Here is a 280092-nt window from a genome sequence, read left to right as displayed (position 1 = left end):
ATGCGGCGCACGAGGCACCGTGCCCCCACACTCATCCAGGTGCCCGCGGCCCCAGCGCCCACCACCAGCCCGGGCACCTGCTCCTTGGAAAACTGCCGGACGGAGAGAACGTGCTGCCCGACAAGGAGCTGCGGCCCCAAGAAGGTCTGGAAGTGGGGGATGCCCTGGGGGGACGCCTGGCGTGGGAGGGGACCCGGTGGGTAGAAGTAGCCATCCTGGATCATAGCGGGATCTGCAGCAGCGAGAGCAGCCAGTCAGGCTGTGGGGTGGTCCTGGGGAGCCCAGCCCACCCACCGCAGTCCCCCCGGGCACTCACCTGCCTCCGCCGCCTTCCTGCCGGCCTTTTCGCGGGTGTCCTCGGCTGGGAGAGGGGAGCAGTGGTGTTAGAGGGTGCGGGCACCTGCGGGACCCCGGGCCCCGCGCCCCTGGGGCTCTGCCAGCGCAGCACAGCCCCCCAGCAGTCACAGCACTGGGTGAAAGCACCGCAGCGCCCCGTGCTGGGGCCATGGCCACTCTGACACCGGGCCGAGCCCCAGCCCGGTGCTGCACCCCTCTTCTCCCCACGCACCCCACAAAACCCGATCAGACGCAACCCGAATCACACTGGCAGGCAAGGGGTCCCCGAGGTGCCGTGCGGGCTGGGCGGGGGGAGCAGGTGCAGCCGTGCCCTGTCCCATCATCCGCTGGGGAAAGGGGCCTGTGCCAGGGCGGCACGGGGGGCCCGGAGCCAGCGCGGCACCTGGGGGAGGGGATGCACTCATGGGCTGCAGTTAGTGCCATTAGTACGGCCGCATCTCATTGTCTGAGTGAGTCACCCCCACATTACCGGTGCCTCGGGCGCCCGGGCGGTGCACGGCTCCCAGCCTCTGGAACGCTGAACGGGACACAAGGGCCAGCGTCAGCAGGGCCGCCCGGCCGCGGCCCCAGACCTGGCCCTGGGCAGCACACCATCCGCCCACCATCCACCCACCGTGCTGGCCCCGCTGCACCAGTGCCCCCCTACCTGGCAGCCCGGGGTCGGAGGCGCGGTGGATGCGGGGCGGGAGGTGGAAGCGCCCGTCGCCCCCGGGGCCGGCGCGGCGAGGGCTGGAGGCTCGGCTGCGCAGCGTCTCGGTGGCCACCACGTGCCGGGGCTGCTCGGGGGTCTGCAATGAGAGGCTGAGCTGGAACTGGGGGGCGGCAGCTACCCCCCCAGCCCCACGCACCTCAGTACCTTCGTGCTGTCCTTGGAGGGGGCTGCATGTGGCGCCAGCACAGCTCCCGAGGGCCATTTCTTCACGTCCTGCCCGTAGCCGGGGGGCACCAGCACCTGCAGGTGTGGGGGTGATGAGGTTGGTGATCAGAGACCCCTGGGCTGGGGGAGACCCTGATACAGAGGGAAGGGGACCTGGGGCCTCACCTGCCCATCGATGTAGGCGACCTCCCCACGCAGGACCACCCTCCGCACTGTCCCCTTCACCTTCATGCCCTCAAAGGGCGTCCAGCGAGCCTTGGAGAAAGCCGTGTGGCTGGGGATGGTCCACTCATGCTCCAGGTCCACCTGCCAGGACAGCGGGTCAGAGGGGGGACCAGGATGGGGCTGCATCCCGAGTGGACGTGCAGGAACCCACCTCCACGTAGGTGTCCTCCTGGGCAGGGAGCCCGAAGATCTTGCGCGGGTTCTCGTAGAGGCGCTGGATGACGTCCTCCACGCTGAGCCGCCCCTCAGAAACCGCCGTCAGCAGCAGCGGCAGCATCGTCTCCAGGCCAGGGTAACCGGGGGGCGGCTCCTGCCCCTGCTTCTCCTCCAGCGTGTGGGGGGCTGCGGGAGGGGGTGGTCACCGGGGACCCGCTGCCGTCCCCACCCCGCGCTCGCACCCCGCGGAGCCGTCCCCCAGGGCTCACCGTGGTCCGTGGCGAAGCAGTCGATGGTGTCCATGTTCTCCCAGAGAGCCTCCAGGTCCTGGCGGGTGCCCAGCGCCGGCCGCACGGCCGCCCGGCCCTCCCCGAGGCGCCCCACGTCGTCCCGGCACAGGAAGAGGTGGTGCGGGGTCACCTCGCACGTCACCGGGATCCCCTTCTGCTTCGCTGCCTTGATGAGGAGGATCTGGGGGAGCCGCAGTGAGGGGCTGCCCCAAACGGCCCCGCGCCCCACTGCCCGCAGCGCCCCCCGCTCACCTCCTCCCTGCGGGCCACGTGGCAGATGTGCACGGGGCGCTGGTACAGCTGGGCCACCATCAGGACAGCGGCCACCGTCTGTTGCTCCGCATGTGCCACTATGGGCAGGTGCTGTGGCCACTGCTCGAAGTGCTGCGGGGACAATGCGGCTGGTGGGTGGCGGTGCTGGGAGCCGGGTCTGGCTCCATGGCAGCCCTGCCCGCCGCGGCTCACCTCCATCCACAGCGACACGTCGTCCATCCGCAGGCTGGAGAAGGTGTCGTTCAGGTACATCTTGAGGCCCGCGGCTGCCCCGGCCAGGGCGCCCAGCGAGCCGGCGTTCTCCGGGGACGCGCCCAGGAAGAGGGCGAAGTCGCAGCGGGCACCGGCCTCGGCCAGCTGCGGGGGGACAGGCGGTGGGCGCCCAGGCGGCGGGTGCCGGGCCAGGGGCAGCCCCGCCATGGGCAAGTGCACCGCAGCTGGCACCTCAGCACCCAGGAGGGGACACGGGCAGAGGGGCAGGTGGTGGCAGCTCCCCCCTCACCTTCTGCGCCAGGGCAAAGGAGGCGGCATCAGTGACAGCGGGGCTGGTGTTGGGCATGGCGCACACCATGGTGACCCCCCCGGCCAGGGCAGCCGCTGTGCCTGACGCAAAGTCCTCCTTGTGGGTGCCGCCCGGCTCGCGGAGGTGGACGTGGACGTCAATCAGGCCTGGGGAGCAGGGCAGCGTCAGGACACGCAGTCTCCGGCCACGGGGGACACAGGACACCCCCGCAGCGCAGGGAAATGTCTCACAACCCCAGAGCCCCTGACCCGGCTCCCAGTGCTGCCCCCTCAGAGTCCCCGGTCCCCGCTGTGGCCCCCGTGCCACCTACCTGGCAGGCGGATGAGTTTCTGGGACGTCATGCAGTCCACGTGCATCTTCAGCGGGGGGGCCGCCCTGATCTGGCGCAGCGCCTGCGGGGACGGAGCGGTGAGGCCGGACCCATCTCACAGGGGTGTGTGGGGCCAGAGCTCAGCAGCAGGGCCAGGGTGATTGTATCTCCCAAGCCGCACCACAAAACAACCCTCCCGCAGCAACGCCCGCGTACATCGCCCCACAGCATCCAACACGAGACTCCTACACCGGTCGCCCCTTCGCTCCCTCGCTCGCGCCCCAGCGCACCTCCACAAAGAGCTTGGTGCACTTGATGTCGATGATGAGCGGCACGGAGTAGTCGACGGCCAGGCGGCGGGTGCGGTAGCCCTTGGTGACGAAGGAGGAGAGCCGGCGGCCGCCCGAGTTGCGCATCGAGAGGTTGATGACCATCTCGAAGTGGTTCTCGGCCAGGTAGTCCAGGATGCTGCGCTGGGTCTCGCGGGTGCCGGCCTCGCTGCCGTCGGCGTCCTCAAAGTGCCAGTCCACGGCCATCACCTGCCGCAGCACGGCCGTCAGGGCCCCGCGCCGCGCCCGAGGGCGCCTCCGGCCCTGCACCCCAGCCCCACCTTGATGCCGTGCTCGGTGTAGAAGTCGGCGGTGCCCAGGCTGGCGTACAGGTTGTAGCCAAGGTTCTCCAGGGTCCGCACCGTGGGCAGCAGCTCGCTCTTGTTCTGCAACGACCCCGTGGGCTGGTGAGAGGGTGGTGAGGGGACCCCCGGCCCCCGCCCCGGCCCCACGCACCTTGTAGCTGCCGATGGTGAGCAGGATGTTCTTCTTGGGGATCTTGAAGCCGGTGCTGAGCATGGCCTTCAGGTAGGCCTCGCAGCGGCTCTCCCCGAAGCAGGCCACCTCTCCGGTGCTGGTCATCTCCACCCCCAGCACCACGTCGGCGCCCGCCAGGCGCGAGAAGGAGAACTGGGGCACCTGGGGGCACGGGGGGCTCAGAGGCTGCCCGACCACTGCCCCAGCCTGGTCCCCAGGACCTCCGCTCACCTTGACGCCGACAACTCCCGTGCCCGTCATCAGCCCCACGGGCTCCACGTCCTCGCCCATGATCACCTGGCTGGCCAGAGCCACCAGGTCCACCCCCAGCGTTTTGGAGACGAAGGGGAAGGAGCGGGAGACGCGGACGTTGCACTCAATCACCTTCAGCTGGTCGTCCTGGGGCAGAGGGGACAGCGTGAGGCTCATCCGGGGCACAGGGTTTCCCCCCACCAGCACCGTGCTGGCCCGGCGCGGTCCCCTCGGCTGGGCACCTTGGCAATGAGCTGCAGGTTGAAGGGCCCGGTGACCTGCAGCTCCTGCCCCACAGCGTGGACAATGGCCTTGATGCGCTCCAGTGTCTTGGCGGTGATGTCCTGGGGGGGCGTCACTAGCGTGGCATCACCTGAGTGCACGCCGGCGTTCTCCACGTGCTCCGATATGGCGATGGCCACCACCATGCCGTCACAGGCCACCGCGTCCACGTCGATCTCCTGTGAGCAGGGACACGGTCACAGCCCAGCACCGGGGCGGGGGATGGCGGAGCACCCTGGGGACAGACCTTGGCCTCCTGGATGAACTTGGAGATGACAACGGGCTGCTCCTTGGACACGGCCACGGCGTTGCTCAGGAACTTCTCCAGGTCGCTGTCCGAGTAGGCCACGTTCATGGCGGCGCCGCTCAGCACGTAGGAGGGGCGCACGACGCAGGGGTACCCCACCTTGCCGCAGAACTGCTTGGCCGACTGCAGGAGAACCAGCACCCTCAGGGAACACGTCCCTCCGGTCTGCCCGGTCACCCCCACTGGCCCCGCATCCCCACCTCCATGTCAGAGAGCTCCTTCCACAGGGGCTGGCTGATGCCGATGGAGTCGAGCAGGCGGGAGAACTTGAAGCGGTTCTCGGCCGAGTCGATGGCCTCCGGGGAGGTGCCCAGGATGTGGCACTGCTGCCGGTGCAGGGCCATGGCGATGTTGTTGGGCAACTGCCCGCCCATGGACAGGATCACACCCTCGGGGTTCTCCAGCTCGTAGATGTCCATCACCACCTGCGGCACGGCGCGGGGCAGGGGGTGGCTGGGACAGGGGACACGGGGGCCATGGCAGCCCCCACCCAGCCCCAGCCCCACTCACCTCGAAGGAGATCTCATCGAAGTAGAGGCGGTCGCACATATCATAGTCAGTGCTCACCGTCTCGGGGTTGTAGTTCACCATGATTGTCTTGAAGCCCATCTGTGGGGTGGGAGGGATGGGGTGAGGCCAAGGGCTCCGCGGGACACCCCACTCCTCCACAGCCCCATCCCCTGGCCGGGGACACCCATCTCCCCAGCCCCGCGGGGTGCTGGGCCCAGCTGACCTTGCGGAGCTCCTGGATGCAGCCAACGGCGCACCAGTCGAACTCCACGCTGCTGCCGATGCGGTAGACGCCAGAGCCGATGACCATGACGTGTGGCTCTTGGAAGGCCAGGTCGTGCTCGGTGCCGTTGTAGGTCAGGTACAGGTAGTTGGTTTGGGCCGGCCACTCCGCCGCCACCGTGTCGATCTGCTTCACCACCGGCAGGATCTTGAGGTCCTGCCGCATCTTCCGCACGGCCAGCTCGGTGCTGCGAGGGGCAGGGTGAGCGCCGGGACGCGGGCTGGGGGACAGAGCGGGGCCGCCCCCTCCCCGCGTTACCTGAGCACGGCCAGGGCCACCTGCTTGTCCGAGAAGCCGAGCTGCTTGGCCCGCTTGAGCACGGCGGGCGGCATGGTGCTCTGCTCCCCGCGGTACGACTCCAGCAGCACCGCGTGGTCCGTGATGTTCTTCATCTTGTGCAGGAACCAGCGGTCGATCTTTGTCAGCTCGTAGAGCCGGTCGATGGAGTAGCCGGCCCGCAGCGCGGCCGCCAGCACAAAGATCCGCTTGTCCGTCGGCGTCTCGAGCTCCTGCCGGGCCGGGGGGTGAGGGGGCTGGGAGGGGGCACAGCCGCCGCCCCCACTCTGCACTGGCAGTGTGGCCCCAGCCCCTCTGTGCTCACCACATCCGAGGCCGGCTTCACAGTGTGGTCAAAGCCCACGCAGTTCTCGTCCACCATCCTCAGTGCCTTCTGGAACGCCTCCTCGAAGTTCCTCCCGATGGCCATGACCTCCCCTGGGGACAGGGCTGTGAGCAGCCGGACCCCGCGCCCACTGCGCTGCCCGCCCCCCGCCCACCCCGCACCCACCGCGCTGCCCGCCCCCCTCCAACCGCGCTGCCCGCCCCCTGCCCACCCCGCACCCACCGCGTTACCCGCCCCCTGCCCACCCCGCGCCCACCGCGTTACCCGCTTCCAGCCCACCCCGTGCCCACCGCGCTGCCCGCCCCCCACCCACCCCGCACTCACCCACGCTCTTCATGGAGCTGCCGATCTTGGTGCTGACGCGCAGGAACTTGCTGAGGTCCCAGCGCGGGATCTTCACCACGCAGTAGTCCAGGCTGGGCTCGAAGTTGGCCGTGGTGGAGTTGGTGACAGAGTTCCTGGGGAGGGGGCAGGTGAGCGGCAGGGCTGTCCCGCTGTGGGGCGCAAGGGCAGCCCCCCATCTCATGGCACTGCTGTTACCTGAGGAGGGGCAGGGGGATGCCCAGGGCCAGCTTGGCGGCCACGTAGGCCAGCGGGTAGCCGGTGGCCTTGCTGGCCAGGGCCGAGCTGCGGGAGAGCCGGGCGTTCACCTCGATGATGTAGTACTGCGGGACAGGGGGGCAGCGTCAGCGAGTGGCACAGGATCGGCCCCTGCAGCACGAGGCCAGGCAACAGCACCGGCACCGCCATTCCCTACTGCCGAAACGCCACGGGCACGTGGAGGGCACAAAGCAACGGGGACACAACATGAGGGCAGCCAGTGGCGATGGCTTTGGTGGGATGGAGCTGCACAGAGACCACCTGAGGGCCACGTGCACATGGCACCGGGATGAGACCCAGCGCTTGCTGTACCCCCAGGGCCACCCTAGTTGCCACATGGCGAGACCCTCTGTCCCCAGGGACACCGGGCGCCGCAGCCGGGAGGTCAGCGGGGCAGAGCAGCAGGACAGCGCAGGGCAGGACCCAGACCCGGCTCCCCATCGTTTCGGGACAGGACCGCGCTCACCTGCTCTGACTCGGGGTTCAGGGCAAACTGGATGTTGCACTCGCCCACGATGCCCAGGTGCTGCACCACCTTCACGGCTGTGCGGCGCAGCAGGAAGTACTCGGTGTCGTTGAGGGTCTGGCTGGGCGCCACCACGATGGACTCGCCCGTGTGGATCCCCAGCGGGTCCAGGTTCTCCATGTTGCACACCTGGCAGCAGGGGGGTCACCGTTGGTCCTGACCCCCCCACGCTGCCCACGCAGGCTCCAGCGGGTCCCTCCTGCCTCACATCCCTCCCCTGGCCCTGGGACCAACAGGGGGTCCCCTGAACACAAACCCCTGGGACACCGCATGTGTTGCAGCCCCCCAGAGCACGGGGGGCGCAGGAGGCCTGATCCGGGGGCACAGCTTCTACCAGCCGTGCTGGCACCACAGGAGGGGCTGGGGAGTCCCCCTGGGACGGGATCCAGCGGTATCGGCTGACCCCCGCACCCCCACACCCGCTCCTCCACGGATTCCCCCCCGCAGACACCTGGGGGTCCCCCCCCCCCGTACCGTGACGCAGTTGTTGTAGGCGTCCCGCACCACCTCATACTCGATCTCCTTCCAGCCCTTCAGGGACTTGTCCACCAGGACCTGGGAGGTGTGGGTGAAGGCCTGGCTCACCAGTGCCACCAGCTCCTCCCGGCTGTTGGCAAAGCCGGAGCCCAGGCCCCCGAGGGCGTAGGCGGAGCGCACCAGCACCGGGTACCCCAACCGCTCCGCCGCCGCCTGCGCCTGCAGAGAGCAACGGGGTGACGACGGGAGCAATGGGGTGACGACGGGAGCAGGGAGAACAGGACCCTGCCCCATGGCCACCCCCCATCCCACCCCAGACCTGCTCCAGGGAGGCAGCGGCCTCGCTGGGTGCCACGTGCTCCCCGATCTCCTCCATCTTCTCCACGAAGACCTTGCGATCCTCTGTCATCTCGATGGAGGCGACCGGGGTGCCCAGCACGCGCACGCGGTACCGCTCCAGCACGCCCGCCTTGGTGAGCTCCACGCCGCAGTTCAGGGCCGTCTGCCCCCCGAAGGTCAGCAGCACCCCGTCGGGACGCTCGTTCCGGATCACCTGGGGGGCACGGGGCGGTGGGGCAGGGATCCACGGCAGCCCCACAGAACATGCCCTGCGCCCTCCAGCTGACACTGCCCCCCAAGCACCCCCAAGCCCCTTCTCCCAGCCGGCGCCTCGGGGTGCTCACCTGAGTGACGTACTCGGGGGTGATGGGGAGGAAGTAAACCTTGTCCGCCAGCCCCTTGGACGTCTGCACCGTGGCGATGTTGGGGTTGATCAGCACCGTCTGGATGTTCTCCTCCTTCAGTGCTTTAATGGCCTTACGGGGAGCAGAGAGGGTCACAGCTGGTGGCTCAGGACATGCACCCTCACCCTGGTGACCTCCAGCACCCCCCGTGCTCACCTGTGACCCCGAGTAGTCGAACTCGCCCGCCTGCCCGATGGAGAGCCCGCCGGAGCCCAGGATCAGCACCTTGCGGGGCCGGGCCGCATCCTGGCCCCCTGCCGGCGCCTCGCCATAGGTCAGCCAATCCTGCAGCCGCTGCCGCACTGCGGGGGACGGGTCACGCTGGGCATGGGGCCACACGCACCCCCCGCACAGCTCTGGCCCCACAACCCCAGCCCCAGCCACCCCTTCCCTCCCCACGCTCACCGGTCCGGGCGCCGCCATCTCCGCTCTGCAGCTCCCGCGCCGCCTCCATGAAGACGTCAAAAAGCCCCTCCAGGTCCGTGGGGCCGGCGCGGTGCTCCGGGTGGAACTGGACGCTGCCCAGGGGGTCAGACAGGGTGCAACCCCACAGCCCCTCGGCCCTCCCCGCCACGACCCTGCGCCCACCTGAAGAAGGGCTTGTGCCGGTGGACGAGGCCCTCGTTGGAGCCGTCGTTGGCATTGGTGAAGAGCGGGGCCCAGCCGGGCGGCAGGCTGCCGGCCTCCACCGCGAAGCCGTGGTTCTGCGCCGTGATGAAGCAGCGCCGCGTGTCCTCGTGCACGCACGGCTGGTTGTGCCCGCGGTTCCCGTACCTGGCGGGGGCCGGAAGGGTGTCAGGCAGCTCTGGGCAGCCAGAACCCCACGGTGACCCTGACCCCACACTCCGCTCACTTCATCTTGTAGGTGTGGGCACCGATGGCCAGGGAGAGCAGCTGGTGCCCCAGGCAGATCCCGAAGACGGGCTTGGGCTGGGGGGCGTCCAGCACCCGGCGCAGGTTGGACACCGTCTCCTGGCAGAGCTGCGGGTCCCCGGGGCCGTTGCTGATGAACAGGCCATCGAAGTCTGGGCCGAGACAACAGCAGGGTCAGCGTGGGGCCCCCCCGACCCCTCAAGGCCTGTGGGGTCACAGCAGGGCCCTGGCTACCAGCCACATGGCGTCCCAAGCCCACAGCCCCCGATACCCCCACAGGGTCACACTGAGGTGCCCTGACCCACACCCCCCATCCTGGTGGCAGCAAGGCCCCCAGTCCCACAGCCACCATGCGCGGTCACATGAGGACACCCCAATGCCATGGGCCAGAGCCCCCCAGCCCAATCAAAACAAAGCACCCTGAGCCTGTGTCCCCCATGCCCACAGGGTGCTGAGCCCCCAGGAAGGACGACACTTGGGATCCCCAACCTCACAGTGCAGAGCAGGACATGGCTCTCCGCTGTCCCCAGCACCAGCCAAGGAGATGGAGGTGTCCCCTGCTCCAGGTCCCATCCCCCGCCCCTCAGCAGAGTCACGGGGGGGGCCCTGGCCGCTGCCACTTCACCTGCGGTGTCCAGCGGATGGTCCCAGGGCATCACGGTGACGGCCGCCCCCCGCTCACACAGGCACCGCACTTGGTTGTACTTGATGCCGCAGTCGACCGCCGTGATGCGCAGCGACCCGCCAGGGTTGAACACGTGGGGCGCCTGCGGGAGCGGGGAGCGCAGATCACCCAACCCCCGCTGGGGCCAGTGCTCCACGGCAAGGACCCCGCAGCCCCTCCAGCCACCTCCCCACGTCCCCCTGTCCAGTGCCAGACCCCTCAGTCACCCCCACCCCCTCACTGCCCCCACTCCCCCAGCCACACCTTCAGCGACACCTCCTGCACCAGGTGCCGCTTGTTGGGGTCCTCAAAGGAGATGCTCTTCTCGGGGGTCCCGTCTGGCACCAGCTTCCCCAGCAGCGTCCCCTTCTCGCGGATCTTCTTCGTTAGGGCCCGAGTATCCACTCCTGGGGACGGCCGTGAGACACAAGCCCGTGGCCCTGTCCCATCCCAAGCAGGACCCCGTGCCCTGGCAACGTCGTCACCCCCAACCGCCAACATCAGCTTGACCCCCTGGGAGGGCAAATCCCAGCGCAGGGACAGGTCTAGTGCAGAACCCCCTGCCCCCCAGCCACCCCCCAGCTCCCACCCCAAACCCAGCGCCCCAGTCTCCCCACTCCCACCTTCCAGCCCGGGGATGTTCTGCTCCTTCAGCCACTGGTCGAGGGAGCGGGATGCGCCCCAGTGGCTGGGGGTCTCCGAGCACTCGCCCACCACCAGTGCAGCCACGTGGATCTTGTTGGACTCGAACCACTGGAGAAGAAGCAGGAATAATAGCCAGGTGTGGGGTCACCAGATCAGGAGAGGCCCCGTGTGCCCCTCAAGTACCTGGCCCAGCTGTCCCCATGTGGCACGGAGAGAGCTACAGCCCAGGGCTGGGGGAGCCCCACAAAACAGAGACCCCACCCCTGGCCCACGGCATAGCACCAGCCCCTACTGCCACCCCACACAGCGTGGGGGGCTGTCGCTGTCCCCCCCTCACCCCACACCCAGCCCTGCCAGGGCTTGGTCCAGCCGAGCCCCCAGCTCCAGGAGCCCCAGGATGGGGTGTCCAGGCCCAGGTGCTGCTGGACCGCAGCCCCCTGCCCAGAGGCCAGCACTGGCCACACTACGGGACCCCTCAGCGGGGTACAGCTGCAGCGTGAACCGGCACACGGGAAAGCACCGCTCCCTCCAGCCACAGCCTCCTTGGGGAGCCCCAAACACCCCAGTGTGTCCTGTCCCATGGGACGGGGGCTCTGGTTCCCCGGAGCTGGGTCTGTGGGGCCACAGCAGGGACACACACACCCCGGCCCAGAGGGAGCTGCCCACAGTGAGAGCGGCGCCAAGGTGGGATGGGGCTGGGCAGGACGGACCCCAGGGTCAGCGTGGGGAGGCCCCACACGGCAGCGCTGCAGCAGGGCCTGGACTCTGCCCCAGGGGCAGCGGCGGCCCTGGGATGTGCAGCCCAAGGCCAAGGGGCTGGGAGGGGTCTGGGGCCTCGAGCAGGCAGCGGGTCTGCCCTGCCCGGGGGCCGCAGACCCTCAGTCCTGCAGTGGAGCCCTGGCAAGGACAGACACACAGCCCTGCTCCCTATGTGCTGCAATGACACCCCAATCCCAGCCCAGGGGGGTGTCACCCCTCTGCACAGTGGGATGGAGCACGCTGGGCCCCATGGCATCGGTGTCAAACCTCTGTCTGCCGTCATGTGCCACAACGGCACCCGGCTCGCCCTGTCCTGGCACCCTGTGCCATCCTGCCCAGACACGTGCCAGTGGCTGGCAAGCTGCTGGGTTTGGCAGCTCCGTGTGCTGCAGTGGCACCGCTGCTGGGACATGCTGCCACATGTCCCCCTGCCTGTTCCCTGCCTGCCCTGCTGCCTGTCCCCCTGCCTGCCCTGCCGCCTGTCCCCCTGCCTGTTCCCTGCCTGCCCTGCTGCCTGTCCCCCTGCCTGCCCTGCTGCCTGTCCCCCTGCCTGCCCTGCCGCCTGTCCCCCTGCCTGCCCTGCCGCCTGTCCCCCTGCCTGTCCCCCTGCCTGCCCTGCCGCCTGTCCCCCTGCCTGCCCTGCCGCCTGTCCCCCTGCCTGTCCCCCTGCCTGCCCTGCCGCCTGTCCCCCTGCCTGCCCTGCTGCCTGTCCCCCTGCCTGTCCCCCTGCCTGCCCTGCTGCCTGTCCCCCTGCCTGTCCCCCTGCCTGCCCTGCTGCCTGTCCCCCTGCCTGCCCTGCCGCCTGTCCCCCTGCCTGCCCTGCCGCCTGTCCCCCTGCCTGCCCTGCTGCCTGTCCCCCTGCCTGTCCCCCTGCCTGCCCTGCTGCCTGTCCCCCTGCCTGTCCCCCTGCCTGCCCTGCTGCCTGTCCCCCTGCCTGCCCTGCCGCCTGTCCCCCTGCCTGCCCTGCCGCCTGTCCCCCTGCCTGTCCCCCTGCCTGCCCTGCTGCCTGTCCCCCTGCCTGCCCTGCCGCCTGTCCCCCTGCCTGTCCCCCTGCCTGTCCTGCCGCCCGTCCCCCTCCCCGCTCACTCACCCTACTGAGGCCGAAGGGGTCGGTCTCATCCCGGGGAACCCCGTAATTGCCGATGAGCGGGTAGGTGAGCACCAGGATCTGCGCCTTGTAGGAGGGGTCGGTGAGGGCCTCGGGGTAGCCCACCATGCCGGTCTGGAACACTGGGAGCGCGGGGAGAGGGGCTGGGACGGAGCATCCCGGCCGCCCACCGTCTGGCCGACGGAGGCACCCGAGACCCGGGCTCGGCCGCCCCCATCCCGCAGCGCCCCCGTCCCTGCCCCGCAGCGGGTCCCCGAGCCGAGAGGAGTCCCGGTACCGGGCCGGACACCCCGGCTCCCGTCCCTTCCCCTCGCCAGGCTCGGGCCGCCCCCGACATCCGCCGCCGTCCCGGACCTCATCGTCCGGCCCCGCCCGCCGCACTCACCGACTTCCCCGGCGGCGGCGGCCCCGACGGCCCCGAAGGGGCGGCCCCACAGCACCGACCCGTCCTGCAGCACCAGGCGGCAGCCCATGGCGGCTCCACGTGCGCTCCGGAGGCTCCGCGGCGGCAACCGAGCGAGGCGCGTGCAGCGCGGCGGCGGCAGCGGGAGAATCCGGGGCGGGTCTGGGCCGGCCCGGCCCCCGCGGCGGGGCGGAGCGGCGGCGGGGCGGCCGCGGCACCTGGTGCACCGAGCGGCTGGGGGCGCCGCGGGGCAGCGCCGAGCGGGCAGCGGGAGCAGCGGCTCCGCCGTCTGCAGCGACCCGACCGCGGGGAGGGCAGCGCGACCGGCGGGACCGGCTCCGCAGCCGGAGCCCAAGAGCAACCGACCCGGTGACACGAGGCTGCGGCCGCCCGGGAGGTTCTTAAAACACGAGCTCGCGGGCAACCGCCATGTCAGACAGAGCGCCACCTAAAACCATTGTCTGCTTTTGAACAAGAATTGCCAGGGGAGAGCGCGAACGCAGTCCCCCACTACCACAAATTATGCAGTCGAGTTTCCCGCATTTGGGGAAATCGCAGGGGTCAGCACACCCGGAGTGCAAGGGATGAGCCTCGCCCTGGGAAAACCACCTGCCTGATCATGGTGTCTCCCCTGCCAGGTAAGTATGCCCCACACCCGCGCCCGCGCCGCCCCACGCCGCCCCGCACACCCCTAGGACATGGACAGCCCCGCGCCGACACTCGCGCACGGCCTGCACGACGGCCCGCCCGCGGCTCGCCCACACGCGGTGCCCACGCAGCGCTCGCGCACGCCCGCGGGCGGTGTTGTCGTGGCGCGGGGAGCTCCCGGCATGCCGCGCGGGGACTGATCTGCATGGCCCCGCCCTACGCGTGAGGCCCCGCCCCTTCTCGGTCGGAACGGTTCTGCCGCCAGCGGCGCGAGCTGCGTGGCCCCGCCCCCGCCCGCAAGCCCCGCCCCAGCGGCCCCGCGCGGTCCCGATTCGGGTCTCCCGGGCGGTCCCGGTTCGGGGCTCCCGGGCGGTCCAGGTTCGGGGCTCCCGGGCGGGACGCGGCCGGACCGGGCGGGTGGGGCGGAGCCGGCACTTCCGGGCCGCTTCCCGGCTCGCTGCCCCTCCGCGCGCTCCGCGGTGCCGCTGTCACCGGCCCCAGCCGGACCCTCGGGCCTCCCGGGGACCCGTCCCGCCGCTCCGGGCGCGGTGCCGCGGCAGCCGCTGGGTCGGTGCTGCGCTGAGCTCCGCTCCGGCCGCCGTCCTGGCTCCTGGCCGAGGCCGCCCCTGTGGCTTTGGCTCCTCCGTCCCGGCCGCGCTAAGCACCGCCCTGCGCTGTCCGCGGGTCAGCCGGCGTCCGTCTGTCCTTGTCCCCGGGCACCCACCGCGGAGCTGACACTCCCCACAGCGCTCGCAGGTGCCGGTGCCGCTGTCGGGCTCGGCTGCTCCTGCGCTGGGGGCAGCTGCGTGTGGCACGGGGTGACATTTGCCTTTCTGCGCCCTCAGGCTCCCCTGCCACCACCGTGACCGAGCGCAGATCACTGATTGTGCCTTGTGATGACCCTGCCAGCCCCTGCCACACACCCGCGGTGTCCCACTGGAGCCAGGGACGCGCATGTGTCCCAACTGCGGCAGCGTTCCCTGCCCTGGTCCCTGTCCGGGGGCATCATCCCTTCTCCAGCTGTTCCCTGGGCACTGGGACCCCAAAGCCTGGGGTGACGCGGCGTCCAGTGCTTCTGCCACTCCGGGTCCCCTGGGCACAAATCCCTGTCCGCGATCTCTGTCACCTCCGGCCACTCAGCTCCCACGGGGCTTCACCTGGCCCAGCCTTGTCCCTGGGGCTCACTCATGGCCGCTCCCCTCACCGCCCATCCTGCTGACCCCTCCGCGCAGCCCTCGTGGTGCCCGAGCACGGCGGGGGCTCCCGGCGCTGTGGCCGGTGTTGGAGATGTGACCCTGATGCTGTCAGGACCGTGGCGGACGCGGCGGGCACGGGCGGGCCGGCGAGCGCTCCGCCCCGCCGCATGGGGGCGCTGCCTTGCGGGCGGGGGCGGGGCCACGCAGCTCGCGCCGCTGGCGGCAGAACCGTTCCGAACGGGAAGGGGCGGGGCCTCGCGCGTAGGGCGGGGCCATGCAGATCAGTCCCCGCGCGGCATGCCGGGAGCTCCCCGCGCCACGACAACACCGCCCGCGGGCGTGGCGAGCGCTGGGTGGGCACCGCGTGTGGGCGAGCCGCGGGGCGCGGGCGGGGCGTCGTGCGGGCCGTGCGCGAGTGTCGGCGCGGGGCTGTCCATGTCCTAGGGGTGTGCGGGGCGGCGTGGGGCGGCGCGGGCGCGGGTGTGGGGCATACTTACCTGGCAGGGGAGACACCATGATCAGGCAGGTGGTTTTCCCAGGGCGAGGCTCATCCCTTGCACTCCGGGTGTGCTGACCCCTGCGATTTCCCCAAATGCGGGAAACTCGACTGCATAATTTGTGGTAGTGGGGGACTGCGTTCGCGCTCTCCCCTGGCGATTCTTGTTCAAAAACAGATAAACATTGGTGGCTGCGTCTATTTGTAGCTCAGCTCGTGTTGTTGCGAGTGGAGGAGTGGAAACGGCGTTTGCGTCCTGGGTTGGAACACGGGGGTCCCGAGCGCTGCGGTGCCCGCAGGAGCCGGCGTCCATCTGGGTGTTCGTATTCCAGCACCAACAACAGAATGTACTATACAATTCGGAAGCAAAAGTCAACCAGCCCTTCTCTGCCTGCCAGCAGCTCCGCAGGCTCCTCCCGCGGCAGCTCCCGCCCTCCAGCACCGGGTTTCCCTCACCGAGGGATCCCCAGATCCAGCACAGGGGTCCGTCCCACAATGCTCCTGCGCCCCCTCCCCGGTCACCCCCCGGCGCAGGGACAACCGGGCACTGCTCGCTCTACCCAGCCCAGACAGAGGGGCAAGACAACGTTTTACCACACGAGTTTATTTTAAATAAAACTTAACATAGATGCAGGCTTTGCAACCGGAGTGACGGACCAGACAAGCGATGCGACAGGGAAATGATGGCCAGGACAGGTGCTGTGTGCCGCTCTCGGTAAACCCACCCCAGCGCCCCCCGGGGTGGGACACCCGGCTGGCCTGGGGGGTCCTTGGCGGCCGTGGGCGAGGGCAGGGGACCCACAGCGGGGACAGGGGCACCGCTGTCCCCACGCCACAGCAGGGACGGGCTCCCGCTCCGGGATCCTCTGTCCCAGCCTGTGGTGGCCAGGTCGCCCCCCTGCCTGCGCCTGCCTGAGTGGGCAGGCGGCCGTGTCACCAGCCAGGCTGGGCTTTCTTTTGCATCCTCCCAGGAACCTGAAGCAAAACCTCCCTCCTCTGAGCTGCGTCCTCCCAGCTGCCCGCAGGCTGCCGGGCCAGCACCAGTCCCCATGCAGTGGTCCCGGGGCTCCAGCCCCAGTCCCCGGGCTCCAGGGCTGGCAGGGTGCAGGCAGCGCAGGCAGCACACGAACACGCTCCATCCACGCCAGGAAAACACCCCGAGGACTCGATCTTTCTTTCCCTCTCGCTCTCACACAGCGGGGCAGGCAGGGACGCTGGGGCGGCCATGGCACTCACACCAGAGGGGACAACGGAAATAAATATGGGGTGGAGGTGGCGAGGGCCAGGCCCCTGGTGCGGTGGCCACAGCCTGTCCCCACCCCCAGCCCCCGGCGCAGGTAGAGCCGTGCTCCTCGCTGGAGGGACATCTATTTATTACGGAGACCGTGGCTTCCACCGGCGCTGCTGGCCGCCACGGCCGTGGGCTCGGCCGCCAGGAACCGTGATGGTGTGTGACAGTGCAGGGCGAGGCGCACAGGCTCAGACCTCGAATGTCTATGGAGGGGGAACGGCGCGGGGCAGCACGGGCGCAAGAGGTGCCGGGGCTAGTACTCGTCCTGGTCCTCTGGCTGCTGCTCCTCCAGCTCGTCGTCCTCTGGTGGGGCGAAGCCCTCCTGGCCGGGGGACACATGTGGCCATCAGCCCCGGGGCCATGTGGGGTGGGGGTCCCGCTGTCAACCCATCCCCATGGCCCCTCCTGGCACAGTGCAAGAGCCCTGGCAAAGCCCAATCTCCCCCCGGGCACCCCAGAGAGTGATCGTAGCCAGAAGCCAGAGCAGCCTCGGGGATGGGGGGCTCGTCCCAGGGAGCAGGATGGGCCGGGGGTTCCAGAGGGCAGCGGTGCCCAGCCCTCACCTCTGTGGCGTAGAGGACGCTGATGATGCCAGCGATGATGGGGCTGTTCTCGTTCTCGTGCTCCTGGCAGATCAGCTCAATGTCCCGCAGTTTGCTGAAGTAGAAATCCCGCTCCTTCTCCAGCCCGTCCACTGTCAGCTTCAGGTCCATCAGCTGCAGGGGGACGGAGCCTTCAGCCCGAGGCTGCCTGTGCCGGGGGGGCTCAGCACCATCCTGTCCCTCCCACACCGAGGCGTCCCCCGGCCCTGCGGCGGGCAGGGCTCCTGCCTACCTGCTGGTTGAGCTCCAGGATCTGCGCGTCGGCCTCGCTGCCCCCGTTGCGGGTGGCGGGGGAGTTTTTCCGGAGGATGCTGCTGGGCACGTTGCTGAGCCGGGCTGGGTTTGGCGTGTTTTTGGGGCCGGTGGGAGAAGTCCTCTGGGGCACTTGACAGCACACGGGGACCAACGGGTTAATGCCAGCCTGGGGGGCTGCCCATGTGGACCCCCCCCAACATCGTGCGGGGTGGCAGGGGCCAGGAGGCAGCAGCAGGCAGCACGGGCAGGCAGAGCACTCGGGGCTGCGCTGCCTTCAGCCTCCCCCCTGCCTCAGTTTCCCCCAGCAGATCTCACCCCCAGTCCCCCTAAGGGGTGCTTGTGGCCTGGCCAGGGTTTGCCACGGGACACGGGGATCCAGCCCTTGACATACCCCCGTGGGGCCGGCACAGGGAGCCCACGGTGCCCACAGCGCGGGGAGCAGCCTGGCTGCGCAGCGGCACGGCAGGGGATGGCAGCCGCGGGGGTCTGGGGTCAAACCACCCCAGAGCCAGGGGGAGCAGGATGATGGAGGCGGCCGAGCCCTGCCCAGCTCCCCGCGGGTCCCTCCGCCGTCCCCTCCGCCCGCGTGTCCCTGCAGACCCGCTCGGCCCCCCCGGTCGCAGGCAGGCAGGCAGCAGAGCGGGGCGCAGGCAGGGGCGGGGGGGCGCCCGGCCGCAGCCAGAGCGACGGGGGGTGCAGGAGGCCGGGCGGGAGGGCGGGGGGCAGCGCTCGCCGGGGGACCCCGACATTACCTGCAGTGCCAATGGGTTTCTTGGGTTTGTTGAAGATGTGATCACCTGGGTTTGGGGGGGGCGTGACGTCCTGGCCCTGCCGCGCCAGCAGCGGGTTGTACTCCTTCCCGTCGTAGTTGGCGTCGAAGAACTTCTTAAACCACTGGATGAACTCGAAGTTGTCCTGGAACTTGCCCTTCACCAGCCTCTCCACCGCGATGATCTGGGGGGCACAGAGGGGTTGGGGGGCTGCCCCGCCGGCACGGCCCCCGCCCCTCTGCACCCCCCCATGGACCTACTTTGTCCACTCCCATCTTCTTGAAGGCGGCCTGGAGCACCTTGAAGTTGTGGATGTACTCGTGCTCCAGCTTGGCCTGGAACTTCACCTTGCGCAGGTGGACGCAGCCGGGGAACAGCATGTCCATGAACTGGCAGTAGGCAGCGCCTGCGCCGGGCCCACACCGCGGCGTCACGGGGGGTGGTGGCACCGCGCCACCATCCCCTCGCGTCCCCCCACCCTGGGACCCCGGCCCACCTGAGCAGAGCTGCTCGATCTTGGTGTAGTTGAGCTGGAGGGAGTCGTTGACCCAGGCGAGCATGTCATGGCGGCTCAGGTTCTCGCTGGTCACCGACGTCGAGTACACATTGACGGCCATGCCCCAGCTGTCGGGAGACAGATGTCACGCCGGTGCCGCCACCGCCACCCCCCGTGCCCCCCAGCCCAGCCCCAGGGGCGGCGGGACTCGGGGCGCCCGTCCCACCCAGGCTCCAGCACCGGGGACACTGTGCCCAGGCTGCCACGGCGCAGCCCATGGGACCCCAAACCCCGGCTGCACCCCCAGTGCGGTGAGAGCACGAGGGTCCCCAGGAGCCCCTGGTGTCCCACCCTGCCCCGAGCAGGGGCACCTGGCGGGGGGCACGTCCCCAAGGTGCCACTGGAGCGGGACCCACTGCAGGATGCGGCTCAGGGCAGGGGGTCCCGGGGGGGTGAGGCTCTGCCCCCGTGCCGGGGCACAGCTCCTTCCCGGTGCGTGGCCACGGGGCTCCCAGGGGCCAGCGCTGGCCCATAAGCAGCTTACAGCCCCCCCAGCCCTCGCTGGCGGCCTAATCTGCTGGGGCCGGGCTCGGGGTCCACGAGCGCAGGCTTAGAGGGGCAACATCTGCCGGCAGCCGCAACCCCCCCGCAGATGGCGGAGGCTCTGCCCTGGTACCGCGGGAGCTGAGACCCCCCGGCCGCAGCCACAGCGTGGCAGAGCACGGGGGGTGCCGGGGGGGCACCGAGACACCCTCCAAACGCTTTGGAGAAGGCATCGGCCCCGCTGCAAGAGTGGGGTCCCTGTCCTGCTGCCTCCTCCCTGAGTGCGGGGTCCCCATCCCACCCGCTGTCCCAGAGCCTCCCCCCACGCCCCCCCAGCAGCATTAATCCGCTTCCCCCTCCCCCGGGCTCAGGCCCAGCTGCCAGGCAGGGGCTGGGGGGGGGCAGCCCCCTCCCACTCCCCATCCCCCTGTCACCCCCCCGTCCCCTCCTCCGTCCCGCTCTCCTGCTGCCGCAGCCCCGAGGCCGGCAGGGGGGGCAATGCCCGCACCCTGCGCCCGGGGGGGACACCCCGGGCAGCACCCCCTGTCCCCATCCTGGCTGTAATGGGGGGGAGGCCGGGGGTGCTGTGCCCCAGGGTGCTGCTTGCGAAGGGGAAAGGTGTCCGTGGCCACAGCGCCCCCCACTTACAGCCTCGCTGCTGCCGTGACTCAGCACCGGGGATCGGCCGTGGCGCAGCCCGGCACCCCCGGGCTGGGACCCCGCACCGCGGCCCCCCCCGGGCTGGGACCCCGCACCGCGGCCCCCCCGGGCTGGGACCCCGCACCGCGGCCCCTCCGGCTGCACGGCGCCGTGTCCCCGGCACACAGCGGGGGTTCAGCATTTTTAGCCGCCCGAGCAGCTGGCCCCAGTGGCCACCAGCAGCCCCGAGCCCCCGGCACGGTGTGACGGGCACCGGCCGCTCCCCGGTGAAGACCAAAGACACCCTTCGTGCCGGCCGCGGCACCCTCCGACAGCCTAACGCCGCCCAGTGCGGGCAGGGGAGCGGGCAGGGGTGCGGGCAGGGGAGCGGGCAGGGGAGCGGGCAGGGGAGCGGGCAGGGGTGCGGGCAGGGGTGCGGGCAGGGGAGCGGGCAGGGGAGCGGGCAGGGGTGCGGGCAGGGGAGCGGGCAGGGGCGCGGGCAAGGGAAGCGGGCAGGGGAGTGGGCAATAGTGCAGGCAGGTGAGCGGGCAGGGGTGCGGGAAGGGGACAGGACAGGGGGACAGGCAGGGGAGCGGGCAATAGTGCAGGCAGGGTTGCGGGCAGGGTTGCGGGCAGGGTTGCGGGCAGGGTTGCGGGCAGGGGTCCCCTCCCTCCGGCAGCCCCGAGCTGAGTCATGCGCGGCGCAGCGCCAGAGCCCCGCGCACTGCGGTGCGGCCGCCGCGGTGCAGCCGGAGAGCGGCGGCGCTTGCCCGCGGGCGGGAGGCGGGGGGGCTGCAGCGGGCAGGGGGCTGCCTGCCCACCCCGGCCAGGGGGCTGCCTGCCCACCCCGGCCAGGGGGCTGCCTGCCCACCCCGGCCAGCAGCCGCCAGCCGGCTGACCCCCCCAGCGCCGGCCTTTCCCGAAATAGCCGGGAGCAGCTGCCAGCGCCCTGCGCACACGGCGGAGCCGGAGCCTCCCTGGCAGGACCCGGGTGCCGCACTGAGCCGGGGGCAGGTCTCGCCCCGCTTGAGGGGGGCTGCGCGGTGCCCAGGCCGGGCACACGGCTCTCCTGCCTCTCCCGGCGCTTGCCATGGGGCACATGCCACTGCCACGCATGGGACCAGGCACACACTGCCAGCACCGTGCTGGGCACAGCCCCACACACGATCCCCCCCGCACAGCCCCGCACAGCCCCGCACCGCAGGACTCCCCGCACAGCCGGCTCTGCCGGGACCCCCCCCAACACCGCAGCCGGGGGGCCGGGCAGGCAATGCACCCGCAATCCCTCGCACCTGGGGTCTCCACCGCGCGCCCCGGCAGGCTGCCGGCCTTGGTGCCCCACGCCTCGGCACGGCCACGGCTTCCCCTTTGCCGAAGTGAGCCCAGGCCCGTGCCAGCAGCCGCAGGGACAGGTTTCACAGCGAGATGACTTGGGGTGTCACCGTGCCAGCCGCTCCCTGGCGTGCCGCCGCCAGCCGCACCCTGACTCTGGCACACATCACCGTGCACCCTGACCCCGCTCCAGCACGTGGCACCGCCGAGCACCAGCACGTCCCGGCCCTGGGCAGCCGGCGGTGAGACGGGGCAGCTGCGAGGGGACGCTCACCGGGGCACGCGGTGCCACCCAGCTTGTTTCCACCCTCTGAAACACCGCGCGGGGTTCAAAGCCCTGCACCGCAGTGCCGAGCACGCCCCGGCTAATGACAGAGACGGGAGCGGTGGTGGAGCCCTATGGCCAGGGCAGGGCCGGCCCCGCTGCCCACGGTGACGGACGCGCCCAGGGCAGGAGCCTCTGGCCGAGCCGGTTTGGACGCTGCCTCTGCCACCAGCTTTTGCAACAAAAATTATCACAATAAAACTTTCGCCCCGATTCCCAGCAAGCTGTGGGGAGAGCAGTTGTTCTGGCGCGGGGCTCAGCACAAGGTGAGCGAGCGCTGTCCGGCTCTGCAGGCACCAGGTCCCCGGGGAGCCGCGGCGAGCTCGGGCAATGCGGCTGCTGCCCTTGACGCCGGCGATGCCTCTGTCGCGCAGGCAGCACGCAGGCAGCACGCAGGCAGCGGCGGTGCAGGGGGCGTGGGGGTCTGGGGCTCAGCCCCTGCCATGCAAGGGAGCCCCCCCGTGCCGGGGGCGCAGGGCGCCCGGCCAGCCGTGCCGCGGGACGCTTACCGCTGCATTTTAATTGTCCAGCCGCCAAGCTGCTAATCGAGGCCCAACGGGGAACAAAGCGCTGGGGCGCGTGTCCCTGCCCTGTCCCGCCGGCGCTGCCGCGGCACTGAGGGTCGTCCAGCCCGGCTCCTGGCGCCGATGGCGGGCACCAGCGTCCCACGCCGCAGCTCTCGCCGGGCCGGCACGCTCTGGCCAAACAAAGCGGGAGGAGAAGGAGGCCGGCAGCTGCGCCGGACGTGTTTGCTCAGCACCGGGGCGACGGTGCCAGCGCCGGCTGCCAAGGCCAGGCACCGGCTGCACGGCGCTGCGGCTGCCCGCCGAGACCACGGGCCAGTGCCGGCCCCTCGCTGCCTGCGCCGGCCCGGCAACACCGCTGTGCCGCGGCGATCTGGGCTGCTGCGACTCGCGGCTTCTATTTTGGGAGCCGTCCCGGTGGCTTCTCAAGTGACAAATACACGAGGGGGGCGGCAGACAACCTGGCGGGGGCTGAGCACGGCGCGGAGCCGCTGCGCTGCTGCCCGGCTGAGCTGGCAGCATCACCCAGGTGCTGGCAGGGGTGGCCACTTGTCCCCATCCCCCCAGCCATTGCAGCTGTCCCCTCAGTGCCATGTGCCCTGACCCCAGGGAGCATCCCCCCACCATGCCACGCCACACTGGAGCCCGTGCATGGCACACGGGTTTGCCCGGGCCAGGCAGCACCAGCTCCTCGCTGGGTCCATCCCCTGGCACCGTTTCTCCCGGCTCTTTAGCAGGTGGCAGAGCCCATCCAGCCTGTGGCAAGGGCAACCGGCCGGGGAGCTCACAACACCCAGCCGCAGCGTTCGGCACAGCCGCGGCGCCTGGGCACACGGTGCCCGGCTGATGGGGACGCAGGGGACCACAGGCAGGGTGGCCTGGCCTCGCAGGCTCTCGCTAACCTAAATAACTCGAAATAGCAGCAGCAGGAGCATGTGCAGAGTGCGGTGCTGCCAGCAGCGTCTCCCACCACGCCTGCTCCCCCCTCACCGACATCCTTATCCTGCACAGCCTCCCTGAAATATTAATGCCGGTGCCTTTTGATGATACAAATTGGGTGGTGGTTGGAGCCTGCGTAGGGAGAGCCGCTCCCCGGCACCCCCCAGCTGGATCCCCCCGCTGGCCGGCGCGTGCCGCGGCCGAGCATCCCCAGCCGGGCAGCCCCTCGCTGGCCAGGCCTCGCCAGGACGGGCCACATGGAGCTGGCCACGCCAGTGCTGCTCGCCAAGAGCCGTCCCCACCCCGTTCCCACCCATGCGTTGGGTGGGAGCCACCGCGGTGGCACGCGACACCCCCGGGGACCCCAGCGGCACCGGGGGGTGAGAAGGTCACCAGCAGGAGATGGAGCTGGATGTCCCCTGGGGAGAGGTGGGGACAGAGCCCCGGGAAGGAAACTGTCCCCCCACCATGACATGCACCCGTACGGGGACCATTCGGTGCTGCCGTCCTGCCCGCCCAGGGCTGCCCGTGGCACCGGGCCGTGCCGTGCGGTGCGGTGCGGTGCGGTGCCGTGCCGTGCGGTGCGGTGCCGTGCCGGGCCGTGCCGTGCGGTGCCGCCACGGGGACAAGGGACAGGAGCGCGTGCCGCTGAGGCGGGTCACCGAGCCCGCCCGGGAGCATCGCCCCGCACCGCCACCACCCCCGCACGGCCCGGGCCCGGCTGCAGCGCGCGCTCTCCGCGGGTGGTGCCCGGTAACCGGCGTTGCGCGGTGCCGAGCAGCCCCGCCGGTACCGGGACTACAGCTCCCGGCGTGCCGGGCCGTGCCGTGCCGGGCCGTGCCGGGCCGTGCCGTGCCGTGCCGGGCCGGGCCGGGCCGGGCCGTGCCGGGCCGGGCCGGGCCGGGCCGGGCCGTGCCGCGCCGGGGCCCTGCGGGAGGCGCAGCCGGGGCGCAGGGGCGGCCGCCGCTGAGTCAGGCCGGACCCGCCGGCACCGCGGGACCCCCGGCCCGGCCGCTCCCGCATCCCCCGGCCCCCCCGGCCAAGGCCGCGCCATCCCCGGGGCCCCGGCTGGCCGGGCCGCTCCATCCCGGGCCCGCACACCTGTCACGGGCGCTCCGGGCGGACACCCCCACCCCGCCACGGCCGCTCCATCACCCGAGGCCCCGGCAGCTCCCCCGCCCGGTCCCAGGGGGCGGCGCCAGCCGGTGCCGGGATGCGGGCGATGGCGGCGGCCCGGTTCGGCCCGGTCCCGCCCCTCCCCGCCGCGCGGTGCCGGTCATCACTCACCGCGCTCGGGCCGCGGCCGCTCCGGCCGCCGCTCCGCACCGTCCGCACCGCGCCGGGCTCGCCGGGACCGGGCCGGGACCGCACGGGCCGCCCGCGCATGCGCCGCCGCCGCTGTCCCCGCGGGCGGGACCGGCCCCTGCGACGCTCCGCCCCCGCCGCCATGGCAACGGAGCTGGTCACGCCCCCTCTCGTCGCCCTGGCAACGCCCGCCGCGGCCCTGCGTCACCCACAGCGCCCCCTGCGGGCGGGCGGCGGCGGCCTCCGCACCCCCGCGACCCCGGGACCCCCCTGGGACCCTCCTGGGATGTGCCCGGGGCCTCCCGGAGCCCCAGAGTCTGCTGGGGCACGTGGGACTGTCCCTGTCGGCCCGGGACCCACAGAGGCCGTGCGGCACAGCCGAGAGAGCCCAGGGGCTCCCAGCATCCCCCAGCACGCCCAGTGCCCCCTGGGCTGTGGGGACCAGCACAGCCCAGAGCCCCTCAGGAGCCCCTGCACCCCCCCCGCGCCCCCCCGCGCACATCTGCACCCCACAGACCCCCAAACCCCACCTGCACCCCACCCCCACCCTGCAGAGCCCTGCATCCCTGTGTGTGGTTGTGTGTGTGCAACCTGCACGGGCGCCGGTGGCCGCGCAGCCCTGTGGTGGCAGGGCCAGCTGCATGTCTCCACATGTGCCACTGCGTCCCTGTGTCCCCACACATCCGTGTGTCCCCACATCATGCCTGTGGGTGCTCCCAGCAGCCTCCTGCTCCCTCCTTGTCCCCAGTGCTGCATCCACGAGGGCCCAGCCTGGACGCGGGACGGTGCCAGACCGCAGCAGGGTTGGGGTGCAGGTGCAGGAGGTGGGGACAACGCAGAGTTTGCTGTGTGCCCTACCCCAACCCAGCCCCCCCAGCCCTCCAAAGCAGGCGTCGAGGCCGGGCGCTGTGAGAACTGTCTTTAATGAGCAAACAGAAACGTACTGCAGGTTCCTAAAACGGCCAATATGCAACTACCCGGGAGCGGGCAGGACCCCCGGCCCGGGGCTGCGCCCACCCGGCCCCCCGCACACCTACAGGGACCATCTAGGGGAAAAGTGCACAAGGAACAACTCACATCTGACACCACCCCGGGGACAGCTGGGGAGGGGGAGCGGGGCCGGGGCGCCCGCCGGATAGCACCAGTGCATGGACACGGGGACACGGGGACCCTGCTCCACCGGGGCCACATGCACCGGGACCCACAACCCACCGGCCCCCTCCACCCGTGCTTGGGAGCAGCACCAGCCCTGGCAGCCCTGGGGTCCGCGGCAGCCCCCCAACGTGCAACAGGGCGGCCGTGGTGCACGGAGGGATGGGGACGTGTGCGCAGACACCTGCTGAGGAGCTCCCGTGTGCGTCTCGCTGAGCCCGTGCACCGTGTGACACGTGTGTGCATGCACATGCGGCGGTGAGGGGTCTGCCGGCACGTTGCACGGAGGAATGCACACGTGTGTGCACGTGTGTGCCAATAAATTGCACAGAGTGTTGCACATGTGTGTGCATGCATGTCCCAACACTTTGGACAGAGAGATGCGTGTGTGTGCACGCGTGTGCCGGCGCTTTGCACAGAGGGATGCATGTGTGTGTGCAGGCATGTGCCAGCACTTTGCACAGAGGGATGCACGTGTGTGCTGGAGCTTTGCACAAAGGGTTGCACGTGCGTGTGTGTGCACGTGTGCCGAGACTTTGCACAGAGCATTGCACATGCGTGTGCATGCATGTGTCGGCACTTTGCACAGAGGGGTGCACGTGTGTGCTGGTGCTTTGCACGGAGGGTTGCACGTGTGTGTGCAGGCATGTGCCAGCACTTTGCACGGAGGGTTGCACATGTGTGTGCACACGGCAGCTGCTGGCACCACGCTTGTGCGGGTGTGTTGGTGCCGTAACGCCGCTCACTGCCGGGGTGTGGGACGGGCTCACACGTCCTGTGTGGGGCTGGGGCCGGGGTGGGCGAAGGGGTGGGGGCCAGCGGGGGTGCAGGGACGGGGGGCAGCCCGGGGTGGGAAGGGCAGAAGGGGGTGGGGGTCCCTGCTTCTCCCCTAACGCTAGTGACACAAACCACTTCAGAGTATTTCCACGTGATGCACAAACAAGTCAAAAATTCACTGATCCAAACCCAACGTGCAAACAGAAAAGGGCCGGGGCAGGCCCCCCCGCTGCCTCGTCCCCCCCCGCCGGCCAGGCCGCGGTGCCGGCCCCCCGCTCGTGGCTGCCGCCGGACGCTGCCGGCACGGCCCCGCGGGCAGGCCGGGGATGGGCAGGGCCCCCCGGTGCCCGGGGAGCCCCCCCAGAGCCGGGGTCCCGGGGGGAGCAGCGTGGGGCCAGCGCCTGGTCCTCAGTTGGGAGACAGGTCCCCAGCTCTACCAAATGCCACTCGACCGGCCTCCGGGGGGAGCGAGAATCCGGGCCGAAGCTCGCTTTGGAACGTGGTCATCGATCTGAGAACCTGCCGGACAGACGGACGGACAGGAGTCAGGGCCACTGGTGCTGGGGCAAGAGCCCGACGGGCACCCCCGTACCCCCAGCCCTGCCACCAGCACCACAGGAACAGCAGGTCCTCCATGTCCCCCTGGCACCCCCAGCCCTGCCACCGGCACCACAGGGACAGCAGATCCTCCATGTCCTCCAGCACCCCCAGCCCTGCTGCCAGCACTGTGGGGACAGTGCTGTGTCCCCCTGGCACCCCCAGCCCTGCCACCAGGCACCACAGGTCAGTGGGTGCTCCGTGTCACAGACTCGCAGAATGTCCTGAGCTGGAAGGCACTCACAGCACCATCGAGTCCAACTGCTGTCCCTGCACAGGACACCCCATAGTTCACACCCTGTGTCCTCATGTTCCCCCGCAGCCCCGGCTGTGCCGCACACAGCGGTGAGCACCGGAGCGCCGGCGCCTCAGGCAGCACTGGCCACGCTGGCACCGACGCTTGTGACCCCCCAGGCCCCAGCGTCCTATCCAGGGGGTCACAGCAGCCCCAGCCCGTGGCTGCCAGCCCGGCACAGCCAGCACCAAACAGCAGCGTGCCGCAGCCGGGGGAGCAGGACGCGGCTCGGTCCTGCCCGGCGCAAGGCAGCGCCGTGGCGGCTGCGGGATGGGATGGCACACGCCAGCTGGAGCCGCTGAGATGCGTCCAGCCCTCCAGTCCCGCTGCTGGGGACAAACGGCCGAACACGACGCGCACCGGCTCGGTCCCGACCCGGCCCCCCCGCAGGCGCAGCCACGCGACGGACGGTGCACGCAGGGACGGGCGAGGGCTGGAGGGGCCGCGGGTCTGGGGAGGGGGTTGTGCCCTACGCTGCTGCGGGAGCACCGGGGCGGTGCAGCCTCCTGTCCGGGAGAAGGGGGGGGCACCCCAGGGTGGCACCTCAGGGTGGCAAGCGCCCGGCTGATGCCAGAGAGCCACCGGGTGTGGGGCTGCCGGTGAGCCCCGGGGGCGCTGCCGGGACCCCGGCTCTTACCGGACAGGCTGAAGCTGGACTCGTGGAGGTCCCTCATGCCCCCGTGTCGCGTGGCGGGGCGGGTGGGCGTATCGGCCAGGGGCGTCCCCGTCTCTTTTTTCCCGGCATGCACAACCACGGCCACGTCCCCCAGGTATGGGGTGCGATCCACACCCCGCAGCTTCAAACTCTGCCGGGAGGGAAAGAAAAAGCAGAGAGAGCATCAGCGGGGGGGGGGGCATGGGGGGAAGCACGGGGGTGCCCCACGGTGTGAGTGGGGTTAGGGGCGCAACTGCCTTACAGCGGGGTGCAATCAGCCGGGTGCGGGGGAAGGAAGGGGCGGGGGATGCTGTGGCTGGGGAGGGGGCTGCAACTGGGGACAAGAGGCAAGGAGCAGGATGCTGGAGGTGGCAGCACAGGGCAGTGCCAGGGCAGGGACTGGGGGAGGCGGGTGACCCGGCGGCGCAGCCCCACAATCCCCACGGCGATGCCAAACCGGCCCCATCATAGCGAGGCAGCAGCAAGTGCCCGGCGCCACCCATGCAGGCAGGCGATGTCCCATGCAGGACCCTGCCCCACGCAGGACCCTGCCCCACGCAGGACCCTGCCCCGCGCCCCCCGGCGCTGTCCCTCGCCACACGTGGCTCCAGCCCGGCACTGGACATCAGCTCCCGGCTCCCCAGGACTTTGCCGAGACCCCCCAGCCGTCCCCTTCCCTCACCACATCAGCACCGCATCGAGTGCCCCCGCACGTCTCCCACATCCAGGCAGAGACTGGCAAAAGGTGGGGGGCACGGGGGGTCCCCGGTGCTGGGGTCTGCCAGAGCTCCCGGCTGTGACGCCGGGACAGCCCCGAGGACCCGCGAGGATGGAGGGGGACGGCGGGGTGGTGGCCGCACCCCCTGCCCGCAGTGGGTCAGAGATGGGGCGCAGGGCCAGCGCTGTGTGGCGGGTCACCAGGAGGGACAGGGAGAGGAGAGGGGCTTCCGCAGCGCCAGCGAGCGCAGGCAAGACCTGACCCCATCGCATGGGACGCGTGCCCCGGGACAGCCCAGCCACGGGTGCCTGAGCCCCGGTGAGCGTGGGCCACTGAGGGACCACCTCGGGGGGCTGCAGAGGGGACACCCCGACCCAGCAAAGGGCAGAGGGCCCAGGACAGCGGGGCTCAGGGAGCCCTGACGCTCAGCACACACCTCGCGCATGTGTCAGGACAACTGCCAGCCCCGGCAACACGTGGGGCGACTGTCCCCAGAGCCTCTGCACCGCCAGCACGCAGGCAAGGGCAGCAGCTGAGGGGGCTCCTCCACCACACCCCCTCCCACAGGGACCCCACAGCCCGCGGCGCGGATGTCCCCACTCGCCCCGGCCAGGCACTGCCACTGCTGACCCCCTGTCCCCAGAACAAGGCACGCTGCGCTCCCGCCACGCCACGCGCCGGGGGACACCGACCGCGGCACAGCGTGGTTCCAGGCTGGCGCGGCACAGCGTGGTACAGATCCATCCGCCTAGCACCGGCAGCACCGACCCACGCCACCAGGACCAGCACGGCCGCCACCCTCCTACCTTCTCCCGCTGCACCAGCTTCTTGTAGACGGAGTCTGGGAAGGAGCGGAGGGGGCAGAACTTGCCGGTGCCCTCGGCGCACATGAAGACGCCGTTCTCATAGACCACTCGCCCGCGGCTGATGGTGACCAGGGGCACCCCGTGGCACCGCATGTTCTCGTACAGGTTGATGTCCCCCCCCTGCACCTGGGTGCTGGCTGAGATGGTCCTGGGTGGGGGGACGGGGCGGTGAGAGGGCGTCCGGTGGCACGGGGAGGCCCCTCCCTGGCACCCCCCTGCCGGCTGCACCTACTTGGTGGCCTCGGGGTCCCAGACCACGACGTCGGCGTCGGCCCCGGGGATGATCCGGCCCTTGCGGGGGTACAGGTTGTGGATCTTGGCGGCGTTGGAGCTGGTCACGGCCACGAAGCGGTTCTCATCCATCTTGCCTCCAACCTGTGCCGGAGTGGGGGGCGAGGATGTGCCAGGCCCCACTGTGCCCCAGCGCTGCCCACCTGTCTGTGCCCCATCTCTCATACCCACCCCAAAACCCCACAACGCCTTGGGGCTGCTGCTGGTGCCTTACCTAAGAAATATACCCCAAAGATGGAAATGTGCCTGAACTTAAGGGTCACTATGATAAGGTGAACATAGAGGTACACTAACCCTCTCATTTCCTTCACCTTAGAAAAGCAGGATTCGAACCTGCACATAAGAGATCAAAACTCCTCATACTTCCTCTATATTACTTTCTAGCAGGGTCAGCTAACAAAGCTATCGGGCCCACACCCCGAAAATGATGGTTTAACTCCTTCCCCTACTAATGAACCCACACGCAATATTAATTTCAACCCTAAGCCTATTCCTAGGAACAATCATTACCATTTCAAGCAACCATTGAATTATAGCTTGAACTGGACTAGAAATCAACACCCTTGCAATCATCCCCTTCATCTCAAAACCCCATCACCCACGAGCTATCGAAGCCACAATCAAATATTTTCTAGTACAAGCAACAGCATCAGCCCTGCTCCTATTTTCAAGCATATCCAATGTGTCCCTTGCTGGGACGCACTGGATTACACTGGGGAGCACCTCACCCTCCACGCCAGAGGGCAAACCCTCCATGGGATGTCCTGTGGAAAACGTCCCTCGCCCCAAAGCTAGGGCCAGCTCAGCCCCACCGGACCCACCGCTGAGCCCCTGAGAGCCAGGGGGCAGCTCCATCACAGCCCCATCGCACCCCCAGCCCAGCGCAGCCGGGGAGCCTGGGGCAGGGGACGGGGCCGCGTACCACGCCTCGCTCCCAGATGATGTTCATGCGGTCCTGCACGCCGCTCACGCCGTGGGGGATCTTGGTGAAGTCCTCCTTGCCCATGGCCTTCTGCTTGGTGCTGAAGGGCCGGTGGTCGGAGGCCACGATGTTCAGCGTGTCGCTGCGGGAGGACGGGACGATGCTGCTGACGGCACGGCCGGGGCCGCTCGGCCACAGCCGGCGGGGAGCGCGGTGCTCGGGGAGCTCAGCGCCCAGGGACTGTGTTCCCAGGGAATGGGGTACCCATGCAGTGGGGGGAACAGGGAACAGGGTGCCCAAGGAATGGGGCGTCCATGCAGTGGCACACCCGGGGAGCTCAGCACCCAGCAGCCTGGGTGCTCAGTGAGTGCTTGGGAGATGCAGCACCCACAAAGCCAGACCATGAGGGAGAACAGTGTCCTGGAAGCACCCGGCACCCCAAATGCAAGGTGCCAGGGACACGGGGTGCTCAGGGGCGAGCCTGAGGAGCGCAGTGCTGCGAGGATGGGGTGTCTGCAGGACACAGCAGCGGGGAGCGGGGCGCCTGGGGGGCGGGGTGCCTGGGGGGCGGGGTGCTGAGGTGATGGGGCAGGCGGACTGCATGGCACCCGGGAGCAGGATGGCCAGACATGCCGAACACCAGGGGTGCCCAATGAGCCCCGTGCCCTGGGACACAGCACGGGTGGCAGCGGGGGAGGGGTGCGGGGCAGCACGGCCCCCCGCGGCGCCTCACTTGGCCAGCAGGCTCATGAGGTAGGCGGAGGTGTTGGTGTCCAGGCGCAGCGGCGGCACGGTGACGTAGGCGGCGGCGTGGAACCAGTCCTGGTGGTAGTAGTGCAGCCCGGTGAGCGTGGCGTGCGCCGTGGTCGTCTCCGCGTACACCACCTTCCCTGCCGGGGCAGAGGAACACGCGTGGGGCTGGGGGCAGCGGGGTAGGCGTGCACGGGCAAGCGCGCAAGGGCTGCGTGTGAGCTCTGCCCCTGGCGGTGTCTGTGCAGGCAGTGTGCCCGTGTCTGGGCCTGACGCCGTGTCCACGCGTGTGCTCCCACCTGTGTTACGTGTCTGTGCAAGCGGAGCCGCGTGTGCACCTGTGTCCGAGGGCACACCGGCACACCCACACACCTGCTCCGTGCTCGCGTGGCTGTTCCTGCCTGCGTCCCTGTCCATGCAAGAGCCCACGTGTCCACAGCCCCGTGTCATGCACCTCTGCACCTCTGCATGTGACACGTCCCTGCATGTGCCCTTGTCCCTGCCCCTGCAAGCCTGTGACCTCCACACACAGAGTGTCAGGGTTGAAGGGCCCTGGAAAGCTCATCCAGTGCAATCCCCCCATGGAGCAGGAACACCCAGATGAGGTTACACAGGAAGGTGTCCAGGCGGGTTGGAATGTCTGCACAGAAGGAGACTCCACAACCCCCTGGGCAGCCTGGGCCAGGCTCTGACACCCTCACCCCAACAAGTTGCTTCTCCTCTTTCAGTGGAACCTCCTGTGTTCCAGTTTGCACCCATTGCCCCTTGTCCTGTCCCTGGTTGTCACCAGCAGAGCCTGGCTCCATCCTCCTGACACTGCCCCTTTCCATAATGATCCCCAGCAATGAGTCCCCCCTCAGTGTCCTCTTGTCCAGCTCCAGAGCCCCAGCTCCCTCAGCCTTTCCCAGCGCCCACATTCACCCAGTGTGTCCCGTGGCTGTGTCCGTGTCCACACAGGTGCCATGTGCCCACACGTGTCCTTGTCGGTGTGTGCCTGTGTCTCTGACCCCACACGGGCTCACGCCTGCGCACTCCTCCATGGGTGCATCTGCCCATGTCCCTGCATGTCCACGCATGTCCCTGCATCCCACAGATCCATGTCTAGCCCGGGGGGGGTCACATCCTGTCCTTGGATGGGGCCGCTCTCAGGGGTGACCATCTGAATCCCCTACCTTGCATCTTGGCAGCGGCGATGACGTCCCCTGCGGACATGCTGGAGACGTTCACCAGGTAGACGGGGCAGTGGGTCTGTGGAGAGGGGGGTCAGTGACACCACCCCTGTGGCGCCCCGGTTCCATGGGGGGTCCCCGCGCCCCCAGTGGGGGCGCGGGGACCCCCCATGGAACCGGGGCGCCCATCTCAAGATGCAGCAACTGGGGACCACTCACCCTGTTGGCGATGGTGATGACGCGGTGCGTGGCCTCAGCCTCCAGCTGCGGAGAGAAGGGCAGTGAGACGTGTGGCACGGCACCGCGGCTCGGGCACGGTGTGGGGTCAGGCCCGGTGGCACCAATGGGTGTGGGGACGGGCGCACGGACAGGGGTGTTGGTGCACAGACCAGTGTGTCGGTGGTGCAGGGATGGGTGTGCAAATGGTTGTGCGGATCACAGTATCACAGTATGTTTGGGATTGGAAGGGACCTCGAAAGGTCATCCAGTCCAATGCCCCTGCTGGAGCAGGAACGCCCAGGTGAGGTCGCACAGGACAATGGTACAGGATGGTACAGGATGGTACGTAGATGGGTGCACAGATGACACAGATGGGTGCACGGATGGGTGTAGGGATGGCACGGATGGGTGCACGGATGGGTGCACGGATGGGTGCACGGATGGGTGCACGGATGGCACAGAGGGGTGCACGGATGGCACAGAGGGGTGCACGGATGGGTGTAGGGATAGCACAGACAGGTGCAGGGATGGGTGCACAGAGGGGTGCACGGATGGCACAGAGGGGTGCACAGATGGGTGCACGGATGGGTGCAGGGATGGCACAAACAGGTGCAGGGATGGGTGCACGGATGGCACAGAGGGGTGCACAGATGGGTGCACGGATGGCACAAACGGGTGCAGGGATGGGTGCACGGATAGCACAGATGGTTGCAGGGATGGGTGCACGGATGGCACAGATGGGTGCACGGATGGGTGCACAGATGGGTGCACAGATGGCACAGACAGGTGCACGGATGGCACAGAGGGGTGCACGGATGGCACAGAGGGGTGCACGGATGGGGGCACAGATGGGGGCACAGATGGGGGCATGGGTGAGCGCACGGGTGGTGCCAGCCAAGAGGATGCCCTGCAGCATCCCAGCCACATCCTGGGCCACTGTCTGTATGGTGACTCGGGGACACCCACAGTCACCTACCTCTTCAGGCCGGCTGATCTCGATGCCCTCCGGCCCCGTGATGCCCAGGTCCAGCGCCTCCTTCGCTCCCTGGGGAACGGGGGGTGTCAGGATGGGGACAACACAGGGGGTCTCCCCATTGCCCTGCCCGCGGGCACCCCCTGTCCCCAGCGCTCACCTCGGCCACCAGCTCGCCGTTCTCGGCATGGACACGGGCGATGGCCCCGATGTCGCGGCAGGCCCTGAAGACCTGGTAGAGCTCGCTGTCCCGCAGCATGTACAGGTCCTTGTAGGTCATGAACATCTGAAAGGAGTTCACCCCCTTCTCCCGCACCAGCGTCTCCATCTCCGCCTTCACCTGCACCAGGACAGGGGGGTCAGCATGGTGGGGGGACACGGTGGTTTTGGGGTGCGCAGGCAGCCACGGGACGTGCTCCCCGCCCCACCGGGCAGGCGTGGGGTGAGGTGCCCCCTGCCATGGGGCAGGGACCAACACTTCAGCCTTGGGGGTGTGAGATGCAGGATTTGCGCACATGCCCCGGGGTGACCCAGGGAGGGACAGATGCTGGCAAGGGGGGTGGGAGGATTTTGCTCGCCATGCCGTGCCATGATCTGGTGCTGGGCTGCACCCCGGGGCACCTGCTTCATCCCCTGCTCTGCCTGGGGGGCTCTGCCGGGCCAGGGGGTGCTCAGGGCCGGGGTCTCCTGCAGCACAGCTGGGAGCTGTGCAGCTCGAGTGGGGCCAGATCCTGCTGTGGCAATCGCAGGGGCTGAGCGTGCTGTGGGACGGGCTCTGGGCCCCGAGCAGGGGTCAGTGCCCATGGCCACAGGGGCTGTGCTGGAGCACTGTGTCCCCCACACTGGGACCAGCATGCCTGGGCACCCTGGAGCAGCAGCACCTTCTCCAGCCCAGCGAGGGGCTCAGCCCTGCCGGGACCCCCCGCCCGCTGAGCCGGGATCAGGGCAGCTCAAAAGGCAGCCGGGGAGCTCAGCCCATCCCAACAAGCAGCTAATGGGATCAGCGGGACGGGAATTATCCCCGGCCGCAGCAGCTGCTCCTGGGCATTCGCAGTGCTGGGGTTGGAGCTGCGCTGTGCCAGAGCCGCGCTGTGCCAGAGCTGCACCGTGCCAGAGCCGCACCGTGCCAGAGCCGCGCCGTGCCAGACTCACCTTGGGCGCCCACCAAGTGATGCCCATGTGCAGGGCGTAGTCGCAGCAGACCTTGGGGTCGGCCAGGCTGCGGCACTTCTCGTAGGCGTCCAGCAGCGAGGTCTCCTTGTCGGGCAGGACGTGGCCGATGATCATCGTCGTCCCTCCCACCAGAGCTGCCTGCGGGTGATGGGGACAGTGGCATTGGGGACAGCGGGATTTGCCCGGCTGGGAATGGCCCCATGTCCTGCGGTGCTGCCTGTGCCATGGGATGGCAGCAAACCTGCCACCCGGGGCACGGCATCGCTCACGGGCAGGTGGGGCCCCGGGCTGGGCCCTGTGGCAGGCAGGGATCCCCCCATGTCGCCCTGGGGTACACCCGCCCCTGCAGCGCCCGGCCCTGCCCGCGGCTGCCTGGCTGCAGCAGCACATCTGGGCACACATCTGGAGAGCCCTATCCTGCCCCCCGCACCAACCCCTGGGTTTGGGGTGCCAAGGGGACACCCTGCCTGGGCACCACACATCCCCCAGCTGCACCCCCAGTGTGGGGCCCCATCCGGGATGGGGATGCCCAGCCCAAGCAGCACAGGGGCCGCAGGGAGAGCCCCCCCCCGCTGTGGCACGCGTGGGCAGCAGGGCAGGCGCCAGCGCAGCCGGCGGTGTCCCCGGCTCACCCGGCCCGGCTAATCCCCAAAGCTCCTTTACCAATTGGTCCTTGCAGGCTGGTGCAGGCTGATGGTGCCGGCGTGGTGCTGCCACACAGCCCGGTGCAACAGGGATGGGGTGCAGGCATGGCACGGGGCACCCGCAGTCACTGCACCGTCCCCCTGCCTTGCGGCACATCGCCGGGCCGCTCGCTGTGCCGTGGCACAGGGCTGCCCCGGCCCCTGAGCCCTTTGCCGCAGCAGCCGCGGCAGGGCCGAGCCCCTGCTCGTGGGCTCCCCGGAGCCAGGCACGGCCAGCACCAGCACAATGGCTGCTCTGTGCAGCAGGATGGAGACAGCCGGCCCCAGCGCTGCCCGCGACAAGCTTGCACTGGCCCCTCAACACGCCCGGGCAGCGGGACCCGGTGCACGGCACCGCCGGCTCGCGGCAGGACCCTGCGGCACAGGGAGAGCCTCGAGCCGGGCTGGCACCGCGGAGCATCCCACGGCAGTCTCGCTGCCGGCGGTGCCCTGGCTGGAGCTGGACGGCAGGGTCTGCGGGCACCCAGGGGTCCCCAGGCACCCAGGAGTCCCTGCATGGGACAGCACCTTTGCTGCGGGTGGGGGGCCGCACCCACCCCCCTGCTCACCCCCCCGAGCCGGCAGTGAGCGCGGCTGGGTGGGAAGCTGGGCTCCTGGCAGCCGGGGGCTCATTGCCGCAAAGTGGCATCTGTCCCTCACTGCATCAGCTCACAGCGGGCACAGCCAGCGGCACACAGGGGGCTGGGGGGCTCTGTGCCGGCACAGGGTGTCGCGGCGCACAGCGAGGGGACCTGATGGATGGGGACATGGGGACGGCAATGCCAGGCTGCCGTGGAGCCGGTGCAGCCTGCCCACATCGAGCGGCTGCAGCCACCAAGTGCTCCTGCCTGGCCGGCGTCCCCCTCGGCTGCGGATGCTCCACGCGGCACGTGCCGGCACCCCGGGGGCCGGGAGCTGGGAGCAAACCCACCCGCCAGGGCTGGGGGCGCAGGCGGAGCCGGGAGTGCCGAGGGGGCCGTGCCGGGCGGTACCTTGGTGCCGTGGTAGAAGTCATCCACGCAGGTGGCGTTCATGAAGGTCTGGTGGAAGTGGGTGCTGGTGTCGATGCCGCCGGGGATGACGAGCTTGCCGGTGGCGTCGATGACCTTGGCCCCGCCGGGGATCATGAGCTCGCGGCCCACTTGCTGGATGATGCCGTTCTCGATGTAGACGTCGGCCTCCAGCGTGCAGTCATCGTTCACCACCTTCCCCCCCTTGATGAGGATCCGCATGGTGGCCGCGTTGGCCAGCATGGTGCTGCGAGGGCAGGTGTCAGTGCCGGCGCGGCCGCAGGCAGCCCCCGACCCACACAGCCCCCTAGGGCCGCGGGGGCTTCACCCCCATTGCCCACCCTGGGGGCGGCACAGCGCCACCGCCACGTCTCAGCCTGGGGACGTGGTGTGGGCAGCACCGCAGCTACGCACCCGCCATGCCCGTCCCCGCCCTGCGCCGTGTCAACACTGGATTATCCCGGGAAATCCGCGGGGGGGCTGCCCTGCCGAGCCCCTGCTCTGGTGACACGAGCTGCGCCCCGCACAGCACTGCCCGCCCGCAGCCCCGGCACCCGCGGCCCCAGCACCCACGGCCCCGGCACCCACGGCCCCGGCACCCACGGCTGGCCATGGAGTGGGGCTGCCGGCCCCCCAGCCCAGCCCCACATGCTGCCCCCCCTCGCCGTGGGCAGGGACACGGGGCGAGGGAGGGGGCCGAGCCCCGGCTGCTGGTGCCGCATGTGCCAAGGGGGCACTGCGCGGGCTTCTCCCTGGGGTGCGAGCACTCCTATTCGGGACAGACCGCCGGCCTCTGCCCCACGGCCCCACGCAGTGCCAGCTCTGCCGGAGCCCCCCACGCTGCACCTGTGCCGCCTTCGCCCCCGGCAGCGAGGGGCGTCCTCAGACACGATCTATAATTCATTTGATAGATGAAGGTCAAACGCGATCGACCCGTCTGAGCACGGGCGGCACGTGCCGGCGCCCCGGGAGCGTGTCCCCCGGCGCGGGGGCTGGGACCCGCCGGGACCTGCCGCGGCTCGTCTGGGTGCTGGGGCCAGGGCACCGCTCCAAAGGGACCGTCCCCAGCACATGCCAGCGATTCTCAGCCACCCAGCAAAACGCCAGCTCGGCAGCAAATGGCTTCCCCGGACCTGGCGGGAGCCGCGGCAGCTGAGCTGGGCCTGGCCAGCAGCTGAGCATCCCCGGCACCGCAGCCACGAGCAGCTGCCCGGGCCGGTGAGCGGCCGTGCCCACCGCGGGGCCACCACCGCGCCCGGGGGCACCGGAGCGCCTCCCAGCTCCTGTCCCGGGGCTCCGCGCTGGCAGTGCCGGTCCTGCCGTGGTGCCAGCCTGCGCCTTGTCCCCTGCTCTCCCCCCGGCACAGGAGCATGGCAAGCACCTGCCAGGGGTCCCGCCGGCAGCCCCCGCCGTGGGACACGCTGCTGGGGAAGGCGGCCCCCGCCCTGCCAGGGATGCTAGCGGCATGCACGGCTGCACCGGCTGCCGAAGGACGGCCAAGGAAAAGAGATCCCAGAGGGGTCACGGTGGGATGGCAGCGACCTTCCTGCCGGCAGCAGCTCCTCATGCGGCGTGCCAGGCTGCCGCGGCGTGCTGGGCACCGGCACTTCTGCTCTGCCCATCCCTACCCCCGAGGAAGCCGCTGTCCCACGCACGGGCTGCGCTGGGGCGCCTGGCCCCACGGCTGTGCTGCCGGGACACGGGGAGCAGCCCCCAGACCTGCCGAGCCCCCACGTCCCAGCAGCCGGGATGGGGCGAGGAGTTGGGACAGAGACCGGCCGTGGCGGGTGAGGGACCACAGGAGATGTGGTGGTGCCCACTGCCCCCACAGCCCCGGCACCCAGGCAGGGCTGTGCCGGGCAGGATGGTGCTTGCGCAGCGCAGGAAAGGGGGTGCGGCAGGGAGGTGCTGTGTGACACCCCGAGATGAAAGCGGGTTGCCGTGACGGACGGATCTGGAGCACGGCAGCGCACGGGGAGGCAGCCCGTGCCGGCTGCCAGCGGTGCCGCATCACCCCCCCGCCATGTGGCGTGGGCAGGGCCCCCCGGCACAGCCACATCCCAGGCCGGCCTGGCCTACTCCCCACAGCAGCTTGGGGAGGGGGTGACCGTCCCCCCGAGCCACTGTGCCCCCACCGTGCCCGGTGCTGCACAGCTGGGGATGGGACTTGACCCACCGTGGGGTCCCACTCAGCCCGGCCCCCCGGGGCTGTGCAGGCAGGACCGCAGTGCCGGACACGGCCCGGCGGGCAGCTGGATCCCAGCGCTCGGCACAGGCGGGCAAGTGGGCTCAGCGGCCCCACAGCCCCGGCCCCACGGGTCTGGTGTGGAGAGGGAGGCGGTCACGGGCGGCAGAGCGTGGCGGGCAGGCAAGGCGCGGGCTGAGGGGACCGAGCATCGCTCAGGGACACAGGTGAGGGCGAGCCCAGCGTGGGCTGGACACAATGCACAGACAAGGGCTGGCAGCTCCACACGCTGCCCGCGGCCTTGGCCACCACGGAGCCGCCCACGCCGCTGCCACCACGCTGCCACCACACTGCCACCGCCCTGCCGCACTGTACCCTCCTGTCCCCTCCTCGGGGCCCCAGCCACCCCCACCATTGTGCCCCCAGGAGTGGGCATCGCTGCGCCCGCCTCCTGCCCTGGCAGCCACCACTCCATCCATCGTGCTGGTCCCCGTGCCCAGCTCACGCTGCCACCATGGACCGCCCGGCCCGCCAGTCCCTCCCAGTGCCCCCCAGCTCACATCAAGCACCCCCAGGGCTCTGCCCCTCTGTTCCCCAGCCTGCGCTGCAGCGCCAGCACGGCACAGCCGCTCCTGGAAACACCCGGGCTCTTGCCCGTGCCCTGGCGAGCCGCTGCGGCGCGGTGGCACAGCCGGCACCAGTGGCTGCTTGCTGAGATGAAGGCAGGAGCTTTCTGCAAGACAACAGGTTCCCCAGGTGGGGCAGAAACACAGTGTCAGCACTGGGGGGGCCATGAGTATCCTTGGGGACCCCCCACCTGATCCCACCACCACAGCCAGCACCCCTGTTCCGCAAGCCCCCAGCCCGGCCATCCTTGGGCGCTACTGGTAGCCTGGGAGGTGAGGGGCTGCAGCGGCGCTTCCCGGCATACAAAGCAGCGCGGCCATCTCGGGGGGCTTGCGGCCCCCCCAGCGCCCACCGGCTGCTCGCTGGCCCTGAGCCGCAGGGGCTGGTGGGGCGGGAGCACAGGGACAGCTGTGACCCCGGCAGGACAAAGGGACCCCTGCCTTGGGGGGCTGCCGGGGGGCACCTGTTGGGGCTGGGGCAGCCGCCGGGCCCAGCCTTTGTGCCGGGACGGTGGGGCTGCGGCACGGCCGCACACAGAGCTGCATTGTGCGGCGAGGCGAGGCCAAGGGCTGCTCCCGCGCCCAGCCTGCCGCAGCCCCTCTGCCGCCCCCCGCTTTTGTCTGCGCCGGTGAGAACCCGGCACCTCCCTGACCTGCACCCCCCCACCATCACCCCTGCGCCATGGCAGAGACCCTCCTTTGTCAGCTGCTGGGCTCCGTCACCGTCCCCTCCTGGGCAGGACCAGCCCTACCGGTGACACCAAACCACAACCACCGCCTGTCCCCAGCCGGCAGTGGCAGCTGGGTGGGCATCACCTCCCACCTGGGCATCACCTGGAGATGTCTCCTGGGGCCCACGACCACCATGTCCCCCCAGCCCTGCCCTTCCCCGGCTCCACTGCAGACACAGCTAGGCCAGGAGCCACTGACCCGCTCCGGTGCTGCATGAGGGGCCTGGGCTGCCCAGCCCTGCTGCCAGGGTCCCACTCACTGTCCCCCAAGCCGGGATGACCACCGGTGCTGGAGTGACCGAGCCACCACCCTCAGAGGACAAGGGACACCCGGGCTGCCCCACGGCGATGGAGGGACCATGATCCACGGCTGAAGGCCAGGGATGCTCTGGCAGAGCTGGACGCCCATGCTGAGCCCAGAATGCTGTGGGTGTGTGAACAGCCGGTCCTCGTCCCCGCGGGCACCTTGGCACAGCACGCTCCACGGCACGCCGCACACCACGGCACAGCCACACCCGAGCGAGCGCGGGACACGGTGCCGCAGCACGGGGTGCCGGCTGCCCGGTGGGACCCCCCGCCTAGTCGCAGGGTCCTCCTTGCGCCCCAGGCGCTGACCCCAGGATGGGCAGCGGGCGCAGCACAGCCAGCACTGCGGCACCGAACCCGGGGCCCTGCCAGCCCTCGCGGGGGGGCCCGGCCGGGGCTGCGGGGGGTCCCCGGGCAGAGACCGGAGCTGTTGGGGGGCTCCCCGGGCTGCCCGCCGCGGCGCGGGGTGCTGGGCAGGGCGCAGCCCCGGGCAAGGTGCGGGGGCGGCGTGGCGAGGGGCGGCCCGGGGTAGGGGTGCGGCGGGGCCACGGTGCCCGGCTCGGGGGGGCGCGGCTGGGTCCAGGCCCCGCCAGCCCCGGGGCGGCCCTGCAGACAAAGCCCCGGTGCCGCCCAGCACAAAGGATGCTCCGAGCCGGGGCGGGGCCGCCCGGGAGCCCCCGCGGAATAATGAGCCGGGCCCGCCGGGACCCCCGCCCGCCCCCGCCCCCCCCGCGCACCGGCCGCCCCGGGGTGGCCGCTCCTCCGCGCACCTGCTGCTCCGCGCCCGGTCGCGACACGGCGCCGCCGGGGGAACCGGGCCCGCTCGCGCGGGGTGGACCCGTCGCCACACCCCGCCGAAAGAGCCCCTCGCGCTGCCGCGACACAACCGCCCTGTCGCGACAGGTGACTGGCCGTACGTGGGCGGGGGTCACACGCACCCTCCCTGCCCCGCGATGCGCCCCGCCTGTGCGTGTGTATGGGGCAGAGCTCCCCCCGCCTGCCAGGACACCCTCGCCTGCCGCGATACACGCACCTGTCGCAATCGCCTCGCCCGTCGCGATACAGCCGCGACAAAACAAGTCCCGCCGGTGCGGGAACGTGCGATAACAGCCCAACCCAGCCCGTCCCCGCCGGTACCTCCCGCTGCGCTCCCGCTCCGGCTGCGCCCGCCGCGCTCCCGTCCGCGATCGCCTCTCACCCAAACCTGCGCGGCGGGGGCGGGGCCTGACCGCGGCCTCCGCCAATCTCCGCCCGCTCTCTCCGACGGGGGCGGGGCCAGGCCCCCAGCAGCGTGGGCTGCGCGCGGCCTGACTGACAGGCGGAGGGGCGGGAGGGCGCCCAGCGCCCCGCCCAGCGGCTCCACCTGCCCGAGTGGTTGCCATGGTGACCGGAGCCGGCACAAAGGCGCGCGGGGGCGGCCCCGAGTAACCCCGACCCCTGTGACCCCCCCGTGACCCCCGCATGGGCCCCCCCCACGGGCCCCCCAGCACCTCCCCATGGGGCCCCCAAGCCCCGCCGGGCCCCACTATGGACTCCCCCTCCATGGCCCCCCTCGACAGCCCCATTTTCCCATGGGTTACCATCCCATGACACCCCCCATGGCACCCAAAGGGCCCCCCGACACCGCCCCATAACAGCACATCACCCCCCCATGGCCATCCATGGCATCCCCATAAGGGCCTCTCAGCAGCTCCCAGTAACACCCAGTACAGCCCAGTAACACCCAGTAACACCCAGAGCCCAGTACAGCCCAGCAGTGCCCAGTAACACCCAGCGGTCAGTACAGCCCAATAGTGCCCCACTCAGCCCAGCAGCACCCCATAACACCCAGTAGCGCCCAGTACAGCCCAGTAGTGCCCAGTAAAACCTACCAGTGCCCAGTAGTACCCAGTACAGCCCAGCAGATACCATCAGCACCCAACACAGCCCAGTTGTGCCCAGTAACACCCAATAATGCCCAATAGTGCCCAACAGTGGCCAGCACAGACCAGTAACACCCAGTAGTGCCCAGTAACACCCAGTAATGCCCAGTAGTGTCCCAGACCATCCCAGCAACCCCAGTTAGACCCCACAGCCCCGACACAGCCCGTCTCAGCCGCCCAGGCTCCCAGCCTGTGGGGATGGGACACGGGAAAACACAGTGGCACTGTCCCCCCAGCCCGGCCCATCCCCTGCACACAGCCTGGGGGCTGCTGGCGCCAGGCCCCCCCTGTGCAGAACATGGCACTTGGTGTCCAGTGATCCATGGGGTGGGGATGTGGGGCGGGGTTAGGAGTGCTGCTGCTCCATCCCATCCATCCCATCCCATCCCATCCCATCCCATCCCATCCCATCCCATCCCATCCCATCCCATCCCATCCCCATCCCCAGCCCATCCATCTCATCCATCCCATCCCATTCCATCCCCATCCCCATCCCATCCATCCCATCCCATCCCATCCCATCCCATCCCCATCCCATCCCCATCCCCATCCCATTCCCTTCCTCATCCCCATCCCCATCCCCATCCCATTCCCTTCCCCATCCCCATCCCATCCCCATCCCATCCCCATCCCCATCCCATCCCCTTCCCCATTCCCATCCCATCCTATCCCCATCCCCATCCCCATCCCATCCTCATCCCATCCCCATCCCCATCCCATCCCCTTCCCCATCCCCATCCCCATCCCCATCCCCATCCCCATCCCCATCCCCATCCCATCCCCATCCCATCCCCATCCCATCCCCATCCCATCCCTTCCCCCCCGACCCCAATCTATCCATTCCCCACCCCATCCCAACCTATCCATTCCCCATCCTATCCGTTTCCCATCCCACCCCACTGATCCCATCCCACCCCATGCCATCCCACCCCATGCCACACCATCTTATCCCACGCATTCCGCATCCCACCCCATCCCAGCCCAGCCTTGCTGTCCCACCCTGGCTCCCCTCACCGTTTCCTCCTCCAGCTGAACCCGCCCCAGCCCCCAGCTCAGGCTGCTCAGAGCCCGTCCAGCCTGGCCTGGGGTGTCTCCAGGGATGGTTCAGCCACCACCTCTCTGGCCAACCTGGGCCAGGCTCTCACCACCCTCAGCACAAACAATTTCTGCATCATGTCCGGCCTGAACCTCCCTCCTTTAGATTAAAACCATCACCTCTTGTCCTATCACAACAGGCCCTGCAAAAAAGTCTGTCCCCATCTTTCTTATCACCCCTTTTAAGCACTGAAAGGCTGCACAAAGGTCCCCCTGGAGCTTCTCTCCTCCAGCTGAACCCCCCAGCTCTCTCACCTGTCCCAGCAGAGCTGTTCCAGCCCCGGGTCATTCCTGGGGCTGCTCTGGCCCCTCTCCAGCAGCTCCATGTGTGTCCTGTTCTGCCCCCAGAGCTGGAGCAGCACTGCAGGGGGGTCTCACCTGTTGGGGTCTCACCAGGACCTCGGCAGCCTCTGGGTGCAGCCCCGGGCGGGTTGGGGTGTCTCACAAGAGCCCCAGTTTGGTTCTCCTCCATTTCAGGCAGTTTTCCTTCTCCAGCCCCATCTCCAGGCAGTTGTCACCGGTCCCTGCCCACCCCGGCACCCTCACCCCCCCAGCCCCTCTCCTGGGCTCCGTCCCACGAGGGGTCCCCTGGGTCACATCCAGACCCCATCAGCCCGGGGTCTGGCATAGGGACTGGGGGGCTCCAGGGGTCTCAGCCCTCCCCCAGCACTGCCTGGCTGCAGGGGAAACTGAGGCAGGAGCTGCACAGGGCATTTTGGGGGAGGGAAGAAATGGAGCAGAAATGTGGGGTCCCACTTTGTTGGGGGCTCTGCACCCCCACACCCCAGTGCTGCACGAGCAAAGCTCCCGTGCCCCAAACTGGGAGCTGAGCTCAGCCAGCGCCCACCCCACAGCTGGGACTGGGACCCCAGTGTCCACTGGGACCCCACTGGGACCCCACTGGGACCCCAGCATCGCCAGCATCCCTCCCCCTGCCAGAGCCCCACTGCTTGCTGGGACCCCATTGAGACCCCACTGGGACCCCACTGGGACCCCAGCATCGCCAGCATCCCTCCCCCTGCCAGAGCCCCACTGCTTGCTGGGACCCCATTGAGACCCCACTGGGACCCCATTGAGACCCCAGTGTCCACTGGGACCCCACTGAGACCCCAGCATTGCCAGCATCCCATCCGTTGCCAGAGCCCCACTGCTTGCTGGGACCCCATTGAGACCCCACTGGGATCCCAGTGTCCACTGGGACCCCACTGGGACCCCAGCATCGCCAGCACCCCTCCCTCTGCCAGAGCCCCACCGCCTGCTGGGACCCCATTGAGACCCCAGTGGGACCCCATTGAGACCCCAGCATCGCCAGCATCCCTCCCCCTGCCAGAGCCCCACTGCTTGCTGGGACCCCATTGAGACCCCACTGAGACCCCACTGAGACCCCAGTGTCCACTGGGACCCCACTGGGACCCCACTGGGACCCCAGCATCGCCAGCATCCCACCCCCTGCCAGAGCCCCACTGTTTGCTGGGACCCCATTGAGACTCCAGCACCTGTGCTGGGACCCGTTTGCCCACCAGACCCCACCACCCCTTGGCACCCCATCATTGCCGGGACCCCTCACACTGCTGAGAACCCACCATCACCAAGAACCCACTGCCCAGCAGGTTCCACCGCTTGCTGGGACCCCATTGAGACCCCAGTGGGACCCCACTGAGACTGCAGCACCTGTGCTGGGACCCCATTGAGACCCCAGTGGGACCCCACTGAGACTGCAGCACCTGTGCTGGGACCCCATTGAGACCCCAGTGGGACCCCACTGAGACTGCAGCACCTGTGCTGGGACCCCATTGAGACCCCAGTGGGACCCCACTGAGACTCCAGCACCTGCGCTGGGACCCCTCTGCCCACCAGACCCCACCACCCCTTGGCACCCCATCATCACTGGGACCCCTCACACTGCTGGGAACCCAGCACCACCAGGCCGGCGCCACCCACGGGGTCCCCGCGTCCCCCGGCGCGGGTGCAGCGGACACAGAGCACAGAACCACGGCAGCTTTTTTCCTCTTTTTTTTTCTTTTTTCCTTTTTTTTTTGCACAAAAACAGTACATTTATTCAAGTGTTCTCCAGCACAAGTACATTAGAAAGGAGCTCGTCTGTATTATATTCTTCTGGGCACCAAAGAAAAATAAAAAGGAGGATGGGATGGAAGCGGAACGGACAGACTTTCTACATCTGCTGCACGCATTGACCTTTAATTAGTTCAGAACAGCTATGTCACGAGCAATACTTACACAGATACGACAGAGTGCCGGGCAAGCCCGCGGGCCAGAACCATACGGTGAAATGCACAGTATTCAGCGGCAATAAATAGAGAAGCGACCCTAAAAAAACAAACCAACAGAAAAACGAAAGGAACGAACCGAGAGAAAAGTAGAAAATCAAGAGGGAGGTTGGGGGGCAGCGGGGGGCGCGGGGCCGGGCGGCGGGGCCGGCGCTGCCGGGAATGTGGCGGTGGGGCGCGGGCTGAGCCAAATCAAGGAGAGGAGGGTACCGAACTCTACGCGCTTATTCCTCGGTATGAGTACATGATTCCCCACAAATAGTTAAGCGTCAGCTACTTCAATGTCTAGGCTAAAACACATGAAATCTCTCGTTTAGTTTTCAAGTACAAAGTTAAAATGCCTTTTTTGTGGTTTTTTTTAATGTTTTTTTTTCCTTTTTTTTTTTTAATAATAATATATAAGAGTAAAATAATAGTGCTCTTTGAAACTCCACTACAAGAAAACAAAACAAACAGTCATTGTCCAGACAGCAGACTTAATTTAACAATATATATTTTTAATAAAATGTTTTAGCACCGTGTTTGTCACCCACTCCCTCGGCGGATCTAAGGAATTCAGGCTGGGTTTGTTTCGGCTTCACCGTTTCGTGTAGGGCTGTGCAACAAAACTCGTCTGGTTTAAGAAAAGATGTGAGTCGGGTACGTTAAAAACTGAACTCTTTCCCCACGGGCCCCACCAGCGCCGGCGGCCGCCGCGGAGCCGCCAACGCGGCCCCGGCACTGCCGAGCCGAGCCCGGCGCCTTCCAGTTGTGCCGGGACAGGAACCGGCGTCGCTCCGGCACCGGCTCCGGCCGTCCCGACCGCGCGTGCAGGAGCCGCCAAGGACGTGCCGACGTCGCACCGTGCGGCGCCCGGCTTGCCAAAAGTGCCGCGGGGCCGAGAGGGGCCCAGGGAAGCGCTGCGGGGCTGTGCCGGGCCGGCACGGTGCGGCGGGGCCGTGCGGGACCTGCAAACGCTGCGGCGGGACCGCGCCGGGCAGGGCTTGCAGCCGGTGCCGCGGGGCCACGCAGGACCCGCAGCCAGGGCTGCGCCAGGGTCGCTGCCGCGGTGCGCGGCGCTTGCAAACGGTGCTGCGGGACCGCGCAGCACCAGCACCCAGCGCCGCGGGACCGCGGAGCGTTTGCACCTGGCCTTGCAGGGCCATGCGGGACCTGCAAACGCTGCTGCAGGGCCGCTCAGGACCTGCAAGCGCCGCTGCGGGGCCGCGCAGGATTTGCACCCAGTGCCGCAGGGCCATTAGCGACCTGCAAAGGCCGCTGCAGGTCCGTGCAGGATCTGCAACCGCTGCTGCAGGGCCGCTCAGGACCTGCAAACGCCCCTGCAGGGCCACTCAGGATTTGCACCCAGTGCTGCAGGGCTGCGCAGCACTTGCACCTGGCACTGCAGGGCCATGCAGCGCTTGCAAACGGTGCTGCAGGATTGTGCAGCACTAGCACCCAGCGCTGCAGGGCCATGTGGCATCTATACCATGCAGGACCAGCACTCAGCACCACAGAGCCACGCAAGACTCGCTCTCGATGCTGCAGCACCACGCAGCCAGCGCTGCCGGGCTGTGCCGGACTCGCGTATGGTGCTGCAGGGACAGGCAGCACTTGCAGCTGGAGCTGCAGGGCCATGCAGGACCTGCAGACCGGGCTGCAGGGCCATGCAGGACTTGCATGCAATGCTGCAGCTCTGCTAACAGGGGCCACGCGGTGCCTGCACCTGGCGCTGTGAGCCATGCAGGACCTGCAGACCGCGCTGCAGGGCCCTGCAGAACACACAGCCCGTGCCGTGGGGCTGGGCCGGACCCGCACCGTCACTGCAGGACCCGCACTGTCACTGCAGGACCCGCACCGTCACTGCAGGACCCGCATCGTCACTGCAGGACCCAAACCTGTCACTGCAGGACCCGCACCGTCACTGCAGGGCCGCTTAACACTTACACCCGGTGCCGTGGCCATGCAGGACCTGCCGACAGCGCGGCAGAGCCGTGCCAGGCCCACACCTGGTGCTGCCACAGCCGCCCTGTGCCAGACTCACCCCGGTGCCGTGGGGCAGTGCAGGATTTGGCCCCGGGACAAACCGGAGCCCACGGGCACGGCCCAGTGCCGCGTTCCGCCTCGCCTGCCTGACCGCGGCAGAGCCGGGCCCTGCGGTGCCGCCACCGCGCAGCCCAGCTCCCCGCACCGCACACACTGACAGAGGGGCCCCCGGTAGCACCAGGCGCGGTGGGGAGGTGGGGGGCCCTGGGGCCGCCCCCCGCTCGCCCCCGCCGCCATCAGTCCCAGCACCTCTCAGCACCCCGGGGCCGCCGCACGGCTCGCTGCCAAATAGCCAGCACCCCGCACCGAGCGGCCGGCGGCCCCGCAGCCCCGGCACCTTTCACAGTTAGAGAAGAGACGGCGAGGGGGCAGGATCCGCCCGGCCCCCTGCGCCGTAGCACCAGTCCCTGGCCCCACCGGAGCCGCTCCGGCACCGCGCAATGCGCCGCGCTGAGCCAGACCCACCGGCCTTCGGTGGCACCACGGCTGCCGGACAAGTAGCACCATCCACAGCAACGCCAGCACCTGCCTGCACGCACCACGGCTCCCTCGCACCGCCAATGCCATCACGGCTCCCGGCCCCTGTGGCCGTGGCTGCCGGCCCTCAGCACCAACACCAACACCGCTGCCTCCGCGGCACCCCGGCCTCCACCGCGCTCCTCACGGGCACCCAGCACCCAGCAAGGGGGTTTGGGGCCACCCCCAGCACAGGGCACTGACAGGACACACATCGCTCCAAACCCACGCTCAGGCAGAGGAGCGACGCCACGAGCCCCCGGCACACGAGACAACACCACGGGCGGCACCGCGGTCCCACCCGGGCTCACCGGGCATCGCCCTCTCACCGATGTAGCACCAGGGCCTGGGGACCCGCAGCCGTCCCCGTCCCACGCCAGCAGCGCCCAGCCGCGCTCCGGCACCGCTCCGTCCCGCGCCCGCGGCACCGCCACGGCTTTTGGCAAGAGCCCGATTCACAGCACCCGCGCCCCGCGCCGCCCCGGCAGGAGCACCCGCCGCCGGGTCGGGGGGGACACGACCAGCACCGGCCCGGCCGGGGACGCCGCGTACGCAGAAGAGCACCAGTACGCTTGTGCGCGGCGCGGGCGGGCGGCAGCGCGGGCAGGGCGGCGCCGCCGAGGGAGGCGCTTCCTTTTAGGACAGAAAAAGGTTATTGCATGACTCGGGATGGAGACGCTTCCCGCCCGGCCGCCGCCCGGCCCTGCGCGCCCGGAAAGGCCCGGCACGTAAGGCAACGTGGAAGCTGATGTCTGACTCACCCCGCTGTTTAAAAGCACCATTATGAAGTCAGGTTGTACAGTAGTAACAGTACCTTTTATATATATATATATCTATATCTCATATCTATCATATATATATAAACTGTAAACAAGAGGTAACAGCGGCTTCTAGAATTTGCTTTCTTCAAGGTTTCCCGTGTGGTAGGCACCCAAAATACTGTAGAAAAGGTGTGTGTGTGGTGTGTGTGTTCTCGGCTTCCCTGCCAGTCGGGTTGGCTCCAGGTCACCAGTGCCGGTGCTGGTGGAGCAGAGCGAGGCTCAGTTGCTGGGTGCGCCGGGCCGGGCGCCGGAGCGAGCGGGTTCCCTCGGGTTCCCCTTGGCCGCGGCCGTCCCGGCTGGGCTTTGCCGCTGCTGGTTCCCCTCCTCCGAGAGCGGAGCCGGCGCCTCGGCTCGCCCGCTGCTCCGAGAAGCAGAAACCAAACCAACAGAAAAACCCAGCCAGAAAAGAGCGGAAAATTAAAAGGTTACCCCCCAAAATAAAGGTTTTGGTTGTTTGTTTTGCTTTTTTCTTTTTTTTCTTTTCTTTCTTTCTTTCTTTTTTGTTGTCGTCGTTGTTTTCGTTGGTGGTTTTTTTTGTTGTTTTTGTTTTTAGACAGGCTAAAAGCTGAACATTGGGAATTCAGGAGAGGACACCGAACCCTTTCGCTCGGGGAGACGTGTGCCGGGTTCCCGTTGGGCCGCGAAATCCCGTGTCTCTTCTGGGTGCTGACTCTTCTCTCATTCCGTGTTGTCACTTCTCTTGGCGTGGATGGTTTTGTTTCTGACTCGCTCCGTGTCACCAGTTCCTGTCCCGTCTCTCTTAAACGCAGGCGAAGTATTCCTTCAGGGGAGCGAAGAGGTGGCGGATCACCGGCACGCTCCAGGATCTGCCGAGCAGTCTCTGCCGGGCCAGGCGGCTCATGTTGGACACGTCCGTGTAATGCACCGGGAAGCCGAAGACCCTGCGGGGACACGGGGAGGGGACGGGCAGCGGGTCAGGGGGCGGCGGCGCGGGGGACGCGGTGCTGCAGCCCCCCCGGCGCGCGGACGCGGTGCTGCGGCCCCCCCGGCGCGCGGCGAGCCCCCGGTACCTCTCCATCTCCGTGCACCACAGGATGTCCTCCTTCTCGTTCATGAAGACGGGGAAGTGCTGGTCCTTGCCCTGCTTGATGGAGTTGGAGCGGGTGGTGATAGTTCGCACTTTGCTGAACTGCAAGAGGCAACGGCTCGTCACGCCGGGGGGAACAGAGCCCCACGGGTGCCGGGACAGGCGGGACCCCCATCCCGGGATGCAGTGCCACCGTGTCCCCTCTGCACCTTCCCGAGAGCAGTCCCCTGCAGCCCATGGGGTGTGGGACCCCGTGTCCCCCCGCCGCCCCGTCCCGTGGGCCAGGGCTGACCTTGGCTATCCGGCCGTGCTCCAGGCACTCCTGCAGCTCCAGCTTGTCGTTGACTGTGGACGCGAGTGGCCTGTGGGACACACACAGCGTGGGCACGGGGTGGCGGCCCCACGTCCCCACCCACCCGGGCACAGGGCAGCACTCCAGACTGGTTTTGGGGGGCAATGGGTGGCCAAGGCTGTTCTGAGGGGCTGGGGCAGGAGCGGCTGATCCCCATTGGAACTCGCCTGTGGCCACGTGCCACCATCGTCCCCACAAGGGAGGGCAGCTCCACGACACCCCCCAGCGCAAGGGAGCCAGAACAGGATCAGCCCCCTCTGTAGGGGTCACCACTCATGTTTTTGGGGTGTGCTGTCACCCAGAGCCACTTGTGACCCCCCGCTCTCACCCAGTAATGCCTGGGGAGGGGACACGGGGAGGTCCCTGGAGTCCAGCTCAGTTTAGAGCCCCCGGCAGCACCGTCCCCACCACCCCATCTTGGGGTGGGTTAGAAGGGGGTGGTCAGTGGGTCAGAGAGGTTCTCCTGCCCCTCTGCTCTGCCCTGGGGAGACCACACCTGGAATCTTGTGTCCAGCTGTGGCCCCTCAGTTCCAGCAGGACAGGGAACTGCTGTAGAGAGTCCAGCGCAGCCACCAAGATGCTGCAGGGAGTGGAGCATCTCCCGTGTGAGGAAAGGCTGAGGGAGCTGGGGCTCTGGAGCTGGACAAGAGGACACTGAGGGGGGACTCATTCCTGGGGATCAATATGGAAAGGGGCAGTGTCAGGAGGATGGAGCCAGGCTCTGCTGGTGACAACCAGGGACAGGACAAGGGGCAATGGGTGCAAACTGGAACACAGGAGGTTCCACTGGAAGAGGAGAAGCAACTTGTTGGGGGTGAGGGTGGCAGAGCCTGGAACTGCGATTCTGTGGGATTCTCACCAACCTGTTCATCCCGGGAAGGTTCCCCCAGAAGTACCGGGCCCTGTGCGCCGCAGACACCTCTTTGGCATCGATCATGACGGGGTTGGACTGCGAGCAGGGAGAGAGGCTGGTCAGCGGGGCCGGGCAGCCCTGCACGGGGACAGGACCCGCGGGGTCCCCGTGGCCGGGGGGCAGCGACCCCCAGCACTCACCTCCAGGAAGCGCGAGATGTCCCTCTTGTCGCTCACCCCCATGGCCACCACGTTCTCAAAGAGCCAGAAGAAGGGTCGGTCGTCACCCTCCTTGGGCCGGGCTTCGTGCAGCAGGCGGTAGAACTCGAAGAAGAGACGCCCGGTGCCCTCTGGGCAGGAGAGAGCGAGAGGGGCCGGTGTTGGCGGCGCGGGGCCAGTGTTGGCGGTGGGGGCTGGTGTTGGGGGCCGGCGCCAGCCCCGCGGGGAGACACTTACCATAGAGCCCCTTCCTGGCCGGGTTGACGATGGAGAGGTCGTTGCAGGGGCTGCCCCCAATCACCAGGTCGAAGGGGCCCCACTCCTGTATCTGCAAGAGGGACAGACCTGGTGAGCCGGGCACCGGTGCCGATGCTGCCGCCCGCCTGGGGACAGCGCGTCCGCTGTTGGGGACACCGGGTGCGTACAGGGGGGTGGACGGCAGCCGAGCCCCCGGCGGGATGGCCAGGCTGTGCTGGCGAAGGCAGCGCGTGGGGAGATGCAGGACAAGGACAAGGGACCAGGCCCATCCTGGGGACGCAGGACTGAGCACCGGGACGCCGTGGGGACGGGGGAGGCGTAGAGGGGGCCCGGCCGGCAGCACGTACGTGTTTCTGGGTGACATTTCGGACGTCCCCGACGTACATGATCTTGCCCTGGTGCCTCACCATGCCGACGGTGATGGAGTCCTCGCACACCTCGGAGGCGATGTACCGGTCCACCTGGATGCCCAGGTCCTTCAGCACCAGCAGGCCTGCGGGGAGCGGCGCTGGGTGACGACGGGCCCCCCACATCACCCCCAGCCCCACGCCATCCCCCTCCCTGGCCCCCACTAGCGTGGCCCCCCAGGCCTGCGGAGACGTGGGGGCTGCTCAACCGGCCCTGACACCCGATGGGTGTGGGATGAGGGTCCTTGCGGGGGCTGCGGGGCTGGGGACCCCCACCCACCTGTGGCGATGCCGTCAAAGAGCGAGAGCACCCGGATCGGCTTCCTCTTCTCGGCCGGCACCGGTGGGTACACCTTCGGTGGGTCCTGCGGCCACAGCCAGAGTCAGGCAGGAGGGGACACGGGGCAGGGGGACATGGGGCAGCAGGGACTGGGGACATGGGGCTATGTCAAGGGGGACACAGAGCTGTGCAGAGGGAAAGGCTGAGGGAGCTGGGGCTCTGGAGCTGGACAAGAGGACACTGAGGGGGGACTCATTGCTGGGGATCAGTATGGAAAGGGGCAGTGTCAGGAGGATGGAGCCAGGCTCTGCTGGTGACAACCAGTGACAGGACAAGGGGCAATGGGTGCAAACTGGAACACAGGAGGTTCTGCTTAAAGAGGAGAAGCAACTTGTTGGGGTGAGGGTGTCAGAGCCTGGCCCAGGCTGCCCAGGGGGGTTGTGGAGTCTCCTTCTGTGCAGACATTCCAACCCGCCTGGACACCTTCCTGTGTAACCTCATCTGGGTGTTCCTGCTCCATGGGGGGACTGCACTGGGTGAGCTTTCCAGGGCCCTCCAACCCCTGACACTCTGGGATTCTGTGACATGGGACACGGGGCTGTGGGGAGGGGGCACATGGGGGTCCCGCCGCAGGGACACTCACGAACTCCTGGTCGTGGTTGTTGGCGAAGAACATCTGGAGGCGCGAGGGCCAGTCCTCCCGCCGGCGCAGGAGCCCGTAGACGCCCTTGTGGCCGCACATGTAGCAGTTCCAGGGATCCTCCTTGATGGCCGCCTGCGCTGCCCCCGGCCCCACCAGCAGGTCCACGCACTCCACGCAGAAGCACCTGGTGGCACCAGGAGCTGGGCTCAGCCGCGGCGCGGGCGGCGGTGAAGGGTGTCCCCGGCACGGCCCTGCTGTCTCAGCCGGCTCACCGTGTCCCCGGGACCCGCAGACCCACACCAGGACCCGCCACCTGCCCAAACCTCTGCCAGACCCACACAATGACCCACATCTGGGACCCGCAGCATCACCAAAACCTCGCCAGCCCCACGCCAGGACCAGGGCATCACTGAAACCCCCACACCAGAACTGCGGCACCACCAAAACCTCCCAGCCCTTGACAAGACTGGGGCACCACCAAAACCTCCCCAATCCCTTGCCAAGACTGGGGCATCACCGACACATCTCAGTCCCAAACACCAGCACTGGCATCCCAAAATTCCCATGCCAGGACTGGGGCACCACCAAACCCCTCCAGCCCCATGTGGGACTGGAGAATCATCGAAACCTTCCGAGCCCCTGGCCTGGGCTGTGCCGTGCCCAGAACTGCCCAGTCCCATGCCAGGACATTGCCAAAATTCCCCCCAGCCCCACACTGGGAATGGGGCATCACCAAAATGCCACATGGGGATTGTGGCACCACAACCACCTCCCCGTCCCATACTGGCACTGTGGCATCACCACGATGTCCCAGCCCCACACCAGGACTGGTGTCACTGAAACCCCATGTCAGGAGTGGGGCGTCACCAAAACCCCCACACCGGAACTGTGGTACCACCAAAACCCCCCAGCCCCACACCAGCACCGGGGAATCACCAAAACCTCTGCAGCCCCACACCAGCACCGGGGCATCACCAAAACCTCTGCAGCCCCACACCAGCACTGGGGCATCACCAAAAATTCTGCAGCCCCACATCAGGACCAGGACATCACCAAAACCTCCGCAGCCCCACACCAGGGCATCACCAAAACCTCCGCAGCCCCACGCCAGCACCGGGGCATCACCAAAACCTCCGCAGCCCCACGCCAGCACCGGGGCATCACCAAAACCTCCGCAGCCCCACGCCAGCACCAGGGCATCACCAAACCCTCCCCAGCCCCACGCCAGCACCGGGTCATCACCAAACCCTCCGCAGCCCCAGGCCCGACCTGCAGCAGTTGTTGTTGCCGCACATGAGCACCTCGCGGCCGCCGCAGCAGATGGTGCAGTAGGACTGGTAGCCGTCGTCGTCGTACTGGTAGGCACACTCCAAGAAGCAGTTCTGCGGCAGAGCCAAGGCGTGAGCACGGCACAGCCGGGCCTGCCGCCGGGATGCCGCTGCAGAGGGACACCCCCGGGACGAGGCGTTCCGGGGGCACCCGGCCGTGCCCGCCTGGCACGCGGGCTGTGCTGTACCTTGCAGTTTTGGCACATTCCTCCGATGAACAGAGGGTGCTCCAGGGTGACGTTGAGGCTCCCGCAGGAGATGCAGATGTCTGGAGCAGGAGGGGACACGTTCTGTTACCCCAGGGCTCTGCCACCCCCAGCACCCCACACCGGGACGGGTGAGCCTAGCGCTCAGGAGCAGCCTGAGCCACATCCTGCCGCCCCGGCTAACGCCCACCCCGGGGCTGGGTGACACCGGCTGCACCCCCGAGCCCCAGCCTGCCAGGACAGCCACTGTGCTGTGACAGGGACCCACCCTGGGGACAGCGGGGCTCACTTCACCTCCCCAGCCCCCAGCTCCGCTCCATGCCCAGGCTCAGCCCCAGCCTGTGACAGCGACACCAGTGTCCCAGGGGTCTGTCACCATGGGGTGCAGCCCCCCGCTATCACAGCTGCTGCAGGATAAGACAAGCCTGTCCTCTGGCCCCTTGGGACCCCTCTGAGCCCCCTCTGCCTCTTGGCTCTGCAGCCACAATTGGTCCAGACCAGGAGAGACCCCCCCACCTCAGCCCTGCCCTGGGGGCAGGATGTGTCCCAGCCCCACCCCGGGGGGGACAGGACGTGTCCCAGCCCCGTGCTCACCTTCAATGTTCCTGCATTTCTGCCGGACCTCGTACACGAGTCGCTCTGGGGAAGGACAAAGGTGTCAGGGTGGGGGGTCCCACCCAGCCAGGTCCGATCTGCGCAGCCCCCGCAGGGGAGTGAAGGGAGGAGACCCCGCAGGGAAGGTCCCCAGTGGAAAAGGGCACCTGGCCCAGAGCAGCTTTCACCCCATGGCCCCGGGTGAGCGTGACCCCCCAGCACCAGGACCAAGCTTGGCCAAGCAAACCCCATGGAGGGGGGTGGGCGCAGGGGCAGCCTCGACCCCCCAGGCGGTACCTCGGGTGCGCTCATCGATGATCTCCTTGACCTTGGGCTTCTCTGTTGTGCTTTTCCTGGGTTTTTTGGCAGGTGGGGGTGGCGCGTAGGCAGCTGCTTCCGGCTCGACCCACATCTCCGTGTAAACTTCTTTGTAGGGGTTGCGCTCCTCTGCAAGGGAGAGCGAGGGACCGTCAGCAGGGTCCCCTCAGCCCCCAGGACCTGCCAGCCCCATGGCGTTTGCTCAAGCTCGTGCCACCCTGGTGATGCCAGAGCCAGTGGTCCCAGGGGACACTTGCTGAGGCCACCGAGCGGGTCCCCACCCCCCTCACCTTCGGGGGGCTCCAGGCCCTTGGGGCCGGAGGGCTGGAAGCCGCCCAGCGCCCACTCGATCATCTGCTTGTTCTGGATCTCCACCACCTTGGAGGTGTCGGTCTCGTCGTTCTCGGGACACGCTGGGAAGATCTTCCCTGCTCGGCTGCTCGCCACCTGCGCGGGGGTCACAGCACAGCGTCACACACCCCCTGCCCAGGGGTGCCCAGCCCCAGATCCCCCCATGAGGAACTCCCAATAGCTTCCAGCACTGCCCAGAGCCAGGACCGGCTCAGCATCACCCAGCAGGGACCTCAGCAACTCCCCAGAGACCCCAGCGTCCTTCCAGACACCCCGCGCTGGGACAAGAGACCCCCAGAATCTCCTTAAGGAGTCCCCTGCATCTCCCCCGCTTTCTCAGAGACAGCCCATGCCCCCTGGGAGGCCACTGGGCGCAGGAGGCAGGGCCCAGCCTGCTCCCGCACACCCGCCCAGGGCACCGCTGTCCCCAAAACCTCCTGCAGCCATGGGGACAGTGCCACCCCACACAGCCAATACCACCCTGCAGCTGGCGTGACCCGGTGCCACCCTGCAGCTGGCGTGACCCGGTGCCACCCCGCCGCCAGCGGCGCTCACCTGCAGCACCTCGTAGATGGCTTTGCGATACATGGGCTGCTTGTTGTAGGTGGCCTGGTGGAAGGCGCTGGCGAAGGAGCTGAGCGGCAGGAGCTTCTCCACACAGACCTGGGGGACGGGGACGTGAGCCCAGGGGATGCCTGGGGACGGACGGACTTCCCCAAGCCCCACGGGTGTCACTTACCACGGAGAACTTGCCGTCCCCGAACCACATCACCCAGCGGGTGCCCTCGGCCGCGCGGCTCCGGCCCGTCATCCACCAGGAGACAATGCGCCCGGGCCACCAGGAGAAGCCGCGCAGCTTGCCCCACACCAGCTCGCCAATGCCAAAGCCTCGGCCATCCTGCGCCGGGACAGGGACAGGGGACGTCAGAGCCCGGCGGGGACGAGGTGCCCATGTCCCCAGGGGCAGCAGCCCCGCAAACCCCCCTTCCCCGGCCGGCCCTGCCCTCACCTCGTACTCGGGCTCGTCGTCGGCGGACTTGGAGGTGCTCTTGTCCACGGCGTCAGCCACCACTGGCTCAGGCGTGGTGGCCACGTTGGGCGAGGCGGGGTCGGTGGGCTGCTGCGAGGCGGGGGGACTGGCCTCCTCCTCCTTCTGGGGCTCTGCCCGCGGCGTCTCCTCCACCACGTTCATCACGGCGATCACCTTCGCCTTCTTCTCCGCCTGGGGAGGGAGAGGGGGGTGGTCAGGGCAAGGTGGGGGTGTCGAGGTGTGGGACAGCCCCCCAGCACCTGCCCCGGGGACCAGCCCGGGGTGCAGCTCCATCCCCAGAGGGGACGCCAAGAGCCTGTGCCGGGGCACAGCGGCAGGACCCCCAGCGCCCCCCGGCCCGTGTCACCCTGTCCGAGCCACCCGGTGCCCCTGGGACAGCCCAGGCCGGGCACCTGCTGTCCCCGGGCCGCTGTGCTGAGCTGCACTGGCCGGGCCGGGCCCAGAGGCTGAGCCGAGCCTGAGCAGGGACCGGCCTTGCCCCGGGGCGGGGAAGTGCCAGGCTCCGCCGGACCGGGCCAAGCCGAGCCGGTCTGGGCTGAGCCGAGCCGAGCCGAGCCGAGCCGAGCCGAGCCGCGCCCCCCGCGGTGGCCACCTACCCATGCGGGCTGGGCGCCACGGCGGGCCGGGCCAAGCCGAGCCGAACTGAGCCGAGCCAAGCCAGGCCGAGCGGAGCCAGACTAAGCCGAGCCGAGCCGGACTGAGCCAAGCCGAGCCAGGCCGAGCGGAGCCGGACTGAGCCGAGACGAGCCGGACTGAGCCGAGCCGAGCCAGGCCAAGCGGAGCCGGACTAAGCCAAGCCGAGCTGGACTGAGCCGAGCCGGACTAAGCCGAGCCAAGCCGGACTGAGCAGAGCCCGACTAAGCCGAGTCAGGCCGCAATGAGCCGAGCCGAGCCGAGCCGAGCCGGGCCGGGCCGGGCCGAGCCGAGCCGAGCCGGGCCGGGCCGGGCCGGGCCGAGCCGAGCCGAGCCGAGCCGAGCCGAGCCGAGCCGAGCCGAGCCGAGCCGGACCGGGCCGCGGGCAGGGCCGGCGGTTCTTTGTCTGGGATCCCGGGTCACATGGTGCCTCCCGGCCCGGCTGGTTGGCTGCGGCGGGAGGGGCCGCGCGGCGCCGAGGGGACAAGCCCGGCCCGGCCCCCCCGCCCGCGCCTCGGCCCGGCTCGGCTCCGCTCGGGTCGAGTCGGCTCCGCTCGGCTCGGCTCGGCTCCGCTCGGCAGCTCGGCTCCGCTCGGCAGCTCGGCTCCGCTCGGCCCGGCTCGGCTCCGCTCGGCAGCTCGGCTCCGCTCGGCCCGGCTCGGCTCCGCCCGGGTCGAGTCGGCTCCGCTCGGCCCGGCTCGGCTCCGCTCGGCTCGGCTCAGCTCCGCTCGGCCCGGCTCGGCTCCGCTCGGCTCCGCTCGGCCCGGCTCGACTCCGCTCGGCTCGGCTCAGCTCCGCTCGGCCCGGCTCGGCTCCGCTCGGCTCCGCTCGGCCCGGCTCGGCTCCGCTCGGCTCGGCTCAGCTCCGCTCGGCCCGGCTCGGCTCGGCTCCGCTCGGCTCCGCTCGGCTCCGCTCGGCCCGGCTCGACTCCGCTCGGCTCGGCTCGGCTCCGCTCGGCAGCTCGGGTCGAGTCGGCTCCGCTCGGGTCGAGTCGGCTCCGCTCGGCAGCTCGGCTCGGGTCGGCAAGCCGGGTCGGCTCGGGTCGGCAACTCGGCTCCGATCGGCAATTCGGCTCGGGCCGGCTCGGCTTCGCTCGGCTCGACCCGGCTCTCTCACCGTGTCCCGGTCCTGCTCGGCTCCGGTGTCTGCCCGCGGTCCGGTCCCGTGCAGCCCAGCTCGGCCCCGTCCCCGCTCCCCAGGCCGTGCCCCGGCGCCGGGCGGCAGCAGCGGCCGGGGGGTCCCGCTCCCCCGGGTACTCACCGGCCCAGCGGCAGCGACCGCGTCCGGGCTGGGCTGGGGCCGCCTCCCTGCCGCGGGGCCGCTCTGCGCCGCCTTTTGTCCCGGGGCCGCGGCCCCCCCGGCCCCTTTGTGCTGCGGGGCGGTGGGACAGGGCGGGGGGACAGGGCGGTGGGACAGGGCGGGGGGCGGGGGCGCCCCGGGGGCCTCGCCCGGCACGGCAGGAATCCGCCCGGGGGCTCTCCCGCCCCGCGCCGGGCCGCGCTGGCCCAGAGCGCCCAGTGGCAGCCAGGTGGGACTGCCTGGCACCGGCCCTGCGGCACCCGCGCGGCCCATGGCACACACCAGCTCGGGGCTGGTCTGGGGCCACATCACCCAGTTCAGCCCATTGGCACAGACCAGTACGGCACCGATCTTGAGACCACATCACGCAGTTCAGCCCACTGCTACACCCCAGCATGGCACCGGTCTGGGAGCACGTCACCCAGTTCAGCCCGTCAGCACACACCAGCGCGGGACACTGGTTTGGGGCCACATCACCCAGTTCATCACATTGGCACAGACCAGTTCAGCACGGGTCTTGAGACCACAACACGCAGCTCAGCCCACTGTTACACCCCAGCACAGCACTGGGTCTGGGAGCACGTCACCCAGTTCAGCCCAGACCACATGGCACTGGTTTAGGAGCACGTCACCCAGTTCAGCCCGTCAGCACACACCAGCGCGGGACACTGGTTTGGGTCCACATCACCCAGTTCATCGCAGTGGCACAGACCAGCATGACACTGATCTTGAGATCACATCACCCAGCTCAGCCCATTGGCACAGACACACGGCACTGGTTTGGGACCACAGCACCCAGGTCAGCCCAGACCACACAGCACTGGTTTGGGACCACAGCACCCAGGTCAGCCCAGATCACATGGCACTGGTTTGGGATCACAGCACCCAGGTCAGCCCCGACCACACGGCACTGGTTTGGGACCACAGCACCCAGGTCAGCCCATCTGCACACACCAATACCAGTACTGGACCGGCTGGACCCAACCATCCCAGTTCATGGCTGTCTCCAGGCTGCACCCCCTGCCCAGGGGCTGTCCCCCAGCAGCGGGATGTCCCCAAAGAGCCCCATGTCCCAACACATGAGACCGATGCACCCCAAATCCCAATGCACCCCAAATCCCGCTCCCCCGAGTCCCCCGGCACAGCCCTGAACACCCAGACACCCCCGCAGCCAGAGTACGTGTCCCCCCGGCAGCCAGACGCCCCAAGGGACGTCCCCAGTGGCAGGACTGCCCGTGCCGTGCCTGTCCTGGCAGCCAGGCCGAACCGGGCAGTGCTGGCTGTGGCTGTGCCGGTGCCCTGAGGATGGTGGCGAGGATGAGGTGGCCACAGCCTGTCACCCATAGGCTCCACCGTGTCCCCTTTCTCTCCCCAGCACTGGCAGCAGGAGCAGGGTCCTGTGGGACCCCGGGCAGGGCTGCGGGTGCTGGTATGAGCCCTTCGGCAGTGCCCAGGGTGCCAGGCCGAGCTGCGGCATGGCTGTGACGGGTGCCAGCGTCACCCTCCTGCGATGGCTGTGGGGAGTGAGTCTGTCACGGACACCCAGCAGAGCCCACGCAGGAGCCACAGCTGCGAGGGGACATGTGGGGTGCCCGGCACCCCAGGACGGAGCTGCCAGCCGCAGGGCGGGGGGTCCCTGGGACCCCAGACAGGCGCTGTCCTGCAGAGCCGTGGCACCGGGACCCCTTTGTGTTGCAGAGTGCAAGGACAAAGGGATGGATGGTGTCACCCCCGGGCGTGGGAGCTGGGAGGGCTGGGGGGGTGGGAGCAGAGCACTCCTGCCCTGTGACCCCCACCTGGCCCGTGGGGCAGCACTCTGGCCAAAACACCCTGCCCAAGGCAGCCCCTTGGGACCCCAAACACCCCCCAGCCAGAGGAGGGGGTGGTGACAGCGTGGGGTGCACCCGGGACCCCCTGGTGAGGGGCGCCAGGCACTGCGGGCCATGGCGGGAGCGGGGGCGCCCGCTGGAGCTGTGCGAAGAGCCAGGAGGGACCCGAGGGGTCTGTGGGCGAGGGGGGGACAGGGCAGATGGGGGACAAAGCCCCAGCACAGGCCTGGGCCCCCGGGGGTGACAAAGCTGCCGATTCCCGCGGGGGTGGCTCCTGCTTTGTCCCCGGGGAGGGGGAGGAAATCTCCCATTGACGGTCGTTAAAGCGCGATAAGGGGATGTGCAGGGATTGGGACACGGTGACAATCAGCCAACGCTCCTGCCCCCAGGCCACAGGCAGCTCTGCCAGCCCCGTCCCTGCTCCTGTCCCAGTCCGGCCCTGTCGCTGCTCTGTCCATCCCCATCCCCTTTTCTGTCCGTGTCCCTGCTCCACCCCCCTCTCCATCCCCTGTCCCTGCCCCATCTCATCTCCATCCGCATTTCAATCCCCATTTCCATCCCCATCTATCTGAATCTCCATGTCCATCGCACCTGTCCTCCTCCTCGACTCATCCCCACCCCATCCCTATCACAGAATCATTTTGGTTGGAAAAGTCCCTCAAGATCATGAAGTCCAACCATAACCCACCCTGTCCCTGCCCCATGTCCTGAGAACCTCAAGTCCGTCTGTCCAGCCCTCCAGGGCTGGTGACTCCAGCACTGCCCTGGGCAGCCTGTTCCAATGCCCCACAGCCCTTTGGGGAAGAAATTGTTCCTAACATCCAATCCATCCCACCCAGCGGGCAGCAGCAAGTGGCCCCAGGGCTGCGGCGGGTGAGGAAGAGGAGGGAAGGTCAGGGGGGTTGGGGCCCATTTGTCCCTGTGAGCTGTGCCATGGGGGGGCCCTTCCCAGGGAGGGTTTCAGTCCCTGAGCCTTTGGGGACCCTGGCACGCCAACCCCTCCATGGCACAGCCAGTACCGCCCCGGCACTGCGGGAGGGCAGGGACACGGAGCCATGCGGGCTGTGGGTGGCACGTCCCATCCCCGGGGACCGTGTCGCTGACACCACCACCAAGTGACAAGTGGCGCTGGGCACGCGCTGTCAGCCGGGATCGCGGGAAAAAGGCTGATCCCGTCAGAAAACGACTCCGGCTTTCTCGCCGTAATGAAAAGAAAACACTTGCTCTTATTAGAAAAATACTGGAATGCTGCGCGCTGGTCCAGCATTGTTTGAGAGTGAGGCTCCTCAGAAGAAATATCTTCATTTTTTAAGCATTTTTTCTCAATTATTTTTGGCTGACGGGCAATTCTGGCTGACCTGAAGCTGCATTTGCTTTGGCGAGCGAACCTTGTATTGGAAAATTGTTACTCGGCGGCTGCAACCAGCAACCTCCCCGGCTGTGCCAGCTGCGGTTTGCTCCGTGCGCTCGCCACGGTGCGGCACGGCCGGCAGCTGCCTGCGCTGCCTGGCGCACGGTGCGGGCACCACCAGCCCATGGCCGGAGCCCACGGCACAGGGTCCCACCCGTGGCGCTGCCGGCGGCAGCTGCAGGGTCTGCTGGCAGCCAGAGCGCGGCTGCACCGGGACCTGCAAACATCTGCACTGCTGGTGCCCCCCACACCAGGCAGCGGCAGCAAGCCCCAACCACGACCCCACGTTTGGCAATCTGCAGCCCACCCACGCCTGGGGGTGCCCACCCTGGCTGGGGTACCCCAGGACACCCCCCGGCTCTGCCCTGCCAGAGCCTGTGCCCATGGGCAGCAGCCACACACAGACCCTGGGGGTCTGGCAGTGACCCCCGTGTCACCAGCTGCCACCCCCGTGCCTGTGCTGGCCACCGCAGGACGAGCTGAGCCACGAGATCCGTCGGCACAGTCACCCCAGCCGTGTCAGTCCTGCGCCCCACGGCGACATCGCGGCTGTCTCAGCCATGCCCTGTGCGCCATGGGGACAGCCTGGCTGTACCCCGACTTCGCTGTGCTCTGCAGGGACACTCGGGTCACCCCAGCCGTGCCCTGTGCCCCATGGGGACGCTGCAGCCACCCCAGCCGTGCCCTGCTGGACGCCCTGGCCGTGCCAGCCTCGCCCTGTCCCCATGCGGTGCCATCGTGCCGGAACTCGGCGGCGCAGGGCTATAAATAGCACCAGGGGCGGCAGTGGCATGAGGAGACCCGTTGCCATGGAGACGTGCTGGCAGGGGGGCTGGCGCAGAGAACGGGGTCGTGGGGTGGTGGGGATGGGAGCCCCACAGAGCCCCTGCCCCACGGCACCCCCCGAGCGGCCACTGGCACCACGGTCTGCGCCAGGCCCCCCAGCTCCTGCCGCAATCCTCCGCCGGGCCGCCGCGGCTGCGTCACGGCGCACGCTGGTTCCCCGGGAAACCAGCAGGAACGGCACATCCCGGCACATCCCGCGGGAGCAGGAAGGGCCCCGCGCTGCCCACACCGGCGGCTGCGCACACCGGGGCCCTGGCCCACGGCTTCTGGTGGCCCCCGGGGGGCAGAGGCGGGGGGAGCGAAGCCACCAGTCCTGGCTGTGCTGTGAACCGCGGTGTGGGCAGCGCGGTGGCACCATCGCCGCTACCATCCCACGGGCAGTGCCGGCTCTGCAGCCAGCCCCGCAGCACGGAACAAGCCATGGTGCCCCGCAGCAAGGCTGCCCACCTTACCCGCCCTGTGCTGACCGTGCAGCCAGCCCCCGTGGCACTGCCGGCAGCCAGCAGAGCGCTCTGAGTATGCCGCGTTTTGCCGGAGCCCTGCTCGCCATCATTAACGACGTCGCAATTAGCCGTGCGAGCCTTGGAGACAGCGAGACACCACGGGGCCTGGGCCGTGCGGCGCGGTGCAGCCCACCCCCTCCCGCACCACCGCCGTGCCGCGGTGCCCCCCGCCCGCGGCGGCTCTCACCTCCCTCTTCCAGCGCGCCAGCCACTCGTCCCGCTTCCTCTTGCTGATGTAGTAGGGGTCCCCGGCCTGGAAGGTGTGCCGCTGCATGGGCCGCTGCCGCAGGCTCGACTCCCAGCCCAGCCCGCCGCGCAGCCGCCCGCGGGAGCCCTGCGCCGGGGAGAGAGCAGGCTGAAGGCTGCGGTGCTGGCGCTGCCGCAGGCACCAGGGATGGCAGCACGCGGGGAGCCGTGGCCTGGGACAGGCTGGGCTCTGGGGACAGCGGGGGGACACGCAGACGAGCCGTGCCGGGGACTGGGGGTGGCACCTGCTGGGACCAGCCAGGGAGGTGGGGACGAGAGGCACGGCCTCCCTGGCCCACGGCTGCAGCAAGACCGGGTATACCAGGGCCGGGCATCACACTGTGCCTGGCAGCACCGGGATGGCACCACCGGCACGATCTGCCTGGGGAGGTGGGGGCTCTGCCTGGGGAAGCACCGTCCCACGGCAGGGTGGCACTGCCTGGCCACGGCTCGGTGCCGCCTGGGCCCAGTGCAGGGTCAGGCGCTGCTGGTGCCCCACCGTGCCGGTGCCCCACTGTGCCGGTGCCCCACCATGTCGGAGCCCCGCCGCGCCGGAGCCCCGCTGTGCTGGTGCCTTGCTGCGCCAGTGCAGGAGCCCCCGACCCCCATCCCACCGGGATCTCCGTGGCTGCTGGTGCGGAGGGACAGGGCTGCCCATTCCCCGGTGGGCTGTGGGGCCATGTCCAGTGCCGGTGGGGCCGCGGTGCAGCCCCCAGCCCAGCCCATACTTGCCTCCATTTTCAGGCTGTCGAAGTTGTTTTCCTCCTTCTCGTCCTTGCCTGCACACAGAACAGAGAGAAGCCATCAGTGGGGGCAGCTCGCGGCTGTGGGGCTGGGGGGGAAGGGGTCCCAGCTGTGACCCCCAGCCCGGCCTGGGGAAGGGTCCCCATGGCCACCGTGCCAGGCCTGGGCTGCGCTCCCGGGGGCGCCGGCTGCTCCTGAACCCCCTCCCTGTGCGCCAGCCTGGGAGGCTGGGGGTGCCGGGGGCGGCCCCGCTGGGGCCGGCGCGGCGGGGGAAGCACACAGAGCCCCATCGGCTTCCTGTGCTAGCGGCACATCTTTGTGCTGCAGGTACGCGCAGAACCGCTGCCGGGAAGGCGGCTAAAAATAACCCCGACAGTTCCTGGGGCTGCAAACCTGCACACAGCCCGAGCTGCCGCGGCCGGCGCTGGGGCTGCCCCGGTGTGCGCACATGGGGACACCCCCGTCCCGCGCCTTGCCGCGGCCGTGCCGGGCTGCTGGGACCCTGCAGTGGGGGGGCACCTCCGTCCCAGGGGCCATCGGCATCCGCGCTCTGCCCTGGTGTAAGAGTCAGTCTGAAGAACACTATTGAATTATAACCCCTTGGCATTTTGGTTGCCTTAATTTTGCGCTTTGAGATCAAGGTAAACGAACCATCACGAGTCCATCACCAAATGGACCGCGACACCCGGCCACCCTGGCACAGAGCGGGGCTGCATGGTGAGGGGGGCTTGGCCGGGACCCCCAGAGACCCCCACGCTGTTCTGCTGCAGGGCACAAACCGCGGCCACCCACCCAGCCCTGTGTGACACCGGACAGTCCCTCGCGGCACATGTGGACCCGACGCCCGCGGCAGCCGGTCCCCAGCCCAGAAGCAGTGAAGCCAAAGCAGGAGAGCAGCCCAGAGCCCGGCTCGAGTGCTGGGGACACTTGGGGACACAGCGGGACAGGAAGGGGTGCGTGCCCGGGGTTGGCTGGGGGACCTGCCCCCCCAGCCCCTGCAGGCAGGACGATCTCAGGTGGGGAAACTGAGGCACAGGTGAGGGACGGGACCTGTCCAGTTCTGAGAGGCTGGTCCCCTCCAGCACCCCAGGCACCAGCACCAGCCGAACTGGGGGACTCTGAACAAACTGGAGGCCATAGAGCTGGCATTGCCCCCGCCGAGCCCAGTGCCAGGCCGTTACCAGCCCCGCGGCTGCAGCTCCTGCCTGGGCATCCCGCACATGCCCAGCACGGCCGGGGCCTGGCACAGCCGCGGCTCCTGCTCATCCCGGCGCCCCACGGCAGCACCGCGCCCCACGCTGGCACAGCCACGACACAGAGTCACCAACTGACAGCAGGATCCTGGCTGAGACCTTCCCCCCGGGGATTTCAGCAGGGACAGGACCCGGGGCAGAGCTGGTGGGGCAGCTGGGAAACGGTGCTTGGGCAGCGCAGGAAGGGCAGGACCGGCCCCGGGTGGGGGCAGCGAGGGGTGGAGAGCCGGTGGGCCAGGAGCAGCGACGGCGCGGGACAGGGTGCGGGATGCCCGGGGAGCAGGCGGGGCTGAGGGCCCCGGGAGCAGCAGCGCCGCCGGCAGGAGCCAAGCCTGTCGCTGGAAGGTGACGGTGGCGCTGCAACCTCTGCGCAGACATGGCCGAGGCGCTGCAAATGGCTTCCAGGGAAGGGCACGAGCTCCCGCGGCTCTCGCCGCTCCCCCAGACGGGCTCTGGGTACCCGGGGCTGCTGCTCCAACGCCACCACCGGGGCTCCCGCCGCAGAGCAGCGCCGGGCAGGCGGCACACGCCGCAGAGCGCGGCCGCGTTTGCAGGAACGCGCCGGAGAGGAGGGAGGGCAGGAAAGAGCCTCTGGGTGACGGGCGGGCCTGCCCGGCAGAACACGGGCTGTGCTGCCCTGCCTGCGCGGGGAGGGGAGCAGGAGGGCGAGCACCGCGAGGAGCCTGCGGGCACCGCGAGGAGCCTGCGGGCACGTCACCGCGAGACGGGCCCCGTCACGCCGAGGGGAAAGGGCTGAACACCCGTCCTGGGGCTGGAGGTGGGACCTGACACCCCGGGGCTGCCAGCACCCACTGCACACTGGTCCCCACACTGGGGGTGCTGCTCCAACCCGCGCTGGCTCAGCCTGGCTGGTCCCGCTCCCCTTGGCCACCGCGGCCAGCCTGGCACTGTGGCTGCGCCATGGCCCAGCCCAGCAGGCTCCCCGACCGCCTGCACCGCGGCCGCTGCGGCTTCTCTGCTCCCCGAGCTGCCGCCTCGGTGCCTCATGGCTGCAATAGCGGCTGCGTCGCTTGTCTGCAGCCCTGCTCTGCCCGTCCCCACTCCATCAGAGAGTCATTTGGGTTGGAAAAGCCCCTCAAGAGCATCGAGTCCAACAGTTACCAAGCCCTGGCACTACCTCATGTCCTGAGAACCTCATGTCCGTCTGTCCAACCTTCCAGGGCTGGTGACTCCAGCACTGCCCTGGGCAGCCTGTTCCAATGCCCCACAGCCCTTTGGGGAAGAAATTGTTCCCACATCCAACCTCAACCTCCCCTGGGCAACTTGAGGCCGTTTCCTCTGCTCCTGGCGCTTGTTCCTGGGGAGCAGAGCCCGACCCCCCTGGCTCCAAGCTCCTTTCAGGCAGGTCAGAGATCAGAAGGTCTCCCCTCAGCTCCTGTTCTCCAGCTGAACCCCCCAGGTCCCTCAGCCGCTCCATCACACTTGTGCCCCAGCCCCTCACCAGCTCCGTTCCCTTCTCTCCACTCGCTCCAGCACCTCAAGGCCTTTCCTGGCGTGAGGGGCCCAGAACTGCCCCAGGATTGGCGGTTTGGCCTCCCCAGGTCCCAGCGCAGGGACGGTCACTGCGTCGCTGTGGTTTGACCCTGCCCAGACATGCCCGGGGGGTCTGCAGGGGAGCTGAGGGTCTCGCAGCGGGCAGGGGGCAGGGCTGGGAGCCCCCCCTGAGCTGTGCACATGGATCCACACCCGCGCTCATGGACACGACACACCCGCGGGCCGGTGCAGCCGAGCCCCGCTGGGGCCCCCCGGGCAGCCCCCGCACCGGCCGCTGCCCGGGACCACGACATGGGGCTCCGGGACGGAGACCCCAGCGCCTCCCTGTGCCCGTGTCACCCCCGCACCGAGGAGCGTGTCCCCGTGCTCACAGGGACCCGCCCGGGGTGCAGTTTGTGCCCGTGGCTTCTGATCCCATCTCTGGGCACCCCTGGCAGAGCCCGGCTCCCTCTGCCTGCCCTCCGGCAGGTGTTTCCACACCTGGATCCCATCCCATCCATCCCATCCCATCCCATCCCATCTCCAGGCTGAGCAGCTCCAGCCCCTCGGTGGCCCCTCACTGGGCTCTCTCCAGTCTGTCCAAGTCCCTCCTGTACAGGGGAGCCCAGAGCTGGGCCCCGTGCTGAGCAGGGGGCAGGATCGTCCCCCCCCGCCCTGCCAATGCTTTGCCCAGTGCAGCCCAGGGTACCATTTCCCTGACTTGCCCAAGGACCTGCTGCTGCCTCATGGTTGGTTTGGTGCCCACCGGGACGCCCAGGTCCTCCCCACCGCGCTGCTCTCCAGTCGGCATGTCCCTGGCACACACTGGTGCAGGGGCTGGTGCTCAGTGTGGTGCTGAGCCCACGGCCTCGCCTACTCCCTGCAATGCCCAGGGCAGCACCGGCACCAGAGCTGGCATCTCTCAGCACCAGGACAGCGTGTCTGCAGGACCGCACCACGCAGGTGCCGCCCTCAGCAAGCGCGGGGCTGCCAGGCAAAGCGGCACAAGCACCGGCGGCGGTGGCACGCACCAGGGCACGCTCGTGTGCGGGCAGGGGCACCAGCATGGGCTGCGCTGGCAAGACAGGGACTGAGGTCCCTGCCGCGTCCCTGCAGGGAGCAGAGCCCAGCGGAGAGGGGGACGCGATGGGACCAGCGCGAGGGCAGCCCCTGCTCTGATCCGCGCCTCCACCCCAACCCCACGGAGCACAGATGGGCTCAGCCCTTCCTCCACCTCCTCCTCCTCAGCCCGGGGGCCGCTGCAGCCCGGTCCCCTCCCGGGACAGGGCCCGGGGGTCCCTGGCGGCACCGCGGGCAGAGCCGCACCCCGCAGCCGGGAGCCCTCGGCGCTCAGGTCTTACTTTTCTCTGCGGCTTCCAGGAGTTTCCTCCTCCCGCGTTTCTTCTGGGGGTCGGAAGGGGCCAGCTCACCCTCATCGGCCGGGGCGTCCAGGCCCTCCTTGGGGGTGCAGCGGCCGTTCTCCAGCGCCCGGCCCGTCTCGCCGTCCGGCAGGCTCTCCGTCTCGTCCTCCTCGGGCCGCCCGCCCTTGGGGCTCGCGCCGCCCTCCTCGGCGCCCTTCCACGGGGCGCTGTCCCCCTCCACGTCCCCGTTGGGCAGCGGCTCGGCAGGGCTGGCCTCCGGGCAGGGTGGCGGGCACTTGGGGACAGCCGCAGTGTCTTTGGGGGTGTCACTGCTTTCCACCTGCCGAGAAGGAGAGGGAAAGGAGTTGCGGCGGGCGCTGGTGGGGGGACACGGCTCCACCAGCACCAGATCCCACGGCAGGAGCCCTCGCACCACACCCCATCTAGCCCTGTCCTTGTCCCCGTGGCCCTGTCCTGACCCCACTTCCAGCTCAGACAGCACAGCAGGACGGGTGTCACCGGTGCCATGACACAGCGCTGTGACATGGTGATCATCTGGGGACAAATGCACATTACACATAAAAGACCAAGTTCCACGTCCTGCATCTCGGCACACGGGGCTGCCGCTGCCTGCGGGCGGGACAGGGCTACACCGGCACCCTCAGGACCACGCACTGTGCCATGGGACCTGCAGGACCAGGACAGAGGGACACGACACCGTCAGGAACAGGACACGCTGCTGTGACAGCCGCAGGATGAGGACAGGTTGCCACGGCGCTGTCAGGACCAAGACACGCTGCCATGGGACAAAAGGACCAGGCCAGGCTGTCAAAGCACCTCAGGACCAGGACACACAGACGTGACAGCCACAGGACCACGACATGCTGCCAGGACATCCTCAGGAGCAGAACACATTGCCATGACATCCTCAGGACCAGGACACACGGCCACAGCACCTTCAGCACCAGGACACGCTGCCATGGCACTCTCGGGACCAGGAGACACCACCACAACATCCTCAGGACCAGGACGTGCAGCCACAGCACCCTCAGGACTGGACAGCATGGCGTGTCACGCAGGCAGGCAGGTGACCCACATCACCCGTGACAGGCTCCTTTCCAGGCTTAAATGGGGCCATAAGAAAGATGGGGACAGACTTCTGAGCAGGGTCTGTTGTGATAGGACAAGGGGTGATGGTTTTAAACTAAAGGAGGGAGATTCAGGCCGGACATGATGCAGAAATTGTTTGTGCTGAGGGTGGTGAGAGCCTGGCCCAGGTTGGCCAGAGAGGTGGTGGCTGAACCATCCCTGGAGACATCCCAGGCCAGGCTGGACGGGGCTCTGAGCAGCCTGAGCTGGTGCAGATGTCCCTGTCATGGCAGGGGGAATGGAGGAGCTTTAATGGTCCCTTCAACCCAAACCATCTGTGATTCGATGGTATCACAGGCCACATAACATGATGATCAGCAACAAAAACAGAGCAGAGGGGGTTGGGTCAGTGTGACACCTTCTGCTGAGGAACTGGCACAACGTTGGCCCTGTTGGCCTCCTTCCGACCCTTACCAACACTCGGCCCTGTCATCACCACCATGAAGCTCCAGCCACCCACCGCCTCTCCTCCTGCCCTGTCCTCCCCGATGGTGCACAGCCACCCACGGCGCGCCCAGGACCAGGACACACCGCACGGCAGCTCCAAGACCAGGGCGAGTGGCCAAGCCAACCTCAGAACAAAGACACATTGCAGTGACACCCTCAGGAACAGGACATGACGGCATGGCACCCTCAGACCAACACCACATTGACATGACACCTACAGGAGCTGGACACACGATGTGACACGCACCCTCAGGAGCGGGACACACCACCATAGCACCTTCAGCACCAAGACACCATTCCCTGGCACCCTCAGGACCAGGACACGAGGAGATGACACCACGAGGACCTGCATACATTGCCACGACACCTTCAGGACCCTCCACGATGCCCTCAGGGCCAGGATGGCTGTGCGTGGTGTGCGCAACAGGCAGAGCCGGCCACTGTGGCCTGTGCGTGTGACAGGAAGGGACAAGGCGTGTGACAACCACATGTTGGTGTGCACGGCGGCCAGGGCAGCTGTACGGGTGTTCCTGCACAACCGGCAGAGCCGGGGACTGTGACATGTGTGTGGGCAGGGGTGACAGGCAGAGCCAGGCCCCGTGACAGCTCTGTGTGCACATGGCTGTGCCGGTGTGACACACGGCTGTGACACACTGCGAGTGTGAGAGTGACGGCGAGCGAGCGTGACAGGCACAGCCGGAGCCTGTGACGTGCACGTGTGACAGGCGGGCACAGCAACACCCACAGAGGAGCGTGTGTGTGTGACAGACAGGTGAGTGTGTGACAGGTGTGTGTGTGTTACAGGTGTGTGTGTGTTACAGGTGTGTGTGACAGGCAGGTGTGTGTGACAGCCATGTGTGTGTGTGTGACAGGCGGTGCCGGTGCCCATGGGAACCATGCAGCCATCCCCAGCTTGTGGGTACAGTGGCAAACGCGTGTGAGTGTGACAGCCAGGGGAAGGACCGGCTGTGTCGGCACTCACCGGCACTCACCGGCATGCCGGGCCCCAGAGCACGTCTGCGCGACAGGCAGCGCCAACGTAAGCGTGGCAGACGGCAAGGCCGCGGGGCTGGGGATGCCATCATCAGTCCCCTGCCACACTGGCAGCCCTGGGGGAGCAGCACGGCACGGCACAGCACGGCAGAGCACGGCACAGCACAGCACGGGCCAGTGGGAGCGGGAGCAGCAGGGGCAGCGCAGTCAGAGCGAGAGGCGCAGCCGGCCCGGCGGTTTCCGTGGCAAAGGAGAGTGAAAGTGCTGCTGCGTCACTGCGACAGCGGCGCCGGGCACACGGCGCAGCCGCGGCACGGGGGGCTCTGCCCGCGCTGCCTGGCCGGGCCCCCGCCGGCCCTGCTCCCGGTGCCCCCCAGGAGTGCTCCCGGGGGTGACCCACAGCACCCGGGTGCCCGTCCCCGGGGCCTGGCCCTCGCGGCACAGCGCAGCGTTCGGCCACCAGCACCGTCCTCCCCCGGGACCCCGTACACCGCCCGCGGGCGTGGGGCACCCAGCCCGGCCTCACGCCACCCCGGCCCCACGGCCCGGCACCTGAGGCACAGACCCCGCGGTGCCGGGAACTGCGGCGGTGACACCCGGCCCCATTTCCTGTGCCGCACACTCACCTCCGGCAGCTCGTGCCCCCCAGCCCCACACTCAGCGCCCACCCTTGTTCCCCAGCCCCACAGCGGAGGCTCCGCAAGAAGCCGGGAGCGCCGGGGGCTTTGCAGGGCCCAGGATGGAGGGGGAGGCCCCAGGTTTGCTCCCAGCCCGGCCAAGGCACAGCTGCGTGCATGGGGAGGGCAGGCAAGCCCTGCCTGTGCCCTGCCTGTGCCCTGCCTGTGCCCTGCCTGTGCTCTGCCTGTGCCCTGCCTGCCCCTGCCTGTGCCCTGCCTGCCCCTGCCTGTGCCCTGCCTGTGCTCTGCCTGTGCCCTGCCTGTCCCCTGCCTGTGCTCTGCCTGTGCCCTGCCTGTCCCCTGCCTGTGCTCTGCCTGTGCTCTGCTTGCACCCTGCCTGCCCCTGCCTGTGTTCTGCCTGTGCTCTGCCTGCCCCTGCCTGTGCTCTGCCTGCACTGGAGCAGAGCCCCCACCTCTGCCGGGGGACACAGAGGGGAGGTGGCTGCAGGGACCCTCCTGCCCGTCCCCAGCAAAGTCCATGTCCCAGGCCGCAGCCTGCGGTGGCAGAACGCCAGGAGCAAACGCCAGGAGCAAACGCCAGGAGCAAACGCCAGGGCGCCAGGAGCAAAGGCCGCGCTGCCAGCCAGGCTTGGGTGAGCCCACCCTGCCCTGCCCTGGGGCCGCCAGGAGGGGACACCAAGAGTGGGGCAGGAGCTCTGGGGGGTGGCAGGTGGGGGAGGAACCTTTGCTCCCCAGAGCTCCCCGGATCTGCACCATGTGCCGCTTACCACGGTGCATCCCCACCAGCTGCCGCGCAGGCGCCTCTCCCTGCGCTGGCGGCCACGGCCCCGCGGTGCCGGCTGCTTCCTGCCGGCCCGGCCGCCCCGCTGCTGGCACGGCCGCTGCCACCGCCTGCCGCCGGCCCCAGCCCCGCGTGTGGGCGTCGGGGTGCCGAGGGGCCGCGAGTGGAACGGGGAGGAGGGGACAAGCTGCTCCGCAACCTGCAGCGGGTTGTGAGGGGCTGTGAGGTGGGAGGGGGCGCTGGGGACCCTCGCAGGGCGTGCAGCAGCGCTGGTGGTGCCACGGCTGCGCCAGCGCGACGCCGGCTGGCTGCGGGGAGCCGCTCCCACCTGGGGACAGCGCGGCGGTGTCACTTGTGCCAGGGACATGCGTGCACTGGGGTGGGGCCACCGCGCACCGACACCGGGGACACGCGAGCTGCTGCCGCCATTTCACAGGGTGCCTGGCAGCCGCTCCTGTGCGGCCGACAGCTGGGGAGGGCACGGCTCAGCCGAGCAGAAACCACGGCCGCGGGACGGTGCGGGACGTGCCAGGCCGCCACGGCAGAGTTCCAGCCGTGAGCGAGCGTGTGCGCGGGGAAACGAAGGCTGCAGGACCAACCTGTGTGCGCCACAGCCCCCAGAGCCCGGCCACAAGCCGCTGCGCTGGCACAGGCTGCGGGGACGGTGCGGTGCGTCTGGATGTGGCCCCGGAGCAGCACAGGGAGCAGCACCAGCGGTGGGATGGACACCAGAGAGCAAAGTCCTGGCTGGTGCAGGGACGGAGGCGGCAGCACCGCGGTGCCTGTGCCGGGAACCGCGCTGGCTCTGGCAGTGACTGTGCCGGAGCTGCCGGAGGGGCTGAGCCAGTGGGGAAGGGGCTGCAGCAGCCGCAGCGAAGGGGAGGGAGGTTCAGGACAAACCGAAGTGGGGCCAAGGGGCTGCACCCCAGAGCCCGAACCAGCCGAGTCCGTCCCTCGTCACTCCTGGGAACAGACGGGGGTCTCCGTTCCCACCGCAGGCCCTGTGGCTTCCTGCTGCGTCCCCCGGGCCCCCACACCAGCGTTCGGCCGAGCTGCCGGTTGTGGGGGGCCCGGCCGCCCCCAGCCCCGCTCCCACCTCCCGCTCGGGGCCGCATCCTGGACATGGCGCCGAGAACAATCACAGGGGCCGCGTGGGCTTCCCGGAGGAAACGGGAATGCTGGTGCACGCTCCGGATTCGGCGGCGGCGGGGCTGGCGGAGGCGCTGCCGCGGGGGGCTCGGTGAAGCTGTGGGGGGCTTGGTGGGGCTGTGGGGGCTGCATGGGGCTCCGTGGGGCTGTGGGGGCTCAGCCCACCCCCACAGCAGGACGGGGCCTGTGGGTGGCAGCTGCCATGGGCACACACTCCCCTTGGTGCCAGGATGAACTGTCACCGCGGGGCTGGGCAGCACCACCGCGCCGGCACCACGCTCACCCCACCACGGCCCGGCAGAGCAGATGGGGCTGCTGCGCCAGCCTGGCCCCACGGCCCTGCCAGGGCAGCCCCTCCTCGCCAGCACAGAGACCCCGGCCCACCGCGCTTTCAGGAAATGGGCATCACCGCACCTCTGCCATGGCCCCACCGGCGCGGCACCCGCTCAGCCCCGGCTCCGTGCCTGTGCCGGGGCCTCCCCGGCTCTGTGGTGCTGCCGGACAATGCCAGGAATCTGTGCCAGGCAGGCGGTGGGATGGGACACACGGAGGTGAACCCCAGGCAGGACAGGCACCGTGTCCCCTCACACCACAGCCTGCCAGGACAGGACACAGCCCACCTTGCACCGCAGCCGGCGCGCCCCGGCACGGCACCCGTCCAAACAACCCCACACCTCCAGCCCTCAACAGCCGCCTGGTCAAAGTTGGCACCGCGGCTCCGGCCCCGCCGTCGCTTCCCTACCTGCTTGGGTCCAGACCCCAGGACAGCGGGCTCCCGGTGCTGCCGCTCCGGCACGGCCGCCGGGCCAGGGAGGGGAAGGGGAAGCCGGGACCCAGCCCAGGGCGCTGCCCCTCCCGGCCGCCCCGGCGCCCATCCCGTCCCCGCGGAGGGCCCGGCGGCCGGTCGCCCTTCCTGCCCACCCACCCGCTTCCTCGGCGCCGGCGCTGGGAACAGGCGCTGCCTTTCTGCCGCTCCCCCCTCCGCTGGGCCCCGCCAAGGCCGCTGCTCCGCCGGGAGCCCCACCGCCCCGCGCCGGCCCCGCCGCCGCGCTCGCTGCCGGGGGGACGCCGGGGGCCTCGGCCGTGGGCTGGCTGTGCCGGGGACGTGTGCCCGTGCTGGGGACCCGCAGCGATAGAGGGGCAGGGGCCCCGATGCACCGCGGCCCCGGGGGAGCCTTGTGCCAACCCCAGTTCTGCAGCACCAGTGGCAGCTCCAAACCCTGGGGGTCACGGCCAAGCTCGGGGGGACACGGGAGGGGGCACCCCCAGGCCACGTCCCCTTTGCCAGGGGGAAGGTGCCGGGGGAGTCGCTGCCGTCCACAGCACCGTCTGTGGAGCCACCGGCCCAGGGGACATCCAGCTGCTGAGCCCTGGCCCGGCACAGTTTGGCACGGCGTGGTTTGGCACTGCGTGGCACAGCACAACTCAGCATGGCACAGCACACCACAGGATGGCACCACACGGCAGAGCATGGCTCACTGACACCCGTGACACCCTGTGACACCTGTGACACCCCATGACACCCGGCCCCGCAGGCCCGGATCACGGAGGATTCGGTTACCAGCACCGGGCAGGGCTCCCCCGCTGCCCGTCCCAGCCAGGCCTGCCTGCCGCAGCCAGCGCCATCTCCCGCCTGCTCCTGCCCGTCCTCTGCCAGCTGAACCCCGATGGGGTCCCCAGGCTGAGCTCCCCGCCCCACGGACGCGCTGGGAAGGGAGGGTGGCTCCTCAGTGCCCTGAGCCTCCCGGCCCCACGGCGAGGCCCCCATGCCGTGGAGCTGAGTCCCCAGGCGGGGGTGGGTGCTCAGCACCCTCCTGCAGCATGTCTGCCCGCTGGGTCCCTGCCAGCAGCAGCTTGGGGACCTCGGGGGGTCCCCAAGGAGCCAGCCCGCTCCGCAGGGTCCCGGTGCCGCACACCAGCTCCCCTCCACGCCGGTGCGGTGCCCCCGGCTGGGGCTCCCAGCAGGAAGGCTATTTTTGGCAGCTCACACCCAGCCGGGGCTCCCGCGGCCTCCTGGCAGTGCCCACGGCGCTGCCAGCTCCCTGGCTTGGCAGCAGGAGCCGCTGGCCGAGTCAGCGCCACGCACGGGGCAGGTGCAGCGGGCGGGAGCGTGCGGCCACACGGGACGGGCACCGCGGCCAGCCGGCCAGGGGGTGCCCGGTGCTGCGGCACCATCGCCATCCGCCTGCCCTGCTCCGGACCCGCCGTGCCGGAGGACGCTCCCGGGGCTGCCGGCTCCGATGGCCAGAGACCTCCTGGTTCCCAGGCTCCAAGTGTTCCTGACGACTTTCCCCAGTTGTTCCCGTGCCAGCATTGTTCTTCCACCGACACGGCTCTCCCCGCCCCGGCACGTACCTCCCGCCCCGCCGGATTTACAGCTGGCGCTCGGAGCCACCCGCTCCCCCATCGGCTGCCGGCCGCGCCGTGCCCCACCGCATCCCCCTGCCCCAGGTGACACCGTCCGGCCTCCCCGGCCCTGCCGCCACCACCGCCGGATCGGGACGGGCAGGGGATCTGGACACGTCCAAGAGCAGGATTAACCCCTTCTGCAGCCAGAAACCTTGGCAACAAGGTTTTGCAACCCTCTGGCAGCGAAGCTGCCCCGGTGGGCACAGGTGACAGGGACACTGCCCAAGCCCAGGCAGGGTGACCATGTGCACCTCCCCTCTGGAGGAACCTCTGCTCCTGCAAACACCGCGTTCACGGTGGCACCGGCAGCCAACAGTGCCGTGTCCCACCAGCTGGCGGGGAGGAAGCCACCATGGCTGCACAACCAGCACCGTGATGCACCACGAGCCACCAACTCCACAAGAGCCCTGGCCCCATGTGCCGTGTCCCAGTGCCCCCCAGAACCAGCTGCCACCTGAAGCCCTGAGCACCCCGTGACCGCACAGCCCGTCTCTGCCGGCACCGCAGCCAGGAAGCACCGTGCCGCTCTCCCGTGCCGGCCCCCGGCAGCTCGCCGAGCCCCGCACGCACCCGAGCGGGCACCACCTGTGCGGCAGGAGCCAGGGAAGGTGGGGGGACTCAGCCCTGCACCCCCACATCTGCCTTGTTATTGCAGCTGCTGGCGTGAGCCCGAGCCGTGCGCCATCGTCCGGGGAGTCGGGGGCTCCGCTCCCCCTGCCCAACCGGCCCCGCAGCCGTGGGACCGGGCAGCTCCGTGGCAGGGACATGGGGGTGCCAGACCCAGAGAGCTAATGCGCGGCGGGGCCTCGAGCGCAGCAAGGGGAGCGCTGCTCCGCTGGGCACAGGGGGCTGGGGAGGGGGTCGCTCCCGCCCGGCCGCTCTGCCGCCCTCGGGCTCTGCTCCCGCTGGCGGCTGCAGGGCGGCGGCGAGCAGGGGCGGCGGGCCAGCCCAGCACGCCGGGAGCCGTACTCTACCGCCGGTGCGGCACGTCCACCGGGGTGGGACGGCCCCGTGGGGGGACACCCCGGGGCCCCCCAGCCCCACGCCCGCTGGCTCACCTGGGCATGCTTGCGCTTCCGCCCAGGCCGCCCGGCTTTCCTCATGGGCGTCCCCGGCTCCTGCTTCTCCTCCTTGCTCTGGTTCTCCTCAGGCTCCTCTTCCCCCTGCGAGCCGGAGACAGAGAGCATGGTTATGGTGCCGGCCCCGGGCAGCACGGGGTCCCAGGCACGGCTCCGCTCCTGCTCGGCGCTGGGATTGCCGGCACCACGGCCACACCGCACATTGCTGCGTGCAGCTGGGCGCCTGGCCGGCAGGTGAGGAGCACTGCCGGCATCACCGCCCGGCAGCCCCCGGGGCACCGCTACAACAGTAATGGCGGCTCCTGCCAGAACTCGGGCAGCGGCGCGAGCTGCCGTGGAGCCGGGCACCATCAGCGGGAGAGCCCTCCTGCACCGCACCCTGCGCCGCGGCCGGCTCGGAGGGACGTGCCTCTGCCGTGACCCACCGGAGCCCTGCGCGTGTGGGTCTGCGGCTCCTGTACCGCGGCACCGCAGGGTGGGCCTGCAGGGAGCCGGGCAGCTCCGCGGGGACGCGGGCGGGCAGCAGGAGCCCGGCTGCCCTCGGAGCAGTCACTGCGCCGGCCAGCGCGGGCGCTTCAGACCCCGCGCACCCTCTCCGCGCTCTGCCCTGGAGCAGCAGCCAGCGCCCCGTCCCCCTCCCCGTGCCCTGAGGCCCACGCACCGGCACGGGCGGCACGGCGGGAACGCGGCCCCGGGAATGAACCTGCTCCCCGCGCGGGACCGCGGCAGCGCCCAAGGGCCGCAGTGCGCCGGGGCCCCGCTCCCACTCGAGGGGCTCGCGGCCGGTGCCGCGGCACGGGGTCGTGCGTGCGGGGCGAGGGCGGCGCCGGGCCCCGGCGTGTCCCGCGGCGGCAGCGGGGCTGGTTTCACCTGAGCCCCAGAAGCTCCCGCGGCGGCGGCCGAGGCAGGAAGAGGCCGCGGAGGGGGAGCGGGGAAAGAGGAGGCCGGCGGGGGCTGGCGAGGGGGAGGCCGGGGAGGGGATGGGGCTGGCAGCCAGACTGCGCCGCATCCAGCTGCAGCCGCGGCCCCGCAGGCATGGCGGACGCCGGCCCCACCGCGGTCCTGCCCACCCCATCGCGGCCCTGCCCGCCGCTGTCTGCCGGCCCCGGAACCACAGCCGGCACAGCCCCATGGGGTCCGGCCCAAAGCTCCTGCGGGGTCAGGATGTGCTGTGCCCCACGGCTGCAGTGCCCCATGGCCACAGCCCCCCAGACCAGCTCCCTCCCAAACCCAGTGTCCCCTTTGCTGCCGTCCCCCCTGCCACGGGCTGTGCCTGTGGGATCACGAGGGAGCCACGCGCTGGGTTGCACCCACGGTGGCCACTGGGACCGCGCTGTCCCCAGCCCCGTCACTGAGCGCCGCTCCCTGCGCAGGGGGCAGTCCCGGCCCTCCCGGCCCTGGCAGCGCCGCGGTGACCGTGCCCAGCTCCGGCAGCCGGGGGCTCAGGCCTGGGCCCAGCCCCGCTCCCCACACGGCCCCGGGTGCCAAGTTTTGGGACGGGTCCAAGGACGGCGTCAGGATCACAGTTCCAGCTCCGTCCCGGCACAGGATCCAAACGGGGTGGCCGGGGTGGGGGGTTTGCTGCCCTGAGCCCCTCAGCTCTCCCGCCGGGCTGGAGCGGGAACCGGTGCTGCCTGCAGTGAGTCAGGCAGCCCCGCGCCAAACACAGCCGGCAAACGGGGGCACTGGGCACAACCCACTCCAAACCACCTCCTGCCACCAGCTGAAACCCGGGCATGGGCGCTCGGCAGCTGATCCAGCCCCAGGATGCTCCTCATCACAGAATCATCAAATTACAGGATGGCTTGGGTAGGATAAATCTCCCCCAGCCCCCTGCCATGACAGGGACATCTGCACCAGCTCAGGCTGCTCAGAGCCCGTCCAGCCTGGCCTGGGATGTCTCAGGGATGGTTCAGCCACCACCTCTCTGGCCAACCTGGGCCAGGCTCTCACCACCCTCAGCACAAACAATTTCTACATCATGTCCAGCCTGAATCTCCCTCCTTTAGTTTAAAACCATCACCCTTTGTCCTCTCACAACAGGCCATGATCTAAGGTCTGTCCCCCTCCTCGCGGACGCTGTCCCTGTCCCCCGGGGAAGCCTGTCCCCAGCCATGGAGGGGCTGCGGGACAGGCTGGGAGCAGGAGGAGACAGTGAGCTCAGCATCCCCAGGACACGGCCCCGCAGGCCCTGCACCCGCCTGGCGCCAGCACTGCTCGGGGGGGTAGAGCGGAGCCCCCCGCCTGCGGCCACAGGGACCCCCTGTCCCAAATCGCGCGGCGCTGTGCGGTGTCCCAGCGGGGCCGTGCTGCTCCCGTAGCGCCGGGGCGGCCCCGTGTCCGTGCCCCCACGGTGCGGCTGTGCTTCGCGCAGCCCCCGGGAAATGAGGTGGCTGAGCAGCACCCCGTGGGTGCTGGCAAAGGGAGGAGGCTCTGAGGGGTCTCTGTGGGGTTCCCTGGCAATGCTGGTGCTCAGGGCTGCGTTCTGCTCCTCGTGCCGCTGCACGTGCCTGGCACGAAAACACCAACGGGGCACCGGCCCTGGGGACACCGCAGCAGGAGGGGCAGCGGGGGTCCCCGCTGTGGGGACAGGGAGCTGCTCCCGGCACACACGGGGACAAGGCAAGCGCCCCGTGAGCCGTCCCCACTGCTGCCAACGCGGGGCAGCTCCTGTGTCACCGAGCTGGGGGACACGGGGCCCTGGGCAGCAGCGGGGACCCCGGGGCACGGCAGCCCCCCACGCGCGGGGCAGGCGCAGGAGGAGCCGGGACGCAGCCTGGGCACGGGCAGGGCCGGGCTAAAGGCTGCGAGGGGAACCCGCTCACCCAGCCCGGCACAGGTGCCGGTGCCGCAGCCTCTCACTGGGAGCGGAGTCACGGCCCTGGGAACCGCGCGGCTCCCCCTCTGCCGGGGCGCGGGCTGCACAGCGCGGCCCCGATGCGCCGCGCTCCTGCGCCGCTGCCAGGCAACAGCCCAAGAGGGAAAGCACCGCCGAGGAGCCGAGCTGCTGCATGACGCAGTGCTGGCTGCACGGCACCGCGCCGGGCCCAGCGCCGGCTGCGCCGGGAGCCCCGGGCGGTGGGGGGAGCCAGGCTGGGGGGCAGGAGAAGGGGGGGGCAGAGACCCCTCTTGCATGGGAGCTGGAACTCAGCCTCACCAGGGTGGTGCCAAGGGCGGCACCGGTGTGACCCACAGTGCTGTGGGTGTCGGGGTACAGCCGCGTCTGGCCCCGCGGGCACCGCGCGTCCCGTTGGCAGAGGTGACCTCCATGTGCGGCCATGGGGGAGGCGACGCCGCGTCCCGGCGGGGTCAGGCCAGGACAGCGCTCGGCGGGGCGAGCCTGTGGCACAGCACGCTCACTGCCGGCCCACGCGGGTCGCGGCACCCCGGGGACCAGCACCGGTCCTGCTTTCAAGGGTGAGCCGGGCTGCACCACAGCTGCCGGTTTCTGCCCATGTGCCATGGCCCCGCACCCCGCTCTCCAAGCTGGCGTTGCCATGCACCTCCAGAACTGCACCGAAACGGGGTGGGCTTTGTGTCCACCTCCCGGGGCTCCTGGTACCAGTGACCAGGTGGGCTTGGCCGCACGCACCTGCTGCGGTGTCACCTGCCACAGGGGACAGTGGGGGACCAACAAACTGACCCCAGGGTTACTCGCCACCCTGGCCGTGCCAAGAACGCGCTGGGCACTTCCCAACGGGGCAGACCCACCAGCAGCCAGGAGAGATGGCCGGGGGGTCGGGTGTGCGGCGTGGGGAGCACCCGGGCTGGCACGGTGCAGGAAGCACGGCACGGCCGAGCCAGCGCCGAGGAACTCGGCTGACCCCGACCCCGCGCTGCCCGCGACGGGACAGCGTCCAGCTGGCCGCGGTCCCCACGCCTTGACCAGGGCAGGCCTGGCCCCCATGCCTGCCCTGACGCTTCTCTCGGCAGCAGTGACGCCTTTGCTGGCACCAGCCTGGCATATCCTTGTGTGGCGGGGACACCGGGGAGCACTGCGGACACGCAGCCAGCGCAGCCCCGCGGGGCAGCAGGCCTGGCAGCAGGGCTCCAGCTCAACGGAAGGAAGCCCCATGTCCCCCTCCCGATGCTCCACAGCCCAGGACACACACCTGCCACCCACCCAGAGCCGGGGCGGCCGCAGGGACCCCCCCACCCGCCATGGAGGCAGCTCCCTCCCCACAGCCGGGCTTGCCCAGCCCTGGCCACTGCCGGGAGGTGACAGCAGGTCTGCGCTTCCCCGTCCCCTCCCTGCGCTCCCACTCCGCCAGGAATAGCTCAATCTGCGCTAATCCCGGCCGTGGCTCAGGGCTCCGCACCACGGCGAGGGGGGAGCGGGGCTGCTGGGCCACAGGGCACCCCCTTTTCCCACGTGCCTGCCAGCCAGGAGCGCACCGGACCCCCGGAGCCCACTTGTGCCCCAGTACCAGCAGGAGCAACGCCAAGCCCAGTGATGGGGACGGCCACCGCGCGGGCAGGTCCCCCCAGCAGCCCCAGCTTGCCGGTCCCTACCTTGTGCACGTCGGGCGCCTCGCGGTCCGGAGCGGGGCTGCTGGTGTCGAGGGTCCCGCTGGATGGCATGGTGGGGCGCGAGGGCGGGCGCCTGCGACTGTCACCTCTTCAGCACCAAAGTGGCCCGCGCCGCCGCCACGCTCCGGCTCTGTGCGCCAAGGAGGGGTCCGGAGCCTTCGCGTCCCGCCGCCTGCCTGGATCCTCCTGCCCCTGCGGGAACGGAGAGCGCCGGGGTGAGGGGAGCACCGGCCCCGTCGCCCCCTGCCCCGCGCCCCGGCCCCGGCAATTATTAACACACCACAACCTTGACTCGGTGGGGCTGGGCTGGGCAGCGGCCCCGGCATCGCCCCGGGGAGGCGGTCGAGCCTCAGATCGCACCAGCTGTGGGGTGCAGGCTATGAGGTGCAGTGGTGCGGGGTACAGGGTGCAGCAGTGCAGGGTGCAGGTGCAGGGTGCAAGGTGCAGTGGTGCAGGTGCAGGGTGCAGCAGTGCAGGGTGCAGGGTTCAGGGTGCAAGGTGCAGGAGCAGGGTTCAACAGTGCGGGGTGCAGGGTTCAGGGTGCAGCAGTGCAGGGTGCAGGTGCAGGGTGCAAGGTGCAGTGGTGCAGGTGCAGGGTGCAGCAGTGCGGGGTGCAGGGTTCAGGGTGCAAGGTGCAGGAGCAGGGTTCAACAGTGCGGGGTGCAGGGTTCAGGGTGCAGCAGTGCGGGGTGCGAGGTGCAGTGGTGCAGGGTTCAGGGTGCAGCAGTGCGGGGTGCAGGGTGCAGGTGCAGGGTTCAGGGTGCAGCAGTGCGGGGTGCGAGGTGCAGTGGTGCAGGGTTCAGGGTGCAGCAGTGCGGGGTGCAGGGTGCAGGTGCAGGGTTCAGGGTGCAGCAGTGCGGGGTGCGAGGTGCAGTGGTGCAGGGTTCAGGGTGCAGCAGTGCAGGGTGCAGCAGTGCAGGGTTCAGGGTGGAGCAGTGCAGGGTGCAGCAGTGCAGGGTGGAGCAGTGCGGGGTGCAGGGTGCAGCAGTGCAGGGTGCAGCAGTGCGAGGTGCAGCAGTGCGGGGTGCAGGGTGCAGCAGTGCAGGGTTCAGGGTGCAGCAGTGCGGGGTGCAGGGTGCAGTGGTGCAGGGTTCAGCAGTGCAGAGTGTAGGGTGCGGGGTGCAGGGTGCAAGGTGTGGGGTGCAGGGTGCAAGGTGCGGGGTGCAGGGTGCAAGGTGCAGGGTGCAGGGTGCAGTGGTTCAGCAGTGCAGGGTGCAGTGGTGCAGGGTGCAGTGGTGCAGGGTTCAGGGTGCAGCAGTGCGGGGTGCAGGGTGCAAGGTGTGGGGTGCAAGGTGTGGGGTGCAGGGTGCAGGTACGGGGTGCAGCAGTGCAGGGTGCAGTGGTGCAGGGTTCAGGGTGCAGCAGTGCAGGGTGCAGGGTGCAAGGTGTGTGGTGCATGGTGCGGGGTGTGTGATGCATGGTACACTGTGTGTGGCACATGATGCACAGTGTGGGGTGTGCAGTGCATGGTGTGGGGTGCAAGACGCAGAGTGGGGGGTGCAGGGTGAGGGGTGCAGGGTGAGGGGTGAAGAGTGAGGGGTGCAGGGCACAGGTTGAGGGGTGCAAGGTGTGGTATGGGGTGTGGGGAGTGGGGTGGAGGGCGTGTGCTGTGGGGTGCACGGTGTGGAGTGTGCAGTCTGGGGTGCAGGGTGAGGGGTGATAGGTGCACAGTTTGCGGTGCAGGTTGAGGGGTGCAGGGTGAGGGGTGCAGGGTGAGGGGTGTGCAGTTTGGGGTGCAGGTTGAGGGGTGCATGTTCTGGTGTGTGGGGCGCATGGTGAGGGGTGCAGGGTGAGGATACAGGGCGTAGGGTGCAGAGCGCAGGGTGAGGGGTGCAGGGTGGGGGTGCAGGGTGAGGAGTGCAGGGGTGCAGGGTAGGGGTGCAGGCTGAGGGGTGCAGGGTGGGGGTGCAGGGGTGCAGGGTGGGGGTGCAGGCTGAGGGGTACAGGGTAAGGGGTGCAGGGTGGGGGTGCAGGGTGGGGGGTGCAGGGTGGGGGGTGCAGGGGTGCAGGGTGAGGGTGCAGGGTGGGGGTGCAGGGTGGGGGTGCAGGCTGAGGGGTGCAGGCTGAGGGGTGCAGGGGTGCAGGGTGGGGGTGCAGGCTGAGGGATGCAGGGTGAGGGGTGCAGCGTGGGGGTGCAGGCTGAGGGGTGCAGGGTGGGGGTGCAGGGTGGGGGTGCAGCGAGGGGGTGCGGGCGCAGGCAGGGCCCCGCGGGGCTGCGGCGCAGGCGTCAGCCCCGGCACCTGTTGCTATGGCAAACGCTGCATTAGCCATGGCCGAGGCTGCTGTTGCCTTTGGCACCGGCGCTGCAATTTGTTTCTAGAGCTTTCCAGCCGCAGCCGTTCCCAGCCGCGGGGCGGGGGGCTGCGGGCGGGCAGGGCGCTGCCAACACCGCCGCACAGCCCGCACCCCGCGCTGCCCGGCGGGGCCGCGGCACCGGGACCGCGGGATGGGAGGCGGGGGGGGGGGGCTCGGCTGCCCCTGCCCTGGGGCCCGAGGGGGGCGTGGGCACGGGGTGGGGGATGGGGGGTGGAGGGCGGGGGGGGGGGGGTGCAGGTTGGGACATGGGGTGCAAGTTGGGATGTGGGGTGCAGGTTGGGATGTGAGGTGCAGGCTGGGCTGTGGGGTGCAGGTTGCGATGTGGGGTGCAGGTTGGGGTGTGGGGTGCAGGTTGGGGTGTGGGGCAAAGGTTGGGATGTGGGGTGCAGGCTGGGATGCAGGCTGGGGTGCAGGATGCAGGTTGGGGTGCAGGATGCAGGTTGGGGTGCAGGCTGGGGTGCGGGAAGCAGGCTGGGATGGAGGCTGGGGTGTGGGGTGCAGGCTGTGGTGCGGGATGCAGGTTGGGGTGCAGGCTGTGGTGTGGGATGCAGGTTGGGGTGCAGGCTGGGGTGTGGGGTGCAGGCTGGGATGCAGGCTGGGGTGTGGGGTGCAGGCTGGGGTGCGGGATGGAGGTTGGGGTGCAGGCTGGGGTGCGGGATGCAGGTTGGGGTGCGGGCTCCCCCCGCCCAGCGCTGTGCCATCCGGTGGAATGCAGGGAAGAGCTGCCCCATCCCTCTCCTTCACCAGCTGGGGGTGCCAGGGGAGGCTCCGTCCCTGTCCCCATCCCGGACACCGGCCCGGCAGCCCCGTGCCACGCAGGGCCTGCCCGCGCTCCCCACGGAGCCCTTTGCCCCCGCCCGGCACGCTCAGCCCGGTGCCGGCAGCGCGGTGCCCCTTGGCGAGGGGCCGGCGCAGAGCACCCACACACCGCCACTCCAGGCACCCATGTCACAGCTGTGCCGGTGCCAGCACCACGGCACGCTGCTCGGCACAGCGCGGCACGCGTTCAGCACCGCACCTCGGCCCCATGTCCCCCCAACCAGGTGCTGCTCACGGGCCGGGGCTGTCGGTGCCCCCGGTCCTGCCCATGCCCCCCGCGCCTCGGCAAAGCCCCGGCTGCGAGCACCGGAGCACACGTGCCGCTCGGAACCCCCCGGGGACACCCCGGCTGCACCCAGACACCTCCGCGGCAGGGCAGCCCCGGCCCCCCCGTGGGGCACCCCGTGCCCAGAGGCACCAGGGTGCTGGCGTCCCTGGTGTCCCTGGTGTCCCCGGCTCCCGCTGCCCAGCGGGTCCCTACCTGCATGTCCCCACAGCCCTAGAAAATGGCTCAGGCACCTCCAGCCCCCCAGCCTGGACCCCCCTCAACCAGGGTCCCTCTGGCAGCCCCGGGGGCGGGTGAGCCCCCCCGGCACCGCCGGTGCCTGTGGAGCGCGGCCGCGGCCGCCCCGCTTGGCGCTGCCGAAGGGCCAGCTCGGGCTTTGATTCGCTTCCCACAAACATGGTCTCCAAACGCACTAAAAATAGTTGTGCTGCGGAGAAACCCCGCGGCAGCCCCGGCCGGCGGCCGCCGAACAAAGCCGGGGAGCAGCCGGCGGCCCCCGGCCCCCCCAGCCCCACCGAGGGGCGCCCGCGGGTACCGCCGCGGCCCCCGGCGCCGTCCCCGCTCTCCCGCGCTCTTACCCAGCCGGGGCTCGCCCGCCGCGGCACGACGGGACGGGACGGGGGCTGTGGCACCGTGTCCCCCGTTAGGCCGCCGAGAGCCTCCTCCGGCAGCACCGGGGCATCCCCTCGTCGATGCGGCGGTGGCGGCGGGGGGGACGGAGCCCGGTCCGGCGCTCGCCGCCGAAGCGCGGGGAGGGACTCGGCGCCGTCCCTCCTGCCTCCCTATTTAACCGCTCGGGCTGACCTTACGGCTGACGGCGAGCGGGGGAACCGGAGCCCCAGCCCGCGCTGCCGCTCCCGCACGGCAGGGCCCCGGCGAGTCACGCTCGCCGCTCGGCAGAGGCGTTTCAAAGTAGGTTACCTGCGCTGGCTGGATGAGACACGCGGCGGGAGGGAAAGGGAGGGAAAAAAAAGGAGAAAACCCGCCTTTTTTATATTTCGGGACCTCGGCAGCTCCCGCCGTTGCCGTTGCCGTCGCCGTCGCCGTTGCCGCGCCGCAGCCGGGAACCCGCAGAAACCCAAACGGCCATTTTAGGTGATGGCGAACGGGGTCCCCGGCAGCCCCCCGCGCCGGCGGCTGGTGACACCTTCACCGCAGTGCCCCCCCGCCTGTCCTAACGTGACCCCGCGTGCGGCGGCCCCCGGCGCGGTGACACCCACCGGGGTTGGACGGGGTCCCTCGCGTGCCTTCGGCGCTGGGGACGCACGAGGGACCCCGTCCAAACGCCTCTCCCGTGACAAGTGCCGCAGCGTATTATTATTGTTGTTGTCACTTTGAGTCACTGCCACCCCCAGGCAGCCGCGCTGCTCCTCCTCCTCCTCCTCCTCCTCCTCCCTCCCAGCGCCGAGGAAGAAGTTCAGGATTGACTCAGAGGGGCCGGGCGCTGCGGCCGTGAGTCACCCCCACCCCCTGAGCCCCCACACCTGACTCACGGGGGGGGCGCCCCCCCGGGCCCCCCACGCCGGGGGTGCCGCTCCAGGGGCACCCGGGGACGGGTGGGTGTCCCTGGAGGCCCAAAATTCCACCGAGCGGCAGCAGCTCCGCTGCGATCGCCTCCGACAGATGGTTGAGCCGAAACCACCGTGGCGGGCAGAGCGTTGACCTCATCCCCCATAATTATCACTTACGGGCTAAATATTTGGCCACGCTGCTCGGGGCGCACGTGGCGGGCAGGGAAGCGGCCACCCTCGCCGCAGCCACCAGGAACCGCTGCCGCGGCACGACGGGGTGTCAACGGGACGAGGGACAAGGTGCCGGCAGCATGTCCTCCCCAAAACAGAGCGGGGCAGACAGCGACCCCCGGCTTGGTTGGCACCACCAAACTGGCCTCAGAGTGACACACTGCACCATAGTGTACCATGCTACACTGAACCCCAGGACAGTGCACTGCACCCCAGGACAGTGCACTGCACAGCACTGCACCCCAAACAACGCACGGCACCCCACGAGCAATGCACTGCACCCCAGGACAGTGCACTGTACAGCACCGCACCCCAAACAACGCACTGCACCCCAGGAGCAATACACTGCACCCCAGGACAGTGCAATGCACAGCACCGCACCCCAGGACAGCACACTGCACAGCACTGCACCCCAAGGAACAACACACGCCCCGCACCGCACGGCCACGCCACGAGCAAACCGCAACCGCGGCTGCAGCCACAACCAGCAGCATATCCCGCACAGTGGGAGCACCTTGAGGGCCGGGGTCAGGCAAAATCGCCCACAGGACGGGGTGGGGACACATGGGGGAGCCCCCAGCGCCAGGACATGGTGGTGACACACAGGGGAGCCCCCGGCACCGGGACGTGGAGCTGTTTTGCAGGTGGGACGGTGCCAACCTGGCAGGTTGATGAAGGAGCCGCAGCCGAGCTCCCGGAGCTCAGCTTATCGAGGGAAAAAAAGGCCAAGAGATGACGTGATTACGGTGAGCAAGTGCCACTGCGGCATAGCCCCCGGCACCGCCGAGAGCCTCCAGCTGGCAGAGGAGCAGGGCCGGGGCGATCCAAACCGGCAGTCAGGTATGGGCTTTGAACTGGGGAGGGTGGTTAACCGCGGGAACAGGCCCAACCGGCGGCGGCGCGTCCCGCGCGTGCCGAGCCCCGCGGCGGCAGCGCGGTGGGGAAGCGGGACGGCAGCTCCGCTTGATGTCCCTCCTGGCCCCGGTTTGCCCGGTGTGACCCTGGCGGTCCCGGCCCCACGCCGGCAGCACCGGTCAGGGTTCGGATGGTGTCAAAAACCACTGCGCGGTCTCGAGGGTGAGCAGGTTCCTGCAGCAAAGCAGAGCAGACGACACCTTCATCTCCGCCAAACTGCACGCCCAAACACCGCCGGCTCCTCCCGAGGAGCCGCCGGGGCACGTGCGCGCTTGGCACACGCGTGTCCTGGCGCACGCACGCGTGTGCCGGCGGTTACCTGGCAAGCCCACGCGCTGTCCCCTGCGGGCGCTGCAGGGAGCCGCACGCTCGCTAACGGCACAGCCTGCCTGGGACAGGCAGGGGCGCAGGCAGGGATGTGCCGTCCTAAAAACATCCAAAAACCACCACCTGAAGGTGCCCGAGCAGCCGCCCGGGCCGGGAAGCGGCAGTGGCCCCACAGCAGCCCCTGCGAAGCAGCGGCCACCGCCGGATCTGAGGCACAGATGTGGCCCGCGGCGGCAGCTCGCGGTCACGCAGGCAGCCGGGGCAAGGCCTGGCGAGCAGCTTCGGCGAGCAGCGCAGGCACCGGCATCCCGCCTTTCCTCGAGAGGCGGCGGGCGCTGCATGTCACCAAAAGAGGCTCCGCTGGGAAGTTTCGAGCTGACTCAGCACGAAAGGCCAGAGCAGGCGCGGGAGCTGCCGGGAGCAGCCGCCGGGTACGACAACATCCATTCCCGCCGGCTGCCCGTGGCCACCGGCTTTGACGCTTTGCTCGTGGCTGACGCGGGTGCCCCCGTCCCGGCGTCCCCGTCGGGGCGGGCGAGGGGCGCAGCCCCGGGCAGGACGCGGGCACCCACCGTCACCGCCAGCTCCTGCCGCCGCGCGCTCGGCGCAGCAGCGCGAGCACCGAACGCCAATCCCGTGGTGACACCGTCTACGTCACACAAAGGGAAGAAATAAAGAAAGAGGAACTGAGCGAAAAGGAAAATTTCATTTGCCCACAGGTTCGCGCACACGAACACATGAAAGCGAGGGGGGGAGAGAAAAAACAGAGAGAGAGGAAAGGGGGAAGCGAGCGAGCGGGCGGCCCAGCTGCATCGCCAACGGGACCGGGGGAGGCAGGCAGCGGGCAGGCAGCGGGCAGGCAGCGGGCAGGCAGCGGGGCATGGGTAAGCAGGGCAGGCATGCAGGGATGGGAGCAGGCAGCAAGGCAAGCAGGCAGCAGGCAGGGATTGGGGCAGGCAGCAGAGCAGGCAGCAGAGCAGGCAGCAGGCAGGGATTGGGGCAGGCAGCAGAGCAGGCAGCAGAGCAGGCAGCAGAGCAGGCAGCAGGCAGGGATTAGGGCAGGCAGCAGAGCAGGCAGCAGAGCAGGCAGCAGGCAGGGCTGAGGGCAGCGGGCAGGGCTGAGGGCAGCGGGCAGGGCTGAGGGCAGCGGGCAGGCAGCGGGCAGCCCCCCAGGCCCGTGCCCCACGCCGCCCCCTGCCCGCCGCGGCTGCCGCTCTCCCGCTGCCCGCGGGAGGGGATTTTTCGGGCGCACAACACCGAAGTTTCCGCAGCGCCGGCCCGGGGCAGCGCCGCTGCGGCCCGCCGGAGGGCAGCGCCGGGCCGGGGCTGCGGCGGCAGGGGCTGCGGGCACCCCCGCTCTTCCGCGGCCGGGCGGGGGTCTCGCCCCGGGGGTCCCGATGGGCCGGCGCTGGGGGGCACACACGGCGGTGACAGCCCCGGGCGGCCCCGCAGCGGCCCGGGGCCCCGCGCTGCCCTTCAGCCGCCCGGCGCGGCGCTCAAGGACACGGCGGCGCCGCGGGGAACGGGCCCGCGGGCCCGCGCCGCCACCCCCGCCCGCCGAGCGGGGCCGGGCCGGGAGCGGGGGCGGCCGCGGGGCCGGGGGGGGCGACGCGGGCCCGGCCGGGCGGGAGGCGGCCCGGCCGCTGCCATGTTTTCCTGCTCGGCGCTGCGCCCCCCGGCCCGGCCCGGCCCGGCCCGGCCCGGCCCGGCCCCGCTCCCGCCGCAGCCCCCGCCCGCCGCCGCGACGCCCCCGGGCCGGGGAGGGGGACACGGGACCGGGGCGGGGGTGTCCGGGCAGGGGGTGCGGGCCGCCCGCCGGGCGCTGCGGGTCGGGCCGGGCCGAACCGAGCCAACTCGAACGGAGCCGAACCGAGCCGAACACAGCCGAACCGAGCCGAGCCGAGTGGTGCCGAACCGAGCCGAGCGGTGCCGAGCGGTGCCGAGCCCAGGCGGGGGGTGCCGAGGTGGGGCTGCCCCGTCCCGGGGGTCCGCGGGGGCCACCCGTGTCCGCGCTGCCGCGGGGCCGTTACCTGGGCCGGTGCGGGCCCGGCGCGCCGAGCCGTGCCGAGCCGTGCCGAGCCGTGCCGAGCCGCGCCGAGCCGCCGCCGCCGCTGCGCTGCCCGGCGAGGCCTCCTCCCGCAGCGCCGCCGCCTCCACTGCAGCACCGAGCCGCGCCGCCCGCCCGCCGCGCGGTCCTAGCGCCCGCCGGGCCGCGCTGAGCGCAGCCCAGCCCCGCCGCGCCGGGCCCAGCCCAGCGGGCCGAGCCGAGCCGGGCCGGACCGACACTGCGGCAGGCGGTGTCGGGATGCGCTGTGCTCCTGGCTCAGCTGGGATGGGCCTGTCCGGGCAAGGCTGGGCCTTGCTGAGCCCAGCTAAGCCAAGCCATGCCAAGCCAAGCTGTGCCGTGCCAAGCCATGCTGTGCCGTGCCAAGCCAGACCATGCTCGACCAAGCCAAGCCAGGCTGGGTGATGCAGTGCCAAGCTGAGCCGAGCTGAACCAGGCTGGGCCAGACGGGGTTGAGCCAATGCTGGCCATGCAGCGCTGAGCCAGGCCAGACCGCAGTGAGCCAACCCACGCTGGACCAGGCCAAGAAAAGGCAAACTGGGCTGTGCCATGTTGTGTTGGGCTAAACTGGGCTGGGCCAAACTGGGCTGGGCCAAGCTGAGCCAAGCCCAGCAGTCCCGTGCAGTGCTGGGCCAGAGCCACCCGGAGCTGGGCTGAGCCCAGCGTCGCTGGAGCACTCCGGGTGATGCTGGGCAGATCCCGGCAGTGCCATGCTGAGCCAAGCTGTGCCAGCCCATGCCGGCAGTGCCAAGCTGTGCCATGGCGAGCTCAGGTGTGCCAGGATGTGCAGTGCCAAGCTGTGCCATGCAGTGCCAAGCTGTGCCATAGAGTGCCAGGCCGAGCAGTGCTGAGTTGTGTGCCGAGCCATGCCATACGATGCCACGCTGTAAAGGCTATTGCTGAGCCAAGGGGTTTGAGGCCGTATCAGGCCGTGCAGGACCGTGCAGTGGCGTGCAGTGCCAGCTGGGGCTGTGCAGTGTCAGCTGGGCTGTGCCGTGCCAAGCCATGCCGTGTCCAATGGTTGTGGGCCATGCTGAGCCATGCAGCGCCATGCCGAAGCCAGCCACGCTGGGCAGTGCCGGCTGTGCCATGCAGCGCTGTGCGGACCTGCCCCCTGCTCTGTGTGTCCTGCAGAGCTCAGCCGTGGGCACCACTGACACCGGAGCGAGCCGAGAGTGGGACTGGAGCTGCTGAGGGGCTGGAGCACAATGTGATGGAGCGGCTGAGGGACCTGGGGGGTTCAGCTGGAGAACAGGAGCTGAGAGGAGACCTTCTGATCTCTGAACTGCCTGAAAGGAGCTTGGAGCCAGGGGGGTCGGGCTCTGCTCCCCAGGAACAAGCGCCAGGACCAGAGGAAACGGCCTCAAGTTGCCCAGGGGAGGTTGAGGTTGGATGTGGGAACAATTTCTTCCCCAAAGGGCTGTGGGGCATTGGAACAGGCTGCCCAGGGCAGTGCTGGAGTCACCAGCCCTGGAGGGCTGGACAGACGGACATGAGGTTCTCAGGACATGGGGCAGTGGTGGCCTTGGCAGTGTTGTGTTAATGGCTGATGATCTTAAAGATCTTTTCGAACCAAAATGCTTCAATGGTTCTTTGATCCCTGGCACTGTCTCATGGCAGGGAACCCCCTGTGCCCTCCTGCGCTGCCCAAGCCCGGTGCCCCCGCCCAGGGCTGGTCCCACATCCCTCTGCTCAGCCTGGGCTCGCTGGCCACCCCTGCCCCACAGCCCAGCTCCCCACAACTGCCCCGTGCTGCTGGGCTGGAGGGACACCCCACATTCCTCGCCCAGCCAGGGGCTGCCAGAGGGACACCAGGGCCGAGCGGGGACCCGAGTGTCCCGGGGGCACCTTCCCCTGCGAGGCGGTGCGTGGCGGAGCCTGGAGAGGCTCGGAGCCCGGTGACGGGCACGGACGCACCGCGGAGGCTCGGGAAGCAGCCAAGGGATCCGCGGGCTTGGCCATTGGGGTGTCTGTGAGTGTGGCGATCTGCGAACACACCAGGGCTTTCCCGGGGGCTGATCTAGGTTCCTGCGGCTCCAGTGGTGCCGGGGTGACCAGAGAGACGGGCATGGCAGGGACTGAACCCCAGCTGGCAGCAGCTTTGGGGAGATGGGCTCTGCCCTGTCCCGGCAGGGAAGCACCCAAAAATCAGGGGCTTGGGGCTGGGCTACAAGGGCACCGGAGACCCCAGAAGAGCCGTGGGCCAGCACTGCACTGGAGGAGGGGGTTCTGGGGAGCTGGGGGGAGGTTGCTGTATCCCCCCAGCCATGGTGGGCACCTGGGGATGCCCATTGTGCCGCCCCCGCGCTGCGCACGCCGGGCGTGGGCTGCACACCGAGAGCAGCGCCCACGGGTGCTGAGGATGGGGTGACTTTGGGGGGAGCCGCCTGCCCCAGGACCAGCCCTGCACCACCCAGACGGGTGTCCAGGGTCCCAGGCTGCCACCCATGGACCCCCAGGGCACCCCCTGGCAGCTCCCGGTGCACTTGGGCAGCCCTGCTCCTGCCCCGGCCATGCCGAGCCACCGCGCTGCACCGCGCCGGCCACGGCCCCCAGAGGAGCCCTCCCCGCGGAGACCCCGCGCCTGCGCTGCTGGAAGGCTCCTGGTGCACATGGGGGCACTGTAAAATAAGACATTAATTAATAATAATAATTAATGTTGCGTTCCCCTGACTTAACGGGGCCGCCTCCTGCGCCGCAGCAGGGACGGCTGCTCCCCCGGCTCCCTCGGGAGCCCCCGCGGGTGCCGCTGGCCTGGCCTGGGAGGGGCAGGTGCCCCTGGCCCGGAGCTGCCAAACCATGCCCGGAGCTGCCAAACCGTGCCCGGCCCTGCCGGCTGCCGGTACCTGCGCGAGTGCGGCCGGTGGCAGCGCCCACTCTATGGCGGCAGCAGCAGACCTGGCGCAAGCATTTGAACCAGGTCCAGCTGCTGGCTGGGCCAGGGCTGCCATGGCCCCACCAAACAGGGCCATGGTCCCAGGCGTTGGCAGCAGTGCCAGCAGCCGGTGCTGCATCCCCGATGGCACAGCCCCAGCGCCACGCTGGGAGTCACCGGCAGCGCTGCCAGACCCCAGCAGCGTGTCATTGCCGCGGCACGTCAGGTAACGGACCTGCCCAGCTCCCAGCTGTGCTGGTGTAGCCAGGGCCCGGTGGCAGCTCATGGTGCACCAGCACACCGGCACAGTGAGCCTGGCCGGCTGAGCTGCTGTTCTGACGCTGTGCTGGGATGCTGGTTGGACCCCGGCTGGCCCCGGCCGCAGGTGAAGAGCCTCGCCGCGCTGTGGCCGCGCTGTGGCCGTGCTCTCCTCGTGCCCTCCTCACAAGCGCTGCCGCAGCTCTGCCAGCAGAAGCCATTTCTGCAGCTGCTCCCGGCGCCTCAGGCTGCCCTGCGATCCGGCGACGATCCGGCTGGCGCAGCGTGTGCTGCGGTGACAGCAGCTGCCATCCCCCCTCCCAGCAGGTCTCCTCCAGCGCTGCCGTGCCGAGCCGCGGAGCCTCCGCTCCCCCGGCCAGCGTGACCGCGGCCCAGCGCCCCGAGCCACCGCACACGGGCGGCTCTCCCAGCCGCGCCTGCGGGCTGCTGCTTCGGGACGCTGGCACCGGCGGCGGCTGCAGCGACCCCGGCCGTGCCCCCTGCATGCCCTTCCGCAGCCACGGTGCAGGCTGCGCCAGGGCTCTCCCAGCCAGCTCCCACAGCCACAGCGAGGGGTGCCGGCGACGCCGGTGTTGCCACCCTGCTCGGTTTGCTGCAACTGCTGCATGTCCGCTCCCGCTCCTGGCTCCGGTGGAAGCTGCCGCGCTGCAGGGTTTTTGTGTGTTCCGAAGCCCCAGGCTCACCGCAGTGCTGCTTGGCACAGCCACGCTCGCACCCCGGCGCAGTCGCGCTCCCCGCATACGTGCAGGCAGGTGTGCGTGCGGGCAGCCCTGGCGCTGTGCGGTGCACCGTGGCAGAGGTGCAGCTCACACGGGTATAGCTGCACCTATGGGGAGCTGCGTACAGAATCCCAGCCTGGCTGGGGCTGGAGATCATCCAGTCCAACCCACCCGCCAACGCGGGGTCACCAGAGCACATCACACGGGTCATAGAGCATATGTCTGCCAGCAGGTGTGTCTGCCCATAGGTACGTCTATACATGGGTCTCCATATGGGAATAGCTGCATCTAGGTATGGCTGGAGGTACATATACCTGCACATGGGGCATGTGGGTATATCCGCATGCATGTATGGCTGGGGGTACCTATGGCTGGGGGTACCTATGGCTGGGGGTACATACGGCTGGAAACCCACCGGCACCGCGCTCCCGGTGGGCCGGGGATGGGACAGGAAGGTTTCCCACCCCGCAGTGTTCCCGTGGTTTCCCCGTGGTTCTGCGTGGTGGGTGCCGGCAGTGGGGCTGTGTGGTGGCACCGGCAGCTCCCAGGGACCTGGGCTGCAGGTGGTGGGGTCGCTCCCTGTCCGTCCGTCCATCCGGATGGCGGGTGCTGCTCAGCACGGCGCTTCCCGCACCGCTCAACCGCTGGGAAGTTTCTCCCTGTGCCGGCTCCTGCCGGCAGCTCCAGGATGGCAAACAGCCCTCGCACCAAAACCAGAACCGATTTGATCCCTTTTGCTGTGAAAGCTCCATGGAAAAGTTGATGCCAGCAGCATTTACCAGGTTTTGCCACCGCTTCCGCGAACCAGACTGTAAGGTGCCCCCGCACCGGCTGTGCCAGCAGCACCGCGAGCGTCCCCACTGATTGTCCCCGCTGCTCCCGGCATCGTCCCCCATGTTGTCCCCACTGCTCCCGGTGCCACCCCCGCGTTGCCCTGTGCTCCCGCATTGTCTCCACATTATCTCCAGTTGTGCCACTGTCCCCACCGCTCCCAGTGTCCCTCCCCACGTCACCCCGCGCCGGGGAGGGAACTGCACCGCAGCACCAGCGCTCACCGGGGCTGGCCGGCCCTCTGCCACCGGCACAGACCAAACCCGGCGCCTTCCCGGGGCTGCTCGGTCACCAAAAGCAGCAGCTGCACCGGTGGGCAGGAAAGTGGCTTTAGTGCCAGTGCTGGTGCCGGTGCTGAACCGGGAAGAGGGCGGCTGGATGTTCAGGGAGGAGCTGTGACAGCTGGACAGAAACCGGGAGAGGAAAACAGGAGGAAAAGGAGATTTAAACACCTGGGAACAGGCAAAACCGCAGCAGAGATGCGGGACCATCCCTGGGTACGATGTCCCCCCAGCTCCTCCGGCACCTCCGGTTTTGCCAATAGCTGCAATTATCTACCTCTGCCTGCACCGCTGCCTGTGCCTCTGCCTGCACCGCTGCATGCCTGGCTCATCCCGGCTGGCCATGGTGCTCACCACACCATCCGTGCCGCAGCCCTTGGCAGAGCTGGGGTCCCCGGGGTGCCCCCGGCAGCGCGGCCTCGTCACCGCGAGGAGCAGCAGCACCAGGCCCTGGTGACAGGTGCCGTTTGATTCAACTCCCTCCAGGGACTCAGGGATTGGATTAATTAACCTCGCCGAGAAGGCGGGTGCCAAATGAAGCCGGTGACACACGGTCAGCCCATTCGTCAGCACTGCCGTGGGGGAGAGCAGCTGGTCCTGCCTCAGTGCAGGGGGAGCCTGCAGCGGTGCCAGGCTGGCATGTGGTGTGCTGGGCTGGCATGCAGTGTGCTAGGCTGGCATGCAGTGTGCCGGGCTGCCATGCAGTGTGCTGGGCTGGCATGCAGTGTGCTGGGCTGGCATGCAGCGTGCCGGGCTGGCATGCAGTGTGCTGGGCTGGCATGCAGTGTGCTGGGCTGGCATGCAGTGTGCCGGGCTGGCATGCAGTGTGCTGGGCTGGCATGCAGTGTGCTGGGCTGGCATGCAGCGTGCCGGGCTGGCATGCGGTGTGCTGGGCTGCCATGCAGTGTGCCAGGCTGGCATGCGGTGTGCCGGGCTGCCATGCAGTGTGCCGGGCTGCCATGCAGTGTGCCAGGCTGGCATGCGGTGTGCCGGGCTGGTGTGCGGTGTGCCGGGCTAGTGTGCGGTGTGCTGGGCTGGTGTGTGGTGTGCTGGGCTGGCATGCAGTGTACTGGGCTGGCGTGCGGTGTGCTGGGCTGGCTTGCGGTGTGCTGGGCTGCCATGCAGTGTGCCGGGCTGGTGTGCGGTGTGCCGGGCTGGTGTGTGTTGTGCTGGGCTGGTGTGCGGTGTGCCGGGCTGGCATGCAGTGTGCCGGGTTGGTGTGCGGTGTGCCGGGCCGGCATGCGGTGTGTCGGGCTGGCACGCAGCTTTGCCTGGGCCAGGACACCCGTCCCTTCCCTTTCGCAGCCCGGGTGAGCCGCACGGGGGTGACGTGGGGGTGACGAGGGCAGCGGTGGCCGTGCCGGCAGGGCAGGACCTCCGGGACAAGGCAGGGCTGCTGAGGGGTCTCATCTTTGCCCCCAGTCCCTGCCGATGCCGCCAATCCTGCCACCACCGCGCCCGGGGCAGCTCCTGCTGCTGCCTGTGCCCCATCACCTCCCCATTGCAGGGGATTTGCTTCATTTTGGGGTCTGCATCTGAGCACCCCCAGACTAAGCAAAGCCTGAGACCCCTGATCTGGGGCCAAACCCACGGCTCTGGCCCCATGGCTGCTGTGGGGATACAGGTGTGATGTCACCATGGCCAGAGGGACCCCGAGGGACATGGATGATGCCACCATGGCCAGAGGAACCCGAAGGGATATGGGTGCAATGCCACCATGGCCAGAGGGACCCGAAGGGATACGGGTGCAATGCCACCATGGCCAGAGGGACCCCAAGGGATGTGGGTGCGATGCCACCATGGCCAGAGGGACGTGGCGGCGGCCCATCCCCAGGGACACGCAGCGTGTGGCACACGGCAGCAGTGTGTGCAGGGCACGCGTGTGCGCGGCACCAGCCGCCCTGTGCCACGGCGGTGCAGGGGGGGTGCGGTGAGGAGCGGGACCCCCGGGGGGGCCGCAGCCCCCGGCTGGGACAGGCACCGTGCCGCGCTCCCGGCACCTGCGGCCGCTCCCTTGGCGTCCCACCCAGCGCCGTGTTTGCCCTGCGATAGCCCACCGATAACCGATATAACCGCGCTCGCCGCTCCCCTTCTTCCCCCATAAATCATGGGTGGGGAGGAAGAGGAGGGGGTTGGTGAGGAGGGATGCGGGTCACACCAAATCTGGTGGCGGTGAGGGATGGAGCCAGGGTGGCCGTTAACCGGCAGATGCCGAGCATCCCCGGGGTGGCCGCTGACACGGGATTCACCGGGTGTCCCCAGCCCTGTCCCACGTCCAGGGGCCACACCGGGGGCTGCCCAGGGGGGGTCTGGGGCTGGGATGAGTGCAGAGACCCCGGTGCTGGCCATGCGTGCTGTGAGGTGGTGGGTGCCATGAGCACCGTCCTGGCTGCAGCACGGGCTGTGCCGCAGCACCGGAGCGTGGTGGGCACTGCGGGTTTGGCCTTTCCCAGTGCCGGTTGCGGGGGGATGGCAAAGGGCACCTGGAGAGGAGCCCCATGGAGCTCACGGGGGCCCCGGGGTCTCTCTGGGGTGCACAGAAACCAAGTGGTCTCCATAGGGCACAAGGAGTCATTGGAGTCTCTGTGGGGCACACGGGGTCTCTGGCGTTTCCATGGGGCACAGGGGGTCCCTGGGGTGCACAGAAACCAAGTGGTCTCCATGGGGCACAAGGAGTCATTGGAGTCTCTGTGGGGCACACGGGGTCTCTGGCGTTTCCATGGGGCACAGTGGGCTCCCTGGGGTGCACAGAAACCAAGTGGTCTCCATAGGGCACAGGGAGTCATTGGGGTCTCTGTGGGCCACACGGGGTCCCTGGCGTTTCCATGGGGCACAGGGGGTCCCTGGGGTGCACAGAAACCAAGTGGTCTCCATGGGGCACAAGGAGTCATTGGGGTCTCTGTGGGGCACATGGGGCCCCTGGGGTGCACAGAAACCACGGGTCCCCATAGGACACAGGGAGTCATTGGGGTCTCTGTTGGGCAGAAGGGGTCCCTGGGGTGTCCCTGGGGTGCACAGAAACCACGGGGGTCCCCATAGGGCACAGGGAGTCCCTGGGGTCTCCATGGGGCACAGGGGGTCCCTGGGGTCTCCGTGGGGCTGAGCCCACCTGCTGCCCCGCCTGACAGGTCCTGACCTCCCAGCTGGGGGTAATTGGGGTTAAATACCGCGATAATGAGGTGTGAAAATGTCACCTGCAGACCAAGCAGCGGGGGAAGGGGCCGGGGCCGCAGGTGCCACCCCGGCTGCGGCCCCCGCGGGTCCTGCCCGCCCCGCGCCCGCGGCCCCCGCGCTCAGCACCCCCATGGGACGGGGTGCAGGGCAGGGGGACCCTCCCTGCCCTGGGTCGCGGTGTCGGGGCCGTGTCTTGGCACAGCTCGGTGTCCCTGTGCCCCCCCGGCACAGCGGGGCCAGCGCGCTGGCTCAGTGTCCCCAGGGGGCGGCTGGCAGGGTGCCGGGCAGGACCCGGGGGTCCCAGGGGTGACACGGGGTGCTGTGGGGTGGGACCAGCGCTGGGGAATGGGGACCGTCCTCTGCGGGGCCGCGTGGGCGCAGGGGGAGAGAGACAAAACGCCCTCCCCCACGGGTGGGGACAATGTCCTGGGTGCAGCCGCTGGGGTCTGGGGTGCCAAAGGTGCCAGCTGGGGGGGCTCGGCGATGGGCAGCTCAGTGGGGCTGTGGAGGGCAGGGGGTGCTGCCCCAGCCCCAACGTGGGGATGGGAACGACCAGTGCGGGGGCCGGGGCACGATGCGGGGGGGACATGGGTGGCACCAGCACCTGGCACCGCCAACCGTCCCTGTCCCCGGGTGGTCCCGGGCAGCGTGGATGCGGCACCCACCACTCCCTGGCACCCACCGGGGTGGGTGCGGAGCCCGGCAGTGCCGGTAACGCCGTGCTGGCCCTCTGCCGTGCTCGGCCATCGCCCACTCCCTGTGGAAGAGCTGGGGTCACCACCAGGCCAGCAGCGTGCCGGTGCCGCGGTGGCACAGCGGGACATGCCATGGCACTTGGTCCGTGCCCCTCGAAGCCGGGCTGGGCTCCCCAGGCGCTTCTGGCTCCCACCACCCCGGCTGAGGAACGCGAAGCCACCCCAGGTCCCAGCCGGGACCCCCTGGTGCTGGGAAGGGTCCGCGCCTTTCCCACCAGTGCCCCTAATCCTGACACGAACGAGCCGGGTGGCCCCGTGCCAAATCGGGGCCGGGAGCGGAGGGGACCCATCTGCGCCGTGGAGCCGCGGATTCCTGGGGCTCAGGTTTCCTGAGTGCGGCCCCGCCGGCGGCTCTGCCGGGGGCTCTGCCGGGGGCTCTGTGCCACGGGCTCCCCCCGAGTGGGCAGAGGGTCCGGCCGTGGGCGCGACGCTTCACCAAGGGGGCAGCCCCTGCGAGAGCCGGTGTGGCCGTGAGGCACCGCCGGCACAGCACCGCGGGGCGGGGTGGGCAGAGCGCCCGCCATCACCAGCTCCATGTCCAGGGCAGAGACAACGGCCCCACCGCTGCAGGGGCCTCTGGCACCCGCCACCCGAACCCTGGCTCCCCGGGAGGCGATGGAGGCTCCAGCACGCGCCGGTGCCCCCACTCCAGTGACTCCCACCCTCCATCGCCATTTCTGCCAGATGTGCCGGGCAGCGCAGGGTTTGCAGCGGGGGGAACATCTGGCGAGGCCAGAGCAGCCGGACCGCGGTGCCGGCGCTGAGCCGATGGCACAGATGTGGCAGGCGCCGCGGCCCCCAACACAGGCGGCTCTGTCTGCTCGCAGTGACCCGCGGCCATGACCAATGCGGGTAATGCGCCGGCTCTGCCGCTGCCAACGACCGCGGCGAAGCGCCGCAGCTGCTCTCACGCGGCTCTGCAGCGCTCGCGTCCTCTTAGAAACCGTTTTCCTTCTGGCTGTTTTCACACGAACCCCTCTGCCTTTTCCACGCGGAGAAGGGACACGACAGCCCTCAGGGATGAGATGGATTTATTGGATATTTGGCAGGTGACAGAACGTGGCTTCCAGCTCGCAGGGCTCTGCTGGAGACGCTCCCGCTCGCTCTGGCGCTGCCAGAACAGGGAACCAGAGCCCCCAGTGCCCCGAGGGTCCCTCTGCTGCCACGGGCAGCGTCTGTGGTCCTACCCGTGAAAACCGGGGTTCCCTCTCCTGGCACGAAGCCCGGCACCGCGGCCCCGGCTGGGGATGCCAATGCGGGGACAGGGCTCTGTCACATTTAGGTGGGTTTGGCCTTGCGGGAGTTGCAAAGTTTCATTGCGAATCTGAATTCTGCGGTGCCGCCGTGCCGCCGCGCTCCGGTCCGGCCCCGCTCTTTGCTGGTGGCTCCCATACGGGCTCCTGACAAAAAGTGACCGTCCGGTTGCATAAAATAAACCCCCACATTGGAAAGGAAAGAAGCGCATCTGTGGTTACTTCGTTTTTCACTGGCAGCCTCTGGTATGGGGGTGAGCCCGGTGCCGGCGCTGCGGTGCCACAGTGCCACGGTGCCACCAGCCTGGGGACCCGCACCCACACCGCGCTGCGGTGACGCCGGAGCAGGACACAGCCTGGGGACGGGCATTAAGGCCTGGCCTGACCTGTTCCGTTCCTCTGGGGGTTAAGGCGGTTATTCTGAAGGCAAACACCAGTTCATACACAGGTTTCAGGTCAGCCACACGCAAGCTGCGCTGCGGGGGGTTTGTCCCCTCCGCACTGTCCCAGCGTGTCACCGCAGGAGGTGCCCGGTGTCACCGGGGTGCAGAATGGCTGCGGGCACCCTGCACCACGGTGCACAGCAGGGTGCAGGCTACCAGAGCCGCGCCAGCAGCACCGTGGCCTTGCCAGGGCCCTTTGGACTGGGGGACACAGAGGTTCCCATCCTGAGCAAGCGCCGTCCCCCGGCAGCACCAGCACCCACCTTGCGATCATAGAAAACATCTGCTAAACTGCTTTTCTGGCTAAACCAAAGGGCGCCGCGGGTGAGATAACGCTGCGCTGCGGCACGCAGGGCCGCGCCGGCCTGTGCCGGGACAGCCGTTGGACTCGGTGACCCCGTGGGTCCCTTCCAACCCAGGACGTTCTACAGTCCTGTGATGTAACACACGTCGATGCACAAAACCCCGTCGATCCCACCGGCTTTCTGAACCGAACCCCATGTCCCCGCTCCCCCGGTGGCAGCCGAAGCCAGAGAGGAGAGTCGCGGAGTGAGTAATAACAGGAACGCACCGCCGCGCCGTGATCCCGGCGGCCGCGGGACACGCGTGCTCGCCCCCTCCGAACCCTCCTGTGCCGCGATTTGGGCCCCGGCACCCTGGAGGAGGTGACACCTTCAGCTGCTGGGTGTCCCGTCCCCTTTCCAGAGCTCAAACCTCCCGCAGCCGCAGCCAAAGCTGCTGGTGCCAGCTCAGCCGCGAGCGCACGGGGACGACCACGGATGGCGCCCGGTGTGCAGGTTATCACCACCTTCCTGTCCTCCGTGACAGCCCCTTCACAAGATTTACATCCAACTAGAGCTGCGGCCAGCACGGCTGTTTATTTTCTCTCCCCAAGGGCTGCGGGTGCCCGACCAGCACTCGCCGCCCAGCGCCGCGGTATCGGCTCCGGCAGGATGAGAAGCCCAGGGCTGGTTTCAGGGTTTATCGCTCCTTCCCATTCATCACCCCTGATAAATATTTATAGATGCGCTGGGGCACTCAGCTCCTTCCACTAAAAACAACATTCCTAAACACCAAGGAAAGAAGCCGCCGCTGACTGGAAGCGGTTCCCGTGTTCTGTACGCGGCTGCGGAAGCGAGGGCCAGCGCGGCCGGGCCGTGCGCTGCCAGCCCCACTGCACAACCGCCTGGTTTCTCTCCTTCTGGAACAAAACCGGACTTGACTCCTGAAAATGAACACAGAGACGCTCATCTCGACCTAGGAGCAGTTGTCCCTGAATTCCCTGCTCGCAAAGGGACATTTTCTAACAGTCGGAAGAGCAGCAGAGCCAGGACCGCCGGAGGGCGGTGGCTGGTGGCCCGTGCTGCTCTGCCGGCCGCGCGGCCCCGCCAGGGTGACAGTGACATGGCACGCGGCGGCAGCCGGACACCGTGGGCAGTGCGGTGGTGTGGGATGGGGGCTTTTTGGAGGCAGAACCCCCTTTGTGTCCCAGGCACCCGGGAGGCTCGACACCTGTTTTTTCATGCACACCGAGGGGCGAGAAGAAAGAACCAGCGTGTGACACGACGATGACACCATTTGGGAGGCGATCGATCCGGATCGGCACCTCGGCAGGAGCAGGAGCGTTGGCTTTCCTTCCATGTTCTGTCTTTTTCTCTTTCCTCAAAGCTCCAGAGATGTCTGAGTTTGACGGGGCATTGTCCGATGGCCGCTGGGGACCGCAGGAGGACGCTGGAGCATGCAGTGACCGAGGCCGGGCCCGCGGGGCGCCCGCTCTCGTCGGCAGGTGGTGGAGGTTGGTCACAGGCGCACGATGGTGGATGGATCAGCTGGAACGTGCCTCTTCCAAAGGCCGGGGAGACGTCTCGGGCGCCAGCGCGCCCCTCCGTGCCTGCGTCACCGAAACACGCGGTCAGCGCCGCGGAGAGCCGGACAAGCTCCTCTCCTGGCACCTCCCGCACCTGCTGCTTGGGGCTCGGCATCGCTGGGGCAAGGGAGGGTGGGACAAACATGCAGGACCCCCGTGACCATCCAGTGTCCTGCCGAGCCCAGAGCTCCTCACCGGACCACCCGGGGACACAGGGAACCCCGGAGCCGCCGGGACACGGGGCACACGGGTCCCCAGGCCCTGCGAGCGAGGCCCGTGAGCCAACACATGGACTTGGCAAGCCAAGGTGGGCTCGGTGCCCCAAACTCTGGCAACAGAAACGCCCTGAGGACACTGCCCGTCGCAGCCCCTCCATCACCCAGTGGTAACCGGAGCCACCGGGGCGGCTTGGCCGGCGCCACCACCAGCCAGGCCCAGGAGGCCCCGTCACAGCTCCGGCACCGCGAACGGGAACGTGAGGAACCAGAAGAACCATCGCAGTTTAAAGGACTTTTTGCCTTTCACTGACGTGTCTTTTTTCTTCATTCTTTCTGGAGGATAAAGAAACCCGAGAGCAGCTTTTCTCCCTGGCACTTTGGGGTGTCTGCAGTTTAGCGCCCGTCAGGACCAGGTTTTGGGGGTGCTGGGCTCGTCCCCTCCAGGCTGGGGCTCGAGGTGAGCGGGACAAAGCCGCCCCTCGCTCCAAAGCCATTAAAGGGGCCTCCAGGAACCGCCGCACGCGGGCAGCTTGGGCAGCTCTGCTGTGCCGCCTTCCTCCCGAACGCTGCCATCTCCCTCCTTCTTGAGTTACCAGATTGTTTCCCAGATGAGGCAGGACTTGAATTTCTAATGTGCTGGTTTTATCATGCAAAATTGTGTTTCAGATCCATCAGGACTAATTCGTCTGGCTCAGTATCTCTGTGGGCTGGGTCTGGGAAGCTAAAGATCAAAGACTTTGTCCTGTCTGGTTCCTACAGCCTGCGCTGGGAAGGTGCTGGGGAGGAGGTGATGCTGTGCTGGCCCCTGTCCCTTTCTGGCTGACGACACGTGTGTGCACAGGGCGGTTCTGTGCCAGAACCCTCTGGGAACGGTGGCCGGTGGGTTTGTGGCCACGGCGAATCCCCAGCGAGGGTCTGGGGAGCGTGGGAACCGACCAGCGCCCACCCCGGCTTTGCAGCTGGGAGAGAAGGACCCTATTCAGGTTCTTCAGAGGCACTGTCGCCAGGGGCTCAGGTATTGTACTGTCACCAGGGGCTCAGGCATTGTCACCAGGGGCTCAGGTATTGTCACCAGGGGCTCAGGTGTTGTATTGTCACCAGGGGCTCAGGCATTGTCGCCAGGGGCTCAGGTATTGTATTGTCACCAGGGGCTCAGGTGTTGTATTGTCACCTAGGGCTCAGGTATTGTCACCAAGGGGCTCAGGTGTTGTATTGTCACCAGGGGCTCGGGTGTTGTATTGTCATCAGGGGCTCAGGTATTGTCAGCAGGGGGTCAGGAATTGTATTGTCACCAGGGGCTCAGGTGTTGTATTGTCACCAGGGGCTCAGGTATTGTATTGTCACCAGGGGCTCAGGTGTTGTATTGTCACCTAGGGCTCAGGTATTGTCACCAAGGGGCTCAGGTGTTGTATTGTCACCAGGGGCTCAGGCATTGTCACCAGGGGCTCGAGTGTTGTATTGTCATCAGGGGCTCAGGTATTGTCAGCAGGGGGTCAGGAATTGTATTGTCACCAGGGGCTCAGGTGTTGTATTGTCACCAGGGGCTCAGGTGTTGTACGTCACCAGGGGCTCAGGTATTGTCACCAGGGCGGTCAGGAATTGTATTGTCACCAGGGGCTCAGGTATTGTATTGTCACCAGGGGCTCAGGTATTGTCACCAGGGGCTCAGGTATTGTCATCAGGGGGGTCAGGTATTGTATTGTCACCAGGGGCTGAGGTGTTGTATTGTCACCAGGGGTTCAGGTATTGTCACCAGGGGCTCAGGTATTGTATTGTCACCAGGGGCTCAGGTGTTGTACTGTCACCAGGGGCTCAGGTATTGTCATCAGGGGGTCAGGAATCGTATTGTCATCAGGGGCTCAGGTATTGTATTGTCACCAGGGCGTCAGGCATTGTCACCAGGGGCTCAGGTATCGTCACCAGGGGCTCAGGTATTGTCACCAGGGGCTCAGGTGTTGTATTGTCACCAGGGGCTCAGGTATTGTCACCAGGGGCTCAGGTGTTGTATTATCACCAGGGGCTCAGGTATTGTATTGTCACCAGGGGCTCAGGTGTTGTATTGTCACCAGGGGCTCAGGTACTGTATTGTCACCAGGGGCTCAGGTGTTGTATTGTCACCAGGGGCTCAGGTATTGTATTGTCAGCAGGGGCTCAGGTATTGTATTGTCACCAGGGGCTCAGGTGTTGTATTGTCACCAGGGGCTCAGGTGTTGTATTGTCACCAGGGGCTCAGGCTTCCTCCCTCACCACTATCGCTGCTCTCCCACCACCTGTCTGTCCGTCCATCTGTTGTGCCTTATTACAACTTAAAGTGCTGGCTCTTTGAGGGCAGAGATCATATTTTTAGCACATCTGGACAGTGTTCAGTGCAACAGGGTCCTGTTTCCCGGCCAAGGCCTCTCGCTGTGGAAGCAATCCTAATAAAACAGGAGATAATTCTGCTCTCGCTGAAGTTAATGGTGTTTTCCCGCTGTCTGCAGCAGGAGCAGAGTTGGGTCTCAGCAAGGGAAACGTGACGTGCTTTGGAAGGGCTGCGGAGCGACGGGCAGGCGGGGAACGTCCCTCACCTTGTGCAGAAATAGGAGGTAAAGGACAAGGGCGGGAGGTGACCCGGGCGCTGCGCCGGTACCGGCTTGCAGAGACGGGCATGGAACACAGCCCTGTGCTCACCTGAATCGCTGTGCCGCCGGCGGCCGTCCAGCTAACCTGCAACACAGGCCGAGAGGCACCGTTAGGACACGGGCAATATTTCTTCCTGTAAAATGAAACTTCTGCCCTCCCCATCCCCTATTGCCCCGCGGGTGACGCTGCTCGGGATGCACGGCAAGTCCTCGGAAACACGGGCGGGTAAAGAGGAAAGTGCTCCCGATCTTCCTGACCCCACAACCCAGCGGCGCCGCACACGACCCGTCCAGCCCCCCACAGCAACAGGCTGCCCTGTCCCCCAGGAGCTCATCACAGCTGTTCAGTGTGACTTGGGGATTGACCCATTAGAGAGCAGCGTAGGGGAAAGGGAGCTGGGGGTCCTGGGGACAGCAGGGTGACCATGAGCCAGCACTGGGCCCTTGTGGCCAGGAAGCCAATGGGACCTGGGGTGGGTTAGAAGGGGGTGGTCAGTAGGTCAGAGAGGTTCTCCTGCCCCTCTGCTCTGCCCTGGGGAGACCACACCTGGAATCTTGTGTCCAGCTGTGGCCCCTCAGTTCCAGCAGGACAGGGAACTGCTGCAGAGAGTCCAGCGCAGCCACCAAGATGCTGCAGGGAGTGGAGCATCTCCCGTGTGAGGAAAGGCTGAGGGAGCTGGGGCTCTGGAGCTGGACAAGAGGACACTGAGGGAGGACTCATTGCTGGGGATCAATATGGAAAGGGGCAGTGTCAGGAGGATGGAGCCAGGCTCTGCTGGTGACAACCAGGGACAGGACAAGGGGCAATGGGTGCAAACTGGAACACAGGAGGTTCCACTGAAAGAGGAGAAGCAACTTGTTGGGGTGAGGGTGTCAGAGCCTGGCCCAGGCTGCCCAGGGGGTTGTGGAGTCTCCTTCTGTGCAGACATTCCAACCCGCCTGGACACCTTCCTGTGTAACCTCATCTGGGTGTTCCTGCTCCATGGGGGGATTGCACTGGGTGAGCTTTCCAGAGCCCTTCAACCCTGGCACTCTGGGATCATGTCTGATTCCTTGAGGCAGACGGCTGCACGGACTCCATGTTTCATCATCATCAGTATTCCAAATTGGTTCTTTTTGGCTCAGTTTTTATGGGGCTGCAAACCAAGTGCTTCCTTCCAGCCATTTGACAAAGTGGATCACAGCTCTTCAGTCCCTTCTCTAGTGATTTGGGGGTTGCAAAATCCAAATGGCCAATACATGTAGAGTTTCATTTCAGGTGACGTCCCCACGAGTTCTCCTCCTGGTCACCACCAGCAGCACCATGTCTGGGAGAGGGATGGCAGGACCACGGCCCGCAGGGACAGTGGGACAGCCCTTGCCAGCGGGTGCCCCACCAGCAGTAACGCCGAGGCAATGGATGGACACGTCACAGCAGGTGCCATGAAGGGTGACCACAAAGAGCGCCAAGACTGACTGAATGCCATGGGGTGACGTTGACCACGACTGGATGGAGGTGGCTCTGCCAGCTCCCAACCGGGCTCTTCTGCAGCCTGGAAACCCGTGTAGGCATCTTCTCTGGAGATGCTGCTTGGTTTGTACTCCCAGCCAAAAACGATGCAGCCAACCTGGAGTCTTCACAAATAATTTCATCCTGCTAGAGCCACGTCCCACCCCTGCTGCATCACAGCATCACAGCATGGCTTGGGTTGAAGGGACCTTCCAAGCTCATCCAGTGCCACCCATGAGCAGGGACATCTCCACCAGCTCGGGTTGCCCAGAGCCTCACCCAGCATTCGAACGTCAGCCTGTCCAGCGGGAAGCGAGTTCTGAGGTTGATTAATTAGGAGAAATATGAAACAAGTTTGTGGGGAAAGTCGCAGAGGAGCCCAGGGGCGATGCTGTCCCTAGGAAACAGGCGGCAGCCGCGTCCCGCCAGGAGCAGCGTCTCCCTGCCCACGCCGGTGCAGAAGCTGGGGACACAGGAGCTGCGGGTGATTGCTGTCCTTGCGCACGGAGGAGGGAAGGGACAGCTCTGCCGGGACGGGGACGCAGTCATCGTGCAGACACCGCACCGGCGTGGGGACCCCGCGCGCAGCGTCCCGGACACGCGTCCCTGTGGGTGACACGGCTGAGCACGGGCGCGTGGGTGACACCTGCCCTGGGCGCAGAAAGCCCGGAGCCCTCTCCCACGCGTGCGCTGGCGGCTGCAGGAGGGCTCCGCTTGTACAGTGACCGTTCCTCGAGTCTCCTGCCGCAGTTTCATCTCGCTAACTCTGTGCCATTACGGAATCACTTACTCTCCGGCAGGGATAATATTTACATTCCACACAAAGGCTCTTGGGCCAAGTTCTGCTTTTGGTTACACGTCTCCATCCCCCCCACAAACTCCAGCGCTGCTGCAATGAGTAACAGAGCCGGATTTGTCTTACTACGTCTCCACTGCCATACATCATATTTCAGCTCTTCAAAATCCCCTCTCGCTGTTTCCCACGCAAGATACAAAGCACTTCTGGCAAAAAGCAGAAGGGGCATCTGCTAAGCATCTAAAATATTTAACTGAAGAAGAATGTTCTGGGGCAAAGTGAGCCCTGCGATTCAGAGCCAACGCGATTCTGCTTCCAAAACTCCTCTTTCAGCTAAAATCAAACTCATTGCACTTCAAACTTACAATGTCTAATACTGATGCACTTCTCTATACAAACTTGTAATGTGTAATACTGATGGACACGCCATCAGGAAGCCTTTCCAAACACCCAAAGGCTTTGTGGAACTGGCTGGACAGGAAAACTCAGGAAAACAAGCTCTTTTGGTGAGAAACGTGAGCCCCGCCACCGCGGCTTTGCTGGGGAAACGCGCGTGCAACAGAAAAAGGGTAAAAATGTCCAGTTTGTTGATGCTGAAATGAGTTTTGGCTCAATGAGGCAAACGCTTGGGCCGACTCGAACCTGGCCAAGCGCGCTCCTCACGCTTTGCTTAAAGCAGGGGAAGCAGAAGCCGAGAGTCCCGAGCGAGGTGCGGGAGCGGCGCCGGTGCCGGCGGGAGCAGCCGGTCCCCGCAGAGCCAACCCGCGCGCCCCACGCCTGCACCGCAGGCTCCCAGCTCCGCCGGCTCCGCTCGCGCGTGTCATGGGGACACCAAAGGCAGATGTGGCCTGGGGAGGATTCGCAGCCAGACCTGCAGCCGGGAGCCGAAAGGGACCGCGGTGAAAGCGCGCTCGGGCACGGCGCTGCCCACGCGGGATCGCCCGAGCACAGCCGCTCCAGCGCCTGGCACGGGAGGCAGCGGTTCCGCAGAGGATGGTCCCACCGCTCAGAACTTCACAGGGAAGCGGCCCACGCTTCTTCTTTTCTGACATCATCTGAACTGAATTTCTTGCAGCGCTCAAAGCAAGTCCCCCCGCTTACACGTTGTGAAGATCTGGGCATGACCGCTGCTGAAAACAGTCCCGAAAGCCGAACACACAGGCTGGAGAAACCCAGCGGGACCTCAGCTCGAGCCACGTGGATGCTCCTTGTGAAGAGGGCTGTGGGGCATTGGAACAGGCTGCCCAGGGCAGTGCTGGAGTCACCGTCCCTGGAGGGTTGGACAGACGGACAGGAGGTTCTCAGGACACGGGGCAGGGCTGGGGTGGGTTATGGTTGGACTCAACGATCCTGAGGGGCTTTTCCAACCAAAATGATTCTATGATTCTACGAAATGGAGCTGGGAAAACGAGCTCCTGCAGAGCAGCAAGTCGGAACGTGCCCGATAGCTCATCTACAGCTACACCCCCTTACCTTGGTCCTTTCCATTCTGCATTTTTTCTGTTTCTTCTTCGTCTTCTTCCTCTGCTTCAAAACAAGAGAAAAAGAAAAAAGTGCGTGTGAGACAAGTAGGTGAGAGAACTTGGAGAGTCTTTTTGGGGTGAGGAAGAAGCGGCTCTGCAGGCACAGCTGACATTGCAGGGGAAGGAGGACGGGAGTTCGGGATCACAGAGTCACAGAACCCCAGAGTGTCAGGGGTTGGAGGGCCCTGGAAAGCTCACCCAGTGCAATCCCCCCATGGAGCAGGAACACCCAGATGAGGTTACACAGGAAGGTGTCCAGGCGGGTTGGAATGTCTGCACAGAAGGAGACTCCACAACCCCCTGGGCAGCCTGGGCCAGGCTCTGACATCCTCACCCCAACAAGTTGCTTCTCCTCTTTCAGTGGAACCTCCTGTGTTCCAGTTTGCACCCATTGCCCCTTGTCCTGTCCCTGGTTGTCACCAGCAGAGCCTGGCTCCATCCTCCTGACACTGCCCCTTTCCATCTTGATCCCCAGGAATGAGTCCCCCCTCAGTGTCCTCTTGTCCAGCTCCAGAGCCCCAGCTCCCTCAGCCTTTCCTCACACGGGAGATGCTCCACTCCCTGCAGCATCTTGGTGGCTGCGCTGGACTCTCTGCAGCAGTTCCCTGTCCTGCTGGAGCTGAGGGGCCACAACTGGACACAAGATTCCAGGTGTGGTCTCCCCAGGGCAGAGCAGAGGGGCAGGAGAACCCCTCTGACCTACTGACCGCCCCCACAATGAGAACCTGTATGGAAGCACCAACACCGTTCCCCTGGCACGGTGTTAGAACAGTGCGCACTCCATCCTGATGGGATGATCAGAGGTTGTGGAGTGTGAGCTGGAGCACAGCTGGGCAGGAGCCCACGGCTCTTAGGCTGAGCTCAAATCAAGCAAGAACAATGAAAATGGCTTAGGGGGAGGTGAGGCCCTCGGAGGGTCCCTCCTGGTGTTGGAGGCTTTGCCCACACAAGGTGTCCAGTGACACCAGTGGGCAAAGCCACCCAGCTGGTGACAGGCAAGAGCCAGTGGGTCATTATATTTAATGCCGGTTAAGCTGAAGGGAGTTTATGGGCAGGCTCATATTCACACAGCAGAGAGTGGGAGCAGAAGGTCACATTCTTCTGCAGATGGTGGCTCATATCTCTCTGCACAACATTTTGGTGAGCCCTGTGTAAACAGGTACCAGTCATGGCGAGCGGTGATATCACCCTGCCCACCCCACACGCCGCGGAGCAAAGACAAGGAGAAAACCTGCAATAAAAGGCACTGTTTGAAAACCTGAAGCACTTTGGTTATCTGATCCAAAGGGATCTATAAACACCTGCTCTCTTTGTTGCTCTGACACCCGGGACTCACACAGCCCCTGTCCACACGGTGACGGCCACCCATGTGTCCTGAATGCGAGGGTGGAGATCACTGACCAAACCAAACGCGGTTCTAACAAGGGACGTGACCTGCAGCTCGGCAGCTGCGCCGGGTCCTGAACCTGCTCTGCAGGGCTGAGTCGGCCCCAGCAGCATCGCGCCCCCCCGGACCAGCGCCGCCTGTCCTTTTGAGCTCGGCTGCAGTAAAAGCGGCACCAGCACCCCGGGGCAGCAGCGGGAGCACCAGAGCACAGCGCAGGAGGGCCCAGCGGGGACGGCCAGCGCACCTGGGAGGCCCCTCCAGGACGGGTGACCCCAGCGGAGCCTCCGGCCCCGCGCGGCTCTGCGGGCGCTGCAGAGCAGAGGCAGCGCGCGTGGGCGCCGCGCCTGGCTCACCAGCGCTCCGGCACAATGCCGCAGCTAAATCGGGGAGCCCGGGGCTGGAGGAGGTGTCTGTTCTCACAGTCACCTCCGGGACAACGCGCGTTCAATCCCGCCGACTCTCATCAGCTGAGGATAACTCATGCTCTTCCTAATGTACACAAACGAAATGATTTCAGATACTTTCAAGGGAGCCTTTTTTAGTAGCTGCGTATCCTCAAGTAGGAGCCTGCAATTAATCCCACGCGCTTCTGCTGAAAGCAAAGAGCCCGTGCCCGCGCTGCAGGCAGCTGCTCTGGGCACGTTTGCCCGCGGGCTGCAGCCCGGAGAGGAGCGAGCTGCGCGTCCCGAGCGCGGTGATTTATGGAAGCAACACCGAGCCCTTCGCCGCAGCGGCACCGCGATGCTGCTGTCATACATGAAAGGCTTTATTAACTCACAGCTGCCTCTGCAGCCAAGGCGCGGGGTTTAGGCCGAGAGAATTTACTGCTTAGCAGTAAAATATCAACCCGGTTTATAACTGTGACTTCTCCACTGAGGGCAGTGGGAACAAAGAGCTGAACTGTTTTTAATCCGGAGCTTGGTGAGTTTATTGGGGGGATTATGTGGTGCCACTACCAGACAGAGCAAGGGGCTGGGGTGGCACGAGACAGACGCCATGGGCCTCATCTGAAAGCAGAACGCTTTACTTGTTTCCTAGGAGAGAAGGCAACACGCAAACAACCTGCTGGAATCCTAAATGGTCGTATACAGCAGCACCGATGAGGCTCCAGAGCCACAGGACACGTCCCTGGAGCTCAGCAGAGCTGCTCCAGCCCCATCGGGGCGTTCGCCTGCACCAGCACAGCAAAAACCACACAGGGAATCATTATCTGTTTTTCCACAGTGCTGGTTAATCCTTTGTTGCAATTGGCCTCACGTGTATTTACTAAATATTTGCGATTTCGGCATCTGAGGGAGATTGGCTGCAGAGGCGTCTCAGCCGCTGCGCCGGCACCGCTGCCACCCGCCAGCAGCCTGGGGACACCCAAACGCGCCTTCTGGTGTCGGGGGCTCCGGGAGCCGCGCTGGGGACCTGCATGGCCGCTGCGCTCTGCTCGGCGTCCCGGCGGGACCAGCGCCAGCAGGCGCGTGTCGGCAGAGCCTCGGCCATCGGCGACACAACCAACGGCAGCCTGTTCAGAGGCGTTTGGAGTTCTCAGGGGTGTCAGCTATAAAAACGATTTTTCATTTTAGCACTGAACCAATGAACACATAATCTGGCATTACGCTTTAAAGAGGTTTTACAAACAATAAATCTGAAGACAAATCTCCAGCTTGTGGCTTCGAGCTCGCCTTTTTCTGCTGCGCGTACGCGCTGCTAAATAACTCCTACCTGAGTGAAGCTCCTTCACCAGCGACGACATGGTGTTGGTGATGGAATCGGCCGCTACCAGCAGGTCATTGCGAAGGTTCCTCCTCGTACCTGCAGCAGAGCACACACAGCGGGGTGGCACCGTGCCCACCCTCCGGCATACGGTGCCGACTCCGCGCCCCCGGCCCCGCGGGACAGGGCTCGCCCGCCCCGGCCGGGCAGCTCGGCTTGGCGAGAGACCGCGATGTGCGCGGACAGCCCGGTGCTGCTCGGCTGCCTGGTCGTCTGCTCTGCTAATTTGCGATCATGCAGCTCTGCGCCCTGACGAGGACGCTGCTCGTAGGGCAGACGCTGCTGTCCCCAGACCGGTGTCACCGGGCGCTGGCCCTGGCGCAGCTCATCCGTCTCCTGCTTCCTGCAGGGTTGTCATCGCTGCCGGCTCCTCTGCGGCAGTCGCCGTCACTGAGGCTGGAGGGGAACAACCCATAACTGGACTCTGGTGTTCTGCAAGAATCCTCCCGGGTGTGCCGCAGCGGTGGGGCTGCGCTGTCACCCAGTGCCACCAACCTCCTGGGTCCAGCAGCTCTGCGCTGTCACCCAGTGCCACCAACCTCCCGGGTCCAGCAGCTCTGCGCTGTCACCCAGTGCCACCAACCTCCCGGGTCCAGCAGCTCTGCACTGTCACCCAGTGCCACCAACCTCCCGGGTCCAGCAGCTCTGCGCTGTCACCCAGTGTCACCGACCTGCCCGGGTCCAGTCCGGACCCCCGGCTGGTGCCGCCCTCTGCTCGAGAGCCTTGCTGAGCCCCTTTGCTCCAGCACCCCTGCACTGTTCTGGTTTGATGTGGAGGTTTGGTGCCGGGGTCGCGGTTCCCCCGGCGTGCTCTGTAGCCGCAGTGTCTCAGGTTGCGGAGCCGTTGGCCCCAGGTGGGAGCTCTGCTGGGAACAGGTCCCTGTGACGTCCCGTGCCTCACCCTAGCCGTCCCCGTCCTGCACAGACACGGCTTTAGGCGGCTGCGGTCCCAGCGGGCACCGGCACAGCCCCAGAGCGCGGCTCCGACACTGGGGGCCTGCCCGCGCCCTCGGATCCTGCGTGGGGATCCCGTCCTGCGTCTGCTCCCGCCGGGCCATGCAGGTGACACGTGTGGCCTCGCAGGGACAGTGAGGGGACGTTCTGCAGCGGGACTGAGCTGCAGCAGTGACCAGTGGCCACAACCCGTTTCCTGGTTTGAAATCAGGCGGCTCTCCCATCCCAGACGTGCCGTGTCCATCTCCCGAATACGGCGCTGGAATTCGCTCCGTCCTCGGCCACGGAGCCCTCAGAGCTCCCGCGCCGCACCCATGGCTTCGGCACCGTTGGAGCGGCGTCCGAGCGCCGCTGGGCTGCGGCGCTTCCCCCCAGTGCCCAGGCTGCAAACCCCCAGGGGCGCTCCCGAGGCCCCGCGCGCCCCTGTGCGCGCACTGCGCGCAGCTCTGGGGAAAAAATGCAGGTTTTGGCCAAAAAGCCCGGGGCCTGTGACTGAGGGGACTCCTCGGCAGCTCCCACACGACGGAGGCGGCTCTACGCAGGTGTCTCGATGTGCCATCCCTGCGGGTGACACCGCGGCGCGGCCACCGCCCAGCCCAGCGCTGCCGTGGGAGAGAAAGGCTGGAGAACACAGCCCGGCTCCCCTGAGAACCAGCTGAATAACGTTAGCGAGCTGGTCTGGCCGCGGCCGTGCAGGAGCCAGCCCGAGCCCTCCTGCCCGCCGCTATTCAATTACTTTACTATGTAAAAACACAGACATTTTATCCTGTTTCCTGTGCTCTCCACTTGCCTTGAATTTGCCTGATTTTGCATGATTAATGTGCAAAAGCACTAATTGTGCAGATGGCCTTTCCGGAAGGATCATTCCAGGAAACTTGTTACGGAGCCTGTTGACCATTTCTTTCTTGCCATCATTTTTCTGGTAGTCAAACGAGCCACCGCTGTGGTTGCCACGAGAGGAACTTGTGCCTTCCCGCTGGCAGCAGCGCATCGTCCTTGCACCTGAGCAACCCTGAGGGACTGTCTTCTTCTCCTCCAAGAGATGATAGCTGCTGTGCCTGAATATTTCAACCCAAACACCATCAGGGCATTTTACTCTAATACCGAGTCACTGCATTCTTCCCCTGGCCAAAGGGAAGACCAAGAGGTCACCTACAGAGGAAACGACACGATCGAGACGGTCGCAAGTCCTCAGCCCAGCCCTGATGAGTTTTATACAACACCTGGTGCATTGCAACAGACATTGGAGATGCTGCCAGGTGTTAAAAACCTGGGAAAACACCCCAAGTTTTCACTTTGGGCAATATCTACACGTCCCGATGAAGATGATCCCCTTCTGAACCAGGCACTCAGGTCCGAGGCGCTAACGAGCTCGTGATTAATCACACCAGCTTCCACCGAGCCAGGAGTGCGAGGAAGGCAGCGCCGGCACTGCAAACCACACGGAGCTTTGCTTTGCCACGGCTTTGCCTGCATCTCCAAAGGAAAAAGCAGGTGGATAGAGAGCAGATCGGGATGCCAGAGCAATACTGTAACATGAGAAGAAAATCAAGTAGGACAGTTAATGTGCTACTGTAACCACGCGTTCGTCACTCCCAGCCGCAGAAAGGAGATGATTTTGTCTCTTTGTGCTTTCCTAATTAAGAAGGGAAGGGGGAAACACTGAGGCAGATGGAGCAGGCTTTCCCAGCGCCGGGCAGGACCCGCGCGCTGCGGTTCCGCTCCACGCGGCCCGGAGGAGCTGCGGCGGGGCTGGAGCAGCAGCTGCCGCGGGAATCGGCTCCGCACCGCACCGGCCGAGCTGCGGAGCTGCAGAGGAGGCGACCGGACCACCCCAGTGTGGCCGGCGCCGCGCGCGCTTGGCACCCTGCCGCCGGGAACCACGCTGCGCTGCCGGCTCTGCCAGCGCTCAGGCACACGAGGAGCTTGTTCCTGCCGCCGGGATGGGGAAGGACACGTCGTCCCCACGGCCGAGCTGCGGGGACTCCGTGCTTTCGGATGGGCGTCCCCACCATCCACCGCTCACCGCCCTGGAGAACATTCCCTCCATGGATCCTGCTGGACATTCCAGGCACCAAATACCCGCTAAAAGTGCTCACGGACCCTTCTGCTCCCCCGCTGCCCTTGTGGCCGCTCCCCTCACCTGCTGCCGGGCAGCAGCTCCTTCAGGCAAGGCTTGCTTTCCTACTTTTGGTCATCAAACTCCTTTTTCCTCTTGCAAGTCACGGCACAGTTCAAACACCAGATTTGTAAATACAACCAGTTTTTAATTACTTGTGGGTGTAGCTTTCCAGGATGGAAGACTGGGAAGATTCCTTCCCCGCAGGGAAGATCGTCACCACAGAAATAATTTCATCGAGTTGTAAAGATTAAAAACGTGCCCCTGATCTCCTTAGTCTGGAGCACAGGAAAGGAGTTTGTAATTATTGTCTCATTATTGGCGAGTTGTGCTTCTGTTGCACATAGAGTCACCAAATCATGGGATGGTTTGGGTTGAAGGGACCGTTAAAGCTCCCCCAGCCCCCCCTGCCATGACAGGGACATCTGCACCAGCTCAGGCTGCTCAGAGCCCCGTCCAGCCTGGCCTGGGATGTCTCCAGGGATGGTTCAGCCACCACCTCTCACAGAACCCCAGAGTGCCAGGGTTGAAGCCCATCCAGTGCAATCCCCCCATGGAGCAGGAACACCCAGATGAGGTTACACAGGAAGGTGTCCAGGCGGGTTGGAATGTCTGCACAGAAGGAGACTCCACAACCCCCTGGGCAGCCTGGGCCAGGCTCTGACACCCTCACCCCAACAAGTTGCTTCTCCTCTTTCAGTGGAACCTCCTGTGTTCCAGTTTGCACCCATTGCCCCTTGTCCTGTCCCTGGTTGTCACCAGCAGAGCCTGGCTCCATCCTCCTGACACTGCCCCTTTCCATATTGATCCCCAGCAATGAGTCCCCCCTCAGTCTCCTCCAGCTCCAGAGCCCCAGCTCTCTGGCCAACTCTCAACCCACCTCTCTGGCCAAGCTGGGCCAGGCTCTCAGCACCCTCAGCACAAACTATTTCTTCCGTACACGCAGTCTGAGTGTCCCCTGGTTCCCACCGGATCACCACGGCCGCGGTTCTGCTCGCCGACACTCACCTGGCGTGAACGCGTCCTGCGCGTCTCCCCCGGCGCCGGGCAGCGCGTCCTGCGGGCCGTGGGTCGGGGTGGAGCCGGCCGAGGTGGATCTGACGGGCACGGGCAAGGGGCGGCCGGTGCCGTGGGTGGGCGAGGAGTGCGCCGAGCCGGCGGCCTGCGCCTGCACGGAGACACACACACATCACTAGCGGCAAACGCTTCTTTCTGGGTCAACGTCTAAAAATAATTCTGTAAAAAAAAACCCCAAAACCAACACGCTTAAGGGAAAACGCTTCACCAAAACTCTCCATTTGAGTAATACGTGATGCACGTGGGTGCCGTGGGAGGGCCCCGCGGTGGCGGCACGCTGGTGCCAGCGTCACGCCGAGGTGGCAGCACCGGGTTGGGCTGCACATAGTGCTCACAGCGTCGGACCCGCGGCCCCGTTCCGCGAGCTGCCCGTGGCACCGGACACCCAATAAATCCCAGGACACAGAGTGACCGAACCAGCCGCTCGGCGTCTGCTCGTCCTCCCATGGCGGCGGTGCCGGAGCCCACAGCTCCGCGGTGCCACCCGGGCTCTGCTGAAGGTCCATCCCCTTTTCTAACTGATTTTTATACATTTATATATTTTTGTTCATTGCTAAAATAGTGATTTTTAAAAGGTTTTGATTTTACATTTCCTTCCAGCCCAGCCCTCCTCGTGCTGCTCCAGGAGCCTCTCGAGCACCATTGTGCAGCGGGTGCCGGAGCCTCCCGGAGCAAACCCTGGAGCTCCCTGCAGGGTCCTCCAGGTGCTGCCCATCCACTCGGCATCCGCTGAACTTCAGAGCAAATCGCAAACAAATACACCAGATTCACTTATGTTCTCTGGCGTTTGAAGGCTCAGAGGAAACTGCTGTAACATTCACTTGGGCCAAACCGCCCGGCTCAGCGCAGCTGCTGCCCCAGCAAAGGCTCCGCAGCCCAGCGTGAGCCTGACGGGCAGGGACAGGATATAAATACAGATGACGACATGCGCGTATTGGCTCCGTGCTTCCAAAAATCATCTCACGAAGCAGCGCGCGTGTGGCGCCGGCAGAGAGCGGGGAGGCGGCCGCCGAGCAACGCCGGGTGCCGAAGGACATTTGCAGAGATGTCCCCACCTCTCTCGGGTGCCACCTCCCTCCCCACCCACCCTCGCTGCCTGGGGACAATGTCCCCTGCCCGGAGCACCGGCCATCCTGACAAGTGCTTTGAATGCGCACAGCATCACATTGTCAATAATCTGTTCTCTGCAGCCGCTCGTGTGTTCCAACAGCCTCCAGACCCTCCTGCTCCAGCGCAGAGCTGCCGGGGCTGGGTTCTGGTGCTCTGCCGCACGGCTTTACGATCTGTCACCGTATTGACATTTCGGCACGGTCCCTGCGCTGCCCTTGATAACAGCGAGCTGCTCGTAACCCAGCGCCCGGCGAGAGGCGGCAGCCGCGCGGCCCCTGAGCAAACACCGGCTGTTTGTGCCGGGCGCTCGCTCGGCGTTTTAAAGCCCGTGCATCGTTTGCTGCCTTTGACGTGCATCAGTTACCGGGGCAACCCGGCCGGCGCCGCGGTGATGGCGCAATGACACCGGCCAGCACCCAGTGCATTGGTGACACTGCCAGCACACTGTGCATTGGTGACACCAGCAGGACCCTCCGCATCGGTGACACCGCCAGCACCCTCTGCATCGGTGACACTGCCAGCACCCTGTGCATTGGTGACACCAGCAGGACCCTCCGCATCAGTGACACCACCAGAACCCTCTGCATCGGTGACACCAGCAGGACTCTCCGCATCAGTGACACCACCAGCACCCTCTGCATTGGTGACACCGCCAGCACCCTGTGTATTGGTGACACCACCAGCACCCCGTGGACTGGTGACACTGCCAGCACCCTGTGCATTGGTGACACCGCCAGCACCCTGTGCATCGGTGACACCGCCAGTGCCCTGTGTATTGGTGACACCACCAGCACCCTGTGCATCGGTGACACCGTCAGCACCCCGTGGATCGGTGACACTGCCAGCACCCTGTGCATTGGTGACACCGCCAGCACCCTCTGCATTGGTGACACTGCCAGCACCCTGTGTATTGGTGACACCGCCAGCACCCTCTGCATTGGTGACACCAGCAGCACCCTCTGCATCAGTGACACCAGCAGCACCCTGTGTATTGGTGACACCGCCAGCACCCTCCGCATCGGTGACACTGGCAGCACCCTCTGCATCGGTGACACCGGCAGCGCCCCGCACAGCCGCTCCCCGGCATCCATCACCGCCACGTTTCACCGGTTGTCACATCAGGTGCTGCCCGGCTCCAAGGTCCCGTGTCCCACGCAGGGGACCCTGCTCGGCTGGCCTGGGGACCACGCAGCTCCAGCTAATCCTGCCAGCCCAAAGCTGATATTCGTATTAACACGAAAACCTAGTCATGTGTAAAACTGTCATTTCGAAACTGCATTAGTGATATGGGGACTGAAAGAAGTGAGTAAAATGTCCTTGTGACATGGGTTTTGCAGAGGAGAGGGCTGCGGCAGGGACACGACGGCTGTCGAAGGTAAAATCATTAGAAAACGCACATGCAACACCCGCAACTTCCCCGCCCTGCACCGAAACCTCACACAAAACCCTTGAAAACGTCCTGAAAACGCACAGAAACAGGCAAGAGTGCCTGAATTTGCACAAAGCGGTGTCAGGAGCTGCCTGCCCGCTGCCCGGCGCCAGCACAGCCGCCAGGCACGGCCACCACCGCCCACGCCGGCACGGGGAACCGGCTCAGACCCGGTTCGGCTGCCCAGACGAGGGAGAACACCCACGCGTGAACCCGGGTGAACACCGGGAGAGGAGGGAAAACAGCCCACGGGTGAACCCGGGTGAACACCGGGAGACGAGGGAAAACAGCCCACGCGTGAACCTGGGTGAACACCGGGAGAGGAGGGAAAACAGCCCACGTGTGAACCCGGGTGAACACCGGGAGACGAGGGAAAACAGCCCACGCGTGAACCTGGGTGAACACTGGGAGACGAGGGAAAACAGCCCACGGGTGAACCTGGGTGAACACCGGGAGAGGAGGGAAAACAGCCCACGGGTGAACCCGGGTGAACACCGGGAGACGAGGGAAAACAGCCCACGCGTGAACCTGGGTGAACACCGGGAGAGGAGAGAAAACAGCCCATGGGTGAACCCGGGTGAACACCGGGAGAGGAGGGAAAACAGCCCACGGGTGAACCTGGGTGAACACCGGGAGAGGAGGGAAAACAGCCCACGGGTGAACCCGGGTGAACACCGGGAGACGAGGGAAAACAGCCCACGCGTGAACCTGGGTGAACACCGGGAGAGGAGGGAAAACAGCCCACGGGTGAACCCGGGTGAACACCGGGAGAGGAGGGAAAACAGCCCACGGGTGAACCCGGGTGAACACTGGGAGACAAGGGAAAACAGCCCACGGGTGAACCCGGGTGAACACCGGGAGAGGAGGGAAAACAGCCCACGGGTGAACCCGGGTGAACCCCGGGAGGAAACCCAGCGGCAGCACCGCACCGAGGCCGATGAGCCGCAGCTCCCGTCCTCGGGGGGTGGCCGGAGGGGCCAGGGGGTGTTTTCTGTTTTGGAACCCGTTCCCCAGGCTGCACCCCCACCCAGGACCCGCTGGCGGTGGCGGGTGTGAGAGGGGCGGCAAACAAAACGCCACCCAGAGGGTTTGTTATGCGGAAAAGCAAGAGCTCCATTACCGGGTGAGGTGTCCCTGCCGCCCCCCATCCCCAAAGCACGCTTGCCCGCGCTGCGAGGGGATGGATTTCACCCCGCGTGGCAAACTTGATCCATCCCACCCATCTCCACATCTGGCCCACGCTGGTTTTTGCAGATGTGCTGGTTCCTTGGGCCATGGGGACACCCTGACGCCAGAAACGCCCACGGCGGCAGCGCCAGCGCCCAGACACCCCGCGCACACGGAGCCTGCGGGAGGGAAACCTCTTTGCACTGTCCTTTCCCTTTGAGACGCTGTCTCCATCTGTATTCTTAGAGTAAGAGCCCAGGCACTTGGATTCATTGCTCTAAGCCCTGGGCAGGGAGATGGGCCACGGTGATGCGCATACGGCAGCGACTGGGGTGGGAACGTCCCCGGCCCCGCGACCACGCGGTTTCTGGGACCCGCAGGGATGTGGGGAACAGCTGGCTGAGCACACACAGCAACGTGTCCCCGCAGCAGCTCCGGGCAGGGCTGCGTGTCCCCCCGTGCTCACACACCCAGCCCCGCGACGCCGGCCGCGCAGGAGGATCTGAGAGGTTTCGGTTCAGCGAAGGCTTGAAAATCACAAGAAACACATCTGGTCTGTCCCCAGCGCCAGCTGGGAGTGGGGCTGCTGCTGGGGACCGCAGGGTGACAGCTCCACGGCCATGGTGTGCTCAGAGCTGCACTGGGACCCCGTGGGCTCCAGTTACTGCACTGGGACACCATGGGCAGCAGTATCTCCACTGGGTCCCCATGGGCTCCAGTTACTGCACTGGGACACCATGGGCAGCAGTATCTCCACTGGGTCCCCATGGGCTCCAGTTACTGCACTGGGACCCCATGGACACCAGTACCTCCACTGGGACCCCATGGGCTCCAGTAGCTGCACTGGGACCCCACGGACACCAGTAGCTGCACTGGGACACCGTGGACACCAGTAGCTGCACTGGGACACCACGGACACCAGTAGCTGCACTGGGACACCATGGGTTCCAGTAGCTGCACTGGGACCCCGTAAGCTCCAGTCACTGCACTGGGACACCATGGGCAGCAGTATCTCCACTGGGATCCCATGGGCTCCAGTAGCTGCACTGGGACCCCATGGGCTCCACTGCACTGGGACCTCACAGGCTCCAGTAACTGCACTGGGACCTCCAGTAACTGCACTGGGACCTCCAGTAACTGCACTGGGACCACACCGACCCCAGTAACGGCACTGGTGGGTTGGTCCCAGCCAGTGACTGAGCCCCCACCAGCCGCCCGTGCCCTCCCCACCAGGGCGATGCGGGAGAGAACTGGAAAAGCAGAAGCAAGCAAAGCTCATGTGGTGGCCTGGGCTGGAGCTCCCGGCCAAGGAGACCCGTCTCACTGACCGGATGATGGATGAAGCTCCCGGCCAGCACCGACACCAAACCTTCTTGTGTCATCTGGGTGGGAAACGCCACGGGCACGGGTGAGCTGGCAGGGGCGGCTGCAAACCCTCCACCTTCACATCTCCAGGAGGAAAGAGAGAATCTGATCATGGATGATTCCTTGGGAGATCTGAGGCCACGGTCCCCATCAGATGGCCACGTTGTTCACGCGTGGAGATGACACCTGGCCAGGTCTCGGATGCATCAGGAGACCTGGACCAGCCTCTCCGGGCTGAACAGAGAATGGAGCATCCCTGGGGATGCTGATTCCTTTGTGCTCGTGGCAGAACTGGTGCAGCCGGAGCATCGCTGGAGCTTTCCCGGCCCAACAAACCGGGCACCAAAGGCGTGAGAAGAAGCAGGAACCCTTGCTGCAGGGCTGAGAGCCCAGGAGCATCGTGGGCACGACGGACAGGGGCTTTGGGGAGGAAGGAACAACGACCGAGTCCACAGCGAAGCTGTAACCACGCATGCACCAAACTGCAAGCCAATACATGTCGATTCAACCTCAACAGCAACCCCAGGGTATGTGTGGCGTGTTCGCTGCTGCACACAGCTTGGGTGGGACCTTCTGAACAGACTCTGCAGGTCACGCTGAAGCAAAAATGCTGCTGTCTGCAGGGCTGGAGCTGCTCCCAGTGCAGGGATGCACATCACACTCACCCGCGGAGCGGGAGCGGCACTGCCCGCGGTCCAGGCTGCACGTGGGGCTCCACCACCTGCCATATCTGTTCTGCTCTACCACCACCTGCCATATCTGTTCTGCTCTACCACCACCTGCCATATCTGTTCTGCTCCACCTCCAGACAAAATCTAAAAAAATATAAAGCTAAAATAAAATATAGTAAAATAAAACAAATATATTTTACATATTGATCTCTCTTCTGCTTTACATAGGGCATGTAGTCTTAACATGCTCTGCACCGAATGATGAGTACTGTGGAAAAATGATGCGCATGGAAAATGCTGCGTGAGCCGAGACTGTGATGCGCACACCCACAGAAAGCAGAAATAAGAGAGTGAGCTGGTGTTTCCAGCCCTTCGCACGGCCGGTGTCCCTCGGCCACGGCTCGGGGAGCGCGTCACCCGTGGGACCGACGGCATCGCAGGCAGCAGGAGCCCGGGGTGACCAAGGGGACACGGGTGAGAGCTGAGGACGCGGATGGTGGCACATGGGTGGTGGCACACGGATGGTGGCACACGGATGGTGGCACAGAGCCGCACCCACAGCTGGGCTGGCCCTGCACAGCCGGAAACCAGCCCTGTCCTAGAAAGCTCTTTAATGACCGAGCAAGCGTGACAGACACCTGGGGCGGAGGTGAAGGGAGCAGCGGGGAGCCCAGCCGGCCGTGGCAGCCCCCGCCACAAACAGCGGCCCCCATGGACCAACAGCAACCCCCGCGACCAATGGCAACCCCCGCGACCAACAGCAGCCCCATGGACCAACAGCAACCCCCGCGACCAATGGCAACCCCCATGACCAACAGCAGCCCCCATGGACCAACAGCAACCCCCGCGACCAATGGCAACCCCCATGACCAACAGCATCCCCCATGAGCAACAGCAACCCCCGCGACCAATGGCAACCCCCATGAGCAACAGCAGCCCCCAAGACCAATGTCAAGCCCCATGACCAATGACAAGCCCCATGACCAATGGCAACCCCCACAGATCAACGGCAACCCCCAGGGACCAACAGCAAACCCTGTGACCAATGGCAACCCCCATGACCAACAGCAACCCCCACAGACCAACAGCAACCCCCACAGACCAACAGCAACCCCCACAGACCAACAGCAACCCCCACGACCAATGGCAACCCCCGCAGAACAACAGCAACTCCCATGACAAACAACAGCCCCCATGATCAACAGCAACCTCCATGACCAACGGCAACCCCCACGAACAACGGCAGCCCCCACGAACAACGGCAGCCCCCAGGACCAATGGCAACCCCCAGGACCAATGGCAGCCCCCTCACAGCCCCGGTGCTGCCGCGTGGGGCAGCCGAGCCCCTGCAGCTATGGGATGTGAACCAGGACAGTCCCGAGACAGCTCATGGACACTAACGGGAACCCAATGGGAAGGAATTGCTGAGGGGGTCAATAAATCACTCTCCCAACCTTCCTTCCTTCCTAAGGCCTGGGGGTTCAGCTGGAGAACAGGAGCTGAGGGGAGACCTTCTGATCTCTGACCTGCCTGAAAGGAGCTTGGAGCCAGGGGGGTCGGGCTCTGCTCCCCAGGAACAAGCGCCAGGAGCAGAGGAAACGGCCTCAAGTTGCCCAGGGGAGGTTGAGGTTGGATGTGGGAACAATTTCTTCCCCAAAGGGCTGTGGGGCATTGGAACAGGCTGCCCAGGGCAGTGCTGGAGTCACCAGCCCTGGAGGGTTGGACAGACGGACATGAGGTTCTCAGGACATGGGGCAGGGACAGGGCTGGGGAACAGTTGGATGAGCTTGAGGGGCTTTTCCAACCAAAATGCTTCTGTGACTCTTTTCTCCAATGGTTGAAGGCAAAGAGGGTGATGGAAGGAATGGTGCAAGGTCTGACAAACAGCGGAGCTGAGGCTCTCCCTGTGGTTTCTCAGGCTGCTGAAGTGACCCTGTGCTGGGGCTCTTGTTCCAGCATCTCCTCTCCCAGCACAGCCAAGTGCTTCTGCAGCCTTGTCGGTAAAGACAGCGGTGCACACAGAGCCCCAGAGTGCCAGGGTTGAAGGGCCCTGGAAAGCTCATCCAGTGCAATCCCCCCATGGAGCAGGAACACCCAGCTGAGGTTACACAGGAAGGTGTCCAGGCGGGTTGGAATGTCTGCACAGAAGGAGACTCCACAACCCCCTGGGCAGCCTGGGCCAGGCTCTGACACCCTCACCCCAACAAGTTGCTTCTCCTCTTTCAGTGGAACCTCCTGTGTTCCAGTTTGCACCCATTGCCCCTTGTCCTGTCCCTGGTTGTCACCAGCAGAGCCTGGCTCCATCCTCCTGACACTGCCCCTTTCCATATTGATCCCAGGAATGAGTCCCCCCTCAGTGTCCTCTTGTCCAGCTCCAGAGCCCCAGCTCCCTCAGCCTTTCCTCACACGGGAGATGCTCCACTCCCTCCAGCATCTTGGTGGCTGCGCTGGACTCTCTGCAGCAGTTCCCTGTCCTGCTGGAACTGAGGAGCCACAGCTGGGCACAAGATTCCAGGTGTGGTCTCCCCGGGGCAGAGCAGAGGGGCAGGAGAACCCCTCTGACCCCCATGGTCCGTGCTCGGCTCCGCTCCTGCTCGGCCAGCGCCGCAGCGCCCACGGGACGGGAAACTGGGGATGTGTTTGTAAACAGAGCAGAGGTGGATCTGACGGCGTTTGTAAACTCCTCTGCGACTGCTGGACGTGCAGCCTCAGAACACCGTGGGGGTTACTGACTCATCGCATGTGCGGTCTGACACCGCACCGGGGGGACACGGAAGATGGATTTCAATTCAGAAAAACAACGGAGGAAACCTCTGACCCAGCTCCTGAAATGTTTGGGAGCTGACATCAATTTATTGGCCCCAGCTTATCAAGTCTTGTACACAAGACTTGTGAGGCTTAACCTACAAAGCCCTGATCATTTCCTGAAGAAAAGAGGCAGAGCTCTGGTCCGCGCACCAAAGCCGGTGCAGGGCAGTGAGCAGCTTCGAGCAGGGACACAACACACGGCTGCAGCACCTCCTCCCTGTCCCCGCAGCTCAGCTGGAGCTCTCCCACCTCTCTGGTGACCAAATTTCCTGCTAGTGCCACGACAGGAGGGTTTGAAAGGAGAACGGGATGACAAAAGCATTGGAAAGGAGCCTCAGAGGGTGTCCGGTCCAACCTCCTCTACCGAGCAAGGTCAACTCCTCAGTGTTGCTCAGGGTCTTCTTCATCTTTGCAAATCCCCCAAAAGGGAGATCCCAGAGCCCTCGGGCAGCCTGTTCCAGCCTTTAACCGCTCAGGGACCCCTCCCACCCCCGCCAAGGTGCGACCGTCGCCTCTCGCTTCCTCTGGCACCGCCGAGAAGACTCTGGCTCTGCCTTCCCTTGCTCACCCATGAGGAGACAATTACAGCTGCACATCCTCTTTGCTCCTCTCTCCAGGCTGAACACAACCGCCCACACACCCTGACCAGAGGGTTTTGTAGGACACGGACACTGGGGAGGCAGCAGAGACGTACAGGACCCCATCCTCAGTGCCTTTCAAAGCTCTGCCTACGCGAAGCCAGACCTAACCTGATCTAGTGCCAACAGCAGTCCTGCTCCGCGCTTAAAGCCGAGCTCAAGACCCCCAGAAGGCCCCACATCTCTGCAATCTAGATGCTCACTGAGAAACTAAGAAATCTTGCTTTGCAAGAAAGACATTGATTTTAACGCATTTTGTTATGTAACATGTGCCTGCGAATAGATCAGAATAAAAGGGATCTTGTATATATCTAAACCTGAAGAGCTAAGAGTTTTCAGACAAATGATTTACACAGGTAAACATCCCATTGTGCCTCAAATAACCAACTCCAGAGAGCACGGCAGAAGCAGAACAAATCCCAGAATACGAACACAGGGGCTACAACTCTCCGTTTTTGTCCTGCATCCCTGCGCAGGAGACAAAGCGCGTCCGAGGGTGCCAAACGGCCCCCCAGAAAAGCAGGGGCTGGGTTAGAAAGTGAAATGGCGATGGGTTTCTCATCTGCGCATCGGGCACGTTCAGCATCTAATTCCTGTTCACCGCGCTCTCCGTTGGCTTCACCCGACAGCAATGGGACGGCGCCGGAGCTGCCGCGGCTCCAGAGCCTTCACCCTGTTCTCTGGAAGGAAACGGAGCCCTTCCCCACGTGCAGGGGCTTCCTCGGGATCACACAGCTCTGGCCCAGCTGTTCTCCCTCAGTTTGCACCCATTGCCCCTTGTCCTGTCCCTGGTTGTCACCAGCAGAGCCTGGCTCCATCCTCCTGACACTGCCCCTTTCCATATTGATCCCCATGAACGAGTCCCCCCTCAGTCTCCTCAGTCGAGGGCTGGGGTGCACCAAACCAAGCCCCTTGGCTGCGTGTTTCACCAGAAAACCTGTCAAGTAGGAAATTAAGTGATTCTTTCCACGGATGTGTAGGTCCTCTGTCTAAGCCCATAGCATTTGTGTCCAAAACTTCATGCGTACACCCATCCCCGAAGCCGCCGTGCCCTCGCGTTCCTCCGCTCGCTTTGGGGCCGAGCCAAGAAACAGCCCCCAGGAGCCTGACGAACGAGCTGAGACGCTCCTTGTGCTGAGGTCAATCCTGTCCAGAAACTGCCCGAAATATCGGGGGGATTTATGAGTCCCGAAGAGTGCAACCGCGCAGCACGTGGCGGCGCCGCGCGGGCGGGTCCTTCAGCACGAGGAGCACACCACAGAAAAGCAGCAGAGGTCGGACAAGGCGGTTTTGCTGAAAACACTCCTTGCCAAATGACACTTGATTTCCTTCCTTGAGAAGATTATGAGTTTTATTGATGAGGATAATTATGGAGAAGTAATACCCTTCGTAAGGCGTTTGATTCAGCCATGCGTGACTTTGGGAAGAGGAGCAGGCGGCAGGCAGCAGCGGCAGCAGGAAAGCGCGTTCTGCACAGATCAGGCAAAAGAGCGTGAACGGATGCACCACGACGGGCACGTCCCGTGGGAGGTGGTTTGGGTTTGGCCTTCAGAGCGACGCGTTGCCCGCATCCTGCCGGTGCTGTGCACCCCGACTGGGTGCTCGCCGCCAAACACACTGCTCGACGAAGAGCCTCCGGGGTCACACTCTCACACGGGCACCACTCGCGGCGATTCGGGACGGCGCACACCGGGACACAGAGATTCACGCAGAGGCAGAGACCTTGTTCAGCAAGGAGCGCAGAGCCTGGCCCAGCAGAGAGCTGACCTAGGCCTAGGCTGCCTTCTTTATTCACCATTGACAGTTTATAGGATCTACAGGTACAGGCCTGGACTAAGATGTTTACAAAAGGTGTTTTTCCACTAATGGTTATTAAGAACACACTAAACTCATGTGATGTTTGTCTCACTTTTGTTCCCACTCATTCACAGACCAGGCCCAAGGCCATTCACATCCCATGCACTGGGGGTGGTTATCCGGCACCATTCTCACGAGTCTGGGCTATCACTCTTTACAATTATGAGAAATGTGCTTCAAAGTAATCTGTCCAAGGCCTTTTATATATTATTACGTTAGTATTATGTCTTTGACTGTTCAGATGGTCATGTTAGTATTGATCTTCCTTTATCGTCCAGGTGGCTGAACTGCGCAGCTTGCTTTCCCACATTTTACTTTCCAACACTTGCCAGCATCGTTCTCCCTGTTGTTTTGCAGTTTGCACGCACACTTGGCTGTCCCCCCTGTCCCCCGGCTGTCCCGCCTGTCCCTGTGCCTGTCCCCCCAGTCCCCCCGGCTGTCCCCCCGTCCTCCTGCTGTCCCCCCTGTCCCCGTGGCTGTTCCCCCTGTCCCCCAGCTGTCCCCCTGTCCCCATGGCTGTCCCCCCTGTCCCCATGGCTGTCCCCCCTGTCCCCCAGCTGTCCCCCTGTCCCCCGGCTGTCCCCCCTGTCCCCATGGCTGTCCCCCCTGTCCCCCTGGCTGACCCTCCTGTCCCCCTGGCTGTCCCCTCTGTCCCCCGGCTGTCTCCCCTGTCCCCGTGGCTGTCCTCCCTGTCCCCCAGCTGTCCCCCTGTCCCCATGGCTGTCCTCCCTGTCCCCCGGCTGTCCCCCTGTCCCCGTGGCTGCAGCAGGGGCTCGGTGTGCACGGCCACACACGCAGCGCGCAGCCGGAGCCGCTCTGCAGCGGTGCCTTGAGCAACCAGCACGCTGAGGAGCTACAGGAAATCCTGCAGCTATAAGTAATGGAAGTAACGTGTGTTTGCTGCAGTTTCAGCTGCTTTTCCTGCAGTCAGGAGCTGCGGAAGCCGCTGTTCGCGGCGGGTGAGCTGCAGGGAAATGCTGCTGTTTGCTGACGCAGAAAGGAAGAGAATCCCAGGAAAACGCAGCTGCAAGAAAACACCTCGTCCACCCCGTGCACCACAGCTGGATCCGCTCCTCATAATCCCCGCCTGACACATGTTTATCCGACACGCTTTCAAAAACCTCTCCATTCAGATTTTCCTAGAGCCTACATGAAACTCCTAAACCAAGTTTGCAGCAAGCGGAGCCCGCGGCCCGGCCCACGGGGACGGCAGCTCTTCCCTCCCTGTGCCGGGACCTTCATCAATGCCTTGAGCCCTTCAACCCCTGTGGCCCGGCCCCTCGTCTCCAGATTAACAAAGCTGGGCCTTGCGGGTGACCCGGTGGTTGGGGCAGGACGAGCCGGGACCTGGCGCAGCCTCATGGAGAGCGGATCAACCTCCCACTCCAGGTGGGACCGCAAGGGTGGGGACGGAACGGGGGGCTGGGCTGTGGGGATGGTGAACCCCAAAGCTGCATCAGGGGAGGTTGAGGTTGGATGTGGGAACAATTTCTTCCCCAAAGGGCTGTGGGGCATTGGAACAGGCTGCCCAGGGCAGTGCTGGAGTCACCAGCCCTGGAGGGCTGGACAGACGGACATGAGGTTCTCAGGACATGGGGCAGTGCCAGGGCTGGGGAATGGCTGGATGAACTCAAGAGTCTCTTCTAATCAAAATGCTTCTTTGATTCCTTTCTCCAATGGTTGAAGGCAAAGAGGCTGATGGAAGGAACGGTGCCATGGTCCCGCAGCACAGCCGGCCGTGCTCTGCACTGTGTATTTGCTCGGCTGATTTTCCTGTACCCATCCTGCAGACGCTCCTCCCTACATTCTGAAATCCAAATCCTTCTTTTCCTCCAAATATTCCTGCAATTTTTCAGGATAGTTTTGAATTCTCATCCCGTTCTCTGCAGCCCCAGCGATCTCCTCCCGCTTGGTGCCAAGAGCGAATCCCAGTCCCTCGCAGGAAGGCTGAACAGTAATTAATTCAGGACAGAAATAACGAACTATAGAGGAATTTCAATTTACGCATCTTTCTATTTTAACAGAAAACCCTTGACGACTGATGTTGGAGGAAACTTGCCCAACCAAACGTACAGCTGCTCCGCATGAGGCTCGTGCAGCCGCCGTGGCTCCAGCTCCATGGGGTGAAATGGAGCTGCTCGAGGGGGCTGCGAGGGGACGAGCAGAGGGGGATGCTCCCTTGCTGCCTTTTCCTCCCATTCAACCCGTGATAAATATCGGAATGCTGCTGAGCCGGTTTGGGCTGAGACCGTTTGGTCTTGTCGTTTGGTCTTGTCGCAGGGGATCGTGTTGGGGTGGATGAGTGCAGCCCCTGCGCCGTCAAACACCACGACCGCAAGGGATTCCTCACGAGTTTGGGTCTGCATCGCCATTGGCAGTTTTCCCTTTCCTAGCAATTTAAAAATAACCAGAAACGGAGGAGAAAGAAATCCTTTTCGCATGCTGCAAATGAAACTATTGCAGCCTCTGCCTGAGTAATTCCAGCTTGACTGAAGCGTGTGCTAAAAATAATACACCCCCCCCCACCCCCTGCAAATGCTCTTTGATGAAAATATTTAAAGCAGAAAATCAGGTAACTAAATCAGAGCCCCCACCCATCGGTCCCGTTAACCTTGTTCTTGTAGGACAATTGCATTTCGCTGTCCTCTGTGGCACATCAGCCGGAGCTCCCGGCTCCGACAGGCCCTGCGCTGCCCTTCCCCACAGCAGCCGCGCAGGGAATACACGGAAGGCTTATTAGTCGGGTAGGCTAACGACCTTTCTGAAGCATTAATATAATCCCCTGACTAAAACCCAACGCAGGGCTGTTTGCACGGCAACAGAGGAAGAGAGACACGCCGGCCACGTCCCCCTGCTCCCCTAAGTCCCCCCGGTCTCCCCAGTCCCCCCAGTGTGGGGTGGCAGGCGGGGGCAGCCGGGACGAGGCCCCTCCATCCAGCCGTGTGAACGCACCGCGGTGCCATCGTGTGTGCTGCTCTGAAACACGGCGCCAGACGCCTGCTCGGCACGGCGGGGCGCTGGCACCCGCCACCCGCCTGTGCAACACAAACACGGATCTATACGCAGAGTGCTGGTGCTCGTGTGCATCGGGAACGCATTGCAAACGCACAATCACCACCGCCCGGCACAGGCTGCTCCTGCGCCATCCCCGCGATGCCGATGTGGCGATGCCAACCCAACGATGCCCACCTGGTGATGCCAACCTGGCGATGTCAACCTGGTGATGCCAACACAGCGACACCAATCCAGCGATGCCAACCCAGTGATGCCAACTTGGCGATGCCAACCCAGTGACACCAACCTAGTGATGTCAACCTGGCGATGCCAGCCCAGCAACACCAATCCAGCGATGCCAACCCAACAATGCCAACCCAGCGATGCCCACCCAGTGATGCCAATCTGGCGACACCAACCTGGCGATGCCAACCCAGCGACACCAACCCAGTGATGCCAACCCAGTGACGCCAACCCAGCGATGTCAACCTGGTTATGCCCACCCGGCGATGCCAACCTGGTGATGCCAACCCAGCAATGCCAACCCAGCAATGCCAACCCGGTTATGCCCACCCGGTGATGCCAACCCGGCAATGCTGACCGGGTGACGCCCACCCAGTGATGCCGACACGGTGATGCCGACTAACCCGGCGGTGCGGAGCAGGGGCCAGGCTGAGGCGACGGGATTATGAGACAGCACATCACCCGTCACACTGAAGGGTTTGCGTTTAATTGTTCAAAATCACATAATTAGATTAGACACAGCGAAGCGGGCGGCGATACGGCGTGGGCTGTGCGGCAGACGACGCGCGGTGAGGCCGAGTGTGCCGGAGGGCGCGCAGGGGAGGGGAGGGGGCCAGGCCGTGCACGGAGCAGCCTTTGGGTTTGAATCCCAGTGTTAATTAACAGCTCCTGTGCTTGGGAAGCGTCTCTCCCCTCCGGACGCAGCTCAGCGCTGGCGGGCCGTGCGGCTGGCCGGCGCTGCGGCCGGGCTGTGACCCCCCACCCAGCTGGGACTGCCGGGCTGTGACCCCCCACCCAGCTGGGACTGCCAGGCCACGGCACGGTTATTAATACAGTCGTTAGTGTGAAATTAAACCGGCTGCGGCAGAGTCCCCGTGGCCATGGGCTCGGCCCAGGCAGGGCTGGCACAGCGCGGCTCCCGCGGCACCGGGCGGGACGGCGCATCCTCCTGCCGAACGGGAGAGATGCCGCCGCAGCGCTATTCCCCCGCTGCCCCGCCAGCCGCCGGCTGCTACTCAGCTCTTTCACAACTTGCTTTTTCAGCTTTAATGCCACCGCACGGTAACCCGTGCCTTCGCGAGAGCTCTTTATGCAGTTTTGCTGCCACTGCTAAAGGCAAGTGAGTATTTTCAGGTATTTTCAAACCACATGGAAGCGGAGGAGCCGCTGCGGCTCTGCTGGATGTGATGGCTGTGCAGGCAGCCCTGCCTTCTGCCTGCCCTGCCTTCTGCCTGCCCTGCCTTCTGCCTGCCCTGCCTTCCCCTGCCTTCCTCTGCCTTCCTCCTGCCTTCCTCTGCCTTCCTCCTGCCTTCCTCTGCCTTCCTCTGCCTGCCCTGCCTTCCTCCTGCCTTCCCCTGTCTTCCTCTGCCTTCCTCCTGCCTTCCTCTGCCTTCCTCCTGCCTTCCTCTGCCTTTGTCCTGCCTACCCTGCCTTCTCCTGCCTGCCCTGCTTTCCTCATGCCTGCTCTGCCTTCTCCTGCCTGCCCTGCCTGCCCTGCCTCCGGTGCCCACGGGGCAGCGAGTCACGCAGCAGAGCCACGCGCGCCCTCGCGGAATTAAATGCTGCGTCTCATAAAGGAGAAGAGCCACGCGGATGATCCTCCCCGAATTACGACAGGCGAAAGGAGGAGGAAGAGGAAAAAGCTCCACTGCTCCATTGGTGCCGTTTAGAAGAATCCATGTTTTCCAGCAGTTACCACCGAGCCACCCAATCCTTCTTTCCTGGGTGCAATAAAGCAGAAGATGTGGAGGGCACGGGCAGCTCCTGCCTTTTTGGCGGCAGCTGCCATCCTGAGGGTGCTTCCTCTGCTCTCTGCTATCACTTGGCTTTTTCTGAATCAAAGCAGCCCTGGGGCGCTGCGAGCGCGGCCGCCCCGGCCCCCGACGCCGCTTGAGCTCCCCCATTCACGCCACGCTGTTTGCCGTCACTCCCCTCGCTCCCCGCAGCTGGGGACACAGCGCGGGGATCAGGAAACAATCAAATCTGGGTTACCACACAGAACGCCTCCCTTCCCGAGCGCCTTTCAATACCCACATTCTTGCTTTCATTCGCCGTCTCCCCACGGCGGGGGCATGTGCTGCGCCCCTCCAGCGGGGCCCCACGCGGGGCCCACGGCGCTCCGCCCTCCCGCCCACTTCCAGCTGTTCCCAGGACCCCCGCGGTTCCGATTCCCACCCGATCCCCTCGCCGACTTGCGTTACAAAGGCTAAAAGCCAGTGTTATCTTTCAAAATCACCCCAGTTCTGTTTTCAGGCTTCTCAGGTGGTGCTTTTATCCCGATAACTCATTGGTGTCGCTAACGTGGCTGGAGAACGGAGCTGGAGGAGCCAGCCTGGGGGTCTGTATGGGGTCTGAGCCAAATCACACAGAATCACAGAGTCCCAGAGTGCCAGGGTTGAAGGGCCCTGGAAAGCTCATCCAGTGCAATCCCCCCATGGAGCAGGAACACCCAGATGAGGTTACACAGGAAGGTGTCCAGGCGGGTTGGAATGTCTGCACAGAAGGAGACTCCACAACCCCCTGGGCAGCCTGGGCCAGGCTCTGACACCCTCACCCCAACAAGTTGCTTCTCCTCTTTCAGTGGAACCTCCTGTGTTCCAGTTTGCACCCATTGCCCCTTGTCCTGTCCCTGGTTGTCACCAGCAGAGCCTGGCTCCATCCTCCTGACACTGCCCCTTTCCATCTTGATCCCCAGCAATGAGTCCCCCCTCAGTGTCCTCTTGTCCAGCTCCAGAGCCCCAGCTCCCTCAGCCTTTCCTCACACGGGAGATGCTCCACTCCCTGCAGCATCTTGGTGGCTGCGCTGGACTCTCTCCAGCAGTTCCCTGTCCTGCTGGAACTGAGGGGCCACAACTGGACACAAGATTCCAGGTGTGGTCTCCCCAGGGCAGAGCAGAGGGGCAGGAGAACCTCTCTGACCTACTGACCACCCCCTTCTAACCCACCCCAGGTCCCATTGGCTTCCTGGCCACAAGGGCCCAGTGCTGGCTCATGGTCACCCTGCTGTCCCCAGGACGCCCAGGTCCCTTTCCCCTGGGAGCACCCAGACCCTATGAATACACAGACTTAAGGACCCAAGCACCGGAGCCGCCAGCCGCCCTGCTGGGTCGGGATTTCTCTGCTCCGCAGACGGTACAAGGGGACACATGAAGTGCCTTGGGACCAATGTCCCACCATTAAAAATGGCTGGAAAAGTTCACCCGAGCTGAGGAGATCCACCCGGCCAGGCGCACACAGACCTGGAACACCTGCTGTGCCACGGCAGTGGTGTAACAAGGATGTCCCCGTCAGGCTGTTCAGACACCGGGGAGAAGCCAGGATGCCAGAAGCCCCCAAACCCCCATCCCAAGGGGGTGGGTGCTGTTGGGAGCTGGGGTCCTGCGCCCACATTGCTCCACCAACATGCAGCCTGATCCAAGCGCCTCTCGGGATCTGTGGCCATGGAGCAGCTCCGAGACACCGTGTCACGGCTGAGCAGCAGCCGCACACATCCCGAGGCTGCAGCCATCGGGGTATTGTACAAAACCCCCATCTCTGACATCTCGCTGCCCAAGATCAAGTTCCTTCTCCCTCCGCGCAAGCAGAACTGCTCTTAAGGAGAGAAAAGTCCTGCTCGTGGTGGTTCTTGGGCACAGGTACTATGATGATGGAAGCTTACGGGATAAGAACCAGAACTAGTAGGTTTCTCAACAGATCCAGCCTTTAAAGTCACCGATGGAATTCCTCCTTGGTAATAAGAGCACGAGGCTGAACAGACGGTACATAAACAAGTCCGCACAGGAGCCGCAGAGCAGGCGAGGGCATGCGGCTCGCGGGGACGTCGGGCAGGAACCGCGGCTCTGCCGAACAAAGCAGCACCGCGGTAATCCGGACCAGCCGTGCTCCCCTTCCACAGCCCGGAAAACAGGCTCCCCGAGCTCGCCACGCGCGCAGCAGCATCCGCTCCGGCGCCGCAGCCAAAGGGTGACGGCGTTCCGCTTAGCCCGATGTGATAACCATTGCCAAAGACACAACAGAGAGACAGATAAGGGCAACAGGCGTGCGAGGGGCCGAAAAGATGGATTGTCGGCTTGCGACCATGAGGCAGGAGTGTGAAATCTTCGTGCCAGAACACGGAGTCGTCAGATGATGCTCAGAAAACGAGCTACCGAGGAATCCGCCCCAGGCACCAGGCAGTAACTACAGCAGATAAACCTGGTATTTGGGGTTGTTCTCCAAAAGAGCTGTCAGCACAGGTCACCCGGCAAGGCACGGCTGGCATGCTGAACGACAACCTGCGGGCTGGAGGATCCAGCAGGAATCCCTCGGGGATCTGTCTATTTAATATTCTAATTACATGCACAGAAATAACTGCATTCTAATGAAACTTCCTGATGACATAAAGGTTGGGATGAATCATTAATACAGAGGCAGAGCAGAACATTGCACACGACAGCGATGGTGCGGGGGACGCTCACGCACCCCGGAGAAGGGTTTCTGACGCCCACGGACTGGGTTGCCAGGCAAGTACCAGTTGCTGGTTACTAATGCCACGGTGAGTACTAGTTAGCAGGTCAGCACAGTCACGCAAGTGGCCACGGGGCACACACCAAAGGTATCGCCATAAATCAGCCTCACCTCCCCCCCAGTGCCCACGGCCCCCCGGCCAGAACGGGGAATGAGGGACGGAAAAGAGCAAAATGGGGACACACAAACTCTGTTCTCCACCGCAGCACAAGTAAAAATATTATTGGTACCTAAGGACAACATTGTTGGGCAAAGTCACCCAAAAAAAGGTAAACAGTCCTTTGGGCATCCAAAAGCAGGAGTCCGAAGGAGCAAGAACCTGCAGAAATCACGGTGAACAAGCCAGTAGAAACCGGCGGCGCTGACACCGATCACACAGAACGCGTGTGCTCGGCATCTTAAAATCCAGCTTCTTCCTCTTTGGGAAAGGTGAAGAACGTAAAGAGAAAAAGATGTGGGTGGTGGCACATGTTAAATATTCCTCCTTTAGTTCGATGGTTAACCCAGAGCTCCAGGCTCTCGAACGCAACGGATCCGCGAGAGCACCGATCCGGACCAAGAGCACCAGTGGAATTACGTGCCACAGCAAACCAGGGCAGGACCAGCTCTCCCTCAGCACCTCCTCGCAAAGCCCAGGAGCAAAGTTGGGCCATTTTGCAGGATTTAAACTCGAGACGGGTCTACAAGAGTCCCCTAGGAACCCCACCAGTGTTCAGAGGGTCGGAAACGACAGGGTTATGTGACCAGGTGCACCGTACCCAGCACGAGATTATCACTTGGACCTGAGGATGGTGAAACAGATGAAATAACTGGCGCTGGGGAAACTCATCGTTGTTCTGGGGCTGGATTTGGACTCCATTATAGTGCAGTATTTCAGCATCCAGCACATTTTTCCCTCAAGATATTTGTTTGTAAAGGCAGTAGGGTGGATAACTCACACCTGAGATCCCCGAGGAGCGCCTCAAATTGTTCTGTTCATATCCATTTTCCATCAGTCTCGAAGCAACGGGGAAATTAATGGTATTTAGCATTTTCCTGGGTCATATTAAAAAGAAAAAGCAGAATGTTTGGGTAGCTAAGACCAGTCAGGCTAAGGTTAAAACCAGGCAAAATAACAGGAAAAGCTGACAGGAGATAATAATACCAAAACCGTAAAGGATTTGGTATTGATGACCAAATGCTGATGCTGATGCTGATGACCATGAGCAGGACCTTTCAGTTGGCTGCTGTGTCAGAAGATGAGTCGGTAAGTACCGACGGTGCTAATGGAGATGATACTGGGACAGCTGAGCAAAACCCTTTACAGACCACAGTGCAGAACAGGGAGAGAGGAGACAAGGAAAAAAGCCAAAGAGAGGCATTAGTTAAAGGTTTGAAAAGACCAGGAGACATCTACCACCTCAGGTTATCCAGAAGATAATGAAGAGCTGAGGACAGGCAGGCAGGTACACTCACAGGAGCAAAGTCCAGAACAGCAGAGATGTTTAATCTAAAGGAAAAGTAAAATCAAGAGCAGCTAAGCCAGATCCAGACATCCCGGGATGGAGACAACGTGAGATGCAGCAGCGGGACAACTCGCAGTGCAAACCAACGCTCCTTGGTGCTGTCATGCTTTCACACCACCATCAGAGACACTTCTGGCTCTACAATATAATACAGAATGGAACAGACTCAAAACCTGGACTGACCAGGTGAAGTGTCCCATGACAGAAAGGATGTCAAACGGCCCCTCACCTTCAGGAGCCTGCGACCTGCTCAGACGGGTTTCCAGGACAGACATAGGGACGTTTGGGCAAGGAACTCAAGTTCCAAGACGGACCCGCGCCAGTGTGAGGGGAAAGGCAGGAGATAACACCAGATCCCTCCTAGGGCACCGTCACACAGCAGAGCCGGAGCCACGGGGGTGGGATGGGGACATAAGGGACATAAGTTTGCTGGTGACACCAAGCTGGGAGGAGTGGCTGACACGCCAGAGGCTGTGCTGCCACCAGAGACCTGGACGGGATGGAGAGCTGGGCAGGAAAAAGGTAATGAAATAGAACAAGGGCAAGTGTAGAGTCTTGAATCTGGGCAGGAACAACCTCAGGTTCAGTGTAAGTTGGGGAATGACCTATTAGAGAGCAGCATAGGGGAAAGGGAGCTGGGGGTCCTGGGGCCAGCAGGGTGACCATGAGCCAGCACTGGCCCTTGTGGCCAGGAAGCCAATGGGACCTGGGGTGGGTTAGAAGGGGGTGGTCAGTAGGTCAGAGAGGTTCTCCTGCCCCTCTGCTCTGCCCTGGGGAGACCACACCTGGAATCTTGTGTCCAGCTGTGGCCCCTCAGTTCCAGCAGGACAGGGAACTGCTGCAGAGAGTCCAGCGCAGCCACCAAGATGCTGCAGGGAGTGGAGCATCTCCCGTGTGAGGAAAGGCTGAGGGAGCTGGGGCTCTGGAGCTGGACAAGAGGACACTGAGGGGGGACTCATTGCTGGGGATCAAGATGGAAAGGGGCAGTGTCAGGAGGATGGAGCCAGGCTCTGCTGGTGACAACCAGGGACAGGACAAGGGGCAATGGGTGCAAACTGGAACACAGGAGGTTCCACTGAAAGAGGAGAAGCAACTTGTTGGGGTGAGGGTGTCAGAGCCTGGCCCAGGCTGCCCAGGGGGTTGTGGAGTCTCCTTCTGTGCAGACATTCCAACCCGCCTGGACACCTTCCTGTGTAACCTCATCTGGGTGTTCCTGCTCCATGGCGGGATTGCACTGGGTGAGCTTTCCAGGGCCCTTCACCCTGGCACTCTGGGGTTCCATGTGACCCAAGCCCAGCGGAGCGCTGTCCCCATCCCAGGTGTCACCGTCTGGGCAGCACGGGCTTGGGAAGGCGCAGCAAGCTCCAGTCTCACACATTTCCTCTCTCGCATGTTGCCGTTGCCTGACGGTTCGGAGCAGGTGCAGTGCGTTAACCTAAGAGCACCGTGAAATCTGCATGGCAATGTAACTTTGACATTTCTGAATATCTGAGAACCTTTGCTATGCAAATGTGAGTGTCTTCTGAACACCAAGGTGTTCACTGAGAAGTGAAGCTCCTAGCCTGGGGACTTTTTTAAACAAAAAGAAGAGTTTTCTACATTTAGACTGCACGAACTTGTAGGAGTGCATGAAAAGAGTGGTCGGGAACAGTTGTCTTCCCAAGGAACCGAAACGTTTCAGTCACTTACAAAGGCTGCTTTGAGGAAAAACACCTGCTCCGTGCAAGAGATAAAAGACAAAAATGCATTAACAGAATATTGCTGCTTTCAAAAGAGAAAATGGTTTCTCACGGCACCATGCCATTACGGAAAAACCCGATTCCTCTGAGCTTGCAAATCCTGCGTTAGTCAATAAAGCGTGAAGGAAGCCACCCAAAAAGGAGACTTCTCGAGTCAAAACTCTTCTTTTAGACCCAATACACACCTACACCTCCTTCACGGTTTGGATCAGACCTTATCCGAGCGGTCCTGACAGCCGCAGGAGAAGCCACGTAGTTAAGAGCCATACGTCTCTCCAGGAAGGCAAGTTCCTCTTGATGCACACAAGGTGCCCAGCCCCAAGAACGCTGCTCCTCATGGGTATTTGTTGTTCTGCTCCTATTTTATGTACTACTCACTATAGAGTAATGCTATGTTGAGTCAATGAATGACTTTGCCATAGGGAAGAAGCCCCGAGCTGGGCTCACGCTGCTCCTGCCCGTCCTGCAGGAGGCGCCGCCAAGCCCCACGGCTGAGGAGCCGGCAGCGCCTTGGCCAAGGGCAACCGGATCCTGGGCACATCAGCAACGCCAGCGAAGGAGTGTCCTGAGCAACTGCTCCAGCTCGACCTGCCAGCGCAGCCACCACGATGCTGGAGGGAGTGGAGCATCTCCCGTGTGAGGAAAGGCTGAGGGAGCTGGGGCTCTGGAGCTGGACAAGAGGACACTGAGGGGGGCTCATTGCTGGGGATCAATATGGAAAGGGGCAGTGTCAGGAGGATGGAGCCAGGCTCTGCTGGTGACAACCAGGGACAGGACAAGGGGCAATGGGTGCAAACTGGAACACAGGAGGTTCCACTGAAAGAGGAGAAGCAACTTGTTGGGGTGAGGGTGTCAGAGCCTGGCCCAGGCTGCCCAGGGGGTTGTGGAGTCTCCTTCTGTGCAGACATTCCAACCCGCCTGGACACCTTCCTGTGTAACCTCATCTGGGTGTTCCTGCTCCATGGGGGGATTGCACTGGATGGGCTTTCCAGGCCCTTCAACCCTGGCACTCTGGGTTCTGTGCCCTGTGCCGGGCAGGGGCTGCGCTGGGAGCTCCGAGATCCCCCAGCACCAGGAGAACCGTCAGAGACGTGCGGATCCAGCTCCGCAGCCGCGAGGAAGGACCATCAGCGCTTTGCAACAGGCATCGCCGCTTGCCAGGACTACGTAAGTGCTGCGTATCACAGGGCGTAAACCCTCGTAAAGGGACCCACACGGCATGGAGTGTGCGAGGAGAACGGCAATTCTGCTGCCAAACGGAGCCCTTGAGGCTCCACGGGCGTCTGCAGAGGAACAAAGGTGCAGGGTCATCCCAGGGGAACACTGATGTGGGGTGGTGATGGAAACAATTACTGACTGCGTCTGAGAATTAATCATTAATGATACAGCTTCAGATGCTGAGAACCGAGAGAACGCTGGATGGATTTACAAGGTCGCTCATCTGTTACTGAGATCCTTGGCTGTCGCGTCGGAGAGGACGTGTGAAAGCAACAGAGCACACAAGGCTTTTGCAGGACCTTAAAAATGTTGCTCAAGGTCTGAGCCTTTCGGCAAAAAAGGAGACGAAGCCAATGAAGACAGAATGTGGGCGAGGACAGAAAACTCGGGAAAGTAGTTAAATTCTTCATGGCTTCCATCATTTCCTGGAACGCTCTCCCAATATTTTCTGCAGTCCTCAAGGACGCCGGAGACCATGCTCAGGAAGGTCTGTGCCGGTGACGAACGCTGCCAACGCAGGTGCTGCTGCAGCCGAACCTGCTGCCAGAATCGCCCCGTGCTGTGCCGCGGAAATGGCTGGAACAGGCACGGTTCATTCAGGAAGAAGGGCCGTGGGCACACGGGCACGTTCCGGGAGCACAGAGCACACGAAGGCTCCGCAATGTGCTATTCACCGGAGAGATGAGCACCGGGGCTGCCAGCAGCCGCGCTGGCGATGCGCAGGGCGCCCCAGCTCCGCTGCCTCCCTGGGCTCAAAGAGTCGCTTTGGCCAGCGGTCCCTAGCTCACTCTTACCTTTTGGGGCTTTATGTGAAGCTTTATACAACCAAAACTGCGCTGGTAGAACAGCCACAGAGTCTCAGTGCTTCGTGCAGCAGAGACACTGTCAGCAGCGTCCGGGTCTGGAGGCAACATCTGCAGAGACCACGAATGGTGACAGCAAAGCCACCAGCTCCTTTGGTGCTCCCGAGAGCTGTGCACTAAGTTCTTTGCTTTTTCATCCACTCTTCTTTTGAAAAAAACTTATGTGCCGAAAATCAAAAGGAAGGTGAAAACTACTTGTCAGTGGACTAAGAATGGATGGAGAGCTGGGAGGCAGAGCCTCCGTGAAGTTTGGTTTTGCTTTGTGGGGCCTGAGGCGCTGCTGAAGTCAACAGAGGGACAGTGTCCTCGGACAGGGACTGAGAGCAGGAGCTCCGCTGGCTCAGCCCCTGACTTGCTCTTCGCAGCACTGAGTCCAGAGAGTCACAGAATCACCCGCTCACAGATGGTTTGTGTTGAAGGGACCGTTAAAGCCCATCCAGTTCCCCTGCCATGACAGGGACATCTGCACCAGCTCAGGTTGCTCAGACCCCGTCCAGCCTGGCCTGGGGTGTCTCAGGGATGGTTCAGCCACCACCTCTCTGGCCAACCTGGGCCAGGCTCTCACCACCCTCAGCACAAACAATTTCTCCCTCCTTTAGTTTAAAACCATCACCCCTTGTCCTGTCACTACAGGAGCTGAGGGGCAGGATCCCCCAAACCTGCTGCTCCCGGGGCTGGGGACACAGACAGGACACAGGTGGGTTCTGGGCTCCCAGCGCACATGGGTCATGTCCAGCTTTTCATCCACCAAGAAAGTCAGAAGCACCAGGTTCAGCAGCTGAGTTTAGCAGCCGAAACAGAGATGATGTTCCTTGGGAAGCGCCGGTGTCGCTCCTGTGGGAAATGTGGAAGTTGCCAGTTCCACAGTGTGTGGTGGTTTCGGTGTCTCCAGTCAGACGCTGAACCTGCTCTGCGCCCCCTCACCCTGAGCTCCTCCCGGGCCAGGGACCCAAGTCCTCAGACACTCACGCTCCCGGACATTTCCAGTTGTGAAAATGGGTACAGATGGCAAAATATTATTCCCCTCCTCCAGTTAAAATGAATTAGACATGGTGGCGGTGCTCCTGTCCCTGGATAACGAACGCACAGTGAGGACCAACCTGCATTTCTCCAAGACGTGGACTGGAATGGGCTGCACTCGAGCGAACCACAAATACTATGAGAGGATAAAGGGCCTGGAAATGGCGCGATGCTCCGTCACTCTCCCGAGCTCCTTCTCCTGCAGCATCCCAGATGGTTCAAGCCCCGAACGTCCCCCAGACGCTGCGGGGGAGCTCAGCACAAGGACTCGCCCTGAGGGCCCCCGAGCGGGACCACGAAGCCCAGAGCTGGGTGACGGTTGGACTTGATGATCTTGGGGGTCATTTCCAGCCGACTGACTGTGGTGCTGTTCCGCGAATGGCTGTGGGCACCGCGCTCTTGTCCACGCTCTTCTTATCCTGCCCTGTCCCTCTGCCGTCCAGGACGGAAACACAAGCCAGCTCGCATGCCACAAAACCACACGCAAACCTCTCTGGCCACGAACTCTCCCAGAAAACGTGACTTTTGTGAAGAGAGCGAGCACGACACAACACGAACCAGCCCAAGAGCCCACGCGTTTGAGCCCCTGGTCTCGCCCTTCCAAACGAGGTCGGTTTGCTAACGGTGGAGATGTTTAATCACGGCTCACACACACGGCCAAAGCCCCACACAAAACATTACCGGGAAGATGTGTCTTTCACTGACCACAGACCTGCATAATACACACATCCAAAATGCGTATTTTACTCTCAATAACTTAAGCCTACCCACCGAACAATAAAAAATTTACGTTTCGATTTCCATATCTAAATATTTTCTCTGAAGAGCTGTAAAGTGGTTAAAATAGATTAAAAGATAAACGAAGCATTCGATGAGAAGGACACAACACAATGAGGAGAACGGGCTGAGGAGAGCGTGTCTCATTGCTAATGTAGCACCATGAATTTCTGCAAAACCCGATCAAAGCACACTTTTAAACCCACTGCAGGAAGACTGTGATTATGGATAAATACTTATTTGAGGACTGAGAAAAATTGCTGCGCTATGATGAACTTTGTAGCTCTGTGGACAAACACATCTATGCCTTGCACCGAAAATGAAAGGCACAGCGCCCTTACCCAGTCACTCCCGCTCGCTTTGATGCTGCGGTCCTACAGATGTCCACAGGTGAGGAGCAGCGGGGTCCTGAGCGGCTTTCACTACTTTGCTGAAATTCTCCAGGATCTGCCGTCCTTTTTGAACACGCTTGGCTCTCGAAGGAGCAATAAGCAATGCAGAGCAGTCCTCTGCAAGGCTGGTTGTGCGAGGACGCTGCAAACGCTTTACAAACGAGTAACTGCATCAAACGACGCGCGTGGGGGGCTACCGGGTGGATGCCCCCCGGCAATGGCCCACACGGGGAGCAGGAACGCGCAGCGGGAAGGGTGCGCTGGACTGGGGCTGGTTGAGCGGGCAGGGGACGCGCCGGTGCCGAACCCCAACAACACACCTCCCTGGACCAACAATCAGTAACTGGATTTACGCCTTCAGATTTCCTCGACCTAAGAGAGACGTGAGGAGGCAGAAGCCAGTCTAGATGGACCAGAGGAGCATCAGAGTCTGACTATAATTGTACCACCGAACTCAGAAAAGAGAGCATAGTCTCAAAAGAAACCCACAGTTCCATTTTAAAACTGTATTTCAAATAACGCTAACGTTAAATAAAGTTGCACTACCGACAGGCTGTATATTGTCTCAGTCTGCCTTCCTACTACAACTAGACTGGGGTTGTACCTGACGCAGTACTAAAGCGGCCGCTGAGGTACCTCCCGGCGGCCGGGGCGGCACCGGCAGCGCGGCTGAGCCCGCGGAATGGCAGCCGTGCCGGGCCCGGCAGGATCGCACGCTCGGCAGAAGGCGGCGGCTGCGCCGCGGCCTCGCAGCTGCCGGAGGCATGTTTGCCAAAGCGGGCTCCTCGCGCCCGGCCAAGCTGCTTTGATCTTCGGAAGGAGCGGCTCACGAGCTAATGAGTAACACACGGACGCGGAGCGCCAGGCACCAGAGAGCCTCTGATGTGATGCCGGGGTCTTCCAGGGGGCCGCAAACAGACACAAAAGGAAGGGGGATCATCTGCGAAGCCGAGTCCTGCTGCTGGAAGCGAGCGGTGCCCGGGAACAGCCCGTGAGCTGGTGACACCAAGCGCGATGTGCGTGCTGGTGGCACAGAACGCACCCTGGTGACTGGGGCTACATGTGAGTTGTGCTCCTCATAGGAAAGTGCTTGCTCATGGAGAGCACACAAGTCCCTGTAGATTTTGTTCCCTATGATGATAATCTGATTTGTTGCTCGTATCTTCCAGGAGCCTACACAGGAAAGTAAGAAGCAGCGATACTCCAGACATGCACCTGGGAGCTGGAGCACAGTGAGAGACACAGCAAAGCATCACCACCCCAAACCTGAGGCACAGGCACCTCTTTTTGTGTCTTGGGTTGTGCACGTCAAAAACCAGCCCTCTTTCTTCTTTGAAAGAAAAAACCACCGGGAATGACAACTGTGGTGAGCTCCTATCAGCAGCAACAAGCGTACGCTGCTTTATAACGAGTTCACATGAGCAGCATCCCTTGCGAGAAGGACCATGAGAAGCACAGGCCGGCACGGGCAGCGGCTCTGCCGCTCCGTGTCGGGCACCATGGGCAGAGCAGTGGATTTCCCTGCTTCCCCGAGGGCTCACGAACCAGCGCCACGTCCCCAGAGCCGCCAGCGGAGCGGCCGGCAGCACCGCGATGGCTCGGGCCAACCACCTCCGCTGGGTTTCGGCTTGTCCTCGTGTGCTGCGAGAGCCGCTGGGTTTGCAGCGGGAGCCGGGACACGGGGCAGGCGGCACAGACCCCGACACGCTCCCCCTCCTGAAAAACCCGCACTTTTCCCTGTATTCCTTTTTCCAGATGAACCCACTGCGTGCAGCCTCGACGTTCTACAGCAGCGTTCCATGCCGCTCTCGCTTTCCCAAATGTCTCCTGCTGCCTGATCCAGCTGCTCTGATACCTCCTCATTACCACCTCGGGGTTCTAAGAGTCTGAAAATCACCCTGCTGCAGTCTAAAGAAAAGCCGGGCTTGGCTGCAGAAGAACTTGGGCCCTCAGTGTCACCCACCTTTCAGCAAATGGGTTTTCCTGCAGTAGTGACACATGCAGGGAGCGGGATGGGATGGGATGGATGGGGTGAGGATGGGATGGGATGGGATGGGATGGGATGGGATGAGGATGGGATGGGATGGGATGGGATGGGGTGAGGATGGGATGGGATGCGGTGGGATGGGATGGGATGAGGATGGGATGGGATGGGATGGGATGGGATGGGATGGGATGGGATGGGGATGGGATGGGATGCGGTGGGATGGGATGGGATGAGGATGGGATGGGATGAGGATGGGATGGGATGGGATGGGATGGGATGGGGATGGGATGGGATGGGGTGAGGATGGGATGGGATGGGATGGGATGGGATGGGATGGGATGGGATGAGGATGGGATGGGATGGGATGGGATGGGATGGGATGGGATGGGATGGGGATGGGATGGGATGGGGTGAGGATGGGATGAGGATGAGATGGGACAGAATGGGATGGGATGGGATGGGACACATGAACCCTGGCAGACGGGCTGAGCTCCCATCTCCAGCCGTTTGAAGGTGGGTGGCTTGAAGCAGCGTGGCTGGACATCAGCCACATCATCACACCTCTTAGGAGGTTCTGCTGATGGTGTCCAGGGCCACTATCGATACAGTCTCCAAAATCCACAAATTCTTCTAATAATCCTCAGTCACCTGCTGTTTTCTAGGGTAGCGCAGAGCTGGAAAGACATTCTAGACATCAAGCCTGATCTCCTCTTATCCCCACATCAAGTAATTGTGCTGTGAACCTACCAAGAGCTTTGGCAATGGCTGCCCTGGTAGGGAGGCTGGATGTGCCGGAGCTCAGAGCTCCGACCTGTGTCCTCCTGACGGCCTTTGCCAAAGGCCATTCCTGACATCAATGGAGACGACGACGCCAGGAGACACCTCCTAACGTCACAGGTGACGCACTGTCTGCAGCCGTTCCTGACAAGGAAAGCAAGACTTTGGATCGGAAACTGATGGTGAGGATTCTGGACATCCTTGACATCAAGATGACAAAGTTCCTGCTGTCAGTTGGTACCAGCGGTGGGAGATGTGGGGCCAGAGGGTTCCAGTGTCTACACCGAGCACGAGGGGCGTGTAAAGGGATTTCTGAGGATACAGGCCGGGCTGGAGTGACCCTGAGCGTCAGCATCAGTCCAAACAGCTCAAAGCCAACATCAACGGGTCAGAAACACTGCACAAACGCACAAGAGAAACAACGGGAGCCAAGAGTTTGGCAAAGTGATGTCGCCGAGAGGGCGGCACCGACCGCGGAGCCGGGGTGGACCCGGCGCTGGGTGCACAGCAACGCTCTGCCGTCACACGCACGAGCGCCAAGAGCACCCGCGACGGCGGAACCCGGCTTACGAGATGTAGATCCCCCGGAATTCTGTGTTTTGTTCAGTCTGATGAACTCGTTAGTGTTGCCAGAAACACGGGATTAAGCTGCCAATGATCCGGAGAAGCGAGGCCGCCGGGAGCCGACACGCCGTGTGTTCAGATGAGCGCCGGCACCACGGTCTGACGGCACCGCGGCTGCTGGAATCCAGATCTTTCCCCCAGCAAATGCCCCGTTCACCTCCGCCTGGGAATCCATTTCAACAGACAAAAGAATATGAACATTCACATGCGCTGGGTTCTCCTCAACTACATTAGTTAAAACACCGAGATTTTCCATTACTCCGCTGTTTTAATTCTTTGTGGATTTAGGCCCATGTGCTTCATGCCTGCAGAATTGTAGGGATATTTACAGTAGTCAGGCTAAATCACAAATACAAGCATTGCTATCTAAACCTAATTCGGATTACATGATGATTTTAGTAGTTAGAACAACTTCCCTTTCACTTTGATAAATAAAACCCCCAAGAGGTTTCAGTCTGAAAGCATCAGGAAAGGCCAGCGCTACAGCTGGAACAGATATGGGCTCCGCTCGCGCCCTTAGGTCAGACTATTTTGATCCAGCACTGAGGACAGATTGATTCCAGGTACGGCTTTTTTCATTTCTGTAGTACGGTGTAATATCTACACCAGTGTTAGACCACGTGTTTCGCTGTCAATAGGTGTTGTCGCCACGCAGTAGCCATCGTGGTACCAGAGGATAACGGCTACACGACGTCTGGGGGAGCCAATGCTGAACCTCATCATTGCCAAGGGCTTGGATTCCTAATGTTTCTTTAATGCTAAACAGCGCTGCATCTGTATTTTCTGTGTTTCTTTATCTTACTTCTAGCATGCTTCAGATCAGCTGTAACTACCAAGAAAAAACCCAAAACAAAACAAACACCAGCGTCACAACGGCGAGGCAGACACCAGAACGCAAGTCCTTTCCATAGGTGCTACATGCTCGCCAAGCCCGGGCTCGCCGGTACGCAGCTCACCGGGAACAGCACGGAATCAGACCTCACAGCCACGGATGCTGGTTTGAGATGGGACATCAAGACCCCCTGCAGTGCTGGTCCAGCTCTGAGGACAGCACAGGACACACATGGAGCTGCTGGAGAGGGGCCAGAGCAGCCCCAGGAATGACCCGAGGCTGGAACAGCTCTGCTGGGACAGGTGAGAGAGCTGAGGGGTTCAGGGGAGAAGAGAAGCTCCGGGGACACCTGAGTGCACCTTTCAGTCCTTAAAAGGGGTGATAAGAAAGATGGGGACAGACTTTTGAGCAGGGTCTGTTGTGACAGGACAACGGGTGATGGTTTTAAACTAAAGAACCACAGAATCCCAGAACCCCAGAGTGCCAGGGTTGAAGGGCCCTGGAAAGCTCATCCAGTGCAATCCCCCCATGGAGCAGGAACACCCAGATGAGGTTACACAGGAAGGTGTCCAGGCGGGTTGGAATGTCTGCACAGAAGGAGACTCCACAACCCCCTGGGCAGCCTGGGCCAGGCTCTGACACCCTCACCCCAACAAGTTCCTTCTCCTCTTTCAGCGGAACCTCCTGTGTTCCAGTTTGCACCCATTGCCCCTTGTCCTGTCCCTGGTTGTCACCAGCAGAGCCTGGCTCCATCCTCCTGACACTGCCCCTTTCCATCTTGATCCCCAGCAATGAGTCCCCCCTCAGTGTCCTCTTGTCCAGCTCCAGAGCCCCAGCTCCCTCAGCCTTTCCTCACACGGGAGATGCTCCACTCCCTGCAGCATCTTGGTGGCTGCGCTGGACTCTCTCCAGCAGTTCCCTGTCCTGCTGGAACTGAGGGGCCACAGCTGGACACAAGATTCCAGGTGTGGTCTCCCCAGGGCAGAGCAGAGGGGCAGGAGAACCTCTCTGACCTACTGACCACCCCCTTCTAACCCACCCCAGGTCCCATTGGCTTCCTGGCCACAAGGGCCCAGTGCTGGCTCATGGTCACCCTGCTGTCCCCAGGACCCCCAGCTCCCTTTCCCTACGCTGCTAAGGAGGGAGATTCGGGCCGGACATGATGCAGAAATTGTTTGTGCTGAGGGCGGTGAGAGCCTGGCCCAGGTTGGCCAGAGAGGGGGTGGCTGAACCATCCCTGGAGACATCCCAGGCCAGGCTGGACGGGGCTCTGAGCAGCCTGAGCTGGTGCAGATGTCCCTGTCATGGCAGGGGGACTGGGGGAGATTTATCGGTCCCTTCCTACCCAAACTATTCGATGATTCTGTGATTCTGTGCCTGTGTTGACAATTCTGGGGTTGTGTCTGCCCACAGCGCTTTCATTTGCTCAAAGTCGGAGCGCAAAAGTGTATTTGTGGGCTGGGGAAATAAAGAACAAATTGGAGAGAAGCCAATAACCCAGAAAAAACTACCAACTTCAAACAGATAAAAGTTTACAACACAGTTAGTAAAGGAGTGATTTATGCCCAAAGGGATTATTTTGTTGTATCAGACCATACCTAAAGCCTTGTGCTGCATATAACATGCTTTAACAAGATGTTTCAGGACTCCCTTTGAAAGAGACAACCCTTATAAAGACATGAGGTGGAAGAAGGGATAGCTCCTTACAAAGGAAAGGTCCAAAACGGAGCAATAAAGTCTGTGTAACAGATGATGAAACGAGCCCCAAATTGCTGCCATCTGTTAGCAACCTTTGCCCAGCGAAATGAATTTCATGTGAGGTCAAGAAATCCCAAACTGCCATTTCCTCATTACTATTAATAAGGGCCAGGTGCCACATAAACCAGCGCTGGATCCAGATGTCCCTCACGTGGCTTTGATTACCCTTCTAGGCTTGGCCAGCACTAGGAGGGAAAGTCTTAGCAACGGCGGCTCCGAGGCACGTTCGGTGTGAGCTCCTCCGCGGTTGCCGGGCATTGGCGGCGTTACCGCCCCGGTGCCCGCGGTCAGTGTGGTGGCCGGTGCCCTGTGCCGGTCCTGCGGGCGCCACGGCATCTGCACCGCAACACGGGCTCCGGCACCTTCACCCGGCTGCGCAGCAGAGGCCACCCCTCCTGCAAGCGACAGCCGAGACAGGCGCCGGCTCTCATTTGAATTTCATCAACATCTTCTTGGACAGTCTCAGGTGTCTAAAAAAGTATCGGTTTTCCCCACCTCTGAAATGGACACGCTCGATTTAATTCAGAAAGACGTGAAAAGGGACGGGTGTGTAGTCTGGTCAAGGTTAAAGCACTGTGGGAAAGCTCAGCGTATCCACTTCTTATGGCACCGATGCGTTGCTCCTGGGTGCCGAGCCCATGCTACAGCGCAGTACAAGGAATTGGTAATTGCGGAGAACTAAGCACTCGCTGGATCATGTCCGGGAGGAGGAGTGTGCGCCGTCGGCATGGATCGTGTCCTGGAGGAGTGTGCGCCGTCGGCACAGATCGTGTGCTGGAGGAGGAGTGTGTGCCGTCGGCACGGATTGTGTCCTGGAGGAGTTTGTGCCGTCGGCACAGATCGTGTCGGGGAGGAGGAGTGTGCGCTGTCGGCACGGATCGCGTCCTGGAGGAGTGTGCACCGTCAGCACAGATCGTGCCCTGGAGGAGTGTGCACCGTCGGCACAGATCGAGTCGGGGAGGAGGAGTGTGCGCCATCGGCATGGATCATGTCTTGGAGGAGGAGTGTGTGCCGTTGACACGGATTGTGTCCTGGAGGAGGAGTGTGCACCATCAGCACGGATCGTGCCCTGGAGGAGGAGTGTGCGCCATTGGCATGGATCATGTCTTGGAGGAGGAGTGTGTGCCGTTGACACGCAGCAAGGCTCGGCGACGTCCCAGAGCGGCTCCGTGACTGCTCAGCCAAGAAAACATTGTCCTACCAGACTCAGCACAGCTACGAAATTCAGCAGGAGGCAATAACTATTTCACACCCTGGACCCTACAAGGATAATCATTGAAACAGCTACAACCCTGCGCTCAAAGAAAATACAGTGAAATAAGTGATTCCAGAATCCTGCCTTCCAGCTTTCAGCCGTGCCAAACTCATCATCAGCGTCACAGTTCTTGGGGACGAAACAAACACCAAGCAGAAGTAGATCTTGCCAAAAGAAATGCAAATCCTTGTAGTACATCTCTCCAGTCATCTTAATATCTCCACAACAGAAGCACAACATCCATAGGCTCATGAAAATCTATCCCCAAATGTGGCAATGAATGCTTTGGTGGAAACATCTACATGAAACGAAAAATACCACCAGCACGCCGCAGCCAAGACTCATGAACAAGTGTCAAAGGAGAGAAACACCCACATAGCGGGAGAATATCTTCAACAACAAAAACCCCACTCCAGCCTCATGTATGAGATCTTTCATGGCGACTGATGAAACATTCCGGTAGGATAAGCCTAAGCACTGGATGCGTGGTTCTAAATAACCACCGACCCTGGAGAGACAACGCTCATTGGCCTTTCTGATCTTCATTCTGATCTGCCGTTGGACAAACCATCCTTTGCTCTCAGTGCTCCGGAGGACACGTGCCCCGCCAGGTCCCGCTGCGACGCCTGCCCTGACCGCGGGCGCTCGCCACCCATGTCCTGCCACCGAGTCTCGACGACCGCCGCAAGGAGATCATCCGCAGGAACTGCAGCCAGCCTCTTCCAGCTTGGAGCAGCGTTCCACACGGAACCACACACAGGGTGTCAGGGGTTGGAGGGCCCTGGAAAGCTCACCCAGTGCAATCCCCCCATGGAGCAGGAACACCCAGATGAGGTTACACAGGAAGGTGTCCAGGCGGGTTGGAATGTCTGCACAGAAGGAGACTCCACAGCCCCCTGGGCAGCCTGGGCCAGGCTCTGCCACCCTCACCCCAACAAGTTGCTTCTCCTCTTTCAGTGGAACCTCCTGTGTTCCAGTTTGCACCCATTGCCCCTTGTCCTGTCCCTGGTTGTCACCAGCAGAGCCTGGCTCCATCCTCCTGACACTGCCCCTTTCCATCTTGATCCCCAGCAATGAGTCCCCCCTCAGTCTCCTCTTGTCCAGCTCCAGAGCCCCAGCTCCCTCAGCCTTTCCTCACACGGGAGATGCTCCACTCCCTGCAGCATCTTGGTGGCTGCGCTGGACTCTCTCCAGCAGTTCCCTGTCCTGCTGGAACTGAGGGGCCACAGCTGGACACAAGATTCCAGGTGTGGTCTCCCCAGGGCAGAGCAGAGGGGCAGGAGAACCTCTCTGACCTACTGACCACCCCCTTCTAACCCACCCCAGGTCCCATTGGCTTCCTGGCCACAAGAGCACATTTCTCGAGGTTCTGATGCAAGCTCAATGTAGCGGCACCTCCAGGAGCTTCTGGCTTCATCTGTGTTTTTCTGGGAACGCTGCAGGACAATCTCAGTGCCCCGATTTGTAGCACAGCCCCCCAGAACCCGCACACCTGTAACTGCTGGAGCAGTGAACACCGGCACAGGGGAAGGAACGCTTAAGCTGGCTTTGCTGTCAAGGACAGCTTGTTGTAAAGCTGAACCCTGGGCATTTGACAAATATACCTGCGTATTTGAAATATAAGCCAAGACGGAAAATGTTTCATCTAAGTGACTTGTGGGGTAAAGCCGTTGTTTGCACCTTGTTTGTAGTCCCAGCAGGTCAGACTGGAGATAAGCCCGAGCAAAGCCACTGTTTCTGCAGCAGTTCTCCAGTCTCCTCATTTATGTGCTGGGGCTCATTGCGGTGCCCGAGCTGGCTCTGTGCTCCTGTGCTATAGGACCCTGAGGCCCTGGGCCACCCCCCCGATCTGCTGGAGGTGTCCTGGAGCAGCAGGACGGGTGCTAGGCCTGCGTTAGGGAGGCTGGGACAGAGCTAAGACAATGCTGGGCCAGGAGGCTGCCCAGGGCTGGGACAGGAGGCTGGGCCAGGGCTAGGATAGGAGGCTGCCCAGGCCTAGGACAGGTCTAGGACAGGAGGCTGCCCAGGGCTGGGCCAGAGGCTGCCCAGGGCTAGGACTGGGCTGGGCCAGGAGGCCATCCCCCATCGCCTCCCCACCACCAGACTTGCCTTCTCCTGGTGCCTGGGGCGCCCCAGGGCCCACTGCACATATGTGGGAGAACCAGCTGAATTTAACCGTCCTGAGACCTACAAACCAGGTGCTACACGATATATTAAATGCAGCTTTGACACCCCTCCCTATGTATGACCCCCTCCAAAGATGCTCCCCAGGGCAGGGGGCTCAGGATGAGATGGATGGGGTGGGGTGGGATGGGGATGGGATGGGATGGGATGGGATGCATGGGGTGGGGTGTGATGGGGATGGGATGGGGATGGGATGGGGTGGGTGGGATGGGGTGGGGTGGGTGAGATGGGACGGGATGGGGTGGGGTGGGGATGGGGTGGGATGGATGGGATGGATGGGGTGGGTAGGATGGGATGGGATGGGGATAGGATGGGATGAATGGGGTGGGGTGGATGGGGCGGGGTGGGATGGGGTGGGGTGGGGTGGGATGAGATGGGATGGGATGGGGATGGGATGGGATGGGATGGGATGGGATGGGATGGCCCTACAATTTCTGCAATGAGCAGGAGCCGGCCGGTAGGAAGCAGCAGCACAGCAGCGTGTGACCCAGCGCCTCAGTCCTTCCACCGAGTGGGACACCCCAGAACCTCCCCCTCGCAGCCCCAGCGGCACCGCGGCCACCGAGTGCCGGAGCTGCCGCGTCCAGGGGCGCACAGCGTGCTTTCCCAGAGCAAGGATGCTCCGCTCCTGCAGCCGCTGTGCTTCCAACTTAGGAACGGTAAAATGGGCCATCAGGAGGAGGGGAGAATGTGCTGGATATAGAAATACGCTCTGGGGGCTCTGGGAGCCCCTCTGAGCACACATGGCACACGACCAAGCCTTGAATTTCCTTACAACAGCCCACAATGAATCCATAGGAACTGCTGCGTGCGAGTACTGCGTGTCCCGCTGTAAATACTCTAACATCGTTTTGTTTCCAACCCTCTATTCACGAATAACGCACATTAAAACAAACAAACAAAAAGCACATAAACAGGAACCTGTAGAAGATAAAAACTGAAAAACGTTCATGCTGGGCAGCCCCTTGCCAGAGGATCTGTTTAGCAAATAATCCCAACCCTTTCAGCTGCTTTTGAAGCACAGTAGAACGAATAAGCATATTTTTCCCCCAAGTCGAAAGCAAGTGCAGCCGCAATGCTGTTGCACAGGGCTTTGTCAGCAACGCTGGCGGCTCAGAAGCTGGAACTTGGCACACGAGTCTCTCGGCAAAGGCAGCGCCGGGCGGACAAGGAACCAAACAAACTGCTGCCTGTTCCTGGCCGTGCAATCCAAAAGGTGATTAAGCGCCAAGGAATGCGATTCAGGGCCGGCATGAATGGAGTGAGCGCTCTGCACAAGCCGTCCTGCTCGTCACGGGCCGGCGGGAGCATCGGCACAACCGCACGGCGCACACACGGCACAACCCGCAGCCTCCGCACGGCTACTCTGGAAAATCGCTCTGGTTACTACAGTTCAGGATTAAGAGCAGCCAAGCGCTCTGTGCTGTTGCAGTTCACCTTGTGCTGTGTGTGCCCTCCGAAACAGACGGAACAACCAGACCCCCAGGCTGACAGCAACTGTCCACCAGTCCCTGGTTGAGTGTCAGGAGAGGCGCCCGCACCTCCTGACAGCACCACAGGATGGGGTGGGTTGAAGGGGCCTTCCAAGGGACCAGCCCAACCCTGCCACACGCAGGGACATCTTCACCGGCTCAGGGATCCTCCTTCTCCCCAGACAGAGCCAGGTCCCTGCCGCGCCAGCTCCGCGCCTCCGTCTGCGTTTCACCGCGACAGGAAGCACCACCACCCCATTCGGGGAGTCGGTTCTCACCTCGCCCACCACAGGACAGTGCGACCCAGCGAAGCAAACAGACGGCCAAGAAAGGGATCCCGATGTGTGGCTGCGGCTGCTCCCTGCCGAGCCGTCCTCCCCCTACCCCACGTCACCTGCGACGGGCAGCACTGCCCCCGAAGGGCAGGGTGAGGGGTAAGGGCTCCTCCCGCACAGACCCGGCCTGCGCTGCCCAGCGACCCCTGACGGATAAACTCCAGAGACACGGAGCTCCGGTTCCGACATGACCCCAAATCTTTGTCACCTCAAGAGCCTTTCCAGGAGCCTTTCCAGGTTTGATACCCTGCAGGAGGACCATGGACACGGCCCTTAGTGAGGAGGCACCAACTCAAAGCTTATTCTAAAGCTACGTCTGTCTATACTAGTGAGTTAAACCATACCAAAGAGTGTTTCTGGCACTGGAACAACATAGTTCACAATATCTAAGTGTCAGTACGCTCCCTGGCAGGGCTGTGACACATCTGAGCTCCCAGACAGCCATTCCCAACACTGCAACCAGCCACCGGCTCTCGCCGGCTGCGACGATCCAGCTCGCAGCAGCACAGCGTCTATTCTCCCGGGCGTTTGCTCGCACAGCCGGAGCCTGCGCGCTGCCACCCTCGCCGGCTGAACCAGAGACGGCACCAGGGCTGTCAGCGTGGTCAGTAACCAGATTGGGTCCTTCCCTTCAATTTATCCCAAATAGGCGGTTTTCTCTTATTCTGTGTCATGCCATTTGGGCTGTCCGCTCCTGCCCTCCAGGCGGTAGTCTGCCACTTCTTCCAGAAATGCTTGTCGGGTATGAGAACGAACAAATGTCATTCAAGGAGCTTGGGTCACACCAGCTATGGAGCTGGCAGACATGATCCACCAACGCTGCGAGTTTCCTGTCACCCACAGAGTCCGAAGGGACACGCTGCACGCGGCCGGGGCCGCGCGGTGTGAGACACAGCGACTTGCAGTGTTAGGAGGAATTGTTCCTATTTTTGTTACAGTGCCCCGGTATGTGATGGTGGGATCACCCAGCCGCGCACATTGACCCACTGCAGAGGGGTGTGCGGGACCTCCGGCTGACGCGAAGACGGGTGCAGATCTGGACGGCATCTCGGGTTCAGATATCAGCACGATGAGGCTTCTTCAGCTGCCGCAGGGCTGTTCCAGGGCAGGAATTCCCCAGGTGCAGGTTTCTCCATCTCCTGGCACGGGACGCAGGTCTCGCCCCAGCCTGCTGCCTGGGCCCAGCCTCGCCAGAGCCCTGGGGAGGAAGGTTCACCTCGGCAGGGGCGTGTGCGCCGCTGCCCCTGCACCTCCCGAGCTGCCTGAAGCGCAGGTTGGGCTCCATGACCTTAAGGGTCTTCCAACCACAATGACTCCATGACCACCTACACTCTGAATCATCTGAACGATGGGAGGAGAACAGGGATTCCTGTCTCTCCATGGGGTAAGGAGCGACCCTTCCATGATTTCCATGACCTCACGAGGACTGTTGGGTGGGAGCGTGTCCACTTCTGATCACTAACACAACCTCGGAATTCACGGGCCAAATCTGCTGTGCTGCGTCGCATGGTTCCCACCATCTTCTGAAAGGAGGATGCTTCCATTCCAGCGTCTGAATGCTCCCACGTGAGCCCCTCCGCTGCGGAGCCATTTCCGCGCCTGTTTGGCATTAGAGCGGTTCTCTTGCGTTGGAGCGCGAGCGCCTGACTCCTCTGGATTTGTTGTATGAATTGTACTACACGCCAAAGACATCATCCATGTGATGTACATCTTTGTGAATTCCTTTGACGTTCTTCTGAATATTGAACACTGCAGCTCCATTGGCTGCTCGTTTGACTACAAAACAAAGAGGGTTTAATATTTAGCAGATTATTCAAGGCTCTCACCAGCTGTGACATGAAAATGGTCCTGTTGTAAATTAGGAGCTACGCTGGCAAAGATCTTTATTAGCTGGGACACAACAATCTTCGCAGTAGTAGAGAACAGTGTGGCGGGCTATGAATACCATGTGGCTGAACACTGCGGTGCTGGAGCAATGTCCCAACACAAAGCCCTGATCCTCAGGGGTGCGACCAGGACCGGCCCCGTGGATTCCAAGGGACAGTTCTGCAATGGGAAAGGCGGGACAGAAACTTTGAGAGTCTTGACAGGGGATCCCCTCTGAACATGGGGCACAGAAGTTCTTTGGCTTCCCAGTAAATACCAGCATCAGAAATCACGGTGTCTCCTGACACAGAGTCCTTACAGCTCGCCATGATCTGCTGACCACGACCGGCCAAGAGACGCAGCAGCTTCCAGGCCTTCTGAGGACATTCGCGTGACTGGAGTTTGCTCTCTCAGAATCACACAATCGCTTTGGTTGGAAAAGCCCCTCAAGATCGTTGAGTCCAATCATAACCCGCCCTGTCCCTGCCCCATGTCCTGAGAACCTCCTGTCCGTCTGTCCAGCCCTCCAGGGCTGGTGACTCCAGCACTGCCCTGGGCAGCCTGTTCCAATGCCCCACAGCCCTTTGGGGAAGAAATTGTTCCCACATCCAACCTCAACCTCCCCTGGGCAACTTGAGGCCATTTCCTCTGCTCCTGGCGCTTGTTCCTGGGGAGCAGAGCCCGACCCCCCTGGCTCCAAGCTCCTTTCAGGCAGTTCAGAGATCAGAAGGTCTCCCCTCAGCTCCTGTTCTCCAGTGAACCCCCAGGTCCCTCAGCCGCTCCTGGAGATGGAAGTCGGTTATCACACAGTTTTCTGTGGGCACTTGGTGGAAACCTCAGCAGCCGAGTAACTTGTTATTAACCCGCCATGAGCAGCACAGGTCTCTGCTCAGTGCTCACACGTACAACCACTGCCCGCAGATACGTGACCAAAGCGCCCCACCAGGTTGTGCCTTGCTGCACGTGGTGCCACACCGGCTCCTGATGACAGGTGAACCATCCACAGCGGCACCTCCAGCTCCCGCGACACAGCCCGTGTTGTCTCTGTTCAATGCCGAATGAACGAGACAGCTTTTTGTCCTGGAAGGGATTTTTTGCAAAGCAATTTGCTTGAACATAGCCAAGAAGCGGATCCCCTTTCACCCACCTCTGTAAATCCCGTCGGTGATACAGAGAGGGCAGAATGGGACCCGCAGCTTTAGCAGCGAGGGGAAACCAGCGGCTCCTGCAGCGGGTGCAGATTCTGCTGCTCCTGATGCGCCGCTGCCAGCGCCGAGCCGCGGGCTCTCACCCCACCCTAGCGCTGAGACGCTCGGGCCTCCACGTTTCCCTCATACGTGGTCCTGCTGTTTCTGGCCTAGTCCGTAGGCCTTTGTGAGGAACTAACCAGACTCAGCTCTTCTCCTTTAGCTTGTTTTTCCAAGACGGAGGCTTGTGGACCCCAGGACAGGGCTGGCTGAGCACGCAGCAGCCGGAACCCTTCCTAGCCACTCTGGGCTTCCACACACACGCAGAGGGAAGACGTGACTCCGGAGCCACCCAAACGGGTACAAGTTCTAAAGGACAGTGGGATGCTTGATAATATTTTTAACGTTCTTCAGTAGTTGTGTTTCTTCAGCCCACGCTCTCGCAGACATCCAGCCCTTTATTCAAGCATTTCTTTGACCGTGAAGTCCTGAAGATGTGTGGAAGCCAGTGAGTGCATGGTCCAATGAGTGCTCCTGGACTTCAGGCTGGAGACACGCCACCACCTCCCTTCCAGAACAGTGGGGACAGCAATACAGGGGTGCTGCGCAGGGTGGTTCTGAGCCGCGCCAAGGCCAGCTGGGGCAGGTACCAGTGATACCACTGGCCCTGGAATTGTACTACATGCCAAAGACATCATCCATGTGATGTACATCTTTGTGAATTCCTTTGACGTTCTTCTGAATACTGAACACTGCAGGTCCAGCTGTCCAGCTCTCCAGTGATGGCCCCGGCGACAGGACAGCGAGCACCCCCAACGGGCTTGCAGCCAACGCAGGACGGGGAGGAGTGGCTGATACACCGGACGGTTGTGTTGCCGTCCAGAGGAACCTTGAAACGCTGGAGAAACGGGCAGACAGGGACTTCACCAAGTTGAACACAGGGTGCAAAGCCCCGTTCCTAGGAAGGGACAATCTGTGTGCTCTGACCGGCTGGAAAGCGGCTTGGCAGGAAAAGACGTTGGGGTCCTGCAGAAATGCTGAACGTGAGCCGGCAAAGAAAGTCGCCAGCGTCCTGGGCCGTGTGGGGAAGGCGGAGGGACGTGACCCTTCCCCTCAACCCGCACGGACGAAGCTGCAGCTGGAGCGTCAGGCGCAGCGCTGGACAACCCTGTACAGGGCAGATTGAGCGCAGGACTGGAGCAAGCCCAAGGAAGAGCCAAAAGGATGATCAAGGAGTGCGTGCATCTGCCATGTGAGCAGAGGCTGAAGGAGCTGGGACTGTTTGGCTTCAAGAAGAGAAGCCTCAGGAGGATCTTATCGATGGACATAAACCAGATATAAACAGAGCTAGACCCGTCTGAGTGGTCCCCAGCGAAAGAGCCAGAGGCAACGGAATGGAAACACAGGCGCAAAGACAGGAAATTCCATTTAAAAAGAAAGAAACCCTTTCTTACAGGGAGGGCACTGCAGCACCAGAACCCCGTGCTGGAGGGGCGCGCAGGGGCTCGGAACACGAGGGGACAGGTTCCCAGGGACACGCTGCTCTGCGGAGCCGCCGCTGTGCGGCTCCTGTGCTGCTCCGCCAGCCGCAGCGCACCCAGGACGTCCAGCTCTTCAGGCTGCACGTTCGTAGTTAAGAGGAGAGCACCCAAGCTACTTTGGGCCATGCAAAGGCACGGATGTAAAGTTTTGGTTCCTACAGATCAGCAATGTGTCCTTTGGTTGGTCACAATCTGCCCTTCTTGAGTTCCAAATCCTTTTTGGCTCGCCCATCATGGATTCCAGCAGAACGGGACTGGACAGGATGTCAATAGTTTTGGCTCTCTCATCCTCCTACCAACACAGTGCTCCAGGGAAGAAGAGAGGTGAAACTGGGCAAACTCCTCCTTTGATGTCATATTTAACCTCTTCCTTTTTCCGTAGTCAAGCTGAACATCACCACGCAGCAAAACCAAGCTAAAGCACGCCTATTTCCACGCAGGTGATTACTCCCAGCAGTGATGCTGGGAAAGAGAACGACACAGCCTCGGAATTCCACCTGCAAGGTGCCGCAGCAAACCCAGCGACAAGTGCGCATCAGCTGAAGAGGAACGGGGCTCCAACAGCAGACGCACACTTATCATCTGTTTAAATTCACAAACGGCTGACCAGGAGTCACCAAAAGCCCCTTTCAGCACATGGAGCGCTGAGGCACTTTCAGCAATAGAGTCATCCAGGAGATATATCCCCTTACAAAACATCGCTCACCAGAATTCCCAGCTCACCTATCAAATAGCCAGTTGGGGTATCTGCTAAACAACATGTGAAACCCCCAATGACGGGAAACTCAGGATTAGTGTTCCTTGAAGCTTTGTGTATAAAGACAACCATGTTGGAAAATGCCGAGCATTCGTTCTGCCGGAGAGAAGGCACGGAACGCGCGGCTGTCCCCAGAGCAGCAGCAGGGCTCCCTCTGCAGCGGGCTCCGCGACCAGCACACCACCAGGATCAGCAGCACACGGAGATGAAAGGCGGCAACAAAGCAAACGCCTTCTTGTCTCTTGTGAGTTTACTCCTCCTGGTCACAACGAGCAAACCGGGACTAATTCGAGACTATATCAGGACTGAATGATATGGATCCCTGCCCGGAATATTAAGTCATTAATCAGTTTTCATGCATGGACTTGTGTGTGGCAAGGAGGCAAATTAAAGGGTTCCAGAAGAGACAAGAAAGCTTTCTTAGCGAGGAAAACACTCCATAGAATCTCCAACAAATAGATGATGAAGCCAGTGAGAATCCACATTTTCAACCGTGGATGATCATGCACAATTCTATAAAGAACTAATGAACGCAGCCACCAGTTGAGCACCCATGGCAATAAACTTCATTTGCAAAGGAGAGAGGTGTAACTTCAAGGACACACACAAACATGCTCTACGGAAAATGGTGAGGGCTGCTTTCACATTCACAAGAGTGGGACACCCCCCATTCCCATGGTTTTATTTGCACACAAGCCAATGAACAGAAAAGAGTTTTCATGCAGAATGAAAAAGGAGTTGGATCACCTACAAACAAAGTCAACTTACTGCCTGCTTCTGCTCTTCCTCCTGTAACGTCGGCAAAAGGAAAGGGTGGAAAGAGAAACGGGATAGATTAATCAGAATATGAAAAGGAAACATATATACACACAAAATACACAACAGGGCCCATGAAAGAGCAGAACGTGGCAAAGTGGAGGAACATCTGCAGACACCCAAGGAAACGAGGCTGTTGGGTGTAACAGCCGAGGTGGGGCTGCAAAGGCATCATCTGCCACATCCTCAAAGGGAGATCTTGTCTAAAATGGCCTTGAGCGCTGGCAAAAGTTGAATACACGATGGTTGTCACGGTATGGATATGGGACAGGAAACCCGACCGGTCTCTTGGCTTTGACACAGAACCTTCCCTGGCTTCTCTCCCTCCCCCAGGCTCGGAAATGCCTCTCGAGCTGTTCTTGGGGCAGGAGGCACCAAACCTCCAGCACCCGAAGCCTGGAGACACCACCCGGAGCCGCAACCGCCGCGCGACATTCGGGTCCCTGTGCGCACAATGTGCCGTGGCGAGACCCAAACTGCCCCAGCCCGGGGCACAGCGTCCCCGCTTGGGGCGGCAGCGCCGGGGCCACCCGCACCTCTGGCAAGTGAACCGCGGAAAGCGGGGGCAGGAGCGCCCGAGATGTGCGGTAAGGAGGCAGATGCAGAGAAAACAACTCTGTGTGTCACTTCACTTGGAAGACCAAAAGAAGAAAAAGTGAAATATGGATGAGTTTATCCTGTTTTGAAGCAGAGAAGTGTCCACTGTGACCACAGACAGGTGGGGTTGCAGCCTGACTTCAACTGCATGAGCATTCATGCAAATGACCCAAGTATCACGTAGTCAGGAGTTCCATAATTCAGAAGTTTCTGTAGATTTCGCCCTCGCTGATATAAGAAGCATTTTGCGTCCCTTGGCAGCGTGGTGCGGCAGCGCCGCGGTGGTGCGGCAGTGCCGCGGTGGTGTGGCAGCGCCGCGGTGCCGCAGGGAGGCTGGCAGCGTGTGCCGGTGCCGCTCGCACTCGCAGAGCAGCGGTTCCGGCGTTGCCGGGGTCACGGCGTGTCCCCCAGCGGCAGCAGCACGGGCAGCGCGGCTCCCCAGGCAGCCAGCTCACGGGATTCAAACTCTCAGAATAAAAGCTTCTTCTGGCCTCGAGTACCCACTGATCCACCTTCCCTCATTTATTTCCCGTCTGGATTAACCTGAACTCTGCCCCTTAATTTAGAGCCGCTCCTTCTCAGCGGCCGCTGCAGCAAGAGGTGTTTTCCTAACTGTGCACCCAGGGCACGGCAGAGACCGTGGGACCCACGGCACAGAACGCCACATTTCTGAGCAGACGCTTCTATTCTCGTGTCCCAAGCCCCGGTCTCTCTCAGGTGTGCATTTCAGCACCCATGTGCAGATGCTGGGGATGGCCCCACGGACCCAGCCCCACGCCAGCCATGGGGCTGCCCTCCCCACGTCCCACTGCTTCCCAGTCGTTCCTCCCCAGCGCCGGGACTCGCAGGAGCAGATGGTGAGCAAGGCCGGGGAAAAGATCTTCAACCATCTCCACTCTACAAAAGAAGTTTGAAAAATGAGGCTTCAGCATTAACTACAGATGTGAAAAACCGATCCCAAGAGGCGCGGAGCTTTGCTGGAAGGACCGAGCGGTTATGAGATAAATCATCAGATCGGCTGCTGAGGAAATTACCGCTGAGGAAATGGAAAAAGTGAAATGGGATATGTCTGCTGAATATCCGTGTGGCCGAGAGCAAAGCCCTGCGAGCAGGCAGGCGCGGTCGCTGCAGACTGCCCCAAGAAGGGCGCAGCCAGCGGCACCGGGTTATCGCTGCGCACGGACCACAGGACACGGCCTCGGGTTGTGCCAGGGGAGGTTGAGGTTGGATTTAGGAACAATTTCTTCCCCAAAGGGCTGTGGGGCATTGGAACAGGCTGCCCAGGGCAGTGCTGGAGTCACCAGTCCTGGAGGGCTGGACAGACGGACATGAGGCTCTCAGGACATGGGGCAGTGGTGGCCTTGGCAGTGGAGGTTAATGGTTGGATCTTGAGCGTCTCTTCCAACCCAAACAATGCTGTGGTTCGATGACTGGGTTGGCCTCCCCCAAACTGTCCCCGGGAATGGGTCGGGGCAGCTGGTCCCCTCGGGGGGGTGGCTGGGGCTGGTCTGGGCCAGCACTGGGGGCCCTGGCCCAAGGGCACGTCAGCGCCCGCAGCCCCGGCAGAGCGAGTCGCGAGTGCCCTCCAGGGATGTCACCGGCACCAACGAGCCCCGGTACAGAGGAGCCGGGGCCTCAGCAGCATGTGGGACGATACAGCAGGAGATACCAATGATGGCACCCAGGGACAAGCCGAACGTCTCCTTGGGGAAACCACCAACGAATTCCAGCAACCAAAACCTCCGCACAGGAGCGTTGGCAAGAAGACATGGAAGGGCACTCGATGCAAACCCCAACCTTAAATCTCAATTGCAACAGGGCAGGCTGTGAAACATGGAGCAGGACGCTCATCACCGGGTTTCGATTGCCCTGCTCTGCTCCGAGCCCAACGCTCAGGTCCACGGGCTGAACCCGCAGAGAACGGCCCCGACCCGCGGACACGGGCACCAGACGCCCACGCAACCCGGGGCGCTGCGTCCAGCCCTAAACGCTGAAATGAAGGCGGCATTAAAAATGTAAAACGCACTGCATAAGAAAATGGAAAAAACACCATAAAAGCTTAACAGCTGATCTAAATTATAAATGAACATTTCTGAACTGCATCAAAGGACGAGGGAAGAGAAACCTTGCGGGAAAACGTGGTGTCTGGCAGGGCCAAAGCCACCAAAGAGACTGCGAAACGAACACCAATATCAGACACGAGATCGAGCCTTAGGGGGTGCGAGCTGCTCCTCGCTAGTCATGCTAAATCCTTCATATTTGAGGAGGAATTAGTATTTCTGTTCCCGTGTTTGACTAACGGTACTTCCCCTTGTAGCTCCTGTCAGCAAACAGTGCAGTACTTTCCAGTACTTTCCACCGCGCGGGAGAAAAGGTGTTTAAAAGTGTCTACTGGAAATGATGTTTTCAGACCAGCAGGCTGGGGTTCCTCAATTCCTCAAATCCTTACATGAGGAGTTAGGCGCTCCAGGGGAGGTGATTTGTAATACATCTTGCAACAGCCAGGACCGGAACGTGCCGTGTTGCACTCACACTCAGAAAGGAGGTAAGAACTCAAATAAGCACAAACATCTTGCCCTGTCATTAATTTATTCCAAGTAACAGAAATGCTGATACAACTAATAAGTAACATGTGAAGCATTATAGCTTCATGGAAAATAGATCTTGCCAAATAAATCTCATTTTGTTATATGAATGTATTACAAGTTTGGCTTCTAAAGGAACCGCACAGATGTAATATATTTCCATATCTGCAGTTCCTCTGGAGGCCACGCTTGTAATAGGGTGTCATTAACCAGTTAGCATCACACAGAGTAAACAGAGGCTTTGCACAGGGTGGGATGTGGCCAACCGGCGGTTCCACCGGCTCCCACTGCTGCGGAAACGCACAGAGGGATGAGGAGAAACCAAACTGGGACTCTCTGCGGCGACGCTGAGACTCGGAGAACAATTCAACGTACGGTGTGGTTTTGCCAGTCAAAAAGCTGATATTGAAAGTCTAGAGCAGACAAACGCGGGAGGCGCGGAGAGGAGCGGAGCCCGGGGCCGCAAGGAGCAGGATGCGTGCGGGGAAGCCGAGGTGCTGCAGCGCTGCTCCGCGCCGTGGGGGGAGCGCCGCACGGCCACAGCCAGCGGGCGCAGACCGAACCTAAACGCACCAAAATGGAAAATGAGGTGTAATTTTTTAACTGTGCGAGCAAATTAGCATTGGCAGCGAATTCCCCCTTTCTGATTTCTCCAGCTCGGGAGCAGCTGTCTTTCTGGAAGACGCTTTAATCAGCGAGTCTGCCAGGCTGCAGAGGATGCTCAGCGGGAAATGAAAGAACCGCATTATGCAACATGGAGAACAAAATGGCTGCAACAGGCTCCTGGGATAAGCCGGGCCGGAAGGGACCTCGGGAGGTCTCAGGTCCAGCCGCCCCCAGAACAGGGTCAACTGAACTTCAGAGTGGGTGCTCAGAGCCCTGCTCAGTTTGGTGCTGAGCACCTCCGAGGCCGGAGCAGGCAGCAGCTCCCCGCGCCCGCTCCACCATCCCCAGGGGAAGGAGATCGTCCTTACAGCCACTTCAGTTCACCCTTATGGTTCTGAAACAAGTTTGGGAACTGGGGTTGATAAGTAAAAGATACTGAGTTTAAAAATGGAAAGCCTAGTAAGAGCCAGTTTCTAAGCGAGGCTTCTGTACAACACGGCCTAGAAGACGTCATTAAGGTTTCTGTCAACCTCAGAATTGAACTGCATGATTCAACTTAGCAAATGGGTCCCAAGAACATGACTTTATCACATGTGAGTCAGCTACGGTTCCTTCCCTCTGCTGCAACCATCGAACCACAGACGGTTTGGACTGAAGAGACCATTAAACCTCCCCCAGCCCCCTGCCATGACAGGGACATCTGCACCAGCTCAGGCTGCTCAGACCCCGTCCAGCCTGGCCTGGGATGTCTCCAGGGATGGTTCAGCCACCACCTCTCTGGCCAACCTGGGCCAGGCTCTCACCACCCTCAGCACAAACAATTTCTGCATCATGTCCAGCCTGAACCTCCCTCCTTTAGTTTAAAACCATCACCCCTTGTCCTATCGCAACAGGCCCTGCTCAAATTCTCTCCCCGTCTTTCTTATGGCCCCTTTTAAGTCCGGAAAGCCTGGCAGGGCGTGCTGGGGTCACATCGGTCCGGAGCCGCGTGTCTGAGGAACAAATCGCACCTGGGCTGCAGGCGGGAGAGCAGGAAGTCAGACCTGCCACAGAACTGCCCGTCACCCTGGGGAGAGGATGGCACGGACACCCTGAGGAGAGGATGGCATGGACACCATGAGGAGAGGATGGCACGGACACCCTGAGGAGAGGATGGCACGGACACCATGAGGAGAGGATGGCACGGACACCCTGGGGAGAGGATGGCACGGACACCATGAGGAGAGGATGGCACTGACACCATGAGGAGAGGATGGCACGGACACCCTGGGGAGAGGATGGCACGGACACCCTGAGGAGAGGATGGCACTGACACCATGAGGAGAGGATGGCACGGACACCCTGAGGAGAGGATGGCACGGACACCCTGAGGAGAGGATGGCACTGACACCATGAGGAGAGGATGGCACGGACACCCTGAGGAGAGGATGGCACGGACACCATGAGGAGAGGATGGCACGGACACCATGAGGAGAGGATGGCACGGACACCCTGAGGAGAGGATGGCACGGACACCATGAGGAGAGGATGGCACTGACACCATGAGGAGAGGATGGCACGGACACCCTGAGGAGAGGATGGCACGGACACCATGAGGAGAGGATGGCACGGACACCCTGAGGAGAGGATGGCACGGACACCATGAGGAGAGGATGGCACGGACACCCTGGGGAGAGGATGGCACGGACACCCTGAGGAGAGGATGGCACTGACACCATGAGGAGAGGATGGCACGGACACCCTGAGGAGAGGATGGCACGGACACCATGAGGAGAGGATGGCACTGACACTATGAGGAGAGGATGGCACTGACACCATGAGGAGAGGATGGCACTGACACTATGAGGAGAGGATGGCACGGACACCCTGAGGAGAGGATGGCACGGACACCCTGAGGAGAGGATGGCATGGACACCATGAGGAGAGGATGGCACGGACACCATGAGGAGAGGATGGCACTGACACCATGAGGAGAGGATGGCACGGACACCCTGGGGAGAGGATGGCACGGACACCCTGAGGAGAGGATGGCACGGACACCATGAGGAGAGGATGGCACGGACACCCTGAGGAGAGGATGGCACGGACACCATGAGGAGAGGATGGCACTGACACCATGAGGAGAGGATGGCACGGACACCCTGAGGAGAGGATGGCACGGACACCATGAGGAGAGGATGGCACGGACACCCTGAGGAGAGGATGGCACGGACACCATGAGGAGAGGATGGCACGGACACCCTGGGGAGAGGATGGCACGGACACCCTGAGGAGAGGATGGCACTGACACCATGAGGAGAGGATGGCACGGACACCCTGAGGAGAGGATGGCACGGACACTATGAGGAGAGGATGGCACTGACACCATGAGGAGAGGATGGCACGGACACCCTGAGGAGAGGATGGCACTGACACCATGAGGAGAGGATGGCACGGATACCCTGAGGAGAGGATGGCACGGATACCCTGAGGAGAGGATGGCACAGACACCCTGAGGAGAGGATGGCACGGACACCATGAGGAGAGGATGGCACGGACACCCTGAGGAGAGGATGGCACTGACACCATGAAGAGAGGATGGCACAGACACCATGAGGAGACGGTGGCACGGACACCATGAGGAGACGGTGGCACGGACACCATGAGGAGAGGATGGCACGGACACCATGAGGAGAGGATGGCACGGACACTATGAGGAGAGGATGGCACAGACACCATGAGGAGAGGATGGCACGGACACCATGAGGAGAGGATGGCATTGACACCATGAGGAGAGGATGGCACGGACACCATGAGGAGAGGATGGCACGGACACCATGAGGAGAGGATGGCATTGACACCATGAGGAGAGGATGGCACTGACACCATGAGGAGAGGATGGCACGGACACCATGAGGAGAGGATGGCACTGACACTATGAGGAGAGGATGGCACGGACACCATGAGGAGAGGATGGCATTGACACCATGAGGAGAGGATGGCACTGACACCATGAGGAGAGGATGGCACGGACACTATGAGGAGAGGATGGCACGGACACCATGAGGAGACGGTGGCACTGACACTATGAGGAGAGGATGGCACGGACACCATGAGGAGAGGACGGCACGGACACCCTGAGGAGACAGTGGCACGGACACCATGAGGACATGATGGCACGGACACCTTGAGGAGACGGTGGCATTGACACCCTGAGGAGACGGTGGCACTGACACCTTGAGGAGACGGTGGCATTGACACCCTGAGGAGACGGTGGCACTGACACCCTGAGGACACGATGGCACTGACACCCTGAGGAGATGATGGTGCTGACACCCTGAGGAGATGGTGGCACTGACACCCTGAGGAGACGATGACACTGACACCCTGAGGACACGAAGGCACTGACACCATGAGGAGATGGTGGCACTGACACCCTGAGGAGACGATGGCACTGACACCCTGACGGCACAAATGGCACTGACACCCTGAGGACACGATGGCACTGACACCCTGAGGAGACGGTGGCATTGACACCTTGAGGAGATGATGGCATTGACACCATGAGGAGACGATGGCATTGACACCTTGAGGAGGCGGTGGCATTGACACCATGACGAGACGATGGCATTGACACCTTGAGGAGACTGCGGCACTGACACCTTGAGGAGCTGGTGGCAGGTTGTGTTTGGGAGACCTAATTTGCGAGGGCTACTGAGTGCGCTGCCACCGCCATGGTGTGCAGAGCCCCTGGCGCCAGAGCTCCTCACCAGACGGCCAGACTGACTCTGCTACCCAGGGGCTCCTCAAACGTGTGCACGGAAAATGCTCGGCCTGTGGGCACCTGACCCGCGAGGAATCGAAGTGTTCCTGCCAGAACAGCTTTTAACCCTTCCCCAAAACTGTGATTCAGGTTTGGATGCCCGTTTTCAGAGACATCACACGTCAGCTTACAAAGGATTAGGCTCTGAAGAAGTCAAGGTGAATTTAGCAAGGGATCGTCTTCAATATTTTTAGAAGACAGACATTAACAGGCTTAACAGGAAAAATACAGTCTGCAGAATGGCTGACTTAAAAAAATACTCCCCAACTATTAATACTGACTATGAGCTCATCTGCCCAGGGGAATGAGGCAGAACAGCCCCTGCGGAGAGCGCTCCATCGCAGCCCTGGTACGCACATTCCCCCTCCAGAGCACACGCTGGCCCTGCCGAGCGCCACGCTCGGGCTGACAGCCGACGTGCATCCATTATCACCCACGAGCGCAGACAAGCTCCGAATTCTTCTGGCACTCTGGGATGTGCCCGTGGCTGATCCGCAGTCCCGCGGCTGCCGCCGGGGTCGCTGCAGCCACGGTCGCTGCAGCCATCTCGCCCCCACTGCTGCCATGCTCTGCTGCATCTGATTGCATCTTGTCTTTGACCAGAACCCCTTTGAGTAAGGACAATGCTTTGCCGTTCACTTTATAGGGCGGCTCCTGTCCAGTTCAAAGACCACAGAGAATGAACGCATAACAATATTTCAGGCTACGGTCATCAACTTTGAGCTCAGCTCTAGCAGGGCTCTATGAAAAAAATGACGAGCCCTCATCAGAAAGCCCAACCATAACATATCCTATGGCTCAGGCCCAAACCCACCGTGTTCTGAAGCAGACCCTCGCCACCGCGGTGTCACTGGTGAGCCCAGCACCGCGGCACCGTGGCCACCAGAGCCCCTGCGCACGCCCCAGGCAGAGCTGGGGGAACTGAACCGGCACCGAACACCAGGCGCTGAGCACCACATCTCATACTCCTGTAAAGCCTTCCAAACCTGACGGGTTCTTGGTATTTGAACCGGAGCGGCAGCACATGAACCCAAAAACCCACTGATCACCTGCACCGACACGCAGAGCCAGTAGGAAATGACTCTTTGCAAGTTCCCTCTGTTTCTCACGGGGTATTTGTAAGGGTACGACAGCAAAGAGGCGTCTCCGGGCAGCGACCGGAGCTCCTGAGCGGGGAGGAGGAGGACGGGCGGCGTTTCTGACTTACTTTGAGCAGCTTCATCAGCCCCTCCAGCTGCACCATCAGCTCCCTGCGGCTCTCCTGCAGCGCAGACATCCTCTGCTCCAGCTCGTCCTTCCGCTGCCTGCTCAGGTTACACGAAACAGAGAGTCAGAAAACGAACTGTGGCTGTTGCACAACCCCTTCAGGAAATCCACCACAGAACCGCGTCTTGGGTTTGCATCAGTCCCCGCTGTTCCCAGAGCAAAGCACAGTACAATGACCATGACAACTACTGATGACAATCAAGCTTTTCACTGAAAATCCCCAAATCCATGCTCAGCACCTTGGCAGCATGACCCCCTTCTCAAAGCACTGCATTTGGACAAAAAAAAGCCCATTTTTTTCCCTCCTTTTAAGACCCTGCTCAGTGTCAGCCCCGGGCATCCTGCAGAGCTGCCAGAGCGGCGCGGAGGAACCGCGGCAGGACAGACAGACAGACAGAGCGGAGGAGAGAAGGCTGCGGTGTTTGCAAAGGAAAAGCATCACTTGTCTGGATGGGGACTCGGCAGCTACTTCTGTCCAGCAGCGGGACCGTCAGCTCTGACACACCTGCTGTCCAGGACCCAGGTAACCAGAGAGACAAGGAGTGACCTTCCCTTTCTCAGCATCACAAACCACTGTATTTCTACAGATGCCCGTCTCTGAGATATTTAAGGCAACGCGACTGCACAGTTTTATTTGATACTGACAACAATAAAGAAGTGACTCATCTAAGGAGAAATTCAGACAAGCTGCCAACATGTCAGAAGTTCAGTAACTTCTGTGATCTCAGAAGTGCTGGGCCCTGGAAATCACAAAAACCAACTCACCCAAACAGACTAGAAACATTATTCATTCATCTACTGTTATTTTTGTGGACATAACAACGTATTAATGCAGAGTTAAAGGCACTACATGTTATCAAATCCCGTGTGTGTGACTTGTTTTTCTGGTGGTGCCGGTGGAATTCACAGACCACGGGCACACATCCCACCCCAAAACCGCTGAGCTACGAAACACCATTCACTTGTGCCTGTGTGGTTCGGAAAGGACGGACGGCTACACAGTATTAACTGTCACCGGGATTTCTTTCAACATCTTTTTGTATTTTGAAGATTGTGGTTATTAGCCACTGCAACCTATCACCAAAATACGGCAACGAAGAGATGACTGCACACGCTTGCTCACCTAGAACATGTTAGAAACCCAGCAAATGTAGCTTTACCTGTCTTTACCATCCTTTTTCTCTCCCTAGGTCAGTTCAAAGTCTGTAGCTTTTTATTCTGCAGTTATTTAACATAACACTGTGGTTAACAACTACAAATCATGTAAAACATCAGCATATTAATTATGGCGCTGCAAATGTAGTTGTGTGACCTCAGGGCAAATCGGGCCTTGCACACGTGTGTGACCCCGGGCAAACCGGGCCTTGCACACGTGTGTGACCCTGGGCAAACCGGGCCTTGCACACGTGTGTGACCCTGGGCAAACCGGGCCTTGCACACGTGTGTGACCCCGGGGCAAGCCGGGCCTTGCACACGTGTGTGACCCCGGGCAAACCGGGCCTTGCACACGTGTGTGACCCTGGGCAAACCGGGCCTTGCACACGTGTGTGACCCCGGGCAAATCGGGCCTTGCACACGTGTGTGACCCCGGGGCAAGCCGGGCCTTGCACACGTGTGTGACCCCGGGGCAAGCCGGGCCTTGCACACGTGTGTGACCCCGGGGCAAACTGGGCCTTGCACACGTGTGTGACCCTGGGCAAACCGGGCCTTGCACACGTGTGTGACCCCAGGGTAAACCGGGCCTTGCACACGTGTGTGACCCTGGGCAAACCGGGCCTTGCACACATGTGTGACCCCGGGCAAACCGGGCCTTGCACACGTGTGTGACCCCGGGGCAAACTGGGCCTTGCACACATGTGTGACCCTGGACAAACCGGGCCTTGCACACGTGTGTGACCCCGGGGCAAACTGGGCCTTGCACATGTGTGTGACCCCGGGGCAAGCCAGGCCTTGCACACGTGTGTGACCCCGGGGCAAACTGGGCCTTGCACACGTGTGTGACCCTGGGCAAACCGGGCCTTGCATACGTATGTGACCCTGGGCAAACCGGGCCTTGCACACGTATGTGACCCCAGGGTAAACCGGGCCTTGCACACGTGTGTGACCCTGGGCAAACCGGGCCTTGCACACGTGTGTGACCCCGGGCAAACTGGGCCTTGCACACGTGTGTGACCCCAGGGCAAACCGGGCCTTGCACACATGTGTGACCCTGGGCAAACCGGGCCTTGCACACGTGTGTGACCCCGGGCAAACCAGGCCTTGCACACGTGTGTGACCCCGGGGCAAGCCAGGCCTTGGACACGTGTGTGACCCCGGGGCAAACTGGGCCTTGCACACGTGTGTGACCCCAGGGTAAACCGGGCCTTGCACACGTGTGTGACCCTGGGCAAACCGGGCCTTGCACACGTGTGTGACCCCGGGGCAAACCGGGCCTTGCACACGTGTGACCCCAGGCAAACCGGGCCTTGCACACGTGTGTGACCCTGGGCAAACCGGGCCTTGCACACGTGTGTGACTCCGGGGCAAACCGGGCCTTGCACACGTGTGTGACCCCGGGGCAAACCGGGCCTTGCACACGTGTGACCCCAGGCAAACCGGGCCTTGCACACGTGTGTGACCCTGGGCAAACCGGGCCTTGCACACGTGTGTGACTCCGGGGCAAACCGGGCCTTGCACACGTGTGTGACCCCGGGGCAAACCGGGCCTTGCACACGTGTGACCCCAGGCAAACCGGGCCTTGCACACGTGTGTGACCCTGGGCAAACCGGGCCTTGCACACGTGTGTGACTCCGGGGCAAACCGGGCCTTGCACACGTGTGTGACCCCAGGGTAAACCGGGCCTTGCACACGTGTGTGACCCTGGGCAAACCGGGCCTTGCACACGTGTGTGACCCTGGGCAAACTGGGCCTTGCACACGTGTGACACAGTGTCCTGCGGGCTTGCAAGGAACCAAGGACATCTGCATCATGAGGCGGGATCTGTAGGGATGAGGGATCTGTAGGGATGAGGGATCCGTAGGGATGAAGGATCCATAGGGATGAGGGATCCAGAGCAATCCATAGGGATGAGAGATCCACAGGGACGAGGGATCCGTGGGGATGAGGATCCATAGGGATGAGGTATCCAAAGGGCCGAGGGATCCATAGGGATGAGGGATCCGTGGGGTTGAGGGATCCGTGGGGTCAAGGGATCCACAGGGCCGAGGGATCCATGGGGCCGAGGGGTCCGGCCCCTCCTCACCCCAGGCTCCCATGGCGGCCGCGGCTCAGCCGGCTCGTCTCCCGGGCTCCGTGGCTGCAGACGTTCCAGCCTGGGACACGCCGATTTACACGCATTAAGCTTCTCCTGCTCTTGCAGCCTGAACTGCACCCAGCAACCGAGCTCATGTGGTGACGTGAGCTGTCATGTCTGTGCGTCCCAAGGCGAGGTCACCGCAGCCTGCTCCCGGCTCGGGGACGTCTCCTCGTCACCTGTGACTTCGCGGAACCCTTCAGGTCACAGACAGCCTGCGCACGACAAACTTCTCCTTGGTGCCACAGGGCAGGACACCGCTGTGCCCTTTGGACGTGTTAACAGGAGCGATGCTGGTGGCACCCGCAGCGCCGGGGACCACGGCGGACGCTGCAGCCGGTGCCACCGCTGCACACGGGGGACGCGGGGCACTCAGACCGGGACAGCGCCCGAGGGACAGCAGAGACCAGGACACCTGCGGCAAACCGAACGATTCCGAGCTGCTTACACAAGGGGAGGTTGAGAGGGCAGGGAATCAAAAGTCTCTAAATAGTCACACGCAAAGAGGAATTGTGAAAAAGATCCTTCTAGCTCAGCAGCCAGGAACGCGGGGAAAGATGAGGCTTGGGAAGCGGCACTGGGCTGGTGAAGTGAGAAATAACTGACAATTGCCGTGACAGGAGCGGGGGACGTGCAACTCGCTCCATCTCTACAATGGAAGCGTGGACGTTCCGCACGGACGCTGCTGCCCCGTCCAAAAGGGTCCGCGGGAGCGCTGCGATGAGGAATGCCCAGTGGACCATCGTCAGGACCTGACATGCCCAGTCCAGCCTTGTTTTCTCTATTTGCCAATGGAGTTCACCCATTTGAAGGCCAAAAGTGGCCACAACCACCACTCCGCTTTGCTCCTTTGGCGAACCGCAGGCCCTCTGCTTTGCTCCCTTTCGCTCCCAGCGACCCGGATTTCAGAAAAGCATCTTCAGGGAAGACACCGAGGGCCTGAAAACTCCAGAACTGCTCTGGAGATTACTGCCTCGCTTTAAAAAGCCAGAGCTTTACTGGTGGTCTGGACGTGGCCGCTTTCCAGCTCTTGGGTCCCACAATCTCTCCTCTGCTGGGTCACACACCGCGTTGCCCCGCAATCCCCCTGTTCTCCACCTCTCACATAACATTTGTGGGTGTCTTCTGTATCCCCTTCAGTTTTTTCAGCATTTTTAATAAAATGATACATAGCTATGTAAGCACAGAGCTAGAAAATCCACGAGCATTCAGTAATAGAATGAGAAATACCAGTGCAATGCACTCTAATGTTGCAGATTCTGTATGAAAAAGTAAGGGGAGAAGCGGAAAGCCTGAGGTTTCGGCAGGCGCGGTTTGCGCAGCGCCGCCGTCTTACAGCCTCCTGCAGATCACAGACAGAGTTCTTGAAGGCAGAGCTCCGGATTAACTAGGAACAGGAGACGAAATGAAATCTAGGCAGAGAACGCTCTGCTGGCCACCCAAACTATGGCACACTCCATTCTCTAAGTGCTGACAATTCACCTGTCACTTCAAAATGCAAACTTAATCAAAGGGGCTTTGAAGATTGGTCTCCAGCTTTGGGTGTCTCCATCTCTGACTATATGAAGGTACCAACTTCTGGAGTTCTGCTGGCTAATCAAATAACTGGCATTTCTCTTCAGCTGCACTCCTTTGGACAAGGAATGACAAGCCGTTCGTGCCATCCCTGCAGGTGTGCGCCGAGTATGAAGCAGAACAGCCTCCATTTTCCAGATGTTCCTGAATCCGAACGTGCACCTGAGGTGTCTTTGGAGGCAGGAACGTTGCAGCCGGCACATGTGGAGCAATGGTATTGAGCCCCTGCTGCTGATCCTGCTGTCCAGCAGTTGCTTCCCTGCCCAGAACCACCCGACCCCAAGACGTTCTCCTCGAGAACACTTGGAGTATTCCGTATTTCCAGTACTCACACCCGGCCTGGCTGAGCTTCTGCATCAAGCAGAGAAGGAGAAGCGTTTTGAGAGAAAAAGGACCAAATGTATTGCCTGTGACTTCCTAACTGAGTGGTTATGCAACAAGAACCCAAAGAGGAAACATGAGTCATTCACAGAACTCTTTTCCATTCCTTTTGTCAGGGACTGGCTAAAGGACCATCCTAGGCCACCAATTCCTGTCTCTCCTTCTATCAGAAGAAGAAGCAAGCCTAATAATTCAGTCCTTCTGGAGAGGTTACCGGGTCCACTGTGATAGCGAAACACAAGAGCCACGTCAGTGGCAAAAGCAGATGAGAAAGAAACATAATAAAAGAGAGAAAGAATTCTGGGCTAAGCAGGAAGCCAAAGTGGGAAGCAAATTGGAAGACTCTTTACAAACAGCCTTCTGAACGACACAAACAGAATTCACTTTAAGAGACATTTTTAATTACTTCTAAACCCACTTTAAAAATCAAGGCAGATTGCAATATGCTGTCAGTCTCGAGAATTCAGCCGTTCTAAAGAACAGTTGCAGGTGGTTGGGGATGTGCAGATATTTCCCTTTCCCCAACAACACCTGCGTCCCGGGCTGAGCGGCCCCGAACCGAACACACACGAGCTTTAGGTGTTTCTCTTACCGTAGGAGCCTGAGTTCGGCCAATAAAGTCGGGTTCTGCTGGGCTTTCTCAGGGGTGGGCTGAGAGGCTTGTTCGTGCTCCAGCCGCAGGCGCTGGATCTCTTGGAGTATCTCCCTACAGAAACGACAGAGGGAAGATCAAGGAGGAGCAAGGTCAATTCCTGCTCTTCACCACCGTTACAGCCCTTGGAGCACTTCCTGTCAGTCTCCAGCCTAAGCGCGGCAGTTTAGTCCAGGTCTGACTGGCACTGACTCAAACCCAAGACAGGTCGGTTAGCGCAGTCCTATGAACTGCTGTAATACACACAGGAGATTTAGTACTTAACGAGAAGGAGGAAATCACTTCAGTGCCACAGGCGGGCAGCGTCTCCCAAACGTTTCATGTGGAAAGCGCTAAAGAGCGGCTGGAAGAGGAAAACGCTCCGTTCGCGGCACAGCCTGCGGTGCGCGGGCTGTTGGGCTCCGCGCGGCACCGGCAGCATCCGCGGCCGTGCCGGCACTGGGGAACGTCCCACTGCATCCCAGGGGCTTGGGAACACGGGAAACAACAGTGCGGAGTAACAGGGACAGGGCGCGGAGGTTGCGCCAGAGGAAGGCGATGAGGCAGCAGCTGCGTTCTGTGCAGCCGGAGGTGAGGAAGCAGAGCGCTGACGGCCAACAACTCGCTCATTAAAATGGAAATGAAAGCCTTCTGAGAGGGAAGATTATAATCTCTAATTCTCCCCCTCCTGCTCTTCTCTAAAACCGCTGAGCTGCTCCCTTGCAAGGTTTCCTGCTCGCGCTGATTCAGATCTCCCTTATCGGTGATCTCGGCGAATAATTTCAAATACCCGCAAAGTGTCTTGGTAGCGCATTGAAGCCGCGCCGGTTCCACGCTGCAAGGACTGGGCTGTCCTCCGCTCTCCAGGAGCCGCTTCTCCTCCAAACTAACCGCAGGAAGCGCGTGTACCGAGGCGGTGCAGGCGGTGAGCTCTGCCACGCCGGCGGTTGGGCCGGGGCACCGGGAGCCATGAGCGCGGCGACAGGGCCACCGCGTCACCGGGCACCGCGGTGTCACCCAGGGGCTGCCCGTCGGCACAGCACACGGGGTCTGCAGCCCCTCCACGGCCCCACCTGCAGAGCAGCTCCCAGGACCTCCGCCAGAGACACGCGGACTCAAACCGCGGCTGCGGAAGCAGCAGGTGAGTGCAGACGCCGTATTGTGATAAAAACAGAGCGACCTCTTAATGGTCCCTGTGGAGCAAGAGGAATCATCGAATCACAGGATGGTTTTGGTGGGAAGGGACCGTTAAAGCTCCCCCAGTCCCCCAGCCATGAGCAGGGACATCTGCACCAGCTCAGGCTGCTCAGACCCCGTCCAGCCTGGCCTGGGATGTCTCCAGGGATGGTTCAGCCACCACCTCTCTGGCCAACCTGGGCCAGGCTCTCACCACCCTCAGCACAAAGAATTTCTCCCTCCTTTAGTTTAAAACCATCACCCCTTGTCCTGTCACAACACGAGCAGAGGGGCAGGGTCCCCCAAACTGCTGCTCACGGGGCTGGGGACGCAGCCCAGGACGCGGTGGTTTCTGGGCTGCCAGCGCACACCATCAGGTCACATCTAGAAGACAGAAACCGTCTCCTACAGCCCATCTATTTCTCCCAGGCCTCTCTGTTTCTTCAGATTTGTCTTCCAGCAAAAGGAAAAAAGCGGCTCATTCTTGTGGAGCTGTTTCCCAGCCCGGCCTTCCCGCCTGCTCGCTCCACCGCAGCAGCCAGTCCATGTCCCTGCTCCACCGGGCCGGCTCGTGGCGCTGCCAGCGGGTCGCTGGGCTTGCAGACGGCAGCAGAGCAGAGCAGGGCGGCTCAGCGCCGGGGAAGGTGGGTTTAAGAAGATCAGCGAAGAAGATCAACCCGCTCCTCGGGGAACGAGGGCACGGCGGCTCAGTGAGCCAGGCACAGCTCGCACCGAGAGCTGGGAAAACAATCCGGTTACTGGGATACAAAAGGTTAAAAACGAGACTGGAGGCTTTTCTCTCTGCAAATGTTTTTCCCAAAACAATCCTGATCAAAGCCGTTCTTACCTGTTTTTGTTTTCCAGCTCTGCTATCAGCTGCCTCTGCTGTTTGTTGGCATCGAAGCTGAAGCCCAGGTCTGCTGGTGGGCGAGGCTGGTGGAAGAGGAACAGAGACAATCAGAGAACATGCATTACCTGTTACCGCAAACACCACGGCTTGGACGCAGCCCCGTATCTCCTGAGCACCGCGGAACGGCACTGACAGCTACGGAAACCTGTGCAAACAGCTCCGCTGCGCTGCGGGACGAGCCAGGTGTGGTTTTACAGCTGGCTCGGCCCCATCTCGGGGTGGTGGCTGCAGAAAGGGGGACCTGGTCATCGTCCTCACCCTCCACCCCAAGAACTTCAACTGCCTTTCTGTCAAAGACCTTCAGAAAACATGGCACCGCAGCATCTGTTCCTCCCTGGGGAGAGATACTCGTGCCTTCACCAGAACGGCTTCTAGTGAAACATCAGCCTTCCCATGTGCCAACTTGGAAGAACTTGTAGCTTATGAATGGGGTTTTCAGACATCACTTTTAAACATGGTCACTGCCTCTGGAAAATAGAACCCTTCTCAAGCCTCCAAAAGAATCAGCTGAGGTGAGATTGCTGAATAGACACGTTTTCCCAGTGAGTCCTGATCTATGTGACCATTGCGTGACACTTTCCAGCACTACCACAAGGACCTGGCCCTTCAAGGAGAATCTGCAGCTTTTGGGAGAAGCGGCTGGCAGCTGGGCTGGACGGGGAAGACACCAGATACCTGAACCAAGAGGTGAGAGCGAGGAATTCCAGGGTTCTGTGCTGGTTCGGTGCATTTCTCCAGGTGCAGCCCAAGGCGCTGCTCTGGAGCTCTAGTGCAACTCAACACCGCGCTGGACCAGACGATCGCCAGAGGTCCTTTCCAACCCCAACCCTTGTGTGACATCCACCCTTCTGGCGGCCCAGCGTCAAAAACCATGGAGTGTGCAGGACACGCAACGTGCAGCCTTGGGGTGAAACCTCAGATTAGAAAAATCAGACTGAAGACAAAGCGGACATTTTGAGTGGCTGGGGCACAAGGAATCAACCAGAGTCCTTAGGTCTTGGTGCTCAACTAAACCTGACGCGCCTCGGAAACTTTGTGCTCGTGTCCAAACGCACCAAGCTGGGTAGGACGCCAACCGGTGTAGGACAGAACCAACCGCTACAGCCCAGCTTAACCCCAGCGCCTGGGGACAAACACAAACCAAACCGTTGTAAATACCCAGAGGACAGGCTGGGAAACAGTCTACATGGAGTTCTACAGATGTGTGGACACAACACCCCTGCACCTCAGCAATGCTTTCCACATCCCCCTGGGGGCTTTTACAGCCTTTCTTTTAGATTTAGAACCATTCCATATTTTCATTAATATCATGGGTCACAGAATCAAATATTTGCTTCTTATACCTGCAGAGCACACAGTGCCGAGCTCCTACTGCTCCACAGGACAAGGGAAAATATATAACATACCCAAATATCAAATTATTTGATAAATTGGAGACATAGCAATAAAGAAGTTTGAAGCAATAGGTTGCATCCTATTAAGATAACAAGCTGGGGAGCTTTCTCTCTCTGTTCAGATCTAGTTTGGAAACACATCGTCTTCTGGTTCCATCCACAGCTGGACCTTTCCCTGAGCACTGGCTGCTGTGCTATGGCCAACAGAACGTTCTCCTCCATTATCATCATCATCATTATCAAAACCATCATCATCATTATCAAAACCACCATCATCCTCCTCCTTTTCCCACGTTAAAAAACCCCTAATTTTTCCTCTAAAATACCCTCAAAGTGTCCTGTAACTCCTATTTTTATTAAATCTAAGATACCCGAGTTCTCTCCCATTCTCGGGCTTGTGGACTAAATACCCGGTGATTTGGATCAATCACTGCCCGCCTCTTCTGTTTCCATTCAGGTCACATTTCCCTTACTCCGTAAAGCCCCCAGACCTGACTCCTCCTTTCTGTCCCAGCGCTGCTCGAGCTCTTTGATCAGGTTTTCTCTATCGCTCTTCCTTTCTTCCCTTTTCTCATTCTTGTTACCAGTCTCCATTCCTATCACTTTATAAACCTCCACAGACACGCGAGAAAAACCACATTATTTCATAGAAACTAATGGAATAACTGACCAACACATTGTCAGTAACAAAAAACTACAATTAACCAAGAACTCAGATTTTTTCTTTCTCAGTTCCTTCCTTGGCGGAAGAAGCCTTCGTGTTGCTGTTGTATTTCTGGGTGGCTTTTCCGGTAGCTCAAGCACTGTGCTCATCTCCAGCTGTTTCACAGTACCACAGTATGTTTGGGACTGGAAGGGACCTCCCGCTCCCATAGCCGGGTTGTCTCACGCAGCACGACTGGGCGGCACTTGTCCAAAATCTGCCGTTGTGCCCCCAAACCAGAGCCGGGTTCCAAGTGCCCAGCGTGCCGGGCGCCTCCTCCGCACAGCTGGGAAGTCATCTGAGCAACCGAAAACGTCGCAGCGGTTCCTCTGCTCACAGGATCAGTCGGTACAACACCACGACGTCCTGCTGAAGGGTTTTCCACTGGACGCCGGATCTGGGAAGCTCCATCGCGACGTTTCTCAAGCCCAGATGGTCTGTTGCATGGAGTTCAGCCAGCCCCGGCACATCCTCTGCAGGGATCGCCGCTGCCCTTCGCTCCTCCGAACAGATCTGATGTCACGAGTGAGGGGAAATATTGCTCAGGGTAAAAGGTGGTGGAGAATGACTGAGAAGCCGGTGGACACGCTGTGGGACCTGTTCCTGATCTAAGGCTTTCAAATTAAATTCATATGAGTATTGTGTTACCTCTTATGGAGGTGAGTGTTTCAAATGCATCTTCTAAATGCGACTATTAGCAGATAACGATAAAGTACGAGGCGTCATTCCAACGTACAGACGCCATGCTGGGCTTCATGTTGGATGCTGGTAGGACTGACCATATTTCTGCAGAGACCGAGCTGCTCTGAACACCGGGAAGGAATAATCTGATTGTAGCTGCTGCTCTGGTGCCTGCCCAGACTTATCACACCAAACGCACCGTCACCGCCTGCGGAAGGGCCCTGGGTGCACGGCACAGGATCGCGATGGCAAGCGCTGTTCTTCTCGTAAGCGCAGGAGACAGAATCCGCTAGAGCGTTTGGTGCTGCTGTTCACTTCGCTGAGAGGTGCCTGTCCTCGCTGCGGCCCGTGGCTCCCAAAACCTCTGTCATTAAACAGCCCAACCCAACGCATTCATTCCCAGTCAGCACGCTCAGTGTGTTGTGTGCTCCACCTCACCGGGCCGGTACGAACCGCTTGTCTCATCCCTGCGATTCGTGTCCCAGGTTCAGCAGCACCAGGGACACGGCCCTTCCTGCTCCGCTCCCGCAAAGGTCTGAGCACAGACAGCGCGAGACCCGACCACCTACAGCATCAGCCCTCAACAGCCCTGCAAATCCCAAACCGCGTCTTCACACGTGCATGAGAACGTGAACAGAATTCACAGCATTGTCCGCTGGGCTCTCCTTGTCAGTAGGGACACGGTACCCGAGGAGGACAACCATCCTATACGATCTTTGCTTGGCCCTACTGGATGCAGCTCCCAGTTTTCTGAAATAACATAGCACGACCAAACCCCAAACATCACAGATCCCTGCAGAAACCATTAGAGTTTATTCAGGGTAAAAGGGTTTTGAAGTACAGTAGAGCTGGAAATGGAAAAGGGCTTTTCCACACAGTGAATTGTATCATGGGTCTCTTGTTTTAGACCAAACAGCAGCCAGACCAAAGCTGAAGCTTCTTGAGCTAAGGACTAAGAATTTAAAAGCTAAATCGTTGAAGCTGAAAAGCCCAGTGGAGTGTCCAGTGGTTCAGACCAGCCCAGCACAAGCACCCGCCCCAGCAAGAAAATTCACAAGACCATGAGCATAAATTCTGCTTAAAATCCTTACTATCACACAGGAGCAGTAAAGCTAGCACTGTTCTGGAGTTTTCCCATGAGCAGGCCAGTAAAAGTGAGAGATCCATTTCTGGAACCTCCCCTCGGGCTGCTGTTTGTAAGAAGGAGCATTCAGACCTACCTGCAGTATATATTTTTTTGAGTGATAACCTGTTTTCCCAAAAATAAGCCCTACCCCAAAAATAAGCCCTAGCGTGATTTTTCAGGATGCTCGAAATATAAGCCCTACTCCAAAAATAAGCCCTAGTTACCGTTCATTAAAAAGGGAATTTAAACAGTGTCCAGGCAGGTATATAGGTAAATAAAGTAATACGTTTTGGAGCAAAAATTAATATAAGACCCTGTTTTATTTTCAGGGAAACAGGGTAGCAGACGATTTAACAACAGTTTAATCAAGCCACAAGAAGCCAGTTTTGCAAGGAATTCACTCCTGCATCCCCCTGATTTGGAACAAACTGCCAAAGAACAGTAAAACCTGCACTTAATGGGCATCGGGCGCCGGGTTGCCGGTGCACAGAGCCCACGGAGCCACAGGACGCCCGCACCAGCACCGCCCGGACCAGCACCGTGCCACCACCCTTTGTGATCAGCAAAGAGGAAACAGGCAACAGTTGTTCATATAACTGGCGTAACCAGGAGAAGAAATGATCCAAGAAACAAGCTGCAGAGGTACCTTGCAAAGGGAATCTGGTTTACTTGTTCTGTCTTTATTAAAAAGAAAAACCTAATGCCTAAAAGAAAAGTTTCATCAAGGGAGTATTACCAGTGTTATTCAGGTTGCAGGTATGGTTGCTTTAATGGGATGAGATGATGAGAGGCTTTTAGCAGCGCTTGATGCTGAGGGAAGCAGAGCAACCACACAGTTCTCAAAAAGTAGCAATGTGGGCAAGAACCTAATTATCGTAACTCATCCACATAACTCAACCTAATTACCCAGTCATCCATAATTGACTATTATCTCGTATTTATTAGGTGCTCGTGCCTTTGCTCGCAGCGAGGCTGCACAGGTCAGCACATCCTGCCACGGATGGTCCCCAGGGGCCTCTGCTCCCCATGCGGGGCTGTTCTCCAGCTCCTCTCCCAGCTGCTCTCCCAAAGCTCTTTTTCTGCCCATTTTGTGCTCTCAGCACGTCCCTGGATCCCTGCAGACAGGCCTGGGCAGGCTGACTGTACGAGTGGGGTGCGAGCCAGACAAAAGGGCCGAGGGAGAGCAGGTGGGAGAGGAGATGAAGGAGGAGTTGGATGGGAGAAAGGGAGCTGCTGTGTAGCACATCTGTAGAGATGGTTTGGGTTGAAGGGACTGTTAAAGCTCCCCCAGTCCCCCTGCCATGACAGGGACATCTGCACCAGCTCAGGCTGCTCAGAGCCCGTCCAGCCTGGCCTGGGGTGTCTCCAGGGATGGTTCAGCCACCACCTCTCTGGCCAACCTGGGCCAGGCTCTCACCACCCTCAGCACAAACAATTTCTGCATCATGTCCAGCCTGAATCTCCCTCCTTTAGTTTAAAACCGTCACCCCTTGTCCTGTCACAACAGACCCTGCTCAAAAGTCTGTCCCATCTTTCTTATGGGCCCCCTTTAAGTCCAGAAAGGCCGTATTGGTAAGACAGGGCCCGGGGTTGCTTTATATTAATACATATGGTGGTGCAGACATATGTTCACCTAGAGGACATGTAACCAGCCCTTCCCTTAAAAGTTTGCAGTCACCTTATGTGCAGGATGAGCAATACTGAAGTAACAGGGTGATGGTGTGTGGCAGGGATTTTGTAAGGGGCAGCAGGGAAGGGGCCGGGACACCCCACATCACCCTCGGTCCTGGGCTTTGTCAGAATGATGGGGCTTGGTAGGAAACACCTGATTTTTGCCCTTACCACAGACTGACAATCTGAACAGATCAGCAGAGGGAGACAAACCGAAGAAGCTGTGATCTTGAAAGCTGTGATTTAAACGAAGTTTGGCTCGCTTTCCAAGAATTTCTTCACTTTCTTCGTGCAGTCACCTCCTGCTTCCCTCTCCTTGGCTTCCCAGCCGGCCGGGCCGGCAGAGCCGCCACAGCCGCACCGATGCCCAGCACGAGCGAGCGGGGCCGAGCGCGGCCCCTGCACAGCGCTCGGTAAAACGGGTTCATCTTCTGAAGAAAACCAGGGCAGCCCAGTCAGGGCTTGTCTGAGCCAACCCAGAGCAAGCTGCTCCCCGGCGGCGCAGCATCGTGCCGGCCTGTGCCATCATCACTGCGCCGTCCCACGCCATCAGCATCGTGCCGTCCTACTCCATCGGCATTGCTCCATCCCACATCATCAGCATTGCTCCATCCCACATCATCAGCATTGCTCCGTCCCACGTCATCAGCATCGTTCCATCCCACGTCATCAGCATCGTTCCATCCCACGTCATCAGTATCATTCCATCCCACTCCATCGGCATCACTCCACCCCACGTCATCGGCATCATGCCGTCCCACGTCATCAGCATCACTCCATCCCACGTCATCAGCATTGTTCCATCCCATGTCATCAGCATTGCTCCATCCCACGCCATCGGCATCGTGCCGTCCTGTGCCATGGGCATCGCTCCATCCCACGCCATCGGCATCGTGCCGTCCTGTACCATTGGCACAGAAGGAGACTCCACAACCCCCCGCCACGCTGCAGTCCCCGCAGCCCCGTGACATCTGCCCTGCGGCGGGACGGGGGCGCACAGCACGCGGCCATTTGCCAAAGGTCTCTGCAGAGCCTCAGTGAACTCTAAACGCCGCTTTCTTCACATCCAAACAAGATGCTTCATCTTCGACCGCTCTCAGAACCACGAAGTGCCCGCAAACAGGCTGAGGGGATTTACAGATTTTTAAACCATCGGGTTCTTTCAGGAACGATATTGTGACTCTCTAGTTTTTGTAACACTTCTTTATTACTACCAGAAGTCATGAGTAAGAACTTCTTCCAGAGAGAACACGGTTCAGCACTTAACAACTGTGATTTTCTGTGAAGATGGCACAGAAAAGCCCTGCTTGTTGAGCTAAACCTGGAAGTTGCACTGTGCTGCTTTAGTATTTCACCATGGCCAGTTGTAGTGAACTGAATGGCTTCAGCAACGCCAGCACAGCCCTTGACGGAGAACACGGCAGCTGACAGGTAAACACCCTGAAAAAGCGTAACTCTTTTTTAGCAAAGCTTTACAAAGGGGAAATGCCTCTGTGACCAAGTGGCATCGGCTGAGCACACACTGGAGGGATGACGGGGAGGCACGAGCCGCCGCGCTGCGGAGGACGCGCAGCATCAGAGAACCAGGGGATCGCTTCGGCTGGAGGAGACGACAGACAGACAGACAGACAGACAGAACAGGGCCTGGGGTCTGTTGTGCTGCTTCCCAGCAGCATCCTGGTGGAAGCACCGTAACCAGCAGGCGCAGCGGAGGCAGATCCGCGGCCGGCCCTGCACCCCGCTCTGCTGCGGCACGGGGGGCAGCGCACACAGGCGCCTCCCGTCCGCCATACCGCAGTCGTTCTGCCGAATCTCAGTGAATTCTGGACTGCCAGCACCCCTATTGCAGTTTCCTGTTACAGCAGCCTTCGTTTTATACCAATTAAAAATCGGTTGGGTGTTTCTTTTGGTTTCTTCAATGATAAGAGACTGCAAACACAAAGAACACCTTCCCAAACACAAATAACACCTTCCCAAACACAAATAACGCCTTCCTAAACACAAAGAACACCTTCCTTTCTATCACACTCGTTCCCTCTGGAATAAATACATTCCGTAACGTTTGCTCCATGATTTGTTTTCCTCAGACATCTACTTGTTTATCTCTTCTCTAGACTAAGCAGGACTAATCTGCTTATTCTCCCGTCTCCTCTGACCTCATTTCTGACAATTTGTGCTCGTTTCCCCCTCTCCCGCCGCCCGAGAATGAGGCGTTTCTACCGCAAACGAGGCAAGCGTGCTGCTTTCCCATCAGCTGGGTGAACAAACGCAATGGATTCGGGCGGTTATCGGCGCCCGGCTGCCCAGCGCGCCCCATGAAGGCGGAGGAGGTGACTTACGGCGTTCCCCGCCTCGGCGGCCAGGCGCGCGGCGTAGCGGGCGATCAGCCGGTGCTCCTCGTCCAGCCGGCCCGGGCTGTCCAGGACGCTGCGGAGAAACCGAGACACCCGTCAGCGCCCGCCACACACACCGCACCCGTCCCCTGGCCACGGGGAACACCGCGCCTGCTCCGCGGCCACGGGGAACACCGCACCCGTCCCATGGCCACGGGAACACCACGCCCACCCCGCGGCCACGGGGAACACCGCACCCGTCCCATGGCCACGGGGAACACCACACCCGTCCCATGGCCACGGGGAACACCGCACCCGTCCCGCGGCCACGGGGAACACCGCACCCACCTCGCAGCCACGGGAAACACCGCACCCGTCCCATTGCCACGGGGAACACCGCACCTGTCCCATGGCCACGGGAACACCACGCCCACTCCGCGGCCATGGGGAACACCGCACCCGTCCCATGGCCATGGGGAACACCGCGCCCGTCCCGCGGCCACGGGGAACACCGCACCCGTCCCATGGCCACGGGGAACATCGCACCCACCCCGCAGCCACGGGGAACACCGCGCCCGCCCCGCAGCCATGGGGAACACCGCACCCGCCCCATGGCCACGGGAACACCACGCCCACCCCGCGGCCACGGGGAACACCGCGCCCGTCCCGCGGCCACGGGGAACACCGCACCCGTCCCATGGCCACGGGGAACGCTGCGCCCGCCCCGCGGCCACGGGGAACACCGCGTCTGGCAAACACACAGGGAGGCGAAGCAGGAGTCAGGCTGGGAACGGTCTAGATCCTCGTAAAGAGAGAGGGGTGCGAAACAGAACTGGAAACGACCTAGACCACCCCCGGTTTTGCTCCTCTGCTCTCCAGACTTTCTGCCCAGTAGCATTTCCTCCAGGATTCACAAACTCTGGTTTTACATCATTAAAATAATTTGCTTTCAGCAATGCATGCATAAACATCATTAGGATAAATTTATTTTGTTTCTAAGGAGCTTTTCTGCAAATGTTTTCGCTTGACTCCGGGTAAGTTCAAGAGGGGTGAATATGCTGAGTGGTGAAGGAGAAAAGGCCTCAGGAGATGCAGGACGAGTGTCCGAGTGAGGAGGTTTCCAGGAGGAAGAGCGGGGGAGCCGCGCTGACCTGAGCGAACCGCCCATCACTGGACACCACGGCACACCGCGGCTGGGGTCAGCCTGCCAACACCCACCGAACACACCGAACCCAGCTGGAGACACGGCTGCACGGCCTCCTGCTGCCGCGGAACACGGCTGAAGGCATCGGAAACACCCGCGGGCAGTGGCAGCGACAGCACCGCGGACGGACTGGGAACACCCGCGGGCAGCGACAGCACCGCGGACGGACTGGAAACACCCGCGGGCAGCGACAGCACTGCGGACAGACTGGAAACACCCGCGGGCAGTGACAGAACCGCGGACGGACTGGAAACACTCGCGGGCAGTGACAGCACCGCGGACAGACTGGAAACACCCGCAGTCAGCGGTAGCAGCAGCACCGCGGATGGACAGAAGGGCCGCGGAACACTGAGGAAGGAAAAGCGAAGCAGCGACGGCAGAGGCGGCAGATCCCCCAGAGCAGGAGGTGAAACGGCACCTGCGTCCTGCTTGGCTTCGCAGCAGCATCGTCCCCCTGTGCACGCCAACCGCTCACATGAGCCCAGGCTGGCCAGCAGTGAGTGCCCGGGGTGCTGAACCACTTGCTGCGCTCACAAATAAATGCCTTTTCAACGATGAACACTTAGGGGGGAATGCTCACGTGCAGCTGGTGTTAATTGAAGCCAGCCAGCGTTAAGCTGAGACCAGCTCGGCTGGGGGCAGTGACCCTGGCACGAGGAGCCAGCAGGAGAAGCCAAAGGAGAGCACAGCACTTAAATCCAGGTCCAAGCCCAAGGCTCAGTGCTGCTCCTCGTCCTCCGCTGCACGGGGGGTTCTGCTCACACCCCCTTGCAACGGGTTCATAAACCAAACCGTCACCCGCCAAAAACAACCAGGTTGTCTCTAAGCTTCATTTCACAATTTGTGTCCATTGTTTAAATGTCACAGGTTTCTGTTTACCTCATTTAAAGAACCATGTTTACCTTCTGTAAAGAACCAAACCCACATTACGCACGGTATGTTGATTTAAAAAGGTAGATCTAACTCCTTTTTTGTAACGCCAAATGGGACACCGTGATCTCTTGGAAGACTCTGAGTGTGCCACACGATGTGCTTGAGACGGATGGCAACGCTGGGCTGGATTTAGTACACGTACAACTAGAGTTTACACAGGTGGGGCTGCAATGGGGACCAATGGCGTTATTGTCATTAGTCTGCTGGGTAATAACCTGGAGATGTTCAGCTGAGCAGCGCAAGGGAGGAGGCGCAGCAGGGGAGAAACCAGCGGGAGACAGCCTGGAGAGGAGGAGAGGCTGAGCTCTGCACTGGGCTCCATGAACCTCTCATGCACCTTCATGCTAATTCTTATTTTTGGGTTTTTTTTTAAGAACACTCTTTCCCCCCCACTTTCTGAATGTGAGTTGGTTTTGTTTCACTTTCCTCTGCAATTTTGCCTGCTCAAGTCTTTTCCGCTTTCCCAGGAGGGCAGATCATTCCATCCCTTTCACCTCCCGCAACCTGGGATCTTCCAACACCTCCCAGCTCCCAAACTATTGTTGCTTCTTATTTAAATGAATTACAAAATAGTTACTGACAGTAACTATTACTTTCTTGAAGAAGACCTGTCATGTAAAAATAAATGATGATTTTGTGGGTGCTTTTAGCAGCATTTTCCATGGGGAAGGAACCCGCACATCTCCTGACCCTCCTGCGCGTCCTGTGCTACAAACCGCAGTGTGAACGCGGGGAGGCAGGAGATGCGTCCAAGCCGCAACCACAACTCTGCCACGTGGACAGCGGGGGCATTAAACCATCCATACATCACCACGGAATCCTTTGCTTCCCTTCAACATGGAAAACTCACTTCCTTGTAGCTTCAGCTCCCGTGGAGACGCTGTGACGGGTTTCTGCCCCGAGCAGCGGCTCCGGACAGGGCTCGGCCGAGCGCCCGGCCCTCGCCACAGCAGCAAATGGGGAATTTCCCCGGCTGAAGCAGCCCCAGCGCTGCACCGGCCCCGAGCACCGCGGCCCTGGGACACGCGAGAGCTGAGAAGGGGAGCAATAAGCCCGGCTTAAGCCCAGAGCTCAGAAGGGAGGGGGTTTGTGAGCGAGGGGTCAGAATTTCGCAAGGCAGTCATAGATCGCTGTGTCTCACAAATCCTGCACCAGGCTGGTCTGTTTTAGCGACACTGGGCTCCTCGTGCAGCCCCGATGAGGCAGACCCTGAGCTCTCCCTCCCCGGAGATGCTGGTTCAGCTGGAGCATGGATAACGCAGCGGGACGGTCAGAGCCCGGAGGCAGCTCCCAAAGGGTGGGGAGAGCCAGGTACCCAGAGAGGTGGTGGCTGAACCATCCCTGGAGACACCCCAGGCCAGGCTGGACGAGGCTCTGAGCAGCCTGAGCTGGTGCAGATGTCCCTGCTCATGGCAGGGGGAATGGGGGACATTTAACGGTTCCTCCAACCCAAACCATCAGTGAGTCGGTGATTCTGTGACGTGCAGGAGGCAGCACCATCCCCGGGCCAGCCCAGCTCTGCTGCAGCAACACCGAGACAGAATGGAAGCAACGGGAGCACGGAGCACGAGCAGCCCCAGGGAGACCCAGAGGGGAAGCGACGCTGGTTTTGAGGCGTCAGTGGAAACGTTTGAGACAACGTGACAAACACATGCAGGAAATATCAATTCTGCAGCCACCGCGATCTGCCCGAACGAGAGATGTCAGGGCGACGGGATGAGCCACCGAAGGGACAGGAATCAGCTTAGGCCTGGCCTGACAAAACCGTAACTCATTCTCTCCCTGAGCCAGCTCAGCAAGCGGCTGTGAAACACGCGGGATCACACGTGGGCGAGAGCGGGATGGACGGGACAGGGGAAAAACCAGCGCCTGGGCTGGGCTCTGTGAAACCACGCCCAGCAAAGCCAGACACACCAGTGCCCTGACGGCAAATACTGACACAGAACCGAGCTTGGACAAGCCAAGGGTTGGCCAGGGGTGGGCGACGAGGGGTGAGAGGAGATGGTGCCACACGGGGGGAGGTTTGAGACCTCAGGCTCCTTCCAAAACTACTCCGGAATTCTCGGTGCCGGGACGTGGCAAAGCCGGACACGGCTCGTCCCTCCGGCATCGGCCCGAAGGGCAGTCGGTGCCAGCGGGGCAGCCAGGCTGCGCACCCTGGGACAGCGTCCCTAACAAAACCAACGTCTTCCCGCGGCTCTCCTTCAGAAGCGGGAGTGCTGCAGGCAGCTGCCGCGCCAGGAAACCAAAGGAACCAAATCAAAGCAGCCGAGCAGCGAACGGCCATCCGTCCACCTACAGCAGCAAAGGCAGAGCACACAAAGCCGGGGCCAGCTGGCTCCTGCGCACAGCACGCAACGCACAACCACAGCGGCACTCGGGGCAGCGGCACTGCGCTTGTCTGCTGAAAAGCGGAGCTGAAACTCAGGCTTCAGGTGCAGTGGGGAAAAACAGCCTTGCTGAATGATGGGGAACGTCAGTTATGGATGCTGAGCTTAAAAATACGTAACAAACACCCGCCCAAGCAATAAAGCTCAGCTCCTCAGCCCCACGAGCCCTGCAGCTGCACTCGGTGCCCCCTGCGCTCTCTGCTGGGGCACAGCCTCCACAGTGGCCGTTTTCTACTGCTTGGTGAAAAGCACTCAACCCATTGGACTTGTTACCACAATAATACAGCGGGCAAAAAAAGAAAAACACATTCTTGTAAGATGAATGAAGTGCACCGAGCTCTGTTTGCTGAGCACCTTATGTAGCACGGATGGACTTTTTGCAGCCCTGTATTGCAATCTGTTGTACGCTCCTCAAGCTGCACTCCCTTGTACCTCAGACCCCTGTGATTACAGTAACTGAGCGAAGGTGAGAGTCCGAAATGCCTTGGTTTTTCTTGTCTGTGGACATCACTATGGGTTCTCAGCTCAGAGCAGGTGACAGCAGGCAGCACTGACTCCCCGCCAGCAGGACACCCGACTTTCCGCAGAGATGCAGACAGCCAATGCTCCTCCCATCCCGCAGCGGAACACGCATTTCTGCGTGACAGTGAGGAAATAGGACTCCAAAAATGCTATGCGGAGGCTGAGAACACGGATGAGCAGCCCCCGCGCCCCCTTCCCTCCCGGCCCCGCTCTGCCCTGCAGCGCAGAGCGTAACGAGGGCCAAAGCAGAAGGTGGGAACCTGGGGGCAACGCTTCCCTGCTCACACACGGGAAACAACAACGCACACAAGCACTGCAGCTGAGATCACAGAAATGAGTTCTTCAAAGCATTAGCGTCTTTGGAAAGGCACAGACAGAAAGTCGCATCGAGCGGGTCATGCTGAGGGACTGAAAGAGTTTGGTTGTTTAGTCCGAGTGGCAACGACGGTGACAGGAGGGGACATCGGTCCGAGACTGTGTCTGGGGAAGAGAATAGGGAGGAAGAAGAATTAGGAGAAAGAATAAGACAAGGAGGAGAAAGAAGAGCAGTCAGCGGTACAGGACAGCATCGGGCACGGGAACCAGTGGCCAAGAGCCGGCTGTGAAAAGACCGAAGGTGGAAATTAGTTTCCTGCTGGTGAAAGATGAGACTGGAGGATGAGAAAAGTTCTCTAAGTGATGTTAATCAGTTCCTGATTCTGTAACACAGCGCGTGCAATCGGGGGGACGGACACAAACCGATCCCTTCCTCCCCAATGGTGCGTGCAGACGTGTTGGTGCGTTCTCAGGAGACCGTGGAGGGTGCCGGAGCCGTTTCCCTGTGAGTACCTGGGGCTGGGCCGTCCCCGCGCCCCCCGGGTGCCGCGCTGGAGCCGGGCGACGTGCGCGGAGATCAGGGCGTGCTCGTCCGCTGCGGCGTCCGGGCTGCGCGCAGACCTGCGGGTGGGCGAGAGAGAGCACACGGGGTCACTGCACCTGAGTGAGCACACGGGGTCACTGCACCTGAGAGAGCACACGGGTCACTGCACCTGAGAGAACACATGGGTCACTGCACCTGAGAGAGCACACGGGGTCACTGCACCTGAGAGAGCATACGGGGTCACTGCACCTGAGAGAGCATACGGGTCACTGCACCTGAGAGAACACATGGGTCACTGCACCTGAGAGAGCACACGGGGTCACTGCACCTGAGAGAGCACACGGGCCACTGCACCTGAGAGAGCATACGGGGCCACTGCACCTGCAAATGGGCAACAGAGAGCACACGGGGCCACTGCACCTGCGGGTGGGCAACAGAGAGCACACGGGGTCACTCGACGCAGCAATAATGGACCTAACAGCTACGAATCAGAATGAACAGAGGAGGAATTGAAAATGGAAATGTGTTACAGGATCCCAGAATGTCAGGGGTTGGAAGGGACCTGGAAAGCCCATCCAGTGCAATCCCCCCATGGAGCAGGAACACCCAGATGAGGTTACACAGGAAGGTGTCCAGGCGGGTTGGAATGTCTGCACAGAAGGAGACTCCACAACCCCCTGGGCAGCCTGGGCCAGGCTCTGACACCCTCACCCCAACAAGCTCCTTCTCACACTCAAGTGGAACCTCCCGTGTGTCAGCTGCTGCAGTTACACACATGGATTAGAACTTGGGTACCTGTGCACGGAACGGGTCCAGCTGGGGATCCCTGAGCCTGCTGTGCCCCGAGAGACACCCCAAAGGGACCCCAGAGACATCCCCAAAGGGACCATAGAGACATACAAAAGGGACCACAGAGACAGCCCAAAGGGATCATAGAGACAGCCCAAAGGGACCACAGAGACACCCCCAAGGGATCATAGAGACACCCCAAAGGGACCATAGAGACACCCCCAAAGGACCCCAAACTGCTCCGAAATACCCCATACTACTCCAAAATACCCTAAACCACTGGAAAGTACCTCAAGCCACTCTGAAATACTCCTAACTGCTCCAAAGGACCCCAAACCGCTCTGAAATAGCCCAAACCGCTCCGAAATCCCCTAAACCGCACTGGGGTGCAGCTTTGTTGCCACGTCTCAGATCAGAACCAAAAGTGGTTCGGTTCAGTTCCCGTCCCTGCTCTTGCTCTCGTTATCCAGCTCCAGCAAACGAAACCCCGAGCGAAGTGACGACCCCCTGAAGGCAGCGGCAGCAGCAGCGGTCGGTACCACGACCGTCCTCTAACATGGGCTCACTCAACGACCCGCGGGTTTATTTTCTGCGGGCTCATCAAAATGACGCTACTACAGTTTTGAATGTGATGGGGTACGAGGAGACAGAACCAGCGGGACATGCCAAGTCTCCACACCACATCAGAGTTCGTTACCTAGAAAATGGTTCTTGAACATGTATTGCTATTTTAGCATAACACACATTTCTTCCTAAACTACAAGTGCACAAGAGGTCCCGCTGATCCTCCTGTGTCAGGTATTCACGCGGCTCTTCCAGTTTCTAACCCCCAGTTAATTCCTTCTGCACACGTCCAGGAAGTATTTGTTTCAGGGGCTGTTAGTACATGGCATTTATTGCTTTCAGCACCAATAGACTGATACTAGGAAAACAGAACCCACATTTTTTAGACACACAAGCTCTTCTCTGCTCCGTTACGTGCAGCAACATGTCAGAGAAATCCGCCAGGAGCAGAACCAGACCTTATAAAACAGGCAAAGCGGAATTAGGCGCGTCAGCCCCTGCGGGCAGGGACCAGCCTCTGGAGGAACAGAGACACGGCAGCGGCCGCGGCGCACGGGAACTCCCAGGCACCGCGCGGCCCCGCAGGCGCTGAGAGCGGCACCGCAGCTTCGGAGCAACCGCAGCCGAGCTTCCAAACCCTGTTCCACCGTAACTCAGCACAGACGCGCCTTGGAAAGGCAAAGCGCAGCAGAAACGGCCACGGTTCTCACTCCAAACGGGAACAGCTTTAACAGGGACCGGCATCCTGGGTTTGGAAACAAACCAGGAGCTGGATGAGGCGCACGTGTACCTGAGCACCATCCCCAGCACGTCTCTGACGTCCGTTCCCGGTGTGGGCGCTGTGTCTGCCATCATGCACCGGTGTCGGCTCATCCAGGAGAACATCTAAGCGCAGATGACCTCCAAAGGTCCTTCCAACCTGAACTATTCCACGATTTTGTGGCTCAGTGATGTTCTGTGGGCTGCACCGCAGCACCGCAAAAAATGTGTAGGTGTGTGTGTTGCCTTCCTGGAGCAGATGTACTAAACTACAGAGGCTCCCGGAGGCCGTCCTGGTCTGCACAGCTCACATAACCACGAGCTCTGTGGTTCAAAAGCAGCATTAACTGGTACTGGGTGTCACAGTGATGCTGGTCAGACGTGGGGCTGTGCAGCATCATCCCCAGCCCCGGAATGCCCGCTGCCCCATTCGGACATGCAGGAGTTCAGTGATAATCACAGAGTCCCAGAGTGCCAGGGTGAAGGACCCTGGGAAGCTCATCCAGTGCAATCCCCCCATGGAGCAGGAACACCCAGATGAGGTTACACAGGAAGGTGTCCAGGCGGGTTGGAATGTCTGCACAGAAGGAGACTCCACAACCCCCTGGGCAGCCTGGGCCAGGCTCTGACACCCTCACCCCAACAAGTTGCTTCTCCTCTTTCAGTGGAACCTCCTGTGTTCCAGTTTGCACCCATTGCCCCTTGTCCTGTCCCTGGTTGTCACCAGCAGAGCCTGGCTCCATCCTCCTGACACTGCCCCTTTCCATCTTGATCCCCAGCAATGAGTCCCCCCTCAGTGTCCTCTTGTCCAGCTCCAGAGCCCCAGCTCCCTCAGCCTTTCCTCACACGGGAGATGCTCCACTCCCTGCAGCATCTTGGTGGCTGCGCTGGACTCTCTGCAGCAGTTCCCTGTCCTGCTGGAGCTGAGGGGCCACAGCTGGACACAAGATTCCAGGTGTGGTCTCCCCAGGGCAGAGCAGAGGGGCAGGAGAACCTCTCTGACCTACTGACCACCCCCTTCTAACCCACCCCAGGTACCACTGGCTTCCTGGCCACAAGGGCCAGTGCTGGCTCATGGTCACCCTGCTGTCCCCAGGACAGCGATGTCAACATGCACCTTTAACTCCCGCTTCCAAAGGTCTTGTCTTTCACTGAATTCAGCTCCGCTGGGAAAGGCTGAGACGAGCAGTCCTGGGCTCCCCAGTACAGAAGGACGAGGAACAGGGGGGAGTTGCTGATTCCCGGCTCAGCACCGCAGCCAGGAACAGAATTACCATGTTGTCTGCACACCTGTATCTCAAGGCGCGGTGCCGATGACACCGCTGGTCTGGACTCGCCGTGCGATGCCCCACAGGCAGGAGACAGGACACTCACCGCTGCGGGATGGTTGTCCCAGCCGCCCTGGACACGGCGCTGCTCTTCCTGCAAACCTGCAGCACCATCCCTTCTTGTGGGAATTGCAACGATTTGCACCCAGCTCCTAATCCACTGCAGTTCCCAGGATACCCTTCAGCAACAGGCCCATCAGTTGGTCATTCTCTACATCTTGTCCATACATTTCTTATTCTGTCACTCAACAATGTCTCTATCAATTCCATAGGTTTGCTCTCCAGGATCACTGAATTAGCGGCTTGTCCTCTGCAGAGCCCCAGCACGTCCCCGGCACCGATATTTCTGTGCCCGCGTTCCCTGTTCCACCCTGGAGCTGCCGGGGAATAGAGCGAGTGCGGCTGAACCAGGACCAGAGACCCTGGGACCCCCCCTGCCACCCGCTCCCTCTGGGCAGGAAAACATTGATGTTTTCTTTCTCCGACTGTAGTTTGTCAACTGGTGTTGCTCCCACGTAACAGTAGTGTCAGCCCGTCCACATCTGCCTCCTTTATTTATGCAAACACCATATGGGATGGTGTCAGAAGCTTGATGAGTCAAGAGATGTAAAATTAGCGCTTCCCGTCCTTCCCGGGGCCGCCCGCCCCGTCTCCATCCTTCCACATGACTTGTTCCCCACATGGCTCCGCCAGCTATTTTTACCCCCTGCCCCTCTCCGTGGGCACGGACCGATGGTTTTACAATGTGTTCAGGAACCTGAAGGTGTCCCTTTGGCTTTCAGACACGCGTCTCAGCGCAGATACCTTCTTCACACAGCCGGGAGCAGGGGCGGCGATGTCCGATGTCCTGCCTCGGCGCCATGATCTCCTCCCGCTCCTCTCTCCCTTCTCTGTTCTCCATCATTAACCCACACCAGGCTCAGCTCCTTGTCCGTACAGGAAGACGGGGACGGGGACGCTCTGGGCGGTTCTGCACAGATCCATCCACAGCTGGAGTTGCACCTCTGCGATTCCCTTGAATACAAGCTCTGGGCAGGTTCCTTGTTCAAAAAACGCCTTTGGAGTAACCTCCTATTTAACCAGCACTTCGAACTGTATCTACATCTTCCAAGAGGAGTTTTGGACGCGCCCGAGGGCCAGGTCAGGCCCCTGCCCAGGGTCAGACACACCGCAGGGGCTCTTCTTCTGCTTTGAAAAGTGATCAACGTATCCCAGGCAGAGAAACTCAGAACTGCCCTGTGCACACAGAATCTGGCCGTTTTCAGGTGGTGTCAAAGTCCCACGTCCTCCCCCGCATCGGCCGCGTGCTGCCGCCCGATTCGTCAAAGCAGCGTTAAAATGGAATTTGATAGCGTGCTTCCCACATTCTTCACACAACAGCCGCCATACGCAACACCAGGCTGCACCACGCGAAGCAACAGCCGAACTGCAGCAAGAAATAGCGATAACCGGGCTCCTTCGAGGGAGAGGGGAGAGAACGGGGAGAGAAAACCCACAACAGAGGGACGGCTGGGGTGCAGGGCCCTCCATGTCCCATCCTGGGATCCAGGACCCTCCATGTCCCATCCCAGGGATCCAGGACCCTCCGTGTCTCATCCCAGTGATCCAGGACCCTCCATGTCCCATCCGGGGTGCAGGACCCTCTGTGTCCCATCCCAGAGATCCAGGACCCTCCATGATTCCATCCTGGGGATCCAGGTCCCTCCATGTCCCATCCTAGAGCTGCAGGACCCTCCGTGTCCCCATCCTGGGGATCCAGGTCCTTCCGTGTCCCATCTGGGGTGCAGGACCCTCTGTGTCTCATCCCGGGGATCCAGGACCCTCCGTGTCCCACCCAGGGTGACAGGTGCAGGTCTGGGTCAGTGGGGACGGGCTCCGAGAGGTCCTGTGGCTCCAGCCCCACATTTCACACACCAGGACTTGGCTCCACAGCTCTACAGGCAGCTCAATAAATGACGAAGGTATTTAAACGGTGCTTTTGGTGTCTCAGCTTCTGTTCTGAACACCTACCAGGAATGCCGAGAAAAACAGTGAATTTATTAAAAAACCTGCAATTTATGGCAGGAAATCCCTGTAGGTGTCTCTGACGCCGGCTCACGAGATGGCGCACATGGGAAAGCGCTTTGGAAGGAGCTGCCAGGACGCCATCCACAGGGACCTCTTGGTTTCTGCCGCATTATGTCCCCCCAGGGTTGATTTAAACAGGCGCTAAGGTCACAAAGGGTAACGAGCATCGCGCTCCGTGTAATCCAGGCCATGAAATTTAGCACAGTGATTTGGGGATCAAGGCCAGACACCGGAGCTGGGGCCACGGGGGGGGCACTGCGCCCTCGACACTCGGAACAAGCTCCGATTTCCGCACAGGACGGGAGGACGGGGCGTCCGTCTGAGCAGAAATCCACGCGCTGTAACGACCCGGGGGAGCGAAACGCAGCCCGAGAGCAGCGCACGATGGTCACTGGGACAGCACAGAGAGCGGGGAGACGTCTAACACCTGGATTTAGAGAGAGACCAGAGGGGAGGGAGAGCCAGCGAAGGGGCTTCAGGAGCAGTGAGAGCCCTTGGGGTGTGGGTGCTGATGTGAATTCCTTAAAAAGCATACATCGAAATCTTCATCAGGAAACTTAAAGCAAACAGGTGGAAGAACGTGTGGGAGTGTACGAATAGGTGACTTGAACAGAAATGAATGTGAACGCTTCAGCGCCTGCTCTGCAGGGAGGTTATGGGAACCCAGCACGAGCTGCAGGGACGAAGAGCTGGAATGGACGAGCGACACTGATTCAGAGCAGCTCCTCAGCTGGCCGAAGCCGCGCTGCCGGACACGGGAAACGCAGCAAAGGCGGACACGGCCCACGGCAGCCGTGGCACAGGACGGCAGAGCTGCCACCGCACCCAGGGCACAGGGACACGGCAGAGCTGCCACCGCACCCAGGGCACAGGGACATGGCAGAGCTGCCACCACAACCAGGGACACGGCAGAGCTGCCACCGCAACCAGGGGCACAGACGCCATCAAAGCAGCACCAGGGTCTGCATCAGCCCCCAACCGCGTCCCTGGCAGCACCTTCCACATGCAGGTTCCACACCCAGGATTCCGTTTCTATTTCGTGCACGTTTTCCTCCTGATGTCGATCCCTCAGCCGCCTGGGCGCAGTGCATCTCCCACCCGCTCCCCTTGCTGGCGCCTCCTGACCGTTATCTCCTCCCCATCAAAATCCCCCCGCTCTCACCTTCCTCGTAACGCACAGACTCACAATTGCACACGGAGGATTTTAAACCACAGGTTAAAAATAAACACCTATAGGTACCGGTGAGTACTGAAACACGGATTTCTGGTGTGAATTTGTGAGACGGGTTGATTACACTGAACCTTGTCCGCACCATTCCCTCCTCCTCTATCTCGTTTTCCTCTTGCGGTGAACGTCACAGCTCCACGGAGCAAAGTCACATGTGGGCTGGGATGTCCCTCATCTCACACAAACAGGTGTGTTTATGGCTCCTCTAGAAAGAACGTCTGTTTTGGTAGGATGCTGGCATGTCCCGGGTGTTCTGGTGCAAACGTACCCGCTCCTGGAACAGCAACGGGCAGCACCGGCTGCCACGACCCCTCCGCTCACACCGGTGAACAGCTCCCCAGAGCTGCCTGGGGCCGAAACCGCGGCTGGAACGGATCTGGGATCTCCAGAGCTCTGAAAGGCCAAACGCAAGAAAGCGAATGTACTGCACCTGTGCCAGAGGAAAACGGGGAGCGGACGGTGGCAGCGCGGTCAGTCACTCCCGCCGGGACCGGTGACGGGACAGTGGGAAGGGAATGACACACAGAGGAACGTGGACATGGGAACCGTGGGGGAAAGAGGCTGGGAATTGTCAGACGGCACATTAAGCTAACCGAGCAAACAGAAAGCACTGCGGGTGACAGAAGCTGAGCGAGCGGAGGACAGCAGTAGTGACACAGCCACGGCGGCAGGGACATGGCCACAGAGGCAGGGACACGGCCACGGCGGCAGTGACACAGCCGCGGCGGCAGGGACACGGCCACGGCGGCAGGGACACGGCCACGGCGGCAGGGACACAGCCACGGCGGCAGGGACGCGGCCACGGCGGCAGGGACGCAGCTCATGGCGGCAGGGACGCGGCCACGGCGGCAGGGACGCAGCTCATGGCGGCAGGGACGCGGCCACGGCGGCAGGGACGCAGCTCATGGCGGCAGGGACGCGGCCACGGCGGCAGGGACGCAGCTCATGGCGGCAGGGACACGGCCACGGCGGCAGAGCTGGGCACGGGACACGTCCTGTGAAACATCAACACCAGCAAACCACCCGGTGCGGCTGACACGGGAAACCCAGCGAGGACGAACCGGGGCCATCGGTGGGCTGGAGGCAGCAAATGCAGCCAACACGCAGGAGGAGCCGCAGGGGCCGGGAGCAGCGGGTGAGCAGCGACAGCAGGAGACGGACACACGTCCAGGTTAGTTGGTGGAAATAACTCCTCCCCGACAGGAAGAAGCAGGGTTTAATGGTGGCCGGGCGGGTGACACGAGACCCCTTCCAGTTTCGCTTCCCAAGCTGCAAATAGTTTTGCGTTTAGGCTGTAAGAACATATTTCACGTGAGCAAATGTAATGTCTACAGGCTCCGGGCTCCTCAGTTGTAGAAATCAGAAAAAAAAGAACACAATATTTTGTTGTATTACAGGTAGAAAATACAGCGACTGCTTTTACAGGCCAGGATTTCTGCTTCAAAGACCCTTGTTGGCCCAAAGGAGAGGACAGAGGTTCCTCAGCGCCAGCGCCCCGTGTGCAGCACGTGCCCCGCACACCTGCGGGCTGTGGCGGGACAGGGACACCTCCCAGCCCTTCGGGACAAAACACAACAACCCGTCCACGTTTTGACGCCGTGCATACACCAACGACACTGACACAAAACACACCGAAATTCTGGCGTGGATCCACAACGTGAAAGATGCTGCACAACCCACAGGCCGCTCAGAAAACAAGGGACATAGAAGAGTATCTAAAGAGGGAAATACCTAATTAACCTAATTGGGGACAGGCTGTCTTCGGGAACAGAATTACTGAAAGAGGAATAGTGCACATTGACCACAACAGGAGGAAAAACATCTATTCTCAAAGTAATTTAATTTAAAATAAATTAGCAAAAACAAATAACATTCGATGGGCTTGGCCTAGTCTGACAGAGGAGACGGCATCATCATTTATTTAGGAAGGCTCACTGGCTGCAGAGACCAGAGACACACTGTGTTTTGTTGTGTCACAGGTAACAAACAGGCAGAACTGCCCCAAAACTGCCGCGTTGTGCCTGTCCCAGGAACCGTCCGGAACATTCGCCTCCCGCGTCTGAACCCGCACGGCCGAGCGACCACGGCGCCCGACCAGCCCGTTCCCTGGAAACCCGCGTTTCGCCAGGTGAACATCCAGGTGCAAACGTTACCTACGCAAACGTGGACGAACCCTGAGCGGACGCGGCGCCAGCGCCGTCCTGTCCCCGACCCCCCGCGCCAGCACAGCCTTCCTCGATCTCGTCTGTCCGCCGCGCTTCAGCACCGTGTGAAACGCGGTGCAGACGCGGGGCCGGGGGCTGAGCGCCGCGCTGGATGTGCCCCCGACCACACGGCACGGGGAGGGTGGAAGCGGCGGAGGCTCCACGGGGACGCGCGGGGCCGAGCAGCAGCACCGGGGCTCACGGCTGCTCCTTTTCCCTTCTCAGGGCGCACGACCAGGGAGCTCAGGCACAAAACCCATGTTCTTTCGGCTCAGCCGTATTCCCAACACAACCATTGCCAAAGGGAGGTTATTCTCGTGCTCTTAGCGGCAGGAAATCACAAGAAGAGGTTTCTATCCTGCGCCACCATGTTCATGGTGTCCTGGAGGAGCGAAAAGCTCTGCGGTGCAGCTGGTCCCGTCCTGCTTTGGCACCACTTGTGCCGTGGACGGCCACAAGCACAAGAACCACAGAATTACCAAATCACAGAGGGGTTCGGTTGGAAGGGACCTTGAAGACCATCCTAGAGAGACCCAAACCCTCCTAGAGTGACCCAAACCCTCCTAGAGTGACCCAAACCCTCCTGGAGAGACCCAAACCCTCCTAGAGTGACCCAAACCCTCCTACAGAGACCCAAACCCTCCTAGAGTGACCCAAACCCTCCTGGAGAGACCCAAACCCTCCTAGAGTGACCCAAACCCTCCTAGAGTGACCCAAACCCTCCTGGAGAGACCCAAACCCTCCTAGAGTGACCCAAACCCTCCTACAGAGACCCAAACCCTCCTAGAGTGACCCAAACCCTCCTGGAGAGACCCAAACCCTCCTAGAGTGACCCAAACCCTCCTAGAGTGACCCAAACCCTCCTAGAGTGACCCAAACCCTCCTGGAGAGACCCAAACCCTCCTAGAGTGACCCAAACCCTCCTACAGAGACCCAAACCCTCCTAGAGTGACCCAAACCCTCCTACAGAGACCCAAACCCTCCTAGAGTGACCCAAACCCTCCTGGAGAGACCCAAACCCTCCTAGAGTGACCCAAACCCTCCTATAGAGACCCAAATCCTCCTAGAGTGACCCAAACCCTCCTGGAGAGACCCAAACCCTCCTAGAGTGACCCAAACCCTCCTACAGAGACCCAAACCCTCCTAGAGTGACCCAAACCCTCCTGGAGAGACCCAAACCCTCCTAGAGTGACCCAAACCCTCCTGGAGAGACCCAAACCCTCCTACAGTGACCCAAACCCTCCTAGAGTGACCCAAACCCTCCTGGAGAGACCCAAACCCTCCTAGAGTGACCCAAACCCTCCTACAGAGACCCAGACCCTCCTGGAGAGACCCAAACCCTCCTACAGTGACCCAAACCCTCCTAGAGTGACCCAAACCCTCCTGGAAAGACCCAAACCCTCCTAGAGTGACCCAAACCCTTCTATAGTGACCCAAACCCTCCTGGAGAGACCCAAACCCTCCTACAGTGACCCAAACCCTCCTACAGAGACCCAAATCCTCCTAGAGTGACCCAAACCCTCCTGGAGAGACCCAAACCATCCTAGAGAGACCCAAACCGCCTGCGTGTGCATCTGCACTGAACAGATCAGAACTGGAGCACGGCTGGTTTGCACAAGTATATTAGTACAACCCAAATTACACCTGAACTCCTCCTTTTCTTGAAAACATTACCAGGAAGCACACGAAAACAGCTTTTCACGCTATGTACATTAATCAGTACAGACTTCCACTGAGGTTCTGTGTTACCTCCATCTGCCCCCATAGCTATATCTAATCTAGACCTATGTATATCATCTGTGTCTATATCTGATCTATATCATCTGTATCTACAGGAAATCCCACAGAAAGCAACTTCCTAATGGTATGCGGATGCAATTAAAAAGTGGCAGAGGCCTCTTTTCCAACACAATCAGGTGCAAGTATCCTTTTACTACTCCTTCCAGCTTTGCCTTTGAGTAAATTCATCTGTATTTGCTCCAGTTCTTGGAGAAGGAAAGTGAAACAAACCCCCTCCCTGTGGTCCCAGTCTGCTGGTGGAAGCTGGAGTACTTCACCATGAAGAAAGAAGGTCTAATGAAGGTGCAAACAAATGTAACGTGCTCTTCAGCACGGGCAGGATGCGGCACGACACCTCTGCTCACACTGCAATGTCACCGTCACAGAAATCAGGCAGATTTCCAGCAAATGCTACCGAGTTTACTGACACCCCATCATTCTCCAGCACTGAGGACATCGACAGGCGGGTTAAACCACATCCTCCCTGTTTTCAGGATGAATTGCGTGTCCCCAGACAGGCAAGCGGAAGTTCTAACATCTTCACCCATCGTTTTCCAGGTGTATAAACCACGGTGGGTTTTAGGACCAAACTCGGCTTTAAGGAGGAAGCCGGTCCACTGGCCGTGCTGGTTTTGAGCAGCGCCAGCGCACCGAACCGCGGCCGCGGGTGCCGTCCAGCCGCACGGGCGCCCCGGCCACCCCAGCTCCGTCCCACCGGCCGTGCCGGGGCCACCAGGATCCGCTCCACCACAGACCAACCCAGAGCAACCGCGGCCGCAATAAATCTTGGGGAAAACACTGTAATCAGGCATACGCAAACTGACAGAACAGAAATACAAGACATTTCCAAAGGGGGAGAAACCTGTTTCTCTTCCTGCCCTGGCTCTGTTATTAACTGCTGACACCTGCGCCGCTTCCAGGTGTGAAGAACCGCAGGACACACAGACACAAACACGACTCTGTGCTGACAGACGGGTGATGGATGAGCCAACGCTCCAGCGGCTCCCTCAAAACTCTCGGAAATATGACTATTGTACCATTTTGAGGGGGACATGCTGGGACAGACACAGGGACTCTGGAGCGGAGGCAAGCGCACGTGTTTGAGCTTTGGTGCTCAGTCCCAGGCCCAGCCCCGTGAGCAGCTCCCCGGGGGTCCCGCGGGACCCTGACATGTCCCTCTACACAAGGCTGAAACGCCTCCCGCCCAGGCAGATTTCCACGTGCGAAACCATGTAACGTCGCAATCAGAGCCCATCTCTCCCTTCCCCACTAAACTAAACAGGTAACACATTGTGTGACGGAAAGCGACCGACCCCGGTCGCTGCCACCCCAGCGGGTGTTTTGCAAAGGACCAAGACGATCAGAGGAGATTTTGGCTTTCTAAAGGTGCGTTCTGGCTGGGCTGAGCCATCCCTCCTGCTGCAGATGTCTCACCACGCAGCAAACCGTGGGCAGGGGACGACAACAGGGCTCATTCTGCACCATCGCGTTGTTTCTTTGGTGTTTATTCCAAATTCCACCTGTTCTTCTCGCCTTTGCTGGGGACAGTATCTGTAAGGTACGTGTGTGACAGAGCTCTGCACCCTGAACCGCCCCCGTGCAGCCTCTGAATCCGGAGCAACAACATTGCACAGAGCACAAGGATGTTCTGGTTTTCCATGGGAAGTCACCCGTAGCCGCGTGTTTTCCAAGCTCAGTGCTGCTGCAGCCAGCCGGTCTGCTGATGGCGGCAACTGTGACCAGGACCGGTCCGGGTGGCTCAACCGGCCTGTGTGGACATTTTGTTCCCATCCAGCCCGTACTGATGTTCCCACACAGCGCGAGGCCTGAGCTACCAAACCAGCAGCGAGTCCCTCCAGGAGCTTTCCACGCGCTCTCGGTAGCTGGTGATCTGTGGGTGCGTGGAGGCAGACGACACTCCTCGTGTCCAAACAGCTCTGACGGCTCAGGGCCCTTGTTTCTGAACGGTGTTTGCTCTGTCTGATCTTGCCTTGGCCAGCGGGCAGCACAGACCTCGCTGCCTCACCCACACAGCGGTGCTCCAAGCCCATGGGTGCTGCTGATCCTAAAGCCCTGTTGCTGATTCTATCGAGTCCAAATGCTCATCTTGGTAGCACTGCTGAAAAGCTCTTTACGCCTCCCTTGCTCGCTGTGGTTCCTACACCCAGGATTTCCGAGTTTCTTGGGATCAAATCCAGATCCCTGGACGTCTCGCCCACAGGCTCTTTGGCTCTGCCCTCGGGACGGTCTCCGCTCCCCAGGGGCTCCCAGACCTTTGCAGCCCACATGAGCGGAAGAAAACGGGACTGGAACCCCAGAGTGGGCCCAGGTTTGGCTGTCAGGTGCAGTTCTGGTTGACACACACCAAAAAGAGACGAGTCCCAGCTCACCTGTGCCAGGCAGAACCCAGCAAGGAGGCCTCAGGCTTGGAGCAGGGGGACATATTCAGCCTTCCGCAGCGGGAAGAACGTTACCAGGTGAATTTTACAACGAAAAGGGAAGAGTTTTCTTACACAGGTCATAACTGCATCGTAGAACTCCCTTGTGGGGGCTGGATTCCTGAAGCAGAGCTCTGCATGTACCGCGGGTCAGGAACTGAACCGCTGGCGGCTGCGCGGTGGAGCAAGTGCAAAACCAAGGGCAGAACTTGATGACCGACCGACACGTGTTTTCCTGGCGCTTCTGCGGCGTCCCCGGCTCACAGGAACAGAATAGGCATGGAAGGCCCTGGCGCAGAGAAGAGCAGCGTAACCGGCACATGATGATGTGACAGACGCACCCCCAATGAGACTCTGCATGTCCACACGGGGAAAAAAGGAAGAAGAAAAAGAGAGAAAAAAAGGGAAAAAACTGGAAGAAGAAAGCTGTTTCCTTAGGTAGAACGAATGCACTTTAGAATCAATACTGCTCCGTGGCAATAAAGCCAATGCTGGTATCTTCTCGTTTGCTCTTTTAGCAGTGAAGTATTTGCTCCTGTGCGCTGGAACAGAACCAGGATCAGGGAGGATCCCTCCCCTCCACGGGAGACGATCCTCCGCAATATCCGTGTATTCTGCACAAGTCTGGCTCCCGATATCCGCAAAGCAGGACCCCGGAGCTCCCTGCTGCGGACAACCCTGCTCCAGTTCCGCGGCCCCTTCCCCAGCTCACACACGATTCTCGATAACACGGCAGACGCAGCCTGAGAAAGGCAGAAAGGAATGAAAGGAACCTCGGTGGGGAAAGCCGATGGACGGAGGGGTCCTGGGAGCACATGGCTCCGCGGGACGAGCGGCACCATCGCTGCCCGTGACCAGCACGGGGGGGAGAGCGAACCCGATGGCGCCGGGACTGTCCCCACCGGCCGGTGAGGCGGCTTTTTGAAAATATGAGTTGTCCAGCTTGGGTGAAGAAAACGGGCAAAGGCGGTTAAACAAAGGGGCGGACGCTCGGGGCGGGAGCTGCGCCGTTCCCGCCGTGAGGCCTGTTCTGCCGAGCACCAGGAGCCGCCGGAGCAGCCGGTGGTGCTGCTCTCGTGTGCACTGAGCACACGTGTGCACTGAGCAGGGCCTGCTCCGGCACACCTGAACACGACTGCTGCTGGCACTACGGACAACAAACCTGGACCCCAAGCAGAGGCTCAAAGTGGAGCCGATACAAGAGACCTCGTGCTTGAAACCCAACCGACCAGACGATGTTACGGCTCACGCTGCTTACGGACAATCTCTAATTCAGCAACAGGTGTGTTTCATAGAATCACAGAACAGCCCAGGTTGGAAGGGACCTCACAAGATAATCTGGCCCGGCCTTTCGGGGCAAGGGAGCCTGGATGTGATTATCCAGCACCCTGTCCTTTGCATCCTGCAGCCACGGGGACCCTCTCACTGCCCACAAAGTCACACAGTCATTGCACCCTGACACACTTTTAACACGGCCAGTTCCAACCTGCACGCACAACTGGCTTCTTCGGCAAGGAAAGGAGGAGAGCACAAGGACGTCTGCTCCGTCCAGCTCGCAGGCAGCTCTGGAAACCCAGGAGTGCCACCTCGGCACAGGAACAGTGACACCGCTCCCCATCCCATGCAGGGAACAGTCATTCATTCACGGCTTGGGCAAGCAAAGTCTGCAGGGAACCAGGGAATCATTCTCCCTGGCACATCTCAAAGAGAAAGAAAGGTGCAAATACGGGGTTCAGGTAGTTTATGCATGTTTACATACGTACATCCATACAATAACTTACGTATATAGAACCGAGTAAACATAAACCCAGATTCAACTCAAACCGAAGTGCCTCCCATAGACACAGCCAACCCGACAGGCTCTGGGAGCTGCGTGCGGTGTGGGAACACGGGGTAACCGCGGCCACGCGGCTCGACCCGCGTGTGCACAGAACAACCCGTGTCAGCGCAGCCCACGGCACACGACCAGCCTGCCCAGAGCAGCCTGGCCAGTAACGCTCTACTGAAACGGAAAACAAACCCCTCTTCAGTCTCTTCAGACATTCCTTCAGTCGCACTCATGTAATACACCTATTCCAACGCGAGAAAACGCTCCTCAGAGAGAACAAAACGAAGCCCTGCAAATGATTCCTCACGTTATGAAAGCTGCGTGTACATTCGGAAGTGGCGGCGTGTCCTGGTTTTGTTAAAAACAAGTTTCTCTTTCAGTGAATTTTGCCTGTCAGCTAAATCCTTCATATTAGCTGCATTTTCCTGGAGAACCAGACCCATGTTTTGGTAAACCTAGCAATGGAATGCAAACTTATTGATAAGCATGGATGGACATCTCGCGAGAGGGGCGACGAGAAACAAGTGACCAAGAAACTGACCAACTGTGTATAACATGCCATTCACGTGAATACTTCATATAAAATGGGAGATCACGAGGATCTCGTCCCTTTTCCTTATGGCGACATTAGGAGAGGACCTTGCTGGTCGTCCCTGCGAACTGAGGCCAGTGACAGACTGAATCCAGCTCCGCTTGGCTGCAGAGTCCAGTCCAGGACTTCGGGTGCCGGCTCTGCAGTTGCTGAGACTTTCAAGATTGGTTTTGTATATTTTGTATTATTTTCTCTATTCTTATTAGTAGCATTAGTAAAACATCTTTAATTTTTTCCAGCTCTCTTCTCTCTGTTCTTCTTTTCCTCCCAATCGCCTCTCCTTAGTGGAAAGGGGGGAGAGGGAGGGGCAAAAGGGGGAAGTGGGGGGGAAGAGGGGGTTAACAATACATCTGCCAGGGTTTTATTGCCACCCTGCAATCTAAACCCACGACACGGCGTTATGTGAAATATGCCACAAGAGCCCTGGTGATGTTCGATATTCACCCACGCTGTGTGCTCCTCCCCTTTGGAAATGAAGAGCGCCGCTGCGGGCACACGTACCTTTTGGTGGGCGTGGGTGCTCCCGAGGAGACGTGGGTCACCACGGCGTCGTTCATGTTGCTCAGAGGCCGAGGAGGACTAGGAGAGAAACAGTGACCCCAGTTAGAGATTTAAAACCCAAAAGCCGCAGAAGGAAGCGGGAGCAGTGGGAGGAGGACGTGGCCGCCCCGGGACAACGTCAGGCCGGAGGGCAGCAGCGGCCGCGGCTTTGCAGACCCCTGGAGAGCGAGGGCTGCTCTGCTCTCACTGCTCGTCACAGCTCCTGGGTGACACTAAAACCAAGGCAAACCCAACATCTGCCATGACACGAAGGACCTCTGGCATCATCCAGCAGCTCAACAAATGTAGGAACCATTCCAATTAGGGCAATTATTTGAAACCCTTAAAGAAATTAAGCAAATATTTATTATACCAATCAAGCATTTACACGACTACCATGTATACCATCTGTTTGATTTTTATTTTAACAAGTTAAAGTTATTTGGAAAAAAACAAATGGATAGAGCCTCATGTTCCTGACTGCTCTATAAAATGCAAGCACGGGCCCTGCTCCCAAGTATTTGCATTTCTGAAGGCTGAAAGTCTCCCGATGGCGCCGGCCGTGGCTGCGCCGGGCCCGGGGACACGGTTTGCTCACAGGGGACATCCCAGGCAGCTCTGCCCTGAATCCAAGCGCTGGGAGAGAACTGCAGCCACTGCTATGGCAGAGGCAATATTTGCCCACGTTTACTCGCCAGTGACACTCAAACGCATCCGTCACCCTCCAGCCAGACGTGCAGGACCAGGCAGGGCTGTCTGTGCATGGATACAAGCCCAGAACCCCAGAGTGCCAGGGTTGAAGGGCCCTGGGAAGCTCATCCAGTGCAATCCCCCCATGGAGCAGGAACACCCAGCTGAGGTTACACAGGAAGGTGTCCAGGCGGGTTGGAATGTCTGCACAGAAGGAGACTCCACAACCCCCTGGGCAGCCTGGGCCAGGCTCTGACACCCTCACCCCAACAAGTTGCTTCTCCTCTTTCAGTGGAACCTCCTGTGTTCCAGTTTGCACCCATTGCCCCTTGTCCTGTCCCTGGTTGTCACCAGCAGAGCCTGGCTCCATCCTCCTGACACTCCCCCTTTCCATATTGATCCCCAGGAACGAGTGCCCCCTCAGTGTCCTCTTGTCCAGCTCCAGAGCCCCAGCTCCCTCAGCCTTTCCTCACACGGGAGATGCTCCACTCCCTGCAGCATCTTGGTGGCTGCGCTGGACTCTCTGCAGCAGTTCCCTGTCCTGCTGGAACTGAGGGGCCACAGCTGGACACAAGATTCCAGGTGTGGTCTCCCCAGGGCAGAGCAGAGGGGCAGGAGAACCTCTCTGACCTACTGACCACCCCCTTCTAACCCACCCCAGGTACCATTGGCTTCCTGGCCACAAGGGCCCAGTGCTGGCTCATGGTCACCCTGCTGTCCCCAGCACCCCCAGGTCCCTTTCCCCTACGCTGCTCTCTGACAGGTCATTCCCCAATTTATACTGGAACCTGGGGTTCCACACCAGACAGCGCCGGACTCGCACGGATCCAAACCGAAGAAAGTGCCACGTTCCCTGCGCGCTTCCCTGGAACGGGGTGACATTCTCCCCAGGTTTGTATTTGCCATCATCTCCACACTCACCTCCCATTAGACTTACTGTGGACAGGACTGGAATGAACCCTTGCCAGCCGGTTCCCAGGCGGTGCTGCAGAGGCCTCGCGCCACCAGCACCGCAGCCTTGCCGCCCCGCGTCCCAGGCGGCCGTAACACTCCAACCTTACCCCATTGAACAGCTTCCAGAGCGCAGTAATCCCGAGAATCAACCAAGCGCTAAAACCCAAATCCCCTGGATGTCGAACACATGGAATCACACGCAATATGCTCCCGATAGGTCTCGGGGTGTCCCAGCTCCAGGCGGGAGCGCAGCGCACAGCGCTTCAGGCTCAGTCCGCGCTCAGGACGGGTTCGCACAGAAATAATAATTCTGCATGTTTAATGTTAATGTTGCTCTAAATATAACATTACACCGAGAAGTGACTTGGTCATAAGATACTGAATGAATGTGCTCCACTGGAAAAGGAACTTCTTGCTGTACAGAAAAGCAGAAACAGGATTCTAAGGCGCTGGAAAGCCGACAGATGTGTCACAGTGCCATGTTTGGAAGCCATTCGTTTTGCGAGTGGAAATGCAGAGCCCTGCTGCGGTGAGAGCAGCCAGTGAGCAGCGCTGTCCCACTGCTGCGGTGAGAGCAGCCAGGGAGCAGTGCTGTCCCACTGCTGTGGTGAGAGCAGCCAGTGAGCAGCGCTGTCCCACTGCTGCGGTGAGAGCAGCCAGGGAGCAGTGCTGTCCCACTGCTGTGGTGAGAGCAGCCAGTGAGCAGCGCTGTCCCACTGCTGTGGTGAGAGCAGCCAGGGAGCAGTGCTGTCCCACTGCTGCGGTGAGAGCAGCCAGGGAGCAGCGCTGTCCCACTGCTGTGGTGAGAGCAGCCAGGGAGCAGTGCTGTCCCACTGCTGTGGTGAGAGCAGCCAGTGAGCAGCGCTGTCCCACTGCTGCGGTGAGAGCAGCCAGTGAGCAGCGCTGTCCCACTGCTGCGGTGAGAGCAGCCAGGGAGCAGTGCTGTCCCACTGCTGCGGTGAGAGCAGCCAGTGAGCAGCGCTGTCCCACTGCTGTGGTGAGAGCAGCCAGGGAGCAGCGCTGTCCCACTGCTGTGGTGAGAGCAGCCAGTGAGCAGTGCTGTCCCACTGCTGCGGTGAGAGCAGCCAGTGAGCAGCGCTGTCCCACTGCTGCGGTGAGAGCAGCCAGTGAGCAGTGCTGTCCCACTGCTGCGGTGAGAGCAGCCAGGGAGCAGCGCTGTCCCACTGCTGCGGTGAGAGCAGCCAGGGAGCAGCGCTGTCCCACTGCTGTGGTGAGAGCAGCCAGGGAGCAGCGCTGTCCCACTGCTGTGGTGAGAGCAGCCAGTGAGCAGTGCTGTCCCACTGCTGTGGTGAGAGCAGCCAGTGAGCAGCGCTGTCCCACTGCTGCGGTGAGAGCAGCCAGGGAGCAGTGCTGTCCCACTGCTGCGGTGAGAGCAGCCAGGGAGCAGCGCTGTCCCACGGCTGCTGAGCTCGGGGGCACTCTGTGCACACCCCAAAAACCCTTCCCGAGGACTCACCCGGTTCAGTGGCTCCAGAGCTCGCGGGCGCTCTGTGCACACCCCAAAAACCCTTCCCGACGACCCACCCGGTTCAGTGGCTCCTGAGCTCAGGGGTGCTCTGTGCACACCCCGCAAACCCTTCCCGAGGATTCCCCCGGTTCGGGTTCTGCTGCACCTGCAGAACCGCGCGGCTGAGAAACAGCCACACGCAGCAGCTTTTGCGAACAAAACTGTGTGTTCAGCACCAGTGTCACAATCCCTGCGTTGCGAGCTGGGCATCCACCAGACACAGACAGCAGCCAGTACGAGTTTTCACACAACTCACTTTACTTTAAACAACCCATTTACACGAGGGCACGTTTTCCATGACCGCACAGAAGCTCATGCACGTGGGTCTGCTCCTCGGAGTGGGGGCTGACGTGTTATTCTATTCCAATACTGCTTCAGGGAAGCAGATCTAACTCACCACTTGCAATCTGGTTGTAGCAGCATTATGAGAAATTTCCACAGGCTCATTCCCGTTCTGTAAATACCAACGTCCACAATTTTCCAGCTAAATCCCCGCTAACAGTGATAAAGGCAAAGAAAAAAATAAATAGGAACATCTGGTTAACAGACTTCTACCTGCGCGGTTTTGTTTTCTTTATTATGCACAATAAAGCCCTTCCCTGTGCAGAGGGTTTGGTGAGGCCGTTTCTCCGTTTCCGGGTGACACGTTCACCAAGCGGCAGCCCCGTGAGGCGCCGTGTGCGCCCGGGTAACCGCGGGAGCACACTGAGCCCTGGGCACAGCACACGGCAGCAACAGGAGCCCTTTGCGGAACCGGGACCCGCGGTGCAGCTCAACCCCGTTCTACCCAACTGCTGGTTTTGGAACAGAACTGGATTCCCATGCCGAGATGCTCAGGGCAGTTGGCACCTGCTGCAGCCGGTCAGCGTAACAGGGAAAAATAGAAAACATATTGAATTTGCTACAGAGAAGAGATATTGCTCCCTGGGGAACCTCGCTGAAAATGGAACCATCCAGACTCCCGGTGCAGGACAAACCCCAACGCACCGCCGGCAAAGAGCTCGCGGAGGCGCCAGGAGCAGCTCCTGTGCTGCCCACGATGCGGCTGAGACGGCAGCACAAGCAGGGCCACGGGGGTACGTCAGAACACCCTCCGCCTCCTGCCAAACATCTTCTCTTCCCTCGGTTACATTTTTCAGGTTTCAGGTGGAGTTAATCAGCCTGGATGCGCTCGGGACAACAAGCTCCTAAATAAAGCAGCGTCTGCAGAGAAACGTGCCCGTACCTGGGCCCGGGAAAAGCTGGAGGCCACAGCGCTGAGAAATCAGGCTCCTAAACCCTCTAGTCACGCTGCTTACAAAAGGTGACGTGAGCCAAGGAGCCGGGAGGTCAGGGAGCAGCCTGTGCCGGGGAGCAAAGAGAGGACACGGGAGATCCTGTTCCCAACACACATCAGGACACAGGGGATCCTGTTCCCAACACACATCAGGACACGGGTGATCCTGTTCCCGACACACATCAGGACACGGGGGATCCTGTTCCCAACACACATCAGGACACGGGAGATCCTGTTCCCAACACACATCAGGACAGGGGTGACCCTGTTCCCGACACATATCAGGACACGGGTGATCCTGTTCCCAACACACATCAGGACACGGGAGATCCTATTGCCAACACACATCAGGACATGGGCAATCCTGTTCCCGACACACATCAGGACACGGGGGATCCTGTTCCCGTCCCACGCGAGAGGTCTGAGGGGCACATTGCATAAACTTTGAAAAACACGTAAAAACCAACACAACAGCACCATGTGCAAAACTGAACGCGTGGTTTTAGGCCGCACGTTGCTGGCTGCGCCGAAGCAGGCGCGGTGTTGGAAACGTTCTCCCTGCTCCTATAACCAGAGCTGGAAACAAGAACTGGGGCAATGCCAGCCCGTGGGCTGGAGTCTGAGTGGGCTCAGTGGGACCCTGGTCCCGGGAGAAGCACCTTTGGGGGCCACACACTGCACAGCTCCGGGCTCTGGGGAGCTTTGGGGAGCCCTGGGTGTCACTGCGCCAGGCTGTGCCAGGCCCTGCTCCCGGCACCACACACCGTGCAGCACGGGCTGCTCAGCTCCAATAACAGAAACCGACAGCCAAACCCGTACACACCCTCCTCTCCTGGGAGGGCTCCAAAACGGGGCCATGAGCACCCTCTGCATGCGCAAAGGTGGGACGGAACAACATCACCATTTAGGAGCCGTTTTAAACTATTTACTCACCCACCTAGTTTTCTTTCTTTTTCACACACAGGTCACACAGTGAATTGTGAAGCTAAAATGCCTTGAGTCATCTCTCCAGAAGGTGCCGCAAGCTGAGCTCTCCAGCCCTGGGACCTGCTTATCTCCCGTTGCTTTGTCCAAACACACTCGTGTGAACGTTCCCTGTGTCTCCAAGCGTCTGCTTGTGGCTGCAAACAAGATATTGGACTAAACAGCATTTTGGTCCAACCCAGGATGGATGACACTTTGTTCTTAGACTTCCCATCATCTTCCTAAACACGTCAACAAGCTTTTATAGGGAATGGCCGTAATTCTAATAAAATCAACAAAGATCTGAACTTCTCTCTATCACTAGTATTTACTCGTATTAACTACTGTCTCCTACCTGTAGTAAAACCTATGAGATCCAGATGTAACTGAAGTTGCTGCCTCATCTGTTCTCAGTGCTCTTGTCTAAATGTGACAGTAATCTTGTCTATAAAGGAGAAATAAGAAATAGATTAGTCATTGCTATTTTGTGCCGACAGTTTTCCCTAAGTCAACAACTCAGGCAGGAAAATCAATCATTGTGCATTCTGGAGAAAAGCACAATTAAGCCTCAGCCTAATCACTTGCTTGTCTCCCGTCAGACGTGGTCGATCAAGCTCCAGAACAAAACGAGGACAATTCTGAGCCTTCCAAAGCCTAAAACCTCCACTAGTAAAAGGAACAGAGTCTTGGGACTTCTTGCTGTGCTGGACAATCACCCTGCAAAGGGACTTTGACCAAAAAGCAGCAGTAACCAAAATTTACCAAAACGGTTCTGCCATCCGAGATCAGTCCCGTGCAGCAAAGCAACATCATTTATTTGATTCCACCCGATACCCATCAGTCTCCTTTGTAAGTCTGTCTAAAATTGAAGCTATTGTAGCAACTGGCCAGCTGTGCATCTGTAACCCAGGAGCTGCGTTCTGCTCCGTGACCGGGAACTCCTGAACCAGTTCAGACTCTACAGCGGGTATTATTAGAGGTTCTGCCGTTCCTCAGGAACCCAGCGACGGTCCCGCTTGTGCTTTTTGTGCAAACAGAACTACAAAGAATTGCAGCTAAGACTGGACCAGCCCGAGGCACAAGTCAAACAATGTATTATATATATACTAAATATATATTATATATGAAACTGAAAAATCACACTGACACTACATCACACCACACTAGAGAGTGGTTGATGGTTGTTATTATTACTACTACTACTGTTATGACTGCAGTTATTTCAGAGGCACGCGGGTGGAGCTTCAGGGAGGTTGTGCGGGTGTTTCGGAGTGCCCAGGCGCGGTCCAGGTCCCCGGCGGCACACACCGCAGCCCAGACCTCGCTATCGAAACAGATTTGCTTCAAGTCCACCAGAGGGATTGTAACACACGTCGCTGAGGATGTTGCACCAGTTCATCGCACTAACGAGAGCTTGGGCCACATTTCACTAAGCCCAGACGATCCCCTGCTGCTGTCACAACCTCGTCCCCTCACAGCAGCCCAGGTCCTGCGGGGCTGAGCTGGGCAGAGCTCTGGGCCAGGGACCCGCAGCCCAGCGCTGCCCCCGGTCCCTGCGCGGGGAGCAGAGCTGAGGGGAGACCTGATCCCTGACCTGCCTGAAAGGAGCTTGGAGCCACGGGGGTCGGGCTCTGCTACCCAGGAACAAAGGAAACGGCCTCAAGTTGCCCAGGGGAGGTTGAGGTTGGATGTGGGAACAATTTCTTCCTGGGAAGATATCAAAGCCACACCGCATTCAATCACAAATCTGCCAGAGGACGGGGTGTGATGAGCGTCAACAGCCCCGGCAAACCCAGCATCAGCGGTGGCAACAATCCCAAGTTAACCCGTGAGTTCTGGCACTGGTCGAGCACCCTGCCCAGCATCCCGGAGCTGGTTCGTGCAGCTGGGTACCTGAGATGACATGGCTGAGCTGGGAAGGCACCTGGCGAGGTGACCCAGCCCAGGCCCCTGCCCCAGCAGCAGGCAGAGCAGCCGGCCAGCTGCGTTCCTGACACCTCCAGGACAGAGACTCCACCACGCTCTGAGCAACCTGTGTTCAAGTACCCTCGCACACCCAAAATCAGCATCTTTCCTTCCTGCACCCGAGGTGCTGAGCGGTCTGAGCCGGGATGGCGTGCGGCAGCAGCGCAGTCTGCACCGAGGCGCTCGGGGATCCCAACTGGTCCCTTCCAACTCGAGATCATCCACCATCCTGCGGTAACAGCCCCACAGGTGCTCAGGAGGCAGGTGCTGAGCGAGCAGCTGGGGAGATCCCAACACAGAAGGTTCATTCACTTCGTAACGGCCTTTCAGGCCTGACTTCAGGCTGCTATCGAGGAAACCAGCTCTAGGTTAAAGAAAGCTTAACCATGCTAGGCAAGAGAACAAGGCGAACGCACCGATACGTATTTCAGAGCTTTCTGTGCAAATGGCAAGGCCAAGGAGCATAACGTGGGCTAACGGCGCAATACAGACGTGAATCCCACCAGAAGAGGAGCGCTGGTGCGAGCACACAGGGACGCTGACGCTCCGCAGGAGCACACAGAGCTCCTTTTAAACAAGATGAGGTGAAAACGGTTTTGATTTCTTACACATTGCCATGGCTCTTCCACTCCATGCACCCGAGGAGTGCAACAATCACCTGAACCCCCTGGAGTCCGATGGGGCAGATCCTGCTGTGGTCCCGCGCTCACGGGCTCCGGTGCTGGTGGGCGGCGGCGCACACTGCCGGAGCCAGCGCCCCCTCCGCAGCTGGTCTGACCCTCAAGAGCGTGATTCTTTCACTCTTATTTGCTGTATGAACTCTTATTCTCTAATTACTCAAAAACCATCATTAAGTGGGCGGGCATGAAAAAATTGCTTCTTTTGTACAGTGTATTATATATAAATAAGGCCCTTTATTTATTATTCCAATATAAATAACGATCTCCTGCTGCCTTTTCCTCAGTAAGTAGAAGAGAAGATGAATACACCTGTTCACGTCAGACCAACGGAGCAAGCTGGAAGCCGAAGTGCACGTCCAGCGAAGAACAGACACCTCTGGCACTTCGTTTCTTTTCTGAGCAGGGAACAAAACAACCCAAACCAAACCCCCCAACCAAACCACAAACAAACAGGTGACCCGAATTTCTGGGACGTGCAAACCAATTAATTGTGTGGCTGAAACAAACCTGAGGATGGAGACGCATTTGTGGCTGTCCCTGAATGGCACAGAACCAGATATAAAACTCCTTGTGGCCCTTTACCAGTTCCCTGAGTAATCCAGATTACAGGATTGTTTAAATATATCTAAGGAATTAGGGTGTTCTAATGGAAACGCTGTGTGTGGCCACGGCTCCGGGACGCACCGCACACCCACCGCACGGACACGAGCGCAGCAGCTCCTCCCGGTCACGCTGCTTTCCAACAGTGCCTTTGCAAGAACAAATTGGGAACTGCTTAAAAATAGAAGCTGACAATGAGAGCAGCAAGGGCAAAGCCATCCAGAGTGCTGAGCCAACGCTGCTTCCCTGCGAAAAGGGAACACGACGACTGTGATATTGAATTGGATCTCACCACCGCATTCTGGTGCAAATCACATCAGCACCTTGCAGGAAAACGTGCACGTTTAGATTCCAGAGTAATTAGTCCTTTTTGTTATTTTAAGCAGTAGAAAATGGCCAGTTCCTGTGCGACTCACGAGTGGTTCGTTATTTGAGGACCCGGAATGAGAGATGTGTTCTCTGGTTCCCTCCAGAACGTGCAGCTGGGCTGTTGTACACGCGAGACGGGCTGTTACAGCCGCTCTCCACGGGGACTCACGCTTTACTCAGCCGTGAAGCAGCCAAAAGCTATCGCCATGCAAAGGGAGGCAGAAAACATCACTAACAACATATAACACAACTACTATTTAGGTTAAAAACGTATAATTCAAAAATAGCAGCCTAAATATTTGCCAAAGGGCAACATTTGAAACATGTTTGGATACGAAAGTGTTTCAGTACCCAACTCAGGACTAAGGGTGGGATGTGCTGCTGTTGAGATGATGGGAACAAGTGAGACGCGCTAAGAAGTTAAAAACCAACTGCAACCCTGAAAATAGATCTGGATGTTGGAGACTTCACAACAAGATGAGTCCTGAGGAAAACAAGTCCCTGAGCATGCTACCACGCAGTGCAAACACGCACAGCGCATTGCTCCGGAGCAGCGCCAAAATGAAGTCTCCACAGGCCTTTTGTAGAACAGCCCATGTATTTGCGTGCGACACCTCTAATGGAGCCGCCCGAGCGCTCTTCACCCGCTGCGGCTCCAGCGCCGCACGGACCGGGGACGGCGACACCGACACGGGGGAGCTCCTCATTGCGCCTCTTTATTTCCAGTAATTTGCAATACGCTGCTACTTATCATGACAAAATGTCACGGTAAATTCTGCTGTTTTCCACTAAAATGTCACATGAGTATGAGCGACCTATTAATAATAACTCTCCTTGTAAACAAGGCATCGAGCGCGATATCGTGTCACTGTGACTTTGTTGTTGCCCTGTTCACGGTGACAAACAGGACGGTGGAACCTGCCACACGTCCTGCTCCAGGCTGGCCCTGCAACATCCCTCGTGTCCCTGTGACATCCCATGCTGTCCCTGTGATGTCCCTCATGTTCCTGTGACATCTCTTGCTGTCCCTGTGACATCCCTCGTGTCCCCGTGACGTCCCACGCTGTCCCTGTGACATCCCTCGTGACCCTGTGACATCTCACGCTCTCCCTGTGACGTCCTTCATGTCCCTGTGACATCTCTCGCTGTCCCTGTGACGTCCCTTGTGTCCCTGTGACATCCCACGCTCTACCTGTGACATTCCTTGTGTTCCTGCAATGTCCCCTGCATCCCTGTGACATCCCTTGCATCCCTGCCCACGCTGTCCCTGTGACGTCCCTCGTGTCCCTGCCCACACCGTCCCTGTGACCTGCTCGCAGGCGCCAGGAAAACCCCCCCACACACTGCCCGGAACAGGATGGCAGGGGAGCAGCGCTGCGAGTTACTGCTGAACACCGCGCTGCCGCCTGCGCGCGCCGGCAAAGCTTCTCACGCTGGAGCAAAGAACCGGCGAGGAAGGGAAACCTGGCAAACCTGTGCGGTTGTGGTGAATGCCGCTCCGGTCCCGTTCCGGCACCGTGCTGGTACCCCAGGGTGCAGCATCCTTGCACAGCATCCTGATCCGCAGCATCCAGAGGTGCAGCATCCTGACACGCAGCATCCTGACACGCAGCATCCGGAGGTGCAGCGTCCCCGCGCAGCATCCCGGTGCCGTCTCTAAGGAAACGGGGCCGCCACGTGATCCAGCATCTCCTGAGCACAAGGGATCTTATCCGGCAAAACGTTCTTTGCTCGGATAAGGCAGCCAAGGATGAAGTGTCCAGCTGCAGAATGACTGAGGATGCTTTTTCTTTCTTCTTTTGTTAATATTTTATTATCTAAGGTGTTTGGATCTGTTTGCAGGCACAGGGCCGGCTGTGCCTGCCGCCACAGCACACGGACGCTCCTCAGGTTTTGTAACATACCGATGATGCTGCACATTTCACTGCATCTTCCCCTTCAATGAACGAATACAGAAGTGCAAAGCTTACCCTTCAAAACACAACATCCCTCAGGAGCAGCACACACACAGCACGGGGAATCCCCGCTGCGACCAAAGCGCCGGCAGAATGAGGACGGAGAGAGCAGCACAGACGGAAACAGAAATAAAGAATAGAGAATCTAGAATATAAGCACAGGTCTGACCAATACACACACACTAAAATGCAAACTCCTCCACCTTCTGAACCAAAATAAAAATGAATACATGCTTCATAAGTTAGCAAAATAGATACTATCCTACCACGTAATCTGACCTATAGCATATCAAAATAAACACCGGAACAAATGAAAACTCACCCACTGCCTCCAGCACTGAGACAAGTCACTCAGGTTTGTCTAAAGCCCAATTTGAACAAGCGCGGACCTCAGGCACCAAAGAAATAGTCACAACTTCCCCTGGTTCTTTATTCCATTGCTATCGTGATCAAAAGAGCAGATTTTTAACTGAAACTGTTTGGCTTCAGCATCAATAGCTTAAGGGTTAATCAAACGTCTCGGCTCCTTTTTCAAGTATAAAAGGAATTATAACTAATGCCCCATATTCTGTCCCAGATACCGGCCTGATTTCCAGAACCACACTGTGAATACAAGAAATTATTATTAACTAACTATTGACAATATCCCGTAGCTTGGTGACATAACGTAGCTCGATAATATCCGCTTGTCAGGGAGAGGCGAGAGCCGCTCACTGATGCTGCCAAAGGACCATCACAGACGGAGGTACCGCACGAGCAGAGAGAACTGAGCACAGGAAAAGCCGCAGGAGTGGACAGTGCTAATGTCCCAACGAGCCTCGGCCAGCCCCAAACCCAGAGACGCATCCAACAGCCAAAACGCACGTGCTGGCCGCGGAAACAGACCCAAACAACCCAAAACGATGGAAGGTTCTCTTCTGTCGCACAGACCCAGGACGGCTCCAGTGGGGTATGTCACCCAAGCCTTTCTGCTCGGAGCTCTCCCGTTGTAATAGTGGCCCAAATGAGGAAAGAACTGGGCAAACAAGCGGGAAGCGCCGGGGCCGCCAGGGTGCTCCGGCTGCCCCGCACCCGCTTCGGCCAGGGAACGGCAGAACCGTTAACGAACCCAACGGCAGGAACCGTCCATCCCCAGAAAGGGTGGAACGCGCAGGGTTTTCTGCTGCCCCCGCGGCAACCCAGGGGTGCCGAGGAAACGTGCAGGGGCATCGGCCGAACTCACCCGCCGGCACGGAGACACACACAATCAGGTTAGCCCTGCAGGAGCCACAGAAGACTGTGGAGAACAGAGAAACGAGCTTCCTCCTCCAGAAATGAAGGGAAGTTCCACGTAGCAGGTGGGGTATTCAAATGCAAACCTAACAGAACAGCAAATGAGGGAAAGATGCGTTTCGAACGTGGTTAGCTTCACAAGTCTTCTATAGAATAAGATGTAATCTGTTTTCTGATAAACATCTTTACATTTTTTAAATGTATATTTATGTAATTTCGGTAAAACATGCCCGCAGTGCGGCAGCAGCAGCCGCCATCCTCGGCGGCAGAACGAGCATCGAAGTCAGCCCCAAGCGCTGGTATTCCAGCAAAGCACATCCACACCAACTGCTCAGGCAGATCTCAGAGAAACTGGAATTTTCAAATAATATGCAAAAATATAAAGCCAACAGGATGCTGAGACCTCACAACCACGTGCAAGCACCTCACCAATGGTGATAATTAAGATGCTTTTCAGTGTCCGTTCCTGCTGGTGCTGAGGGATCGTGGAACCACGTGGTGGTTTGTGTCGGAAGGCACCGTTAAAGGTCGTCTGTGCCCCCCCTGCCATGACAGGGACATCTGCACCAGCTCAGGGTGCTCAGAGCCCGTCCAGCCTGGCCTGGGGTGTCTCAGGGATGGTTCAGCCACCACCTCTCTGGCCAACCTGGGCCAGGCTCTCACCACCCTCAGCACAAACTATTTCTTCCTTGTTTCTAGTCTGAATCCACTTGGTGGAAAAGGCCCTGGGCGTGTTGGTGCCAGCGGCTGAACACAAGCCAGCGTGTGCCCAGGGGACAAGAGGCCACAGCACCCTGGCTGGTGCCAGCACTGGTGTGGCCAGCAGGCCCAGGGCAGCGACCGTCCCCGTGCTGGGACCTGGGGAGGCCAAATCGCCAACCCTGGGGCAGTTCTGGGCCCCTCACGCCAAGAAAGGCCTTGAGGTGCTGGAGCGAGTGGAGAGAAGGGAACGGAGCTGGTGAGGGGCTGGAGCACAAGTGTGATGGAGCGGCTGAGGGACCTGGGGGTTCAGCTGGAGAACAGGAGCTGAGGGGAGACCTTCTGATCTCTGACCTGCCTGAAAGGAGCTTGGAGCCAGGGGGGTCGGGCTCTGCTCCCCAGGAACAAGCGCCAGGAGCAGAGGAAACGGCCTCAAGTTGCGCCAGGGGAGGTTGAGGTTGGATGTGGGAACAATTTCTTCCCCAAAGGGCTGTGGGGCATTGGAACAGGCTGCCCAGGGCAGTGCTGGAGTCACCAGCCCTGGAGGGCTGGACAGACGGACAGGAGGTTCTCAGGACATGAGGCAGTGGTGGCCTTGGCAGTGTTGTGTTAACAGCTGATGATCTCAAAGATCTTTTCCAAGCAGCAGACCCCAGCACCACGACAACGGTGCCAAAGCAGCCGGGCCGGCAGAGACCAGCAGAGCTGTGGTCACACCAGCGGGTCACAGCAAACGACACCCTGGCCGAGCTGGGGCCACCAACCAAACCCCAGCTCTCTTCTGGGTGCAGCTTCTCTACAGCCCAGGTTATCATCCCTAGGACGGCGGCCCTGCTGCCCGCCAGGAGAGCACGGTGACACACGCAGGAGAGCACAGTGACACACGCGGGACACCGGCCCCAGCTTCATTTGCTGCCAGCCGTGCCAACAGGAGCGCGAACCCTTTGTGAATCCCTGCAAACGCCTCCTCGTCCCGTCGCGTCCCTGCTGAGGGTGCAAAGCAGCATCTCCAGTCCCCAAACACCACAAAGAGCATTTGAAATCCTCCAGCGACCTTCAGCTCCCCGTGGCTCCGCACGCTTGTCACTGTGACCCGCAGAGTGTCCGTTTGGCACAGCTCACCTGCACGGAGCCACGGTCACGGGTCACGCTGCGCTCCCCGTGCTCAGAGGGGACACACGCCACGGTCTGCCCCCTCTCCCGTGCAGACCCCGGGGTGTCACAGGGAGGACGGTGACACAGCCTCGGGTGACACAGCTCATCTGTCACTGCAGCCGCGGCCACGCCACCAGGAACCGCCGTACTCAGCAGCACCGCAACACCCACGCGTGCCAGCGCAACACCCACGCGTGCCACGTCCAGCTTGGGTGGCATGGCAGGGGGGCTCTGGCTGGGAAACCCACCTCATCTCACACGGGTCATTTTTGACAAGAGGGTTTTGTCCCCAACACGATCCACCTCGGGTCACAGTTTAATGAGTGTTTGGGAGGGTTTTGCAGTTGCCGGGTGCAGAGCCAGGGAAAACGGCCAAGTTACAACCTGAAATCACAGCGCAGCAAAGGAAAACTCTACATTATCTCCCCCCAGGAAACACAATCCATGTCAAATGCAATCTCTCCTTTAGCAAATATAAACTAAGAAGCCATTTTTAATGCTTAATATTTTTTTTCTCATCATGTAAGACTGTAACTCCTTAAAACCAGAAGTCTTCGCAGCCTGTGGGCTCCAGCAATCGGAACCTACCCTAACAATTATCTCTTTACATTCACTATTAAAAACACGTTTCTCATTTTTATTCTGAATTTGTCTGGCTTCAACACCTGCTCTGTGTCCCCTGCCGAGGCCACCTGCGACAGCTCCCTGGGGCTATACTTCATTTCTAGAAATATCAGATGAGTCCTCAGCTCCCATGTGTGGTGATTTTGGATGTACAGCTCTGCGTCTTCCCATACCCACAGCAGTCCTCAAAACACACCGACCCCACCAGCTCCTTCTTGCGGTTACACTGAGGATCACGAGCTAAACAATTCTTTTTGCCTATCTGCCTGCATTGATTGTTTTGTAAACTATTCAACGCACATAATAAATGCATTATGCCAACAATATCACTTAGTTAATCAAAACTAACCTCATACAAATGGTACAAGCTGAGTCTTACCACACCCAATTGCCAAAAGCCACTGCTTGATTGGCACGATCACCAAAACCGCTTATCTGCTGCTCGGTTCTCTCATCCATCACAGTCAGGCTGGCAAACACAACATTGGCAGAGATCGCTCCGATTGACTTCGTTCGTCTCCAAAAAACAAATGAGATCATTGGAATTTTCTCCCAGTGCTCTGGGCGCTTCCCGGGACAGGCGGACACGCAGACACACGGACACACGGACAGCCAGCAGCGAGGCTCCGAGCTCAGGAACTCGTCTGAGACGCGGTTTGGATAGGAAGGAGCTGGTCGTCCCACCATCCTTGTGGACGGGCCCTGGACACCTGGAAGCGCCGCGAGCTCCGCAGCCGCGGTTCGCAGCCCTGTCACCAGTCCCCAGACACCTGGAACCGCGCCGAGCTTCGCAGCCGCGGTTCGCAGCCCTGCCGCCAGTCCCCGGACACCTGGAACCGCACGGAGCTCCGCAGCCGCGGTTCGCAGCCCTGCCGCCGGTCCCCGGACACCTGGAACCGCGCCGAGCTCCGCAGCCGCGGTTCGCAGCCCTGCCGCCGGTCCCCAGACACCTGGAACCGCACGGAGCTCCGCAGCCGCGGTTCGCAGCCCTGCCACCGGTCCCCGGACACCTGGAACAGCGCCGAGCTCCGCAGCCGCGGTTCGCAGCCCTGCCGCCGGTCCCCGGACACCTGGAACCGCGCCGAGCTCCGCAGCCGCGGTTCGCAGCCCTGCCGCCGGTCCCCGGACACCTGGAACAGCGCCGAGCTCCGCAGCCGCGGTTCGCAGCCCTGCCGCCGGTCCCCGGCTGTTATCCGCGCAGGCAGAGCTGGGTCCGCTCCCCCAGCCCTGATCCCCCCGCAGCGTTTGGCCAACCATTCTGAAACCGCTCCTAGTTATTAATACTTTGATGTTCACACTTTACTCAGCTGCAGTTGGTCTGAGCGCCGCGCCAGTCTCCAGAGCACGGGGGAGATGCTGACGGGCGCCTCCTCCACACGGAACAACCGTAAGGAGCCACGGTCACAGCTGAACAACGGCTTTCTTAGTCCTACGTTAATTTCATTTTCATGTGATTTAGTGTTTGATATAAACCATCTACTTACACTATTTTTACACCAGACCACCATCTGCTGTTCCCACAGTTGGCCTTGTTGCGTTATGCCATATTTCCCAATACTTTGAGTTTTTAGGGTGCGCCCTCCAGCGCACCTTGCCCAGCCTCCCTGGGCTCAGGACAAAGCCGGGCTCGGGACAAAGCCGGGCTCAGGACAAAGCCACCGCTTCCAGCTCCCCTTCCTCACCTGGACCCGGTCTGACCCGTTAACACACTAACAGTCCCAGCAAAAGAAAGAGGTAACTGGGCAAATTGGGCAATCTGTGCCACAGAAAAGCTTTGGCTGGTGGTTTTGGGCCCGGTTCCAGCACCGGCCTGTGCAGGCAGCCACGATTCCACCCCCAAACTATTTACATGCACTACACTCACACAGTTACATCTTTTATATTTTATACAAGTATTACACCATAAACTCCTGATGTGCTCTGGTGAACGTTCAGGCATTTCAACATGGGAGCAGCACGCAGAAAAATCTAAAGAGCAAATGCGAAGGGGTGAAGGATCTGATAACACTGTGAACTCGGGACTGTTCTCCGCGGCCCAGCAGCCCCCGACGCGGAACCCCGGCTCGAAGCCAACCCGGCAGCACGTCCCCACACCCAACTGCCGGCGCCGAGACACCCGCACCCGACAGCGGCTTCTCCAGTCAGAGACCCTGGCACAGAAAACAGCTCACGAAGCAGCCGGTGTCGGAGACAACACCAAATGTGACCCAGAGGAGCAGCAGCTCCACTTACTCTCACAACAGCAACCGACTCAGTCCTGATGCAAACGGGAGATGTTCACTGTCCATCCATTACAACCCTTCGCTTTGCTCCTCGCTCTACAGCACGTGCTTAACTGCAGATACATGGAAAGACTGAGACTCTTCCTCATGACTCCATAGGGCATTAAACCAGATCGACTTGCGGGCTCAGTTTATTATAGACACACAGTAAGGGAATCTGTCTCAGGTTTTACTTTTGATGTGAAATCTGGCAAATCAGGGAAGCAGACTCATTTCAGGTTTGTTGCAACCAACACCTGTAGGATGATGTCTCATCAAAATCATTTCATTGGTTCGACTCTGAGGCCGGAACGAAAGGGTTACAACAAACACACAAAGACCTCGGAGACAGAGAAGGACGCGAAGCCAACGCTCCCAGACCGCAGCACCTGCTAAACCCGCTGCTGCTCACAGCACGGAACGTGAACCTGCGGGTCAACGCGTCCCTTGCTTAACATCGCTTTGTTTATATAATTCTAACCTATGATAAAGGAGAATATAGAGTCCAATCCATTATGGTGACGTGCAAAGGGTATGTAGCACTTTGAAATGGTACTGAACGCAGGTAAAATATATAGCCAGTGGCACATCAACACATTCTGCATCCTTCTTCTTGTGAACAAGACACTCTTAACAGAATAGTATGTTTCAAATCATTTTTCAGAGAAACACAACATGAATAGCACTGCAATGTGATAACACTAATGTAAAGGCAGCGCCTGATTAGCGAATGAGAGCAGGTACTCACACGATGTGCGCGAGGTCCAGCGGCTTCTCGGGCTGCTCGGGGAAGAGGGGCCGGGGCGGCTCGCGGCTGGGGACGCAGCCCAGGGACCTGCTGATGGCCTGGCTCAGCTTCTTGGCCGGGGATTTCTGCGGAGAACAACGGTGAGCACAGCGGGGCTGGGGGAGCAGCCGGCGGCGCGTGCGGCCAGAGCAAAACCCCACGTCACACCGGAGCCCTCGGAAACAGCCTCACGCTGCACCGGCCTGAGAAATCCGTACAGACACCACCGAGGTGAACAAGCCTCACGGGGTCTCTTTGTGCTATAATATTGAAAAAGTGAAAGGAGTTTAACAAAATACATAAGATGAAGAAACAAACCAATTATAGACATGGACTATCTAGACTTCAGCAAAGCCTTTGACACTGTCTCCCATAATATACTCCTGCAAAAGCTGGGAGCCCATGGCTTGGACAAGCGCACTCTCTGCTGGGTTAAGAACTGGCTGGAGGGCCCAGAGTGCTGGTGAATGGGGCCGCATCCAGCTGGCGGCCAGTCACTGGTGGTGTCCCCAGGGGTCAGTGTTGGGTCCAGTCCTGTTTAACATCTTTATTGACGATTTAGATGAAGGGATTGAGACCATCATCAGCAAATTTGCTGATGACACCAAGTTGGGAGGGAGTGTGGAGCTGCTGGAAGGCAGGAGGGTCCTGCAGAGGGATCTGGATAGACTGGAAAAATGGGCCCATTCCAATGGGCTGAAGTTCAACAAGGCCAAGTGCCGGGTGCTGCACTTCGGTCACAACAACCCCCTGCAGCTCCAGGCTGGGCACAGAGTGGCTGGAGAGCAGCCAGGCAGAAAGGGACCTGGGGGACTAATGGACAGGAAGCTCAACATGAGCCACCAGTGTGCCCAGGTGGCCAAGAAGGCCAATGGGATCCTGTCCTGTATCAAAAATAGCGTGGTGAGCAGGACAAGGGCAGTGACCCTTCCCCTGTGCTCTGCACTGAGGAGGCCACACCTGGAGTGCTGTGTTCAGTTCTGGGCCCCTCAGCTCAGGAAAGAGATTGAAGTGCTGGAGGGTCCAGAGAAGAGCAACAAGACTGGGGAAGGGACTTGAGCACAAGCCCTATGGGGAGAGGCTGAGGGAGCTGGGCTTGTTCAGTCTGGAGAAGAGGAGGCTCAGAGCTGAGCTCAGCACTCTCTAGAACCACCTGAAGGGCAGTTCTAGCCAGGTGGGGATTGGGCTCTTCTCCCAGGCATCAGCAATAGGACAAGGGGCCATGGGCTTCAACTCTGCCAGGGGAAATTGAGGCTGGAGATTAGAAAGAAATGTTGGACTTGATGATCTCCAAGGTCTTTTCCAACCCAGTCCATGCTGTGATTCTGTGATTGTCTGCTATTGCAATGAGGCATTAAATCAACAGGCAAGTGCATCCAGGTAAGTGGTTTTGAGAGACAACTGCCCATTTTTTTGTTCCCTGTGGGCAAAGCCCAGGTGAAACAGTGTTGGATGGATATGAATGACCTGTTTCTCTGTTTTCTTTCACCAGTTCGCTTGGTTGGGCAAACTGGGAACATCTGAGGAGGGAAAGGCCGGTGCAAGTGCTGCCACACACAGCAATGGCCCCAGCCACACACTCTAAGTGTGCGTTCAGCCCCACGGTGCCTCAGAAATGAAGCCCTGAAATGTGGTTACACCCCAAGCCAGTGGTGCGGGAGCTGGACAGTGTCCACGTGTCACCCGGCGGCCGTGGCTCCCTGACCCGACCCCAGCCCGGCGCTGTGTAACCCAGCTCCGCACTCCCGTGCAGCGCTTTACTGCCCTGTAAGACATCCCAAGGTGGAATTAGGACCAGTGCTCAAGGCACATTCAAATTAAAATTTGGATTAACGCTGATTTCTCTCAATTTGTTCTCCGCTTCTATACTTAGCCTATACCCCACTTTACCCTTTACTGTGTCTGTCTTTAGTGTCTGCACAGGCCATTCGCTCCCTGTGCCCTGGCCATCCCCCCCCTTGCAGTATTTCTAGGCTAATTTAAAGGGTTTTTTTCCATTGGGATAGCAAACACTATATCCCACTGTGCTGCCCCACCACTGACTCGATCAAACAACCGCCGTGCTGTGCAGAGCGCAGGATGATGGAGCCACTAGTGCAGCTTCACTTTCCAAAAATTATAGGGGAAAGACAATTTCCATTGATCCTGACTTTCCGATAACGCTGCAGCTGGCAGCGAAAAGCGCTCGGCAGGCTGGAGGGACACGCGGCTTCACCAGCACATGTCTCGCTGGCGGGGATCTCCCTTCCCTGAGAAACGGCTGGTTTCATTTCAATCAGCTCAGTTCTGATTTAGAAATGTCTAATAACACCCACCTCCCTCTCATTGTTGCCAATCTTGACCTCCTGGCTGTTTGCTGTCGTCTGTAAGCACCTTTGCGTTCTGCAAAGACGGAATCACAGACTCGTCTTCGTGGGAAGAGACCCTCGAATCCGTGGAGTCCAACCATAACCTATTCCTGTCCCTGCCCCATGTCCTGAGAACCTCATGTCCATCTGTCCAGCCCTCCAGGGCTGGTGACTCCAGCACTGCCCTGGGCAGCCTGTTCCAATGCCCCACAGCCCTTTGGGGAAGAAATTGTTCCCACATCCAACCTCAACCTCCCCTGGGCAACTTGAGGCCGTTTCCTCTGCTCCCAACCCCAAGCAGGGGTTGTGTTCCCGCAGGAAAACCCCCGCTCAAAGAAAGGTTTCTACCTCAACTTATATATGTATCTACATCATGGAGGGTGCCAGGGTGGGGAATGGTTGGACTCGGTGATCTTGAGGATCTCTTCCAACCAAAATGATGCTGTGATTCTATAATATATATAATCGCTATAGTAATATGTAAATACTCCTCTCTATATATTTTAACTTGCTATATGATGTGATTTATAGTAGCACAAAATTATCAAAGGCATTTCAGAATTTCAGGAAAAATAACTTGATACCAATACCTGTTATTAATGCTTATTCTGGGTCTTAGGGCTCCAGAGCTCTGAAAACACACCATCCACGACTGAAGCGGGTCTGGCTGGACTGAAACCCCAGAGAAATCACTGTATTTCTCGAGGGGATCGGAGCTGCAGCTCCTCTCTGCTCAGCAGGACCCACTGCTCTGCCCTCCAGGCTCCCAGCTATTCACAGCACCATTTGCTTTCACAGATTTCTTCAATTTGTTCGGTAAAAATCCTGTTTCCCGTAAACCTGTGCTTCGCATTAGTGTTTATTTAGCGCCGCTTCTGTACGTGCGTTTGCCCCAGGAGAGAAGCGTCTGCTCCTCCAGCTCACGTCCTGTCTTAAACCAACCTATTCCACGTGGCCCAGCAAGAATCATGCGGCGCAGCAGCTGATGCTGAACAAGGTGGGATGAAGATTCCACCAGCGTTAGAGCTACAACTGAGACACGTCTCTATGGAAAGCGCAGGCTGGACTGGTACGTGCCGAAGGGGAGAACAACCTAATGCCGTTCACATTAAACATTCCACACAGTTTAAAACAGGACAATATTTAAGACTGAATTTTCCTATCTTCGCCTTCCAACTACTGCATGGTATTAAGCCCCAATTTTCGAAATTAAACGGTCATACTATAATGACTCTTCCTCGTGAAGATAATTACTAATTATAATCAAGTAATCATTTGAACTTCTCTTTGGATAAGTAAAAGGTTGCACTTAATCTTTTACCATAAAATAGGCTTTTATATGTAAAGTTGTCTATTATTTCTTGAGCTGTGATTCTCATACAGCGACCTAACTGAATGGCGTTTCTCAGATCATTTACTGAAAGGCTTTTTAGTGAAGAGTTTCCAGTGTGTGCATTTACAGTCACAGGAAAACAACCATTTTTCCTGTTAAAGAAATGCTGTGTTTCAGGATGGCACTGGGATAAAGTTCCTTTCTGGGGAGCAAAGGGATGGCAGCCTGTCCATGTTCTTAAGTTAGAAGAGAGGAAAATAGAAGAGAAGATGTGAAGAGGGGAACCAGCCACACATTCAGGTGTCGAGCAGGACAGGCTGCCCTGCGTGCTGAACGCAATGACAACCAGCAACAGTCTCACAACAGCACTCATACAGAACCAGTCGGGTTCAGCCACTGCCACGGCGTTGCCACGTGAACCCCGTGGAGGCCCCGCCGCGCGGCTCGAGCGCCCACCCGCGCCGCCTCACCCAGGACGAGTGCTCCTTCATCTGGTGCTGGTTGCTGTGGGGGCCGCTGGCGTGGCCGCGCCAGAAGCACGTCTGGCACAGCTGGTAGTTGTGGCACTGCTGGCAGCGGTACCGGAAGCCCATCATGCTCTCGCAGCGGCAGTACGAACACTCCACCGGGTGGAAGACTTGAGGGCAAAAAGGAAGAAAAGCAACGAGTGAACGTTAGGAAAACCTCAACCATCACATTTCACTGGCGCTTCCAACCCCCCAGTTCTACAGCACTAAACCACCTCGTTATTCCGGCAGGTCGTGGCTTTGGAGCGCAGAACTGGCCATTTCAGTACAATGAACCACATGTTTAAGGTTGACGATTGCGTGAACCAACGCAGGCACGGTGCGAGAAGAGCCGGAGGCCACGAATGCATTTGCAAAGAGCAAGTTGTACTTTAGTTCCCTCTCTACCGGGGGGTCTGCGAAGTGGCACCTGAGCTCCCAGCAGCGGGGACAGCAGCGGGGACGCAGGCGCTGGTAACTGGCCCTGCTGGAGGATCTGAGCCGCCAAGCTCGCCTGCATTTCCAGGCGTCAGGCAGGCGCAGCCGCCCGCTCCTTCTCACAGCAGAGCCGGAATCTCAGAGTGCGAAGGTGTGCGGAGCTCCTCACAGGCCTGTTACCTCACACAGCTTCTACTCATCAAGCACACAAGCTCACTAAAACAATTAGCGTGACGTATGTGCTTTTTTACAGACAGCTGCAAGTCACTTGAGCGTATTTCCATTTAACCAACCTCCTCGCCAATCTTCCACTATATTCCCATACAATTCCCAACACAGTTCCCTCTGAAACGTCCGGTGTTTCTCCCTCCTCAGTCCACTCAGCCCCAGGAGGTTCCAGGGAGGCCCCTGCGAACCCGTCTGCGTGGGCAGGGAAGCAGAAGGCTGTGCCCAGAGGTCCGTGTGAGCCCCGCTCTCCGCGCCCGGTGCGAGCCCTGGCTCCCTGCGCCCGGCATGAGCCCCGGCTCCCCGTGCCCACTGTGAGCCCCAGTGCGAGCCCTGGCTCCCCGCGCCCGGTGTGACCCCCACGCCACTCCTAGCACAGGGAAATCGGAGCACGGTGAGGGGCACCCGCTCCGGTCCCCTCGCCGAGGAGCCTCCACCCGGCCCAGCTCCAGCACCCGCCCAGCATCACCTGCTGAGCCCCAACCCCCTCGCAATCCTGAGAACTGGGAAATTCCATTAAACATGCAGAGGCGCCACCACAAGTGGACTAGAACAACAAATAAATGCTGCTTCCTTGTTCCAGCCGTGAACAAGCAGCCACGGGCTCACTCCGGTTAAGAGGAAAGTCTTCAGAATAAACAACAGAGCGATGTGGGCACGAGGTGCTGGAGACCCCTCCTGTTTCACAGGCACCTCACAAGGTGAGGCACGGCGAACAGAGCGGAAGGTGAAGGTGAACCACAGGGACAAAGAGCTGAGCGCTGCTGTGGTCCAGAGCAGCAGCACCTGCAGCCGCGGGCAGCGCGGCGCTGGGCAGAGCCGGAGCAGCTCGCCGGCCGGCTGGGTCCTTACGCACCTCTGGTACCAACTGCTGGGATGCGGACCAGAAGGACCTGGAAACAGGCTCAAGTTCTGATCTATGATGAAAATGACAGCTGTTGCAAGCAAGACTTGGTGTAACAACACAGCGAGCAACAAAGTGAATCCAAGAGAGGTCTGGCCGGTGAACAGCCCAGAAGCAGCTGGTGCTGCAAGAGGCACCCAACGCGGGAAACGGCCGCAAAAAGACAACGGGAGCACCAACCTGCGGGAACTGAGACGAGACAGCGTGCAGGTGACGCTTCCCCGCGGCGCACAGAGCGCCGCGGAAACAACGGACTGCGCCGCGGAAACACCGGACTGCGCCGCCGAAACACCGGACTGCGCCGCCGAAACAACGGACTGCGCCGCCGAAACAACGGACTGCGCCGCCGAAACAACGGACTGCGCCGCCGAAACACCGGACTGCGCCGCGGAGCGCGAGTTCAATACGCGCGTGTACGAATGCCCAGGGGGAATGGGCTGCAGAGGAAACGGTGATCTTTTTTTAACAGTGAAAGCAATGAAAATAAAGACTTGTAGGCTTGTATCAAACAGTAGAAAAGAAGTGGTTGATAAAGGTGATGACAACTGAGCTAAAGCTGACAAGTCAGCAGAGTAATTCTGTGGATTTTCGGAAGCAGAGGAGAGAGAAGGTGAGTTGAGCACATGTCAGCACACTCGGGACAGCTGCGTGGAGCTACAGGAAGGAGCAACAGGACGCCCGAGGTCAGAGAGCTGTCTGACGGTTAAAGGAACGCGGCTGCAGAACCAAGCGGGAGCCAGCTGGGAGCAGGAGCAGCCTGCAGGAAACACTCGCGGCTACAATTAACAGCTCCCCAATATGCTAAAATTCAAAAGGAAACCGACAGAGGCAAAAACCAGGACACGTTACTAATGAGGGTTAAAAGAGTCACTCAAATAGTCCAAGACCAAGTCAGAAAAACAGAACGATAGAAAACTAGCTGGGGATTTTAAAAGGCCACAGCAAGAATGGTAAATGTGATCCTTAGAAGGGTGTGAAGTCACACACATGTATGTTCTGACTCCCCACGTTATCTGAACTTGTAGAATACACACCAGAACAAACGACAGCGCAAAGCACCGTGAGCACCTGAAGAACAGCAGAGCAATGAGCTGCAGACAACACTCGCCACATCAACCCCGTGTCTTCCCAGGCACAGTAATTGACCTTGAGAGGAAGAAACAGGCATCAAACGCCATCAATTTTTCATCTTACTTCAGTAATTCTAACAAAATTGGTCTCCTGTGATATTCTCAGGCCAGAGGGAAACACAAGAGATGACAGGACGGTAACATGGATGTGAATCTCGCTGGAAAAACACCAGAGAACAGGTAACTGTCACAATGGGAAGATCTGACGATCAAAGGGCTTTCCCGCAGGACACATGCTGGTCAGTATGTTTCACAAATGTATTGAGTGATCATCAAAAATGTCTGATTTGGGGCGTCCCGTTCCAAGGAAGATGTGGGAGGAAGCGCCAGCCCTGTGTGAACGTCTCCAGCGGGCAGGGTGGCCGGGAGCAGAGCGGACGGGGCCGCCAGCACACCCGAGGCCCCACAGACACAGCAACCGCGGCCACGACCCCGCGACCTGAACTGCGCTAAGAAAACTCGTCCTAGAAAACCGGGACAAAACTTCACATCTTCCATCTTCTGCTTTTTAAACACTGCAAATGACCATTTCACAGGAGATGTTCACCCACGGCGGCAATGAGCTCTTGCATGTGGCCTGGCCCACGCTCCACTCAAAGCTCCCAGCCCTGTCCTGAGCGGGCAGGTCCCTAGCAGAGCTGTGACTTCCCCAGCACGTCCCAGGAATGCCCAGCCCGTTCCCTCTACTGTCCCCATCCTTCCCACCTGCCGTTCCGTTCCTGGGGCCAGGCCGCCTTTGGCTGCGGGGACCCGGTCCAGACCCATCCCGCCGCGCTAAGCCTGCTGTGACCTGCCACATTCCTGGGCACATGGGCTGCAGGGATTTCCCGTCAGCTGTGACCTGCCACATTCCTGGGCACATGGGCTGCAGGGATTTCCCGTCAGCTGTGACCTGCCACATTCCTGGGCACATGGGCTGCAGGGATTTCCCGTCAGCTGTGACCTGCCACATTCCTGGGCACATGGGCTGCAGGGATTTCCCGTCAGCTGTGACCTGCCACATTCCTGGGCACATGGGCTGCAGGGATTTCCCGTCAGCTGTGACCTGCCACATTCCTGGGCACATGGGCTGCAGGGATTTCCCGTCAGCTGTGACCTGCCACATTCCTGGGCACATGGGCTGCAGGGATTTCCCGTCAGCTGTGACCTGCCACATTCCTGGGCACATGGGCTGCAGGGATTTCCCGTCAGCTGTGACCTGCCACATTCCTGGGCACATGGGCTGCAGGGATTTCCCGTCAGCTGTGACCTGCCACATTCCTGGGCACATGGGCTGCAGGGATTTCCCGTCAGCTGTGACCTGCCACATTCCTGGGCACATGGGCTGCAGGGATTTCCCGTCAGCTGTGACCTGCCACATTCCTGGGCACATGGGCTGCAGGGATTTCCCGTCAGCTGTGACCTGCCACATTCCTGGGCACATGGGCTGCAGGGATTTCCCGTCAGCTGTGACCTGCCACATTCCTGGGCACATGGGCTGCAGGGATTTCCCGTCAGAGCTGTGAAGCTGCCTGACTCCGGAGCAGAAATTCCCCTCGAAACGCAACAGGAGTTTCTGGGGAAAAAACTGTTGTAATTTAGAGGGCAAGAACACCAGCAGAAGTTATCGTTGGTAACACAATTCAGCAAGCAGCCGTAGAAGAGGGCGACGAGAATCGGAAATGTAATTTTAATGCCACAAACATTAATAGTTACCCTATTGAGTTATGTGAACGCTAAGCCGATGTGTAACGAGCCTCCGATGTGTAGGACGGGATGAAGCCTGGGGACGGGCTGCAGACCAGACGGATCAACAGGGCACCGCTGCACCTGCTCCCACGCAGGAGGGCTGGATGGGGACCCGCCTGCCCCAGAGCGGCCACACGGCAGCGAAGCCGCGGGTGACGCAGGAATGCGTGCGCCCATCCACAGGGATGGGTTACTCTGGGAATCCAGGAATTCCCTCCAGGTACCTTCAAGCAGAAAGAAGATGAGACTGTGGATTATCTCAGACCTTCCCAGCACTTCTGTCCAAACATGACGTTCAAACATTTGATCTGAGCTCTGCGCAATTCCATCCTGGCCTGTAACTCGTACAAACATTCTGAGTGCCCGTTTCCTTATGGTGTTTATTCCACCGTGTGTGCTTTTCTTGAAGGATGAGTCTATAAGAATAAGAGGATAAAGGATGAAGAAAGCCCCGAGCAGCTGGGGCCCGTGTCCTGGTGCAAGCTGCCACAGAACGATGGGAACGCAGAGCAGCGCTTCACCCAACATTTTAACTACATCAACCCCCTCGACGGCTTCTCAGTTTTCCCACAAGATTTGTCTCCGTGAAATTGCTCCCCTCACAATTCTTTTTAAAATAAGACCCGTAGTTATGGGGAAATGTCTGTGAGCATCCAGAGCCCCTGGGAACTTCACCTCCTCTTGTGTCGCAACACAGCAGCAAAGGCCCGTAGAGCATCCCGCCCCAGCCCTGCGCACCACGCAACAGACGCGGCTGGGTTCACAACCGGATGAGCTTTGCAAGAGGACAGAGAGAAGACGATGAAACAAGCGCCAAAAGCCAGCACATCAAAACCACAGCAGCACCCAAGCATGTCACAGGCACGGGTGTCAGGAAGGAGAACGGGATATAACCCCTAAAGCTGGGCTGGAGCCAGACGGCAGCCTGGGGCTGGGCTTTCCTGAGTCCTGTCTTAAAGGGAACAACGCTGTGCACCTTGAAACAGCTACACACGCACTAAGCGGAAGGAGAGGTAACAACCAGTAGGGCCGGGGCTTGAGGGACGATAACATGGTTGTACTCTGTGCGGAAGGAAACAAAAGATGAAGTTTAGTTTATGGGTGGAAAAAACAAAGTTTTTGTTTTGGTTTGTTTCTAGAATTCACATACAAACCCTCACACACATACACCACGCGCAACTGCACAATCAACTAAACACACCACCTGTTCGGACACTAAACCCAATCAATAGCTTCGATACCCTCGCACAACCTCCTGCGGGAGCCCCGGTGCCCCCTGGGGCAGGGGGCTCTCCATCCACCACCCAGCGCGCAGCTCAGCTGCCACCCCTTGGTGCTGCTCCAACCCCTCCCGTGGGCGCCAACGCCGGGACACTTGAGCTGAGGAAAGGTGCGGGGATGAGAGGAGCTCGGACGGACCCGCGAGCACTGCGGGTACTGGCACCGCTGACGGGCAGTGCATGGCAAAGCGCGGCTCGACGGGAGCTCCGCACGGCAAAGCGCGGCTCGACGGCAGCTCCGTACGGCAAAGCGCGGCTCGACGGCAGCTCCGCACGGCAAAGCGCGGCTCGACGGCAGCTCCGCACGGCAAAGCGCGGCTCGACGGCAGCTCCGCACGGCAAAGCGCGGCTCGACGGCAGCTCCGCACGGCAAAGCGCGGCTCGACGGCAGCTCCGCACGGCAAAGCGCGGCTCGACGGCAGCTCCGCACGGCAAAGCGCGGCTCGACGGCAGCTCCGCACGGCAAAGCGCGGCTCAACGGCAGCTCCGCACGGCAAAGCGCGGCTCGATGGCAGCTCCGCACGGCAAAGCGCGGCTCGACGGCAGCTCCGCACGGCAAAGTGCGCCTCGACGGGAGCTCCGCACGGCAAAGCGTGCCTCGACGGCAGCTCCGCACAGCAAAGTGCGCCTCAACGGGAGCTCTTTAAACGTTTCACGATAAACATGAACATGGTTTTTTGCTGCTTCGTCTTTTCATCCTCTACCACTAGCGACGCCAGAACTCCACGATTAATCTTGTTTTGTACTGTTGCTGATGATTTCATAGACTCGGCCTCCATCCCTGAGGTGTTTTCACTCCAACAAAAGTCGGGCTCAAATGCCCTGGGACCAAGACGGTCCCGGTGGGAACAATGGAAGCATTAAGTGCCTCGTTACGCGATATGGAACAGCATATTTACACCTGTGGAACAGGAACCCTGCTCCAACCAGATGTTCCAAACAAGAAAACATTCCATTTACCATTCTCGACGTGGGCGAGTCTGTGCAGGAGAGGCAGCCACACAAGGCACTGGGGAGGCGGGTCAGCCATCAGCGTGTCCAGAAACATGTTTAGCGTGACCTTCTTCTGCAAAGAAAAGAGAAACAGAACTTGATTACAAGACAATTTTCCATTTTATACACCAAAAACTACTTCAGCCTTAAAATCTCTCTCTGTCTCAACTTCTGTCCACCAGGAATATTTCATATGCTAATAAGAGAGAAAAATCACAACTACTTTGCTCAGAGAGTTTCAATCTGTATTAGGCAAACAGTAACACCACAAAAACATCTTAGTATAGACATGATATAATCATATGAAGATAAATGATAAAGAGATGAATGGGAAGCCCCAGGGAAGGGAGGACCGGGCAGCCCGGACCGGCTCGGAGCTGCAGTGAGGGGGTCTGAGTTTGGAGAGGACACGGGAATGCGAGCGGAGGTGATGCACTAGTGTAGAAAACAGCGCTGCAGACAGCACTGAATAAAGCAGGCATGCATTAGACAGTAATTACAACTAACGTACATAGACAATGCAGACAGGAAATGGTTTTTTAAAGGCAAAATAAAGAAAGAGGCAAGGGGACACCTACGCTAAGATTTTTTAAAACTGCCAATAAAAATGAAATTGAAAGGAAATCATACGGAGAAGGGAGTCGGGCAAGTTAAGAGCCATATTTCCTATGGTTTGAAACTCAAGCGAGCAAGAGAGAATTTCCGCTGGAGAAAGCTGCTGTGTTTGTCCAGTGCTCTGGGAGCAACTCCGACATGAAAAGTAACATTAAAAACCAAAACAAACAAAAATGAAGGGGGAAAGGAGCACGGCAGGTGATTGATTTATATTTGTGTTGGAGACAAAAAGAGAGAAATGGCACAGAAAATGCTTCAGCCATTTTTATGGTGAGTGCAATGTTCAAAACCATTTCTTAAGGAATATCTAAGTTGCTCTTAAAACCAGCCAGCAATACTACACCGCTTTCAAGTTAGATGCGAAATAATGTACAAGATCTATATAGTTCTGTGTTTTGTTTTGGTTTTTTTTAAAGTGAGACTTAATCTTTCTGTTGACATTCTTGATACAAATTTCTGACGAAACGAGACCACGTTGTTTGCAGGTAAGCAGCTTAGAAGGTTTGGGTTTTTCCAAGTTTCGTGGTGCATGTATATGTTAAGGTGTCTGGACATCTTGGGCGGGAGGTGAGCGGCAAGGCGAGCGGCTGGGAAGGCGGTGGGTGCGCAGGGAGAAGCGGGCGCACAGCACCACCCCAGCAGCACCAGTGCTTTTGTGATTAGTGCCAAATATATCCCTCTGCTGCGCTGTAGCTAACTCTCCTGGAGAGAGAACGCAGAGGGATGACTATCCCAGCTATCACTAAGGAAAACTGTAAGAAATATTTAATTGTACTTCTTCCAGCTTCCATCAGGTGTCCTTGTTCCAGTCTCTCTGCTTAGTCACTAAAAGCTTTTCCCAAAGAGTTTTAACAGAGCTTTGAGAGCGCCCAAGGCACAGACACGTCAGCCGCACAGCCTGACCCCCCGCGGCCCGGCTGCTCACACCCGCGCCAGCCCAAACATCCCAACCCCTCCACCGGGCACGGCTGGGCCAGGCCAGGAGCCCTGCACGGTGCTGAACCCAGCGCCTGCAGAGACAACAGCCCCGGTGTTTAACCGGGAACCAACCGATGGAGCCGTGTGATGTCCCAGGGCAGAGGCTGCTCACATAACGAGCCACTGTGCTAACGAGGTTAAACGGCAGAGCCGGCTGTAATCAACGGGCAGACTGGATGTTGCCAGTCTTTACGTGATTACCCAGCCGCTTACTTGTGCGGGTATGGTGCAGATTTGGGGAAACGCCTCCCAGGCTCCCTGCTTGGCTGCGGGTCCCTGCTGGGCTGCGGGTCCCTGCTCCGCCGCGGGTCCCTGCTCCGCCGCGGGTCCCTGCTCCGCCGCGGGTCCCTGCTCGGCTGTGGGTCCCTGCTCGGCCGCGGGTCCCTGCTCACCGTTTCGTACACAAGAGTATGAGGTTACTCCAAACGATAAACGCTGCTCACAGACAAGTTCTCTGGAGACAAGAGGTGGGATCCATCGCACATCACACCCGTTTCCGTAGGTGTGACAAAGGGAACCCTGGGAACGGCCACCCAGCCTCGTCCCACACCTGCCCCGGCCACGGGAAACACGTGGAAATGCAGGGAGAACAGGGAGGTGCCACCAGCACAGCCTCACCACAGAAGGTCAGATCTGAGCAGGCCGATGTGGCTCCATCGGCAGACCAGAGCCACCTGGGCCTCTGTATGGCCTTTGATGGAGTCACCACAGCATTCTGGCCACTAAACTGGAGAGACACGAGCTTGATGGACAGACTGGCACCTGGATGAGGAACCCGCTGGATGGCCACGTCCAGAGAGGTACAGTCAGGGGCTCCACGTGCAAGCGGAAACCAGTAACGAGGTGTCCCAGGGGTCCACACTGGGACCAGCACTGGTTAACACCTTCATCAGCGACACAGACAGTGGGATCAGGTCCACGCTCAGCAGGTTTGCAGGTGACATCAAGCTGAGTGGGGCAGGGGACACACCCGAGGGACGGGATCCATCCCCATGAGGTTCAACAAGGCCAAGTCAGGTCCTGCCCCTGGGTCGGGGCAACCCCAGTGTCGGTCCAGGCTGGATGGAGGATGGGGAGCAGCCCCAGGAGAAGGACTTGGGGTGCTGGGTGACCGATCGGCCATGGCCCGGCCATGAGCGCTGGGAGCCCAGAACCCACCCGTGTCCTGGGCTGTGTCCCCAGCCCCGGGAGCAGCAGGTTTGAGGGATCCTGCCCCTCAGCTCCTGTAGTGACAGGACAAGGGGTGATGGTTTTAAATTAAAGGAGGAAAGAAATTGTTTATGCTGAGGGTGATGAGAGCCTGGCCCAGGTTGGCCAGAGAGGTGGTGGCTGAACCATCCCTGGAGACACCCCAGGCCAGGCTGGACGGGGTCTGAGCAACCTGAGCTGGTGCAGATGTCCCTGTCATGGCAGGGGGAGCTGGGAAGGTCCCTTCAACCCAAACCATCCTGTGATTCTGTGACTCTGCAATTAGGCAGTGCTATATGACACGCACAGCGGCAGAAGCAGCCAAGCCTAGCAGGAGAGCTTCCTCTGCCACAGACAGGGATGTTCCTCAAAGAAAAATCGTTTCCCTTGCAGCACCAGCTGTCAGAGCCGCCGCACGGAGCGCTGCGGAGGCCGCGCCGCTCGCCAGGGGGCAGCGCAGCTCCAAGGAGGGCGGCGCCGCTCGCAACCGGGGGGCGGCGCCGCTCGCAACCGGGGGGCGGCGCCGCTCGCAACCGGGGGGCGGCGCCGCTCGCAACCGGGGGGCGGCGCCGCTCGCAACCGGGGGGCGGCGCCGCTCGCAACCGGGGGGCGGCGCCGCTCGCAACCGGGGGGCGGCGCCGCTCGCAACCGGGGGGCGGCGCCGCTCGCAACCGGGGGGCGGCGCCGCTCGCAACCGGGGGGCGGCGCCGCTCGCAACCGGGGGGCGGCGCCGCTCGCAACCGGGGGGCGGCGCCGCTCGCAACCGGGGGGCGGCGCCGCTCGCAACCGGGGGGCGGCGCCGCTCGCAACCGGGGGGCGGCGCCGCTCGCAACCGGGGGGCGGCGCCGCTCGCAACCGGGGGGCGGCGCCGCTCGCAACCGGGGGGCGGCGCCGCTCGCAACCGGGGGGCGGCGCCGCTCGCAACCGGGGGGCGGCGCCGCTCGCAACCGGGGGGCGGCGCCGCCCGCAACCGGGGGGCGGCGCCGCCCGCAACCGGGGGGCGGCGCCGCCCGCAACGCGGGGGCAGCAGGGACACAGGCTCTGGGGTTTTTTTCCACTTTTAGGTCGGAAATTTTGGCACCAATTGAGCAGAATTGCGCAGCCCCGGCAGCGTCCTCCTGGCACGGCGCTCCGGTGAGGGCAGAGCGGGCGGGAAGCAAACCGCAGCGCAGAGCCCGGATCCCTTTCCTGCGGCTGGTACACCATTTCCTGCGGGCTTCAGAACCCAACCGCAAACACATCCCTCAGCCCCACTTGTGATGCAACAACAAGCAAACGATCTGCCAGCAGGTTCCAAGCTCCAGGTTCATCAACTGAAAACTAGTACATGGCACAACGTCCGTGAGGGTCCAACGCTCCCTGGGAGAACAGGCGCATTTCCACACAGGTACTTTGTGCAATCACCTGCCTCCTCGCCATCCGCTCAGTGACTTTGCAGCGCCTGCAGCTGGCGCAGCCGCTGTCCCCGCGCTCTGACCCAGCTCGGCTCGCAGGGCTGCACGGGCAGCTCATGCCAACGCCGTGCGTGTATTTAGAAGACGAACACAGCTCAGCCGGTTTTATCGCTACGCTGCCAACGCGCTTGTTTCAACAAGACGCTAATGCACATATTTCCCCACAAAACACTGGCAGAGGACCACATCACCTGAGCCAACACGACGACATGTCATTTTGCACTCTGCAGCGATCAAAACGAGTTAGCCAATGTAAGCAGCTGTGCACCAGACCCACCTGCACCTCTAACTGCCCTGCAGCTCTCAGAGCTGCTTACTCCATCCTTTATATACAAGGCCATCCTGCCTTTAATGTCATTATTTACAATATGTTACGTGTGTGGAAGCCCCCACTTGAGCTAGAACCCTAAGTTAGTAGCGGAAGCGCCCTGCACGCCCGGGAGCCTCACAGAGAACGCAGCTCAATCAGCTCCATGCAGGTGGGCAGCAAGGGGGCTCTGCTTCTGCGCTGGGACAGCCCCGGACGCCCGGCCCCTCCAGCGCCCACAGCAAAGCCCCACAGCAAAGCCCCACAGCAAAGCCCCACAGCAAAGCCCCACAGCAAAGCCCCACAGCAAAGCCCCACAGCAAAGCCCCACAGCAAAGCCCCAGCCCTGCGGAGCTCAGAGCAGCAGCTCCCAGACCTGGCACAGCCCTGGGGGCAGCACCCGCAACTGGCCAGGGAGGACTTGGCTCTCGGGAGTTTGAGTGCCCCCAGCACTGATGCTCAATCATGCAGCATTTCACATTATTAAACCTGTGCCTGGTTTAACCACTCACTCCCCCAAATGAGTCCAACATCCAGATCAGTGTTAATATCACCTAGCAATCATTTTTAATGATCTGTTTCCATGTAACCAGCCTGCCTGAGGGAATAAGAGCGCTGACCAGCAGGGATGTGCTCAGACTGTTCAGGCTGGCCCAGGAGCACAGCCCAGCCCAAGGCCTGGTTCAGTTAAGCGGTACAGATGTGGCTTACGTGTCTGCCATGGAAGTGCCCAAGTCTGAACCCCCAGCTTTAGCAATGCCGTCTGCAGGGAAGCCAGCAAACGGACGGGCTGGCAGAGAACAGCACAGAACTACCTCCGGGAGCTCATTTTCAAAGCCGGGAGGCATAAGAAAATGAAATTAAATCTAAGAGAGTCTATCCATCTACTTCCCAGGACCTGCTTGTTCCAATGTTTTCAAATAAATGAAAGAACTGTCCTGGGGTCCAGTGCGCATCAGGATTAATTAAAAAAGCATTACCACTCTACACACCTGCGCTTACACCGAGGATTTGTTACGCTGAACAAAACTGGAGCAAAGGAACTTCTAAACGTAAATCAATATGAAGAATTAACCTTGTTGTTCATGGGATCCAGAGCACTAAGACATGCTGCTGGCAAGCTGCGTGCAAATCACAGTCACTGAACCGCTTTGGCTGGAAAAGACCTTTGAGATCGAGTCCAACTGTTACCCTCACGCTGCCAAGGCCACCACTGCCCCATGTCCTGAGAACCTCCTGTCCGTCTGTCCAGCCCTCCAGGGCTGGTGACTCCAGCACTGCCCTGGGCAGCCTGTTCCAATGCCCCACAGCCCTTTGGGGAAGAAATTGTTCCTAAATCCAACCTCAGCCTCCCCTGGCGCAACTTGAGGCCGTTTCCTCTGCTCCTGGCGCTTGTTCCTGGGGAGCAGAGCCCGACCCCCCTGGCTCCAAGCTCCTTTCAGGCAGCTCAGAGATCAGAAGGTCTCCCCTCAGCTCCTGTTCTCCAGCTGAACCCCCCAGGTCCCTCAGCCGCTCCATCACACTTGTGCTCCAGCCCCCACCAGCTCCGTTCCCTTCTCTCCACTCGCTCCAGCACCTCAAGGCCTTTCTTGGCGTGAGGGGCTCAGAACTGCCCCAGGGTTGGAGGTTTGGCCTCCCCAGCGTTCCCCACAGCCCCGGCTCTGCCCCACAGCCCCGGCTCTGCCCCACAGCTCCCACAGCCCCAGCTCTGGCCCCACAGCTCCCACAGCCCCAGCTCTGGCCCCACAGCTCCTTGTGGGGCTGAGGTTTGGTGTCACCTCCATGACCCCCATTGATCCCACCACCCCCCAGCTCGCGCTGGCCGATCTGGAGGGTGAATATGGGAACAAGCACGGCCCGCAAACGCCTCGGCCAGCATGGAAACTGGAAAACATCCATGAATGAGACTGAAATAACCCAAAGCTCTGTCCTCAGTGACTCAAGGCGGGCTGCAGGCCTTACTGTTTCCTACAGCAAAGGCTGCTTCGTCCTGTGTTGTATTTCAAATATACTAATTGCTAATTAACTTAAATTTGGCAAAAGTGACTACAAATTCTAAACCTAATTAAGTTGGAACTATTTATTGCAGAACATAATCATGACCAGAGTCTAAACATTTAATCTGAGGCCTAAGATTATCTAGGTTCGTGTTTACCATTGACTTCAGGTTTGTTTATACTACTTACATTATCTCAAATTAGAAACAAATCCCTGGAACAATAAATCACAACTAAAATGTATGAAGAAATAAAAAGCTCTTTGAAGATCATTACTACAACATCTACTCCACGCATTACACGTAACAGAAATATTTGGAAAGAAAGACAGCGATACCAAAAAGCAGAGCCGTGAAATAGATTTAAAAACAAACTATGTGCACACAACTATTCATTTGGTACAGATCAAACCGAATAGAAAGTGGTTTGTTGAAACTAATACTCTTAACATACTGAGAAAGCTTTAAAAAATCAAGGGCAAATAGTAAAAATGCTGTGTTTCGTGTGGTTTAGGCAATAAATCCGTGATCCTTGGTGTCTGGCTGCTGGGGAGCGGGAGTCTCTGCAAATGGTGCCAAGTCCTGTCCCTGCCCCACAGCCACACACACGGCTCGGGACTCCTCGGGCTGTCTGAAGCGCGGGGTGCAGTGCGCGTCACCCCTCCACCCGCACACCCCGTGTCACAGCGCAACTAAAGCGCAGGCTGATGAGCGGCCGCGGGCGCGGAGCCGTTACCTGCTGGGGGAAGCAGGTCCGCAGCGAGTGCTCGGTGTAGCCGAAGGACGGGCCCTCAAACACGGCCGTGGGCAGCTTCAGGACCTCCTTCAACAACTGGTCAAACTTGGTGAATATCATCAGTCCGTTCGAATCCGATATCTGAGAGAAAACATCTGTAAGAAAATATAATAAAACTCTATGGTGAATACAGGCTCGCTACAGAAAAGTTATTTCACATTTAAACCTCAAGAAATGTATTTTTGTTTTATTCTGAACACAGTCTCTTATCGCTTGCTATCCAGGTGAAATTTCTAAGTGAAGATATTGGCAGATGCTGTGATACAGATCTTGTGTCCCCCATCCGTCCCGAGGCGGGGCTGCGTGTCCCGGGAGCCGCTCTGCGCTGACCGCATGGCAGGAGCGCGGCAGCTCGGGGGCACCGGAGAGGCTACGGAACATCACACCGTGTTCACACCTCAGAAACACACACAACAGCAACGTAAAACTGTCCTGGGACCAAAACCTCTCTGGAAAGAGGAATCTCTGCCGCAGCCAAGGCGGGGCTCTGCCAAGGAAGCTTCCATTACAGCAGCACCAATATCCGTAAGACCAACAGCTTTCCAAGACGTGACAGATCCAGAGTTCTTCGCTGAGAGCCGCTGAATCATCTCTGAGGTTATTCAGGACACCATCCGTAATTAAACATCAGAGGAGACAGAGTGACAGAAAACGAGCTTCACTTAAGTGATCAAAACCAGGTCTGCACAAAACCCAAGACTATTTGAGATGGGGTATTCCTAGAAAGCAGAGAAATCACTCGAGTGTCCTGAAGGAAGGAGCTCAGGAGGAAGCACAACCACCCCCCGGGCACCCGCGCCGGGCTGAGCGCCCGCGGGAGGTGACGCTCTGAGCCCACGCGGAACCATCTCACAGGAAACACGAGCAGTGATGGGGAAAAGCATGACAAAGACAAAGAGAGAAACAAGGCTTGGGGGAAACACTGGAATTTAGAAAATTAACTCATATAGGGAAAACAAATTTAACCTGAACACTGAACACGAAGAAAATTTCAGATCAAAATGCGTACAAACGAGAACTATGGGAATAACTAAAACTAATCAGAGGCAAACTGCCAGAATTCTGGTCAATTCTGGGTGAGAACTGCTCCGGAACCGGCACATGCACGAGAACGGAAGGTCTGGTACTCAACCTGTGAGAGCGGGACTGGCAGGACGCGCGTGGGACGCGACAGTGCTTGCCCTTCAGAAAGGACACACTGGGTACATACAGCCCGCAACCCGAGCTCAACAGCGCGCAAGATCGGAACCGTCACTAAAGCTATGGAAATAAAGTGAAAATGAAATTAACGTAGAACAGGCTCTATCAAGGGCAAATTTTAGAAAGCCCCACTAACCTACATCTATTTTTAAATCAAAAATTCAGAACTGCAAGAAACACTGCTGAGCCCCCAAAATACCAAGGTAAAATGGTACGTGTGCAACATGCGGTTTTCTTTTCCCAAATCCTTGTAGTAAAACTCTGACATTGAGAACCGAGCTCGTGATATCACGTTAAACCTGTCCCACAGTTCCCTTCAGAGCTTCCTTTAGCACCGCCAAGGTTCGCTGCTCTGTGCTGCCCAGCCAAAGCCCGACGCTTTGTACCACGTCTCCAACCACGTTACAAACAAGATTATGAAGCTGCTTTCTGGGGAAAATTTAGTGATGAGAGTTTGAGAGGCAAGTAGTAGAGAGGTTGTAAGTCTGGGACAGGTATTGGAGAGACTGGGGGATCTAAGATCTGGGTTAACAGTTGGACTCGATGATCTTGAGGGTCTCTTCCAACCAACATGATCCTGTGATTCTAAGAGGCTTCAAGGACCAGCTATGGGAGAGACGAGCAGCTAAGGCCGGTCCCTGGAGGATCCATACTGCAAAGGCATGTGCATACATGTATATTTATATATACGTACAGCCTTGCATCCTGGTCAGGCCAAGGGGGCCAGCCCCAGGTCACTGGTGCTGTTCACATTCACATGGCTGTTTTCTCTTGGTGCTGATCCATGTAGCTGTGTGTGTGTGTGTGTGTTCCAATTGGGAATTATTACTATTATTATTACTACTATTACATTGGTTCACCGATTAGCACTAAAACAAACAACTCCCCTTTCACCTCTGCTGTTCCAAAACACAAAATACCCTCTCCCCAAATCAAAACCCCACAGCTGGGCTAAATCACCTACATTTTCGGGGCCTTCAGCATGCAAAGCCGAGTGTTTAGCAACCGCAGCTGTGGGAATGCTTGGGGTGAGCTGCAGCGAGCGCTGGAGGCTCCCGGAGCCGGGAGGGCGCAGGAGCTGCGCGGAGGCAGCGGGCAGGCAGGGCGGTCGCTACAGGAGCCGGACGGCCCTTCAGCTGAGCACCCACAGTGCTCATCCGCTGGAAGCTCTGCTTGCCATTTACTTGCAGAAAGGGCACGGAAGGAAGCACTCATTGCTTCACAATGAATCTGTTGGGACGCCAAAATGAAGTCATCCAGACTCACAAAACTCAACATTCTTATGTGGAATTTCTTCGGCTTAAAAAGCCGTGACAAAGTCCATAGCAGCAGGCTGGGTTTGCAACTCCCACCTCGCACATGGTGTATGGGCATACGGGAACTCCTCTGCGAGGAGCATCGTGCCACGGGCAACGTGTCCCCCTGCCACAGCCAGCCAGGAGGTGCCACCCAGCAGCTCCCGCTTCCCGTGCGCTGTCAGACACCGACCGACTGCAAAACACGCCTCGTGTGCGCATTTGCGCAACCGAAAAAGACTGCCTGTACATATGCAGGTACAGAGAACACGTTACCACCATTCTTATCAATTACGAGATGGGCAAAACCAGAATATTTGCAACTTGCAGGATGTGCGGAAAGGCTGATGTGGCAGCTGAGCTGAGGGGAATCGGGGCAACGAGTCACCTGGGAATGCAAGAAGCTCATGATACATAGGTCAGTAACCAGAGACAGGTGGGGAACACAGAACCAAGACAGCACACTGCTAAGGATCAGAAGCAATAAAGCCCAAGAGCACAGCGACGCAGCACAAAGACCTCATGCATTTACACAGTGCCTTTGCCTCCCCTTTGTCCCTCGCGTCCTTCCCCCCGTGACGTGTCACGGGTTTTAGCCATTACCAAACAGTGGCGACACCTGAACAGCTCCACATCTCTGATGCGGGCAGCAGCTGCCCCGGGTGAGCTTTGTGCACGCCGAGCCCTCGCTCCTCACCGCACCCACCGCGCACGCCACGCGGCACCTGCTGCATCCCCGCGTGCCAGAGCTGCCGGCCGCACCGCGCTCCTCACCCCGCCTCAGCTCCCACCACACCGAGTCACTTCAGCCCCAATTGTCAAGAGGTCAGGTGTCATGTTATCGCTATCAACCCACCTCAATACACAAAAAGGATCTGTACTGCTCTTTTTTGTTCCTTTTAGCCAAGCTTTGACCTGTGCAAAGACTCCGCTTGCTGTTGGAGCGATAAAGGACTCAGCAAACAATTCGATTCAATGTGAATCACGCTAAAGCCATTTATTACAGAAACAAGCCTCCTTATATATGCAACTATATTCTAATCACACATCCACGCTCCAAGCATGGATTCGCTAAATGAGTATCATGGGCTGTCCATGCGCTGGAGTCTCACTGATGATACGTCCGATGATTCACGCCACGCCGGGACCCCGCTGGTTGAGGAACGCCCCTCTTTCTCACAGCAGACTCTGTTCTCAGCTTCTCGAAGCGGCCTTGAGATTCCTTTGAGCCTGACTAATTCAGCCACAAATCTTTATCTATCAAAACCCCTCCAAAGCTTGCCAGCCCTTTCATCCAACTTAGATGCCTTTGAGCATTTGATACAGAACCTTCCCGAATGCCTGTCACAAACCCAACAAGTCTGTATCAGTTAGAACTCCTTTGCCCATCTCTTTTTTCTGCCTCCTTTAACAAACCCCTATGGTTTTATAGGGCAGCCCTTCACAAAAGCCACTTCCCCCAACAACACAGTCGCACTTATCCATGCATCAACTAATCCTACTCTGCACTGCAAGCGGCTCGTCCAGCAGGTGCGCAGGTACCCAGGCCTGCAGCTCCCGTCTCCTTCCAAACTTCACATGACGTTTTCTTCTCCCCGTTTTGCCCTGAGGAAGCTTCCGGAACAACACGGAGCCAGCAGTGAGCAGTGCAGCTGTCAAACTGCTTTCTGGAGCGCTAGGGATGCTCGGGCGCAGACCCCGGCCACGCTCAGACACGGACTCCACCAGCAGCACAACACGCCTCTTCTTTCCGCCCCTGGAGGGTTCACAAGATCCCACCACCCCAACCTCAGATCCACAGACATCTGTCCCAGGGCCTTGTCTGAAAAGCCACCGGCCCAATTCTAGTCTGCTTCAAACAAAACTCTTCCCTCCTGCACAGATTGCCTGTGCTCCTAAAATCTCCGTTCTGACTTAGCCCAAATGCCCTTTTCCTGGACAATTTTGTCCGTGGTGCAGTGAGACTGTCTCCGTGTCCAACCTCGCTCATGGCACTGCCAGTGTTTCAGAGAACAACAGGCAGGCGGCCCCAGGCTTTAACCCTCTCTCCAACTGAGCAGAGACATGCATGAGCACACGAGGGGATGGAGGAGCATCCAGAAGCGACAGAGGAGTGTCCAGAAGCGACAGAGGAGTGTCCAGAAGCGACAGAGGACATGGAGTCGGTGCCACCACCCTGGGAAGCAGCTGCAAATCAGCGTTCCTGTTAGAGCTATGGAGAAAGAGGCCTGTGTTTCTCAGCTGACTCACAAGATTGTAGCTGCCAGAACAACAGAGCCCCTCGGCAAAGGCAGCTTTGCACAGGGGTGCTCAGCGGCTCATGTGCTGCCCGGTACCAGCCCCGACACATGAACGGTGGGAGCCAGTGTGAGTGACACCCTGGGAGGGCAAGGAGAGAACTGCAGGAAGGACAGAAGCGCTCCTGTCCCAAACACGTGGAGTACACAGCCCTGCTCTTTGCAAACGGTGCTGCAAGTGCCCCACGGGAAACGGGGCAGCACACGGCGGAGGCCAGAGCAGGCAGGATGCGCACGGAAGGGCAGCTGGGAAGACACAGCAAACAACCAACCGTGACAACCAGGACACGACCCGCTGTGAGTGCGGCCCTGGCCGGGAGCGCAGCCACAGCCCGTCCGGAATGGGGGAACCGCAGCCAGCAACCGTTACAGCGGAGACGGGCACCGCAGCCAGCAACCGTTACAGCGGAGACGGGCACCGCAGCCAGCAACCGTTACAGCGGAGACGGGCACCGCAGCCAGCAACCGTTACACCGGAGACGGGCACCGCAGCCAGCAACCGTTACACCGGAGCGGGCACCGCAGCCAGCAATCGTTACACCGGAGACGGGCACCGCAGCCAGCAATCGTTACACAGGAGACGGGCACTGCAGCCAGTGGGGCAGGGAGAAGGACGCCACAAACGCTATGGACAAGAGCAGACATTGTGAACAAAGAGAGATAACAGTACACGAAATGCACAAATGTAACTGTTAAGATCAGCCACCCCTGTTAAACAAGACTATGAAGCGGCTGTGCTCAGGGTGAAAGCATCTTAACCAGCCACCCATTGAATCGATAACGGGCTTAATGTAACTTCCAGAACAACATCCAGGTCTTTGAGTGCAAATATCCAAAGTTGCACAATTCCTCTAACATTTAATTGCGGTGATTAATTGCCTTTTCCAGCAAAAAGCCCCACTGTCACTCTCTTGATGTGGCCATTCTAGAAATACCACTTATTCCCGTGCTGAACAGCCCATCTGCCGCAACCCTCCAATCTCACCCGCGTTCAACCCAAAATGCGATGTGTGGCTGAGGAGATACAACCCTCGTCTTTTATCCCCAGGACTTGATCCTGCGTATCTCACAGAAGCAACACATTTGTTAAAAACGCTTAACAAGTCTTGGAGATCCTCTGTCATCGCTGCCTCCTCCCTTTATTCACACCCACCTTCAGTCACCTGCAGCTCTGTTGGCAACTGGAGAGCTGTGTAGTTACTCCCAGATTTTAAGATGTGGCATTTCCCGGGACCGGGACACGGGCAGCTCTAATGTCAACATGTGCATGCGGTGACTGCTCACTCTGCAGACCTGGTCAGCTCGTTTAATTCAGCACACTAGTGCTTCACATTCCGAGTTTTAAAGCAAATATCATAAAGAAGCTTATTGACGTAGAAAAGTATAAAGAATTATTTAGAGCTGGCAACCATGGAGGAATGAACTATTACAAGATAACTTTCACTAAGGGAATTTAGGGTGAGGTGAAATTGAAAGACATAAACAATAAAATCTGGCACTGACAGTGAGATTAATGTCCTGGCTCTCAGGGTGGAAACAAAACAACACCCACCACAGCAGTGCAGCCTGTCACCGAGACACAGGAACTAACCTGTCCTTCTGTCTGAAGGACAGACCAACGCTCACGGTATCGCTGGTTCTCTACGGACACAGCAGTGCTCCCTGTCACCGAGACACAGGAACTAACCCTGAAGGACAGACCAACGCTCATGGTATCGCTGGTTCTCTACGGACACAGCAGTGCAGCCTGTCACCGAGACACAGGAACTAACCCTGAAGGACAGACCAACGCTCACGGTATCGCTGGTTCTCTACGGACACAGCAGTGCTCCCTGTCACCGAGACACAGGAACTAACCCTGAAGGACAGACCAACGCCCATGGTATCGCTGGTTCTCTATGGACACAGCAGTGCAGCCTGTCACCGAGACACAGGAACTAACCCTGAAGGACAGACCAACGCCCATGGTATCGCTGGTTCTCTATGGACACAGCAGTGCAGCCTGTCACCGAGACACAGGAACTAACCCTGAAGGACAGACCAACGCTCATGGTATCGCTGGTTCTCTATGGACACAGCAGTGCAGCCTGTCACCGAGACACAGGAACTAACCCTGAAGGACAGACCAACGCTCATGGTATCGCTGGTTCTCTACGGACACAGCAGTGCAGCCTGTCACCGAGACACAGGAACTAACCCTGAAGGACAGACCAACGCCCATGGTATCGCTGGTTCTCTATGGACACAGCAGTGCAGCCTGTCACCGAGACACAGGAACTAACCCTGAAGGACAGACCAACGCTCATGGTATCGCTGGTTCTCTACGGACACAGCAGTGCAGCCTGTCACCGAGACACAGGAACTAACCCTGAAGGACAGACCAACGCTCATGGTATCGCTGGTTCTCTACAGACACAGGAGGAGGCTCATGGAAACAATAGGAAAAAGAGGTAGTAAAACTGATGACAAGAGAATAAAATAGTTCAAAACCAGGAAGTGAGAGGCTGGAGTTCCCGAGTAAGGCGGTGCAGGGAGCACCCCGGACGAAGCACGAGATCTGCAGGAATCCAGCATCCTCACAACAGGGGACATGGCAACAAATCGGCCGTTGCTGTCCCAGAAAGCAGAGCTGAGGTTTGCCACGCAAAGCACTGCAAACAACCCAGAGACCCGCACAGGTAACCGAGCGCGCCGGGTCCCGGGCGCAAACCCAGCACAGCAGCTGCGGGTCGGGAGGACGTCGCTGGGTAAGCAAACCGGGGAGCTCGCGGAACAGCCACCATGGAACCCGTGCGGCCAGCAGTGGAAACAAACGCCGCATCAAAGGGCGCGGCTGCAGATACTCACATCTCAGCTTGTCCAGGATCTTCCCGCCGCACATGGTGGCTAACATGGCTTTCACGGAGAACACCGTCAGCTTCCCGTGGCCCTCGCTGCAGAAAACAGGCCAGCAGTTAATACCAGGAACGAGAGGGAACAACACCACGTGCGGCCCAGGAGACGCACAAACGCGCTCCGTCAACTCCCAAGAACCGCCAAACCCATCCAGCACAACATTCAAACAGCGATAACACCGGCATTTTAATATATTGGAGGAGTTTACATGTGTCTGACCACAAATCAAACTTCCTTGCAGAATGACAACACCCACACAGATAAAGAGACACCCGCTTGTCTTGTGCATCACACAACTGCCCTATAAAAAAGGAACTTGTTAATTTAGTTTTTTACATTAAAATACATTTGTTCACTGTAAAAATCTCATTTTTCCCTCTCCTGCCCTTCGTTAGTTGCTTTAAAGTTTGACCCTTGATTTAAACTCAGAATGAAATCTGTATTTGAACATCAAAGACAGTACAGTGAACAACAGCTAATGGTTGAGTTGTATATCCTGAATATGCCACACAGCAGGAACAACAGGAGTGAAGCTTTGCTCTCATCTCAGTCACTGACGCTGCTGTGCTGTCGAACAGGTGCCACATTTGAGGAATCATTTTCTAGGATCAGCAAGAGAAAACTCTTTTGTCTCTATGGAAAGTACAAAAAAGCCCATTCAGCTTATATAGAAATTGTGTTATCGTTGTAGAAATATGTATTATTCCTGCTACCAGGAAGACAGATAAGGATGAGATGGAGAGGGAACTAAGTCAGCAAAGCACAAAGGTGGCTCACAGGGTTGAACAACCAGGAGCCTCCAGTACAGGCTATTGAGCCAGGCATGGTGTGATGATCTCACTGTAAACCCGCTGTCGCCATGAAGTTGGTTACACGTTGGTTCAGCGGCACACGGGGCAAAGGAAATGCGTGTGAAAGCTGTTGGAATTCTGAGAAACCTACTGGCAAACAGGACCGTACTGAGTCAGCATCCTGATTGCAAACAGGCAGCGGAACGGGCTGAACCACCACCTTCGAGTCACATCGGCCAGGAGAAAAAGGGTTAAGATAACCAACTAAATGTATCGGACAGAGAATTTGTACTATCATGGAAAACACGGTGATGGGGAAAATACATGCTGGGTGTTGGGAGAGGCCTAGAAAACCTCTCAACTATTCATCAGCGGGCAGGAGATGCACACTGACTGTGTGTGCGGACATGGGAACACTCATCGGCGGGCAGGAGATGCACATCCACTGTGTGTGCACACACGGGAACACTCGTCGGCGGGCAGGAGATGCACATCCACTGTGTGTGCACACACGGGAACACTCGTCGGCGGGCAGGAGATGCACATCCACTGTGTGTGCACACACGGGAACACTCGTCGGCGGGCAGGAGATGCACATCCACTGTGTGTGCGGACACGGGAACACTCGTTGGGGGCAGGAGATGCACACCCACTGTGTGTGCGGACACGGGAACACTCGTTGGGGGCAGGAGATGCACACCCACTGTGTGTGCGGACACGGGAACACTCGTTGGGGGCAGGAGATGCACACCCACTGTGTGTGCGGACACGGGAACACTCGTTGGGGGCAGGAGATGCACACTGACTGTGTGTGCGCACACGGGAACACTCGTTGGGGGCAGGAGATGCACACCCACTGTGTGTGCGGACACGGGAACACTCGTCGGCGGGCAGGAGATGCACACCCACTGTGTGTGCGCACACGGGAACACTCGTCGGCGGGCAGGAGATGCACATCCACTGTGTGTGCGCACACGGGAACACTCGTTGGGGGCAGGAGATGCACACCCACTGTGTGTGCGGACACGGGAACACTCGTTGGGGGCAGGAGATGCACACCCACTGTGTGTGCAGACACGGGAACACTCGTCGGGGGCAGGAGATGCACACTGACTGTCTGTGCTGGGACAGCGGGCACCGGGAGTGTCAAGAGCAGAATTACTCCCGGTAAATGCCGGCTCGTGGTACTGGAGCACTGACAAGGTCCAGCGTCAGTGACAGACAAGCAACCAGACGGAGACATCAGGAAGTCACCAAATCACCTCCTTTCCCCTTTCACACTCGCAGTTAATATGAAATATTATCTTCTGGTAGCATTTCAGGCTCCGCGGTGAGCTAAAGGCTCTTGGCCTTTCTCGCGCTGGAAAGCACCCGAAATGTAATTTGGTGTTTCTCCAGCCCAGGCTCAGAGCACTTCAAACACCCCAGCAGGGGCTGCGGGAGCGCAGTGCTGTGCCGGGGAGGGCGATGCAGGGGCCGCGGTACCCAGCTCCCCCAGCCTGCCTGGGGAACCAAGGGACACAGCTCCACACGGCACACAGTTACTTCAAGCTGTATAAAGTCTGTGGAGTTCACAACCAGGTAAAGATCTCAGCTATCCTGCTTGCTTGCTTTGCTCTTAAACAGGAATAAGTTGTGTGTTAAAGACTTGACTGCATCTGGAATCGTCTGTGACAGGTTTGTCCTCCTCAAGCCTGGCCCTCCGCCTTCATCCCAGCAAATCTCACCAGCTGATTCAAACCTCCCGCAGTTCCAGTCTCCACCCACGTCCCCCTTTTCTTTTTAATAAGCATTTCTTCTCTCTCAAAAGAGTTCAGCTTGGAATTAATTGCCAGAACAAACACTAAAGCCATCGATACCTCCTCACAGGACACAAACTCACCCTTGCAAAGGTACCTTATGGTCCCCCCAGCCCCAGGCCTGCTTCTGCTGACATGCTGCCCATCAATCGAGGGGAGAAAAGCAAACCTCCCTGCAAGCAACTTGCCCAAATCGATTTCTGTACCAACGCTTTTCAATCTGAATGCTATTCAACCTGCTGAATCCCATAGCAAAAGGAAAAAGGGCAAAACTGGCAACAGAATCACAGAATTGTTTTGGTTGGAAAAGCCCCTCAAGATCATCAAGTTCAACCGTAACCCACCCCCAGCACTGCCCCATGTCCCTGAGAACCTCATGTCCGTCTGTCCAGCCCTCCAGGGCTGGTGACTCCAGCACTGCCCTGGGCAGCCTGTTCAATGCCCCACAGCCCTTTGGGGCAGAAATTGTTGCCCAGATCCAAGCTGATGCCCCCAGCGCAGACCAGAGCTCCGCGCACCCCAGGGCAGGGGCAGCTCCCCGGCCTGTCCCTCCCGCTGCAGAACCAGCCCCAGCTGCTCCCACTGCTGCCCGCAACCCCACACCAGTGCCCAGCACTGCACGGGCTGCCGGGTCCCCAGACAAGGTGTGAGCGCCTCCTGCATTTCCCTGTGTGTGTGTGTGTTTGTGTGTGTGCCTGAATGGAGCCCCTGGCCCTCGGACAGCGGCTCCTCCTCAGCACACGGCCCACACCTTGCTCACCAGCTCGCTTCCTCACGCGTTTGTTGGTCACCCCCTTACTGCACGCTGCGTGGTGACCAGCACAGCGTGGTTTGATACCTACAGCCTAAAAGGGAAAAAGGAAGTTGAAGCAACTAAACCCACTCTCAAATTAATTGTGATTTCTAGAAACAATGAAATAAAAAATAACTCCAGCTGCTGTGCCACAGGCTGAGGGAAGGAGCCGTGACAGGGTCAGGGACTCGGGAAAGCCCTGCGAGGTTCTTGGGCAAACTAGAGCAGGAATAAAGCGCCAAAGGCCAGGCAGAGCTCTGCGAGGCGGTGGGTACCCAACACAGCTCTGACCCTGCGTTTCCACGGGGAAGCCAAGACTGCAGCTCCTGTACCTGCGTGGTGGAACTGGTGAGGTTACCACCAGCACTGCCTTGGAAGAACCTACTGAATGACGTGCATTCGAGCAGCCACACAGCTACCAGGGATGCAACCCCAGCCCAGATGGATCTTCGTTTCTAAAGAAATGTGTGCCATGCCGCTCAGCTCCTGCAGAGGGAGCCGGAGCCCGACCTGTCCTGTCACTCTGGGCTCTCTCTGCCACTGCAGGGCCCACTGCAGCTCCTGTCCATCCCCTCTCACTGCACGGCTCCCACTGCAGCTCCTCTCCATCCCCTCTCACTGCACGGCTCCCACTGCAGCTCCTCTCCATCCCCTCTCACTGCACGGCTCCCACTGCAGCTCCTCTCCATCCCCTCTCACTGCACGGCTCCCACTGCAGCTCCTGTCCATCTCCTCTCACTGCACGGCTCCCACTGCAGCTCCTGTCCATCCCCTCTCACTGCACGGCTCCCACTGTAGCTCCTCTCCATCCCCTCTCACTGCACGGCTCCCACTGCAGCTCCTGTCCATCCCCTCTCACTGCACGGCTCCCACTGCAGCTCCTCTCCATCCCCTCTCACTGCACGGCTCCCGTTGCAGCTCCTCTCCATCCCCTCTCACTGCACGGCTCCCGTTGCAGCTCCTCTCCATCCCCTCTCACTGCACGGCTCCCACTGCAGCTCCTCTCCATCCCCTCTCACTGCACGGCTCCCACTGCAGCTCCTCTCCATCCCCTCTCACTGCACGGCTCCCACTGCAGCTCCTCTCCATCCCCTCTCACTGCACGGCTCCCACTGCAGCTCCTCTCCATCCCCTCTCACTGCACGGCTCCCACTGCAGCTCCTCTCCATCCCCTCTCACTGCACGGCTCCCGTTGCAGCTCCTCTCCATCCCCTCTCACTGCACGGCTCCCACTGCAGCTCCTCTCCATCCCCTCTCACTGCACGGCTCCCGTTGCAGCTCCTCTCCATCCCCTCTCACTGCACGGCTCCCACTGCAGCTCCTCTCCATCCCCTCTCACTGCACGGCTCCCACTGCAGCTCCTCTCCATCCCCTCTCACTGCACGGCTCCCACTGCAGCTCCTCTCCATCCCCTCTCACTGCACGGCTCCCACTGCAGCTCCTGTCCATCCCCTCTCACTGCACGGCTCCCACTGCAGCTCCTCTCCATCCCCTCTCACTGCACGGCTCCCACTGCAGCTCCTCTCCATCCCCTCTCACTGCACGGCTCCCACTGCAGCTCCTCTCCATCCCCTCTCACTGCACGGCTCCCACTGCAGCTCCTCTCCATCCCCTCTCACTGCACGGCTCCCACTGCAGCTCCTCTCCATCCCCTCTCACTGCACGGCTCCCACTGCAGCTCCTCTCCATCCCCTCTCACTGCACGGCTCCCACTGCAGCTCCTCTCCATTCCCTCTCACTGCACGGCTCCCACTGCAGCTCCTGTCCATCCCCTCTCACTGCACGGCTCCCACTGCAGCTCCTCTCCATCCCCTCTCACTGCACGGCTCCCACTGCAGCTCCTCTCCATCCCCTCTCACTGCACGGCTCCCACTGCAGCTCCTGTCCATCCCCTCTCACTGCACGGCTCCCGTTGCAGCTCCTCTCCATCCCCTCTCACTGCACGGCTCCCACTGCAGCTCCTCTCCATCCCCTCTCACTGCACGGCTCCCACTGCAGCTCCTGTCCATCCCCTCTCACTGCACGGCTCCCACTGCAGCTTCTGTCCATCCCCTCTCACTGCACGGCTCCCACTGCAGCTCCTCTCCATCCCCTCTCACTGCACGGCTCCCGTTGCAGCTCCTGTCCATCCCCTCTCACTGCACGGCTCCCACTGCAGCTCCTCTCCATCCCCTCTCACTGCACGGCTCCCGTTGCAGCTCCTCTCCATCCCCTCTCACTGCACGGCTCCCGTTGCAGCTCCTCTCCATCCCCTCTCACTGCACGGCTCCCACTGCAGCTCCTCTCCATCCCCTCTCACTGCACGGCTCCCACTGCAGCTCCTCTCCATCCCCTCTCACTGCACGGCTCCCACTGCAGCTCCTCTCCATCCCCTCTCACTGCACGGCTCCCACTGCAGCTCCTGTCCATCCCCTCTCACTGCACGGCTCCCACTGCAGCTCCTCTCCATCCCCTCTCACTGCACGGCTCCCGTTGCAGCTCCTCTCCATCCCCTCTCACTGCACGGCTCCCACTGCAGCTCCGCTCCATCCCCTCTCACTGCACGGCTCCCACTGCAGCTCCTCTCCATCCCCTCTCACTGCACGGCTCCCACTGCAGCTCCTCTCCATCCCCTCTCACTGCACGGCTCCCACTGCAGCTCCTGTCCATCCCCTCTCACTGCACGGCTCCCACTGCAGCTCCTCTCCATCCCCTCTCACTGCACGGCTCCCACTGCAGCTCCTCTCCATCCCCTCTCACTGCACGGCTCCCACTGCAGCTCCTCTCCATCCCCTCTCACTGCACGGCTCCCACTGCAGCTCCTCTCCATCCCCTCTCACTGCACGGCTCCCACTGCAGCTCCTCTCCATCCCCTCTCACTGCACGGCTCCCACTGCAGCTCCTCTCCATCCCCTCTCACTGCACGGCTCCCACTGCAGCTCCTCTCCATTCCCTCTCACTGCACGGCTCCCACTGCAGCTCCTGTCCATCCCCTCTCACTGCACGGCTCCCACTGCAGCTCCTCTCCATCCCCTCTCACTGCACGGCTCCCACTGCAGCTCCTCTCCATCCCCTCTCACTGCACGGCTCCCACTGCAGCTCCTGTCCATCCCCTCTCACTGCACGGCTCCCGTTGCAGCTCCTCTCCATCCCCTCTCACTGCACGGCTCCCACTGCAGCTCCTCTCCATCCCCTCTCACTGCACGGCTCCCGTTGCAGCTCCTCTCCATCCCCTCTCACTGCACGGCTCCCGTTGCAGCTCCTCTCCATCCCCTCTCACTGCACGGCTCCCGTTGCAGCTCCTCTCCATCCCCTCTCACTGCACGGCTCCCGTTGCAGCTCCTCTCCATCACTGCACCAGCAGCAGACACCATGAGAAGCTGTTGCACCGTGCTGGGATCCCACGTGCTGCTTGGGTTCCAGAACAGGCAGAACGTGCAGGCTTGGGGGAGAAAACCTCTCTCTAAAGCCTCAGTCTTTGGGGCCAGCTCCCAAACACGACCACTTCTATGTTTAAATTCTGTATTTTTCCAGTATGAACTGTCTCACAATAGCTAAACCCATCAGCTCACCCTCACAACCCAATCTCACAACAAACACCAAACCAGAACTGAACACAAAAACACGTTTGATTCTGTTGTCCTCCTGCTCTGATTTGATCTGTCCTTAGTGAGACGGATTGTTCTGGGGTCTCGGACTCTTTCAGGGAAACGCAGCTTCTGTTTGGTGACGGGAGGAAGTCGCGTCAGGAAAGGATCAAAGTCTGGGCTTTACAAACACAACAACTATTTGGCATATTCAGTGCTGCAGGCTGTCCTGGGCAGAACAGGCAGCTCCTGACTGCTCGGAGAGAGGGCGAAGCAGGAGAAAGGCGAGACCGAAACAACAGTGCACCGGGAAAAGGGGACCACGAAAGGCGAGAAGTGCTTAAGAGAAAGATCTGCAGGTGCCACAGAACCCACACAGACACAGCTACCCGAGAACATTCACAGACCAAGCCCTGAAGAAAGAGGCTGTAAAAGGAACTCAACTGGACACAAGGAAACGCCTCGGCAGCGCTCTGAACGTGAAATCAAGCTTTTCCAGCCACGAAACAAGAACTGACCTTTCTGGGGTCACAGCACGTTAGAACAGGACCCAAGCTGACCGTCAAAACAAGGCAGTGTTAGAAAATGGTGTTGTTGACGAAGATCAGTAACACACTTGCAGGTTTTCAAACAGCGCTACAGCAGCACGAGGTTAACGTGACGCTCTGTCCGCGCCCGCGGAGCTCGGTTCGGTTCCCCGGGCCAGCCCCACGCCCGCAGTCTGCAAGGCCACAGCACAGCCCATCTTTGCCAAGGGAGCCACGGGTCAGACGCAGCCTTGGTGCTGTGCAAAGGACGTCTCCAAGGTGCTCCCAACACAGTAAATACACGTGTGTGTGCAACACCCAATCCCACGAACCTGAGAAGCAGCGTGCGGACAGACTGCCAGAGGCTCGTGCGGCTGCTGGCTGACTAAAACAGACAATTAGTTGAAGAATACAAGCAGGAGTTACTAGCCTGTCGTATGCTGCTACCATGAAGTTGAGGAGGAGGCTGATGGATTGCTCTACACTGATTTGGTGAGTAGAAGGAAGGCGTTTGTTTAGCTGGTAGTAGATGGATGAAATGATTGTTTCTAGTCGAGACACGTTGATCTCTGTGTTATGATCCAAAGTGTTAAGGCCATTATCTCGGAAGGCTTCAATCATATTCCAGATATCAACAAGATGAACTAAAAATAAAGGAAAAATAATTAACTTCTATTCTGTAATGCATGCAAGTTTACTTTCATGGTACAGTTTCCGAATAGTATGTTAGCTTTTAGAGTGGAATGAACAGTTACTTCTTTGTATTCAGGGTGACAGACAGACTCCGCTGCTGCTCAGGGCCCGTGGCAGCGGGCGGCAGCCACAGTGCACAGCCCACGCGCCTCGTGTGCCCGGCCCTGAATTCCACCCCGGCACGGGAAAATCGGCACCACGGAGAAGAGCGATCTCCCGTCCCCGCGCCGGGCACGGCCGCCGTTGGGTGTTCTCACCTGAGAAACACAGCAGGCACAGTCTAAACCCACTGCAAACGGGCTACAGGAATTGGAACATCCTCGCGCTGACCAGCAGCTCAGCACTGAGGGGGAACTTGACCTTCCAGTTCAACTGTGACTGTTCCCAGTTGATCCAGTTGCCAAGCCCAGAGCATAATACTTTCTAAACACGGGTTGAGAACTGCAAAGCAATTCCCCAGCCGTATCTTAGCGCATATCTAAGTAGTGTTAATGATGTAGAAAAAAGACTTCCAAAACCATACCAAGCGATTTGCAGAGCCACATTAAACACTTTTTAAAGCGTTCCAAAGCTGAAAGGCGAGTGTGATAGCGGGAGACGGCATCTAAGGATCAGCCTGAACCCACGGCCCACGCTGAACATGATCCCACAGGTACCCAGGCCAGGCTTATTTGCTAACTCCACAACCTTGTTGTCTTCCTTAACTTACAAAGAATGGGCTCAATTAAGAGTGTGAGCTCTAACATTTCTTACATAAAACTGATCTTGCTATTTCTCAGGCAAAAGCCAGACAACAATAAAAGCCCAGGCGAGCACGTGCACCTGGCCACGGTGTCCAGACCAGGCTCCGAGCGCACAGCCTCCCCTGGACACCCGTGTGCGCTGTGGGCCACCCAAGGCACGTGCCTGGCGTCAGCCGTTCGGCCCAGAGCACGCAATGCGCTACCATCAGCAGCTTTTAATACCTCTCTACTCCTTAAGAGAGACTTTAATTCAGAAGCATGACGGGCAGACGAGAGCGAGCCCTTCTGCACAGGAACGAAGCAGCTCCAAGCCAGCCCCAGCAGCGCTGTGGGACACACAGCCCAGGCCGTGCCGTGGGGACAGGACGCGCAGGGCAGCTCCATGTGTCCCCTGCGCATCCCCGCTCTGCTCTGCCCTTCCAGACACGCTGATCCTGCCCCGCAGCCTGTCCCTGTGCACACTCGCCTGCTCCGCATCCTGCTTGCAGTTTAGCCACCGCAGCAGAGTGCCGGGAGCGTCCCCTCCGGGCCTTGGGCTGAGCGTCGCTGTGCAGCACCAGCCAAGCTCAACGGAGCACGGGAGAGAACAAGAAAACGTACGCTGACTAGTGTGGCACGGATTCACACAATCTGCGGGGTTGGAAGAGACTCTTAAGATCGAGTCCAACCATTCCCCAGCCCTGTCCCTACCCCATGTCCTGAGAACCTCATGTCCGTCTGTCCAGCCCTCCAGGGCTGGTGTCTCCAGCACTGCCCTGGGCAGCCTGTTCCAATGCCCCACAGCCCTTTGGGGAAGAAATTGTTCCCATATCCAACCTCAACCTTCCCTGGGCAACTTGAGGCCGTTTCCTCTGCTCCTGGCGCTTGTTCCTGGGGAGCAGAGCCCGACCCCCCTGGCTCCAAGCTCCTTTCAGGCAGCTCAGAGATCAGAAGGTCTCCCCTCAGCTCCTGTTCTCCAGCTGAACCCCCAGGTCCCTCAGCCGCTCCATCACACTTGTGCTCCAGCCCCTCACCAGCTCCGTTCCCTTCTCTCCACTCGCTCCAGCACCTCAAGGCCTTTCTTGGCTTGAGGGGCCCAGAACTGCCCCAGGGTTGGCGGTTTGGCCTCCCCAGGTCCCAGCACGGGGACGGTCACTGCCCTGGGCCTGCTGGCCACACCAGTGCTGGCACCAGCCAGGGTGCTGTGGCCTCTTGGCCCCTGGGCACACGCTGGCTCATGTTCAGCTGGCTCACACGCACTTACAGAATTCGTTGCGGTTGCCACATTGCACACACAGCGCCACGAGCGGACCCAGACATGGAGGACACGGTGGTCCCCAATGCCTGCTGTGCCGAGCTGCCGGGTGCTCTGTGCCGCACACACGGACCGGCAGCTCCGGCAGCTCCACACGGCGCCAGGAGAACCGACACACGTCCGGCTGGCCCACATACTGAACACCTTAGAAGCATTAAATAATAAACTGGAAGATACTATAGAGTATTGAGCAAAGATCATTGCTTCTTTTTAATTAGATATTTAGTCTCTATTTAAGTAACAACTACCACTATCTGATAAAATATTTGCTTTTTTGCCGTACTTAAAATTCACACGGGTAAAATACTTGAAACAATCATGCGCGAGAAATTTCTGAACATAAAGTGTAATTATAACTTACGGTTACATCTTTTTTGTACAAACCGCAGTTTACAGGCTGTTCGATACGTGGAAAGTCTGATGACATCAAAGTTCTGTGCTCCTGCGAATAAAAAAAAGGTTGTGTGTGTTTTTCTTTCCTCTGTAACATTCAGCTCATCTGACAGTCATTTACAGACTGGCATGAGCATTTCCTCACATACACAGTCTGTCATACAAGGGTGGCAAAGATCATTAGATACCTCATGGGAAGTCATTTTCACCAATGTATTATAAAGTGACCTAAGTTTGAGACTGATATAAGTACCTTAAGAGGAAGCGAGAAGCAAGCGCCGGGCGGCAGGCAGAGGATGGCGCTGACGCTGGACACACACGGGAGGTCAGGGACAAGGAAAGGGCCGCAGCTCCTGCCCGCCCTGCAGCGCGGCCCCGGCATCTCCAAACACAGCCAGGCAGGGCAGAGCCAGGAGCAGCACAGGAGCAGAGGAAGGAAAAGAATCTTCAACACCCTCCCACCTCAAGCTGTGTGTGATGTACCTGCAAACGCCACCGCAAAGGAGCCGAGTGCTGTTATCTGTCACCAGTCTGCACCGCAGCCCCCAGTGCCAGCAACTGCTCCAACCACGGCAAACCGGAGCCGTTCCAGAGCAGTGTGAACCCACTGCCAAACCAGCCTGGGACTCCTACACAGAACCACACAGTCCCAGCCTGGCTGGGCTGGGCTCTCTGCAGATCCCCAGCCCCAGCTGCTCACACGGGGTCACAAAGCAGATCCCGCGGGGTCACCAGAGCAGATCACACAGGTGGGTCCAGTCGGTTTGAATGTCTCAGAGCAGGAGACTCCACACCCGCTCTGGGCAGCCTGGGCCAGGCTCTGGCACCTCCCAGCAAACAAGTTTCTGCTCATGTTCACATGAAGCCTCCTGTGCTTCAGTCTGTGCCCGTTGCCCCTCACCCTGGCGCTGGGCACCACTGAACAGAGTCTGGTCCATCCTCTGACACCCACCCTGAGCTATTGATCCATTGATCACATCCCTCTCAGCTTCTCTTCTCCACTCAGCAGCCCCAGCTCTCTCAGTCTCCTCACACAAAGATGCTCCAGACCCCTCAGCGTCTCCGTGTCCCTCCCTGGACTCTGCAGTGACTCTGGTCCCTGACCCGGGGAGCCCAGCACCGGCCCCGCAGCTCCAGATGTGGCCTCCCCAGGCAGAGCAGAGGGGGAGGATTCACCTCCCCGACCTGCTGCCCACACTCTTCCTCACACACCCCAGGTCCCGTTGGCTCTTGGCCACAGGGCACATTGTTGGCTCGTGGTCACCCTGTTGTCCCCAGAACTGCCAGGTCCCTCTGCAGAGCTGCTTTCAGCAGGTCCCCCAAGCTGTGCTGGTTGGTGGGTTGTTCCTGCCCAGGTGCAGGACCCCACACCTGCCCTTGTTGAATCCATCGGGTTTTGTGTGCCCAGCCCGGCCTGGCCAGGGCTCTGGATGGCAGCGCAGCCTCTGACGATACAATCATAAATGATGTGGGCATGACAAATGATTCTGGTATAAAATCCAGTACTGACCATTTCTAATTTGGAAGCAGCCAACAAGTCTCGAAAAAAACATTAACCATAAAGCAAAATGCCTTTTAAGCAGCGGACCTTTCAGCAGCATTGGCAGCTACGTGCTATGCAGGTGCAGCTGGAAACAACCCCGCCGTGGGGGCCCTGGGGTGGACACACGCGGCCCCTGCGCCCCTGTGCTGTCACGGCAGGGCACAGAGCAGGAGCGGCCGCAGCCCGGCACGCTTCTCTCAAAAGCCAGAGCCTGGATGAGCAGAGAACAGAGAAACGGGGATACCTGGGACTTAGAGAACCCAGACCTCTAACAGATACTTAAAAACAAACCCCCAAAGCCACATCCTCCTGCAGAAGGCACCTGATCATATCTGCAGCTCTCGCTCAAAGGTGAGAAGTTACTTCCTCCTACACGGTGAATTCAGAGCTTGCAGACACCTCATCCGAATCACCTTTGTGTGTGCACCCACCTCAGCTGCAAACTGAAGAACAATTCTTGTCTTTTGGATATTCCATGACAGTTTCACAGATGCAACGTCAAAGCACCTGCACACACGCCAAAGCACCTGCTCACTCTTAGAGACATGTGCACCGTGTCTTGAAAACGATGCACAAGGATCACTTCTCCTGGTGGCTGGGGCAGCACGTGAGGGGCGAAGCTGCTCTAAGCTCAGCAAGGGATTTGCTAAGCCAGGGCTGCCCCTCTAAGCTCAGCGAGGGATTTGCTAAGCCAGGGCTGCCCCTCTAAGCTCAGTGAGGGATTTGCTAAGCCAGGGCTGCCCCTCTAAGCTCAGCGAGGGATTTGCTAAGCCAGGGCTGCCCAGGCCAGCTCAGCCGGGGGGCACCGTTCTGCTGGGGCTGCGGTGCTACCAGCTCCACGGATTATTTTAGTGGCTCAGCTGCAGAAAAAACACTCTTTGGTATATTACAGGGAAGTACTTGGCCAGTTGATGTGAGCTGGAGCATTCAGATCCGAGACTCCAATAAAACAGCTCATTTGGTATTTTCCATGCAATATTCTTTCAAAACTCTCAGGGTGCATACTTCTGTCTTTCAAACAACAGAAAGCACTCCCATAGACCATGAGTCTTCACAAAATGCTTTGTCTATATAAAATACACATAAATAAATGTATAGAAAATACAGGTGTGTGTATACATAGACACACATCCACACAAACTGTTATTTAACAGCTACAGGCAAACCCAAAGTCATCCATTTTCTGTTCTGATCTTCCTGTGCCGCGTCACCACGAGAGCTCCAGCGGGTCACTCCCCAGCTCTCTGCAGCCCCGGGACATGTCCTCTGCAGCTCCAGCGCGGCCGGCTGCGGTACGTGTGAGGAGGGACACTGCACAGCTCCACTCAGACACCTCTCCAGGGCCCAGCCGCCGCACAGCAGGGTGTGAGCACAGCACACAACCGGCTGTTTCGGACTGCAGAGTCTTGTATCCGGACAGGAACAACCCCAGGTCCCAGTATAAATTGGGGAATGACCTATTAGAGAGCAGTGTAGGGGAAAGGGAGCTGGGGGTGCTGGGGACAGCAGGGTGACCATGAGCCAGCACTGGGCCCTTGTGGCCAGGAAGCCAATGGGACCTGGGGTGGGTTAGAAGGGGGTGGTCAGTAGGTCAGAGAGGTTCTCCTGCCCCTCTGCTCTGCCCTGGGGAGACCACACCTGGAATCTTGTGTCCAGTTGTGGCCCCTCAGTTCCAGCAGGACAGGGAACTGCTGCAGAGAGTCCAGCGCAGCCACCAAGATGCTGCAGGGAGTGGAGCATCTCCCGTGTGAGGAAAGGCTGAGGGAGCTGGGGCTCTGGAGCTGGACAAGAGGACACTGAGGGGGGACTCATTCCTGGGGATCAAGATGGAAAGGGGCAGTGTCAGGAGGATGGAGCCAGGCTCTGCTGGTGACAACCAGGGACAGGACAAGGGGCAATGGGTGCAAACTGGAACACAGGAGGTTCCAGTGAAAGAGGAGAAGCAACTTGTTGGGGTGAGGGTGTCAGAGCCTGGCCCAGGCTGCCCAGGGGGTTGTGGAGTCTCCTTCTGTGCAGACATTCCAACCCGCCTGGACACCTTCCTGTGTAACCTCATCTGGGTGTTCCTGCTCCATGGGGGGATTGCACTGGATCATCTTCTGAGGTCCCTTCCAATCCCAAACATACTGTGATCCTGGGCAGCACATCCCAGGGATGGGTGCCGATGCCTGCGCTTGTCTCACAGGACCAATTATCCAAATACATTGGCAAATTTGTGTGTTGACCACAACAAGCGGTCACTGAAAGCATCAGTTTTCCCCCCACACATCTATTCTGTGCATGAAGCTCACCTAGAAAGGCAAACGTGTGCAGCCCTGAGTGAAATATTCCAGCACAGGGCAGGGGAAGCCTGAAGCCCTCAGGTTTCTCACAGTGCTGTGCCAAAGAGCCCCCGGAGAAAAGCAGTTTGGAATTGTGAACACCAGCACTACCACGGTAATGAACAGCAAGAAGCACAGCTGCACAGAGACACCCTGCACAATCCGAATTCTGAGCATTTTTAACAATTTAGCCAAAGCTAACAACTAGCAGGCTCATTTCTGTACTGAAGGATCACAAAGCCAAAGCGCGTTTAGAGAAGAAGTGCTGCTGGCATTAGACCCGGTTCTAACGTGACCGCATCCAGGGTGTGACACACCGCTCTGTCACCTTCGCTCAGCAAACCCCAGCACAGAAGCACAGGAGCCCGGGCCGCGGGAGCCGGGGGCACCAACAGCCAAACAGGGACAGGACCGGCCACGCCAGCGCCGGGCAAGGTGGTGGCAAGCGGGGCAGGAACGCTGTGCCAGAGCGGGATGAAGCTGATGTCAGTTAGCCAGGAGTTACACTGTCCCTGAAGCTACCAGGTGCTTACAGCCACAGCAAGAACGTTACTCCAGAATTCCTTCAGCAAAACAGCAGGAATATACTATTGGTTTAACAGACCTCCTGTAATCGGAATCATAGGACATGCTTGCCTACGGTTTTGTGTTCCCAGAGGAAAGTAAAATGACATGATGCCATGCAAACACACAACAACTGCACCTAACTCTTTTAAAGGCTGTTACGCCTCATTCCCTTAAATTATGTTCTCTGAGTAGGCATTTGATTTCTAATAACAATTACAGCCTCTCTTTCAGACAATGGGCCTGTACAAACAACCCCAAACCATTTCTCTCCCGAGTCACACTCGTATTGTCGTGCATTGGCTTTTTTTAAGGTAAAAGGTGATGTGTTTGCTGTCATCATTAACAGCTGTCCACACACTTTAGATATCGCCGTATACAAGAAACGTGGATGTTCCTTCACAAAGCAGAAACGAGTGACTTTGGGGCAGCTGAGCACCCGGGCGCTGCCACCACGGCAGGCCTGTGGAACCGAGAGCCAAGTGACCCCCTGGAACCAGCAAAGCGAAGCTCAGTAAAGAATAAACGACGTTATGTCTTCAAATTTCTTACTTACTCATTTCCATGAACAGCTGCCTCTTCTCTGCCATCGTCCTCCTCCTCTTCCCACTCTCCTCAATCATTCTGAAGACAAAAACGGCAAACACTGTTGGTGCTGGAATTTCTGTTACACGAGCAACTTACTGTGAACAACATTGTTTTCCCCCTCAGCTGAAACAGTTTGATTTGAGTTGGTAAATGAAAAGACCAGCAGACAGACAGACATCTCTTGATAACGATCACATTCCGTAACGCAGATAGGTCTCACATTTGTTCAGTGCCTTTTAAAGCGGCGTGCGGTACAGGAAACACTCATTCTAAACATTTTCATTGCTAATCTTCAATTTGCAAAGCTCAGAGATGCTACATACATATAAGGATATCATGTAAAAACTCCGTTCTGTTCAAAGAGGCTGTTGCAAGCAGAAAGCAAGAGCAGCCAAGGTGGCCGGGGCCCTGCAGGTGTGCGCCCGAGGCTTCGCAGTTCAAATGGGGAAAAGACGCCGAACACCGTCCCTTTGCGTGGTGCCTGAGGCTCCGGCGCGGCTCTGCCTGCCGGCTGGCGCTGCGTGCCCTGCCCTCTTTCAACAACACGTGTGAGGATCCACTTCACGTTGAAACCTGATGCCTGAGCTCAAATCATCTTTGTCAGGGAAGAAAAGATCTTAAATGCAATTAAAGTGGAAAGAAAGAAAAAAAAAGCCTAGTTTGGTCAGGCAGCCCTCCTTCTTGGGAAAACAGAGCAAAGAGCTGACAGCGGCACAGCGGAACTCATACCCAAGGCAGGGAGGCGCAGGGACCATTCCGCAGCCCCTACACTCACTGCACTGTGGACTCCCAAGAGACAGACGCCAAACCTCAGCCAGTGCCAAAAAAAGGGCAAAAATTCAGAATCAGTGTAAAATTTCACTTGAAATTATGATGATTCACCAACTCATTCAATATGGTTTTTAAATGCCTAAAAAGAAGAAGAAAAGAAAGGAGGGGAAGAGGGCGGGCAACAGACCCAGCGCTGCCCCTGCGAGGGCGCAGGCTCCGGGGAGCCCTGCTCAGCCCGCCGGGCAGCACAGGTGTCCCGGGCTGAAACGCCACGGGAGGAAGAGCGAGCGGAGTCGCGGCACCGCACAGAGCGATCCCAGCTCCGCCGCGGCAGTGCCTGCTGGTCACTCGCTGCTCAACAGCGCACACCATGCGTCCAGCCTGACGCCACCAAATCCCTTTGCATCGGCTGTTCAGAGCAGGAAAACAAGCGCACGGTGGTATATAGCACTTTGCAAATATACTTTATTTCCTAACATTTTTCCTGCTTTAGGAAATCTCAGACTCAGAAGCAATGTGTTCCTGGGTTGTGGTGTTTTGGTTTGTTTATAAGGAAAAACCTCAGGGGTATTTCTGCAGATATGCAAAAGTTACCTTTTTTTCCCACTTCCTAAAATACATCCATGTTATGAAGTTAACATCCATAAGCAAAAGGAGCGTCCTATCCAGCCAGCCACGGCTCTGCAGGACGCGGCAGCTGGAGCTGGGCGGCCCTGCAGAGCACAGCGGCCGTTTGCACCTCGGGCCCTGGGAACCTCCGCTCACCCCCAGCCCCGTCACCCTCCCAGCAGCCCAGCCTGCCGAGCTCCTGCAAACAACTCTTCATTTCCACAAGAGACACACATGTCACCTCAAAGAACGCCAGTTACTGTTCCAGTAATTAGCTTTATTTGCAGTGCTAGTCCCTCTCTAAATTCCACAACAGATGGACTCCAAGGGGTAGATAGAACCACAGAATCATTTTGGTTGGAAAAGCCCCTCAAGATCATGGAGTCCAACCATAATGCACCCTGTCCCTGCCCATGTCCTGAGAACCTCCTGTCCGTCTGTCCAGCCCTCCAGGGCTGGTGACTCCAGCACTGCCCTGGGCACCCTGTTCCAATGCCCCACAGCCCTTTGGGGAAGAAATTGTTCCCACATCCAACCTCAACCTCCCCTGGGCAACTTGAGGCCGTTTCCTCTGCTCCTGGCGCTTGTTCCTGGGGAGCAGAGCCTGATCCCCCCTCACTAGAGTTATTTGATCTTTTAAATTGCTTTTAGTAGAGACTATTTTGACAAGACATATGGGACAACACCACCTGAATCTTCTGCAACACCAGAAAAACCCAATCCTGACAATATTAGATCTCCCAGTCCTCAGGCTCCGGGTGCACATGTCCCTCACTCCACCTTCCCAACCCCCATTTCTAGGACAACTCCATTTTTTGCAGTGCTAGAACCAGCTGTATATTACGGGCTGCAATTCATTTTGCTGCTGCCTGCTAAGGTGCACATTTAAATCCCGATATTACCAGGGCACGGATCCCTTTCCCTACAGACACTCCTGCCCTTGCGGTGTCAGGGCCTGCGGTTATTGGGAGGTCCCAGCCCACACCACAGAACACCATTGTACGCAGGTCCCAGCTGCCGCTCGCACGCCCCCACACGCAGCGCTGTGGTGGTGAAGGAGCAGCACTGCCCCTCACCGCGAGGCAATGGTGAGTTATCCGCTCAGCAACGGCCCTGAGGTGAGATCAGAACCAGCGACCTGCTCTGCTGGTGTGAAGAGCCGCAGGGACACAGCAGCCAGGGCTGACTAACCCACAGCTCAGCAATCCCCTCGCACGGATTCTTCGGGTACGGCCACGGGAAAGCCCTGTCCTAAGGAATGTTCTCTTAGGTCCTCCGCCAAGCGTCTGGTCTTGAAGGAAGCAAAAGATTTTAAATTGTCATTAGATGAACAGCTCAGCAATCCCGTACAGGCTCACCAAACCACAATAAATGCCGTGTTCTGTTGAGATGCACAAGCTCTCCTTGCTGACTCTCCTGCGGTTACCTGTGACGGGGCAAACGTCCTTCCTGGGCCAGAGGTACACGTGCGACAGACAAGGGCAGCGGAGAGACAAGAGAAACCGGCAAATCCGTGGAGAAGTTGTGGAAATGGCGTTAGTCACGTGAGGTCTATTAGAGTCACTGACACCCCGTTTCTAAAGGCTGGGTGATGTGCTGCAGAAGGATCCCTGCCGGACAGAGCTGGGAGGGAGACACAGAGCCCCCACTCTCCCTGCCCTCCCCACGCTCCCCCCGCACCCACGCGTCACCCGGCTGCATAAACCCCTGAGGCACAAACACAGCAGCCTAACGCCCGCTTGCCCAGCACCACAGCCCTGCGTCCAGGCCAATACTACAGGACCTGTCTTAAAAGGTTTCGCTCTTCTTGGAGCTCATCAGCTGTAGGTAACGGCCTAAAGCAGCAGCTTTTCCTCCCCGGCCAGGACGTGGGACACAGAGCGATATTAACTGGGCTACAGCAGCTGCCTCCCCGTGCCCGGACGGACTCGAGCCGCCCCCCCCGCGCCCACTGCTGCTCGTCCCCACCTGCCGTTATAGTGCCTTCCTACTACAGACACTCGAAACTTTACATTTTGTCATGCAGGTTCCATATCTGCAATTTCAGGTGCTCCCTTGCTGCTTTTTTAATTAATTTAGTCACTAAATCCGTTAATTAGCCAGAAAGTCAGTGGGGTTTTTTCCTTTAAATAGTCAATTCTGTTTTCTTTTGTGTTTCCATGGGAAATCCTGATCTTTATGATTTGAGTGGTTTGCACTGAAACGCAGCCGCCAAGCAGAAGAACACAGAAATACAAGTTAATGTCTGAATTCTTCAACTGGAGCTTGTTCAGATTCTTGGTGTCACGTTTTACCAGCAAAAATCATACTTGATATCACCAGCGAGATGACTGCAGCTGCTGCGTGAGCGTAAAATCGCGTTTATACCCAGTTATCTTCACAAATAACTTGTAATGAGAACAACCTCAGGAGACCAGTTTGGGGCACACGTTGCTCTTCCACGTACTCGATCCACAGCGGAGGAAGTTCAGTAACTTTCTGCCAGTTCTCTAATTAGAAGGAAAGCACCTTCGTGGGTGGTTTAAAGAAAAGCTTTCATCCCTCCTCAGTTCATTCACTTGTAAGAATTTGAATGAAACTGTCGTTGAGATTAAGATAGTGAACAAAAATCCGGGGCATATCTGTACTTGCAGAAAAAGTGTTGATGTCGCCTCTGGTTTAGCACTTGAAGCATTTGGTTTGGATTTCCATATGGCTTCAGCTGCCACTGGACTGCAATAGCTTTAAATCACTTCTGAATCATCATAAATGCTTTGTTAATTTTAAAGTATATAAATTTATTCGTGATATAAAGGTGCTCACATTTATTCAGCTTAGACAGGTTTCAGTTAAAAGATGCTGAAGTATTTTTACTTTTTCTTTCCTAAGAATTAGAACCAAAAAATCCCCAAAGATCAATTTCATTCCCTCATCTCCCTCCCCATCAAACACTCTATGTCATCAACGCAAAGTGTTCCTGCCCGTCCCCTCTGCCTCTCCCCAGGGAAAGGAAAGAGACCCACACGTTATGTTGGGGCACACATCTAACACACTCACACCAAAACCCAGGAAGACAGAAGAAAAGCCTCTTCAGACTGGCTACATCTTCCTTTAAAAGTCTCTCTTAATGATTTCTGATCATTCTCCTAGTTAAACTTACACACTCTGTTCCCATTGCTGTATGGGAAAAGTAACTGAAGCGTAAGTGTGCACAAACGTATTAAAAACACTTTAAATGTTACTTCTGTACATACAGCAACAAGAACAACAGAGCACCTTTGAGAACTAATGTGCACCTTCTAGGAGCACCGCTTCCCAAAATCTCCACCGTCTGCATCTCCCGGGTTTTTAGGATTGAGTTTCCTGGCAGGTCTGGTGCTCAGAGGCTCTTCACAAGTCAAAACTAACTTGAGTCTAGACTAAGGGCACAAGTGAAAAAACACCGGACTAAGACCAAGAGAAGGGATCGTAACTTTGCAGTCAAATTCTATACAAGTCAACAGTTCCTTCTTTTCTTTTTTTAGCAAATCCATTGGATCAAAACCTACTCTTAGAGAAGATTCTGCAAAAACATGCAGGTATTGTCCGCTAAACTTGCTTGAAGACGACTGGGCAATCAAGCAGATTAGGAAAAAACAATAGCACTAAGAAGAAAAGCTTGCCCTGCTCCTTGGCCTGCCGCGTCTGTTCAACCCGGAGCTGTTGTCAAGCACCAAAGGGCCCATGCTGGGTTTTAGCGGCCACGGAGCAGCAGCAGAGCCGCCGGGCCGGCGCCCTCACTCACCGGTGGCAAAGCAGAGCACCAGCTGAGCCCGCACCGCGCTGCCCGCCCGCGCCGCGCTGCCCGCCCGCGCCGCGCTGCTGAGGCCCTGCCAGGTACCAGCCAACGAACACGGAACGAGGAACACTACTTAATCACAGGTTTCTTTCAAAACCTTCCAAAGCTTTTAATGCTAATTTTAAGAAGCAGCTCCAGATTAACTCAAGGCAAAATAGCAAAAAAATGCAGCTGCAGGTAGAGTTCCAAAGCAGCCGAGTGACTGCGACACAACGAGGCTTCAGTCCATGCAGGAGCTACTTGTTCAATGCCCAGAACAGAAAGAAATCCCTGCCCTGAAGAACTTCCAGGCGAGGCTGGAGCCGGGGTGATGAGGCTGAGCACAGGGACGCTGTGTTTGGAGCCTTGGGAAATTGAAGCCACAAAACCAAGCAAGCTTTAAAAGAATACTACAAGGTATTATTTTAGGTACATAGCCATCTCTATTCACTTATAGTAAGAAGGAATCGTTAAGCATGGGGAACAGGAAGACTACTAGGGCCAGCAAAGGGTATTTATGCACGCACTGCACTGAGAACTCAGGACACACAGTGCCCAGGACAGAAAAATGCTGTTCTTCAGTAGCCGGAGTCACCACAAACTCTTCCGTTTCTTTATTGCCCAAAGGCCTGGGGAACAGCAACAGCTTTTTGCAGCCTGCCCTGGTCATGTGGATGCTGGAGTTAAAAGTAACATCCCTACACAAGATTTAGCATGAGCCTGCAATCAAGAGCAAATACAGCAGTTCAAATTGTTTCCTTAAAATAAAGCAGCGCTAATGTTAGCTAAATGAACTATTACACCATGATTTTCAAGCAGTAAGAAGCTGGAAGTGTCCCAACTACCACTGTCCCTCTCCTCATCAGCTCTGGAGGGGACTTCCACAGTGCCCGGCTCCCAGTCAGCCTCGCAGCCCCTCCTGCTCCCTTCAGTCCGCAGCGACCCACAGTGACCCACAGTGACCCACAGCTGCGACCAGAGCCCAGACAACTCTACCGCTGCCCTTTCACCAAAGGAAATATTGATTAGGAAATGCTTTGAGTTCCATTCTTGCCCTTTCTCTGTTAACCCGGACAAACAGATGGACGGGAGCAGAGCCAGGAACACAGCACCACGGGGTAACATCCATCCGTGGGCAGACAGAACAAAGCCTCAGCTGGGCCGGCAGGCTGGAGCGCCAGCACTTCTCTGACCCCGTCCGGCCACAGCAGCAGAGGATCAGACCATCTCCAGCACTCCTCATCAGCTCCAGATCTCCTTCACTTGCCACCATCTTCACCAGCCAAGCCAGCCCTGCCACCCCTGCCCTTCCACCTCACACAGGTGTCACCACCATGCACTGAGTGTCAGCCCAGCAAGCAGCAGGGTGTAAGAGTATAGAATAAGGAATTTACATTAACCTAAACTTTAAGAGTGTATCTGCCATTTGCACAGGCAATGGGAAAGTGAATGTATATACAGTCGCAGGTACGAGAAGCCAACATCAGCAGTGCCTCCCTGCTGCCTCGGGACTTCCTTTGATGTGATCATTCTATTCAAATAGAAACAAATAAAAGACTAGCACACAATAATTAAAATATAAGATTCCATAAGCACTGCAAAAATAAAAAGAACGTAGAGAAAGCAGCTCCCGTGCTAGCGCTGTGCTCCCCCTGCCCGGCCGCGACGCCCACACAGCCAGCTCTGCAGCTCTGCTCACCTTGCGCCATACTGACAACCCCAACCCAGACTCTGGTTGCATCCACTAGGCAACCAGGGCAAGAAACACTTTAATGTGCGTATTTCACAGCACACCTCCAAATAATTTGCTGTCTGCTCTGCCCTATCTGTACGTACATCTGCAGCCCACAATCACAGAGCACGTTAACCGATACTGCTAGCCAGGCAAGTTTCCTTACTGTTTGCTGCTGCCACAAGTCTCTTCTCATGAGCTATTCAGCTGTTACAAGAACCTGCCCCAGCAGCATTACCACAGAATAATCCCAGGGCAGCAGGACGCTTCACCCCTGCCCTGCCTGCCACCGCCCTGCTCTTTGCAGGCTATGTTGAAAACCTCCCTTTAGGATACTCAGCCCCACGTGCTCCGTCCCGCTGCTCCCACCCAACGCATCCACAAGTGTCACCCTGTGGAACCAGCCACTGCTCCACAATACGCCGAACATCCGACCAACTGTGGACAACCATGGAGATTTTTCTCTCCTTGAGGAAGGAAAAACAAAATAAGCCAATTGTAAAATTGTAATAGCTCATGCTTGCCACCAGCTTCTGTAAAACAAAGAGCTTTGATCCTTCAGCTTTATCACTTTGCCTGTTTCTACTGAAATTTAAATGAGAGACTTGGCTCCTCACTATTTCCTTCATGGCAAAACACCCTCCTTGTTCTCCCAGCTCTGAGATGAAGTAAAAGCTGCACCTGAAAGCAGCAGGACTGACAAAGACTACACAATACCTCACACTTGCGGGCAGGAACTACTTGCAGCACAGTTATTACCATTTTAAGTGTTTGGTAACTACAGTACACACTTTATACATTCCATCTTTTTAAAATTCAGGTACGAACTGGGACCTGCTGTCATAATTCCATTTATTTGCAAAGAGACACAACTGGCCAAATCAAATTCCACAACAGTTATCACATTATAAGGGTCTCCTGCCATTTCTTCCAGATTTAGGTTGCCTGAAAACCTTCATTGGCACAAGTCTTTTTATAAATCTGTATCACTTACACACAGGCGATGTTTCCAGGAACTACAGCGGTAGTGCCAATGCTACAGACTGAGAAAGTTGTTTAACTTCCCTCTTAAAAGAAGTTGTAGGAAGTGCCACATTTGAACACATCATTTGGGTTCTACAACAGCCTGTACAGGAGCAGCACCCGAACCCAGCTCCAAAACATGCAGACACTGTGCTGTGCGCTCTGGTTAATGCGCCAACTAATCCCCAAGGCGTTGGTTTCAGCTGCAAGACTTGATTTTCTCCCTCTTCCAAACTGTCAGCTTGCACAGCACATGACCACAGATAACACACGACCACAGCTACAAGAATCCGGAGTTGTCCCTCCTAATGGCACCTGTGGTACTGAGTGTGTGAGGTAACCGAAGTGATGGGAAAATTCTGGCTTTATGATCCTGCCAAAGGCCTTGTTCTTCCACTACGGCTTCTTCCTGAGTTTTGTATACCATCCGTGACTGTTTTAATTCGTGAGCTCGTGCCACGAGCAGGCAATGAACCCTGGCACCCCAACAGCAGAGCGGGAGCTGCCCGCTGGGCACCAGGCAGAACCTCAGGGGCACACTGTGCATAAAACACCAAACAGCTACCAAATGAAGCCAAGAATCCTACATATGGCCACGATAAGAAGCAGAAACGCAAACAGGATTGAAAAGGGGTGAAGGCGATGAGCTAAGCCAGCTGCCTCTGGAGCAGCGCCCTGGGCAAACGAAAGCACAGCAAGAACGCAAGGGTCCAGGGAACGATGGTGCTGGTAACACATGAATTGACTGGGCTGGAAAAGAAGGTCAGAAAACACTGCAGCACAGGCCAGGGCCAACCTCCGCAAAACGGCCGTGCTCTGGGGAGAGAAATCTCTGCTCACCCTGCCCCACACAGGATTAATCCTCTTCTTTCCAGCTTCCCTAAAAAGAAGTCTTCAGGTCAACAGCATGTTTGCCCTTTTATCTAAATTCCCCACTAATTCAAAATATCCTTTGGAGAAAAAGAAACACAAAAGGCAAGAGTTTTAATGCAATGCTTTTGGGGTCCCTCCTCTCCTTCGGGTGTACTTTACGATACCATCTAGCAGTATAGGATCACATACACCTACCAGGGGGAAAAACACAACAACTCTTCAGTCCAGCATTTCCCAACATTTAAACCTGGAGCTGAGACTTCTGACTTTTTCAACCACTGGTTCTGGCACATGGAATATTTGCCACTGGGCAGCTGCACCAGATAGAACATCAGACTTTATAGTCAGGTTTAGGAATCAGAGTAAGAAAAGAAAACTGAAAGTACAAAGCATTTTTAGAGGGCAGTCACACACAACTATTGACCAAATTGTAACAAGTCAGATTCTATTCGACCTGGAATTTCAAGCAACACAGAATCAATTTTCAAAGTATCTTTGTGCTGTCCAGCCCATTCTCAGGAGATCAACAATCCCCCCGAAAAGGAAAATTCCAACACGGTGCCCTGCGGAGCAGTGAAGGTCTCCAGGAGAATATCCATCGTGTCACCTTCCCCAGCTCAGGGATCTGTTGCACAAGAACGTAACCATGTGGGGTTTTTAAATACATGATTGTGTCTCACACGGGAATATTTTACATGTCCAATACTTCACATAAAATGCAGAATTCACTACCTCATACTGGAAGTTTGTCACAAATGAAAGATTTTGATCTCAGTAACGTGAGTGGGGCACACAGGTGACCGAAATCAGTTACACGATACAACTCAATAGTCACAACAGACCACGTTACCTGAATTACACTGAGAGGTCTCTCAGGGCAACTTCCACTTTCCTGGACTCAGTTCCTTCTTCAAACATTTAAAGACAATCTAAAAAGATGGAGAGAAAACAAATAAAAATTTTAAAAAAACAAAACAAAACATTGTTTTCCAAGAAAGACACGGTTTTCTACAGGAAAATAACAACTCCCCCCACCGTGCGGTTACGACTATGATGATGCTGCTTCTGCCCTGACTGCGGCTCCCGTTAGTCCCACGGAAGCGCGGCTGCAGACGCCGCGTCCCTGCGAGCACGTTCGGCCGCCGGAGGAAAGCCCGCGGCACGGCCACAGGCTCCGGGGCCGTTCTAGCGAGCGGCTCCACAGAGCAGCAGGGGCCGGGAGACCCGCCGGGCTCTGCCCAGGGTACGGGGGCCCGCTCGGAGCACCGGCCGCTCCCCCCGCGCCAGGCCCGGTGACCCGCCAAAGCCGCCGCCGCGGCGGGCTGAGGCGCGGGCTCCGGCCGGCGCTGCCGCCAACACCCGCGGGCGGGAGGCGCGGAACGCGGGCCCGCTGCTGCCGGCCCCCGCGCCGGCCCGGGCAGCCCCCCATCCGCGGGCGGTAGCGGAGCCCGCAGCGGGCCCGCCTCAGCCCCGCGGGCGCTGCCGCGTCCCGCCGAGCACGCACCTCTGTGTCCCGCCGAGCACGCACCTCTGTGTCCCGCGGGCAGGGCCCCGGGCCGCCCGGCGCGGAGCGCGGGCTCCGGGCGCCGCTCGCTCCGGCCCCACGGGCACGGGCGGCCGAGCGCCTCAGCTGCCCCGCTCCAACGGTCCCCGGCCGCCTCGCGGCGCCCAGCCAATCCGAGCACGCCTCCGCAGGCACGCGCGCACTCTCGCCAATCTGAGCCCGCGCCCGCCTCACCCCCTACGCCGCCGCCAGCCAATCGGCGGCCGAAACGGTTAGCCCCGCCCCGTGCGACGCCTCTTGGCCGCCAATCACGAGGCGGACGCTGCTCCGGCGGCGGACGTGCGTGAGCGCACCTCGCGCGCTCCCCGCTCCCCTCAAGCCAATCGGCGGCCGAGGCCAGCGGGCCCCGGGCGCGCTCGCGCTCTCCAGCCAATCCGCGGCCGCCGCCCCGCCGCCTCGCGCGCTCCCGCCGCTGCCCCAGCGCGCGGCGCCGGCGGCTCGCAGCGCCCCCACGTGGGGCCGAGGGGGCGGCCCCGCCCGGAGCGGCGACACCGCGGCCCGGGGGGGGCGGCGGCAGCCGGGAACGGCCACGGCTGGGAGACCTGCCCGGGGGGGCGGCTGCATCCGGGAACGGCCACGGTTGGGAGACCTGCCCGGGGGGGCGGCTCGGGCGGAGCGCTCCGCGGTGCTGCTGCAGCGCCTCGGCCGGGTCAGCGCTGCGGTGGGAGCGGAGCGGAGCGGAGCATCTCCCGTGTGAGGAAAGGCTGAGGGAGCTGGGGCTCTGGAGCTGGACAAGAGGACACTGAGGGGGGACTCATTCCTGGGGATCAAGATGGAAAGGGGCAGTGTCAGGAGGATGGAGCCAGGCTCTGCTGGTGACAACCAGGGACAGGACATGGGGCAATGGGTGCAAACTGGAACACAGGAGGTTCCACTGGAAGAGGAGAAGGAACTTGTTGGGGTGAGGGTGTCAGAGCCTGGCCCAGGCTGCCCAGGGGGTTGTGGAGTCTCCTTCTGTGCAGACATTCCAACCCGCCTGGACACCTTCCTGTGTAACCTCATCTGGGTGTTCCTGCTCCATGGGGGGATTGCACTGGATGGGCTTTCCAGGCCCCTCCAAGCCCGGCGCTCTGGTTCTGTGGCTGTGCCCCGCAGCCTGGCAGCAGCTCGGGCTGCCGACGAAACGTGCACTTGAAGGATGTGTCGCTTGTTCCCCAGGAGCCTCTGAGAGCAGCTGCTGCGTCCCACAGTCACCCCCGCACAGGAACAGCTGTTTCCCGGTGACAGTGTCCCCTGCTCCGTTCCTTGGCCATGGGTGCCTGGCCGGATAACGCTGTTGCACAGCGATCAACTGTGTTAGAGAATCACAGAAACGTTTCCATTGGAAGAGACACTCAGAATCATCGAGTCCAGCCATACGCCAACCAACCCCAGCACTGCCCCATGTCCTGAGAGCCTCATGTCCGTCTGTCCAGCCCTCCAGGGCTGGTGACTCCAGCACTGCCCTGGGCAGCCTGTTCAATGCCCCATAGCCCTTTGGGGAAGAAATTGTTCCCACATCCAACCTCAACCTCCCCTGGGCAACTTGAGGCCGTTTCCCCTTGTTCTATCACTTGCTACCTGGGAGCAGAGACCAACAGCCTGGCTTGCTGGCAGCCGGGCGTTTTACAACCAATGACGGCGATGACGGGTCCGTGAGTGTGTGGGCAGACTGGCCAGCGCCCTCTGCTCAGCCTCCCTGGCTGCAAATGCCGCGGCTGCTGCTGCAAAACGTTTTCTGTGCCCCTGGGGGAGGAACAGGATTCTTACATCACACGTGGCGTGTGTGGGAGGGAGATACTTTGCCATGAGCCGAGAGGAAAACGAGAAAAAAGTGCTGCTTAGACGTTCTAGCTGGTGCTGCGCTGTTTACTCTGAGCTGCATGTCTGTAAGTGATAGGACGTGGTTTTTCCCCCGAACCCTGAAGTCAGGCCCGTGAGCAGCAGCAGAACCAGCAGAACCAGCCAGGCAGAGGTGCTGGGGAGGGTTGTTTTTGCTGGTGAATTCCATAGCAGCAGGACATATTGACACTGGGATTTGACGGTTCTGTTTAACCACTGAAGCAGTGAAGCAGTTCATGTATTTTGGTGTGTATATACAAGCTCCAGCCCAATTCCTGCTCTCCCAAACCTCCTCCAGGCAGCTGTCAGGTGGGACGGGGCCATTCCCGGTGGGCGGTTTGGATGGCATCACCGTTTCGTGCAGGCGGACAGGGTTTGGTGTGCAGGGGCCGTGCGGCCTCAGGCCTGTGAGCGTGGGCTGTTCCTCCCCAGTGCAGGACTTGGCAACTCGACAAGGTTCCTCTCTGCCCGTTTTTCCAGCCTGTCGAGGCCATTCTAAATGGTGGCACCAGCACCTCGAGTGTCACCCGCTCCTCGCAGTTTCACATCCTCCGCAGACGTGCTGGCGGTGGACACTGTCATCAAATCACAGAATAGTTTGGCTGGCAAGGGACTGTTAAATCTCCCGCAGTCCCCTGCCATGACAGGGACACCTGCACCAGCTGCGGGTGCTCAGAGCCCCGTCCAGCCCGGCCTGGGGTGTCTCAGGGATGGGGCATCCCCACCTGCCCCCTCATGAAGACGTTCCCCCTCTGGACCCAGTGCCGCCCCCCAGGGAACTCCAGCAGTGACCGGCCCCGGCGGGCCCTGTGCCACGATCAGAACCCGCCGAGGCAGTTCGGCCAGGGCTCGGGCCACCCCGCCGTCCCCTCATCTGCTCTGTGCTCCACCAGTTTCTGCATCAGTGTGTCATGGACGGGAGCTTGGACAGCTGTGCTGAAATCCAGCTGCACAGCTGCCCTCATCATACGTGGCCCAGCTCAGTCATTTCACTGCAGAAGGTGATAATGTTGGTCAGGCACGATTTTGTCTTCACTGGCTGCTCTTAATCACCTTCTTGCCTTTGTTCTGTTCCAGAATGGCTTCCAGACCCACTCACTGCCTCGCTTTCCCGGCACGGGGGAGGGCTGGACCTGCTGTGCCCTTCACAGTATCACACAGTATCACAGTATGTTTGGGATTGGAAGGGCCCTGGAAAGCTCATCCAGTGCAATCCCCCATGGAGCAGGAACACCCAGCTGAGGTTACACAGGAAGGTGTCCAGGCGGGTTGGAATGTCTGCACAGAAGGAGACTCCACAACCCCTGGGCAGCCTGGGCCAGGCTCTGACACCCTCACTGAGAAGAAGTTTCTTCTCAAATTTAAGTGGAACCTCTTGTGTTCCAGCTTGATCTCATTAGCCCTTGTCCTATCATTGTTTGCCACCGAGAAGAGCCTGGCTCCATCCTCGTGGCACTCACCCTTTATATATTTATAAGCATTAATAAGGTCACCCCTCAGTCTCCTCTTCTCCAAACTAAAGAGCCCCAGCTCCCTCAGCCTTTCCTCATAAGGGAGATGCTCCA

The 280092-nt window shown here is 60.8% G+C and overlaps 5 protein-coding genes and 1 pseudogene across 9 annotated transcripts in view; 1 reads left to right on the top strand and 5 right to left on the bottom strand.

The window, feature by feature from the left end:
* Nucleotides 1-12941, bottom strand: part of CAD (carbamoyl-phosphate synthetase 2, aspartate transcarbamylase, and dihydroorotase) — a gene marked incomplete at its 5' end in the record, with an annotated part of 14937 nt that extends 1996 nt beyond the window's left edge. The window contains 37 exons of the mRNA XM_080341605.1: nucleotides 78-232; nucleotides 317-361; nucleotides 1004-1145; nucleotides 1256-1309; nucleotides 1400-1540; nucleotides 1611-1801; nucleotides 1885-2086; nucleotides 2158-2289; nucleotides 2371-2535; nucleotides 2681-2847; nucleotides 3012-3093; nucleotides 3302-3550; nucleotides 3622-3726; nucleotides 3797-3979; nucleotides 4049-4216; nucleotides 4312-4530; nucleotides 4599-4781; nucleotides 4859-5083; nucleotides 5169-5267; nucleotides 5392-5638; nucleotides 5710-5960; nucleotides 6053-6165; nucleotides 6398-6531; nucleotides 6614-6738; nucleotides 7140-7328; nucleotides 7674-7895; nucleotides 7996-8229; nucleotides 8360-8491; nucleotides 8576-8721; nucleotides 8825-8937; nucleotides 9008-9193; nucleotides 9273-9444; nucleotides 9918-10059; nucleotides 10221-10363; nucleotides 10580-10709; nucleotides 12451-12590; nucleotides 12854-12941. Coding sequence (XP_080197731.1) covers nucleotides 78-232; nucleotides 317-361; nucleotides 1004-1145; nucleotides 1256-1309; nucleotides 1400-1540; nucleotides 1611-1801; nucleotides 1885-2086; nucleotides 2158-2289; nucleotides 2371-2535; nucleotides 2681-2847; nucleotides 3012-3093; nucleotides 3302-3550; nucleotides 3622-3726; nucleotides 3797-3979; nucleotides 4049-4216; nucleotides 4312-4530; nucleotides 4599-4781; nucleotides 4859-5083; nucleotides 5169-5267; nucleotides 5392-5638; nucleotides 5710-5960; nucleotides 6053-6165; nucleotides 6398-6531; nucleotides 6614-6738; nucleotides 7140-7328; nucleotides 7674-7895; nucleotides 7996-8229; nucleotides 8360-8491; nucleotides 8576-8721; nucleotides 8825-8937; nucleotides 9008-9193; nucleotides 9273-9444; nucleotides 9918-10059; nucleotides 10221-10363; nucleotides 10580-10709; nucleotides 12451-12590; nucleotides 12854-12941 — 5814 coding nt within the window. The remainder of the gene's footprint in view (nucleotides 1-77; nucleotides 233-316; nucleotides 362-1003; nucleotides 1146-1255; nucleotides 1310-1399; nucleotides 1541-1610; nucleotides 1802-1884; nucleotides 2087-2157; nucleotides 2290-2370; nucleotides 2536-2680; nucleotides 2848-3011; nucleotides 3094-3301; nucleotides 3551-3621; nucleotides 3727-3796; nucleotides 3980-4048; nucleotides 4217-4311; nucleotides 4531-4598; nucleotides 4782-4858; nucleotides 5084-5168; nucleotides 5268-5391; nucleotides 5639-5709; nucleotides 5961-6052; nucleotides 6166-6397; nucleotides 6532-6613; nucleotides 6739-7139; nucleotides 7329-7673; nucleotides 7896-7995; nucleotides 8230-8359; nucleotides 8492-8575; nucleotides 8722-8824; nucleotides 8938-9007; nucleotides 9194-9272; nucleotides 9445-9917; nucleotides 10060-10220; nucleotides 10364-10579; nucleotides 10710-12450; nucleotides 12591-12853) is intronic.
* Nucleotides 12942-15729: 2788 nt separating this feature from the next.
* On the bottom strand, nucleotides 15730-24314 carry MAPRE3 (microtubule associated protein RP/EB family member 3). Of its 4 annotated transcripts, none has more exons than XM_080342437.1 (8): nucleotides 24215-24314; nucleotides 18626-18753; nucleotides 18390-18535; nucleotides 18112-18313; nucleotides 17337-17488; nucleotides 17066-17218; nucleotides 16763-16824; nucleotides 15730-16442 (listed from the first exon to the last, which is right to left on the bottom strand). In XM_080342437.1, the coding sequence occupies exons 2-8, from the start codon at nucleotides 18744-18746 to the stop codon at nucleotides 16145-16147; spliced, it is 1134 nt and encodes a 377-aa protein (XP_080198563.1). In that variant the 5' UTR covers nucleotides 18747-18753; nucleotides 24215-24314; the 3' UTR covers nucleotides 15730-16144. The 4 variants fall into 4 exon arrangements, with proteins under 4 accessions (XP_080198563.1, XP_080198564.1, XP_080198565.1 ...); XM_080342438.1 differs by having other exon boundaries at nucleotides 18157-18313; XM_080342439.1 differs by having other exon boundaries at nucleotides 16333-16824.
* Nucleotides 24315-26594: 2280 nt separating this feature from the next.
* Nucleotides 26595-36725, bottom strand: DPYSL5 (dihydropyrimidinase like 5; the record flags this gene model as incomplete). The annotated part of the gene is made up of 12 exons (XM_080341927.1): nucleotides 26595-26680; nucleotides 27691-27859; nucleotides 29233-29440; nucleotides 29525-29667; nucleotides 30506-30647; nucleotides 31239-31395; nucleotides 32428-32503; nucleotides 32644-32688; nucleotides 33620-33688; nucleotides 33777-33956; nucleotides 34769-34927; nucleotides 36465-36725. The coding sequence occupies 12 exons, from the start codon at nucleotides 36723-36725 to the stop codon at nucleotides 26595-26597; spliced, it is 1695 nt and encodes a 564-aa protein (XP_080198053.1).
* A 12157-nt stretch (nucleotides 36726-48882) lies between these two features.
* DNMT3A (DNA methyltransferase 3 alpha) lies at nucleotides 48883-90330 on the bottom strand. The gene is made up of 23 exons (XM_080341604.1): nucleotides 90134-90330; nucleotides 81681-81890; nucleotides 77148-77252; nucleotides 68524-68863; nucleotides 64404-64450; nucleotides 63613-63759; nucleotides 56863-57075; nucleotides 56593-56751; nucleotides 56409-56516; nucleotides 55793-55949; nucleotides 55482-55631; nucleotides 55185-55229; nucleotides 54573-54652; nucleotides 54326-54438; nucleotides 53057-53240; nucleotides 52414-52498; nucleotides 52074-52219; nucleotides 51706-51796; nucleotides 51451-51599; nucleotides 51261-51346; nucleotides 50338-50407; nucleotides 50029-50147; nucleotides 48883-49899 (listed from the first exon to the last, which is right to left on the bottom strand). Exons 2-23 carry the CDS (start codon nucleotides 81747-81749, stop codon nucleotides 49758-49760), a joined length of 2805 nt encoding a protein of 934 aa, XP_080197730.1. The 5' UTR covers nucleotides 81750-81890; nucleotides 90134-90330; the 3' UTR covers nucleotides 48883-49757.
* Nucleotides 90331-102597: 12267 nt separating this feature from the next.
* On the bottom strand, nucleotides 102598-276864 carry DTNB (dystrobrevin beta). The gene is made up of 21 exons (XM_080341105.1): nucleotides 276647-276864; nucleotides 275993-276071; nucleotides 266307-266374; nucleotides 261291-261371; nucleotides 258630-258843; nucleotides 250676-250761; nucleotides 242977-243131; nucleotides 235670-235775; nucleotides 228969-229135; nucleotides 224779-224903; nucleotides 207001-207078; nucleotides 185022-185109; nucleotides 177045-177130; nucleotides 174983-175096; nucleotides 169084-169180; nucleotides 160239-160259; nucleotides 116525-116684; nucleotides 112393-112482; nucleotides 109243-109296; nucleotides 105534-105569; nucleotides 102598-102669 (listed from the first exon to the last, which is right to left on the bottom strand). Exons 3-20 carry the CDS (start codon nucleotides 266371-266373, stop codon nucleotides 105565-105567), a joined length of 1794 nt encoding a protein of 597 aa, XP_080197231.1. The 5' UTR covers nucleotide 266374; nucleotides 275993-276071; nucleotides 276647-276864; the 3' UTR covers nucleotides 102598-102669; nucleotides 105534-105564.
* Nucleotides 173997-174754, top strand: LOC308039491 (IQ domain-containing protein K-like; annotated as a pseudogene). The gene is made up of 2 exons: nucleotides 173997-174002; nucleotides 174107-174754. The product of its transcript is annotated as an IQ domain-containing protein K-like (transcript).
* Nucleotides 276865-280092: the final 3228 nt, after the last annotated feature.

The sequence above is a fragment of the Nesoenas mayeri genome (assembly GCF_963082525.1).
Source record: "Nesoenas mayeri genome assembly, chromosome: 3".
NCBI lineage: Eukaryota > Metazoa > Chordata > Aves > Columbiformes > Columbidae > Nesoenas > Nesoenas mayeri.
This window is presented reverse-complemented; position numbering and strand designations above follow the sequence as displayed.

What these genes read in the sequence shown, in the direction of transcription:
- MAPRE3 (XM_080342437.1), bottom strand. Translation starts at nt 18,746, where the DNA reads ATGGCCGTCAATGTGTACTCGACGTCGGTGACCAGCGAGAACCTGAGC. An exon ending in AGAAGATGGGAGTGGACAAA is followed by an intron (nt 18,314 to 18,389) that starts GTAGGTCCATGG and finishes TGTGCCCCCCAG; the next exon opens with ATCATCGCGGTGGAGAGGCT. An exon ending in CAGCCAGAGGACCAGGACGA is followed by an intron (nt 16,443 to 16,762) that starts GTACTAGCCCCG and finishes CTCTGGTGTGAG; the next exon opens with TGCCATGGCCGCCCCAGCGT.
- DNMT3A (XM_080341604.1), bottom strand. Translation starts at nt 81,749, where the DNA reads ATGCCATCCAGCGGGACCCTCGACACCAGCAGCCCCGCTCCGGACCGC. An exon ending in TGGCGCGCTGGAAGAGGGAG is followed by an intron (nt 57,076 to 63,612) that starts GTGAGAGCCGCC and finishes CTCCCTCCCCAG; the next exon opens with GCGGAGAAGAAGGCGAAGGT. An exon ending in GAATGTGCCAAAACTGCAAG is followed by an intron (nt 54,439 to 54,572) that starts GTACAGCACAGC and finishes GCTCTGCCGCAG; the next exon opens with AACTGCTTCTTGGAGTGTGC.
- DTNB (XM_080341105.1), bottom strand. Translation starts at nt 266,373, where the DNA reads ATGATTGAGGAGAGTGGGAAGAGGAGGAGGACGATGGCAGAGAAGAGG. An exon ending in GCAGCTGTTCATGGAAATGA is followed by an intron (nt 261,372 to 266,306) that starts GTAAGTAAGAAA and finishes TTTTATTCGCAG; the next exon opens with GAGCACAGAACTTTGATGTC. An exon ending in GAGCTGGAAAACAAAAACAG is followed by an intron (nt 175,097 to 177,044) that starts GTAAGAACGGCT and finishes TCGTTTCTGTAG; the next exon opens with GGAGATACTCCAAGAGATCC.